Here is a 252,631-nt window from a genome sequence, read left to right as displayed (position 1 = left end):
TACTTTTCCAACATGTTAGGTAGGCTCATCCATAAAACACGAAAGTGTGCTACCATGGTTACTGGGGCCTTCTGAATAATGCATATACAAAGCATATCCTCGTATCTCAACGGCATAGATTGATGCTCAAGATGTCAATTACTGGATTGTCTGGTCCAAACTTGATTATTTACAGACTGCTGTCATATAGCTGGAATATTGCTGAGTGCAGCGTTAAACAACAAACAAACAAAAAATATACAAAGATAATCAATTTTGCTCCTTTCACCCAGAATAATCTCGACATGAAAATGTTATAAGTGTGAGACTAAAAGACAATTCATGGTTTCTACACACTGCTCACATCCATAAGATGATCTTCAGGATATATGTTCTTTTCGCTTTGTGAAACCCAATTTAGTCAGATGTAGCTCATATGGTACAACAGTGAAGTCAGATGCACTACCCAGTAATGATGCTTAAATACAGTGAGATGTTGGAAATTCTAACTCCTTGGACAAATGAAAGTATGCGAAATTTTCCATAGATTGAGACAAAATGATTGAGTGCCAATATTAGTGTGAATGAGGTTTCAGCCCAAAAAAGTTACATTGGTACAATGTGTGAAGCCCATTTCTGGTGTCCCTCGCCGTGATATTGCTGGAATATGGCCAAAAGCGGCGTAAAAAACATACTGTCTCACTCGCTTTGCTTGATTCATAAGTTGAAAACAGCAACTACGCCACATGGTGCCAAAATTTGCTGTGCAGAGTTGTGTCACTTGGGCACACCAGAAACCTTTGGTTGTGGGTTTGAATCCCGGTTCGCCCCGATTATGTTTCTAGGTTTGTCAGCACCATACCCGTGCTCGTGGGTTTCACTGAAGTGGTAAGCGTCTGAGACCTGCATTACTTTGGGCTTTCCTCCCACATGAAGCTGACACGCCGCGATATGACTGGAATACTGTTAAAAGCGGCGGTAAACCCAACTCACTGAATTGTATTGATGATGCTGTATATAAACTGACTTTAAGCAATCCCTTGGCTTATCTGGAGGGAACTGAACAGATAACATGAATCTCGCTCACCTACGCCATTACCAACCTCAACTGTTTAACCTGTACTCTTGTCTTTGAGTTTGTACAATAACTGTCTCTCAGGCTTAAAAAAATAAAAGAATTGGTTCTCAGGCAATGACTTTTAAAACAATAGTGGGGGCATGGTGTGTTTTTAAAAGTTTGTTTGCTCTATTGTTTAAACTAGTATATAACCAAATAAACAGTTGTGTACCATCAACCTGGGAAAGTGCCTCCCTACATAAACAAGCATACAAACTCCTATTGCCACCATTACCATAACACCAGATGCACAGTAAAGCACTGAGCATGTAAAGGGAAGTAACTGTGTTCTATATTGGATCGCATTGTTTTTAAGTATTTGGATTTTTTTTTTTTTTTGAAAGTGGAAATAAAATCGAAATATGCAGCAGACTCTAAGATGATACAGGCGGTGCCTGAGAACCAAGACTATTATGTTTTTTTAGCCTCAAGGATGCCTGTGAGTGCTGATCTAGGGGAATTCCAATTTTTCTTTTCTTTTCCTTGGATATTATTGGTAGCAACTTTTCAGATAAGGCATAATTGTGTGGAGGTGTCTCGATATTTGATTTTGCTATATAATGATATCAAGCAAGTCAGAAGCTGTTGATGAGTTATCTCCCTTTGGCTGCTACATGTCAAGCTCCTGACAGCAATAACCCGTTCGCTGAGCTCTCTATACTATCGCTGCCACCAGTCAAAGCTCCCCACTGTGATAGGTGAATACAACCATGCTTGGAGTTGAACTCACAACCGACTGACCCTTAAATTTACAAACAAGTGATGACTGCCGTGATGCCGAATACTCTTACCCCGGCTAAATTATTTTCTTTGTTAACTTTGTTATTAAGGGGGAAGTTGGATGATTTTCCGTTCATCTGCAATCTCTAACCAATCTGATCAAACAAACAAAAACTTAAATTCCTCTGGGAAATATTGTCAGTCATAAACCTTTTCAAAATTCACTATGATGGCCAAAAGCCGTTAACATGAGTATAAACATTACTACATTTAGGGTCAGATGGCAAATTTCAAGATTCTTGTAATGGCCGCTCCCACACTGAGAGCAGCGATGTTACTGAGAGTGTAGAAGCTTGGCTACATGTATGTCTCCAACTGTATGTATTATTACTGTATAACTTGATTTAGCCACAAAATGGCTGAAATATTGCCAATGTGACTAAAAATACTCTCTCTCTCTCACTGGTGTGATGTATCAAATAGTTTAGCCCTAATGCTATATGTCAAAATCTTGCCTCTTAGCAGTAACTTAATGGAGAACAAAACCTCAAGAAATCTCACAGTATTGATTGTTTTCCTTTCCTTTGGTTGTTTGCCAGGTTTAAAGTGACTAGTAGAATGTTTAATTCACTTGAGGAAGAAGATCCACAAAATCAGAGAAGGAATGGAAAGAAATGAAGCAAAATAAATTACTTGTTTTTCTCTCATATTTGTTTTGGTAGAAAATCTATGTATTTTTTCTTTGGCTGTATTGCGGGCACTTCTCTTACATAAGCAGATATATACTTCTCGTCGCCCTTTGAGTATGTTTAAGGATTTCGAGTTAAGGGAGGACAACTCCGTTCCTGCTTTGGCTCTACTGCAAGACTGCCGTGTACTTATGTGAAACTGCCGTTTACTCTTGTGAGGCTGCCGTGTACTTATGTGAAACTGCTGTTTACTCATGTGAGACTGCTGTTTACCTTTATGAAGCCAGTGTAAATTTTTGTTGACAATATCTTTTGCATCATTGACAGAAACATTTACTGGTAGGCAACAATTATCTTCAGCTTTGATGTTGTGGTATAATATTTTTCCTTGATGCCATTATAAGTATGTATTACTGGAATGTGTCTGCACATTAAAATTGAGACAAATACATAAATAAACAGGTTATTATGCATCTCCTATAAAACACTAACATTGCCATATAAAATATATTATGTTGGGTTCTTTTGACCATAAGTAGAAAGTATTATATACCCTTGACAAATGAGTGCTTTAACAAACTTGAACATTCGAGATTCATGTTGCTAAACAGTTACCTCCCCTTAATTGAACAAAATCTCTTAAAGAAAGAAATAGAGAAGAGGTGAAATTGGGTTTAATGTCTCGTCCAAGATTATTGCACTTATATACCGATGTACATGCACGTGTGTGTGGCTGCTTGTACTAGTCCAGACTGATCCTGATTTATAGTGCTAACCCACTGAGATACCATGCCGCAGTTTAACATGAATACCCCACTCAGACACAGTATACTGACTCCGAGCCGACCAGTCCTTGTTTTAGCACCTTAATGCTGAGCCCCTGACAGGGTAACAACAAGTACCATCTTTTGGTATGATGCGGCCGGGGATCAAACCCCGGACCTTCCGCTCTCCAGGTGGACACTCTACCTGTAGATCACAGAGGCGGTTCTTAAAGAAATAGAAATAATCAATATTGTATACACTGTAATATATTGTAACACTCATTGTGTTGTCTCAGTGAAAATGACAGCACCTGTAACTGACAGTCTGTCATAAGTCAGTATAGAATCAATCTGTGCATAAATAGGAAGTCAATATGTAATCAGTCTGTGCATAAATAGGAAGTCAATATGTTATCAATCTGGGCTTTAATAGGAAGTCAGTATGTAAACAATCTGTTGAAATTGAAGTCAATATTGGATCAGCCTGTGCTGTAATTTAAGTCTTTAGTCTGCTGTATATTCAGGTAGTTTTTTAATAACTAAATATTTGTGTAGCTTTACTAACTGTTCTAACAACGTTATTGTGTAACATAAACATTGACAATATCTCTATACATGTTTATAGAGAACTAGTCAACAGATTTTGTTGGTTTTCCAATAAAAATAATGCATTTGTGTCAGTAAAGAGGCTTTGACAAAGAGTTTTAGAGTAACTTGTATCTAATTTACTGTGGTTCTGTTCTCTTATGAGAGATTTGCAGTGCATGGCTATAGATATGAAATTATTATTTAAAATAATTACTGTTGGTTAGAATTTTGTAGTCATAAAAAATTCTAATTCTAATTCATCATTAGAGTGGTTGGGCAAATACAAATAAATATGAAATATGTTTTATTTAGACAGATGACAGGTGCCAGTACTTTATCGGGATATAATTAAACGTACTGTCGTGAGGACAAAGTTCTCTATCTATCTGGGCAAATACTTGAGTTCCATGAACTATACACTGCAGATTGCACAAACTCACATTCAAAAACAATAATTTGAAGCTGATTACATGATTTCATAATGTACGGTTGGTGACATCTTCCTGAGGCATGGGAGTGAACTGACTGTAAAAGTGCAGTTTCCACCTTTGCCGAACTACACTGGAATTTCTAACTCAATAGTAGCGCCACCAGTGGCTATTACGACTTATGTCCCTTCTATGTCCCTCCTATTGACCTATCAGATTCTACTTCTCATATTATCTGCATTTGCTTCAAACAAAATAGCTGCCCCAAGTCAAGACAATCTGAATATTCAAAATCTATTTTGTAATATGAAGGGTCTTACTTCGCGAAGTCCATCCAGTCATGTGAGCACCTTGACTAAAAACATGAAAAGATTTGGAAAAGATCTATTGACGAGGAGTTGGCGGTACACATGCTACAAACCTGATGTCGATTTCGTTACATGATGTTGATTGGACAAATCACTATGCATAGACTCGTTAGTCCAGCCAAAATATAACTTCATAATACCACCCTAGTTCGGCAAGGGTGGAAACTGGACTTTTATAGTCAGACTCCCTTGCGTCAGGAAGATGGGTTTGTGCAGTCACGTGTTTGTTGTTTAAGGCCTGTGATGCTGAAATTCACAAATTTCACGAAGCACGAGAGTTTCACGTCTATAAACTGTATACTTTACTGTCCTTTATCAGCATATAAATGTACTCCACCTGACCAACATAGTGACCACCCAGTGGACACATGTATTTGCCTGTGCACTGATTGTTTTCTGACTGACTTTACAACCGTTAGTTGAATCTGTAAACTGAAACATATCAAAAGAGTGGGCTGAATAAACACCATATTTGTTCTGAGCTTCCCTAATTCAGTTGAGATTGTTGATAAATTTCTGTCATTGCACAAAATATTGATGTAATTAATCAATTGTTAGCGCAATATCTAATTCTCACTGACTGCCACTACTTCAGATAATGACCTATGTTCAATGACTGCTGATAAGTTGTGTGGAAAATAGTGGTATGTGTCTTCAAAACATACATTTGTCATTATGTGAGAAGTTATCTCTTTTCAACAGTTTTACTACACTTTGTTAGTATGTGTTGTAAAACACTAAACAATGTTTTTTTATTGGTAATTTGATACTTGAAACATGACTTCACCTTTAATATCAGCACACAAACACTTCTGACAGTTGATAGTGTAAGGTAGCAAATTAATTACCTCAATTTAACAAGGCTTCACTGTCATCACTTTAGCGAAGATGTTATTAATAATTAATAATGATTAAAAGTCACTGTTGAAGTCAACATTTAAGATACTTATGGAGTCGATTACACACTCAAATATTTATGGAAGTGACAAAAATCCGGCCTAATCTATGAATTAAGACTTATTGACCCCCAAACAACCAGGCAATTCAAAAGTCACTTCCTCTAATACTGCAACCTCATTGGTGCAATGCCCGAATATCATAACAATCATAGCATGCATAATCATCATAATGGGAGCGGCCTTTGACTTATTTATGTATGAATGTTGTCTGGTATGAACTGCAGTTTTCTGTCTGGCTTGGTTTATTATCACGGATCTTGTATGAAGTCAAATGTAGAAGTACTTGAATGTTCCATATACTCTATGAACCTAATTCTTCTGACAGGGTGACTGCGCTCTTCATGCTTTTGTTATCATGTTATGTATAATTTACTATGCAGTTATATTTATTTTAACATATTTCTATTTTGAAGCCTTTTGAATAGAATACATGTATACAATAAATTATTTTACTGACATTATTTGTTTTTATTTGATTGGTCAGATGAGAATGTCACATCAGAGACCATATGGTCTCTGGTAACATAGGGGGGCACGGGTGGCCCAGTCGTCTAAGGCGCCGCGATTCGCTGTGCAGAGTCGCGTCCCTTGGGCATGCCAGAAACCTATGATTGTGGGTTCGAATCCCGGTTCGCCCCGATTATGTTTCTAGGTTTGTCAGCACCATACCCGTGCTCGTGGGTTTCACCGAAGTGGTAAACGTCTGAAACCTGCATCACTTCGGGCTTTCCTCCCACATTAAGCTGACACGCCGTTATATAACTGGAATACTGTTAAAGGCAGCGTTAAACCCAACTCACTCACTCACTCACTCTGGTCACATAGTTAAATCATGCCTTGGGGTGCAACCATTGATCTCACTTGGGATATCTTACAATTGTCAATTGCATGGCAGGACACGTTATTGAGGCAAGGGAGTTAACCAACTTTAAAAGTCCAGTTTCCACCCTTGCTGAACTAGGCTGGAATTTCTGGGCTCGATTGTACACCACCTGTGGCTATTATGAATTATGTCCCTTCTATGCCTCTCCTATCGACCAATCAGATTCACCCTCTCATATCACTTGCATTTGCGTCAAACAAAATGGTGGCACTGAATCAAGACGATCTGATCGATAAACAAAACCTCTATTGTAATAAAACAAGTGCATCAAATTACTTGAGCCCCTTGATTATTAACATAAACAGATTTGGAAAATGTCTATTGATGCCGTGTTGGCGATACACTTGCTTTGAAGTCTGCACAACACTTTTCGAACAGGATGGCAATTTCATTACATAATTTTGATTGGACTATGCATAGACTCGTTTGTCCAGCAAAAATATAACTCCATAAAACCAGCCTAGTTCGGCAGTAGTGGAAACTGGACTTTTAAAGTCAGTTAACTCCCTTGCCTGGGGAAGATGGGCAGTAAACTGATTATTCACATGCTTGGAACAATCACAATATTTGTGATAGGTCTGTGTGTGTTTCTTTGTTTGATCCTGCACTCAGCAATGTTCCAGCAAAATAACACCAGTCTGTAAAAAATCAAGTCCTGTCAATCCATTGGTTGATATTGGGAGCAACAGTTGGGTTTCACAGTTGGGTTACCACACAATGAGTAGGTGAGTTGGGTTTAACATCGCCTTGAACAGTATTCCAGTTACATCACGTCAATAACCCTGACCACCCAATCCACTTGGTTGCCTAACAAGCAGCATGGGTTGCTGTGGACAATATTCTTACAGAGAATCACCACAGGCTTCTGTATGTTTGTTGGTTTGTTGTTTAACGCCGCACTCTGCAATATTCCAGCTATATGGTGGTGGTCTGTAAAATAATCGAGTCTGGACCGGCAATCCAGTGATTGAGATCATGAGCATCGATCCACGCAATTGAGATCGATGACATGTATCAACCATGTCTGTGAGCCTGACCACCCGATCCCGATAGTTGCCTCTTACAAGCACAGTCGCCTTTTACGGCAAGAATGGGTTGCTTCTAAATGTAGAGCACATGTACAATACAGTTACAGGTGACAGCACACAGCTGCTGCACACCCTGTTACACACAGAGAGCTGTATTTATTATGTCAATTAGTGAGTTTGGTTTAACGCTGCTTTTAACAGTAATCCAGTTATATCGCGGCGTGTCAGCTTAATGTGGGAGGAAAGCCGGATTGTCTGGTCCAGACTCAATTATTTACTGACTGCTGTCAATTATATATTATAGCTGGAAGATTGCTGAGAGTGGCGTTAAACGAACAAACAAACAAACAAAACAGGGAACTACATGGGTTTCAAGTCCAGGGGCTTCCAGTGGTACAGTTTCCTATGGTGTCCCAGGCTGGTGACATGGGGCACGCTTCACTTGATTTCCAAGAATTTTAGTGAGGTCATATTATTGAGTGAGTGAGTCAGTGAGTGAGTGAGTGAGTGAGTGAGTGAGTGAGTGAGTGAGTTTGGTTTAACGCCACTTTTATCAGCGTTCCAGTTAAATCGCGGCGTGTCAGCTTAATGTGGGAGGAAAGCTCGAAGTGATGCAGGTCTTAGACGTTTACCAGTTCGGTGAAACCCACGAGCACGGGTATGGTGCTGACAAACCTAGAAACATAATCGGGGCGAACCGGGATTCGAACCCACAATCATAGGATTCTGGCATGCCCAAGGGACGCGACTCTTCACAGCGAACCTCGGCGCCTCAGACGCCTGGGCCACCCGTGCCCCCTTCATATTATTGAACATGCTCAGAAGCCACCATTGACAGCCTGAGGAGGTGCTCCTGTGTAGCTGTGACCTCAGACACATGACATACCATGCTGTCGGTAACGCTACCAAGTGACGGTGCTCTGGGAAACATTGATTACTCTCGTTACAGCCAACGATGAGTATCCTGTTGCTGTGTTAAAATGATTCCAACAATGACATTATTAATTTAGTACCAAATGACATATTCATGCTTCACATATTGTTTGTGTATATCATATCTCCATTGCATTTCTTTTTTGAGGAGCATATGCAACATTCAATTTACAATTTTGATAAGTTTTTATTCCAACAGACATACTTTTTTGCACCCCCCCTCAATTTGTATCACATCAGGACGCGATGTCTTGCAACCAGGAAAAAACGTGATTAGGAACACCACTTCAGTGTTTAGTAACTGTTTGACTGACACTCGAGGTCGGTGAGTGAGAAAACGTACAACTTTATTGATTACAACTTCTGGTTTATTGCATATAGCGACGTTTTGATGTAGATTCTTACATACTCCAGTTTGACAACGGTGTAAGAATCTACATCGAAAAACGTCGCTATATGCAATAAACCAGAGTGAGTGAGTTTGGTTTAACGCCGCTTTTAACAGTATTCCAGTTATATCACTGCGTGTCAGCTTAATGTGGCAGGAAAGCCCGAAGTGATGCATGTCTCAGACGTTTACCACTTCAGTGAAACCCACGAGCAAGGGTTATGGTGCTGACAAACCTAGAAACAAAATTTGGGGAACCGGGATTCAAACCCACAATCATAGGTTTCTGGCGTGCCCAAGGGACGCAGTACTGCACAGCGAAACGCGTCGCCTTAGATGACTGGGCCACCCGTGCCCCCCAATAAACCAGAAGTTGTTATCCATCAAGTTATACATTTTCTTACTTCAGTGTTCAGGGCTCAACTGAATCAAAGAATGAAAAACAACAAACCCTGTGATATTTTATTGGACCACTTTATTGAAAGTGTATACATAGAAAAATACTCAACACAGAAAAATGTTAAAATGCACACAAAAATAAATAAATAATATAAGAATAATTCAGAGATCAATGAAATCCATGTTTCTGGAGCCTACATCAAACAACTATTCTACTCTAAAGTACTTGGTCAGGATCATCCTGGAGGGGCCGATCACTTATCTCCCCACTGGTCAAACTACTACACAAACCTTTTCAAATAGTTAAAACAAGTGTCTGTACATTCTACTGAGCACTGATTACCTTCCCAACTACAAACAGTTACTTATAAGGCGTCTGCATCACCACCTAAACTGCCAGGCAAAAGAAAGTTTACATCCATGTTTGAAGAGGCTGAGGATAAAACAAACAAGAAATGGTTATTCGATGGTGATGCGTTTGATATGGGTATCAGTATCACACTTGTGTCTTGGACCTTAAGTTTGCAGTGTTTTGGTGATGGTTCAGCCTTGTAACATTTTGATAACATTTGTAAAAAAAATTTTTTATCAAGTCCACCTTCTTTGGCCTGGCAGTTTATTTTGCAAATTAAACCAAAAAAAATTGATGCAGCTGAAAAATTGCTCTTGCATTTTTATTATTTTTAAAAAATATTTTACATGCCACAGTCAGTAATACTCCAGTTACATCATGATGGCCTGAACATAATCAAATCTTGGTCAGACAAAGTAGTGGTCGATAGCACGAACAACATCCTACACCATCTGGGTATGATACCACACAATCAGCCTTTGAAATAGACTATCCGATCCTAGTTTGGGTTGACAAGCTTGGAGTACAGGGGACCTTTTCTCACCGGAGATCCCCAATCTCTTGGAAAATACCTCCCTTGAAAGATTACATCGACAAGAAAAGGACTAAATTAACCCTTCAAGGGGTCTAGATGTTGTAACCCCCTTTAAATCATGTTCATGGGTGATTCACTGTTAAATTGTCTTGGACATTGTCTAAGTCATAAGAAGGAACATCAACCAATAGACAATTGGTCTTAATTTGAATCATGAGAACACTGTCTTGTCATTTCAAGTTCCTTTCCTTTCTTCTACCACAAACAGCAATGTGATTGGTTGGAACAGACAAAGTGAGCACAGTTCACCACAGCAGTTTTTCAGAGGTAAGGAAGTGTTGCCTTACACACAAGACAATCGGTCAGTGACACTGCTTGGGAGCCCCAAACATGATGATATCTTTTTTCACCTAAGCAAACATTTGGTTTTAATGGATCCAACATCTTCTTCTTCTTTTTTAATATAATCATGCTTTTTGGTCTCTGGCATAGTGGAATCAAGATATAATCACAACATTTTACAGAGACACTGCCATATGAAATATTGGAAAATACAATAAATAATTTGCAGTTTCTCAATGCTTTTTTATCATTAAATAATCAAAATTGTTCCTGGATGTTTTGTGAATTTTATTCCGATTTCTAACACAACCAAATTCTACATTCTGCTAGTTTAATCAGAAGTTTCAAATTACAATAACAACCACTGATTTTATGGCCACATCACCAAGTTTGCTAATATTAATGGGAGGCTACTTCTTTCTCCATCATTGTTGCCAGGCAATTTCAAATAATGATTCAAACAAATGCAGGTCATAGAACACTGAGTTGAGTTTCCTAGAATGTTCAAAGTATTTGTGGCAGTCAGGGCTCTATTTCGCAATTAAACATGCAACAGAACAACCTATAATTGAAAAATGCAAGCTTATGCTTATGTTTACCCTATGCAACAAGTGCATGTCAAAAGCTTTCAAATTTGTCTAACCCTTACTTAGAAGGGTCTTTGTAAACATTCAACACCTCTTAGCTTTCTGTACGATATAACATAAATAAACCCTGTGTAATGTATAATTCATCATGCTTACTTGGGCTTGACGTCAAACTGGGGGTACTTCCAGATTATGTGCATGTTTAAATTTTGATAAATTTACGGTACCAGGTTGCAACCTGGTTTTTTGTCTGATGGAACTAGCTTTTCATGTCAACATGCATCTGATGCAAGATGAATCAAGTTCCTTAAATTGAGCCCTAGTGGCAATACATTTAGACAGAAAACACAGCAACACATGCTTAATAATTGTGAATGCATGCTGTTTCTGAGAAATTTTAAGAATGCTGACCACTTCACCTTAGGCTCTGTGTAACAGGAATACGAGTCTACGATACTAAGGAATGAAAACATCATCTGAGTTAATAGTGAGTGAGTGAGTGAGTAGGGTTTTACGCCGCTTTTAGCAATATTCCAGCAATATCACGGCGGGGGACACCAGAAATGGGCTTCACACATTGTACCCATGTCGGGAATTGAACCTGGGTCTTTGGCGTGACAATCAAACGCTTTAACCACTAGGCTACCCGACCGCCCCTCTGAGTTAATAGGGGCGGTCGGGTAGCCTAGTGGTTAAAGCGTTGGCTCGTCACGCCGAAGCCCCGGGTTCGATTCCCGACATGGGTACAATGTGTGAAACCCATTTCTGGTGTCCCCCGCCGTGATATTGCTTGAATATTGCTAAAAGCGGCGTAAAACCTTACTCACTCACTCACTCTGAGTTAATAGATCAATGGGAAGATCAATCTCATTAAAATCAGATCTTCATGCTCGCTACCACTACACAAAAATCTGAGGATATCCCATTACAGATCAGAGCCTTTTGTAAACTTTCACCAAACCAATGAAATGACTAACAAGATGTCCACATTAGCCAATCATAGCCAATCAGAAAGCAGCTTTCTCTAGCTGTACAGCACTAGTTTCAATCTGACCACTTCCATTCAAGACTGGTTAGAAAAACATGGATTCAAAATTAGAAAACTGAACAAAAGAACATTCTTGAATGTTAAAAGATGGCAGTGATTCTATGGAAGTACTTCCTAAGGGCTATCAACGTCTCTCCTCTTTCAAATGTTTACCCCACTGAAGCGGGACACTTTGACAGAATCAGTCGTACAGCCACAAATGTCATCCAGAATGCCCTGTGCTAACAATTTGGAGGTTAATGATAAGAATACATGTTCCTACTGTCATTTTCCCGATCTGGTAATCAATGATCTGTTTGGTGGGATGAAAGGTTGTGACTGGTAATGGGATCTCCTGAGATCTTTGTTTAGTGGTAACAAGAAAAAAATATGATTTAATATGATTGATAGGTAGATACCAATGACAGAAATGCTGGTTTTGTGTTTGTCAGTGTTGCCTCTATGCCAGATATGGATAACGAATAAGAAAATGAATGGGAAAATCAGTAAAACAGGGAATTAAACAGGTTTGCCTTGATAACAGCAATCTGCTCAAAGATTGTTAATTTCTTTTTTTTGTTTTTTTTGTTTAACGCCGCACGTCAATATTCCAGCTATATGACATGGTCTGTAAATAATCGAGTCTAGGGCAGATAATCCAGTGATTGATATCACAAGCATGGAACTACTAAAATTAGAAATCTTGTTATAATGCCCCTCATTTTAGCAATGCCCATGTCCCCCATCTTAGACTAACATTTAGTCTCTGAAATCTTATATTACACAATATCCCTCTTGACTCTAAAAATAAAAATAATTTCCCTATGCTGATTTCAGAATAGAATATTGTGGAATAGAGCTAGCTAGAGCTAGCTAGAGCTGGCTAGACTTGCTTTTGTATGCATTTCTAGATTATCATTTTTTCATAAAATAAACATATTCCACGGTCATGGTGCAGGACTACCTCCATCTATGACCTGTCTCATCCATCCTGCTGTGCCACAATGGACAATTCTGTAATGCTACCCAACCCATGTCTATCTGACATGTGGCAGTATTACTGAGGAGTCACTGTCGTGCAGGGTACTAGTGAAATGTACGCAAGGCACCCTTCTGTATACAGAAATGTGCCCTCACTGGACACTGCATGACACTGATATGACCGGGCAAATAGTTAAACAAGGTGACCACCTGTTTCTGTTTCACAAATTATGTGAAGTATCACCAATCTCATTAAAATCAGACCTTAGTTCTCGCTACCGCTAAACAAAGATCTGAGGACATCCCATTAGGGGTCACGTCAGAACGACCTTTCATCCGACCAATGAGAGCGTAGCTTACCAGATCATAAAAGTGAGTCGGAATGTGATTTCTAATCATACAACCACGAAAACTTTAACACGGGGTATTCCAAACAATAGTACAATCTAGACCATCTATTAGCCATTCCAGAATGATCTTTTATTTAGGTTTCAAATTTGTAATCGAGAATTTGTCAAAATATGTTTCGAATCATAGTCGCCAAATTGAAATTAGTGCCGTAAAGCACGAGAAAACTACCTTCTGATTGGTCATTGTTTTGGTCGGTCAAAGTTCGTGCAAGGTCGGTCTGACGTGACCAGTAATGGGATGTCCTCAGATCTTTGTTTAGCGTAAGCAAGAACTAAGATCTGATTTTAATGAGATTGGAAGTATCACATACTATGAAGTAGGGCTGGGACGAGTAACTCGGGTACTCGGGTTGGGTGGGTCCTGAGTAGGACCCGGGTACACACAGGACTACCCGGACCCGTGGTTAGTCACGTGATATATATTGTTTAACAACAAAAATTATCTAAAACTCTATGGTTACACTATAAGTCACTAATGTTCCCATTTCTTTCTGACAATGCACCCACTCCTTCTGACTTTTATATGTTTGAATAAAGATAAAACTTCATGCATTAAACTTCAGTGTATGCATGAGTGGATCGTTTTACACGTGTATCTAAATACATTTTGCCAGGGCTACAGTCAAACTTTTCCAAATCAGACAGTTTGTCACTAGTAACCTATCTCTAAATATCTACAGGGTCGGGTAATAGGGTGGTGGGTACCCGGGTAGTAAATTTGGACCCGTCCCAGCCCTACTATGAAGAAACATTGTTGGTAACAAGTAGTGCCTGGGGTTCACATAAACTCAACTTTTTAATAACAACCTATGACACAAAGTGGCATGTCGATTTAACAAGGCACCAAACTGGTTTCGTTTTCACTTATAATGTCAAGTATGGATGTACATAGCTGTTCCAAAGTGGCGTCAGTAGTGTTGATGTATCAGTATAATAAATGGAACATCTGATTCTCCAACTCAACACAGCCATGTTTTCGTTGCAGTTTGGAGTATTGGAAGCAGCAGCGGTAGAAACTAACATTTTTGGTCCACTCGTCAATGTAATAACATATAGCAAAACCCTTAAAAAGGGCAACTTTCTACTAGTCCTTATGATACCTTAACTGTTGGGCAGTTTGGCAAGGACTTATAATACCGTATTCGATGTATAAGCGCCCAGGGTGCTCTCAATATTAGAGATAGGGGGCTCTTATTAGAATATTATATTGGTGAAAATATTTGGTTGAAAGATCGTAAATTTCGTGGTTTATGCTGACAGCCTGAAATGTTTATATACAACAGATATATTTTTCCCGAATTTAACAGCCCATAATTAAAGGTGCATATAACACACGAGTGCGTATTATACCCGAAAAAATAAGTCATTTGGACATTGATCAATCTGAAGGGGTGCTAATTGGGATTGTTCACTAGCCAATATATTAGCAAATATTGCCGTGGGCGCTTATTGCGTCAAATACAGTAAGTGCCAATTTCTAACACTGGAAGCATGCAGTGAATCCAGTTTTGTGGTCTGTTGAATGGACTCGTCAAGTGGCTTCGGTGCAACACGATGATCAGCTTGGGTACATTTTTGAATTACCGATTTGGCCAGGGTAGTTTCTGTATTTAGTATTGTTTGTTTGTTGCTTAACGCAGCAAGCAGCAGTACTCCATCTATATGACTACAGCCTGTAAATAATCGAGTCTGGGCTAGACAATCCAGTGATTGACATCATGAACATCGATCTGGAGACGTCAGTGGGCATTCTGGGTAAGAATAAAGATCCTCAGCAAACTATGCATGTTGTAAGAGGTGACTTAATGAATTGGGTGGTCAGGTTTGTGATTTGGTTCATGGCATGTCAACATATCTCAATTGCATGCATTGATGCTCATGATGTCAACCACTGGTTTGTATGGTCGAGACTTGATTATTTACTACAGACTGCAGTCAAAAATGCTGGGTCATTAAACAAATGCAAATACTAGAGCCTAATTCTACCCAAAAGGGTTGTTTACACTGTATCACTTCACTTTCTCACCATGGATGATCTCAGATTCCAAACAAAGTGTTTTTGGCAGGTAAACTGGTGAAAAAACGCAATTATGTTCAAAACTAGGATTTCAGCAGAATTTTAACATAAAATTCAATGCAAAAATGTAAACTAAAAATTAAAAGCCTTGTTGATTGGTCCTGCTATCAGTGAAATACAAGTCAGCTTGCAAAACTGTAACATTAGTTATCACAATAGCATGACTTGGTACATTGTTAATTCCAGTTGGGAAGTATTACGGACATTTGCTCCAGATTTGGGGCAGATAACTCCCTGCTCACTCCATGCATCGATCCTGGTGATGGTGTTCAAGAGTTTCAGCAAGGTTCCACACAGGCCACACAACAACTAGGAGAAACGTAACAGCGGAAGAAGGTACCCATTTGGCAGCACTTTGTGAAACAACAGGAAAATATCTGTGGGACACTTCAACAAGCACTCCTAACCCACAAGGCTTTGTAATTCCAGTGTGTAAGAAGCACAGGGTTAAGACAGCGTGGGATCTTGTCCTGGCACTTGGTGCATCTTCACACACATCCACTGACATCGGAACACAACACTGAGGAAACTCGTCACAGCTATTCACTGATACCAAAGACCTCTAAATTTATCAACTTGAATCAAGTGCTTGAAACTGCAAAAAATAAAATATTCATTCTACACGTACTATTTTCGTAATCAACCTAAAATTTTCTTTTATGGTACCAAATATCACAATAAAAAATATTTTGTAGATTAAAGTTGAAAATATACTGTACGTTCCTTTCTCAAGCATCCTGTATTACAATTAATTTTTCTTACAATTCCAAAAAACGAAATGGTTTCAACATGTAATGTACACTAAAGGCAATCAATCTTATTGCCGGCGTTTATTACTCAAAACAATTTAAAGGCTTAGAACCAACTTTTTATGATTCTTTGCAGCTAACATTTGAAAATAGTCATGTTTAATATCGCCGTGAAAATGAAATTTGTTTCACAGCTAAAACATCTGACACTGTCACAATATGAAATGATTACAAAAGTGAACAGAGCCAAACAACAGCACAGAATACAAATATGGAGATGTGTATGTACAAGAGTGAAATCTTAACAGTAACAAAGTACTCTATTCAACGTAATAAGCGCCCAGGGCGCACTCAAAATTAGAAATAGGGGGCTCTTATTAGAACATAATTTTGGTGAGAAATTTTGGTGTGTAAATTTCATGGTTTATGTTGACAGCCTGAAATGATACAAAAGAAGAATCTGTGCGTATCATACACGACAGATATATTTTCCAGAATTTTATTGCCCGTAATTAAGGGTGCATATAACACACGAGTGCATCGTATACACGAAAAAATAAGTCTTGTCGGAAGGGGTGCTAATTGGGATTGCACACTAGCCAATATATTAGCAAATATTGCCGTGGGCGCTTATTACGTCGAATACGGTAACTCACCAGAAAGGAATTCTGACACAGGCTCCATGTTCACATTCACAGCACTTGTGACAAGGTGACGTACAAGCATGGTTAGTTACGTCACTATGAACAGCACTTGTGACATGATGACGTACAAGCATGGTTAGTTACGTCACTATGAACAGTATTTCAGTCAGCACAAATCCTTGAATGATCCTCTGACTTTTACGCCCATTTATTTCAGACTGTCATTGGACCCATTGTTTAATAAATACAGGTGTTTTTATCAACTAATGTTGCCACAGAGGCATTTGCTTCAAATTCTTTCTAAATTTCAGTTCAGGTGTTTCTTCTCAGTGTCTAACAACTATTAATTAACGGAACAGATCAAAATTTCAATTTTAAGATACTTTCAATTCTTTTCAACCATATTCATCTAAGTATTCGCCCTTTGAAGCACCCTTTTCTAATAAGCACCCCCTGAAAACCTATTTGTATAATTTACGCCCCTGAATGAGACTGACAATTTACGTGACAGTCCATATTTTCAGCAGCACAGATAGGCTATATAATTGTCAGGTAACTATTACCGAAAAGATTTAGTTTAAATTTTTTGAACTAACTTTGTTCACTACTGCCTCATCTCTGAAAAATTAAACTCGTTATGTATTTTTTCAATAAGCACCCCCCTTTGTCCATTTTCAAAATACAGTAAGCTAAAGTTTTAAAAAGGGACACTAAACAAATATTTTTTTCAATGTAACTTGTGATAAGATTCATGGCAGGCATTCTTTCATTGCATGGGTTGACCTAACATTGATTCTAACAGACATTATACAAGTATTTACGGCATATCACTGTTCATCAGTGTTATGTGGGAGCATGCTATATTGAAGCAGGCCGAAGATGTTAAACACTGGGGGAACCACAAGCACTGTTGTAGTGGGCCACCCTATGGCGGTTATTTAGTATTAGAACCTAGGACCAGCGGATCCTGCCCCACTCAAGGGGCACAACCACCTTGGAAACTACATGACAGATTAACAATAGTAATATGAAATACCGTATTCGACGTAATAAGCGCCCAGATCTAATAAGCACCCACGGCAATATTTGCTAATCTATTGGCTGGTGAACAATCCCAAATGGCACCTCTTCCGATTGATCAATGTACACAAGACTTATTTATTAGTGTATAATACACACTCGTGTGTTATACGCACCCTTAATTACGGGCAATTCAATTCTGGAAAAATATGTTTGTCGTGTATAATACACAGACTTTTCTTTTGTATCATTCAGGCTGTCAGCATAAACCTCGAAATTTACGATCAACTCTAGGTGTTTTTCACCAAAATTCTAATAAGAGCCCCCTATTTTTAATTTTAAGAGCGTCCTGGGCGCTTATTACGTCGAATACGGTAACTGGATGGTCCTTTACTTCTTTTGAGTGGTATATATTCCATTTGTTTATGAGAAAACAAATCTCATTTTGTAGCTTGTACTTCTCTGCCCTGCATAACTTGTCAGCCTTGAACAACTGGGTATCTCACCCCTGGGATGATAGCCGAGAATAGCTCATATTCAATCTCTATATAAAGGTGATGCAGCACAAACACAGACAGAAGCCAGTCTATTTGAGTGTCACTGTAGGCTGACAAATTCATCTTGAAATATCAAATGGACGTTGATGAGCAGGACTTTAGGGAATGTGTATACATAAACTGTGATCATGATTAATGGTGTGAGGGTGGGAATACTTCAAATAAATAAAAGTTTTTTCAGCCAAATATTTTTCAACAAATACAAGAAGACAAGGTATGATACGGGCCCTTTTGGTGCATATGTCATCACACAGGAAACAATTCGTGAGAATTAGGCTTGTCATGTTTCAAACTTATCAAATATATAAACTTAAAGCTGGACAAATTTTTCATAAAAGCTTCCAAAACTTTTTATGGTATACATGTGGAGGACAGTTCCAAACAATTTTTTATTTTGACTTGTACCATATTTTCCCATGTGTTTTCAGGTGAACGATTGACTTGCCTTTGCATGTGTTTGTGATGAGTAAACCACCGGTGGACGAGGATACGCTCACCTATTTGATAGGGAATTATAGGCACAAGCTTATGATATGGTTGGAATGGAATCTGCTTTTTGCAGAGATTTCTTTTGATTATGGAAATGTTTTTGATCGCTCATATTTAGAGATAACATTTGACCCTGGTTTATATGAAGTACATGGAGATCCAGACAGTAAAAACATACGTTGTATGGTGAACATCCTTCTTGGGGAATTTTTTTTGCCTTTTCCCCTCATTTCAGCCTCACTCATTTTCTTGATCATGTCTTTTTGTTTTTTGGTTTGTTGCTATACGCCAGACTCAGCAATATTCCAGCTATATGACAGTGGTCTGAAAAATAATCAAGTCTGGACCAGACAATCCAGTGATTGATATCATGAGCATCGATGCACGCAATTGGGATCGATGACATGCGGAAGCCACCTATTAATACTGTAAAATTGCTTGTTATTGTCCTTTTGAACAGGGCTGAAAAATTCCATAACAATATTTGAAAGTCTTCAGTGACTTAAAACATTGGACATTTATTTGCCCCCAAAAGGCCCCATATCATCCTTGTTCTTTCAGTGTGCAAAGAAGTATTTTATTTTTTTTCAGAATGTGAAAAAAATACAACACTCTATTGGTAATTGAAAATTACTGATCTTGCACCTTGAATTTAATGTCATCTATAAATTTGTAAAATAAAGTTATATGTTTCAACACCATTTTGAATGTTGTTGTTTTGGTCAACTGATCAAGATTCACTTTTCCGAGAAAGGTCTTTCTGAAGGTACTAAGCTGGGTGTCACGTGCAGCAAAGCAGTTCTTCCTTTGGCAAGGGAGATAACTTCATGGTTTTCTGTTACAAAAAGGAAGATCACTCGTGAAAATGTCAGTGTTGGGGAATTTCCATGGACAACGCTTGGACTATCCACGGATCATTCCGGGAACCTTCTCGGAACTCTTCCTTTGTCAACATTCCATCATGGTTCTGTGGAAGGAAATCACACTGTATCATTTACTTCTATAAACATCAATCATTTGTGACTGTGAAGGCAACAAGAGCCTCCATTTCAAACCAGACTGGACACAATCTCATGAAAATCAGATCCTTGTGCTCGCTACCACTAAACAAAGATCTGAGGACGTCACATGACAGGTCACGTCAGTACAACCTTTCACACACATTGGTCGACCAATGAAATTACTCACAGGAAGTCGACCAAGGCCGTAGTTAACTTTTTTTGACAGGAGGGGGCAAATATTTGTACAAGTATCACTTGTCCCCAACTTGATTCAAATAAAACTGTTTTCTATTGAAAATCTAGGGGAGCAACTGCCCCCCCTGCCCCCCGGCTGGCTACGGCACTGTCGACATTATCAAGAAAGGAGCTTTCTCAAGCTTTACAGCACTAGTTTCAAAATGGCTACTTCCATTTCAGACTACACTATACAAAACATATTTTGGCAAAGTTCACAATTAAAAATTTAATAACTAAATAAAAGAACATTCTGGAATGTCTAATCTATGGCCGAGATTGTAGGGCCGTACCTCTCACGGCCTATGGAAAGTCTCAAAGTTACAAAAGTTTATCCAATTGAAGTGAGCGATAGACGATGACTTTGAGGGAATCAGTTGTACAGCCGATACTGTCATTCCAGTTTAAAAGTTTGCCGTTGCATCATTAGAAAACACACTCAGACTTTCTCTTTTGCAGCTATTTGATTGGTTGGATGAAAGATCGTTATGACATGATCTATGACATGATGTCCTCAGATCTATGTCTAGCAGTAGTGAACTTTTAGATCTGATTTTAATGAGACTGGATTGGACACACAGGCCTCTTGTGCAAATGAAATGCCTATCCAGTCCTCAAAGTTGCGACTAAAATGGTTGCCAATGTGACCTAAATTTCAATTTGTCTACTGTCTAAAATTCAGAGGTAGCCAAATGACCTTGAAAAATATCTTGTGGCGACTAAATTCTATTGTTACACATATGTAGTCACAAAAATAAACGTGTCTGCTACTAATTGTACTCGCAAATTATTCCTCCTAAAGTCAACAATGACCTGAATTACATACCTATTGCTGTTGATAGTTTATTGGATAAGCAAGGATATACCTATATAATCCAGTAACATAAATTGCATCATTGTTCGAGTCACATAAAAAAACTCAAGTACAGTTTTCACTAATATACAATTCAAAGACTAATGCTATGACTTGTACATATAATAGTTATTTGATAAAGCATCATTTCAAATGCTTTTGGCTACCTACACTATTGGCTTGACTTCTTAATTTTACCACTGTCTACCTGGAGAAAGGTACTTAAAAAAAATTTGAACTTTGAGGCCTGACACATCAAACAGAAATAGCATGAAGAATATATCTGTGAGTCTTCCAACTCACATCGAACAAGCATCTTATTAGATAGTTTACTATCCCAAACACAAAGAATGGTTTTTCATTGTCAAATCCCTGATATAACTGTAGTATCTAGGTTTCAAAATTCTGACAACCATCATTGTAGTTTTTTAACATACAATCACTCAATTCTGCAACATGTGAGCGAATTCTGTTTCACGTCACAGTCAGCGAAATACTTTCCATGTTCGAAAGTAAGAGGCTTTATGGTCCTATCCTTGAAGAACGCTCCTGTAGTGCAAGGGATCTAGGGACTCACGGTGACTGACTCACTCACCCAATCTTTACCTTTCAACTTTAGGGCTACAGCAAGGACCTTGTTTCTCTTGACTTTCATACGTCACTTTGAACACTATTTGTACACTGACACATTCACTTGCATGAAGCTTTGTGACTGCCTGATCTTTAATAGAGTCAGCTTTCAATAGACATCTGTGCAGGGGACCTATCCCCACTTGGAATCCCCACAGAGACAATCTTATTGAAACATTTTCTTGCATTATCCAGTGCATTACGTAATGGAAATATCATCAGAATCTGTCTATTCGAGTGATTTCTCTGCCTTAAACCATGTTATGGTTGATGTATAATTTCTTGTTTAAAATGCACGTTCAGAATCGCCACAAAATAGCTTGGTTAGCTAATCAGTGAGTGAGTGAGTGAATATGGTTTTACGCCGCTTTTAGCAATATTCCAGCAATATCACGGCAGGGGACACCAGAAATGGGCTTCACACAATGTACCCATATCGGGAATCGAACCCGGGTCTTCGGCGTGATGAGCGAACGCTTTAAGCACAAGGCTACCCGACCGCCACGGTTAGCTAATCAAATGCCATGGAATCATTTGTATTTATTTATTGTTGTTTTTTTAAAAAAGAAATTCAGTTGTGTTATTTCTGAAGACTGAAATGGAAGCTGCTTATTATTCATGTTTACCAAATGTCAAATCTCCAAATCATAAACTGTTGTGATCTACTTACCAGATCCATCTGGTCGAATATTTTGTTGACTCTTTTCTCTGGTGTGTCTTCATCTTTTGGAAGATCAAGCAGATTACCCACCATGCAATAGATGGCATCGACGATATCCACCATCTCGGCCTTGGTTATGTATCCATCGTTGTCAAGGTCATACAAGTTGAAAGCCCCTGGAAAGCATGTACAGTCATATGGTTAACACTGGCGGGGTGAGTGAGTGAGTTAAGATTCAAAGTCACATCGGCAATATTTCAGCCAAATAGTGATTTAACATACTGATTTTAAAAAACAAAAAACAAAAACCGCAATTTATTGTTCTTACCTTAACACTGGCACTCATAAGGTAAGAAAAATAAATTGCTTTTTTTAAAATCAGTATGCCAAGACGCAGGAAGCAAATTGACAAAAAATCTTGAAATGACAGCTAAAATATATAAAAAGGCTTATCAAACAAAGAAGTTTATTAAACGTTTTGAAAAAGTACATGTTAAGAGAAATTACTGACCCAATGGAAAATACAAATTTCCAAATTATTAAACATGCTTGAAACACAGTTCATTATTTAGTTATGGATGTCAATACCACCCAAGAAAGTCCAAGTTAGAATTGATCTTCAGCAACCCATGCATTTCGTGAGAGGCGACTAACAGGATCGGTGGTCAGGCTCACTGACTTGGTTGATGCATGTCATCGTATCTCAACTGCGTAGATTGATGATTATGATGTACATCACTGGCCTGTCTGGTCTAGACTCGATTATTCACAGACCGCCCTGATCTAGCTGGAATATTGCTGAATTCAGCATTAAACAAACAAATCAAATGCCTCGCCCTACTTGATGCTTTTGCTTCCAAACTCACAGTTTCACTTAAGGATTGACTGTGTATTTTTTTCAGTTCACTGAGGTAAGAATCGAAAAACCGATGTGCAAACTGTATGAATCCGCGTAGGAGCATTCTTTGGTAAATGAATGCAATAACACGTGACCAATTCAGCTAATCAGAATGTAGGAATTACAATGAACACAACAAAAATATTATCAAGTAAACTGTGACCATCCTTGGCTGTATGGCAGGATACAATACATCATGGACCCGTGAAGATCAGGGGTAGAATAGGTCTTCAGCAACCCATCCTTGCCGTAAAAGATGACTATGCTTGTCGTAAAAGGCAACTAACGGGATCGGGTGGTCACACTCGCCGACTTGGTTGATGCATGTCATCGATCCCAATTGCGTGGATCGCTGCTCGTAATATCAATCACTGGATTGTCTGGTTCAGACTCGAATATTTACAGCCCGCAGTCATAAAGCTGGAATATTGCTGAGTGCGGCGTAAAACAACAAACAAACCAACAACCAACATATCATGATTCCTTCTTCATGTTGCAAAATGTATCACAATACCAATTTTGCAGTGAAATTGCTTGGATATATCTAGGCCTAATTTCATTTTGTTTTCACCAATGCAATTAGAATCAATGGTCCTGGGGAAAATAGGGAATCGCAAAAGATTAATTTTATTCCACATTCGTGAAAATTCATTGGACAACATTCTTCTTTGAGCTGATGTGAAGCATTTTATTATATATATCATATATATCATATTAACACCAGCCCTGGAAATACCTTCCTACCTCTCCGACAATCCGAGATGATGTGTTTTCGTCTCAGCCAGTTAACTTTAAGAAAATGAATGCCTGATTGTCATGTGGATTTTTAAAATCATATTTGTTAAATATATGAATAAAAAATTGTTTAAAATTTGGCAACTTTCCAATTTGGCAGGTAACTTTGGAGTTGCCAGTCCGGCTGTCTGGCTAGATTTTTTTGTGACGATTGAACATTGTCACACTCCTCCAATAGTTTGAACTTCTAGTTTTTCACTGGTACTGGGGCACCTCCCACATCAGACAACTTGCTCGGGCTTGAAGACTGATGCCAATTTCTATATCAGTTGATCAATTTTAAACTGAGGATGAAATTTATGAACAATGAATATTTATTCTGACAGGAATAGCCTAGACTCAACAGCCAGATATTGATACATATGTTACAGTGCTTACACTACAGTACATATGTTAAAATACTGTAAATCTGGAAAGTTTTGCGAACAGGAACGTACTGCGAAAACTGCAAGTGACACACACAATAGTTTCATGAAGCTGTTATTGTTGCAGTCACCAATATCCCTGCAAAATACTTATCGTGAATGTATATACTATGCAAAGAAATTAGGGGATATGTCATCAAGACATATCTTCTGATCTATGTTGTACTGGCAAATGGAAATGATATGATCATATCTGCTGGGGAGTACTAGCGGGGATCAGATCAAATGGGTTCCAATGGTTGGTGTGATAAGATGGAGAGGCACCAGGTCGTTAAATAGGTCAGGGATCAAATTTGAAATTTGCATTTTGCAGCCAGTGTCACTTATCGTGTGAAACCACCTCTGTTGGCCAGGCGTGCACCAATTCTTCGTGGCATACTTCTAAAGAGTCGACCATTGTCAGCTTGACTGATGACATGTTGTTACACTCATCAGTGTGAGCAACACCGAGATCATTGAGAGTCGTGTGGGGTGGATTTTGACGTTGGCGTACACGTATGTCAATGACGTCCCAGATGTGGTCCATGGGAGAAAGGTCAGGGCTGAGTGCTGGCCATGACATGGCTGTTTTGCTGTTGGGTGAATTGGGTCACAATCCTGGTGCGATGAGCACATGCATTATCAACGTCCCTAAAATGCACATTAGGACATCTCCGTTGTTTCGGTCACGGAAGTGGAGAGTGAACCTCTGCCTGGGTACGTACTCTCAAACCAGTTGCCTGTTGCAACCAGTCCCTTATCTGAGTGGCAGTTTGCAACCGATTTCATAACACCATCGTTCTGACTCATCTGTCCTGGGCTGGAGTTGTTGCCCTTGGGAGTCCAGAGGAAAATCAATCAACGTTATGTGTTTGTTGGTATCGGGCCCACAATCTGCTGATGATTGAGAAACATGCTTATGGCATGTAAATGTTCAGGATGTTGATTCTGCTTCCTTAATTATTAAATGTGTTTAATAAAGTGTCTTTGAGTGTTTGGTTCCAAGAAAGTGTCTGCTCACAACCAAGCCCAAGTGACAATGGAAAATCTGGCATATGCTGTAGTATACATGTTGCCATGGAAACTCAAAACATATTTGTTGAAAAAAAAATCACAATCAAAAAGCAACAGTTCGCCACTAGAGCTATCTATGTGCTAAGTTTGGTGAAGAAACATTACATGTTTTTTAAAGTCCACTCTGGAAACGAGCACTACTGCCATTTTAAGTCTATAAAGTCAAAGTTGTAACTATGGAAACTCAAAAAATATTTGTTTAAAAAATCCCAAATTATCAAAAGGCACCAGTTCACCACTCGACCTATCTGTGTGCCAACTTTAGTGAGGAAATATTTACCGTTTTCAAGATTGGCTCCATAAAAAAACGACATCTTGAATGGATGGAAGGAGTCCAATCTAATACCTCCTGAAAAACGCACTGCGGGGATAACAATCACTGACTGATATTGAGTTAACTTTTAACTTCACCTCCTACTCATAGAAAATAACATGTGCAAAAGTACAGCTTTGAGCATTGGTAATCTCTTCAACAGGGTGTTGTAAAACTTTCTAGACGCAGTTAAGGCTATTGGTTATTGTTTAAGCAATAATTTCATGATGCAATACTTTCCAGATATACAGTACTCATGTCCTAATGCTACATAACAGTACTCACGGTACAGTACTTACAATCTAACTTTTCATCCAAGTTCCCCCTTGACGTCACTGATAAAGCACAGATGAATTCTTTAAATGTTATATATCCATCCTGAAAAGAAGGGAAAAAAAGCACATTTACTCGTAGTGGGACGATGTGCCGATACATTGGTGGATCGAGATTAGTTTTACTTCTCTATACAAGCATCGATCACATTTGCACACTAAGTAAAAAGTATTTATTCTTACCTTAATGTATTCTTTAATAAACATGTTACATCAACCACTAATTACAAGTAAAAATGAGTAGTGAAAACGTAAATATTTTCATCCACTGAATCATACTCGACACTGCCAAATGTAATCTGTTAGTGTGCCAGGTATTTGGCCATCCTGTCTGTGAAAAAGATGGCTTACACACCACAGACAAGAGCACATGCAAGTATCGTGATAGGTATCAGAGTGCGAGCAAGGTATTGTGATACGTATCGAATTGCACAGTGGGTGTATTGTCCCAGCCCTAACATTGTCTGTAATAATCAAAGGGCTTCATTTATTACTTGCCCGTTAAGAGATCACCCGTTTAATAAACATACAGGTGTATTACACATTGTGTAATACCAAAACGTGTGCTTATGTACTCTCTGAACACGTTAAAAGAACAAATGTTGAAAGCTCTCAACATCCCTTGGCTTATTCAAGGACATTGGGTGTGGAGTTGATAGATCACTGAGAGGAGCTTATGCACACTCGATGACCCCCAGCAACCTTGTTGTTAGGCTGACACAGATGGATCTTGCAACAAAATTCCACAAATTAAGTCATTGGGTATTGTGACCTTATTGTAAACTTTGAGGTGCAAGGCCCATTCCACAAGGCAATAGTATTGTAGTGCAATGACAGTCGTTAGTCTGTTAAAGTATGTGAGTTGCGATAGTCTTAGCCCTACGATAATTTTGTGAATTCTTAAGGTGGACCGTTGTATGGTATTAAATGCATACGTTTCAACTTTTGACGTGTTTGAAGTATTATTCTGTTAAACTCAATTGGACTATGCCGTGGATCATGTAGGTGTCAGCCTGTTCATACTCAACAGTATAATTCTAAAAACGTTATAAATGGCAAGTAATAAATTAAATACTAAACTTGCTCCCGTGTAAAACCAATTTTATGAAACTCGTGAGTGAGTGAGTGAGTTTGGTTTTGCGCCGCTTTTAGCAATATTCCAGCAATATCACGGCGGGGGACACCAGAAATGGGCTTCACACATTGTACCCATGTCGGGAATCGAACCCGGGTCTTCGGCGTGACGAGCGAACGCTTTAACCACTAGGCTACCCGACCGCCCCTATGAAACTCGTGAATAGTTGTGGTATCTGACTCGCTTTCGCTTGTCAGATACCACAACTATTCACTCGTTTCATAAAATTGGTATTACACGGGAGCTCGTTTAGTATTCTATATTTGTCTACATACAGAAACTCATGGGGAGGGGCAGTCAACTAGCCCAGTGGATAAAGCGTTCGCCTGTCACGCCAAAGTCTCGGGTTTGATTCCCAAAATGGGTACAATGTTTGAAGCCCATTTTGGGTGTCTTCTGCCATGATATTGCTTGAATAATTCTAAAACATTCGCACTCACTCATTCGGATGAAGGGGAGGGAAAAATGATTTAAGTATATTTTTGTGTTCAGAATATATACATATTTGGACAAACATACAAAAAAACAACACTTTCTTATTACATGCGAGTGCACATGAAGGGCTTCTGGAAGTGTCAACGGGTTGTAAAACCAGTCTAGGCAGGTCTAGTGACCATACCGCTTCCCTCCCCCTAAATTGTACGGCGAAATCACTATTTTGTAAGGTCCGGCATACTCCGTTTATCAAGCAAGTGATGCTTGCTTGATAAAGGTGTTAGGATCTACACCGAAATGTCGCACTAGTTGTAATAGAACTCGTCTTACTTCATCACACCAACTTCTAAATGCCACTGAAAGAAATGTTACTGGGTGGTCAGTCGAAACTCAGGTTTCGCTAAGGCAGTGGTTATGGGGCAATTTTCTCTGTAACCGACTTACTCTGGTGGTATTGAGCTAAAACTTATCAGCCAGGCTTTAATATTTTGTACCCTGTTTTTCTAGTAATCCGTGGATAACTAACTTTCCCCTGATTTAGGTCAAGTACTTATTTACAATTAGGAGTCGACTTACTCTTTTGATCAAGTACCTTTCTTATTGATAGTGAGTGAGTGAGTGAGTGAGTGAGTGAGTGAGTGAGTGGGGTTTTACGCCGCTTTTAACAATATTCCAGGAATATCACGGCGGGGGACACCAGAAATGGGCTTCACACATTGTACCCATGTCGGGATTCGAACTCGGGTCTTCGGCATGACGAGCGAACGCTTTAACCACTAGGTTACCCGACCGCCCCCTTATTGATTGTTAGTCTACCTTGTATTTAGAGAAGTCAAGTATTTCCTTGGCCAGTCCTAGTGGCTGAGGCTTTAGTCTATAAGACTAGTTGGCGTTATCCATCTTATTGTCCAGGAGACTCGCTTTCAGGAAAAGCCCTCAGTGTGTATTTCTCCCCATCTAACCCTATTGAGGGCACTCACTCATTAGAGTGTTGAGTTACTTAAGTCCCAGTTGTTAATTGGTCGCGGCTAACTTAATTGGCTGTCTATGCATCTTGCCAATTATCTTGTCAATTTGTTTGAAAGGCATTACTTAGAAGTTAACGGATGACAAAGTAGACACAATTTATGGATAACAACTTCTTTAATTGCTGTAAAGGCGATGTTTCGGTCTAGCTTTACAACAGTAGAAGGATCAATACCGAAACGTGGCCTTTAAAGCAATTAAAGAAGTTGTTGTCCATCATTTGAGTCTACTTTGTATGTTGTCAAGTGTTGATTTGGCTACTCTCTATTTTTTATTACAGTTATACAGTAGCTTAGCTAGTCTGGTTGTATATTTGCTCTGGTATGATTAATCAGTGATCATTGTCAGTGTAAATTGTTTTTTTGTTATCCTTTAAATTGTCGTCGATTGATATAAAAACTGTGAAACTTTTACCAGATTTTCCATTATTACTTTATTCATGTTTAATGGCACCCTGGTCTCAGGAGCACAGCCCCGTGACAGAAGTAATCTCTTTACATACCTACCTTGTTTGAGTCAAAGACATTGAAGACAAACTGAGCAAACTTGGTTGGATTTCCATGTGGAAAGAACTGCTTGTAGATACTCTGGAACTCCTGGAAAACAAGAGAATAAAAATAATATCTTAATGCATGAAACTGACACTTTCAAAAAAACACATCAAGGGAGGCAACTCCGGCAGTCCTCTTTAACACATGCCCCATAAAGCTGTTATGGCTAAGGAAGTTACCAAACCTTGTCTGCTGTATTGTTTGTTGATTAACGGTACACAAAGCATGACAGCCTGTGAATAATCAAGTCTCGACCAGACAATCCACTGACTGATGTTACGAGCAACTACTTCAGTGTACAGTGGCCGACTACCCGATCCGTTAAGTCATGTTGTACAAAAAGCAACGGATGGTGGGGACGAGTTCTACCTCAGATGGAGGCAAGGTCTTCTTGTTTACATCTGAACAACTATAGACATGATAAAGAATTGACCACATAACATCTGAAATTTTGTGGAATTCACGGTTATATTCACATTAAAATTTAATAAGGATCTGCACGTATCACATACCATCAAATAACACACTGACGTATTTCTACAACTTCATTATTAACCAGGTAGCCGAATCTCTCAGATTTTGTTCTTGATCATTAATAGTTTATTAATAGCACATTCCTGTCTATGACATTAAGATCCAGGCTAGAACTGGTCTCCATCCTTGTTGTAAGAGGTTTTTAATGGGATCACTCATCAGGTGGACAGACTTGCTTACTTGGTAAATGCATGTAATCGTATCCCAATTGCGTAGATCGATGGTCATGATTGCAATAACTACATTGTCTGGTCCAGACTTCATTATTTACAGACCATAGTTATATAGCTGGAATAGATCTGAGTACGGCGTCAAATAACAAACAAACATTCAGCACAAGAATAAATTTTGAGTCAAGCAAATAGCTCTTTCTTGTAAGCTAAGCTCATCGCGGTCAATACTGAAACTGATGCTCCAAGACATTTATGTGGCAGTAGATTGATGGCAAAACATTGGTAAGAGAGTTGTGTGCAACGCTGATTGAAAAGTATTGGGGTCGATGTAACTGCTGGCCCGTTGGTCCATGGCAAGTTAAAATTACAAAGGGCTTGCTGTAACTTAATGTCCCACTCGTCTTGTCAAAATTTCACCCCTTCTCTGTATATGTTTAATTTGTTTAATTGGATCACCTCGGTAGGATGAGTGAGTGAGTATGGTTTTACGCTGCTTTTAGCAATATTCCAGCAATATCACGGTAGGGGACACTAGAAATGGGCTTCACACATTGTACCCATGTCGGGAATCGAACCCGGGTCTTCGGCGTGATGAGCGAGCGCTTTAACCACTAGGCTACCCGACCGCCCCACGGTAGGATGACATCCGGCTGCCATTTTGTAATGTTGTGTACTGTTATGAACATCTGTATTTGTTCATAGATCACCATGGAATGAGGCAAATGGAAGCCAAGATTTAATCTCAGTATGCAGGAAAAAAAGGTTTCAGGGGTGAGGAGTTCTAAAAATTTCAGAGCCCCGCCCCGCCCCGCCAACCTCAGATTCGGACATACACTCCACACTGTATGTATTAACAATAGGACTTTTTCCCCATCCATGACCTTCATGCACTCATCAGAATAAACTGACAGTCATTCAACAGTGGCATTCACTCCACACTGAATGTATTAACAATAGGACTTTTCCCATCCGTAACCTGCATGAAATTCATCAGAATAAACTGACTGTCATTCAACAGTGGCATTCACTCCACACTGAATGTATTAACAATAGGACTTTTCCCATCCGTAGCCTGCATGAAATTCATCAAAATAAACTGACAGTCATTCAACAGGGACCGTCACTCCACACTGAATGTATTAACAATAGGACTTTTTCCTCATGGATGTTTATTGAAACTGCCTCCAGCAGTCCATGTTTTCCCCGCTGTTGATAAAGACTACTGGAAAATAGACTGAGTCTGTGAAATATTCCAGGAAGCCCTCATGAAAGCGCACTTGCACAAAATGTTTGGATGTTTTTGTTTGCATTTTTTTGTGCGTGTAAGAGGAGACGAGTATTGCAGCCTCATGAAGCTGCCTCAGACATGTTTTTGTAATTATCTCCCTCCAGGTCGCGGCGACCTCATTCTTCTGCACAAATAACAGGGTTTTCATAAACTCTTTTTTTAACTTTAATCATGAAGAGTTTTCACAGAGGTACGTAACCAAATCATGTGTGAATTCATACATATCAATTGAAAAGAAAACCATTTCTTTCAGTGTGTGTGATATAATCCAGTAATATTCAAAAAGTCTGAAATCAGACGTTTGTTTTTTTGTTTGTTGTTTAATGCTGCATTCAGCAATATTCCAGCTTTATGACGGCGGTCTGCAAATAATCTGGACCAGTCTGGACAAGACAATCAAATGACGGACATCTTGAGCATCGATCTAGCGAGCGAGCCTGACCACCCGATCCTGTTAATCACCTCTTATGACAAGCATGGGTTGCTGATCCCATATTCTAACCCGGATCTTCCTGGGTCTTAATCAGATGTAAAGACAGTTTTTCTGGTACCATATAATACTCATTTTTTATCTTAAAGAATTTCGTAATGACATGTTCCAAGGGATGGAACTAAAAATTTAGAATTGCTGCCCATGGAAACTATCAGGTGTGACTGTCAAGGGCATTTTTACAATTGTTCCTTTAGCCCTTACATTTTTGTTGCCTGGTTTACGGATCAGATGGACTTCACAATCTAAAATTCATAAAACATACAAAATCAGAATGACATGGAGTTTTTAGACAGCCAATGATAATCCAAGGGATTTCAATATGACTAAAACAGATTTATTTCGACAATAAATCCACATTGGTGCTCTAGACTTTCCAATCTAAATAAAATCCCATCTTAGTGCTCACTACAGCTACAGTAAAGATCTCAGAACATCACGTGATGAGGTCACACTTGAACAACCTTTTGCCAACTTTGACCGACCAGTGAAATGACTGACAGGGAACTCAACATTATTTTATGGCACTAAGTTTCAAAATGGCGACTTCCGATTCCAGGCTACCCTTTGATTCATAGTTTGACATTTTAGTTCTCGATTAAAAAATTGAAAACTGAACAAAAGAAATTTCCTTATTGCCAGACTGGCTTGTTTTCACTGTACAAGTATCAGTACACATGTAGATATCTTCATTAATTAATCATTCTACCATGAATTTGGAAATTACTCAATTCTGATTGGTCAATCAGAGGCTATTAAATCACAATAAACCCCCTCTGATTGAAACAGCTGGTTTGACAGCCGTATCTCCACGGAAGCTATTATTCATATAATAGTATTATTTTCAGTCATTGTCGGTGGGCATATTTAAATGATTATATCTACAATCACAGGTTACAAAATGCACAGATGCGGTTACTACAATGGTAGAAATCTATAAAGTGAATGTACTAATGTTTTGGAGACAACAGAGAGCTTGGAATTTTGGCGCTTTTCTATACACGACTGTGACGTTATATCTTTTGCGTCACAATGGTGATATGCAGAAATTGAACAAATTGAACATTTGAAACCTTACGCTGCACGTTCAGTTCCAAATTCAATTTAGCACGGTTAAATCTACAGGTAACATAGCTCTACATTGAAAACACAGTACATGTATGTTTATCTCCCAATTGAAATATTTCATGATTCTTAACAAAGCAGCACAGACTATTGTATGGTCCAGTACTTCATAAGACATAGAGAGTTTCAGGTAATATGCCTAAAACACATTTGGTTGGTAGGTAGTCGAAATTATTAATTCAAGGTTTGAAATTCTACCAAAAATGGAAGACACCTGAATGGTTTCACGGTGGTTGATACAAGGGTTTGTTAGATACCACTTTTCATTTCAGGTATAAAATAGACTGGTACACTTGTTTAACTACCTAGTGCACCTCTTCCATGGAACGTTGTGCAGTTGTTCACACTCTCATAAATAATGCAGAACGGATGTTAGTCTGGCAGAATTTATTGTGGACTGGAAGATTACTTTCAAAACGTAATTGTTTTTGACGCTTTTTCTTCAGGATACTTTCAGGATCTTGGAATAAAGAGTTGATTGATTTAGCTGAGCTAAGCTTATAACAGTCTGTGTGACTATAGTGTGAGTGAGTTGGGGTTAATGCCACTTTGAACAGTATTCCAGTTAAATCACAGCATTTCAGCTTAAAGAGGGAGGAAAGCTCAGGCGTCTCAGGTCTCAGACGTTAACCACTTTATTGAAACCAAGAGCACGGGTATGGTACTGACAAACTTAGAAACATAATCGGGGCGAAAGGGGATTCAAACCCATGATCAATGGTTTCTGGCATGCCCAAGGGACACAACTCTGCACAGTGAATTGAACCATCTAAGATGGCTGGGCCACCCATGCCTCTGCCAGTAACTAGAGGCAAGGATTATTCTCATATTTAAAGAATGTTCCCTTTCTAAAGAAATTATGTGTTGTGTTCTATTACAAGTGTATTTGAAGAATATGAGCTCTGCCTATTGCCAGTGAAAGAGACAATTTTTAAGGATTTTGCTATATGTTATGACATTAGGAGGACTAGTGGACTTAACATGTCAGCTCTATTGCTTTATGTTTAGTCTTCAAAGCTCTCAACACAGATACTGTCCCCATAGCTCACAGAAAATAAACAAATATCCCAACACTCAGTGCTACCAGTGTAAGACCTGTCTAAGTTCACTGCCGTTACTTTGAACAGATGTTAAAACAATAGGTAACTATCTCCTTTGAAGTATCAGGGTCATCGTGACATTCCAGCAATAATGCTGAGTCATCAGCACAGCAGCGAGCGAGCGAGTGAGTGAGTTTGGTTTAATGCTGCTTGGAATAGTATGTCAGTTATATCTATGTAGAAGCTTAATGACGGAGGTTATAAAGCCAGAAGTGCAGCACGTCTTTGACATTTACCAATGTGGACCAATCTGTAAGTAATCTTTTTGACAGTCCATATTTTCTTATATATATTACAGATATTTTACAGAAATCAGTAGCACATGAGGGGAATATACCGCCTGATCTCTCAATAAGAAACGTCAATGCCACTGAATAATCAGACTAGATTATCTGACAGAACAGATTCCATAGAGCGTAGAAGGGCTGGTTGGTTGGTTTGTTGTTTTACACCACACTCAGCAATATTCCAGCTATACGACGGCGGTCTGTAAATAATCGAGTCTGGACCAGACAGTCCAGTGATTGACATCATGAGCATCGATCCACGCAATTGGGACCGATGACATGCATTAACCAAGTCAGCGAGCCTGACCACCCGATCCCGTTAGTCGCCTTTTACGACAAGCATAGTCGCCTTTTACGGCAAGCATGGGTTGCTGAAGACCTATTCTACCCCGGATCTTCACGGGTCGCATAGAAGGGAAAATGGCAGTGAAACTAATATGAATAAATCACTGAAAATGAGTGATGACACCAGGTGTTCACAAAATCAAATCTAACTTGTTTGGTTTTATAAGTAAACCCCTTTGTCAATTCTCTAAGCTTCTGGGACCCTACATTAATTGCTTAGCTATGTTGTGCATCACTCCCTCACACATGACTTGCAAACTGAACTCGGAAACCTCAAATGAAACTGTCAGGAATACTCCCTTGGCATTGGTTAATGTCCTTTCATACTAAAGAAGCTGTGTGGCTAAGTCATTAGAAAGAGCCAGCTGCGGCAGTGGTCTGTTCATGACGAACATGAAACTTGTTTGTGCCTTTGTAGTATCTGCAAACACTATGTAGCATTCAGTGTGGGGAACTGGTCATAATCTGAAAAATGTTCAGTAATCAAAGATATTTTCAGGATGTATGAATGTCAGAATAAGGGCAGTTCTGACTGCTTTACTACATTATCAGATAAAACTCAGACTAATAAATTCAGAATAATGACTTAAAGGCCCTTGGGACTGATTTGTCCACCCCACAGAGACCTAAAAGTCATACTTACATGAATATCGCCCATGTTTTGTTCAACAACAAAGATTTATAAGGTACTTTATTTGCCAGTCCACAGGGACTGGCAGTCACATGAATTACCGGTCCAAGCCTTATCTTACCGGCAAAAAACTGGTAATTACCAGTAAACACCAGTAACACCTTGAAGTAGACTGGTTCAGATTTGGCAAAGGCTCGATTCCCCAAGGTGCTGTTGCGTGATTGGCACGGACAACAGATGCTGGCTACATACTTAAGATCGGGATGGAATGTGCTCTTTAATGAACCTGCTGATATATACTGAGGGAAACAAATAAGGGAACACATGAAAATACAAGTGCTCCTTTATTGTTTTCCAGGTTTTGTTCTCAAGCTATGGATGTCACTGTGGGTAAAAATCTGGGAATAAATAAAGGGACACTGCAATGAAATGGTGTTCCCTTATTTGTTTCCCTCAGTATATTTGGGTGCACTGTCCATGCTGTACCTTGAGTCGACACCTGAACTAGATTCTGTGAGTGTCAGGCAGGGAAGGGGTGATGGTGTCACCACAGTACAGTTACAGATGAGCAAAGCTGATGCTAGTGTCAATTACTATCAGTGAGAATCAATATTCACACCAATCAGTGGCACATCAACCTTGCCAAAGCCAATACAATTGCAGCGATTGGTTTCCGTGGTCTTAACGATATATATTGCTAACACTAATCAACTGGTCAATTCGGTTTACTGAACAGCTAGCCTACAGTAGAGGTGTTACGATATGGTGGGGTCGCAATACCATACATATCCTGATACTATGGGTGCGATATGGTTTCGTATTCCAATACTGTACTTTCATTATATAAAGGGGGCACGTGGCCCAGTCGTCTAAGGCGCCATGATTCGCTGTGCAGAGTTGCGTCCCTTGGGCACACCAGAAACCTATGATTGTGGGTTTGAATCCCGGTTCACCCCGATTATGTTTCTAGATTTGTCAGCACCATACCCGTTCTCGTGGGTTTCACTGAAGTGTTAAACGTCTGAGACCTGCATCACTTCGGGCTTTCCTCCCACATTAAGCTGGCACGCCATGATATAACTGGAATACAGTTAAAAGCGGCGTTAAACCCAACTCACTCATTCCATAAAAGTTCATATTCTTTCTTTCAGCAGGTAAATCACAGACCTGAACCATTTTTTTTTTAAATGTTAGAGATGGAATATTGGTTATTGTAGGGCAGAAATATATTTATAGCCAACTGGGAAATACTAGAGAATGTGTGTAAAGCGCGATGTTGAACAGTTTCTGTTATTCACATGTTTTAACTTGTGATGTAATATATCGTATGTATCATGATACAGGGGTTGTAAATTGTGGGCCTCCTATTGGGATGAAATACTGTATCGCCGCATTGTTTCACCTCTAGTCTACAGTTCGTTTTGTACCAGTAGGTCAGGTCAAACAATTAGATTGTAGAAACAAATAACTACATCTAGCATCCCTGCTAAGAAAACAAACTGTCATATTTCAAAATGACGTCACTGAGATAGCTGGAAACTGGTGTTGCCAGCTTCTGTGCTATATGTCATAAGACTACTCACATTCTTTTAACTGAATGCTAGTGCTGCAATATTTTTAAAGAATGACAAAGTTATGCTGCAACAATGTATAAAAATACAAAGAAGTTAATATGAATTTGAGACCGAATACGTCCACAATCTCAAGCTCTACAAATGATGTACAGAAGAGTTGGGAAATCAATAACATGTATTGACGACAGATCAGGTTTTGTGAGAAACAAACTACGAATGTTACAAGCAAATTGCTACATCATACTGACAGTGTGGACGTTGCAAATAATATTAATCACTGGTTTGCCTGGTCCAGACTCAATTATGTACAGGCTGCTGTCACAGCTAGAATATAGCTGAGTCCGACACCAAACAACATGAAACAATTCACCAATGAGATACCACAAAACCAACCAAAACTCACTATAAATCATGGATTAAAATCAGTTTATAGGATTGACACTCGTAACATAGTAACACAGAGTTGAGGATCTAACAAGAATTGCTCTTTTGGCTCACTGTGTTCCGATGATTGTGGTCAAGTATTGATCAGCTACCTTGTACTGATGCCATAATAAATTCCAAGTGTCAGTCTATTTTGGAGGCAATATGCTAAGTGATATTGAATCTCTATTCTTAATCTTCATCCCTGTGGGGTTCCCATGTTACAATACTTTTCCAGAACTCTACTGCTTACTGTAAGCAACAACTAAATTGGATCTGTTGGTCAGACCCTGTGACTTGTTTTGGTGTCATCATAACCAGAAGATGAAGGGTGTTGCTCATATAATATCAACCTCTGGTTTGCCTGGGCTGGACTGGATTATTTATAGGCCGCCATGTAGGGTTGGGACAGGCAACTCGGGTACCGGGGTCGGGTGGGTACTGAGTAGTTGGTACTGGGTACAATCTCAGGACCATTGCGCTTGCTAACCTGCCGCTTTTGACCGCTTGCCAACTTTGCCCCCACTTCGCGTCATAATAAGATAAGGATATTTATACCATAGCAATCCTTCTGGTTGGTTTGTTGTTTAACACCAAACTCAACAATATTCCAGCTATATGATTGGTTGGTCGGTTTGTTGTTTAACCTGGTAGACCTGTTCTACCCAGGATCTTCACGGGTCCAATCCTACAGAATAGTGGACCTACTGATGTACTACTGCCAAATTATCGCAATAATAATTTCAACTATTGAAATACTAATGCTGTAGTTAAAATGTCTGAAATTTGCACCAAATAATCTTCCCTAATTCATACCTATATGACATATCAAATTTTTTTCTTGCAATATGAATACACCCTAATCTACATCCAAATCAGTGCTAATTTGTGAAGTGATCTCTTTGAAAAGACCGTTACATTGAGCTGTTAATACTGAAATGCTGCTCTCCACACTCTGAAATGTTGTGAATGTAAGCCAGATACATCTGGGCTGCTTTTGAAACTCAAAACCTTCCTGCACACCCAGACAGTAATCCAATTAACAGCTTTGCTTCTTATACACAAATAAAATGTTGCTGTAATATTTGTGAAAATAATATGGCCGCCATCTGTGACACTGCTGACAGAAATTAGCCAAGCATATGGTGGAGTCTCTCATGAGAAGAGAGACTAGGACAGCAGACATTTCCATCTACATTACCAAAACAACACATCTCACTGATCGGAACACAATTATACCTCTAAAAAACATATAAAAATTCATATTTATTCTTGCTTGCTGGAAGTTACCTGAGTAGGCAAGTGAGTATCAAGTACGGAAGGGATTTATCAGTAAGGTTCTAAGGTGGGAAGTTAAGAAGGGAGGGAGGGAGGGAGAAAGAAAGGAAGGAGGGAGGAAGAACAGAAGGAGGGAGGGGGAGGAAGGAAGGCAAGGAGGGGAAGGAGGAAGGTAGGGAGAAGGAAGGTAGGGAGAAAGAAAAGAAAAAAGAAAAGGAGGGAAGGAGGATGGAGAGAAAGGAAGGGGGAGGAGGGAGAGAGAAAGGAAGGGGAAGGGAAAGAGGAAGGAGGGAGAGAGAAATGGATGAAGAAAGGAGAGAGAAAGGAAGGGGAGAGAGAAATGGAAGGAGGGATGGAGAGAAAGGGAGGGAGAGAGAAAGAAAGGATGGAAGGAGGGAGGAGGGAAAGAAAGGAAGGAAGGAGGGAGGGAGAAGGGAGAGAAAGAAGGACAGGAGCGAGGAGGGAGAGAGAAAGGAAGGAGTGAGGAGGGAGAGAGAAATGGAGGAATGAGGGAGAGAAAAAGAAAGGGAGGAGGGAGAAAGAAAGAAAGGAGGGACGGAAGGGAGAGAAAGAAAGGAAGGAAGGAGGGAGGAGAGAAAGGAAGGGAGGGAGGGAGAGAGGAAGGAAGGGAGGGAGAGCGAAAGAAAGGGAAGGAGGGAGGGAGAGAGAAAGAAGGGAAGAGGGAGAGAAAGGAAGGACAGGAAAAGGAAGGAAGGAAGGAGGGAGGGAGGGAGAAAGAGAGGAAGGAGGGAGGGATGGAGGGGAGAGAGAAAGAAGGAAAGAAAGGATGGAGAGAAAGGAAGGAAGGAGGGAGAGAAAAAGAAAGGGAGGGAGGAGGGTGAGAGAGGAAGGAAGGAGATAGGGAAGGGAAAAAGAAGGGAAGGAAGGAGGGAGGAGGGAGAGAAAGGATGGAGGGAGGAGGAAGAGAGAAAGAAAGGAGGGAGGGAGCAGAGAAAGAAAGAAGGGAAGGAAGGAGGGAGGGATGAGGAAGAGAGAAAGAAAGGAGGGAGGAAGGGATGAGGAAGAGAGAAAGAAAGGAGGGAGGGAGCAAAGAGAGGAAGAAAGGAGGGAAGGAGGAAGGGAGGAGGAAGAGAGAAAAAGGAGGGAGCAGAGAGTGAAAGGAGGGAAGGGGGAAGGGAGGAGGAAGAGAGAAAGAAAGGAGGGAGCAGAGAGTGAAAGGAAGGAGGGAAGAGGGAGAGAAAGAAAGGATGGAGGAAGGGATGAGGAAGAGAGAAAGAAAGGAGGGAGCAGAGAGTGAAAGGAAGGAGGGAAGGAAGGAGGGAGGGAAGGAAGGAGGGAAGGAAGGAGGGAGGGAAGAGGGAGAAAAAGAAAGGATGGAAGAAGGGATGAGGAAGAGAGAAAGAAAGGAGGGAGGGAAGGAGCAGAGAGAGAAAGAAAGGAGGGAAGGAGGAAGGGAGGAGGAAGAGAGAAAGAAAGTAGGGAGCAGAGAGAGAACTTCCTAGGAAGGAGGGAAGGAGGGGAGAAAGGAAGGAGGAGGGGAGAAAGGAAAGAGGGAGGAGGGAGAGAAAGAAAGGAAGGAGGGAGGGAGGGAATCTCAACTGAATGTATTCTTTAAGTGGAAAAATTGATCAAAATTCAAGACTTGAAAATTGTATACTTAGGTACTTTGTTGAAAGGGGCCCTGAAGAATAATAAAACCTTATTTATCAGGTACGGGAAGGAACATGTTTTAAAAAGAAGTTAGGTTCATCAAACAATATGTTACTTCATAAAGACAAACTGAAGTACAAAAAACTGTTTTAGAATAAAGCATGTAGAGGTCATGCAGCCTCATACCTAAGTATACATCTCAAAAGTCAAAGGTCTTGAAATTTCTTGTAATCTTATGAAATAAATTGCACAAATCTCATCATTTTCAAGCAATAATTACAGAACACACTATTCTTTCACATAACTATAGTCACGCCAGTAATAATACCAGCATAATATTTCAACATGTCCAACCCACACCTTCATTCCACAAGACAAAGGCAGCCATTCCAGTACATCGATATGATCGGTCTATTACAGTGGGCTAACAGACTCAGCTATTGACAATGAGGGCCCCTGACAACATCAGAGATACCATCATAGGTTATTAGTCATGCACAGTTCACATACATCAGAAAATCACCCTCAGTCAATTAGCAATCATCGACTCTCGTACCCCCTGTAGGTGCATGGATTAACAGAGGCTTTGCTGGTACAAACTGTACTGCTAGCTTGACAACATATCCTCACAACAACAAGCTCTTGATACACAATTCCAGGGTAGGATGGTTGTCCCTCAGTTTTGTTTTTGTTTGTTTGTTTGTTGGGAGAACAGTAACATGTACATGCAGGGCTCTACCTAACACAAAATATTGCATCGTACATGCATTCAAATTGTGAATGGATGCAAATATTTTGTTTGTTGTTTAACGCCACACTCAGCAATATTCCACCTACATGATGACGGTCTGTAAATAATCGAGTTTGGACCAGACAATCCAGTGATTGATATCATGAGCAGCAATCCACGCAATTGGGATACAATGAAATGCATGAACCAAGTCAGTGAGCCTGACCACCTGATCCCATTAGTCACCTCTTACGACAAGCATAGTCGCTTTTAACAATGTGCAATGCTTGCTGAAGACCTATTCTAATCGGGATCTTCATGGGTCTGGTTTTACCCAATCCCATGCTGAATTTGGGGGCCACAATGGCTAATGAATATGACCAATAATGAAAGTAATATATATGTTATATTTTATGGTTGACACATTTTTTACAAGCCTTACATTTTTTTCCGCTTAGTTTATGGATGCACCGACCTTAAAATAGAAATTAAGAAGAAAATCAGGATGAAAAGAGTTTTATTTTATTATCACCAATCAATCTAATCACTGTACAGTGTACAAATGCATTCCTAGACAAAGTTTGGACTATCAACCAGCCTCTTATTATACCTTGATAACAATGTAATACATGGGCATTACTGAGATATAAAGGGCTTGGTAACAAGGATACTTGATACTACAGTAAGAATCAAAGGAAAGAGGTCTGTCACTGGTTAGATACTTAATATACAATGCATTTCTAATTTTGTTAATTTTCATTTTGTTTGTAGATTCTGATCCATTACACTAACAGATAGAGCAGTTGGACAAATAAAACTATCTTTGTTTGTTTGTTTTGTTGTTTAACACTGCACTCAGCAACATTCCAGCTATATGACGGCGGTCTGTAAACAATCGAGTCTGGACCAGACAATCCAGTTATTGACATCGTAAGCATCGATCCATGCAATTGGAATACGATGACATGCATCAATCACGTCATTGAGCCTGACCACCTGATCCCGTTAGTCGCCTCTTACGACAAGCATCGGTCTGTAAGTAATCGAGACCGAACCAGACAAACCAGCGATTGACATCACGAGCATCGATCCACGCAATTGGGATCGGTGACATGTATCAACCAAGTCAGCGCGCCTGACCACCCGATCCTGTTAGTCACCTTTTACGACAAGCATAGTCGCCTTTTACAGCAAGTATGGGTTGCTGAAGACCTATTCTACCCTGGAATCTTCACAGTTCTATCTATGTGTTGAATGGGGCTTGTGGATTCAGTCTGTTGCATTTGTAAACAGACAAATTTAAATCAGTGTGGCCTACATGTACAATGTGTGACAAATGAAAAAACAAACTCCCTGTTATGACCTGTGTTTGACATTGGGCTCCAGTTGTGCTGATTCAGTTCAGACTGGCAATCAAAAAAGGCTGTCTACAAAAACAGACCTATTTGTGCATGCACTGAGGGCATTCCAGAGCAGAATAGTCCCCAGCAGCACATGCTTGTCATATGAGCGGACTAATGAGGATCTGTGGTTACAATGCGTGACCTGGCTGTGTGTCATCATGCCCTCACAGCGTGGATCAATGCTCATGCTGTCAACCACTTGATCATAATACAGGCCCCAGTGATAGGCCTACCAAAAGACACCATCGAAGGCATTTGTTTATTTGTTGTTTAACGCCACACTCAGCAATATTCCAGATATATGACGGCAGTCTGTAAATAATCGAGTCTGGACCTGACAATCCAGTGATTGACATCATGAACATCGATTCACGCAATTGGGATACGATGACATGCATCAACCAGAAGTCAGCGAGCCTGACCACCCGATCCCGTTAGTCGCCTCTGACGACATTGTAAGTCGCCTTGTAAAAGTACGGGAGTTAGACTGTCGTAGTGCTCCAATCATTTCGTTGAACAGGGCCCAGTAGAATGTGTCAATCTGTCCAACCAATCAATAACAATTCCAGATAATTTGTATTGTGACGTTGAGTGAATCATTAAGCTGACTGAAATTTTCAGTTATTTCACAAACTGCCTGAAGTTTGACACTGACTGTATCACATAAAAATCAGCTTAGTCAGCATTCACCAATTTCTGTATCAATTTACACAGACATATGTCAAGCACAGGCTGAGGGGCTCTCATCAATATTCAGATCACTGGAGCTTCAATCATCCTTCATGGACCCCACTATTTCCCAGGCTCAAACACCAATCTTTGCGTGGAATGTGCCAGCATGGTACTAGGGTTACTGATAATGTATTAGGCTGCCAAACCATCACGTTTGCCAGGATCCATTTGACAAATGAAGTCTCTAAATTAAAAGTCTCCCACTAGAGAAGCCACTAATCGCTAGCTTCAGAGCTGGACAGCAATGGCTGAGAGGGCAGGATCTCTGAATCTGTACAATGAACATGTCTTTATTTTTATATTACAAAATCTATTTTCACGGAAACTGGATAATTTGAAATTGAAACAACAGCATTTCCCTAGGGACTGGTTCAAAAATTTAATGCAGGATAAAAAAACAAGTATTAAAGAGAAAAAAATACCCCAAGCACCCTGAAAAACAGAGCTGTGAACATTTTATATTCTCCAAGCGATTCTTCTGCCAAGCAAATCCTACTTCGCAATGATTCATAATGATGTTTTGAAACCTACGATGGAGACATAATTCATTTTCAGAGTAAAATATGAAAATTTTAGAGCTCTTATTTATTCATTTAAACTGTAAAGCTCCTGAAAAGTTAACCTTGTCGCATGGAAACCGTGCAGACCTGTTAAAACAATAAGTCACCGGTAACTTTTAAAACAACTTGCTATTTTTTTGCAGCCTCTAGACACTGCAACTGTAAGCAAGGATTATATCCTACCTAAATATTATCCCGGGGGAAGTTTTACGCTAGAGTATAGTATCCTACCTTAGTGCCACACTGGTATGGGTTCAAATTCACAAAGGAGAATCATCCTGGCACAAGAGAATTTCATCCCTGGATAAAAAATAGGTTTGGATAATATTCACTCTTACACGACCAACACATAACGATAACAACACAGAAGCAGAGACAGAAGCATATCCACATACAGGGGTTTACCTAGGTTATCTATTTGGGAGTCCAAAGGACTCTCAGTAATACATTTATGGGGTCCATTCAGGTCCAATGCAAGAATATAGGGGTCCCTGGGGCCAGTGACCAGGTGGCACACCTCATTTGATTTCCAGGATTCTTTTGATGTAATATCATAGCACAACCTGGGCCCACTTGCACCATGTGCACAAAGCGATCTTAGCGTTACGACTATTGTAAGCCTATGTTAAAGTATGGGAGTTACGATCATCTTAGCGCTAAGATCGCTTTGTGCAAGTAGGCCCTGGTGCCTGTTTTAGATGGGGATTCTAATATAATTGTGAAGTCAACCACAGACATACTGAACTTTTGAATGTATTCTTGCCAGTAGAGCTGTCAGTGATACTGTGATATGCAATATACAATTTTGATAAGTTGAATGATTTAAACAGTCTTGCAACCAACAGGACTCGCAGCTAAAATCACTTGCAAACCTGTGAATATCCGGGGTAGAATAGGTCTTCAGCAACCCATGATTGCTGTAAGAGGCGACTAAAGGTATCGGGTGGTCGAGCTTGCTGACTTGGTTGATGTATGTCATCGTATCCCAATTGTGTGGATCGATGCTCATGATATCAATCACTAGATTGTCTGGTCCAAACTCGATTATTTACAGACCGCCGCCATATAGCTCAAATATTGCTGAGTTCTGCATTAAACAAACAAAATATTTGCATCCATTCCCAATTTGAATGCATGTACGATGCTATATTTTGTGTCAGGTAGAACCCTGCATGTACCTGTTTCTTTTCTTCCAACAGGCTTGAGAGTGAGTGGCCTGAATAAAACAATATATATCACTGATCAATCTCTTGGCTATGTTTGCCTCTATATGTGTGACAGCCTTCCACATCTCATCCAATTTTGCTATTATAGTCATTAGCTAAAAATGTTCTCTGTCACAAAACCAGGGACCTCCATCAGTCAAGAACATTGTCCGATCAACCATATATCACAGTTAATTGATTAACAGTCTTAACGGTGATAAGTGTGGTTTAAAGCCACTTTGAACAGTTACCAGTTATATTATGTAGTGTCAGCTTATTATGGGAAGAAAGTCCAAAATTATGTAGGTCACTTTGGGGAAACCCACAAGCACGGGTACCAGGTGCCGACAAACCAAGAAACATAATCGGGGCGAACCAGAATTCAAACGACTAGGCCACTAATGCCTCTATAAGCTGTTAAAAATAGTCTGTGGGTCCTTGTCATAACCTTAATGGTAAAAAACAAAGCAATCACCGGGGCGAACCAGAATTCAAACCCACAAACACAGCTTTTTGACATGCCAATTTTAGGACGCAAAACTGTACAGCGTGACGACAAGGCCACCAATGCCTCTATAGGCTGTAAAAAAAATAGTCAGTGGGTCCTTGTCATAACCTTAATGGTAAAACACAAAGCAATCACTGGGATCCCTACATTTAAATACGCTAAGTAGAAATCAAGGACCCCAGGACCCTCCTTAATTTTATACACTGTTGAACAAATCAATAGTGATCAGAACTGAATAATCTCTTGACATTCTCCAGCCAGATCGACTTTTATATTTTCAATTAATTTTTTAATCTGGATAAAAATAATTCAATCTGTGTATGACCTTTAAACAAATAAAAATGTTATTAATGAAGGACATCCTCAGGGGTTCTTTCCTGCTGTAGCATAATTGAATCTCGGGACCACTTTATTTCAACTTTGAACACAAGGGTTATGACGAAGGCCCCATGACCATGACTTTCCTTCTCCATTTCAAACACTGAATAAGTATGCATTTTAATGTATACTACTCAAAAGAAGTTAAAGAACACCCAAACTGTTCATATCACTAAAGCTAATCTGCCACACAATGACAGATTTATTACTTATATCAAAGAATCGAGTGTTCTTTAACTTCTTTTGAGTAGTATATATGCAGCTAGCACTGAAACACATTTTTAGAAAAGTGGGATGCACAGCTCTTTGGAAAGGGAAGGGGCACTTGAAATGGAAAAATGCCAGGTGAATTGAAATAATTCATTTGGGAAACACTTTGAGCTTATAAGCAAAAATTAGTCAAGTAATTATTATTTTGGGGCACTTGAAATGGAAAAATGCTAGGTGAATTGAAATAATTCATTTGGGAAACACTTTGAGTTTATAAGCAAAAATAAGTCAAGTAATTATTATTTTGGGGCACTTGAAATGGAAAAATGCTAGGTGAATTGAAATAATTCATTTGGGAAACACTTTGAGTTTATAAGCAAAAATTAGTCAAGTAATTATTATTTTGGGGCACTTGAAATGGAAAAAATGCTAGGTGAATTGAAATAATTCATTTGGGAAACACTTTGAGTTTATAAGCAAAAATTAGTCAAGTAATTATTATTTGGAAAGAAATCATGTCACCAAATGATTCAGGTTCATGTTTTTCCAAGTTAACATGATCGGTATGCTTCAAAATCGGGGGAAGGATCCCTGCATCCTGCTCTTCATCTGCATATGATGCAGTGTGACGTGTGTACAGTTCTAGCTTCAACTTTCCTTCTCTTTGGTCATGTGGACAATGCACCAGCCTTGGATCAGAAGGCCCATGGTTCAAATCCCAAAACAGGACTCGGACATTTCATGGCTGCTACATACAGGACCAGAGGAACCAGAGCATCTGCTCAGATAACACTACGTGGATTTAAGTGTCACACTTAAACAGAGCAAACAAACATTTTCAAATTTATTTACCCATTCAAACATAAAAACATATTTTAAAAATCATCAAATAGCAAGAATATCAATCATTAAGGAAACATTTAAGTTAAACAAGTATTTGTCACAGAAGTGACGAAATGTCCCCCGCCTGTATATACACCATAGTACCAAATATGAAGACAATCCAGCGATTAGTTCTTGAGATATCGCGGCAACACCGTTTTCCAACTCCAAAAGCAGATTTGCCTGCTGTGACCTTGAAAACGGGGTCAAGGTCACCAAAACCGACTGGTGTCTGCGGAGTCTGTATATACACCATAGTTCCAAATATGAAAACAATCCAGTGTTTAGTTCTTGAGATATCGCGGCAACACTGTTTTCAAACTCCAAAAGCAGATTTGCCTGCTGTGACCTTGAAAATGGGTCAAGGTCACCAAAACCGACTGGTGTCTGCGGTGTCTGTATATACAACATTGTTCCAAACATGAAGACAATCCTGCTATTAGTTCTTGAGATATCGCGGCAACACCGTTTTCCAACTCCAAAAGCAGATTTACCTGCTGTGACCTTGAAAATGGGGTCAAGGTCACCAAAACCGACTGATGTCTGCAGAGTCTGTATATACACCATAGTCCGAAATATGAAGACAATCCAGTGTTTAGTTCTTGAGATATCGCGGCAACAAACAGGTGGGACGTACGTACGGACGTACGTACGGACGGTCGTGAATACTATATCCCCCGCTTCGCGCTTTCGCGCGGCGGGGGACAACTATGAAACAAATCTTTAATAAACAATAACTGACAAATTATATACAATTGAATATATGCCAAATCAGTTATGCCAAATCTCTTCTTGAAAATATAAGTATTTGTATAAAAATATCCCTTGTTTAATTCTCAAATTCCATTGACATTTCACTTGCTGCCTTGACATTTGATTCAAATCCTCCTAATATAAATAATTCATGGATTTCTATTCTGGGTAATGTTGTCCAACATTATGACAATTATGACAATGACAAAAAGTAATAATGACATTGTACCAGCCACTACAATGTTCATTAATAGACTTATCTTTCTTGCTGAATGCTTCCTATTAATTAATCATGATTTAAGCATTATTTCAGCTTCTTAAATTTCTAGACTGACTTTCTAAAATGAAAACAGACACTATTAGATAATTTAGTCGCACAAGGTCAAGGTGACCCACTGTTTTTCAGAGGCTATCAAACTGAGCGCCACTGTCAGAACATACCGGCTGATATAAATCAAATAGCCACGTGTCTACACAACACTGCAACACCTGTATATCCAAAGGTGACAGTTCGTGATTATTTCACAGTTTCACTAATAGATAGTCCTCATGGGGGGACAAAAATGTCACAACAATTGACAACTGAAAAATTACTTTTTTTAAATCATAAAACATTTAACTACATATCAATTCCTTAATGATAGCAACTTGCCTAAGCAAATGTGTTTTATATGACAAAATTTAAAAGTCACACACTGCTGAAGTGTGAGAAAAAAGATTGTGTCTATGGCTAATGGCTAAAGTTAAAATATCACAGCCCAATACAGCCCTTTCAGGGAAGTGAATAGCTTTCAGCTTGGTCTACAAGAATCAATAAATATTACATATTCATACATGCTTAATCCAATTTCTAGGACTAAAGGTTCCACTATCATAAATAGCTAAAATAGTAAAATATTCACATCTTAAAACAATAAAATTAAACAGCAGATAACTGAAGCAATAATAGGAGCATCTTTTTCAGCACAGAGGCAACTTGTTCATGCTAAATCCAATCACATGAATCTTACATTCTTCATCCCAATTACAAACTCAAGAATCCTTTTAATATTTGAAAATTCATTATTCTTAACTTCTAACTTCAGATAATGTCCATACTCTATGTCCATACTCTATGTCCATAGTCTGTGTCCATACTCTGTGTCCATACTCTGTGTCCATACTCTATGTCCATACTCTATGTCCATACTCTGTGTCCATAGTCTATGTCCATACTCTATGTCCATCAGCCTCCAGAATCACAGGACGCTGTGTGGCCTGAAGCGTTCTCTCTTGGGGGAGTCATCAACCCATACATTGTCGTTTGCACCAAACTTAGCAGAGTAGGCTGTAGTCATACGGGTCAGGCGAGCTACAATTAGCTGCATTTCTTGCTTATTAACCTTCTTCAACCCCAAATATCTCCGCTCTAATCCCGGAACAACGATCAGCGTCTTGCGGGGTCTGGGAATGATGTAGGTGAAATCTTTATTCAACAGATCCACACCTCCGCGACTGGCGACCGTTGGTCGGGTCACCCGGTCAACAATCAAATCCAAGTCCGGGTTTGTAACTACTCGAGTATACGATCTGTATCGGACGGGTTCAGAATATGGACGCTTTTGAGTCATCTGATGTTTGCTGTCTTTTCCTTTCCCAGAATTCATTCTTCGTCGTGGAAGCATAATTTTCTGACTACCTTCAGGCGGCTGTGGTGTTTGACGACTTCCTGACATTTTCCAACTTCAAGTCTGAATAAAGTTTAGTATCTTTCCAGAGATAGTATTTTTTAATTAGCACGACAAACCATCCCAAAATATCCAATGCTGAAAGTTCAAGTTTAATCCAACATAAACAACAGTCTCAGCAATGGTTGCCCCTTTCAGCGTGGACGAGAATGACTCCAAAACCAGTCTGATAACAACTGAACTCAAAACACTGCACTCCTCTCCTAAATACTTGAGGAGTACTGAACAAGTGTTCCACAATGTAAACTTCTGCTTGAGAGTCGACAAGTCGCAATAGACGTACAGACATTGACGGTCCCAGTCACATATCAATATCTCCCATCAAACGTGTAACCATATCCTTTTGTGACCATGACAAGGGTCACAGGAGGTCGCACTAAAGATTGCAGTGATTCTATTGGTTTTGTGAATGTGGAACAATGGGAAGACTGTCATGGCAAGATAATCCACCAGATAATCTACACTCCGACAAACAGATTAGATCAGGATTAAGGGCAGGGGGTATGCCTTAACATACATACAATGTTTTCAGTGACAATTACATTCTTTATTGCCAAAACCTCATTAAGACCCTTGCAAAGATAAATTGTTCTGCCCAATAATAATACTATTAGGACAGATTTTGACCTCATCATCTGTGAAATAAATATTAATCTGTTTATGGGGAACAACTCACTAGACACTTCCCTCACAAAAATAACGTTGTCTAATTTACGTCATCAAGTTGCGAGCACATGTTCAAATCTCCTGGAATGGTGTTTTGTTTGTTGTTTAAGGCCGCACTCAGCTATATTCCAGCTTTATGACGGCGGTCTGAAAAGAATCGAGTCTAGACCAGATAATCCAGTGATCGACATCATGAGCATCAATCCACGCAATTGGGATACGATAACATGCATCAACCAAGTCAGCAAGCCTGACCACCCAATCCCCTTACTCGCCTGAGATTTACGACAAGCATCGGTTGCTGAAGACCTATTCTACCCTGGATCTTTACGGGTCCTCCAGGAATGACGTCATGATAGAACAATGTTTTATCATGTAATAAACCACGCTTTGGTCTCCATTGTTCTTTGCGATTTATCACATAGCTATCTCATAGCTACTGATCGAATGTAGGCAGGATGTACATGAACTCATTTGATAATTGTTTGGAAAAAGCAGATGATCTTGAGACCCGTGAAGATCCGGGGTAGAAAAGGTTTTCAGCAACCCATGCTTGCCGTAAAAGGTGACTTATTGATGCTTGTCGTAAGCCCTCAGGCGACTAACGGGATCGGCTGGTCAGACTCGCTGACTTGGTTGGTGTATGTCATCGATCCCAATTGTATGGATCGATGTTCATGATGTTAATTACTGGATTGTCTGGTCCAGACTTGATTATTTACAGACTGACGTCACATAGCTGGAATATTCCTGATTGCGGCGTTAAACAACAAACTAACAAACAAACAAACAAACAAAACATGTCGCTTGAGAATGAGGACATCAAATCCAATGTTAACAGACAATGCTTTATATCACAACACATCGAATCCAATGTTAACAGACAATGCTTTATATCACAACACATCAAATCCAATGTTAACAGACAATGCTTTATATCACAACACATCGAATCCATTGTTAACAGACAATGCTTTATATCACAACACATCGAATTCATTGTTAACAGACAATGCTTTATATCACAACACATTGAATCCAATGTTAACAGACAATGCTTTATATCACAACACATCAAATCCAATTTTAACAGACAATGCTTTATATCACAACACATCAAATCCAATTTTAACAGACAATGCTTTATATCACAACACATCAAGTCCAATGCCAACAATGTGATACATCATTACACCTTGACTCTAATGCTAAGACAATGCGTTGAATTGAATCCAATATACTAACAGACAATGTGGTATATTGTAACACATTGACTCCGATCAGTGTCTAAAATAACAAAAATGCAAGGCTGCCATCAGGGCCCACACTTTACAAGCCGCAGGCGCTGACTAGACTCTTCATACCCTCATTTAACAAACTGAAGCTATTGTGACAAATAAACTGACACATAAATTTACTGCAGGCCATAAAAACCGATACAAGTTTGAAACTACAGGCACGACACGAGATCTACGAGGTGGTTACCATGTCAGCGATCCATGATTGTGGCTTCGAACACATTGACCATCCCCCTTATTTACCCGATTTGGCCCCGTCAGATTTCCACCTGTTTCCCAAAATGAAAAAGGAACTAGCTGGTCACCATTTTCCTAGTAATGATGACGTCTTTTCCGCTGTGAATGACTTTTTTAGGGTGGCTGAAGAAAATTTCTTCTTGACCGGCATCCAGGCCTTGCAGCATCGCTGGCAAAAGTGTGTAAACCTGGAAGGGGACTATGTGGAGAAATAAATGAAAACTATCGACTTGGTACGGGTCTTTCACAGTTAGGCTTAGAACTTTTCAGCCAGCCCTCGTACCTGCCAAAGGCCTATGAGCAGGTGGTTGTTTCAACCACTGACTACAATGCTAACAGACAAATTGTGTTACATCATAACACATCAACTCTAATGCTTACAGACAATTTATTATTCCATAACTATGTTCAATGCTAAGCGACAAGGCTGCCCTACATGGAATCTCCATCTGTTATAACACTTTACTGTGTCACAGAGGGATTCCTCCAAGGTACATATTGATATAAGTGCCGTCCTCAAACACTATGACAAGCCATTAATAATTCAGATGAATCTCAGAGCCCAGTAATCATTGGGTCTACTGCAGTCATGTTAACGCTAGAAGATCCGCATGCTATGTGCCATAAGCTACACAGTGATATTGATTGTGTGAGCAGATTGACGAAAGGTCAGACTCACCTGGGGAACCCTTCAGAGTGTCACCACTCGACAGCTCTGTACATCTACATCAAAACAAATCACCAGCACCACATTAAATCTACACACAGGAATATTGGCCTATTGTTGACTGATAATGTCGGTGTTGACGTATCAACTGGAAATATCACGTCAGATCGATAAATGATACCATAAAAAACAGAATATCAAATTGACGATCCATTTAGGCCTGTGAATGAGTTGTATTTGTTTCGTTATTGTAAAACAACATGTCTATCGGAGTACAGTTCTTCAGATTCCCAAGCACCATTCACATATCAAAACAAAACAGTGCCAAGGCTGCTAGTAGCACTATATAGGACTGCATGATATTTCCAGTATAATGTGTACTACAATACGCTTTTCAAACTACATTGCAATATTTTTTCTGTTCTGGTATTGTGGGTAAAAAATATATAACAAGTTTCTTTATCATTTGTATGATTTAACCTAAAATCTACACAAAAGTTCATTAACAAATGAAATTGATTGACAAAATCACAGATTAAACGCGGATGTGAATTTTTCTCTCACATTGTTATCTCCCCTATGTCCATGACTAGAGACCTGTGAAGATCTAGGGTAGAATAGGTCTTCAGCAACCCATGCTTGCCGTAAAAGGCGACTATGCTTGTCATAAGAGGCGACTAACGGGATCGGATGGTCAGGTTTGCTGACTTGGTTAATGCATGTCATCGATCCCAATTAAGTGGATCGATGCTCATATAATTAATTACTGGATTATCTGGTCCAGACTCAATTATTTACAGACCACCGTCATATAGCTGGAATATTTTAATACATATATGTACACTAAGTATCTGTCTTTGACACTGACAAAAATTTGTCAGTAGTTCAGAGGATCAGCACAAAGAAATATCTACTGGTCCTGTTGGATCACTACTAGACACAATGGTGCTGACCAAGATAGGTTATAAAATACAGATGCTTCATGTACACACAACAAGTGGGTGTGCGTAATTAGAAAGAGAAACCAGTCAAGAAGGTAATGACTGTACCACGCAGGGTTGTTTAGGTTGTTGGTGCTGCTTAAAGTTTAGATTTCAAAAGTCATACAAACTAAGATTACTTTGTTCGTGCCGAAAATAACACAAGACCACCGGACCAGCATCTATTTACTTTGACTATTCCTTAAGGATATATAGCAGACTTGGACCTGTGGACCAGTGTCAGTGTCGAACACTGTACACACACACACACACACACACACACACACACACACACACACACACACACATTTGAGTGGCAAATCAATCACCTGTTGTACGACACTAGCTGTGTGGCAATTCAATCAGGTTAATATGGATATTCTACAATTGCATGACACTCACTGTGTGACAATTCAATCATGTTAATAGGGATTATAATGCACAGTCGTTCGACACTAGCTGTGTGACAATGCTATCAGATTACACGGTGCATGACACTCACTGAGTGGCAACTGAAGCTACCAAATGTACATCTTTATCAGAATTTTACTTAATAAATTTTTCATCCCAACTCAGATTCACGAGAAGAGACTTTGATTAATTTTACATAAATATTCCTACTCTGTCTACTCAAACAATCCTACTCTGTCTACTCAAACAATCAATTTGTCCATCTAAAATAACTTGGGCGACCATGGAAATGTATAATCTAGTTATCCAGGATATCAATTGAATCAATTCTAGTTGTCAGTAATCAAATAATGACAGATTAAGAAGGATTCCTGTCACCCTTGCTATAATAGTTATCTGTTTGTTTCTATCTAACAGTCTACAACTGAGAGAAAATCCACTTACAGACAGCGATAGAGAGCTCATACCAAGTGATTCTTAAATCCAAAACAGTGCTTGCTAGTTGTAAAATAATTGGAAAAATGAGTACATACAAAGAAAGACGAAATGCAACTTTATTCCCCAGAAACTAATACAGGGCCTCTAACTGGGGATAGATAGGTGAGGTGAGGTGAAATGGGGTTTAACATTGCGTCCAAGATTATTGCACTTATATAGCGAAGTGCATGCATGTGCGTGCGTGCGTGCGTGCGTGTGGATTTATAGTGCTAGCTCACTGAGATACCATGCCGCAGTTTAACATGAATACCCCACTCAGACACAGTATACTGACTCCCGAGCCGACCAGTCCTTGTTTTAGCCCCTTAATGCCGAGCGCCAAACAGGGTAACAACAAGTACCATCTTTTAATGTCTTTTGGTATGACGCGGTCGGGGATCGAACCGCGGACCTTCCGCTCTCCGGACCACTAGACCACGGAGGTGGTCTGGGGATAAATAGAGGCAGTATAGCTGTGGTATGAGATGGACAGATCAACACGAACATGTCTCAGTGACGCAGTACCCATGTCACAGTTAAATGATTAACAGTGAAAGTCAATATCTGGTGTAGCCACTCCGTACACAGATCACATCGGCAAGACATCTACTCATGCTCAAAGTCAGACGCCTGATTCTCAACTGAAAGATGTGTTGCCATTCCTGATGCAATGCCTGGTCAATTCTTGGAGATTCTGTACGGGAGGGTCCCTGGAGCTAACCCTACATCTCAACATACAGATCCAATACATGCTCGATTGGATTCAGGTCTGGGCTTCAAGAAGGCCCATGAAGGCAGAGTCTCAATGGCGTCATTCTGGAGATGGTCAGTCACAGCTCGTGCTCAGTGGGGTCAGGCATTGTCGTCCATGAAGACAGGACGTGTACCAAGTGCATGGTTATCAAAATGACGCAAAACAAAACTGTCCAATATGGTATCTTGGTACCTTTGTCCATTTGATTTGTGATCTAATCAAGTTTACAATCAAAGGAGCAACATCCCCATACCATCACTGAGCCACTACATGGCACTGTTTCCTGGATGTTGCACTGAAGATAAGATGTTCCCCTTTGCCTCCAGACACGAGTCCTACCATCAGTGTTGTGCGAAACAAACAACAACAAAAACACTCTTCGAACAAATGAATCCTCCTCCATGACCTCAAGTTCCAGTATGCTTGAACCTGACACCAGGCTAAACAGTCCGCATGTGTTGGGGTGAGAAGAGTGGACCTTTTATTGGTCTTCTGGCCCTTAATCCTGCCGCATTCTGTCAGTACCTGATAATCTGTTGTAGGTACGTCAGTGATGGTGAAAAACACTGCAAGTTGAAGTTGGCAGCCGTTTTGTACAAGGACCCTGTCCTCTCTGGCACTGGTCTTCCGTGGACATCCTGATCCTCGCAAGTCCCCAACATGCCAGTCAATGTGTGTTTTCTAATGAGTCGACTGATTACACTATGACTGATGTTCAACACGGTCACAATAGCCTGACATGACATGCCTGTTTGGTGCCTGCCAATGATTCGCCATCTTTGATTTTCTGTGAAAGTCCACTTGGGGATTTCAAAGACAGACTTTCAAATTGGTAGACCATTCATTTAAAATTAATGGCAGTAAAGATGCAGTAACTTTCTGTCATCAAACATGAATTTCTCTATAGAGAGCCCTTAGGTGTGTGCATAGCTCGTATAAACGCACCTGCAAGGCAGTTAAGGTGGCTGACATTCAACAGGAAGATCATGTGTCAACACACAGTGTACCATTTGAAAATCTCTACATGGAAAACGAACTCAATTACACTTCAAATTGGGTGGTGCGATACTTTTGACGAGGTGCATATATTGTTAAAAGACAATAACAATATACTTGTTGTTTACACTTTAAATCAGCATTAGAAATAGGCACTAGTCCTTGCGAAATGCACAATAGTAAAGGTATCATAAGGACTAGTACATGTTTGCCATTTTTAGGGGTTTTGCTACATGTAATCATTATAAGGTCTAGTGGACTGAAACAGTTAGTTTCTACCATTGTAAGTCACTAATGTTTCTTTCTGACAATGCATGCATTTCTTCTGACTTTTATACATCTGAGTAAAGATATACCTTGAGTCAACTGATCATGTATCAAATAGTTTTTGCCAGGGCTCCGGTAAAACAAATCTTTATCGGACATTTTGAACCCAACTTTCGAGACATGCAGCTGGTACCCAGGCAGTAGATTTGGACTCGTCCCAGCACTACCGACAAGGCTTGTGAGATCCAGCACTACCCACAAGGCTTGCGAGATCAAGCACTACCCACAAGGCTTGTGAGATCCAGCACTACCCACAAGGCCTGTGAGATCCAGGGCCTAGATTTTCGAAACGATCTTAGCCCTAAAATTATCGTAAAGTTATCATAAAGAAATCGTAGGCTATCGTAGCCTATTTTCGAAACGATCGTAGCCCTAAGATATCTTAAGTTTGTCGTAAATCTAAGATAGCCCTATACCTGTCGTAAGTTTATTTTATCCTCATCTAAGATGGCGGTATAATTTGCTCTGGACATTTTTCATGATGAAGATGACAATGATTTGATGACAAGACCGAGGATATTCCGAGACAGAACTCGTCCCCTCGATACGCTTGACGACTTCGAGCTATTCTCCCGCTACAGATAGGTGTCGTAGCTCTGAGCGATCTGCGACAGGTTTACAATTGTTTCGAAAATCTATCTTATCTTAGTATTAAGATATCTTATCTTTGAACGTAAGTAGTTAAGATTTATCTTAGCTAAGATCGTTTCGAAAATCTAGGCCCAGCACTACCCACAAGGCTTGTGAGATCCAGAACTACCCACAAGGCTTGCGAGATCAAGCACTACCCACAAGGCTTGCCAGATCCAGCACTACCCACAAGGCTTGCCAGATCCAGCACTACCCACAAGGCTAGTGAGATAAATAGGTTGTAAACATTGTAAACACACAGGTGTCATGTGCAAATTGGGAGTTACATTGAAAGAATGTGTTCAGGTCACATGTTACTTCAGGTCTTCCAGCAAAAGGGTACCATTCAATGACTTCCTTTAACTGTCAGCCCTTGTCTCCATATGTTCCAAATCGACCTCAGTTATGATTGATTTCAGTTGCCAATCAAGAAATTGATCATGAAATGTTTTACTAATTATTTACAGTTTATATATTGATCTGCAACCATGGCCACAAAATTTAGCAAAATTCCCATCTGTCAATGGTCAAGCATATAAAGCAAGGTATAATATATTCAAACGATGCGAAAAGCAATTTTATGTTCGTGAGTACACTGAAACTAAAAAATGTTTCTGCATAGATTTGTTTGCAGATTTTGATTTATTTCAATTTATTAAGTCATAATACAATTAATTGAGTATAACATGCACAAAGACACAACATTTTCCACCAGTTCCATGTTTTCAAGGCCTGCTGAAGTTTCAATGTATTCTTGTTGATGTGTCTGTGTCATGGATCAAAGTAAAAAGAATTCTTTTTTCATGACAAAATAATCTACTCATCGATCGTGTCTTCTGTCATGTCTACCCTGCAGTCATTTAAGCTTTCAAAACTCTTATCAAGAACACTGCAAGTAATTCCCATTTTCATTTAGTTCCCCAGCAGCATTAGCATACTGAACTGACATACACCCTATTACCGCATTCCATGTTTGATCTTGCTAGCTCATCCAGCCGGAGTCCCATTAGACTTGCACAAGTCTTTAAGGCAATAATTATTAGCGTTAATCATAAGTTCTAGATTATGTAAATAATAAGAACAAGTTGTCCCTATAACATGTATAAAAGACTGGATGTACTGTCCACATGTACTCTCAAAAAAAAGAAACGCAATTCGGATATTTTAGGCCATTGAAGCAAAATAAGCTGTAGCCAGGGTTTTCAATGTAGCGCCCAGCACCACCACAAGGCTATAGGATTGGTTTCAACACCATGGGTCAACACCTGATCGGCCAAGGTCAGGACGACCAATAGTAACCATCCCTGCCCAAGATCGCTACACCCTAAATACCCGGACTGCACAGAATCTCTGACCAGACGGTATGAAACCGTTTAAGAGCAGCAGGTCTACAAGCAGGACGTCCTGTTCGACACGTCATATTAAGTCGACAACATCGTTTAACAACAACTGCATTGGTGTCGTCAACACAGGGTATGGCCATCTGTGATGGAGAGATGTCTGGTTCAGCGACGAATCAAGATTTCTCCACCGTCGAGGGGATGGAAGAGCAGGGGTCTACAGATGTCATTGGGGAGAACATTACACCGGAAACTGCGTACAGGAAGTGGACAGGTGCGGTGGGGGTAGTGTTATGATGTGGGCGGCTATCTCTCATCATGGCAGCACAGGTTTGGTCCATATCCAGGGCAATCTTACGGCTCAACGATACATCAACAAAATTCTCCTACCACACGTTCTCCAAATTGCAGCAAACGGCAAAGGTGTATTCCAGCAGGACAACGCTCGACCACATACAGCACGGATCACAAGAGCCTGTCTACACAACAACAATGTTGATGTTCTCCCCTGGCCCTCCAGATCCGCGGATTTGAACCTGATAGAGCACCTGTGGGATGAATTGGGTAGACAGCTACGCCGACATCAACCACAACCCCATAAGTTGCAGCATTTGGATTTTGTGTTGCAGGCCGAGTGGGCTACCATTCCCCAGTATTTGATTCGCATATTCGTCTCTTCCATGGGCAGGAGATGTCAGGCCGCTATCGATTCCAACAGGTTACATATGCGTAATTGATGGTAGCTGACCTTCACCTTGACCTTTTCCTATGTACCGATAACTGAGATAACTACAATCACCAAGTGTTCTCTCCACAACATAAATCATTAACCTTGTACGGGTTTCTCGTATGAATGTATTTTCCTACCTCACACAAATCTGGCTTTGCGTTCCTTTTTGTTAAGAGTATATCTAGACTTGCCTATAAGGATGATAAAATTACTACACATCCATACATTTTTCTTTCAGTACAGCCTTGGAGCAAGGCTAGCGTCCCATGTGCAGGGAATTAAAGTACGACTTTGTCAAGCATGAAAAAACATGAACATAAATCTCTGGCAAATAGTTGGACAAGTATCTGTTCACACAAAGTATGAAGGCTCCATTATTTATACCAGATGTCCAAGAGGAACCTGCTGTAGATATAATCCAGGCCTCTGGCTCAGATGCTCTCACGCAGTGATTTAAAGCTGACAAACCCTTTTACCATATGAGCTCTAAGCATAACAATGTTCCACTGCTCTTCGTGGAAGTGAGACTTCCGAAAGCAGTCTAAAAAAAGAGTGCAGCATAATTGGGTGACGTGACTTAACATGGATTGTAAGAGTGGGTGAGTTGGGATTAAGGCCCGAACAGAATGTTATGGCGTGGTCGCTTAATGTAGGAGGAAAGCTCGAAGTAATGCAGGTCTCAGACATTGATCCCTTTGGTGAACCCCTCACAGAAAATGTTATACACTGAATCCATTCAGTGAATTTAGGTTAACGAACAGGTGATAACAAACTTGGTCAATACAAATTTGAAATTTGAGATATAACATCACTATTCATGATGATTTACCTCTAAAATAGAATTTCCAATTCTCCATGGCATCGTTTTATAAACAGAGATGAAGTGTCCATTTTCTCTTAAACTACGCTGAAAATAGCTTTCAGCTGTACACACGTTTTCTCCCAATCTACCTTTGATTCTGTTAAAAATTACCCCCTAATATAACTTTAAAGAATTTTAATACATTGATTGTAAGAATTGTATCTGAAAATATCATCTTATCAATAATATTCCAATATCGTGTTATTTTAGCACCCATAAAAAGATACTTGCATTCAGGTAACATGATCTCAATAGATGGGGGTCAGGAGATAAGAACAAATCATACAGACATATGGTCCACAGTAAATTAATTATCAGATTTTCACCAAAAATTAAAATATATGTCAGGCAGGAGGCATTTTGTTTTGTATGATCACATTTTTTACACAAAGTTTGATCCTGCTTCGTGTGTACATTAGCTGTCTCTAGATGGGATTCATATCAAGCATGACGGACTGCATATACTGTGTACTTCATCCAGCAAAGACAGACAGGTACACACATAATGATTGCGAGGTGAGCGTACAAGTAAAGCAGCAGTATTGATACTTCCTGTGACCTTGTTCAGCTGTTGTTGTTGGAAAGTATGTAGTAAGGTTTGGGTTTGGTTTGTTGTTTAACGCCGCACTCAGCAATATTCCAGCTATATGACGGCGGTCTGTGAAATAATTGAATCTGGACCAGACAATCCAGTGATTGATATCATGAGCATCGATCCACACAATTGGGGTGGATGACCTGCATCAACCCAGTCAGTGAGCCTGACCACCTGATCCCGTTTGTCGCCTTTTACAACAAGCATAGTCATCTTTTACGGCAAGCATGGGTTGCTGAAGACCTATTCTACCCCGGATCTTCATGGGTCGTATGTAGTAAGGGTGGACACTGAAAACAAATCTCTCTGATCTAAAATTGATTGATCAATGCAACACATTATTAAAGGTAGCATGGCCATAAAATTTGAAATATTTCGAAGACGACTGGTTGGTTTTTGTGTGTGAATGTTTTGTGAACCAAAAAACAGTTCAAAGTTTCTACATATCAGTTCTACATACCCACAGAAATATATTTGCATTTTCTCTGAAACATTTTGACATGCAGAGTAACCTCCCTTAGACATGCCAGAATCCTCTGATCATGGATTTGAATCACCCTAATAATGATCTTGGGCTGTGAGAACCATATTCATACTTATGGGATACAACAAAGAAGTAAAAATCAAAGACCTGCATCACTTCAGGCTTTCCTCCCATATCAGTGAGTATGGTTTTATGCTGCTTTTTAGCAATATTCCAGCAATATCACAATGGGGTCACCTAAAATGGGCTTCACACTGTATGGTCTGTACACATCTGGGAAATCAAAACCAGGTCTTTGGCATGATGAGCGAACACTTGAATCACTAAGCTACCCTCCAACCACCCCTCCTCCTCTGACATCAAGCTGACATTCCGTGATATAACTGACCTACTCTTCAGAGCCACACTACCTGGAGAAATCATGAGACTCTGTAGATTCTTCTTCCAGTATCAACACATTACAGTGATTTCTCCGACTAAAGAATGTTATGGTTGATATTTCTCTAAAATTTTGCATAATGACCAAAGTCACGTCAGTTTTACTTGCTTCAAATGCAAGTTCAGAATTGTTAGTGAACTCCTATCTCAGAATCAACTGCAACAACAAGACGTCATCGCAATGGTTTAAACCCATTCACACACATAATAAGCCCTACTTCCAGTTAGTTTTTCCCTCATGTAATGTGTCTGTGATACAGATACAGGTACACCCAACACCAACACAACCTGCAGGGCTGCAAACTCACACAAAAGAAAAACCAGATGGTTGTTGAAACATTCTGATCACTTTAACTTATGTGACGTACAGTAAAAAACACACACCCTGTGGGAGGACATATTGTACCACCATCTGGACTACAGCAGAGTTTCCAATGTCATGTATATGTATTGACTTTGTCAACTCACTCAGGCAGAACCTAACCAAATCATGTTCACTGAGGCGGAAGAAAAACTGAATCAATACATATATCTGCTTGAACCCCTGCAGTTGTTTGTTTAACATTATGGCTCTTGATCAGGTTATTCCAGACCTTATTGGTGGCGCCATTCAAGCGCCAGTGTCAACGTATCCAGCAATTTATTTACAAGTGTTTTTTTTTCTACATGATGCCTGCATTGGCCAGGGAATAAATACACAAATGATGGATGTATTCACATGAATAATTAAGAGTTGACACATGTTTTGTCAATGTCAATGCAAAGTTTTTAGTTTGTGCACTTTAGCTCTTGATCAGCTTAATCCAGACATTATTGGTGGCGCCATTAAAGCATCAACATCACATTATTCAGCAATTCATTCTGTTTTTTCTATATGATGCTGCCCGTTTTGGCCATGCAATTAATATATATATAGCATTGATGGATTCCTACTAAGGAATCTTTAACAAGTTCAGTTTGGCTAACATGTTGGTAAAACTATTGTTTGTGAAATGAAACTCCAATATCAAAGTGTCATTTAACTCTTTCAACACCAGTCAACCAGAAGTGTTTACTGCTGGGACACTGAGTTCCCAGAGGCTCTTGTGTGATAGATGAAGCCAACATTTTTCAAAGAAAATACCTGCTTGTAAAATGTATTTGCTACTACATGGTATACACCATTTGAAAGGTCTGATCCTATGGTTTATAAATATGAAAGTTATGATTTTCACATTATTTAAAATAATGCATTTACAACTTAATTAAATTCGTTGTAAATAAAAAATGTACGCTAACACGTTGTTAACATCCAGATTAAGGACCAAGGAAGCGAAAACTTGACGATTTTCGGCAAATATATGATTTCATAATATCCACGTACCTATTTCTATTTTATTTTCATTGTTTACGTTATTAGAAAAACATTTTAAAAAGAATTATAAATAGTCTCTGTCATCACCCATTTCCCGATAACAGCGACAGTAAAATGAAGAAATACCCCCGTTTTCGAGGTTTCGTATGAATAACACGTTCGTCGAAGAATGGCATATGACACATCGCTAGAAAGCTTATTCCTTCATCTACACGCTCGTAACATCGACTGTTTTTTTTCCGTAGTTATAACAAGCAATTTCATTGGATTAAAATTGGTTTCTAATGACGCTTTCTTGCTGAAATCTGCTACGAGTTTCGTGATTGGTCAATTTTGAGCACGTGACGTAAGGCAGCCAATCAAATTACAGCTGTGATACCAAGCTCGTGTTCGATAAATTACAGAAGTTTGCGAAAGAATTTGGTTAAATCGTGTTATTCTGAACGTTTTGAGCAGGAAATCACGATATATATTAAAAATATGGAACTTCGTGAATGTATCGTGCTAGGTTACGAGCTGTGACAAAGATTTTTCATGCATATATTTTTGCATTAAACATCGTGTCTGAGCCGAGAATTCAAGGCGACGAAAGCCGAGATGTCATTTGACTTACATTACACGCGATCGCACGAAAAGATGAAAATAATAACTTAGATGTAAGTTTGATTACTTTTAGATATATTTTTGTTGATTTTATATATTACTTTGTATAATATATTTAAAGATTTGTTTAAAACGTCTTTATTTTCCTCTTTGACATGTTCGATGTGGACCCGTTGTCGAAATGTGTGTCCGAGAATTTTATTTTCAATAACATCGCGGGAAATAGTGAATAATTTTTTAATTTAACGATAAAAAATGTTTAATTGAAATGGAATATGTATTTCAGACATTGTGAAATGTGATAGATTTAATAAATGAATGATATTACAGGTAGGTCCATAAAAATATAGTACTATTTTGACGTGACTACGGCTTGGCCGGATGACCGGCCTGCGGTGTCTGGGGACTCGATGCTTCTTGGCCGGATAACTGGCCTACGGTGTGGAAAGAGTTAACTTCACTTTCCCATATCAAGGAAGACCAACTTATGTACAAATGAGTTATCTGACAAAGAATAGAAATATTTCTTATTTTCAGCGGCCATAATACACATGAATTACAAGCACATGGCACAGCTTGATAATGAAATCATCCAGCAGTCTTCAACTGTGTTGATGGCGATTACTTCTACCGATACAGCCTTCATGATTATTCTAAAATCATTTTTTCTGTATATCGATGTCTACCTTTAGAAACTGTTCAGAAACAGCCAACAGACATCGATCTGTCCCTGGCAGATTAACACCTGAGAACAATGCTACAGGTTAGGCTTTACCCCCAACACCTACACCTCCCTCCATGTTTAACAATGGGGTTAGGAATAACTTTGGCAAGATGATACTCTATTGTGAATAATGATATACATAAAATGATTTATACATGCCTCCAGCCTTGCCATCGTTACACACAGTGAGTACCGTAAATCTTCTAAAAATAGTACTCTTGTTATTAGCCTTTACATATTTACATTTTCAATACAAAATGCATCAGAAATGCATTTGTCATTTCGCGGGTCTGGAGTTGGGGCAGCAGAGTGTTTGAAATTAAGCAGCAGGGTCGTGGGGCCCTTGGGGTTTCCATCTATAGTGCTTGTAGGGTATAGTAAGGAAACCCCAAAATATCTAAATTTGAAAAAAAGATTATGACTTTCATGCTTAATTTATAACACACAGAAAACATTATTTTGTTATGCAAACTATGACGATAATTTCTCTGTCCATGAAACCTCTAGATCTATTTATGTCACCTACTAATTGCTCCACACTTATATACTAAAGGTTAAATAAACTGGGTCAGGTTCCTAGACTAAGCAACCTATGCTGGCGCAAGAGGAGACTAAATGGTCAAGCTCAGTGACTTTTTGACAGCGTATAACCATAGATGTACCCTGATGGCATGGATCAATGTTCAAAACATGAATCACTGGATTGTCTGGTCTAGACTAGATTATTTACCGAGCGCCGTCATGTAGCTGGAATATTGTTGAGTGCACGTTCAAACACCAAATTCACAATCAATCAAACAAGCTATCACTTTTGTGCATTTCTCAGTATAGCATAATAATGCATTGTGGGTGGAGAGTTGTAATTTGGACTTACGCTGGGTTGATATCTGATTGGTTAAAGCAGTTCAATGAAAGCAAACCATGGCAGTGTTCTAAGTTTAAGAAAGAAAGTCCAGGAATTCGTGTCGTAACCATGACAACTTCAAGGTAAAAAAATGAATTTTCTAATACATCAGTTTTATCCTCGAGTAGAAAAAACACCCCATGGGAAATATTTATTTGGGAGACACTAAGTAACAAATGTATACTAAAAACAACTCTACATGACCCTTCAGAAACTCTTAATAAAATATTTAAATCAGCCTCATGCCCAATTTTATCTCAAAATCCTTGAACCATATTATTTTCCCTTGTAATGCTAAAGCCCTAAATGAATAAAGTCTAGATTTTTCTCCCATCTCTTTTTGGCTCCTTTTCAGTTTATATATAGTTGCTAATATTTCTATCAAAATTATACATTTTGAGAGTCCATAATCGTTAGTCTATTCCACACCTCAATAACTTGTTAAATCTGGGAATAAAACTCTGCTGCAGACATAAAAGACATGCGTGTGACAACGTCCTGACAATGAACTGGAATGTGCAATGTTATCAGTGCACTGATCCAGTAAGGTTAAAAATATACTGTTGAGTGCCTGCTTGTAGCTCAAACAAATACACGTCACCTGTCCCAACACTGCTGGAGTGCTATTTCATGGTTGGGTGCAAGTGGATTTTTATTTTTCCCACATTCTTGTGGCCTGACCAACCACATTTTTACTGCAGACCAAAAGTATCATGCTGTTGTTTGATGGCTATCCAATTTCAGTTAAAATCCACCCACCAGGCATAGACACAGCTACTAGTCTGTAAGCCCGAGACAAGTGAAAATCCAGAGCAGCTAGTTGTTTCATGTAGATTTTGTGTTGAGAATTGCTTCAAAGATCATGATGGATTTAACTGACCTTGGGGGACACGGGTGGCCCAGTCGTTTAAGGCGCCACAATTCGCTGTGCAGAGTTGCGTCCTTTGGGCACGGCAGAAACCTATGATTGTGGGTTCGAATCACAGTTTGCCCCGATTATGTTTCTAGGTTAGTCAGCACCATACCCGTGCTCGTGGGTTTCACCGAAGTGGTAAACGTCTGAGACCTGCATCTCTTCGGGCTTTCCTCCCACATTAAGCTATATAACTGGAATACTGTTAAAAGCGGCGTTAAACTCAACTCACTCACTCAATCACTCACACTAATTGACCTGGACAGGGGTAGATATAGCCACTAGTCCAAAATAGTCCAAAACCAGTAACCATGGTTACAATATAGACCAACTAGTTGTAACCATGGTTACAATATAGACCGATTAGTTGTTGTATTACCAAATCTAGTTATTTTACATAACCACTTGTCCAAAATGAGCTGCAGACTAGTTAGATTTGACCAATGGTGTATAACACTGGAAAATTTCGTATATAAAGTAAAACAACCTGACTTTTTCAGTGGATGATGTTCAATACACGGCACAGCCCTTCAGTTCAGACAACACAAGGCCACCCTGGCTGTGCCATGCATTGTACACCCTCCAATCGGGTAAACAATACCTGATCACAACAACCTTTTCACTAAGTCACATAAAATCATCTGAAAAGAAGGATGTATATGTTTAAGTTTTTTAACAAAATGAGGTAAATGGAAGCCAAGATTTAATCTCAGAGTGCATGAAAAAATGTTTCAGGGGTGAGGAGTTCTAAATTTTTCAGAGCCCTGCTAGGTGGCTATGCAACCTCAGGTTCAGCCATTTTGTGGCCTCCACCATTTTGTTGTAGGCAGTTTGGAGAAGGGCCAGTAACTTTTAAAAGGAGCAAGCCTGCTGGCTACATACAAATTTGTTGTTAAATCTACCCCTGCATGTGTAGCTTTAGGCATCAACATGCCGTGAAGAGCTCATCCAAGACTCTTATCAACATGCAGCAATAACAGAAACAATCTCAGAAACAAAGGAGTATGACGATGATGAAAACCAACTGAAAAAAAACATTTCAGAAAACCCTGGGAGACGAGTTTCATTCCTGGCTGTTGTGTCACTGTCAAAACATGTCCTGTAAAACATGCAGGGATATGTGTGGACAAACAAACTGCCCAATCAGGGAGCATGTTTGGTCTAGTAAGCTCGGGTAATAATCCTACAGTACATATGATTACGACCCGTGAAAATCTGGGTAGAGAATAGGTCTTCAGCAACCCATGCTTGCCGCAAAAAGCGACTGTGCTTGTCATAAGAGGCGACTAACGGGATCGGGTGGTCAGGCTCGCTGGCTTGGATGATGCATGTCATTGGATCCAAACTGTGTGGATATATAGATGGAATATTGCTGAGTGCGGTGTTTAACAACAAACAAACAAATACATATGATTACCGTATTTTCTTGAGTATAGTGCGCACCCATGTATAATGCGCACCCCCCTCTAGCGGGTTCAATATTTTGGAAAAAAAGAAATTTGAATATTATGCGCAGAAATTTTTTACACCGTACCCTTTCAGCGAAGTCCGGCAAACGAACGGGTGCTGAGAAACTTGTCAGTACAAATTCGAAATTTGAGATAAAAAATCACCAGACATGTTTATTTACCGTTTAAATAGTATTTATTGTTCTGCTAGACATTGTTTTATATTTAGGGATTAAGATTACCTTGCGTATTTTCTCGTAAACTAAGCTGGAAACAGCAATCAGCTGTACACACGTTTTCTTGGAATCGACCGGTGATTCGGTCAAGACACACCCAATGATATAACTTTATAAGATTTTTAATGCAAGGATCGGCAACAATTGTATCTGAAACTATTTTATTTATCAGGAATAATATATTCCATTATTTTCTTAGTTATATGCAACCTTTACTAAACATATTTAAAATAATAATAACCCTAAGCGAAGCAGCTGATCGCTATTCCCGGGTATTATTTTTTACATGGAACATGTCTGACCAGTCACCGTCAAGGCTCACGCGCACGTAATCACGTGATAGCGAGAATTTCATGTTGACATAGAATCGTCAAACAAAAACAAATATGACTTTTAACGAGTAAAAGTATGTCATTTATGATATATGTATCCATTCTCTGTCAACTAAAGTTTGTTTCAAGGCGTCAATAGCGGTATTCTGACCGTGGTTGCTGTTAATAACGGTGAGTTGTGCGATCTTCCGATCGCTTCACACACGATTTCGCCGAAAACAATATTATAAGGAATTTTGAATAAAATCAATGAAATAAGTTACAAACATAAGTCCAGATATACAAAGAACACTTTTTATAGCCAGACAGTGTAATTACATAATTATTTTGCGTACTTCAGTATGGATTTGTTGACATGGTATTCCCGGTGTTTCGTGCTCACGGTAATGTCTTTCCATGGGGGGAAAAAACATCCAAACTCATAATTCGTGTATAATGCGCACCCCCTTCTACACAGCTGTGTTTTTTCGAAAAAAAAGTGCGCACTATACTCAAGAAAATACGGTACACTAATTTCTACTGAAAACGGTGCAACAAGCCAAGTTTGGGCGAGTGTTTCTGAAGAGTTTTGAACAGACTGCATTATGTATAGAATGTATGATAAAACTAAGATTAGATACCAGTAATCAAAATGTTTAGGGATTTTTCATTGTCTTTGAATTCATTTTTATTTTTATTAAATTCTTTAATTGAAAGTATTTTTGCTGTTTCCTTCAACTCTGACTAAAACAAGAAGCAACAGTCTTCAGAGTCAAGTCAGGGACAACAGGTTCTGAAATTTGTAGGTTAGCCTAGTGGTTAAAGCATTCGCTCGTCACGCCGAAGACCCGGGTTTGATTCCCGACATGGGTACAATGTGTGAAGCCCATTTTTGGTGTCCCCCGTCGTTATATTGCTGGAATATTGCTAAAAGCGGCTTAAAACCATATTCACTCACTCACTCACAAATGAGAAAAACATTTTTTTAAGGCTAAAACTGTCACTTACCTCTCTCCGTAGGACGCCACTTGGACAATCTCTCTTAAAGTCCTTATACCTACAATAAACAGAAGAAACATTGTCATATATAACAGTATCAAGAATAACTAATAATATTAAGATTGAACACTGGTTTGAAAAAACAATCAATAACCATCACCATTATCATTCATCAATCACATATAAGAAGATAAATCACTTATTTAAAAGCATTCATAGCAACATGATAAATAACAGTAAACAAATATAAAAAATTCTTTATGTAGTAATTTCCCCTACTCTGCAATGAATCTAATAGAAAAAAATGCCTTAGCAACATCCCTAGCAACCTTGTCCATTATCGTATTTTTTATGCTCATGCAGTCTGCAAATTTAGCCACTAGTCTGAAGCCAGGGTCTAGTCAATATACTGAGACTTAAAAACATACTGAGTATATAAAATATCATATGTTCAGGCAACTCAATCGTTTCTGTCACCGACTGCTTTCAATACATTTAATGGCAATTACACTGGATATAAAAATCACCAACATGTTTGGATTTTAAATTACATTTAGCAGTTTTTAATCAACGATGAAACACCACAAAATCGAAAACAAAATAGATTTATCTCTTCTTCTCTCTCTTATTTGGGGCGGTCGGGTAACCTAGTGGTTAAAGCGTTCACTCGTCACGCCGAAGACCCGGGTTCGATTCCCGACATGGGTACAATGTGTGAAGCCCATTTCTGGTGTCCCCCGCCGTGATATTGCTGGAATATTGCTAAAAGCGGCGTAAAACCATACTCACTCACTCACTCTCTCTCTTATTTAATTCTTCTATAATTTATTATCACCTATAAATTCATTAAAATCATATAACCATATATTTGAAAAAGGGCTCATCTTTAGATTTATCTTCTAATTATTCTATAATTCATTATCACCTAGAAATTCATAAAATCAAATAACCATATATTTGAAAAAGGGCTCATCTACAGATTTATCTTCTAATTATTCTATAATTCATTATCACCTAGAAATTCATAAAATCAAATAACCATATATTTGAAAAAGGGCTCATCTTTAGATTTATCTTCTAATTATTCTATAATTCATTATCACCTAGAAATTCATTAAAATCAAATAACCATATATTTGAAAAAGGGCTCATCTATAGATTTATCTTCTTATTATTCTATAATTCATTATCACCTAGAAATTCATTAAAATCAAATAACCATATATTTGAATAAGGGCTGATCACACATTTCATGACTGATACTTGGTGTGTTTTAATAAACTAACCAACAGACAGCATCAATGAAATAGATTAGCTGGACAAACAGGGATTGATCTGGACCTGCTCAGAGGCTGATATTCAGCCCCAAATCTGCAGCCAATGGCAGTACAAAGTTCAAAATTCGAATTACAAATTCCCCTAATAAGGTTTTAGTTATAGCAAATGATAATCATGTGTTTAGTTGTAACAAGGATAACTAATGTCACAGATCGAAGTGCAATTGTTGTCAAGTGTGCTTCAAGTCACTTACCGTATTCGACATAATAAGCTCCCAGGGCGCTCTCAAAATTATAATTAGGGGGCTCTTATTAGAATATTATTTTGGTGAAAAACAACAGAGTTCAAAGAGCGTTAATTTCGTTGTTTATGATGAAATGTTTATATACCACAGATATATTTTCCAGGATTTAATTACCCATAATTAAGGGTGCATAAAACAAACGTATTATGCACGAATAAACAGTCTTGTGTATATTTATCAATCGGAAGGGGTGCTAATTGGGATTGTTCATTAGCCAGTATATTAGCAAATATCGCTCTTATTACAGCGGGGCGCTTAATGCGTCAAATACGGTATACTTTTTAGGTGTGTCTCAAACGATAAAAGTGTGCCACAGTTTATCATGACATCCTTACTCCTGCCATATTTTGTAAATAATACATCTTTCTTCCTATCACAAACACCCCAAGATTTATACTGAGACACTGTGAAAACACATTATCAACTTTGACTCAAAATCAATAAAAAAATAAATGCTCCAACTCCAAACACAATGAATGAGATTTGAACCCTTATGACGATATTTGTGTGTTAAATTTGAAGTTAATATTGTGGCAAGTGAAACAACATCCTCAATGTAAATTTATAATATTCACGTGACTGCAGTCAATAAAATATCGCAACTTAGCGTTTAAAACACAGATGTGATATATTTGGTACGCATTCTTCGAATTGTAGGTTTGAAGTAAGGGCAGGAGTTTGTTTTAACCATGTTATCGGGATTTTAACTAGTAAAAATGAGTAGTGAAAACGTAAATATTTTCATCCATCCATACTTGACACTGCCAACTGTAAATCATTAGGGTGCTAGGTATTTGGCCATCATGTCTGTTAAAAAGATGACTTACAAACCACAAATAAGAGCACATGTAAGTATCGTGATATGTAACGGATCGTGAGCAAGGTTTTGTGATAATACGTAACGGATAGCACAGTTGGCGTATCGTCCCAGCCTCTGAAACCTAGAATGAAAGAGGCTTTGGTGCTTAGCTTTAAACTATTCCATTAAATGCAATGTCAAAATATATCATAATTTGAGAAAATAAGAACTTTAACAAAAATCCCAATTATGAAAAAAGAAAGAAAACTGCTGGAATTAGTTTGGAATCATAGATAAATCTTTACAACACTAACTGTCATGGTTGTTGTCTAACACACCACTCCTGCAATATGACAGTGGTCTGTTAATACCAGACAATCCAGTGATTGACATCATGCGCATCGATCTATGCAATTGGGATACGATGACAAGCAGTCACTGAGTCTGAATCCTATTACTCGCCTCTTAAGACATGGACTTCTGCAAGATCACTAACCTATTACCTGGGATAACGCTTCTTAAGACAAGCATGGGCTTCTGAAAGATCACTAACATATTACCTGGTCTAACGCCTCTTAAGACCAGCAATGGGTGCTCAGGGGAACACATTCTACCCCGGGTCCCCACAGGGACATACTGTCATAAGCCCAATGTTGATGAACCAATACAAATTGAATAATCATTAATCAAGACTTTTTCAGTCTGATCATGCAGATACACCATCCATCACACCATCAAATTCCATTTCCCCTTGCGAACTCCATAGCAGAATATGCCCCAAGTATCCAATTGTTGGTCATACGAGCTGAATGAGAATAGGGTCATTAGGAATACAATGTGTGACCTAGATTTGTTATCGTGCCCAGTGACATGGTCAGATGCCATGATGGGGTTTGAATATTGCTGACTGCAGATTAAAACAACATTAACTCTCTCATAAATAAATCTAATAGTAATTTGTTCTGATAGATTATTCATACACGCAAATGACTCTCTCTCAAGACATGCTCACTATTAATACCAAATTCATTTTCAATTATTTTTTTAGGGATTACAATTTATTCAGCTAGAATAAATATTGAATTTCAAATAACTGAATACTATTTGGCATTTGCATAATGGAGTTTTTCAAATTAAAACAAATTCCATCAAAAGATGACAAATTCCCCAGCCCCCACAATAGCAAAAGGCACCACTTCAGCCCACGGTGTGACATGTACCAAGTTTGGATAAGAAATCTTTCACGGTTTTCAAATTATGTTTCAGAAACAAAATACAGACTGACAGACAGACAGATCAACGAATTGACGGACAGACAGACCACATGATGACTATATACCCATATACCAAGGTAATATGCCGGGGGAGATATAAGGAACCAGTTATAGTGTGCAATAATAATTATTAATATGTTATGGGGTGTTAAAAAAAGGGGCCCTTGGAAAGACCCTGACGCAAAAAAGTAAAGACTTGATATGCTTTAAAAAAACAGTGTTCCTTGACCATGTTGACATGACCCTAGTTTTAAAAATGGAAATTTGGTAGCACTAGATTGAAATATTATATCAGCAAAAATCAGGAACACAGGAACAACATTAGTTTCAAACAGTGTAAGGAGTTTAGATTAGACTAGCAGAACACCTTAAAGAACCCAGGAACCCCCTTAATTTCAACACTGTAAGGAGTTTAGTCTGTAAAGAATTGAGTCTGGACCAGAAAATCCAGTGATTGACAATGACATCATGAGCATTTGATCCAAGCCATTGGGATACGATGACATGCATCAACCAAGTCACCTGATCTTGTTAGTCGCCTCTTACGACAAGAATAGTCGCCTCTTACAACAAGCATTATATAAGTCGCCTCTTACAACAAGCAGTCGCCTCAGACTAAGACTTAACTCCAGCACAACACCTCAAGGAACCCTGCGAGGAGCAGACTTAATTTCACCACTGTAAGGAGTATAGATTAGACTACCCCAGCAGAAAAACTCAAGGACCCCTGGAACCCCTAAATTTTGAACAATGTCAGAACTATTTACAGCTGAAAGTTCTTACCATTGTTGGAGTTCTTTTCTTTCAACTGAAACAGAAATGTTGAAGAATGAGCAAAATATGCTGCAAGAGTTATGTCTCAATATATCTGAGGGGCCATGAAAATTAGCTGGCCTGAAAGGTGAGGTGAAATGAGGTTTAACGTCGCGTTTAAGTTTATAGCACCTATTTAGCGACGTGATTGTTTGGTTTGTTGTTTAACGCCGCACTCAGCAATATTCCAGCTATATGACGGCGGTCTGTAAAATAATCGAGTCTGGACCAGACAATCCAGTGACTGATATCATGAGTATCGATCCACGCAATTGGGATAGATTTAGCGACGTGGATGCCCATGTTTGTGTGTGTGTGTGTCTATGTGTGTGTGTGTGTGTGTTTGTTAGTTGTTTAATAGTGGTACCCACTGAGATGCCATGCCGTATAACAATACTGGCTTAGAGCAGACCAGTCCTTGTTTTAGCCCCTTATTCTGAGCGCCAGTCAGGGTAACAACAAGTACCATCTTTTAACATCAACATATGAATATTGACAGGAGAGTACTTCTTCCTCAGTCATCGTCAATAGGCATCTTTAAATAACCACATGTACAAAATAGTGGTTACTGCACTATTTTAAGCGTGGCAATACCTTTTGGAACAAAAACAAGACTGAAATTGACCAAGAGAGTGCATTTTAAGTTAACGGAACCACAGAGAGCTTGAAAATTGAAATTTTCCTAATGCTGACTCTGACTTTATATTTTCTGCATCACAACAAGTGGTATAACGTCAAAATATTAACGTCCAGCATAGAACAAAACATTGCAAGGCATGCTTTGTCGTCTTTGTGACGTCATCTTCATCATATTTGCATATAAAGTAGCTTTCAATACTATGATGTAAAAAAAAAGACATATTTGTGCAATACAGCGCCATATTTTGTTTAAGGGCAATTATCTTGATTTCTTTCAGATCTACACCCTTCAAAACATTGGACTCAACCATTGCCACTTCACTCAATATCTTTGCTTATGATGACCAAAGAGTTTGCATGTTTTTGTCATGGTAGAATGGAGATAAACATACTGTGTTTTCAATGCAGGGCTAGGTTACCTGTATATCATCTTGCAGACCTAGGGTGGAATTTCTGAGTTATATATTGGCTGACCCTGAATCTCGTAGCGAAATGGACATCAGGTTTGTAAACATGTAGACTGCTGTGTAGAATTCGGACAATTGCAGCATTTGCAAAGCATGTGTATCGCCAACTGTGCATCAACAGATATTTTCCTAATCTTGTCATGTTTTTAATCATCGTGCTCAAGTGATTTTATTAACTTCACAAGGTAAGACCTGTTTTATTACAATATAGATCTTGATTATCGATCAGATTGTCTTGACTGAGCACTGCAATTATCTTTGAAGCAAAACCAAGTTATATGAGAAGTGGAATCTGACTGGTCAATAGGAAGGACATAGAAGGAACTTAACTCGTATAAGCCACTGATGGCACAACGATCGAGGCACGAAATCCCAACCTAGTTCAATGAGGGTGAAAATGGATATTAATCAGTTATAACTGCCTTGCCTCGGGAAGATGCCTGAAGATTTAACCACACTAAATTTAACAGTACTAAATTCAATTAAGCACGGTCAAATCAAAAGGTAACCTATCCCTCCAATGAAAACACAGTGTTTATCTCCAAAATATGTTTCTTGTTTATGAATGTTATCGACTTATAAACTACAACCACTTCTGATCAATATACATTATAAATTATCATAGACATTGATCAAAGAAAATATAGCTTAGCTGCTCTTTAAAATTGATGAGCCATCAGTCGAGTCCACTTTGATTCCTCCAAGGAAAAGCTATTGTGAACATGTTTTAGGCATTAAATTGTGTGATCCTCTCTTCTTCTTTGAATATTAAAGTGTACTGCATCTTCCTGAGGCAAGGGTGTTAATTCAAAAGTCCAGTTTCCACCCTTGCCCAACTAGGATGGAATTTCTGGGTTCTACCGCTTCACCACCCGTGGCTACAACAAGTCCCTTCTATGTTCCTCCCATTGTCCAATCAGATTCCAGTTCTGATATCACTTGCATCTGCTTCAAACAAAATGGTGGCGCCCAGTAAAGACAATCTGATCGATAATCAAAATTTATATTGTATTAAAACGAGTCTCACATCAAATCATGTGAGCACCTTGATTACAAACATGAAAAGATTTGGAAAATATGTGTTGATGCTAAGTTGGCGGTACACATGTAATCGACCGAAATCTGGAAGACAGTTCCTGATGTTGATTTCATTAAGCAATTTTGATTGGACATTTTGGCTGGACTAACGAGTCTATGCATAGTCCAATCAAAATCGCGCAACGAAATCGAAATCCGGTTAGTAAACTGTCGTGCAGATTTCAGTTGATTGCAGGATTTGTAAAGCATGTGCACCGCCAACTTGTTGTCAACAGAAATTTTCCAAATCTTTTCATGTTTTTTATCAAGGTCCTCATGTGATTTGATGCACTTTGCGATGTAAGACCCGTTTTATCACAATATAGATCTTGATTATCTATCAGATCGTCTTGACTGGGCACAGCCATTTTATTTGAAACAAATGTTAGTGATACGAGAGATGGAATCAGATTGGTCCATAGGAGAGGCCTAGAAGGGAAATAACTCGTAATAACAACTGGTGGCGCTACGATCGAGCCCAGGAATTCCAGCCTAAATCGACAAGGGTGGAAACTGGACTTTTAAAGGATCGGGAAGATGATATTTGCTTTTTGAAAGGCTTTCAATATTGAAGTCAAATATAAACAAACATTTCTATGTTTTTTTAATCAAACTTACATCCAAACTTAAAAAGTCGGTAACTTTAGCCACTAGCCCGAAGCCCGAGTCTAGTCAAATTCTGTTCGGATTAGTAAGACCAGCCGACAATAGTCAGTATGATAACTCTACTGAAAATGATGCTTAGAGACATGTTCAGTCCAGACGACTCCAACGCTTGTGGGACAGACTGTAGAACATATGTTAAATTCAAATTCAGCCAAGCAAATGTTTGTGTCCTGTATCTTTATACAAGGTAAAATTCCGGTCTGTTTTCATATTATAGTTTGAAGAGAAATATTTTATAAAGCGATCAAATCAGGCTTTACGTTTAACCTCAAGTAATACTGACCAGCTAAATTCGTTATGAACGATCTCTTCTCACTTCTAGAATTAATCAGTATGAAAGGCGAGAATTCCTTTAGTACAAGATTTTACAAAAAAGTGATTTTTTACTTCACAATTGAAGAAACAGACTCTAACTGCACATACATAAACAAAGCATCAGTGCTTGAAATGCATACTGAACAAGCAGTACATGCATTATTGCACAACTTGCAACAAGCATGTTTATAAGCCTAGTTGAACTGCTAATCATTCCACTTAGAAGACAGGGCTTTGTCCATGACATTTTAGTGCTGGTAGCCTTCTACAGAGAGTTGATGCAATAATAGTGATTGTCTCAACATGATGCGTTAGCCCTAATGACTATGAAAATGACAGCTTGTCAAAACAGCTTGTGTAGCTACTCCGAAAACAAGCTGTGCCTGAGTAGTTTTTGTCCACATCAGATAATCCTGAAAGCTTGCCATGTTATTATCATAGCAAACAGAATTCACCTAGATTATCATGGTACCAGTATTGACAAGACATTGAAGAAGTGATTGATTAACTTAACTGAATAAGGAATATGTAAAAACAGGAGAAACGTCTTCAGTAATGATCTACAATAATGATGAAGTGTCTAGACATTCACTTGCTGACTTTGATGATGCATGTCATCGTATCCCAATTACATGGATCGATGTGCATGATGTCAATCACTGGACTGTCTGGTCCAGACTGGATTATTTACAGACCGCTGTCATATAGCTGGAATATGGCTGAATGCGGCGTTAAACAACAAACCAAAACCAAAACCAAAACAACAAACAAACAAACAATCATGAGATTTTCAGACTTTAGAACACAAACAAGTATATAGTTCTTCAGGTATGAAACTGGTTACTTGCTTTAATATTTTGCAAAGCTGTAATGGGAAAGCAGGGTTAGAAACTAACAGTTTTTGTCCACTAGTCCTTATAATGATAACATATAGCAAAACCCTTAAATTTGGCCAATTAATTCTACTAGTCCTTAGGATACCTTTACCATTGGGCAGTTTGGTAAGGACTACAGGACCAGTGCCAATTTCTAACGCTGGAAAGTGGACTAACAGTTGACTGAGGTACTGCAATTCGCTGATCAGAGTTGCGTCCCTTGGATACACCAGGAACCTATGATCATGGGTTCGAATCCAGGTTATGTGTCTAGGTTTATCAGCACCATACCCGTGCTGGTGGGTTTCACCAAACTGATAAACTTCTGAGACCAGCACAATTCTGGCTTTCCTCCACATTAAACTGGCAGGCCGTGATATAACTGAAATACTGTTCAAATCAGCGTCAAACCCAACTCACTCACTCTGATGGGGAAAAAAATCATCTTTACTGATTATTACACAACTGGCATACAACCATCTGATAACTGAAGACGATGTTAGTGCCTTTGTTGTTGCAAAAACCTTTGCCTTGGGACCTTCGTATCTGTACATTAGATCTACACGTTACAGTTTGATGCATACAGCTGATTAAGTAGATCCTTTAAGTGATCCTCAAATACTCACTACGATCCTGTTGACAGGGGAGGTTAACCAATCGATAAGGGCAAGCAATGCGCCAAAGACTACACGTGCCGCCGACATCCTCACGAGCTTGTCAGAGCATCATAACATTGGACCAGCAGCTGTCTGACAATGCATGGCAACTTGTCAAATACGATCAGTCAATACTTACAATATGTGCATGACATGAGGTCTTTAACTTCGTTTGATGTCAGCTTGCTCCCGCGTTTACCCATGATGTGTCCAAGAGCAGGAAACGGCGGAAATTTCTTCGTCTAGAGCGGCATCACCGCGACGATGTTTTGGTATCCGCCATATTCTGTGCCGCACGCGCCACACTGTCCTGCAATGAACTCGGCCCTACAAAACTGTGACGTCATGGAACGATAGGTGACAAAGAGGCAGATCGAGATGGCTGTGCAGTTAAGCCGCAAATATACATGTCACTGAATCGATAATGCAACAATAATGTGTCTGGTCCAGATTATGTTGGCATTGCGGTTGGACGGAGGGCATCTTGTGATAAAAGGAAACTCATTATTGAAAATAAAAACGTGTTGTAAAATTGATCTAGAAACTGGAAAATATATCAACAAAGATTTAAAAAAACCTGGATCTACACTCATTTATTATAGTGTTTAAGAATACCTACATACGGGATCGGGTGGTCAGGCTCGCTGACTTGGTTGATGCATGTCATCGTATCCCAGTTGCGTGGATCGATGCTCATGATTTTAATCACTGGATTGTCAGGTCCAGACTCGATTATTTACAGACCGCCGTCATATAGCTGGAACATTGCTGAGTGCAGCGTAAAACAACAAACCAAACCAAATCAAACTAATATTCCCTTAACCAAACCTTCGCCCTCATCTGCGAGCATGATGGTATAGAATATTGTTAGATGGTTTAGAATATTGTAAGATGGTATTGAATATTATTAGATGGTACAGAATATTGTGAGATGGTATAGAATATTATAAGATGGTATAGAATATTGTGAGATGGTATTGGATATTGTTAGATGGTTTTAGAATATTGTTAGATGGTATAGAATATTTTTAGATGGTATAGAATATTGTGAGATGGTATAGAATATTATAAGATGGTATAGAATATTGTGAGATGGTATTGAATATTGTTAGATGGTTTTAGAATATTGTTAGATGGTATAGAATATTATTAGATGGTATAGAATATTGTGAGATGGTATTGAATATTGTTAGATGGTTTTAGAATATTGTTAGATGGTATAGAATATTATTAGATGGTATAGTGAGTGAGTATGGTTTTATGCCGCTTTTAGCAATATTCCAGCAATATCACGGCGGGGGACACCAGAAATGGGAATTGAACCCGGGTCTTCGGCGTGACGAGCGAACGCTTTAACCACTAGGCTACCCGACCGCCACAGATGGTATAGAATATTGTCAGATGGTATAGAATATTGTCAGATGGTAGAGTTACATGATCATGTGGTCTCATGTAATGTATATCCATGCTTGGCGTAGGAACCCAAACATGAGGATGACGGGTGGTTAAAAGGTGCCCTGGCTGAATGTGTGTCCATATACACCAATGGCATGCTTCGTTGCTCAGTTCATGCCATCAATAGCTACCCGCCCTGAATGACACATTTGTTTGTTTGTTGTTTAACGCCGCACTCAACAATATTCCAGCTATATGACGGCGGTCTGTAAATAATCCAGTCTGGACCAGACAATCCAGTGATAGACATTATGAGCATCGATCTACGCAATTGTGATACGATGACATGCATCAACTATGTCAGCAAGCCTGGGTGCCTGATCCCGTTATGGTCGCCTTTGACGGCAAGCATGGGTTGCAGAAGACCTATTCTACCCAGGAAGATGGGAGGGTCCATGAATGATACAGAGGGAATGTATCGATGTTTCATTTGGAAGTAAAACAATTGTTTCAAAGGCTTCTTGTTCACAGTTATATTTGATTGATAGTCCATAAATTGACACAGCCTATTTGAAAATAAATATTCGACATGACATGGTATATTTAGAGGTTTCGTTCAATAAAGAAAAGATTCATTGCAATATGTTTTGTTAGATTTGTTATGACCGAATTCACAACAATATTTTTCGATGTTAAAGGCAAAAAAAAAGTTAACAACGGCCTTGTATATATTCTGGTTTTCTTCATTTGGGGTTGGCATAACTTCAGTCGTAAGAGGCAGTTGACTAACGGGATCGCTGACTTGGTTTGATGCATGTCATCGTATTTCAATTGCATGGATCGATACTCATGATTTCAATCTCTGAATTGTCTCGATTATTGCTGAATGCGGCGTTAAACAACAATGAAAAAGAAACAAAGCCAATTGTTGTCATGAAAACAGTGTCAAAACAGAGTATGGGTGAGTGAGTTGGCTTCATAGCCGCTTTGAACAGTATTCCACTTATATCACGGCGTGTCACCTTAATGTGGGAGGAAAACCCTAAGTGATGCAGGTCTCAGACGTTTACCACTTTGGTGACACCTATAAGCAAGGGTATGGTGCTGACCAACTTAGAAACATAATCGGGGCGAACCGGGATTCGAACCGACAATAATATGTCTCCGGCGTGCCCAAGGGATGCAACTCTGCACGCACAGCGAATCGCGCCGCCATATAAGACTGATCCGCCCGTGCCCCCGAACGATTAGTGACTGAGTGAATATATTGTAATTTGTTTTGTTTATTGTTTAACGCGACACTATGCCAGCTGTAGGGAAGACTCCCATTGACCATATCCAACTAGTCCGCAGTTCATTTCACTAGTTACTGTAGTTGGATTTTTGCAGACAACAATGTTCCCTGAAGATGTTCACTAGTCTCGGACTAACGGACTAGTGGGCGTGTCTGTCCCTGCTGCTGTTCTATGACGTCGGTCTGGTCCAGACTATCCAATGATTGATATATGAGCAGCGCCCCACGCTTTCCGGGTAGGATGACACGTAATTAACCAAGTCACCCAGTCGGACCACCCGATCCATTAGTCGCCTCTTACGACCTGCAGACGTTGCAGAGGACCTATGTAACTCGGAATCTCCAAGGGGGTATTGCCGAGGTCAGGAATGCATTCCAGCTTTCTCACGCCTGCTTGTAAACACATGTCTGGAGACCCGGGTAGTTCCCCGGTTAGAAGTGGTCTTCATCAACCCATTCCGCAAAATGCGACTAATATTGCTTATCGTAAGAAGCGACTAACGGGATCGGTTGGTCAGGCTCACTGACTTGGTTGATGCATGTTATCGGATCCCAACTGCCGAGAGATCGATGCTCATGATCTCTTTCACTGAATTATCTGGTCCGGACCCGATTATTTACAGGCCGACGTCATATAGCTGGAACAACAAACGAACAAACAAACATGATCGCGGAACAAGTATGACAGGGAGGAATTTTAACTCGAAATTTTCAGCGGGTAAAAGTGGCGCGACTATTTACATGCAATGAATAGTTGCAATATTACTCATTCACTCGTGGAACCGAAGATCCAGGGTAAGATGGGTCTTCGGCAACCCATGCTTGCCGTATAAAGGGCGTATATGCTCAACGTAAGAGGTGACTAAAGGGAGCGGGTGGTCAGGCTCACTGACTTGGTTGATGCATGTCATCGTATCTCAGTTGCGTGGATCGATGCTCATGATGTCAATCACTGGGTTGTCTGGCCTAAAGACGTTAAAATATGGTACTTGTTGTTACCCTGTCTTGCGTATTAGAACACATAGATTTAGAGTGTACATGCGATGAAACAAGGACTGGTCGTCTCGGAGTCAGTGTACTATCCATATTAAACAGCTGCATGGTGTCTCGGTGGGCTAGCACTATAAAACCGGCATTAGTCTGGACTAGAACACGACGTTAAACCCCATTTCATCTCACCTGACATATATTGATCTTATGTCATTTAAATAATACATTGACCGCCTCCGTGGTGTAGTGGTAGAGCGTCCGCCCGGAGAGCGGAAGGTCCGGGGTTCGATCCCCGGCCGCGTCATATCAAAAGACGTTAAAAGATGGTACTTGTTGTTACCCTGTCTGGCGCTCGGCATTAAAGGGCTACAACAATAACTGGTCGGCTCGGAGTCAGTATACTGTGTCTTAGTGGGTCATTCATATTAAACTGCGGCATGGTATCTCAGTGGGCTAGCACTATAAATCGGCATCAGTCCGGACTAGTACAAGCAGACACACACACACACACACACACACACACGTGCATGCACGTCGCTATATGAGTGCAATAATCTTGAACGTGACGTTAAACCCAATTTCACCTCACCTAAATAATACATTTCATAACACTTACATGTACGTAGAAATAAATTTCTTGCGTATAACGATTTATCGACGAATGAGGCAATATGATCATATTTTGCACTAGAGACCATAGAATAGATATATGGTCTGATTGCACGTAGATGTCATGCGTTTCTGTTTCCCATAACGTCAGAATAGTGTTGCCCATGCGGTCTCTCTGGGCACGGAAATGAGGCATTGACCGCCGTTGAGAAAGCTCTATACAATCAGTAATTGACAATCACAGTAGGCGGCCTCATCTCAATAGAATAGTTTAGTGGTGGTGGTATATCCGCAGTCGTATAGCTACATCAGCTGAGAAGGGGATTGTCTCAGTATAGTTTGGTCGTGCAACATTTACGTCAAGTTTCTGTAGTCCGGACCCCGTGAATCCGGAAACCTTGTCTTTCGGACAATAATTGTTTCCAGCGTCTATATGTATATAGGTTAGAGCACGAGGACCTGGTGTCTGATCGTTGAAATGGAGTCCGTGACAGATGAATAATCGTTTAGCGCCTCGGAAACTAACTGACCATTTCAACGATTAAACACCAGGTCTTCGAGCTCAGAGCAATACTTAACACTGGGTGACTGGTTGAATCTAGTCAACTCTGGTTGCCCAAAACGTGGTGACATCAGTAGACTCAGGTCACTCAAATTATAATAATCGAACGCAGGGGATGGAGTCGGAATGAATGACTATTTGATAGCGAGAAACGTGAGATGGGATTTGACTCGTAACAGTCTTTTTTCATTTGAGTGAGAATTTTTTACGTCTCTTTGCGACATATTCCAGGAATATCACGGGGGACACAAAAGTCACAAAAGGAGTGAATGTTGTTTAATGCCCGGTCCAAAATATTCTAGAGAGTATGTGACATCGTATGTGTGTATCGGTGTTCATACTATCATCCACTAGTTTGACGGGACTTGGCTATATTATTTACCAGCTGCTATGATAATGCTGATTGCGGAACCTTCACTCGCAAACTCTTTGTTTCCAATTAGGTGTTCCGGGGGCTGTATGAAATAACCGTTTTATTGATTTTCTACTTTACACCTGATTACCTATAGATAAGAGCGAGACATGCAGGTCGCCGCAAGCTGCCGATCGATATCCTACCTAACATACTTACACTTATAAACACCCGGTCGTATGTACCGTCTTCCCGAGGCAAGGGAGTTAACTGTGGAAACTGGAATTTCACAGTCAGTTAGCTCCCTTTACTCGGGAAGATGGCCTTTCGTAGTCAGATAACTCCCTTGCATCGAGAACACGCGTATGTGCACCCTCGTCGCCACCAGGCGGTATGAGTGAGTGAGTTGGGTTTACGATGCTTTGAACAGTATATACGTCATATCACGGCGTGTCAGCTTGTTATGCGAGGAAACGCAAAGCGACACAGGTTTTTGACGTGTACCCTGGAAGACTATACAAAGATATATAGATCGACCCCCTGGCTTACCACTTTGATGAAACCCTCAACCAACCAGCAACTTCGGGCCTCCTCTAACACAAAGTTGACACGCCGTGATATGACTAATACTGTTCAAAACGGCTTTAAACCCACCTCACTCGAACCCGTGAATCTCATGGAATGGATTGGACCCGTGAATATCCGGGGTAGAATAGGTCTTCAGCAACCAATGCTTGCCCTAAAAAGCGACTATGCTTGTCGTAGGAGGCTACTAACGGGATCGGGTGGTGAGACTTGGTTGACGCATGTCATCGTATCCCAATTGCGTAAATCGATGCTCATTATATCAATCACTGGATTTTCTGGTCTTGACACGATTATTTACAGACCGAAGTCACCTAACTGGAATATTGCTGAGTGCGGCGTTAAACAACAAACAAACAACATTGAATGAATAAATTGGATATCTTGGGATTTTATCAGTGTTCTCGGTGGGGTAACTAGAAGCGGTCATAAAATCATTAAGCGATGCATATATATATATATATATATATACCTCCAGGTTCTCGTCAAAGGATTACATCTGCATTATTGGAAGCAGTAAATGGCTTATCGAACCGAACCTACAATAAAAGTAATAGATGTTTGTTTTACTTATTTATCTCAAATGCAATGTTTGTAGTTTTGTGTAATATAATGTCAGCTATTTTTGAGTTAGTGAACTTTTACTTTTATTTTATGGTCCAATCGTTTTGAGCCTTAAAAAAACACCTTGGTTACACTGTTGAGTATTCCAAAGAAATGGTTTACTATAAGAACATACGAGGGGCGTTCAATAAGTTTTGCAACTTCAATATAAGACCAAGTCGCAGATTATCTTTTGCACTTTTATTGTTTCAATATAATCTCCATTCAACCCAATACACGTATTCCATTTGTCCTTCAAGCTTTTAATACCACTTTTATAGAAATCCGCAGATTTGCCCTCTAACCACGCCTCTGTGACAGCCTTTATGTCCTCGTCATCCTGGAAGCGACTTCCACGTAGGGCAGATTTCATTTACCATACAGGAAAGAGTCACGGGGGGCTAAGTCTGGGCTGTAGGGTGGGGGATTTAACTGTACATCACGGCGGCCTGAAGTCAGTCGAGTCGGGGGCAGACACACACCAGTGACCGAAAGCATGAGATACGACCCACGCGCCGTCCTGAGACGATGCCACCCAGCCAGCCTATTCAACCAATGTTTGTTCCTTGTTTTACGCCGCACTCAACAATATTACAACTATATTAAGGCGGTATGTAAATAATCGAATCTGGACCAGGCAATCCAGTGATTGACATCATGAGCGTCCATTCACGCACTTGTGATGAGATGAGAATCATCAACTAACTTAGCGAACCTGATTGCGTTTGTCAACTCTAACAAGGTGCAATGGGGTATAAACGTCGCATCCAAGATTATTGCATTGATATAGCGAAGTGCATGCGTGTTACGTGTGTGTGTGTGTGTGTGTGTGTGTGTGTGTGATTGCTTTAACTAGTCCGGACTTATGCCGATTTTATAGTGCTTACCTCTTACAACAAACATGGATTGCTGAAGACCAATTCTAAAATGGATCTTCATGGGATCACAAAACTTCAACTCCCGGTCCACGCTTTGGTTAGCTCTTCAGTATTACGTATCTATTCTTACCTGGGTGAAAAAACAAAAGTCTTTATAGGTAAGTGTATTATCTGGTGCTATTAGGCCATTGGTCTTATGGTGGCGTTATCTTACGAAATGGTGATAAGCGACATCTGGAATTTCGTCACGTTTCGTCACATTACGCCTGAACGAAGCTGGTCCCACCGCACTGCAATGATTTCAAGGATATTCACCTTTATACTCGGTGAGTAATCGGGATTTTGTCTTCATACCACGTTTTTGAAGCACATTCATCTAATAAGTATTTTATAAATGGAGCCTGGCATTAAAATATGTCAAATAACCGACATTAGATGCTAACGTTCGAAGACTAAGAGTTCTTATATTAATATCATGACAAGTCATATTATTTAACGATGAGAGGTTCTTTAATAGATCCGTATCACATAATATCATATTACATATTTTTTATTTAAGACCTCACCCTGGGGTCACTGTGACCGTCACGAATGTCGTCCAGTGTACACCGATCTTATCTCACTGTGTAGTTCTCATAAGTCTGTACATAGAGGCACTAAATGAATATTCAGTAAAACCTACTAACTTGAAGTAAATGGCAATAATAATTATATCGAGGTATGCGTAGTTCGAGACAAGCGGAGTGTAGATATATGACCACTGTGCAAGATGTCGTGTCGTCGTCTAAGAGACTCCACTGACCGTATACAGATCTTGTAAGGGACCGGATTTGGGTTTTGTAAATAAAACCCTTATCTCACTGGAGAAACAGATATGGTGCTCACTAACCAAGGATCATAATCGGTGCGGATTAGAGATTCGAATCCTGGCACGACTAAGGCTCGCAACTCTTTACAGCGAATTGCAGTGGGCCACCATTAAGGGAGCATCCATTTGATTTATAGAGGGGGGGGGGGGGGGGGGGGATTTTCAAAGATTAATCTATTTTTTACCAGCTGTATCCAACAAACAATTGTCTACTGAGCATCATCATACAATTTATTTATTCTCACTATTAACACAAACCTTTTGACGTTAAGGTGTTTTCCAACAAAAAAATATTTCTAAAAAAAACTATTTATTAAGGAAATTTAACTGATTATCTGTCAAAATATAATAATAATGCACCTGTACAGTGATGATGATGTTACATGCAGTTTTCGTCACCTTGTTTCAGCTTGCAATTTGATCCCCTGGGTAAACCCCTACTTACTAGGAGGCGACCCCCTAGACACCAGAGGTAACGATTCTTACATATTATTAATGGATGTACAGTGAAACCTCGTTAATACGGACGGTACCGTTCCCCGTGACATTGTCCGGATTAACAAATTGCCGGGTAAGGGAATCATTGGTGTTTTGTAATTTCACTTTCATTATATATAGGCATTACCAACAGTAATCGTACGGAACTCAAATTCCGGATTAACGGTATCCGGACTAAAGAGGTTTCTCTATACATAACATGTACTATTATGAAAGCTTTTCATTGTGTTGATTATAATGTACCTCCGAAGTTTATATTCGCAGAAGGAGTATACATACAAACATCGCTAATCCAGACGATAAAATTTCCAGTGAAAAAAATGCGGATTTACGATTCAGGCGAAGAAAAAAAAGTATTCCGTACCTTCTGCATACAAACTTATGTTTTTTTCCGCTTTCGGCTTGTTGCCGTATATAATCATGATGGTGGACGCCAGAAGAAGTTGGTTTGACACACTGTATACCCACCCATTTGGGGGAATGCTCATTGATTTCTTTTAATTTATTGATTATTTTTTTTAAGAATTGATGTTCAGCTACCCATGCTTGTCGTACGAAGCGACTAACAGGGTCGTGTGAATAGACTCGTTGATGTATGTCATCGTATCCAAATTGCGTTCATCGATGCTCATGATATCAATCGCTGGGTTGTCTGGTTCGGTCTCGATTACTTACAGACCGATGCTTGTCGTAAGATGCGACTAACGGGATCAGGTGGTCAGGCTCAATGACGTTATTGATGCATGTCATCGTATTCCAATTGCATGGATCGATGCTTACGATGTCAATAACTGGATTGTCTGGTCCAGATTCGATTAGTTACAGACCGCCGTCATATAGCAGGCATATTTTTGCAAAGTATTAAACAACATTGGGGTATCGAACTCGGTCCTTAGGCGTGATCAGCTAGTCTACTAAACCTCCCAAGTTTCATACTTTGGTAACAACATCAGGATTTCAAGAAATCACTGGAACTCACAACGCAGCTGTGGTAGGGGCTGGGTCGATGATGGGTGTACGGTACGGACAAGCCTTGTTATTAAGAAATATAACATACATGTACAGGGTACATGTAGAAGCAATTTAAACGAACAAACATGTTTTTAAATTTTCCAGCATCGTATTGCCGCATATGTGACGACAATGACCCAAGCAACACGTGCAGCATGCAGAGAGACGACAGCAGTGCATACACAATATGCTATCTTACTAAGGGGGCGCCATTTTGTATGAATACATTAACAGCAGACGGTAGCGGTGTTAAAATAACTAAACAGTGAGTTTGTTTCTCGTCTCTTTCAACATCACATAATACTTAATAAGTCAGTTGCGGTTTTTAACCACAAAATAGGGGTCACGGGTGGCCCAGTCGGCTGAGGCTCCGCGATTCGCTGTGCAGAGTTGCGTCTCTTGGGTACGCCAGAAACCTATGATTGTGGGTTCGAATCCCGGTTCGCCCCGATTATGTTTCTAGGTTTGTCAGCACCATACCTGTGCTCGTGGCTTCACTGAAGTGGTAAACGTCTGAGACCTGCATCACTTCGGACTTTCCTCCCACATTAAGCTGACACGCCGGAATATGGTTAAAAGCGGCGTTAAACCCAATTGACACACTAATCACAAAATGCCCACCAGGTTTCGCATTTCAAATTATGTGACGACAGATACCAATGTGTCATCATGATTTATGTTAATGATTGTGAGTTTGTTTGAACACAAGCGCACACAATCAAATACGTTATATATATTCAGTGTAATCCCGGTATCCTGGACCTCGGTATTATAGAAACTCCATGGGCGAATACTTTTAGGAACGTATATATATGATTCACGGGATCCGTGGCAGACAACCGTTATTCCGGACAATTTCACAGGACACGGTCGGGATAGTGGAGTTTTACAGTTTTTTATTTCAATGTGTATTTCATTCTCAACATCTAGGTGCGCCTCCAAAGACACCTGCCACAACCTTTGGTGGCAGAGAACAAGTAAAAACCAAGCCTGCAGCCAATCGGCTGTCAGATCGGGTCACCTAGCAACAGGAAGCACGTGCAGCATGTGCTGCGCGGGAAGACACTGCAATAATGACAACTGGCCCACAGATCCGCTTCAGTTTCCTGACACTGTAGTCGTAGGTACATACGCGAGTGAGTGAGTGAGTGTGTTAGGTTTACAATGTTTCAGTTATCTTACATGGGAGGAAAGCCTGAAGTGATGCAGGTCTCAGATAAACCCTTGGTTAACCCTTGGTACGGTGATAAAGAATAATCAAAATCAGGACGAATCTCGGATTCGAACCCACGATCATAGGATGCTGGTACGTCTAAGGGGAGCAACTCTTGGCAGCGAATTTAGAAGCCAGAGACGACTGAACCCGGGTATTATTAATATTCTAAGATACAAACGTGTTAGGACGAAGAACTAACACAAGTTAAAATTCTTTTGAATGCGTAATTAATTACACTTTAAGTACAGTCACTGGTAACTCTTACTTGAAAATGAAAAGAAGGAGTTATTTTATCGAAATGGTACAATGGAGTGTATAAATTAACCATTTATCATCAACCTCCTCCTTTTTTTTTATCTCTCTCCCACTTCATTTTATATATTTCAAATTGTAATATGGTTGTCTCAGACACGAGTTCATTCACAGTGTGTCAAAATGGTCTTTCGGATATTATCTATTGCCTCCCGTCTGCAGGATTCGTTTGATGGACTTGCTTAAAACGGGGGTTAATGTAAGTCGTATAACGTATACCGACTCACCATTCACTATTCACCTTTTAAACAATATCTAATATACCCTGAACACAAACACATCAATATATCTTTTGCCGCAAGCTCCAAAAACCACCACGACTTCAACAACACCAGCTCCAACAACTACAACACCAGCTCCAACAACTACAACGCCAACTCCAACAACTACAACGCCAGCTCCAACAACAACAACTACAACGCCAGCCCCAACAACTACAACCCCTAAGCCAACACCAGCTGCAACAACAAAGCAAACAACACATCGTGTACCATTCACCCCGTATCACCCCGTGACGACGTACCATCCCCACCATCATCGGAGTACGCACGGGATACAGCATCACACTCCACTTCCTTCCGGTGAGGATGTCAGGCGATCGAATTAAACCACGGTACCGTAGAGGATGTGCATTAGGCCACAGTGCAATCTCATTTAAATCAGATAGTTTACTCTTGGTACGATACTTCGAGCGTCCAGGCATAAGTACATAATAGAATGGTAGTACAATATTCAATGGCAGTATGAAATGTTTTGTTTGTTTGTTGTTTAACGTCGCGGAATAAACCAGGCTTCGTGCTCCATTGTCCTTTGCGATTTATCGCGTAGGTATCTTATATATTGCAATACATGTACATTTATCTGTATTGCGACACGTAATTGCGATATAATGGGAGCTAAAGTGTTCCACACTGATTGACACTGATTATAATGTGCAGATTATATTTCCTAGTTACTAAAGTAAGTATTATGATGTCAAAGTCATCGCCATTTCTAGTCATGGTTTGTTTGGTTTGTTATTTTACGCACTCAGCAATATTTCAGCTATGTGACGGCGGTCTGTAAATTATCGAGTCTGGACCAAACAATCCAGTGATTGACATCATGAGCATCGATCAATGCAATTGGGGACACGATGACATGCATCAGCCAAGTCAGCGAGTCTGCTTACCAGATCCCGTAAATGACAATGATAAGAAATAATAATCACCTCGACACTGGCCTGGCTTCCGAGATAGGCCTAGGCTGAACACCAGGGGGAAAAGCGATCTTCACACGAAAACTGGTCTTGATGTAATGTGAGATGAGGCAGGACTCGCCAGTTCCACATATATAGCGTAACCAGCTCCCGGCACTCTCCACACAGTGCTTTACCAGTCAAGTGCAATATCATTTAAATCAGATCGTTTACTCTTGCTACGATACTTCGAGCGACGAGGCTTCTAAATTTCGACACGAAGCATTAAGACCAGCATATCCTATTTCTCGAAACGAATTTAAACGACAGGTTCCGAATGTAGATAACACTGCTGGAATAAAACAGATGCAATTACATTGATACAAACACAAGAGATTAAATATGTATTATGTTGCTTTCACACGTGTTTTAGCGACGGTGTGTATGCATTGCGTGGAAGACCCCAGCAAGGGACTACACTGTGACCAGGGCCATCAGCACCGTGTCTGTGGGGGCAGAGCCCCCTACTGCATGACGTCATACTACAGCCAGGGTAGCTCGTACAGGATAGAAAAGGAGTGAGCTGTTTCTTTAAACCAGATAGGACAACAAGCTGTCCAACTTTTGAATAACGTTAATAAAGGTCATACTGCATTTTGAAATGAACAATGGATAACAAACAACTCCTGGACGGAAAAAACAATTTCTTATGTCGAAAGACATCCGATTTTTTTGTCGGAAACATTTTTGAGTTTGTAAATGCCAACGTTATATGAAGCAGAACTGTCCCAATCAGCATGTATTAACTGAATGAAACAGTAGTTGAAGGTTAGAATTTGGTTTCAAAGCCGCGTTCCCAGTTATTTCACGGCATGTAAGCTTAATGGGAGAGGAACTCCCAAGTGATGTAGGTCTCAGACGTTTACCACTTTGGTGAAACCCACGAGCACGAGTATGGCAAACATACTGGAAACATACTCGGGGCGAACCGGGATTCGAAGAAACAGTAGGTGTTACAGACAACACTCCCATTCTCCCATATAGCTTAAATTTGTTTGTTTTTTGTTTAACGCCGCACTCAGCAATATTCCAGCCATATGACGGCGGTCTGTAATTCATCGATTCTGGACCAGACAATCCAGTGTTTGACATCAGGAGCATCGATCCACGTAGTTGGGATACGATGACATGCATACATAGCTGAAATATTACTTGGTATCAGATATGAATACATATAACAAATTAGTCTGTTTAGCATTTCCTTTATTAAGAACCAAAGTAACCATGGTAACAAATGGTCGTTGTTTCCCCAGCTGCGCAGACCGTAGCGAGTGTTATCAACTTTGGTGGCAAAGGACATCCACAAATCCGGAGTGCTTCCGGGATGACCTTCTCACCTCCACCGGAAGTCGGCCATCTTCCTGTCACTTCTGCTGTAGGGCCGTGGGTGTCAGTGCGTTCTGCAACAACCTTGCGACACTACTTCCCTCACATCTAGTTATGTTTACAAACCTGCCCCAAGGTGAACCTTTGTTTTCCCACTTAGTTGAGTTCATGTTACAGTTAAATAGTTATCCGTTTCTATTTTGACGTGACGTGAAACTTGTAATCGGACTTGGGTTATTACAGTCAAGAAGTAGACGGCAGATGTAGGAATGTCCTCCATTATCCCAGGGCTCCGGCCAAACTCACAAGTCATCCTTCACATTGGACATTTGATAGTTCTTTTTTTTATAGTCTTCATATTTTTGACTTCATTGGAGCAAGTGTGACACTTGTCGCATTAGCTCAAAACAGCGACACGTGGCTCAGTTTCGACTATCGGCTTTAAACTGTAATCTGTCCAGCCGGCACTGGTAGCACTGACGTACGAGTACAATGATTATTGCACTTATATAGCGACGTCTATGCTTGTGTGTGAGGCTGCTTGTACTAGTCCGAACTAATAACGGTTTTATAGTGCTAGCCCACTGGAATACCATATCGTAGTTTAACATGAATACCCCCCTCAGACACAGTATACTGACTCCGAGCCGACCAGTCCCAGTTTAAGCCCCTTAATGCCGAGCGTTAGACAGGGTAACAACAAGTACCACCTTTTAACGTGTTTGGGTATGACGCGGTCAGGGATCGACCTCGGACTTTCCGCTCTACGGGCGGACGCTCTACCACAAGACCACGGAGGCGGTCTATGATGACTGGACGAGGGATATATCAACATATTTTAATGTCAATATTATGCTTAATTATGAAGACAGGACAGGATACTTATGATATTTGCCCGCATATTTTTACTGGCCAAAGGATGATGGGAAGGCAGCTATGTGGAAGACTGCTTTGTGTACATACGGATAGGGGTTTATTTAAAACATGCATTTCGAGATAAAGTCTTGAAATTACCAAGGACCTGCCGTCATGACCCATACTAACTTTATCTTTACTGGAGCCTAATCGATCAAGGTATACCTTTCATTGTCAGTAACACAAACAACTATATCGACTTCTCCTACGACATCTACTACAACAACGACATCTACTACAACTACGACAACGCCATCTTCTACAGCTGCCACTTCGTCTCCTACAGGTACGTGTTTACCCATGGTTCAGTCACAGAGAGCAGGCCGTGGTTTGTATGCAGGAATAATTTAGGCCTTGATGTGAAGAAATTGCTCAAGCCTTTGGCGAAGTAAGAACAGCATAGGCAATACATTACCTACAACTGCATGTCACCAATCCACCCTTGCCGAACTTGACTGGATTTCTGGGCTCGATCGTAGCGCCACTAGTGGCTATTACCAGTTATATCCCCGCTATGTTCCTCCAACTGACTTATCAGATTTCACCTCATATATCACTTGCATTTGCTTCAAAGAAAATGGCGCCGCCCAGTCAAGACGATCTGATCGAAATCAAAATATATATTGTGATAAAACGGGTGAATTAAATCACGTGAGCACCTTAAACATGAAAGGATTTGGAAAATATCGGTTGACGCCGAGTTTGCGGTACACATGCTTTGCAAATCCTGCAATCTACCGAAATAAGCACGGCAGTTTACGAACCGGATGTCGATTTCGTTTGGCGATTTTGACTGGACTATGTATAGACTCGTTAGTCCAGCCCAAAACTCCATAATACCAGCTTAGTTCGGCAAGGTTGGAAAGTGGACTTTTATAGTCAGTTGACTCCCTTGCCTCGGAAAGATGTCCAAATACTACAGTTGAATATGTTTGGTTTCTTTAAACTCATAGTGATCACAACCAAGAGCACATCTAAATCCACGTCAACGTCACCCTCAACGCTAACATCTGCGAGAACAACATCATCAACAGGTGAACTTATCACGTACCTCAACTGTTTATACCCAATTATCTCTATCACGGAGAAATGTAAGTGAAGGAAAGTATAGAAAATTACAGACGTTATCAAAACGTTACAACGTTGAAAACAAGTCACCGAAACACGGCAAACGTAAGCCCGAAAACACAACTATGATACCCGTTTCAAATACATTACCATCAAATAACCATTCTTGTTTGTTTCATTGAAATAACCTTTCAAATACACAGGGAACGTTTCTAGCAACTCCTATTCCAAATTGTCCTTTGTGCATCTTCTAAAATTCAGCATCAACTGCATGATAATACTTAGTGCGATATTAATGACCATTTGACCTTTTACCTCAAAGTGAAGAACCGGTGTCAAGTATGTGTGGATGATGGAGTGACGAAATGTGACGTCACTGATTTCGCTGACTGCCCGGATGACAAGCCTTTCTGCATGAACACACTGGAGGTTGACGGGAAGGGGGACAAGGTTGTCACTAAAGAGTGAGTAGAGTTATCGTAAGAGTTCCCTATTCGGTGACATTAAGCCCTGTACTCGGATTCAAATGTCAACCAAAGTTGGACCCTTTGTTTTGGGCGTTAAACAGTAAACAAACCCATTTACTGTGTTGACAAAGTAAGGAGGCCATCAAATGTATTCACAATAGTAAACAAACATTACAACGTGAAGGTACCATTGATCAACGTTATCGAAAACATTGATAAACATTGATCAACGTAACGCCAATATCGAAACATGAACTTAACATTGATCAACCTAATGCCAATATCGAAAACATCAACTTAACATTGATCAACCAAACGCCAATATCGCAAACATCAACTTAACAATGATCAACGTAATGCCAATATCGAAAACATCAACTCAACATTGATCAACGTAACGCCAATATCGAAACCATCAACTTAACAATGATCAACCCGGTTAGGTAACGCCAGTATCGAAACATCAACTTAACATTGATCAACGTAACGCCAATATCGAAACGGCAACTCAATATTGATCAAAGTAACTCCAGTATCGAAACATCAACTTAACAATAATCAACGTAACGCCGATATCGAAAACATCAACTCAACATTGATCAACGTAACGCCAGTATCGAAACTATCAACTTTACAATGAACAACGTAACGCCAGTATCGAAAACATCAACTTTACATTGATCAACGTAACGCCAGTATCGAAACATCAACTCAACATTGATCAACGTAACGCCAATACCGAAACATCAACTCAACATTGATCAACGTAACGCCAGTATCGAAACTATCAACTTTACAATGATCAACGTAACGCCAGTATCGAAAACATCAACTTAACATTGATCAACGTAACGCCAATATCGAAAACATCAACTCAACATTGATCAACGTAACACCAGTAGCGAAAACATCAACTCAACATTGATCAACGTAACGCCAATATCGAAAACATCAACTCAACATTGATCAACGTAACGCCAATATCGAAAACATCAACTCAACATTGATCAACGTAACGCCAATATCGAAAACATCAACTCAACATTGATCAACGTAACGCCAATATCGAAAACATCAACTCAACATTGATCAACGTAACGCCAGTATCGAAAACATCAACTTAACAAGGTGGATCAGCTTAACAACAACAACAGCTTCAACATTATAGCATCAATATTATAATTTTACATCAATATATCAACACTGATCAATATAACACCAACTTCGATATCGATAAGATCGACTGAATGAGGTTTTACGCCATATTTTGCACAGTGACTATTCCAGCAATATTACGGCGGGGAACAACAGAAATGGGCTTCACACACTTGACCCATGTGGTGATATTGATAAGATCAACATTCCTGAACATGTTGTTAACATAAACATTATGAAATCAGCATGACACGTTAACATAAATATAGCAACATTTATCAACATAACGCCAACATTGGTAACATCAACATAACACCAACAACGTCAAGATATTTTCATCATAACACCACATAAGGTCAACATCAACACGGCACGTCAACGTTAACATCAGCATAACAATGCCCTACATATAAACTGTTATATCCTCAGTCCCGCCAACATTTACCTCCCAAATTTAAACTGTTGCAAACTTGAACATGTGAAATGAAATTATTAATAAACGCCCAAAATTAAACATTTACACCTAGGTGTGTAAGTGACACGATGTGCTACTCGGACTGGTGGCTCCAGACTCGAACCCAGAATGCGTGTATGGCCAACCTCACCAACATACACGCCAGCAGCCACGGTCTGCTCTGCAAGTAGGTACACTGTATACTAATGGTTGTTTAACATGGTGGGCAGCTGTTACCACACCACGCCAGAATAGTTAGTATTTGATGTTCGCTTGTCATTCCCGGCTTTGTCGACAGTAGCGTGTAGTGTTGACAGTCCAAGAATCATAATCGGGACGAATTTGGGATTCGAACCCATGCCAAGTAAATCCTGGGATGCAACTACTACTTACACTTCAACCTTTACTACACCTACTACCACTTCTACACCTACTACCACTTCTACTACCACTTCTACTACTACTTCTACTCCTACTACCACTTCTACTCCTACTACTACTGCTACTACTCCTACTACTAGCTACAACTTCTACACCTACTACCACTTCTACGTCTACTACTATGTATTCTTTCTCCTACCAATAATACTGCCACTGCTACTACCTCTTTCTACTACTACTACTACTACTACTACTACTACTACTACTAAGTCTGGGCTGCTGACCTGGATGAAGCATATATCTTCGTATCCCAACTGCATAGATCGATTCAACCACCTATGCTTGTCGAAAGACTAACAGGATCGGGTGGTCAGGCTCGCTGACTTGGTTGATGCACGTCATCGTATCCCAATTGGGTGGATCGATGCTCATGGTGTCCATCACTGGATTGTCCGGCCCAGACTCGATTATTTACAAACCGCTGTCATATAGCTGGAATATTGCTGGGTCACGTGATATGATTTCGGAACGTTTTTGAGATACAGGATGTTTTTTTTTTATGAGAATGGGTCTAGCTATGGTTCCATTTTTACTCTGCAGGTGGTGTTGTAATGACACGTCACCAGGGACGCCATGCAACAGCAACGTCAGGCCAGGCGACCTCGTGCAGTACGACATCCCGACTACATGTAAATTTCACAATGTGTTTACACTTTCTCGTCACATTCTGTGTAATCGCTGTGAATCCAGCGAACATATTCGTCAGATTTCTTAACTAGTGTCACCATGCTCCGATTTAATGGGACGCACATGAATCGACATGATGAAAAACACTATACTGTTTATATTGATTAGTGTGCTACTGCGCAAAGCAATAGTAAAACTCCACCTAACTTTTATCCAAAATATTGCGCCCCTTGGAGATCCGGGTTAGAATCCGTCTTCGTCAACCTATGCTTGTCGTAAGAGGTTGGTTGGTTAGTTGGTTGGTTTGTTGTTTAACGCCGCACTCAGCAATATTCCAGCTATATGACGGCGGTCTGTAAATAATCGTGTCTGTACCAGACAATCCAGTGATTAATATCATGAGCATCGATCCACGCAATTTGGATCGATGACATGCATCAACCAAGTCAGCGAGCTTGACCACCCGATCCCGTCAGTCGCCTTTTACGACAAGCATAGTCACCTTTTACGGCAAGCATGGGTTGCTGAAGACCTATTCTACTCCGGAATCTTCACGGGTCTGTCGTAAGAGGCGACTAACGGGATCGGGTAGTCAGGCTGGTCAATACATGTCATCGTATCCCAGGGACAGTTGGGTAGCCCAGCCTTCGCTCTTCACCCCTGAAAACCCGGGTTCGATTCCTAACATGGGTACAACGTGAGAAGCCCATTTCTGGTGTCCGCCGCTGTGATATTGCTGGAATATTTCTAAAAGCGGTGTCCTCACTCACTCATCGTATCCTTGTTGCGAAGATCGATCTTAATGGTATCAATCACTTGATTGTGTAGTCAAGACTCGATTATTTACATACTTCCGTCATATAGCTGGAATATTGATGGGTGTGGCGTTAAACAACTTACAAGGAACAAATAAACAATATGTTGTCTTTTTCCTCTGTTATATAGCGCCGTCGACAACGCAGCCGTCGACCACAACATCCACGACAACTACGCCTAAATTAGGTACGTACTTGCATACTGAAACTACCCGTGAATCCGGAATTAGGAAAGTCTAATATATACTACTCAACTTTTGATAGGAAAAATCAGAAATGTCATTTTATTAATTTTAAATATATACTTCACATATTATGATATTAAATTCTGTGCATCATGGAAAGTTAAAGTTTATCCTATTAAATGTTGAGGAGTATATAATTAAAGGGTCATTTCTACGATAACGTGACCAGAAAGTTAAGTCCGTTTTTTTTAGGTTTAACTGAGGATCGATGTGTATCAAATTATCCTTCGAAACACAACACGCACTTCCTGTAATGATATATATAAAGTAACAAACCTCCTCCTTTGTGAAGAGTTTTCATGGTGTATCTATTCCTAATTTAACATATATAGCTCTTCCACAGCACCGTAACTTTAGTAATGTGACTCACGCTGCTACAAAAAGTGTCAACAATGAAAACTACAATTGGGCCGTCTCATAAGTTCTAGCCTTACGAACACATTTTAGTTTAGTATGGTGAGTGAGGGGGCGAATCGGGTTTTATGCTTTTATAATACCCACATTATGGCGAAGGGCCAGCAGAAATTGGCTTAGCATTTTGGACCAATGTCGCGAATTGAACCCGGGTCATTTTCGTGACGAACCACTTGGCTACCTCTCCTCCCTATATATAGTTTTAAGTCCAAACCATGCAAGTGAAGATCCTGGTCAGAATTTATCTTCAGCAACCCATGCTTGTCGAAAGAGACTACTAGCGGGATCGGGTGGTCAGGCTCCGTGATTTAGCTGATGCATGTCATCGCATCCCAATTGCGTGGATCGATGTTCATTATGTCAATCACTGGACTGTCTGGTCCAGACTCGATCATTTACGGACCGACGTCTACTAACTGGAATATTGCTGAGTGTGGTGTTAAACAAACAAACAAGCAAACAAACAAACAAACTTCCCAAGGCTGCTCTTTTTTTTAAAATATGCAGATTGTGGGGGCCAAATCTTATCTTTTTCTTATATTAGTAAGGAATATTTTTCGTTTTTAAAAAAACGAACAATTGCGAAAAATTAAGAAAAGTAAATAATTTATTATCTTTACATTAGTGAACCGGTGTCAAGTATGTGTCGATGATGGAGTGACGACATGTGACGTCACAGATTTCGCTGACTGCCCGGATGACAAGCCCTTCTGCATGAACACACTGGAGGTTGACGGGAAGGGGGACAAGGTTGTCACTAAGGAGTGAGTAGAACTGTTGTGTCTGGTTTTCAAGAGGAAATCACAAAATACATTAAAATCCAAGTTGAAACTAATTTCAGTTTAACTGCAAGATCAGGTTTCATCTGGATTATGTAGCCACCGCAGTGTATGTTCAATTATTTAACAGACTTCATCTCATTCATTGACACACGTTACCAATTATGACATCGCAGAGGACGTCAATATACCCTAAGCTCCACACAGCGATATATTGGTGCCTACCGAGAGTGTTACGCATATATCCTGCGCTGCAATGTCACATGTGCACACTGGTTCTTATCAAATATGGTTCCATCACCTTTTATGTATAACGACAGATTCTGTATACTATAATGGATCGAATTATAGCCCACAGTGTTCAGACAATCCTTTAATAAGGGTAATAGATGACTTAATTCAGGGTACGTTTTCACATATCAAATATAACTCGAATAAAAACAATATTATGATTTGCACACCTTTAAGCTTTAATCTTTTTTAAAAAACAACTGGTTTATTATTGATTATATAACTAAAGATAAGAAAGTCATGAGTACACATTTCTATCGGAAGAGTCCAAGACACTTTCATGTTTACCATACGCGTCTGTAGATATAGGATCGGCTCGATATTGATACATTTCATATAGGTTTCATTCAAAGACACGAAATACAATTTTATTCCTAGGTGTGTAAGTGACACGGTGTGCTACTCGGACTGGTGGCTCCAGACTCGAACCCAGACTGTGTGTATGACCAACCTCACCAACCTACACGCCAGTAGCCACGGTCTGCTCTGCAAGTATGATCACAGCTATTATGTTTACATGATATGGATAATAAATAGAAATTATTATACGAGCAAATGTGTCATGCTGATATTACGAAACGAGTGTCAGAATTCGTGTATGTCTCGCGCGAGAGCGAGGGTAATACATGAATTCTTACACGAGTTTCGTAAAATCAGTATGACACACGTGTGAGTGTCATAACTTCTTTACTACCCATTATTTCTTAATCCTTTTGAGCTCCCCTTCACAAAACTGCACTGAGAACCACCGCTGTCCTAGAAAAACAAAATTTGTTGAATGACGTCAACAATCTTTAGCTATGACGTCGTTTCTAGTGTGACGTCATTCCGACCTTACGCCACAATAAGATTCGAAATGATATCAACAGTGCCGTACGGATGACGGAATTTATGGACTCGGTTATTTCTAACCCTTTGGTGGTACCAATTATGAAAACTGTTGATGAATAGAACGCATGACTGAAAGAAACTTGTTTAAATATTAGCCGGCCAGACTCTAAATGTGAGTTTGCAAGTTGTGTCACATCTGATATTTTTAGACGTTATTTTATTGTATGGGTATCTCAAAGAAGCACATTTTCCCATAAATCCTAGGGACCCGTGAAGATACAAGGTTGAACAGGCGACTATGCTTGTCGTAAGAGGCGACTAACGTGATCGGGTGGTCAGGCTCGCTGACTTGGTTGATACACATGTCAAAGTATCCCAATTGCGTAGATCGATGCGCATGGTATCAATCACTGGATTGTCTGGTCCAGACTTGGTAATTAACAGACCGCCGTCATATATCTCGAATATTTCCGAGTGCGGCATTAAACAACAAACAAACAAACATAAATCCTAGGGGAGGTGGGGTAGCCTTGTGGTTAAAGCGTTTGTCCGTCATGCCGAAGACCGGGGGTCCGTTTCCCACATGGCTACAATGTGTGAATGACTTTAACCCAACTCACTCACTCTGTAGATGGTGCTGCAACGATACGTCTTCAGGCACACCCTGCAACAGTGACGTTCAACCAAACAACTTCGTACAGTACGACATCACTACGAAAGGTAGGTCGGAACATAAGCCAGGCTTTCCACTTTCTTTGTGGTGAAAGTTATTCAGTTTAAGTGATTGACATCATGATCATCTATCAACAAAATTGGGATACGAAAACATGCATCATCCAAGTCACCGAGCTTGTCTTATGACAAGCATACATGTATTGTTAGATAAATAAAATCTCATCCGAGTGTCTTTGGATATCAAATACAGTAAAGTACGGTTATAACGAACTCAAAGGGACTACTAATTTTAGTTCGTTATAACCGTAGTTCGTTATAAGCATATATACAGCATAACTACAGCAAATAGTCGGACCAAAAAAGTAAGTTCGTTATATCCGTCAGTTCGTTATAACCGTGTTCGTTATAACCGTAGATTACTGTATATCAACACTCGAGGATAAAAGTGGAAAAACGCCTTGGCAAGCCTCGGAGTCTTTCCACTTTTATCAACTCGTGTTGATATATTTGATATCAAAAGACGCTCGGGTGATATTCTCTATATATCACAATGTTTATGAAGGAATGAACAATCGGGTGATATATTTGTTTCGATCTCATAATTTCATAGCTTAGAATGCATGTCTGTTGTAGCTACAACGCCAATATCTACTACAACTACTACTGTGCCATCAACGTCTACTGTGCCATCAACGACTACTGGGCCATCAACGTCTACTGTGCCATCAACGACTACTGTGCCATCAACGTCTACTGTGCCATCAACGACTACTGTGCCATCAACGTCTACTGTGCCATCAACGGCTACTGTACCACCAACAGCGACGACAACGACCACAACAACTACACCAAAATTAGGTATGCCTCTGTGTTTAACTTGAGGTAGGTATAGTTTTATTCTAAAACTATAAATGAGAAACAAAAAAATTATCTGCTATGGAAAGGCGATGACAATTATAACAAAGAAATGTCTGAATAAGTGAGTTCAGGGTTATCGCCCCTGACCAGTATTGTGACAATGAATCGCGTTAAACTGGGCGCTATCGTTCACACTGTATTCGTCCGGATAAGAACAACCCGGTAAAATCGTTTGTATACATATAGACGTTCCAAAAAGAATCGCCCGGAAAGTAGCATTTCCGGATTAACGGGGTCCGATTTAACGAGGTTGCACTGCATGCCACAGATTAACGGTAGCAAATACATTAATCTCTCCACACGTGGCAATGCATACCACAGATTAACGGTTAAAATACATTCAACTCTCCTCACGTGGGAATTCAAGGTATCAAGCTAGAGGCGTCTACCGTTCATTCCACTTCGAATTCTCCAAATGGTTGGTTGGTTGGTTTGTTGTTTTACACTCAGCAATATTCCAGCTATATGACGGCGGTCTGTAAATAATCGAGTCTGGACCAGACAATCCAGTGACTAATAGCATGAGCATCAATACACGCAATTGGGATCGATGACATGCATCAACCAAGTCAGCGAGCCTGACCACCCGATCCCGTTAGTCGCCTTTTACGACCATCTTCCCGAGGCAAGAGAGTTAACTGACTTTAAAAGTCCAGTTTCCACCCTTACCGAACTTGGCTGGAATTCCTGGGCTCGATCGTAGCACCACCAGTGGCTATGAGTTATGTCCTTTCTATGCCTCTCCTATTGACCAATCAGATTCAACCTCTCGTATCACTTGCATTTGCTTCAAACAAAACGGTGGCGCCCAGTCAAGACGATCTGATCGATAATCAAGATCTAAATTGTGATAAAACGAGTCTTACATCGCGAAGTGCATCAAATCACGTGACCACCTTGATTAAAAACATGAAAAGAGTTAGAAAATATCTGTTGACAACGAGCTTTGCAAATCCTGCAGTCAACCGAAATCTGCATGACACTTTACGAACCGGATTTCGATTTCGGTGCGCGATTTTGATTGGACTATGCAGAGACTCGTTAGTCCAGCCAAAATGTAACTCCATAATACCAGCCTAGTTCGGCAAGGGTGGAAACTGGACTTTTACAGTCAGTTAATTCACTTGCCTCGGGAAGATGTTTACGACAAGCATTGTCGCCTTTTACGGCAAGCATGGGTTGCTGAAGACCTATTCCACCCCGGATCTTCACGGGTCACTTCTCCAAATGATCCATTTAAACTTAACTGACGGGCAAAAGAAAGTATACACCCATGTTTGACGGTGGCTAAAATGAAACAAACAAGAAATGGTTGTTCGATGATGATGTATTTGATACGGGTATCACAGTTGTGTTTTGGACCTTAGTTGCATTGTTTCGGCATCCGTTTCCAGCCTAGTCAAGTTTGTAAGTTTGTAAATATTAATCAGTCCAATTGTAAAGTGTATACTTTCTTTTGCCCGACATCTTAGTAACTGCGGTCATCACCAGAGCCAGCACAATGAAGCACGGACGTCGCTAGCATTTGATCAATAGATGTTAGCCATCGTGCTAGCTAGGAAGTGGCATGTGTTGACGCTTGTCACTTACAGTCAGTAAGCATCGATCGTCACTGTATTGTAATAATTTCCCGTAGTAGTGAACGAAAGGCTGTTTATGTAAGGTGACAGGAAACAGGCATATAAGACTTTCTGCTCAATTGATTCAATAGCCACCGTGCACCAAATGATGTTTCTATCGCAAGGGTTTGGAAGTTTCTATAGAACAATGTTATTATTTTTTATAAAACCTGAGCCAACAGTTTTTCAGTATTTTCTTAAACATAATATATTTTGTAAAAACAAATAAAACCAGGAACCTCACTCAGTTACGTATATGCTGTGGCAAAACATGCATGTATACATTTATGTTAATATTATAGAGTTATACATGTAGATAAATTTGAATACGAAATACCTCAGAATTGAAGGATGTTCAGTTAAGATGACAACGTGTTTGTTTTGTGCCACGTCAGACCCAAAACGGATATTATACAGTACGGAAGCACGGGTTGGCTAAACGGCTTATGACATGAAATATAAAGGACTGTAAAATAAATTCACGAGCTAACCAACCAAAGAAAAATTACTCGACAAATGAGGTTTGAACTATTTCATTGTTAATTTATTCCATCTGTAATCTCAAACGGCGACAAATTTATCATACATTGATTTTCTAAATCAAACAAAGCCGGAGAGGCATTTTTCTAGCATTTACGCCAGTACTTACAGGTATTGTCTTTAACCTCGAATACAGCATCGCAGTGTCGTGCACGTGGCTGTCGAGTGTGTATATTGCGCAGGTCTACTACATGCCATAACATTCCCGTGATGGAGGTCAGACGCCTTGTCCACATGACCAAAGAGTGAGAGAACGAGTGAGTGAGTATGGTTTTACGCCGCTTTTAGCAATATTCCAGCAATAGCACGGCGGGGGACACCAGAAATGGGCTTCACACATTGTACCCATGTCGGGAATCGAACCCGGGTCTTCGGTGTGACGAGCGAACGCTTTAGCCACTAGGCTACCCGACGCCCCTCTTGACCAAAGAGGAGACTAGGTAAAACTGCCATTTGTGGGAAGACTCCTCTCCTCGCTCCTTTTAGAGGCAAACTAAGTCATCTGGCAAATTGGGATCGTCCTTATAGCACATGTGGCGCCTCACTTCACAAATGTGTCTCTGTTCAACATTCAGCTATATCAGAAAGCAAAGCGAGATATTAATCACTATTTGAATTTCTACCCTAAAGTGAAGAACCGGTGCCAAGTATGTGTGGATGATGGAGTGACGACATGTGATGTCACAGATTTCGCTGACTGCCCGGATGACAAGCCCTTCTGCATGAACACACTGGAGGTTGACGGGAAGGGGGACAAGGTTGTCACTAAAGAGTGAGTAGAGTTATCGCCCTTTTGTGACCGATGTCAATCGTAAACGCTCGTGTCATTTCGGGACAAGCCAATGGTCGTTGACGTTAAGATAAGAGTGAGTGAGTATGGTTTTACGCCGCTTTTAGCAATATTCCAGCAATATCACGGCGGGGGACACCAGAAATGGGCTTCACACATTGTACCCATGTCGGGAATCGAACCCGGGTCTTCGGCATGACGAGCGATCGCTTTAACCACTAGGCTACCCGACCGCCCCCGTTAAGATAAGAATGACCCTTTTAAGCTTTATGCAGTCTGCAGGAGCGATTTGTATCACTACATGTTCATACTGTAAAACTGACAAACGGTTACAGAAAGAACATTAACGAATTTCTATTGTTTTTTAAATTTTATTTCTTTCATGAATATTCGACATTTGTTAACTTCAGATGTGTAAGCGACACAGTGTGCTACTCGGACTGGTGGCTCCAGACTCGAACCCAGACTGTGTGTATGGCCAACCTCACCAACATCCACGCCGGAAACCACGGTCTGCTCTGCAAGTATGTTGGTCACCGACCCTAAACGTTTCCATATTTTGTTGATCAGTGTATTTTCATAAGAATAGTCATAGATGAGAGTGATTGAGTTGAGTTTTACGCCGCTTTTCTGCAATATTTCACCAATATCACGGCTTGGGGTGTAAGAAATGGGCTTGTCACATCGTACCCATTTTGGGCATCGAACCCGTATCTCCTGAGTGACGATCCAGTTCTTTATCCACTTAGCTACCCCGCTTGGCCCAATATGTTTCTGCTATCCTAATTTGACACCATATACGGCACCTGAAGACACCATAACGAATATATTATGCCGAAGAGTTTACAATCTCTGGTTTCCATATCGCACGTGTCATGTCAAAATAAAAACTTGACACTTACAACCGTACGTTGACGTTAAGGGTCAAAGGGAGACTACTCTTCAAACCCTAGAGGCCAAACCTTGTTAAAAAAATAAACTTTAATCTTTATCAAAAAGTCACGAACGTGATCTAAAAAACAGTTTAATGTCCTAACACATCACAATTAATGATAGTAAAACACAAAACAGTGTCAAATAGCGAATTCCGGTACCAGAATTTTCATGTGAAATATGTGAGGTGGGTGTTGGAAAATCCAAGGTTGCTGTTTCTGGCGCATATTAGGTCAGTATCAACCATCTTGGATTTTTACTGACGGTATACGGGCTCGTGTGGGGCCAGTAGTTCTGCTCTCTGATTGGTCAATGTCACTTTGAGGCAAAATAAACTATTGTATGGCCGCCTCCACACCTCTGTCTTATGACCGAGCGTCATGCCATTGCAACGTCGTCATATGTTGGTTAAGAAACGGTTTTGCATTTTTTACTATTTCCAATCGATTTCAACTTTTTATAAAGGAATTTGTTATTCCCACGACTTATAGGCCATTATCTGTTTTACCACATCCTTTTCCTTTAGGTGGTGCTGTAACAACACGTCTCCGGCCACACCCTGCAACGAGGACATACTACCATCCAACCTCGCACAGTACGACATCATCACGACGTCAGGTAGGTCTACAAACAGATCCGTAAGTAGGTGAGTGTGCTGGGTTTAAGTAGTGAATACAGATGAGATATGGTTTATGCAGCCGAGATGAAATATTGGAGTATGATGAGCCGCAGGAAATTGAAGTTCTGATTATAATAATGAAATAATAATAGTTCATTTTTAGAAGAAACCCCAAATAATACACCCTGTATAAAAAAAATCAAAAGAGGGGTATACTACAAGAAAATAGACATTCATTTTCACTTGTTTAAGAACTTGTGATTTCTGTTTTGAGCTGAGTGAACCCTGCGGCATTGCTCAGAATGTCCCGTGGGTCACCGTGTTGGTTATACACATTGACCGGAAAATGGTCAAAATGTCGCATTCTCGTATTGTCGCGCATTGGTAAATTCGCCTACCCAAGAACGACATCCCGGGACATCCCAAAACGCAACAACAGCTTACACAAACACGACCTCATCTACAACACGACCTCCGCAACATCTACTACAGCATCAACACCTAGCATCTTCATAAACAACGTCTTACTACATCAACTCTAACCAGCTTCTTTAACACATCTTCAGCAGCAACGTCTCCAACGCCATCATCAAGTAGTTTCAACACAACGTCTGCTACTTCATCTACCACACCAACACATAGAGTCTTCTTCAACACAACGTCTGCAATACCGTCTACAACACCGACATCAACAATGTCCTTCAACACAACGTCTGCTACTTCATCTACACCACCAACACATAGAGTCTTCTTCAACACAACGTCTGCAATACCGTCTACTACACCGACATCAACAATGCCCTTCAACACAACGTCTGCAGCATCGTCTACGACACCTACATCCAGTATTTTCTTCAACACTACGTCTGAAGCACCTTCTACTACACCGGCCTCCAGCATTTTCTTCAACACGACGTCTTCTGTATCACCTGTTACAACTGCGACAACACCATCTACATCTTCAACAACGAGCGTAACGAAATCTACAACACAAAAAGCGTCCATTACTACGCCGACCACAACAGCGACAGCAGCGACTACAACAACAACAACAGTAACAGCAGCGACTACAACAAGAACTGTGACAGCAGCGACTACAACAACGATATCATCACCAAGTATGTAGCAAGTATGATCAGTATTCAGTCCAGTTAACGACCACGTGTCTCTCTCTCTCTCTCTCTCTCTCTCTCTCTCTCTCTCTCTCTCTCTCTCTCTCTCTCACACACACACACACACACACACACACAGACAGAGAGAGAGAGAGAGTTTCAGATTGTTGATTGTTGCCTTTCGTTTGTGACAATGTGTCTGATACATACACGCACGCACACGTTTAAAGAAAAAAAATCTCGGGCAACATATACAGAATTTATATATCTGATTGCTTTCATCTCCAAAGTGCCTCTTTGGGCTATATGACGGCATTGGCCAAAAGAGACTTGCTGGAGATGTAAGCGCTCCACGTCTTAATAGTTTTAATAGAAAAATATTGCATTATATAAATGAAAGTATGATTTTTGACGGTTTGTCAGCAAATAGCCCAGTTCTATATGTCGGCGGGGTGGCGCTAACAGTTCCGGAAGTGTTATTTATGTTTATGTGAAAGTACAATTACCACATTATCGCCTCGGCGGACGTATCTTAACGCTGGCGAGAACCTGGGCAGAGCTAATCTTCAGGTACACTTGCAGGTGTATGTTTCTTTTTCAGGATAAAACATTTCTTTAGGAAATTCTGCCCCTCGTTAATGAATGGCAAATGTCAGTCCTTCGCCAATTAAGGATGTGCAGAGTTGCGTCCCTTAGCCCAGGAATTATGCTCGTAAGAGTCGCATTGATCGTGTTTCAGGGTTTGTCAGCAGCTAACCTGTGATCGTGGTAGATATCTAAGACCTGTATCACGTCGAAGTTTCCTTCCACTTCAATCTGACACGATATGATATAACTGTATTACTGTTCAAAGCGGTAAAAGAACGTACAACTTTATTTATAACAACTTCTGGTTGACTGCATATAGCCACATTTCAATGATTCTTACACGGATGTCAAGCTGGAGTGACTTCAACCAAGTGAAGAGAAGTATATATACATGATATGTTGGGTGAGCAGATTAACATTTACAACAACAACAACAACAACAACAACAGGGGATAGATAACAGGTATCACACAGATGATTGGCTGAAGCAAGATGTACAATAAGAATAACATATAACACACAGGTAAAGACGCCAGATGTACAGTAAGAATAACATATAACACACAGGTAATGACGCCAGATGTTTGGTAAGAATAACATATAACACACAGGTAATGACGCCAGATGTACAGTAGGAATAACATATAACACACAGGTATTGACGCCAGATGTTTGGTAAGAATAACATATAACACACAGGTAATGACGCCAGATGTACAGTAAGAATAGCATATAACACACAGGTAATGACGCCAGATGTACAGTAGGAATAACATATAACACACAGGTAATGACGCCAGATGTACAGTAGGAATAACATATAACACACATGTAATGACGCCATATGTACAGTAAGAATAGCATATAACACACAGGTAATGACGCCAGATGTACAATAAGAATAACATATAACACGCAGGTAATGACGCCAGATGTACAGTAAGAATAACATATAACACACATGTAATGACGCCAGATGTACAGTAGGAATAACATATAACACACAGGTAATGACGCCAGATGTACAGTAGGAATAACATATAACACACATGTAATGACGCCAGATGTACAGTAGGAATAACATATAACACACATGTAATGACGCCAGATGTACAGTAGGAATAACATATAGCACACAGGTAATGACGCCAGATGTACAGTAAGAATAGCATATAAAACACGGGTAATGACGCCAGATGTACAGTAAGAATAACAATTAACACACAAGTAATGACGCCAGATGTACAATAAGAATAACATATAACACACAGGTAATGACGCCAGATGTACAGTAAGAATAACAATTAACACACAAGTAATGACGCCAGATGTTTGGTAAGAATAACATATAACACACAGGTAATGACGCCAGATGTACAGTAGGAATAACATATAACACACAGGTAATGACGCCAGATGTTTGGTAAGAATAACATATAACACACAGGTAATGACGCCAGATGTACAGTAAGAATAGCATATAACACACAGGTAATGACGCCAGATGTACAGTAGGAATAACATATAACACACAGGTAATGACGCCAGATGTACAGTAGGAATAACATATAACACACATGTAATGACGCCATATGTACAGTTAGAATAGCATATAACACACAGGTAATGACGCCAGATGTACAATAAGAATAACATATAACACGCAGGTAATGACGCCAGATGTACAGTAAGAATAACATATAACACACATGTAATGACGCCAGATGTACAGTAGGAATAACATATAACACACAGGTAATGACGCCAGATGTACAGTAGGAATAACATATAACACACATGTAATGACGCCAGATGTACAGTAGGAATAACATATAACACACATGTAATGACGCCAGATGTACAGTAGGAATAACATATAAAACACAGGTAATGACGCCAGATGTACAGTAAGAATAACATATAAAACACGGGTAATGACGCCAGATGTACAGTAAGAATAACAATTAACACACAAGTAATGACGCCAGATGTACAATAAGAATAACATATAACACGCAGGTAATGACGCCAGATGTACAGTAAGAATAACAATTAACACACAAGTAATGACGCCAGATGTACAGTAGGAATAACATATAACACACATGTAATGACGCCAGATGTACAGTAGGAATAACATATAACACACAGGTAATGACGCCAGATGTACAGTAAGAATAACATATAACACACAAGTAATGACGCCAGATGTACAGTAGGAATAACATATAGCACACAGGTAATGACGCCAGATGTACTGTAGGAATAACATATAACACACATGTAATGACGCCTCATGTACAGTAAGAATAACATATAACACACATGTAATGACGCCAGATGTACAGTAAGAATAACAATTAACACACAAGTAATGACGCCAGATGTACAGTAGGAATAACATATAGCACACAGGTAATGACGCCAGATGTACAGTAGGAATAACATATAAAACACAGGTAATGACGCCAGATGTACAGTAAGAATAACAAATAACACACAAGTAATGACGCCAGATGTACAGTAAGAATAACAAATAACACACAGGTAATGACGCCAGATGTACAGTAAGAATAACAATTAACACACAAGTAATGACGGGGGGCACGGGTGGCCCAGTCGTCTAAGGCGCCGCAATTCGCTGTGCAGAGTTGCGTCCCTTGGGCACGCCAGAAACCTATGATTGTGGGTTCGAATCCCGGTTCGCCCCGATTATGTTTCTAGGTTTGTCAGCACCATACCCGTGCTCGTGGGTTTCACCAAAGTGGTAAACGTCTGAGACCTGCATCACTTCGGGCTTTCCTCCCACATTAAGCTGACACGCCGTGATATAACTGGAATACTGTTAAAAAGCGGCGTAAAACCCAACTCACTCACACTCACTCACAAGTAATGACGCCAGATGTATAGTAAGAATAACATATAACGCACAGGTAATGACGCCAGATGTACAGTAAGAATAACAAATAACACACAGGTGATGACGCCAGATATACAGTAGGAATAACATATAACACACAGGTAATGACGCCAGATATACCGTAGGAATAACATATAACACACAGGTAAGGACGCCAGCTGTACAGTAGGAATATGGCTAAAAGGGATTAAAGTCGTGACAAGCTGATAGAATACCAATTACAAAGGCCTATTGTTTGATTAGCTCTTTATAGGCAGACGAGATGTAATACCCTTGATCTCTGTTGATCAAAGGTTTGTGACGGCGGATTTCTATTGCTTCTGAGAGCTTCTTTTAGTAAGGTCCTAATGTTGGTTGAGAGGATTTGGAGAGGATTTGTCAAACTGAATTTGATGGCTAGGGTGTTAAGGCGGTGTTACACCAAATTCACTTACTTGGTTGTCATGTCATCATATCCCAATTGCGTGGATCGATGCTCATGGTATCAATCACTCGATTGTCTGGTCCAGACTCGATTATTTACAGACCGCCGTCATATAGCTGGAATATTGCTGAGTGTGGCGTTAAACAACAAACAAACAAACTCTTTTATTTCAATCACACGTTCGGCTGTTTCCGGTAGGTCACTGGTAATGGAGCTTATGCTTGCGCCCTCTGTGGCAGACTGATACAATTCATTTGACTTAGAACAGATGCTCCGCAAGATCTCCGGGCTGATTGTCTCTTCTCGAGCTACACGCCAAACCAAACACCATCGCTTATCATCTACCCACTCGTTCCTTGTGAATCACCACACATATGTTATCTCAACGTGTCTGATTTCCAGGTCCAACCACGTGCTGGGACTGCAGCAATGGCTGCCCCTTCATTCAGCATCCAATGACGTGTTCATCCGGGTACTGTCTGACGACGGTCACAGACGACATCCAGTACACCAGGACAATCAGGAAGAGGTGGGTGTTTCAGGGCCAAGCTGGGATTCGAACCCGTGTGTGTGTGTGTGTGTTTGTGTGTGTGTGTGTGTGTTGTGTGTGTGTGTGTGTGTGTGTGTGTGTGTGTGTGTGTGTGTGTGTGTGTGTGTGTGTGTGTGTGTGTGTGTGTGTGTGTGTGTGTGTGTGTGTGTGTGTGTGTGTCCGCCATATTGTTGATACCAACTACCCGACATAGAAAATCAAATTAGCTAATGACACTCAAGAGAGGGCAGGTAATTTGAGATCGCAAGAACCACGGGAACGGGTCACTGTGCTAGTGTAGGTTTACCGAAATGCCAGACCTGCATGTAGAGGATGTTTCAGATGTTGTCATCATGCCATTGTGTCGTCATCTTCAGCTGTGTGGATGAGGCCACCTGCTACAGAGACTGGTGGCTGCAGACATCCGACACGGATCTGTGTCTCAACATGCTGGACCACACGTCTGCTCCCACCGGCGCCAGCATTATATGCAGCTTCTGCTGCGACTCCGACGACTGCAACAAGGGCGACTTCCCACCTAAGAACACGCTGTTTGATGGGAAACACAGTCAGTTTGGATAGTTCCCACTGATCACGTCAGCTTTTTGTGATTGTGTACTGTACTGCTTAAATAGGTCGTTAATAAAACGAGAAGTGTGACTGATTAAACGTTTGAACTTTTATTTTTAAAATAAAATAAAACAAAAGAAAAAACACAAGGGATACATAAGTTGTTCATTGTACTCGTGTGGGGAATCGAACCTGGGTTTTCGGTTCGACGAGCGAACTCATTAAACACAGGGCTGCGGATACTGTGACCCCAAATCCGTTCATCGTTTAATATCAGATTTTCTATATGTTTTTTTGGGGGGGGCTACTGAACGATACGTTAGAAAGATTTCTGTATTATTTTAAAACAGACCCGTGAAGATCCGGGGTAGATTAGGCCTTCATCAACCCATGCTTGCCGCAAAAGGCGAAAATGCTTTTCGGAAGAGGCGACTAATGGGATCGGGTGATCAGGCTCGCTGACTTGGTTGATGCATGTCATCGTATCCCAATTGCATGGATCGATGCTCATGATGTCAATCACTGAGTTGTCTATCCTAAAGACGTTAAAACATGGTACTTATTGTTACTCTGCCTGGCGTTCATAAATAGAGAATCTTACACTCATTCTCGTTAGATACCATGATGTCAATCACTGGACTGTCTGGTCTAGAGTCGATTATTTACAGACCGCCGTCATATAGCTGGAATATTGCTGAGTGCGGCGTAAAACAACAAACAAACAAACACACAAATCTTGGCAGGTGGTGTGTTGTGTACACAGAAAAGAGACTGGCCAACCCGTAAGGTCGATGTCATCCTCCCAAAATAAAACTTTCGTCTGCCAGTTGACGACTCTTAGACACAGCCACATGCCTTTGACACACATCAGAGGGAGATGCTTTCTTTTATTTTGATATAATGATATCGCGCGGGCTTGCGTGCGGTCGACCTAGTACATCTTCCCAAGGCCAGAGATATGTGACGATTCCTCACATCTTTCTCCGTTCATTTAATAAATAACAGACAGACAGACAGACAGATAAATTATTTAAGTCTCACCTCACAAGTACAGGGTAAAAATATGCTATACAGAATACAATAAAAAGTGAGCCGCCCTTTAAGGGTTACGAGAGACTATATATGAACTAAAAATATACACAAAACATAAAACTATATACACGTAAAATGTTATCTCTAAAATAAACTAAGAACATAGAAAATATACCATTGAAATATCATAAAATATACACAAAATAAAACCATTACCGATTACAATATAAAACTTGTTTCCGCTTCTGTATTAAAAGTTTGCAGGTTTTGGCGGAATAAAAAACAACATCCGGATGGGCTAAGATGAAACTAACTTTCTGTACATCTGTAAAATCATTAAAAGTACAACATTTATCCACACATTCACTTAAGAGGGTAAAACGTATATCATTATAAAGGGGGCAGTGTAGTAAAACATGGATTTCATCCTCAACTTCACCCTTACAGTAAAAACACGTTCTCTTCTCCACCGGTGTATTTGTGTATCGTCCAATGTCTATGTTTATTTGGGCTACTCCGTCTGAATATGGCTAAGACACTTCTGTTACTCCTGTGAATCGAGACATGTTTTTCATCTGTTTCATTTTTGAAAAGTCATTTAGGCACACGTATCTGATTAATTTTAATTGAGAAAATATCAAATCGTTAATTTTCATTGCCAATATCCTAAACCGTCAAAACCTATTTCATATTAGCCATATGTGTATTTATGCTTTGTTTACAATGGTAGTGCGGTTCCACGTGTGAATATCGTGTAAATAGCCCTTCGGCTAGCTTGCGATAGTGTAATTTAATTATTTTTTGTATGTGTATAGATATATTGTCAACCTTCTCACTGTCGCATTGTAGTAGTATATCTTAATAATGATGCAAAACAATATGTGAGTCGCACTGAAAGGCATCCACACGGCCGGACTACTGATTTCAGAATAAACGCGTTTGTTTACAAACAAGAACAAAGTTGCGAGTGACCGACTATTGATTATTTCACAACAACAAAGAACTGGGAGGTATCATGCATCGGGATTGAGCGAATAATTACCAGACAACGCAGATATGTATGAAGTTCTTGTGCTTATGATTTTACTCAAGAAACTACGGTGGACCATAAGGGACATTGAGTCGGTTTTTCAATATTTTGATATTTCACTTACTTTCATCGTAACCTTTTTCATTTTTTCATTTTAGTTTTTGACATTTTCGCTTCACGTTTCTGCGATTCAATATCTCCTTTATACGTGATTTATCACATATTTGTATGACAAATCGTGTTAATTTGCAAAAGGTTACGATGAAAGTAAGTGATATATCAAAATATTGAAAAACCGACTCCATGTCCCTTATGAGCCACCGTAAGAAACAGCAATATAAGGCGAGCGGTGCAATACGGAGTGTTTGTTGTTTAACGCCGCACACAGCACTATTCAAGTTATATGACGCCGGTCTGCATATAATCAAGTCTGGACCAATAAATCCAGTGAATGACGTCATAAGCATCGATCTACACAACTATGATACGATGACTTGCATCAACCAAGTCTGCGAGCCTGACTACCCGCAGCCGTTACTCGCCTCTTTCAGTCAGTCGCCTATACGGAGTGTCTGGCCCTGTGTAAATGTATGTCAACTAGAAAATAATATTTTAGCAACGACACACGTTCCTGTGGATTGTGGAGACCGCCGAACAACAGACATGCCCGGAATCTATCTGAACACGATCGGCTATTAACTGCAATTGCGATTACGGAAAGTGACGGAAAGAGGCGAGGTTGGCCGAAAGGTACGGGGTCCTAGGACGAAATGAAACATGACGTCACAAGGAAACAACAATTAAATGACGTCATAAGTATTATGACGTTCATATATTGTTACCTGCAGAACAAAATGTCATGGGAGGCAACAGCAAAGTAAGGACCAAAAGGAAGAAGAAACGACGTAACAAGTCGGAGACTTATAACAATTCAACGCAATTTGAAGATTTAGCAGCAAAAGTGTTTCAGAATGATGTGATCATTTTGAAAAAGCCGCTCATGGGGTGAGTATTAGTTTTATTTCTGAGAGGGAGGCTGGGTCGAGTATCACAAACGGAATCGTAGCGCTACGACTGTGATAAGTCTATGGTAAAGTATGGGAGTTACGATCACCTCAGCACTACGATCGGGTTTTGGAACAGGACCGTGGCTGTATTTGTGAATGGCATGTTTCTGTGGGCCGTGAGTCCACATCCACACACACACACACACACACACACACACACACACACACTGGCGACAAAATAAAAAAGGCGATACGGCTCAAAGTAAGGTGGATATTTGACTCCGCTTGCAATTGCATGATTTATCATGATTTCACCTTGAAATGGAATACCAGAGACATTCATAAATATCGAAAATTGTTCATGAAATAAAACAAAATACTCGAAAATAAAGTTCCATAATGGCGTGCGGCAACCTCATCAGTGACATCTATCGGGGCCCCATTTAAAAAAATACACAGTATGTGTTTACTTTGGTGATTAAGCATCAAATTTACTTACGAACTCATTTCTTTCAAGCTGTTGTTATTTTAGCCAGGCGGCAAAAAAAGGTTGCTGATAAACTCAGAAACCATTTCTAAGGAAGGACCACAAGCAAACCCCTCACCAAAATGGCGGAAGGAGTCCAGTACACTGCATTCTTGTCGCGACCCCTCCAAGATGGCCGGGTTAGGTTACCATTTAGCATTACAACAATTCTCACTGATGCTTATTGTATTTATTTACTGATGCAGTATGTTCTTTTGTGTGTGATTTACCCAATTATTGAGGATCTGAAACCGCCTGGGTTTGCATGTGTTCGGCTGAACGTGTTTTACTTCTGACTGGTGTCATTCAACCATCAAACCTGATCGTTACCTTATATGTGAGTTACAGTTTTGTATGTCTTCGGTTTTTAAGGATATAAGGAATAGTATGCTAGCTTCCTGTTGTGAACATGTATCTTTTACTGTTGTGCGAAACTGACTCTGCCAGAATTGCTGTGTTCACAGCAAATATCTAACATTCAGTGGATACACGAGATGGTACAGACACAAGGAAGATGTTTTTACTTTCTGACTGTCTGTCTGTCTTTCTATCTGTCTGTCTGTCTTTCTATCTGTCTGTCTGTCTGTCTGTCTGTCTATCTGTCTCTCTTCTCTGACTCACTAACTCTCTGAATGTTATTGTACCACAGCCAGATATATTCATATTTAACACATGACTACGTACAGTCGACGCCAACACGCTAGAAGTGGACGGCAGTTATATAGTTAACAGAAGCTCTCATAAAATGTTAGAAATCTGCACAGGATAGACGCCGATGATCTCTATTCAGTGTTTTAATGCCACGTTTAATTAATGTATAACATAAAAAAACACCTGAAATGTACAAATATATTCAAAACATTTCAAAGGGGTCATACAAAAATAATTGCTTACAAGTTTAGTTTATAATCAATATCAATACGTATGTACACATATGGTGTCTACATGGGTGTCGGTGTGTGTGTTCACGAGTGACCCAATCGTCTTATAACACGTCACAATTCGTCCTGTGGAGACGAGTTCCTCATTCATGCCAGAAAACTCTGAGTTCGGATTCGCCCTGATTATATTTCACACCCATTCTCGTGGGTTCACCAGGGATGGGCGCCTCAGTCCTACCTGACTTTGTGCTCTCCTCCCGCACCAAGCTGTGCTTAATATCATGAGCATCTATCCACCCAACTGGGATACGATGACATGCATCAATCAAATCAACGAGCCTGACCACCCGATCCCGTTAGTCGCCTCTTCCGACAAGCATAGTCGCCTTTTACGGCAAGCATGGGTTGATGAAGGCCTGATCTACCCCGGATCTTCACGGGTCTGTTTTCACGGGTACTTTGGGAAGTAATCATATATGTTCCTATGAATGGGAATATAGACTTCGTTCACTTGCATGTCATGGAGTTGCTACTATATAAAGGGCGGAGAGATAGCCAAGTGGTTCGTCACGAAAAGGACCTGGGTTCAATTCGCGACATGGGTTTAATATGTGAAACCAATTTCTGGTGGCCCCTCGCCATGATGTGGGTCGAGTATTGCTAAAAGTATTAAACCCGATTCGCTTACAAGCACAGTCGCCTCTTAAAACAAGCATGGGTTGCTGAAGACTAATTCTAACCCGAATCTTCACGGGTCCAAGCTGTAGTGATGTATATATAACTGATCCCTGAAATACTGTTCAAAGAGGCCTTAAACCAAACTCACTCGCTGAACCTGGCAGGGGTACTGGTATATCAGTAAAGTATATGCATTTGCTACAGCTTGAACGGCAATAAACAACTTTTTTTATAACTAAATACGTGTATATATTGAATGTTATTTCACGGTACGTTGATTGTGTTTTATAATTATGTTTATCACTAAAAAAACATTTTAATAAAATTTTACAAAATATTGCATCAAAAATGTCATTGAAACCGTGTAGAATGCACGGAGAATTATTGGTACTTCGAGACAAGCGACGTTAGAAGTATGCTGGGGCCATTACATTGCACCCTTCTTTCTGATATATCGGAGCTCGAGTAAACATGTTACGTGGCACCTTGCTCATGTTCTCTACACTGAGAGGGGCGGCGGGGTAGTCCAGTGGTTAAAGCGTTCGCTCGTCCGATTTCGATTCCCGGGTTCTTTGCCCCAAATGGGTACAATGTGTAAAGCCCGTTTCTGGTATCTACCGGCGTACTATTGTCGGAATATTGCTGAAAGCGGCGTAAAATCATACTCACCCACTCACTCACTAACTCTACACTGAGAACTGTGGCATTACTGTTGTTTCATAGGTGTAATGAGCTGTAAATGGATGAAGGAATAATTTACTTGTCAAACAAACGAAAAAATAATCTACAATATTTGCAAGGTTTTGTTTACTTTAGAGTGATATTGGCAAATCTGAAGTTACAGTTATCTTGAAGGGTAACCTCCCAGATTACCCTGCGTAGTTTAACATAAAAGAAACCATTGTGCATTCACAAGCAAGTCATGATTTTTTTATTTCACGATATCTTGTCCCAAGAGATATGTTTGTTTGCGACATGTATTACGCATTTAACGCGATCGATTTACTCTAGTTAAGGTTGAGCATGGGTTAATTTTAAACCCAAACACGCCGATAACGGAAATATTATTAAAAAGAATAATGAGAATATACAACAAATGTGGGCACGGTGACTATGTAGTCGAGATGACTTTATCGGGTACATGATTACGACCTGGGTCACCTGAGTCTTGGGGAGGTACGATGACCCAGTCGTCAATACAGAGTTGACTATTCCAAGCTGCGTCAAAACCGCTCGCTTCTTCAATGTTAATCTGACAGTCCGTCACAAAACTGAAATTGTACAAACCACCCAACTGTTTGTTTGTTTGTTATTTAACGCCGCACTCAGCAATATTCCAGCTATATGACAGCGGGCTGTAAAATAATTGTGTTTGGACCAGACAATCCAGTGATTGACATCATGAGCATCGATCCACGCAATTGGGATACGATGACATGTATCAACCAAGTCAGCGAGCCTGACCACTCGATCCCGTGAGTCGCCTCTTATGACAAGCATAGACGCCTTTTACGGCAAGCATGGGTTGCTGAAGACCTATTCTACCCCGGATAGTGGGTGTGGCTGCTTGTATTAATCTTGACTACAGTCTTGTGTACACTGCACGTGCTCGCCCACTGAGATTCCATGCCGCAGTTTAACATGAATACCCCACTGAGACACAGTATACTGACTCCGAGCCGACAAGTCCTTGTTTTATCCTGTTAATGCCGAGCGCCAGGCAGTGATGCAAGTACCGTCTTTATGACGCGGCCGGGGATCGAACCACCGATCTTCCGCTCTCCCGGCAGACGCTCTATCCACAAGACCACTTGATTGCAACAATTGTCGCTCGGTGTTCTACAACACAATATTTCAACAACATTGATTTTGTCGTCGCGTTGATGATCAAGGTTCTCATAGAGTGTTGGTAACACTTGAACTTTAACGCCACTGGCCTCATATACACTTTCAAATGATAAATTAATGTAGAGTTTTCAAAAAATGATATTATATTACCTCTTTTTCAGGAAGGCAACGGCACTCACTGAACGAAAACACATCGAAAAACATAAATTAAAAAAATCACGCAGTGCCTTGTTCAAAAACTTATGTTCTTGCACGGGGTTTCTCAGTTTAACCAATTAGTACCCAAAGTACGTTTGAAGCAGTATAAAGTTTAACGGTTTGCTGTGGTAATCACCCCTCCGTCTTACACGGAAATAACCAAGAAACACGAAGTGATCTATAGGTGACAATAACCCGATCTCGACAATTCAAGTCATATTTGAGTCAGCACGTAATCTCCGTGCAGGGCGAGCCGTGGTGTTTGTGTATGTGAACGTGACACCTCTGTCGTCCGACTGGGAATACATGTCAAAGTTGACATGGACGTTCGATGGTCTTGAAGATAAACACTTTATGATCACATGAAACAAATAATTTAATGCTATACTCGTGTCAGATTTACTTTGATATTCGGGTATTAATGAGTGAGTGAGTGAATGTTATTTAACGCCGCTGCAATATTCCGGTATTACAATGGCCTGCAGTAAAAGGACTTATGAGGTCGTCTAACACACTACACGTTTAGCCACTCTGTTCCCGATCTAGTCGACAAACACGAGGATCCATTCCGACCAGGAATCCCCCCAAACTATTTGAAAGAATCCCGATTTATTGCTGAAATTACGTATCTCAATAGTTTCTGCCTTCCATCACGAGTAGACCGTCTCCGTGGTCTAGTGGTAGAGCGTCCGCCCGGAGAGCGGAAGGCCTGGGGTTCGATCCCCGGCCGCGTCATACCAAAAGACGTTAAAAGATGGTACTTGTTGTTACCCTGTCTGGCGCTCGACATTGAGGGGCTAAAACAAGGACTGGTCGGCTCTGAGTCAGTATACTGTGTCTGAGTAGGGTATTCATGTTAAACTGCGGCATGGTTTCTCAGTGAGCTAGCACTATAAATCGGCATCATTCCGGACTAGTACAAGCAGCCACACAAACACACACACGTACATGCACGTCGCTATATAAGTGCAATAATCTTGGACGCGACGTTAAACCCCATTTCACCTCACCTCCATCACGAGTAATGGCGTCACTCGTTTCTCCAAATATACTTTCTTCTCTGTTAACTATCATTATCAAAATCCACAGTTCACATATGAGTCATTCAGAGATTTATTGGTTATTATATTAATAATTTTTTGTGTAATATCTTCATTCAAACACACAATAAAACGAGAGGGGCATGGGTGGCCCAGTCGTCTAAGGCGCCGCAATTCGCCGTGCAGAGTTGCGTCCCTTGGGCACGCCAGAAAAACATGGTTGTGGGTTCGAATCCCGGTTCACCCCGATTATGTTTCTAGGTTTGTCAGCACCATACCCGTGCTCGTGGGTTTCACCGAAGTGGTAAACGTCTAAGACCTATATCACTTTCCTCCCACATGAAGCTGACACACCGTGATATGACTGGAATACTGGTAAAAGCGGCGTTAAACCCAACTCACTCACTCAATACAATCAGGAATATATAAACATAAGTATCATAATCGACAGCAGAACCTCGGTGTCTCATACGTGAGGACAATGTACTTCTTAACGTCGCGTAGCGGTGGGGTCGTCTGGTGGTTAAAGCGTTCGCTCGTCACGCCGAAGGCCCGGGTTCGATTCCCCACATGGGTACACGATGTGAAGCCCGTGTCTGATGTCCCCCGCCGGCCAATTGCTGGAATATTTCTAAGAACGGCGTAAAACCATACTCACTCACTCTTTACGTCACATTAGCTTTGTGGGTGTCATCGTTATAACACGACCTTTCGTTAACATTTACGACATAATGTCTAGTAAGAATTTTTTTATTGCATCGCTTTAAAGATTTTTTTCATTTAGGCCTTTTTAATATCCTGAAACCACAAATCGTTAATGTTTATGAAACGGTCACGGTAACTCTGCAGTCGTGCGAAACATCCATATATTCTTTTCATCGTGTTGACAATAGACGTGGTCCTTCCGTGAGTTATATCTTGTCATCGAAAACATAGGAAATGCCAGAATCGATTTACCTCGCTATAACACGAAACTGAGGGTAGCAACGTTTGATCAGTATTCCCATGCATCAATACCCCCTCGCATTAACGCGTTTCATCTGCCATAAGAAATAACGTAGACAGTTTCTCTTACAGGTGGGTGGGATGCGTAGGACGATTAATGAAGTTGGCCAGTTTGACCATCGGACCCTGGGTAAAATAAAGGCTCCACACGGCGTTAAAAACTCGCCAATTACTGCTTACCAATACGAGCTCTATCCTTGTCTGCTATCTGTGATGGGAATGGCTGTGTTGAAATATCATGACCTATGTGGCATATATCTGACATTTCTTCACAAGACATATCGATGAAATAGTCATAGATAAAACAGTATGGTGGAAGTTCTGAGACGCAAGTCAAGCCGTGATTCTCCCAAGGGAACGGCGTCGCTGTGACGGGTCCATCATTTATACATGGCATGTGTATGAGAGTGAGTGAGGTATATGGGCCTATTTTTGTCAATTATTGACCATTTATATGAGGCCCATATAGGGTTATGTTTTATAAGCGTTAGAAACTGGCATAGACCGAGGCCAGCACGAATCACTAATTGTCACTAATTGTATTATTTCATAATATAAAAACAGCAATATTTCAATTGGAGTTGAGAATTCCTTCTTTTTTTCGTTTTCGCAAATGACAGCGAAACGCGCAGCTATATTGTTTACCATGGATATGCTGCTTTACAACAAGCTTGGCGTTATATTAGGCTCTCGCTGATTGGTTGAAAATATTTATCTCCGTGGAGTTCATTGGCTTAATCACGCAGGGTAATACCACTTTTGATTGCAGCACGACAAAGACCCTTTCTTAACCAATGTAAATACAGACGACATTTTTTAATGTATTAATTATCAATATCACTTATACACTATGTATTAATGTCGTGCGTAACGTCATTGAACGTATGTGACGTAACAAAAAATGACGCCATTTCTAGAGGATATTTCACGCCACTCGTGAAAAATCTCCTTTCGCCCGGAGAGAGAAACATGATATTTCACGAGACACATGAAATATCCTATTTATTATACCTTTTGTGTATTTGTCTACCGAATTTGTTGGGTTTTTTTCATTACAAATGTAAAACCTTGAAACATTAATTCTCGCTACCTGACACGCTGGGACGTTTTCCACTCTTTGTAATTGCGACTTAAAAAGTAGTTCCGAGCAAAAGAAATTAAAAATATAAACAAAAGTAATAAAAAATAGTTTAGGTCACTAAAATTCTTTATCATACATTTGGATGTGATTATATAAAAAAAATCAACTTCAAAAATATATTCTTGAAAGCTACGAGACCGCTGTTGGAAGCGGAGGAATACACTCTGGTCACGTAACAAACATGGCCCTTTGCGAAACGGAGTCTCGATTGACGAGTTGACGCTTCCCGAAAGACGAACTCTTGAAAGTTAAATTGAATAAACTTCAGATGAAGAGAGTACGAGTGATGTCTTTATTCATCTTCGGTATGTATCAGCATCAACCCAATACTGACAAACTGAAATACGTGTAATATATTGTTGAACTGGCCACAAATCGACCCTAGTACTACGGCCGAAAGTCTTTGGTTAAAGTATGGGCCTTAGGACAATCATAGTAGTAAGTTCGCTTTGTGGAACGGACCTCGGAACACCTGCTCTGTTCTCAACTTATAATTAATGCACTTCACACAAGGCCTAGCATTATCTTCGCGTCCTGTTGTAATAGTCCTTGATACATGTTTGTTGCAGGTAGCGAGTGACTATTATGCACGTACCCAAAACATGCTTTCACGACTGCACCACTCGCGAAACGAAGCCCACGATATAGGCTAACGTCGTCTCCTTGGCTATTACGAGTACATGCACTTTAATACAATTTTGACTACGAGCGCATTGCTCGTTATAACGAGGTATACTTCAATGGTACTTGACTCCCAGTGAAATGTTTATATGGGCTATTCGGAAAAAGCCGAGTGGGGCATGAGAGTTTTAAAGGCCATCATATTTTTTCTCAAGAGTAGAAATAAATGTGGATTGGGTGGTTTCCACGTGGCTCATTATATGTAATCCTACCCGCTAGTCATGGTTATAATCGCGATATTGACCACCGGTTCATTTGGGCCGGACTATATTATTTATGGTATGGGGGAACGGGTGGCCCAGTCGTTTTGGACACCGTAATACGTTGTGCAGAGTTGGGTTCCTTGGGCGGGCCAGGAACGTCTGATCGTGGCTTCGAATCCCGATTCGCCCCGATTATGTTTCATGGTTTGTCAGAACCATACCCTGTTCGTGGATTTCTACAACGTGGTACACGTCTGAGACATGCATCGCTTCGGGCTTTTCTCCCTCATTAAGTTGCCACGCCGTGATTTAACTGGAATACAAATCGACGCCCAACTCATTCACTCACGAAATTCTGATACAGCTGGAATATACCTGACCGAAGCCCAAAGCCACATTGGCCTTACTATAACACTATAGGACAGATTTCTGAAGCATAAATTATTTTGCAAAAATACGGAACTGATAAAGAGTATCACTTGAGAACTGAAGCGTGGGACAAATAATAAATCTTTACTTGTGAAAGTTATAAGTCATACTCATACTAAATGATCTAAACGTGGGAAACGGTATGTGTGAAAATAGATGCATGATATTTACGTCCACTATCCTTATGCATAGTCTGTATGCACAAGACCGCCTCCGTGGTCTAGTGGTAGAGCGTCCGCCCGGAGAGCGGAAGGTTCGATCCCCGGCCGCGTCATACCAAAAGACGTTAAAAGATGGTACTTGTTGTTACCCTGTCTGGCGCTCGGCATAAAGGGGCTAAAACAAGGTCTGGTCGGCCCGGAGTCAGTATACTGTGTCTGAGAGGGGTATTCATGTTAAACTGCGGCATGGTATCTCAGTGTGCTAGCACTATAAATCGGCATCAGTCCGGACTAGCACAAGCAGCCACACAAACACACACACACACACACACACACACACACACACACACACAAACGTGGATGCACGCTATTTAAGTGCATTAATCTTGGACGCGACGTTAAACCCAATTTTACCTGCCTCACCTGTATGCACTATATACATTAAGTAATACAGGCTGCATGGCCCGGGACAAGTCACAGGTGATAGCTTTGCACCTTGAAACCTCCCAGGGATTCACCCCAAGGAGTCCACGAATCACTACTACCGGGGTTTTACCTTGACTTACAAAAGAAGGGGTCCGCGGGCCCACAAAATCAATTTAAAGGGTCCTTGCAGGCAATATGAGGGTCCAGTAAAGTAGGGGCGGTCGGGTAGCCTAGTGGTTAAAGCGTTCGCTCGTCATGCCGGAGACCCGGGTTCGATTCCCGATATAGGTACAACGTGTGAAGCCCATTTCTGGTGTCCCCCGCCGTGATATTGCTGGAATATTGCTAAAAGCGGCGTAAGACCATACTCACACACTCACTCACTCCAGTAAAGAAATCAAATGGTGTAGTGTACTGTATATGTGGATAATTACCTTAGAGCCTGGAATGAATCAATGATCATGTGGACAGTGGTCATGATAAATGGATGAAGACAAACGCCCATAACTGCTCTTGATGCGTTGTAGGTACAGTAGATATTACTGGGGCGGAGCACATTTTTTCTGTGTCCATTTTCTACATTTGTGCGTTGCACACACACACACACACACACACACACACACACACACACACACACACACACACACACACACACACACACACACACATACATCCAGAAAAGTCCCGTGTGCACACATATTGAGTACTTTGGGAGGTAAATTACGTTTAACGTTATTCTGGACGTTTCGGGGCACTCCAATTGGTATAAACCATTTTCTTATTACATTTTAAGGAGGTCTTTTCCCTCGTCTCAAGGTCCCAAATAACTTGTAGATATTCTCCAACCCCAAGTACCAAACTGTAAACACCTTGAGGCCACATTAACTTACTCGTCGTAACAGACTCGACCCCGTCTAAGCCGAACGCCATGCAGAGTTTTTGTATGGAACCCAGCCCCACCCACAGGTTTTTATCCAAGGGGGTATTCACTGACATCTGCGGCAGCGACGACACACAACATCCACAACGACGAACCATACATGCATTCAATGCAATGTGTATGCTTATTCACAGCAATACATCTGCACAAATACATGTGTCCGCTTCATTGTGCTGTCGACAGCAACCAAGCAGCTACAAACATTATCCCATAGTGCTAATACACCTATTACCGCTTAACATACATATCTTATTACTTATAACGATTTGTGCACTCTACTTGACATTATTCAAAAGGAACACAAAACAACTACGCCCGTTTGCTTATCCGGCGTGCGGTTGTAACATGCAAATCTGGTCGCGTCAACGACGTTGAATAAAACTTCACTTTTTTCCACAACGTTGTCATCACGGAGTATTGATCGGTACACCTCGCCAGATTGACCTGGGCGTCCCTCCACAAAACGTTTGACCCTGATTGCCTACACGTTTGACCTATGTTTGACGATCATAATTCAATAAACCCGAGTTTAATATGTCCCGATTATATCCAGAGTTTCTGTCCAAGTCACAAAGGAGAAAATGAATTCATTTCACTTGTACTACAACAACATGCCGCGCGATATGCCAGTATATTGTCGGAACTACCGCGTTATAGCGAGGTGCTGAACATTGACTTGGAGATTTTTATACACGATGTTAAATAAATAATAGAGTTGAGCCGTTTGCTTTCGAAGATATGTGAGATGATCTCGTGTATATTCTACAAGCCTACTGTCGACCACAGACTGTGAGATGTTCTCAGGTGTATTCCACAAGCCTACTGTCACACTTGGGCTGTTGGGGTCATAAATATTATATGAATATATCTTCCTGACTGGCGGTTGCCTAAATGCTCGGTTTGTTTTGACGATGGGCATTTTACTGATGCAATGAGCAACAGGGAAAGCGATTCTAGTAGCCCGGGTATGTATTTATTTATTAATTTCAATCTTAAGATTAATTCAGTTTCGATTTTAAATTCACATGTCATCGATTGTTTAAATTTTTGTCTATTGAAAAGTATGTATCTCAACGTGAGACACGTTGTTGGTAAGATGGGTTATGTAACTAGGGCTTATCGATGCGCGTCTTGAACTATGCCTTCATGTCAGATATCCAGGAACAGTTATAACAATGTAAGCTGTCGCCGGGACGCTAGTATTATCTGTATCGTGTCTTCGATGCCCTTTAATGAGATTAGTTGGTGTGATCTGAGCTCATTGCCCCAAAGTTCACCAGTGTCGTGCTGACAGGGTTATGTCAGATTGTGAGGAGCATTATGAGCTGATGAATGTTAAACGTGAGACTGTCGGTGCTGGTAATTATAGATAGGAAGAGGGAGACTGGAGGAGAAGTGGGGATGAGAACACGTGGATGTAATTGGTTCGGGTGATGGGTTGGTCAATTGGCGTGTGATTATATCTGTGAAGGTGGGGTCGGGTGTAGGGGTTGGGGTTTAAGGTGGTGGTGGACAGGTAAGGAACTGTTTTTGGAAGGGGTGGGTCGTTGGGGTCCGTGTGTGTGTATGTGCGTGTGCGTGTGTGTGTGTGTGTGTGTGAGTGTGTATGTGGTAATGGACAATGGTAAGGGGGTTGACAGATGGGGAGGGATGGGCGAGGGAAGGTTGGTAGTTGACATGTAGGATGATAGTGGGTGGGGGTAGGGTAGGGCAATGGGTTATAGGATGGAGTTGACAGCTGGGCGGGGGGGGGGGGTAGTAGTGAAGGAGTGTAGGGATGGGAAGATGGGTGGCGTTGGGCAGGTGGTCAGATTGGGTGTTTGATGGGAAGGTAGGTGAGTGTTTGATGGGCAGGTGGTCAGATGGGGTATTTGATAGGTAGGTAGGTGAGTGTTTGATGGGCAGGTGGTCAGATTGGGTGTTTGATGGGAAGGTAGGTGAGTGTTTGATGGGCAGGTGGTCAGATGGGGTATTTGATAGGTAGGTAGGTGAGTGTTTGATGGGCAGGTGGTCAGATGGGGTGTTTGATGGGAAGGTAGGTAGGTGAGGTGTTTGATGGGCAGGTGGTCAGATGGGGTATTTGATAGGTAGGTAGGTGAGTGTTTGATGGGCAGGTGGTCAGATGGGGTGTTTGATGGGAAGGTAGGTAGGTGAGGTGTTTGATGGGCAGGTGGTCAGATGGGGTATTTGATAGGTAGGTAGGTGAGTGTTTGATGGGCAGGTGGTCAGATGGGGTGTTTGATGGGAAGGTAGGTAGGTGAGGTGTTTGATGGGCAGGTGGTCAGATGGGGTGTTTGATGGGAAGGTAGGTGAGTGTTTGATGGGCAGGTGGTCAGATGGGGTGTTTGATGGGAAGGTAGGTAGGTGAGTGTTTGATAGGCAGGTGGTCAGATGGGGTGTTTGATGGGAAGGTAGGTAGGTGAGATGTTTGATGGGCAGGTGGTCAGATGGGGTATTTGATAGGTAGGTAGGTGAGTGTTTGATGGGCAGGTGGTCAGATGGGGTGTTTGATGGGAAGGTAGGTAGGTGAGTGTTTGGTGGGCAGGTGGTCAAATGGGGTGTTTGATGGGAAGGTAGGTAGGTGAGTGTTTGATGGGCAGGTGGTCAGATGGGGTGTTTGATGAGGAGGTAGGTAGGTGAGGTGTTTGATGGGCAGGTTGTCAGATGGGGTGTTTGATGGGCAGGTGGTCAGATGGGGTGTTTGGTGGGCAGGTAGGGGGAAGGAGATTGTGGTGGACAGATGTAGGTGAGGTCATCACGCGGTCAAGTATCCTATTGATCAAGTCGTCCTTAAGATGCGGGATCCCCCTATCGCGGTTAGGTAATTGTGTTGCGCGCCCGTGTAAGTATATAGGTAAACAAACAAGTGATTAGACTGTGCTGACCTGTTCGGCTCGTGCCGGCCATGTGGAAGGTATTAGAGGCTTACGTGAAACACCTAGATATACAGATGGTGTGATGCACCTGTCTGCTCCATTCGATGACATTGGTGAAAGGCCCTTGCAGAAGTTTTCCAATTATAAAGGGGTCTGTGCTCAACGATCTAGTGCCCATAATCGGTCTAGCTCTACGGGGTTTTTTTTGTATAACATATGTTGACATAATGACACATGTTGTTTGGCGGTTCGATCCCCCATATGTGTGAAGCCTATTTCTTGTGTCGTGTTATTATTTGAATATTGCTAAAAGCGGTGTAAAACCACACTCACTCACCCACAGATGTCGTTTACGTTCCATCATAGGCAAGTTTGGGGGTAGACTGGCGTTTAAAACAATCTTACATCAATTTTGCATTTCAAAGGAGTGAAAGTGATCCACTCGTGTAAGGCGTGAGCTTGCTGTGCAGAGTAACGTCCTTTAATCGTGTCAGGATATGCTGTCAGTGGATTCGCATCCCAGATTAGTTTGTTCTGTTAGTTTGTTGCTTTACGCCACGCCTCTTGGATTGTCAGCAAAGTACCCATGCCTATGGCTTTCATCCAAGAGAGCAGCGTCTGCCCGGAGAGGCCGTAGGTTCGAATCCCGGTCGCGTCATACCAAAGACGTTCAAAGATGGTACTTGTTGTTTCCCTGCCTGAAGCTCGGCAATAAGGGGATAAAACAAGGACTCGTCGGCTCAGTCAGTATACTGTGTCTGAGTGGGGTGGGTAACCTTGTGAAACTGCGGCATGGTATCTCAGTGGGCTAGCACTATAAACTCGATAAAATGAGTACAAGCAGCCACACGCAAACACAAGCACACACACCTGGCTATATATGTGCAATAATCTTGTACGCGACTTTGGAAACCATTTCACCAAGCCTCAACAAAGTCGTACATATTTCTACTTCATGTACCACCAAGTAGTTTCCCTTGCATGTTTACTGTCCTGCATGCTGTGATGTATCTGACATAATGTTGAAAGACGCATAAAATCAACTGATTCACTCTCAAAATGCAATAAACACGGGGGTGCAAACCCTTTAATCTGACTACTCAGAGAATTACCATACATCAATTCAATGGCGTAAATACGTAGGCAAGATTATCGTTAGTCATATGTTATGTTATGACTGGTTAATTGTTAAAAAAGACGTCCAAATTCTGCAGTTATTAAAACAGTAAGGAGATATTTGATGACAAATAGTAATGATAATGTTCTAAAGTTAATGAGCAAATCAGAGAAGCATATATACACACTGCGATCTCATGTTTAGGGACATTATTAGTAATATGAAGGAGGAATACGTGTGCTGTCCTTTTGGTTTGGGTTGGTATTTCACTCAGTCAGGTGAACAACAAAATATGATACTACGCATGTTTGAATTCATTTTCCTGTAAATTGCGCATGAAGTTCTTCAAAGTCACGTTAGGATCTGGTAATATATTATTGGGGTGGGTGGGGGTGTGCCGGTGAGATTAAAGTAGTGGGATGGGTTGAGGGAGGGGGGAGGGGAGGGTTGTTCATAAATAAGTGACACCGCGAAAGGGGGGATGGGGGTGCAAAAACTATGGTTGGGGTGAAGGGGGCATAAAAAATAACATAGTTCTATTTTATTGATCAATAATATACATGTAAATATCAATTTTAACTTGATTTAAGAACTGTTTATTTATTATAGTAGAGGGTGGGAATGGGGTAGGGGAGGGGATGGGGGCATGTTACATGTATTTGGGGGGGGGGGGGGGGGGGGGGTGGCTGACAAAAATGTTACTAAAAGTTGGGGATCAGCAAAATATGATACAGTCCAAAGACTAATCACCCACTCTCATGGTAAATGACCAGTCTCGGTGTCATGCGGATCACCCCAAGGGTCATTTCGGCGTGACAGAACCTAACCTACCAGCAGAGGTGAACATGATGTAAGTTTTGAAAGTATTTGTATTATATGGTTTCATTATCCAAATCAAAGTGTACACAAACTATAAACTGTTTTAAACTCGTGCATCGTGCTACACAGGGTGGGGTGAGGTGAGGTGAGGTGAGGTGAGGTGAGATGAAAAGGGGCTTAACGTCGCGTTCAAGATCATTGCACTTATATCGCGACGTGTGTGTATGTGTGTGTGTGTGTGTGTGTGTGTGTGTGTGTGGGGGGGGGGGGGGGGGGGGTTTAACATGAATACCCAACTCAGACACAGTATACTAAATCCTTTTATTGTCATTTGGTATGACGCGGCCGGGGACTGAACCCAGTACCTTACGCTCCCCGGGCGGACGCTCTACCACAAGACCACAGAGGCAACCTCGTGCTACACGAACAAGGCAAGGTCTAATATAAATATACATCAGGAATAGCATTACTCTATTGTCGCACGAGGAAGCACGTAGCTGACGGAATACGCCGACTGGTCCCGAGTGTAAATAATGCCTCTCTTTCTTCACTTATGTTTGTGACGTCAATGCGATATCAACTACAGTATTCGACGTAAGCGCCCAACATGTTTTGGAAACAAAATTTCAAGTGTTCCTATTTAGAGAACACAAAGCCATTTCTTTACCTTACGTGCTCATAATTATTGGTAAAATGTAAAAACCCAATATGGAGAATATTTACTTGGTTGAAGCCAAGTTGAAACTAGGTAGTCCTGACGAACATTTGAAACGTAAACATTTGTGAAACAATAGGCATATATAGTGAAGAATACTGGTTACCTCCCCTTAAACAAACCCTATTGTCTAAAGAGCCCTCCTCCTAGGAACCCACGGTTTGGCACAATAAATATTCACCATAAAACCGTGGTACGACTGCATGTCAACGTTATGTTATATATATAAGGGGTGGGGTAATTGACCTCGCTATAAGAACGCGTGTATGTATCTTTACGGGAACAGAGTGAGTGAGTGAGTTTAAATGTTATGTCTTTTGACTTATAAGGGCATTGCTAAAATAACGTGAAGCGGTTTTAGAGTGAAGTGAGTGAGTATGTTATTCGCCACTTTTAGCAATACTCCAGCAATATCACGCCGGGCTACACCAGAAGATTGTACCCATGTGTCGAACCCGGGTCTTCGGTGAGACGACCGAACGCTTTAACCACTAGGCTAACCACTGCCCCCTTTTTGTTTTGAAATGGAACGGATGAGGTGGCATAAGGGCACTCTTTGACTCTGTGAAGGATGTGCATAATTTAAGAAATGAGCAAAACATTTAGGAATTGTTATGCAAATTATCAGGTCGGTTCATATGAATGAAAACTTTTTTCAATTTAAACAAGCATGTTTTGGACTTATTACAACGAAAGGCTGACTTTAGAGGTGTTCAGGAAGAATTTTATGTATATGTAACATTAGCAAGTCTTTGAACCAGCCCCTTTCAGTGCAGATGTTGATAACGTCAGCTCAAACACACTGTAAAACATTTAACATGGGGAACAGACGTTGGAATCCACGTTGAAAGGTATCCGTTTTGAATACAATAATGCTTACTGTTTCATTAACATATGCACAGTTTACATATTTAATATCAATAGTCCACTCAATACCGCAGTGTGTCACTCGAAGTGTTACATTCTATTGAAATTAATGTTTCTGATTGGCTACATTATCTACTAGGGTATCATACAATAACCAAATTCGAATAATTAGCGGAGACGCCGCCTGGTAGTTAATGCGTCCTCTCGTTTCGTCGGGGGTCCTTGTTCGATTCCCTACATGGGTACCATAGTGAAGCCTAATTCTGGTGACCCCGCCATGATATTGCTAGAATATTGCTAAAAGCGGCGCAAAACAATATACACAGTGACTCACTCGACTAATTTGCAGTCATTTTGTTTGTCAGTTACTTAACCCCAAATGACAGCAAGCTTTATGATTTTAGTCAAAGAGACTGAGAATTGGATTGTCTGCCAATTCCCAATTTATGACGTGTATCAGTCTAGGTGACAATGATAACCCTAACTACAAATATCTACTGCCTCGGTTTGACACATGGCGCTAAAGACAACGCCCAGGCCCACACTGGCAATAGGCGCCGTGGTGCAAAGTCCGTCTTTGGCTTATTTGACCCGTGAAGATCCGGGGTAGAATAGGTCCTCAGCAACCCATGCTTGCCGTAAAAGGCGACTCGTCGTTTTAGGCGACTAACGGGATCGGTGGTCAGGTTCGCTGACTTGGTTGATGCATGTCATCGTATCCAAATTGCGTGGATCGATGCTTATGATGCCAATCACTGAATTGTCTGGTCCAGGCTCAATTATTTACAGACCGACGTCATATAGTTGGAATATTGTTGAGCGCGTTAGCCAACAAACAAACTTTGGACCATGCAATGGACGAGTCAACACCTTCGCCAGTGTAAAAGTACAGATTAGAATAACAGAATCTAGAGAGGTGGTCTCGTCGCTAATTCAGAATCATTTAGACACAAAAGGTCGTTAAAGGGGAGGCAATCAAATAGTCGATACATAAACTTGTCATGTACTTCATTTTGTAGTCCCATGAGGTTGACAGTATGTTGCTTTGTTTGTCGAAATGGATCTTTAGAAGAAAACTACTGAAGCAAAACATAAAGCTCTCGTTTATAACAATTGCTAACAATTACATGCAAATGCAATTATGTTCATGGTTCATAAAACGTAATTGTTGGCCATATTGATTTGTGTAAAGGGAGATAACTGTGTTAGGATAATGTGATTACCTATCTTCTAACGTGAAAGAGCATTCGCAATAATAGTCCTTGCGTGGAGGTGAGAAGTGTGTTGTGTTACGTGTGCTAAAATAGACAAAATCTATCATCTGTGGAGTTAATTGAATAATATTGACAGTAATGATATCTCATGATCTGGACTGACATTGCCCATGGCTGAAAGAACTGTTTCCCTTTGGAATCCCGTGGAAACAGATCACTCTGCGTCAATGATAGCATCATGTTACCCAAATTACCATTTAAATATATTGTGTTTTTTTGTTTGTAAATTCACCCGTATTTGATTGGATGATTGTATTCAGTGTTGCACAAGAGATAAACTACTTCTTTTATATCACGGGTTCATCATGCTGCCCACCATCACCCTGCTAGTCCGGACACCTCACTTTCCGGCCAATCACTATTTGGAACATCCGCACGTATGGGAAGATTATTAAACCGAAATAAACCGACTTAACGAGGTGCCACTATATACAATTATTATCAAGTTTTTTGCTTAAACACAAGATCGAAAAAATGTCTAAAAGAAAGTATATGGGTATTTTTGTAGTTTTATTGAACAAAATACACCGTTCAACTTAAATAAAGACAATTTTGATATTTCGGTCATTGCGATTGGTTGCTGCTGTGAGCAATTAAAAGTAGAATACAAACTGTTAGTTATTTTGGGGGTACGGGTGGCCCTGTCATCTAAGGCGCCGCAATTCGCTGTGCAGAGTTGCGTCCCTTGGGCACGCCAGAAACCTATGATTGTGGGTTTGAATCCCGGTTCGCCCCGAATAAGTTTCTAGGTTTGTCAGTACCATACCCGTGCTCGTGGGTTTCACCAAAGTGGTGATCGCCTGAGACCTGCATCATCGCGGGCTTTACTCAAACATTAAGCTGGCACCCTGTGATATAACTGTAATACTGTTCAAAGCAATGTTAAACCCAACTCACTCACTCACACACTCGCTTTTTGTCCTTTTTGTCCTGTGTAGCTGTCTCACATTGCTGCTGTTGATATCTAACAAGTCCGTTTAATAATTTATGTCTGCAGCATGGTTTTCCAGAGCGTAATCGTTAGGGAGACTGTCAGGTTAAACTACCCGGACCTAACATGGCGATCAATGTACACTATTATAGCAAGAATGGTTACAAGATGGCGTGTTGCATAGTATAGTTACATTAAGGTTACATTATGCGAGCTCAGCAAGGTAATCAATGGAGTCCTCGCTACAATAGGTTCCAACCAGCCTAATTGCCTGGCTTGTCGAAACAGAGTCCGACAAGCAATTACATTTTATCTGAATCAGGTGAGCACGCAAGCGGAACAGATTGACCTATTCTGGAACACACGTCCGCGAATGTTATTAGAAATTGAAACACATATATCCCCCACACTGATCAAATGTCCGCCCAATTACCGCAACCTATCTAAAGCACCTGCTCAACCAGATTCACACACGGTTACTAGGTACGCGGAGTTAGTTGCTAAGGTACGCCACGTAGGATGGGTCCATTAAGTGTAAACTTGAAATGTTCTTAAAGTTCTTTCATCAGTTATTGGCTCGGGCAGTGAAGGATGCTTGTATGTGATGTAGACTCTGTGATATACATTATGTGAAATAGATTCCATGGTATAGATATCCTGGTTTCTCTGACCTAGTTCGGAAGAACAATGATTTCGAATTGATTTAAGGCGCGTGATGATAGACCATGTGTTTGAGTTCTGCAAGACGAATCCTGGATAATTGACAATGGTAGTTATGCTTAAAATGGATCTTGATAATCACCCATGGAACAGACCGGTGTCTCAGTTCAGTTCAACGACTCACTATGATATGATAGTTTCTGACAGTGTTGGTTGTGAAAACAGCGTCACGTATGAACGCCTGGACACTGAGTGCAACATCTAAGTACAAAGAATAGGAAGTCCAGTATTGACGTCGAATGATAGGTTCCCATTAACGGCTGCAGTATTTTATTTGTTTTCTTGTTCTTTATGTCACGCATTAGCATCTTATGTCTTAAAAGGAAACCATAATACTTCAACTAAAGGCGATGGTTTTGAAAGTAGAATCAAGGTAGTTCTGCTATTTTGTAAAGCGACATCATGGTTTAAGATCGTGTTCAAGGGCGATCTATAAATACCGCGGGTAGCAAGACCCACATCACTTAATTCTGCTGTGGGCAACTTGTTGATCAACTGATTTTAAAAGACTATAGTGTAAAGAGGTACCGACTGAAGAGTAACAACGATGTTGCGATATTCTCGACGCGGTCTAAGGCCTTCAGACGATGACGTTAAGTTGTTTATCTCAACGGCAGATATGAACAGTGACTCTCCTAGAGGTCACAAGGGGAGACAACAAAGGCCGGAACTACAACGAGAGTACTCGGACCTGACTAAACAAAAGCACGAGGAGGTTGTCATGAAGCTGCTGGAGGACTTTGACATCGAGGACACAAAGGACAAGTATCGATGCAGCCGTGGTGAAATTACTTATGTTCCCAAGCGCAGGGGGTGAGTTGGGAAAGTCCTACTCTCTTTCTCTCTCTGCTTCCGTTTCTATATCTCTGCTGTGAATGTACCTGTAGAACAAGCTTACATTCAGGTGAACTGTCGGGGCGTCTTTTCTGCTGTGTTTTATTCCTCAGCCAACTGTTTGATTGTTTCATAAACTGCCGACCAGAAGAAAGTATTTAAGCTTTGCCTTATGGTGGGTAAAATAAAACAAACAAGAAATGGTTACTCAAAGGTGATGTATTTGATATCATATTTGTGTTTTGGACCTTATTTTTGCAGTGTTTAAGCGACTGTTTTCAGCCTGGTAATGTTTTGATAATTCAATTTTAAATTTTCTCTTGCCCGGCAGTGTATTGTGGGATGTTGTTTTCACGGATAGTGCTTTTAATAGTTTCAGTAGGTGCATATGCTTAGGTAGTTGAGAATCAAGGGTTATTAGTACATGTGTAAAACTGCCTCACACTATGTGTGTGTTTGACTTTGTAGCATCTCGTTCTAAGGGCACTCGTCTATCTTGAGTACTCTCTCTTGTCGAATGAGTCTATTGTCGCATACCTATCAGTTTTCCTCCCTCTCTCTTTCTCTTCCCCCTCTCTCTTTCTGTATGTCTTTACCCCCCTCTCTCTGTTTCTCTATCTATTTCCCTCCCTCCCTCTCTTACTCTGTCTCTCACACATAAACACTCTGTGTGTATTACCCCTTGACATTGTACACACCTCCGTCTAGTTATTTATGGGGAGTTATATTCGGCGGAGACTGTCTTCTTTATATGTCTTCTTTAACCATTGCCCCCTTATCTTTCTCTTTCCGTCTCCTTTCTCTCTGTCTCTCACCACCTACTATGGTTATGTGAGTCTATGTAGAGGTAGCACCAATCTATTTATCCGTTTCATCTCGATGTTTAGTAGCACCAATACATGTAAAATATATAATACAAGGTGGTGTGAAATGAGGTGTAACATTGCCTTAGAAATTATTACCCTTGTGTGTGCGTGTGGGTGCTTGTACTAGTTTTACTGGTTTTATAATGCTAGCCCATTGGGATACCAGGACGCATTTTAACATGGATACCCACCAGGGAGTTTACTGACTCTGGAACGACCAGTCCCTGTTTATCCTTCTTTTAAGGTCTTTTGGTCGCGATCTACGACCTCTCCGGACATTCATCCACTAGATCGCGGAGGCGGTCTATAATATATAAACATATATTGTCGGACCAGTTGTAATCGTCACATACAATGATCATCGAGGGGGCTAGACAATTGGTGCCATTCGTTACCAGTACTCGTGTCATCTGTTGCAAGGGGAGAGTCATCATGTATCGCTGCGTCATTCATAATCACTCTTATCACACGTCGAGTCTATTCGTTGGTTACGGAGATGGCGAGTGTTGGCGAATGCTGTGGACTCGTTGGCACTCGGAAGTGTCTCACAGTGACGAGTTTTTGGAAGTGACCAGTGTGTGGAAGTGTTGGACACCAACAGAATATATTTTTGATTCACCATGCAGAATATTAGACGTGTAGATGGCGCATTAATGTAAGAACATTTCTTTGACAACTATTGGCTAATTAGAATTAGTCAGAATTAGTTGGTGATGCCAGGACAAGTTGGTGATGCCAGGACAAGTTGGTGATGCCAGGACAAGTTGGTGATGTCAGGACAAGTTAATGATGTCAGGACAAGTTAATGATGCCAGGAAAAGTTAATGATGCCAGGAAAAGATGGTGATGCCAGGACAAGTTGGTGATGCCAGGACAAGTTAATGATGCCAGGACAAGTTGGTGATGTCAGGACAAGTTAATGATGTCAGGACAAGTTGGTGATGCCAGGAAAAGTTGGTGATGCAAGGACAAGTTGGTGACGTCAGTACAAGTGGGTGATGTCAGTACAAGTGGGTGATGTCAGGACAAGTTGGTGATGCCAGGACAAGTTGATGATGTCAGTACAAGTTGGTGATGTCAGGACAAGTTGGTGATGCCAGGACATGTTGGTGATGTCAGAATTATTTGGTGATGCCAGGACAAGTTGGTGATGTCAGAATTAGTTGGTGATGCCAGGACGGATTAAAGGACTTTTGGAAATGCTAAAATAACGCTCGTTATACAAGATACAAAGGTTCACAGACCGTTGCCATCGACATATCGAGTAACTACCGATCTACCTATATGTGGTTTGAAGTATTTCAGTCACAAGTCCAATCGACAATTTACAGGAGAAGAATTCGAACGAAAACATTAAGTTCAAATGAAGGAATTATGAATTGGACTAGAGAAATATGCGACGTGGAGTCTGTACAAGGAAAGTTCTGTACAATTGAGAGAGATTGAGGGAACCATATATTAATTTAGACAGGGTGTATTGTCGAACTGACCAAGCTTTGGAGCTTTAATACCAACAAGTCTACGGTATGATAACTTAAACAAAGAAGGCAGGGGTCTCAAAATCAAACCCAGGACGTAAAGGGATATCAGATAGCTTTCATAAAGGGCGATCAGGCGTATAGTGTACAAGCTTTATGAGCAGAAGGTACCCCCGCCTTGTAAGCAGAATAGGGGAGGAACTTAGAAGTTCACTTTCCCTGACTACATTATTGTTTTCTCTGATTTGGATTTCGACACACTGCACGTGGCGATGACCGAGCAGTTTTCAGAGGAAACTAATCCATCCTGTCCATGAGGTCACATCATCTCCGCACCATTCATGACTATCGCAGTCAGGGTTTCTAGATCATTTACCTTGATGAAACCTGGGTGAATAATAATCATTCCACTGACTTCATGTTGCTACCACCAGAGGGACGAAAGGCACCCATGCTACCATCAGGTAAAGGTAATCGTGTCATTGTTTTGCACGCCGGAACCCGTGATATGGGGCTTATCGATGGATGTGACCTAGTGTTTGAGACGAAAAGGAAAACTGGTGATTATCATAAATGAATGGTGATGTTTTCATAGACTGGTTACAACATCAGCTACTGTCCAATCCAAACAATCCCAGTATCATTTTCATGAATAACGCTAGTTATCATAACGTCCGGGAACCAGATACTGTCGCGCCAACCATGAGTAGTCTGAAGGAAACCATGTAGGAATAGCTGACATCTTGCAATGTCGACTTCAGACGAACTGAAAGGAAAGTTCAACTCATGGAGAAAATTCGTCTGAATAAGAAACAGATGTCTCGGCAGCAGAACACGGTAACGACGTATTTCGTTCGCCAGTGAGACATTGTGAGCACAACCCGATTGAGATTATCTCGGCTAACTGTAAAGGTTTCGTGGCAAGACATAACAAAACATTCAAACTCACACATGTCAAAGGGTTGATCAACGCAGCCTTTGCTAGAATCACACCAGAGCTATGACAGAAGGCTAAAAGAATACGTTGTTGAAATAGAGCGTCAGTACCGCCAACCTGACGGCGCATATATCAGCCTTGATGCACATTTATCATACCTTTGGGTGAAAGTACAGATTCAGAAACGTCATCAGCCGAGTCAGATGCCGGCTGAAGAAATCATCTGTAGAACAACAAATACTTCTTGATTCAAAATCCCCAACCTCAATACCCATACCGGTTCATAGCTTTAAACTATTCCATCATTGAAGTAAAGGGAATGCAGTACATATCTTCATCGTCAACGCATATCTAAAAAATGCACAATACTAGCAATGTTTTGAGACCACCCCCAACTCAGCTGTTTTTTGCACTTGTGGCCATGCAGGGACAGTGTGAGGTCACCACCTCGGGACAGGTGATAGGCGGTTCCATACATGCATAGCAACACACAAATAGTTTCTAAGTTTATCTTTTTTCTTTTAGAAGTACTTTTTGGGGCTAATCACAGTGTCATTTAGGATAGGCTAGATTATTTTGTTGTGCTATTTTCATAGACCTGTGGTCGTCTTTATTAAATGAAGCCAGAAAAAAATGTCCAGCATTTCCGACAGTACTTTTTGTAATGTCAAGTTGTTGGTGTCAGAACTAGTCGGTGAAGTCAGGAGAGTATGTGTATCCTAATAGGACCTGTCTGCGTTGCTAATGAAGGTTTTATGTTGGCTCTGATTGATATCGCGGTATAATGTTTCCACCCGTTATGGCAAAGTAATTGTGTGAAGCGAAGGTAAAATATAAGTAAGCATGCGCGGCGCAAGTCTCTTTACCCCTGTCATCCAAGGTATTGTAATCTGAAACAGTCTGCCGAGCAAACTAGACTGAAACCACTTTATCTGAGCGGATGCAGAACATCCAACATTGGTCGACACACACCGACAGAACGTTCAACATAGGTTGACACACACCAACAGAACGTTCAACACTGGTTGACACACACCAACAGAACATTTAACATTGGTTGACACACGTCAACAGAACATTCACCATTGGTTGACACACGTCAACAGAGCATTCAACATTGGTTGACGCACGTCAACAGATCATTCAACATTGGTTGACACACACACCAACAGAACATTCAAAATTGGTTACACACATAAACAGAGCATTGAACATCTTTTTACACACACGAACGGAACATTCAACATTGGTTGAACATCTTTTTACACACACTAACGGAACATTCAACATTGGTTGACACACACCAACAGAACATTCAACATTGGTTGACACACACGTCAACAGAACATTCAACATGGTTGACACACGTCAACAGACAATTCAGCATTGGTTGACACACACCAACGGAACATTCAAAATTGGTTACACACATCAACAGAGCATTGAACATCTTTTTACACACACGAACGGAACATTCAACATTGGTTGACACACGTCAACGAAACATTCAACTTTGGTTGACACACGTCTACAGAACATTCAACATTGGTTTAGACAATCGGTATAACTCCCACTGCGACATCGTACAGGACAAAGACATCAAGTTCACGGTCTGTACGGTACTTGGCATCTGTTTAACAGACTGTCGTCGCATGGCAGGAGTATTACTGTGAGGCGTCAGGCAACAAACAGACCAAAACACGTTAAAGGATGGTACTTGTTGTTACCCTGTCTGGCGCTCGGCATTAAGGGGCTAAAACAAGGACTGGTCGGCTCGGAGTCAGTATACTGTGTCTGAGTTGGGTATTCATGTTAAACTGCGGCATGGTATTTCAGTGGGCTAGCACTATAAATTGGCATCAGTCCGGACTAGTACAGGCAGCCACACACACACGCACACACGCACACACACACGCACACACGCGCACACACACGTCGCTTTATAAGTGCAATAATCTTAAACCACATTTCACCTCACCTTATGCATATTGATATTTTATTCATATATGCCATCTTCAATACTATACTAAAACAAATTAAGTTTTATTCCAGTAAAGATAACAGTAATGAAAAGTAAAAGTAACAGTTTTTACTGTTAGGTTATTGGGCTGACTGTATCAAAGACTGATTCGTCTTTTCCCTGAAATACAAGTGCATTAAGGGGCATATGACTTGACCCAGAAAATCACTACTTCTGTCGAAAGCATCCCAATCTCCAACCGGAAGTAGTCAGACATCTCGTCCCGTTTAGTCATGGAGGATCAGGAAACTGTCCGAGTCGTCACAATCCGGTCAAGAGCATGGTGTGTTCTGGTACATTACCCCACTCTCTGTGACGGTACTTGATGCCAACATGTTGAAAATACGAATTAGAAATCCAGCCAGGACATTTACTCTGCGATAAGTTCAATATTAAAGTGGCGATTCTCTAAAAGCTTTGATATTCTTGGTGAAAACCCCGGGTTAACATCAAATGGATCTTTTCCCTTTTAATGTTTTTTTAATAGAAAAATGTTGAATTTTAAGGAAGAGCGACCAGCTTGTCGATAGCTATTTATTTCTTAAATACTTTACAGATTTTGAATATTATTTTGGCATGTTTTCAACCAGTGAAAGTTGTTTTGTTTTAAACAAAATATAGTTCAAAGGATTATTTGGTTGAATGGCAAAATCCCCTGAACACATCATCCATGTTAAGTAATCCTGCTGTTCCTTTTTTCTGTATGTGGGAAAATATCTTTCCTTGGTCGTGTCGTGTACAGCCACCATAACGGATAATTTATTGATTATATAGCGTGTGGAAATGTATTGATGTAGCGCTGCTGGCTGCGAAATTATCTTCGTTATCATCTTCACCATCATCATTTCCTCCACCGCAACCACCTCATCATCATCATCATCATCATGAGCATCGCAATCATCACATCAACATCAACATCATCATCATCATCATCATCATTGTAATCGTCATCTTCACCATCATTTCCTCCACCACTACCACCACCATCACCACCACATCATCATCATCGCCATAATCACATCAACGTTACCATCAACATCATCTTATCAACGTCACCATCCACATTTTAATCATCATCAACATCGCCATCATCACATCAACATTAACGTCATCATCTTCTTCCTCTTCATCGTCATCATCACATCACCATCACTATCAACGTCATCATCAACATCAGTTTAATCATCATTCGCATTAATATTGCCATCATCATCATTTTCATCATCACCACCACCACCACCATGTGTACTGTAGTTTACTACTGTATCAGTGCAAGGAGCGAATACATGACTGGCCAATCAGAAAGTCTGAAGTGACACAGAATCCGCTCTTTTGTCAGACAACTTAAAGACTCTTATCAAAACGATGGACTTTACACACATCGACTTACAGCAACTTGTTTGTTTTTTTACCTGCACATACAAAGCTCTAAAAATTCGAACAATTAGAAATCGTAAAAGATATTTTTTTTAAATACAGAATATCCTCTAAACTATATCTAGACCTATCAATACACAAAATAATGAGCGATATATATATCACATATATATTGTCACATATCGTGTAGAACCCGCCAATGGCTCCGTAAAATGCCAAATCTTATTTTGTTAGCCGTACACAGAATTAACAAACGTTTATGGATAGGGACTTATTCTCCCCTGATTCACCCCGAACTGGTTTATAATTACGTTGTGACTTGACATTAGCAAAACAAATTTCTGCATATTTGGAAAACGGATAAGAATTTATAGTAAAAATCATATTCATTTTATACAGTGGTTAAATCACAAGCCTGACTAAGTCAATGTTCTTTTAAGTGTCAATATACATTTTGAATACTATTAACCTAAGAAGTTCCAAATATGTTACTTTATTTAAGAAATAAACGACGAGTGGGGTGTGTGTGTCGTACAATAAAACACTGTAGGGAAAATAAAACATGAGGGGCGCAAGAGTGGTTTAAAATTTACTCTTCCCGCAGTGTTTTATTATACTATAAACAACTCCCACTCATTTATTTCTTATATGAGATATCAACATTATGTACATCATCTTCAAGGATGGTAATAATATGTACACGCTTTACAAATATTTACCCTGATTTAAATAATGATGACTCCCTGAATACAATCCAAACTCGGCAATGTCGGACAAGTCTACCTTTTTAACAGGGGACTTTTGGTTTTTCCTGCATATTCGGATAATTCTCATGTCGATTATCTGTACCTTTTCTCCCAATACCGATTGTCATGCCTCGCCCACTTTTGGATGCCCTCGTCCGGCCATTGCGTTTATCTGCGTTGCGTTTAATCCCCATCTATGGGAACAGACCCGTGAAGATCCGGATAGAATAGGTCTTCAGCGACCCATACTTGCCGTAAAAGGCGACTGTGCTTGTCGTAGGAGGCGACTAACGGGATCTGGTGGTCAGGCTCGCTGACTTGGTTGATGCATGTCATCGATCCCAATTGCGTGGATCGATGCTTATGATATCAATCACTGGATTTTCTGGTCCAGACTCGATTATTTTCAGACCGCCGTCATATAGCTGGAATACTGCTGAGGGCGGCGTTAAACAACAAACAAATAAACAAACAAACAAACAAAAATCTATAGGGAACAACTCAACTCATCACGTTGCGAGCGCATGTTCGAATACTTAGAAGTGACGTCAGGACAGAACAATGGTTTCTTCGTTCTTCATTGTTCTTTGCCATTTATCGCGTAGTTATCTTATATAAACTTAGGTAAGATAGCTACGCGATAAATCGCCCCTGTTGTTTATTCGATAAACAACTCCCACTCGTCGTTTATTTCTTAAATATGCACTCGTTATTATATAACATGTACTGAAGGCCCATGTTCCGTCAGTATTACGTATTATAGGGGGCACGGATGGCCCAGTCGTCTAAGGCGCTGCAATTCGCTCTGCAGATTTGCCTCCCCTGGGCACGCCAAAAAAACTATGATCATGGGTTCGAATCCCGGTTCGACCGATTATGTTTCTAGGTTTGTCAGCACCATACCCGTGCTATATATTTGTTTCACCGAAGTGGTAAACGTCTGAGACCTGCATCACGTCGGGCTTCCCTCCCACATTAAGCTTTCACGCATGATATAACTGGCATATTGATCAAAGCGGCGTTAAACCCACCTCACTCACTCAGTATTATGAGTGAGTGAGTGTTTAACATTATTCCAGTTATATCACGGTGTGTCAGCTTTAATGTGGGAGGAAAGCCCGAAGTGATGCAGGTCTCAGACGTTTACCACTTTGGTGAAACCCACGAGCACGGGTATGGTGCTGACAAACCTAGAAACATAATTGGGGCGAACCGGGATTCGAACCCACAATCATAGGATTCTGGCGTGTCCAAAGGACGCAACTCTGCAAAGCGAATCGCGGCGCCTTAGACGACAGGGCCACCTCTGCTGAGGTCTGTTTGAGGCGCCGCACGCGTTGTGTGTGCCCGTCAGCTGATCACTGACCTCGAGCTGTCCCGATTATGACCCTTGATTTGTCAGCACCATAATACTGATACTGGTTCCACCAAATGGTTCACCTGTACAACATGCATAACTTCGGGCTTTCCTCCCACATTAAACAGACACGCAAGTCGATATATAACCAAAATACTGTTCAAAGCAACGTTAAACCCTTATCACTCATTCCGGAATCCAGGACATGGCAATGTCATATGCATGAATGGAACTGTTGTCACAGAAGACCCACGTAACGATTATTAATAAACTTGTAGGTAGCAGCTATGCATTAATCATATCGCTTACACCCAGAGTTATACGAACACATGGTGAGCCAGGCATGTAGACATGTTATATATTACATAGGCTAACACCGAGTCTCTGAAATAAACCTATTTTACAGAAAAGATGTTCTTAAATTATATTAATACAATATAATAAAAAGGTGCCTTTATTTTCAAAAACTGCAGTAATCTGGACTTGCCCACTTTATAGATTTGATAGGGCTGTATTGGATATTATTTGTTTCAGGGTCTGTATGAAATGCTAACAGTAATATATGACGAGGCCATTGCGTCAGCAGCGCGGTGACGGGTTGGTCCAGTTGGTAGTGTGGTTGTCGCCGAGCCTCTTTGGTTTAACACTTACAGCTTTACTTCATGTGCATGTCTGTAGCGAATGAGTCGCTCGTTGCTCAACAAAAATTCTCACATGAATTGGTCCTGGCTGTTACATTACATATACAATTAAATTATGTTTTTTCTGGTGAATCTATTTTTATCTCACACCCTGCTGGGATAGCAATGCAAAGCAGTGTCAGGTGGTATGAACGGGTACTCTCGACGTCGATCATATGGACATATGTCTATCTTGAAACAGAGCCAGACGAGTTAATCAGCTTCTCTTGAACAAAAAGCAGATGACGTAACACAAGCTATGTATACCTGTTACAGCAAGAATCAGCTCACTGCTGCTCGTTAAAGCTCCATGGCACACATTTGACAAAGAGGGCAGTTTGACGACTTTCATGTTTATGCTGCTGCATTTGGTGAGGCTATTGAAGCTACCCTTGCCCCTCAAATAACACTGGGATTCTTTGTAAATTTTAATGTGTATTTGATGTATAGGATGGTTTAAAGTTGACACATTCTAACATGTTTAAATTCGTGACAATACGCAATATCTGTCAAAGATGACCTTAAATCAGTAACTGGGAAAAAAAAATTAAATCAAGTAACAGAGCTGAGCGTCTTTTCATCAAGAACATGCTACTTTTTTTATTCGACAGAAAACCAATACGTTCAAAGTCGGATATCAGTATGTGTCAATGCCGCATACAGCTTTATCATTTTGCAACCACCTGACGCGTAACGAATATGTCGATAACATTATACCATTCACAAAGAGCCCCGGGTTAATATGTATTTAAGCTTTGCTTTGACCTGTCATATATCATATATTTATTAAGTCTTTTCCCAACTTGATATTAACCTGTCAGACCCTCAAAATGTCCAACCCTATATCGAAATCAAATATTTACATTTGATAAACCTGTCATTGAGCAAATTGTTACCTCTACGATCTGCCAGTTTGAGATCGGCCCTGCATGCGACGCTAATAAAATTCAAGCGTTGTGTATACTGTATGTTGCCGCTTAGCAAGCAATTACTCAGGCCACGTGAAAAAGACTATCAAGTACTAAACGTGAGCCTCTATAGCGACGAGTCTATAGCCAGCGAAGCTTGGAGTGTAGGGTGTTGTATATTATGTGTTGATAACGGTGAAAAACTCGTGGACGCTATTGTGCTCACCAGTACTATCAGTGTATATTAGCGTTCGACTGAATAGTGTGTGTACCAGCCCAGCCCTCTGAAGCACATGTGACATGGAGGTGGTCACTTGGAGGCCAAGGTGGGTCACGGCGTTTCCTGGGGAGAGCTACTTACCCCTGTGCTATTTTGTATATCTACCTAAATTTATTTCACGCATTCATTGTCATAGCTGGGTAGATTATTCTGTACACAAACAGGTTGTAGTGTGCTCATAGTGATATACATAAATATATACCGTGAGCAATCGAGGTAAGGCGTCAGTTATTGAAATGAAACCTGTGCGGTAAGTACTTTTAAAACTTTTGATAAATGTCCTTAATAAATTCTTTAAATTTATGAGCATTTCTAGGTTGTTCTCAAGTTTACTCAATAAACTCGACGCTATTTGTATACTGCCGTGAGTGGGGGATTGAGTAAGCGAATGAGCGAGTTGGAATAACTCTGTTTTTATTTTGGTTGGAGTGAGATAATGAGAGACTTTGGATAAAAGCTGCTTTGAACAGTTTATGCAACATATTTCCTTAGACTGAGGTTATTGCCCTAAATAAAATGAATGATAGACTTTGACTACTTTGGTCAGACACGGAGACGAAATACTACCGAGACACCATGCGTCATTATCTGGCTGAGTGTGAGATTCGAACCTATGATCCCGAGGCTAAGGGGACCATATCTGAACTGCGAATCGTAGCGACATGGCCCAACGGGATGACCCCTTTCACATCATATGTTTTATATAATTATGTTTTGTTCCATACATGTTGCCATTAATGTGTGTAATGGAAACACAGTGGAGTAAGATCGTGTTCTGGGGCGACTTTAGATTAGGACCGGAAGTACAGGTCTGCTAACAGATCAATAACTTACCATTAGCCATTATCGTTTTTTTTTTATAAGCCTCTAACTGTGAACTGACGTCAGATAGTATACCTTAAGTTTTTTTTACATTTTAATACAACACATGCATCTAAATAAAGCATCTTCATTCTAAAAAAACAGTCAAATCTGCGCAAACAATATTTATTTTGCGAAGAAATCCTTAGTGTACAGTTTATTCGTGTGACGTCGGATCCTAGGTTTTCTGGCGTCAAACGTTTTCGAATGATTACATACGCTATAACGGGGGGTGTAGACCAAAATTGTATGGTCGAATGAGATGTTTTGCAGTTGTTCATGTGATTAGAGAGAAAACTACGACTATTTCTTAAGCGTCCGAAAACCCATAACACGGGGATACATTGATCATTGTGTGCACTTTTAATATTCAAGCGGGTCTGTTGATAACTGAATTGGTTCAATATATTTGAACGTTTTGGGAATGATTAACATATAAGGTGGATATGAGAGCGGCAATTTCAAAGTTTAGCAGGTCTCAGACGTTTTTGCCACTGTGTTGAAGACCCTTGAAGATCCGGGGTAGAATAGATCTTCGGCAACCCATGCTTGCCGTAAAAGGGGACGATGCTTGTCATCGGTGTGGTCAGGATCGCTGACTTGGTTGATGCATGTCATCGATTCCGATTGCGTGGATCGATGCTCATGATGTCAGTCACTGGATTGTCTGGTTCAGACTCGATTATTTACAGACCACCGTCATATAGCTGGAATATTGCTGAGTGCGGCGTTAAATAATAAACAAACAAACAAACACTGTTGAAACCTACAATCACGGGTATGGTGTTGACAAACATGGGTTCAAAATCAAGGCAGATCTGGTGTGCGAAGCTGCGGGACACTAACCCAAGCCCTTTGTGTCTTGGGGAACACATTTCCCTATAAGTCTATTGTGATAAATAGAATGGAGGTAAAATACGCCAGTAATCTGGATTAATCTTCCTAAGTTCGGTGTCAATTCGGACCGAAGTTCCGGTGACCCTTACACCATACCATTGCAGGAAATTCGTTCTGGCATATGATTGTACCACACCGTTGTCGCATACCATCGTTGCAAACCGTTACAACGTATAACTGTACCGTAACATCACATCATTGTGGCATATTGTTATGGAATATCATTGTAGCACACCGTTATAGCATACCATTGTAGCATACCGTTATAGCATATCATTGTAGCATACCGTTGTCGCATACCATTGTTGCAAACCGTTACAACGTATAACTGTACCGTAACATCACATCATTGTGGCATATTGTTATGTTATATCATTGTAGCACACCGTTATAGCATACCATTGTAGCATACCGTTATAGCATATCATTGTAGCATATCATTGTAGCATACCGTTATAGCATACCAGTATAGCAAAATGTTACACCATAGCATTGACACACTGCTACAGCAGATCAGTATAGCATACCGTTACAGCATATCATTAGAACATACTGTTACACCATAGCATTGACACATACCGTTACAGCAGATCAGTGTCGCATACCGTAACAGCGTAACATTGGCACATAACGTTACAACATACCATTGCATACCGTTAAAACATGCCACATTATCAATACTATAAACATGTTTGTTTTACAGTCTTGCAGACAACCAGTTCCGAGCTGAAATGCGCAGACTCATGGGGTCAGAAGTCATACACTTGAATGACCGGAAGTGGAACGAGAGATTCCAGCGCCGTCTTCAGGAAGAATACGAGGTAATGGGGCAGCACTACGGTCTAGTAGTTAGTTGGACGGCCATTCATATTCAGACTTACCGCTGATGCGCTGTGGGTGAGTGAGTGAGTGAGTATTGTTTTACGCCGCTTTTAGCAATATTCCAGCAATATCACGGCGGGGGACACCAGAAATGGGCTTCACACAATGTACCCATGTGGGGAATCGAACCCGGGTCTTCGGCGTGACGAGCAAACGCTTTAACCACTAGGCTACCCGACCGCCCCCTGATGCGCTGTGAAATATCGGGAGTATTGGCAGCCACTCCGTAAACACCTGCCCACCAAATACTGTACCTATTCGCTTAACACATCTCTGTGTGATTTGATATTTTACTGGCAACACTAGAAATCAATATTTAAAACGACAGTTGCCCAAACGGAGGTGGGGTAGCAAAAACAATCTTTCAACGTGATGGACAAATGGCACACACAACTAAAATCGCTCAAGTTCAATGACACGTCACATCAATAGCGTAAATGACAGCCCCATGCTACAAGACACTCGTCAGTCGAAAAAGTCAGTCGTCTGATGACGTCACGCGGGATACGTGGTCATTGTTCTTGGAGGGCATGGATCGGTTCTTGTCGGTTGGCCTGAGGATGTAGTTGCTGTCGAATACGACGATCCATGACATCCCAGAGGTGTTCTATTTGGGAGTCTGGGTAGCGTGCCACGGCCACTGCAACACGTTGACGTTGTTGGCTGCAAGGAAGTTCTGTACGATTCGGACTGTATGGGGTCTGGCGTTGTCATGCTGATAAAGGACACCACGTGTCAGCTGTTGTAGAAATGGAAGGACTAAAGAACGACGAATGTAATCCATGTAACGCTGAGCTGTCAAATCTCCAGTAACGATGACCAGCAGTGCTCTCTCCTGCACACAACTTCCTCACCACACCATAAAACCACCTCCTGAACTCGACATGCCGCCGTTCGTTCTCCCCTTCGGCGGTAAACACGTGGTCTTCCATCAGCTCTGAACTGACAGAACCGGCTTTCGTCAGTACAGACGACCCTCTGCCAGTCACGTCGTTGCCAACGACGTACAGTCCGGGCCCATCTCAATCTCTGACGATGATGTTGCGCTGCCAATAACTATTCTCTGTAAGGTCTGTAAGTCCTAATGCCCTCATTCCCTAAGTCGCTGACGATGTCACTGTCAGGAACGATTCTGGAGATGCAAAGTACGAAATTACCGGTCTTCATTGGGCGTAGTTACCCTGGGTCTGCCTGTCCTTGGCCTGTCTAATGACTGCCCGGTCTGTCTGTAAAGTTGTGGGCATAGGTAGTTCCCATCTGAATCATACTCAGGGACCGCTCCATTGTTTGGATGTCAGTCGTTGCATTTTGGGGGTTATTTTAATCAGTGTGAGTGTCTGACATGCCGTCCGTATCATTTATATACCCTTATTTCACTTGTAGTTTCGACTGCCAAAGCGGCACGTGTTTCCAACCTTTTGGCATTTTCTAGAAATAGGTCGTGCCGTGGACGTGGTCACTTTCTCCATGGAGCATTGTTGTGCTTGGACGATGTGTTTTGCATTGATTTAGTTTGAGCTTGTGTTTTTAAAATTCTTGCAATTTCATGTTTAAAATGGTAAAGTTTCTTTTGGCCGTCAGTTTATAAACAATTCAACTTTACGGAAGTATTAATGCAGACAAAAAATCGGTAAAACCTTACTATTGAAAGGCAAGCTTTATGTGCAAGTAGACAAGGCGTACGACCTAGACGTGTGGGAGAATGTTTCCTCAAATATTAATATCGACATCAGAGAGTAGTTATTTCTGTCCAGGCAACACAATGACTAAACTAATTCCATGAAAGTCAAAACCCTGATCATAAAACGCCCGACCGAAGGATTAAGATAAAAAAATATCATGTCTTCATGTTTTTCCATCTTCCTAATGCCCATCAAAACTTGATTAATTTATTAACATTAAAGGTATGTTATTTATAGTATAATCAGACGAATTCGTTAGATGGATTCAAGATGTTATAAAATCTTTTATCTTCGTTTGCCATCTTGTGATTGTTTATATCAAACAGAAACGACTTGACCGGAAGGAGGATGAGTTGGCAGAAGCCGAAGCCGTGCGCATCCGGAAGTTGAAGCTTGAAGGCCTAGTTCCAATGTCAGCAGAAAATGGCGCGGATGAATACGGCCACGTGACAGGAGGAAGTGGTAAAAGGTCAAAAGAAAAGAGGAAAAGAGGGCACAAGTCTAGGGTAAGTGTCGAAGCTCTAAACAGGAAAAATGGCAAAATTAGCTTTTGTACACATACATCATGTAATATAATAGGAGATACACATTGATTCAAGACAAATGATCACCCTTCATGAAATATTCAAAAGGTATGGTGAAATATTCAATAATAGATATCATACAAAGACTGCTTGTTGACATTAATCAGCAGACATTCTTCCGCCAACCCCGCCATGTTTCCGGTTCATGTATTTCTACGCGTTTTGACTTCAAATGAAGACATCTTGTAATTAACGCTGTTCATACGCCCCCCACACATCGATATTAATCCACTCCATCCTCAACTTGACAATGCATTGTCAGGTGTGCACTGTGTCACCTGTCATACAATCATTCACAAAGTCGCATCCTGCTAACTGTTTACCCTGAGCGTGCTACTCTCGCTTCAAAACTAATCCCATATTAAACCTGTTCATGTGAAGTGTACATTGTTAGGACTTATTGGGAAAAAAGGAGCATCATCAATAGCATGTCATGCGTTCTAAAACGGCGTTTTTAATCACCATGTAGGTGGAATTCACATTGGTTTATACAAATAAGGCATTTATTAAAGGTAAGGATTAGTACGGAAATAGAAACATTTTTTGTTAAATATTTTCGTTCCAGAAAAAAAGATCCCCCAGTCCTTCTCCCCGTGGGACCAGATGTAGGAGTGCACCGCCGGCTCGGCCAGTCACGTGGTACAAACCGTCAGAGGTAGGCTTATGTTTGAGCTGGAGTTGTCAACTGACAGAGTGAAACCTCGTTTGTCCGGATCCTGTTAATAATTGGAACGCTTTAAATTATGCAAATGGACATTATTCCGTATCATGGATTCAATGATAAATAACTTTGTTAATCCGATTGACTTCACTGCGAACGTACGGATGGACGAGGTTTCCCAGAATACGGTGACGGCACAACGGGTTAATTGGTGACTGTGGTATGATTACCTTGACATACACGTATCTTCGAGTCAGCGGGAGTCAGCGTTTATAATTAACCTACATTGCCATGTGTATCAGGATAGTTCCCGCTGAGCTATTTTGTTCTCTTTACGTCAATCCTGATTATTGGAAAAAAACGTAACCCAACATGGTTATATCCGCTTTGAATTGTATATATAACACAGCGTGACGCTTTGAATTGTATATATGACACAGCGTGACGGCATAATGTGGGCGTAACCTCCGCAGTGACGTAGGCTGCACACATGAACATGTACCAGTTTTGTGAAAACAACGAGCACGGTATAGGTCTGACTGTGTTCGAATCCCGATCAGCAGATCCTGGTGCAGCTAAGCAACGCAAATTTGTACAGTGAAATATGCCTAAGAGTTCTCGGCCACCCGTGCACCTTGTTCGTCGTTTGACATACCCGGTGCGATAACGGAGGGTGCTTTTCTGGGGTACAATAAAGTCGTCTCTTAATTTTAAGTTGACGAAACTTTGTATTCATATTGATGTTGGGGTGAACTGGTGCCTTTTGCTACTTCTGTAAAATACATTGAGGGTTGAAAGCATTTCCCAAACAGAACCTGGGCATTTCTTTGCATTTTCTGATTCAGTTGATATTCCATGGGTTTGTGCTCTGCAGTGCAATAACTCTAAACAAACTGTCGCTCATTCTTGCACCATGAACGCACGTTCACACGCTCAGTTATCTCAAACCAACTCATTCACTCACTAAACCAAGACCCACTCACTCACTCACTAACTGGCTCACTTAACCAAGACCCACCCACTTATTCACTCACTAAACCAAGACCCACCCATTCACTCACTTTACCAAGGCCCACCCACTCACTCACTCGATCACTGGCTCACTTAACCAAGACCCACCCACTCACTTACTCACTCACAAAACCAAGACCCACTCATTCACTCACTAAACAAAGACCCACTCACTGGCTCACTTAACCAAGACTCACTCACTCATTCACTTAACCAATACCCACTCACTCACTCGCTGAACGAAGACTCCCTCACTCACTTAACCAAGATCCACTCACTGGCTCGCTTAACCAAGACCAACTCACTCACTGGCTCACTTAACAAAGACCAACTCACTCACTCACTCACTGGCTCGCTTAACCAAGACCAACTCACTCACTCACTCACTGGCTCACTTAACAAAGACCAACTCACTCATTCACTCACTAAACCAAGACCCACTCATTCATTCACTGGCTCAACCAAGACCCACTCATTCACTCACTAAACCAAGACTCACTCACTCACTCACTGAACCATGACCCACTCACTCACTCACTTAACCAATACCCACTCACTCACTCACTGGCTCGCTTAACCAAGACCAACTCACTCACTCACTCACTGACTCACTTAACCAAGACCCACTCACTCATTCACTCACAAAACCAAGACCCAGTCACTCACTCACTGGCTCGCTTAACCAAGACCAACTCACTCACTCACTCACTGACTCACTTAACCAAGACCCACTCACTCATTCACTCACAAAACCAAGACCCAGTCACTCACTCACTGGCTCAACCAAGACCCACTCATTCACTCACTTAACCATAACCCACTCACTCACTCACTGGCTCACTTAACCAAGACTCACTCACACATTCACTTAACCCAGACCCACTTACTCACTCACTCACTCACAAAACCAAGACCCACTCACTCACTGGCTCAACCAAGACCCACTCATTCACTCACTCAACCATAACCCACTCACTCACTCACTGGCTCACTTAACCAAGACTCACTCACTCACTCATTAACTTAACCCAGACCCACTTACTCACTCACTCACTAAACCAAGACCCACTCACTCACTCATTCACTCACTGGCTCAAACAAGACCCACTCACTCACTCACTTAACCAAGACCCACACACTCACTCACTTACTGGCTCACTTAACCAAGACCAACCCACTCACTCACTGGCTCACTTAACCAAGACCCACTCATTCAATCACTGGCTCACTTAACCAAAACCCACTGACTCACTCAGTAAACCAAGACCCACCCACCCACTCACTGGCTCACTTAACCAAGACTCACTCACTAACTCACTCACTTATCCAAGACCCATTCACTCACTCACTGGCTCGATTAACCAAGACCAACTCACTCACTGGCTCACTTAACCAAGACTCACTCACTCACTCACTTAACCAAGACCCACTCACTCACTCACTGGCTCGCTTAACCAAGACCAACCCACTCACTCACTCACTCACTCATTTAACCAAGACCCACTCACTGGCTCACGTAATCAAGACTCACTCCCTCACTCACTGGCTCGCTTAACCAAGACCAACTCATTCATTCACTCACTCACTCACTCACAGGCTCACTTTGCCAAGACTCACTCAGTCACTCACTTAACCAAGACTCACTCACTCACTGTCTCACTTAACCAAGACTCACTCACTCACTGGCTCACTTAACCAAGACCCACTCACCCACTCACTGACTCACTTACCCAAAACCCACTTACTCACTCACTCACTCATTGGCTCACTTAACCAAGACCCACTCACTCAGTCACAAACTGGCTCACTTAACCAAGACGCACTCACTCACTCACAGGACATCCCGACTCAAGTAGAGCTCATGAACAAGCGCAGGTCCCGTAAACACAGCATGAGGAGCCGCGACCGTTCCAAATCGAGAGATGCGTCAAGTGGTAACAACGAAAGCTCCCCCAGAGAAGACAGAGTGAGTAAACTGAAAGCGAGGCTAATGGTTACATTAGACGTGGAGAACACGATGAATCTTTTGACCCTGTTCTTATGATGAGGGAATGTATATATACAAATCATAAGAAGTTATAACAGCCGATTCTTTCATATTACTATACACTCTAAAATGTGTTTAGATCCCAAACACAAACCTAAACGCGTTCCTTTTCCCATAATTTTGACGTGTTTAGTGTCTAAACATATTCGTATTGTGTTTAGCAGCTAAACGTGTTTAGGGTCTAAATGTGGGAAAGGCCCGTATCCACCCGACAATGTCCATATCGTTGTTATTCTAATAATCTCAACATGTTTCAGTTCTAAACATGTTTAGGTTATGGGGACGTTTTGTTTAGGCTTGGAGAAGATAGCTAATTTCGTGTATTTGAACTAAATGTGTTCAAGTAGAACACACTAAATGTGAATTCCGTTTAGGATTTAAACACATTCCTAAACATGTTTAGTTTGTTTGTTTGTTTGTTTGTTTGTTTGCTGTACTATATGACAGCGGTCTGCAAATAATCGAGTCTGGACCAGACAATCCAGTGATTGACATCATGAGCATCTACCCACGCAATTGGGATGCGATGACATGCATCAACTTAGTCAGCCTGACCGCCCGATCCCGTTACGACAAGCATAGTCGCCTTTAACCGCAAGCATTGGTCGCTGAAGACCTATTCTACCCCGGATCTTTACGGGTCTAAACATGTCTTATATGTGTTTATATTTATATTGTGAGGTAAACATTTTGCTGGAATACCTTTTCACTTAGACTACAGTCAAAATTCCTCTGTGTACCTTATACCACACACACACACACACACACACACACACCTGCATACCCTTCGCTCTTTTAGTGCAGCAATATTGGACGCGACGTGATTTCACCTCACCCCCAAAAACAGTGTTTGGGAGGGGATATTCAAGCTATGTAAATGTCTAAGTATATATCCTGAAAGAAAACAACGTTAGGGATAATGAATATTTTAATAAGAAGTATTTTGGTTGTTGTAAAGACTGGGCTCACAGTTTCATACAAAAAATCTCCAAAACTATTCATGATTTCCCAAACTTGTTTTGTTCAGTATATGCTACAATGGGTAAGCGTTTAAATAATGATGACCCATTGTGCCACGTAAATGTTTAAATAACTCGTAAATGTTTACCGGATACCCCTGGTCATCGTGTTGACCACTCAAATAAGTGCGTTTGATGTAAAGCTATTTTGAAGATTATTTCAGTTATATCCCAGCGTGTCAGCTACATGTGGGAGGGACGTGGCGTAGGTGTTGGCGTTTACCAATTTGATGAAACCCACGAGCACTGGTATGGTGGTGAAAAACCAAGAATTATAATCAGGGCTAATTCGAATCCACGATCGTAGGTTTGTTTTTTTGCACGCCTCATGGGCGCATTTGAACAACAAATCGCAGCGCCTTAGCCGTACCCGCGACATTACTCAAAGGGATACATATATATTAAATTATAATGTTTACAAGCCGAAGTAGATTGAGCAATAACTATGAACAGTACGTGATTTCCAAATGAATTGATCTCCGGTTTTGTCAAGTATTGATATCCAAAGCCATATTACGGAATGATCGAGGCATGAACCAAGGGGGACATTTTTTTCGAAAAAAGTGAGTTAACTCATAGGCCCTCTTGTTTTCATGGTAGACCGCCATCGATACTGGTGTTTGGAACAGTCTCGGCAAATGTCGCAGTAAGACGCAAATAGAACATCAAGCCTTTTTTTATTGCAAATCATTCGTCTCTCTTCCTGGAGTTTTGTTAGAAAGAAACGGAAGGTTAAAATTGCATGTCAAATAAATCTGAAATGCAAATATTTCCTCTTCTTGCCTATTTCCGGCGCTACATCGTCTCCTTTGGCAGCGTTTATTATGCAGCCTGCTTGAAAGACTTCTAATCTCACCGGTTAGCCATGTTTGTTTTTTCTTCTGGGCGTAATACGGCGTTTTGCTGAAAGAGGCCAGAATCAATCAAGTCTTCTCTCCTCGCTGGCATGTATATACAGCTTCCAAGGCCCGACTCTCGTTTGTACGCTTGTCACATTACTTGCCTGTCAAAGCAATGCAAATACCACCCCCGACCGCCATTAGATGCCGTAATCTGGTCGCTATACTATAGAAATGTCGTTAAGCCTAAGGCGAAGAAAATATTATTGTCGTAAAATTACGGTTTCTGGCTACGAGTAGAGAATGGGTTCATTTAGAGTCTTTTATGTGATATTAATATTTTCATCTGCAAAAGAAAGCTAGATTTATACTCTACCTCAACATTCGACATGGATTGTAAAAACGGACAACTAAATACATGTAATGTAAAAGTACTTTTACAGAAATAACTTTTCAGAAGAGCGTCGCTATAATAAAATAATGCCTCTCCTCTCAATTATTTCATTTACACTGCACTAGATATTTAAAGGTATTAAGCTTTAAATGGGGAAAAATTACCACATCCTGGCTACTTCAGACACTGGAAATAGAACAAAGACATTGGTCCGGGAATTGGCATGAAAGATTTCTCTTATGAAAGCCTTGTCTGAGCTCATCTTGGGTAATAGTAAAATTGCAATGAAAGCTTTGGCTCCCGAAAGCTTTTGAGCTCCAAACACCATTTTGCCAGACTGGATTGATTGATTTTTGTACATATATTTTAGAAAGCAAAAAACGGACGGCTAAAAGTTTGTTGTCCTTGATTATTCTTACATGCCCCGGGTGCACTGACAAACATTATGTTGAATGACTATTGGGTGATTGACATTATCCAAACATCTCACTGATCTGAAACACCGATGATTGATCTTTTCACTTCACTCATTCACTGATCTGAAACACTGAAGGTTGATGACTTAACGTCACCCTTTCACTGATCTGAAACACTGGTGGTTGATGAATTAACGTCACCCATTCACTGATCTAAATCACTGATGGTTCGTGACTTAATGTCAACCCTTTCATTGATCTGAAACACTGATGGTTGATGACTTAACGTCACCCTTTCACTGATCTGAGACACTGGTGGTTGATGAATTAACGTCACCCATTCACTGACCTGAAACACTGGTGGTTGATGAATTAACGTCACCCATTCACTGATCTAAATCACTGGTGGTTCTTGACTTTATGTCAACCCTTTCATTGATCTGAAACACTGATGGTTGATGACTTAACGTCACCCTTTCACTGATCTGAAACACTGGTGGTTGATGAATTAACGTCAACCCCTTCACTGACCTGAAACACTGATGATTGATGACTTAACGTCAATCCCTTCACTGATCTGAAACACTGACGGTTGATGACTTTACGTCAACCCCTTCACTGACCTGAAACACTGATGGTTGATGACTTAACGTCAACCCCTTCACTGACCTGAAACACTGATGGTTGATGACTTAACGTCAACCCCTTCACTGATCTGAAACACTGGTGGTTGATGAATTAACGTCACCCATTCACTGACCTGAAACACTGGTGGTTGATGAATTAACGTCACCCATTCACTGACCTGAAACACTGACGGTTGATGACTTTACGTCAACCCCTTCACTGACCTGAAACACTGATGGTTGATGACTTAACGTCAACCCCTTCACTGACCTGAAACACTGATGGTTGATGACTTAACGTCAACCCCTTCACTGACCTGAAACACTGACGGTTGATGACTTAACGTCAATCCCTTCACTGACCTGAAACACTGATGGTTGATGACTTAACGTCAACCCCTTCACTGACCTGAAACACTGACGGTTGATGACTTAACGTCAACCCTTTCACTGACCTGAAACACAGATGGTTGATGACTTAACGTCAACCCTTTCACTGACCTGAAACACTGACGGTTGATGACTTAACGTCAACCCCTTCACTGACCTGAAACACAGATGGTTGATGACTTAACGTCAACCCCTTCACTGACCTGAAACACTGATGGTTGATGACTTAACGTCAACCCTTTCACTGACCTGAAACACAGATGGTTGATAAATTAACGTCAAACCGTTCACTCACCTGAAACACCTTCAAATTATGAGATAACGTCAACACTTTATCTGATATGTAACACTGATGGTTGATGGCTTAACGTCGATCCACAACATACAGTTGGCACTCGCATTGTTCAGAACATAAAGTTTATATTCACATGCTTCAGAACATATAATGCTGATATCAACACTGTTCAGAACATTACCTGGTATTTCTGAAGATATGAGCCACGTTTCATGTTAATTTTAAAGCTTTTAGAGCTTTGACATACATAGTTACCAGAACGTTACGTTCGTATTGAAACTGATACCATTTTAAGCTTGTCAATCGTATTGATCTTATACATCGTTTGTTCTCCAAATTATCGATTGATATATGTAATAATCAATATGTATAGTGTATATGTTGTGTCGTTTAGTCCACGTCACCGGTCGGATCTGAAGGAAGTGCGACGTCACGTCAGAAACGGCCTCGGGAAATCAAGGACTTATACCAGGAGGAGGTAACTCTATTGCATTTTTCACGAATGCTTCTTTAATAACCATATCGACAGACATGACGCAGTGGCGGCGGTTGGGCACCTTAGTTGTTAACGCTGTCGCTTCTCAAGCCAAGTCTGGGTTTGATTCCCAACGTAGTTACAATATGTCTATCGTCATGTCCTTGTTTGTGATCTCTAAAGTCACATTATATCTATCTGCATTTCGATGCTCTGTTCATGGTCATACTGTGGATGACCGCCTCCGTGGTCGAGTGGTAGAGCGTCCGCCCGGAGAGCGGAAGGTCCGGGGTTCGATCCCCGGCTGGGTCATACCAAAAGACGTTAAAAGATGGTACTTGTTGTTACCCTGTCTGGCGCTCGGCATTAAGGGGCTAAAACAAGGACTGGTCGGCTCGGAGTCAGTATGTTGTGTCTGAGTGGGGTATTCATGTTAAACTGCGGCATGGTATCTCAGTGGGCTAGCACTATAAATCGGCATCAGTCCGGACTAGTACAAGCAGCCACACAAACACACACACGTACATGCACGTCGCTATATAAATGCAATAATCTTGGACGCGACGTTAAACCCAATTTCACCTCACCTCACCTCACCTCACCTCATACTGTGGTCGTTATCTGCACCTTAAACATTCACCTATATCATACTGGACGAGCAAATGTTAAGTAACAAGTAATACATTTTAATCCTTGCTATGTTTCAGACTGTTGATGGGTTATATGTCATGGCTGAGAGGCTAGTCTATATAGACCCACATCCGAAACAAAAAGGGAAGAAAGACGTCACGATTACTGTGGCGTATTGAGACGTAACGCATAGGACAAGTGTCGACCTTTCTGATTCTTCCTCAAAGCCTGTACAAGATATTCCGTGGATATCTACCACCTATACCTGGTGTAAGGAGATACTAAGTGCCATTGCAATCAAACCCATTGTGCAATACTGCTGAAACGTAGTGGAATTAACACTTTTAACAATTATTGTCATAAGCGGCATTAACACATGTCGCTTATGACATTGTCACTTCCGCCAACGTCACTTCCGGTTTGTGTTTTTTTTCAATGGCAGCACTCTGTTTTCCTCTCTTTCTTTGCATTTGCAATTAGTCTTGAGTTTATGTTTCAAATTTAGGATTTTTTATGAGAATTTGTTATAGTAGCTATCTGACAGGTGCTTAACCATGAAAGTTACCATGGGAAGTAGGAGATAGTTATGTTTTTTGTTATTATTCAAAGTGATTGTAATCATTATTAATCCATACATTATATACGCATCGAATTCGTGTATATAGTGTATATAGTGTCTGTCTCTTCTCATAGTTTGAATGACATTAAGTTCTTCGATAACCAGTGTTGTCATGATGCAAAAACATGTACCGCTTTGATATTTGCCTTATGTATATAATCGTTGTTAATGCAATTACTGTTCTTACTATAATACATGTTGCAAGTGTAGAAATATTTCTGCACAGATCGAGAGTACCGACAGTACAGTTATCATCGGAAGGAGGTTGTGTAAGTTCAAGGGATGGAGATGGTTATGCAAATCGCTTCAAATCATCTTTTACTAAATTTTAAGAAACATATCTTAACATATTATGGATGAAAAAGAAAATGTATGTATTACATTAACGCCGACACATTTATTTGTTCCTAAGAAGTATTTTCTTTAAAAATGAGGCTGATGAACAATGGTCGAATGTTTAGATCGCATCCCATAAAATCCCATAAAAGGTTGTTATCTGGTATGCCCATCATGCGTGTGTCAATGCACCGGTCAATACACACTAAATCAGTTTTCTAAGATACTGCAAATTAAATCAGTTTTCTAAGGTACACATTAGCTCGTTTTCTTAGTTACACACTAAATCAGTTTTCTTTGGTACACACTAAATCAGTTTTCTTAGGTACACATTGAATAGGTTTTCTTAGTTACATACTAAATCAGTTTTCTTAGTTACACACTAAATCAGTTTTCTAAGTTACACACAAAATTAGTTTTCTTAGTTACACACTAAATCAGTTTTATTAGGTACATACTATATAGGTTTTCTTAGTTACACACTAAATCAGTTTTCTTAGGTACTCACTGAATAAGTTTTTTTAGTTACACACTGAATCAGTTTACTTAGTTACACACTAGATCAGTTTTCTTACTAGGTACACACTAAATCAGTTTTCTTAGTTACACACTAAATCAGTTTTCTTAGGTACACACTAAATCGATTGTCTTAGGTACACACTAAATCAGTTTTCTAAGTTACACACTAAATCAGTTTTCTTAGGTACACACTAAATCAGTTTTCTAAGTTACACACTAAATCAGTTTTCTTAGGTACACACTGAATCAGTTTTCTTAGTTACACACTAAATCAGTTTTCTTAGGTGTACACCAACTCAGGTTTCTTTTGTACACACTAAATCAGCGTGAGAGTTACAAATTACATCCGCTTTCTAAGCTACACATTCAATCAGTTTTCAACGGTACACGTTAAATCAGTTGTCTAAGCTACACATTACTCAGTTTCTTAATTTCAAATTTATTCAGGTTTCTATTGTACACATTATATCGGTTTTCTAAGTAAGGTACACATAAAATGAGGTTTCTAAAGCACAATCGAATCAGTTTTCTTTGTTCGCAATTAATCAGTTTTTTAAGTAAAAAATCCGGGTTTCTCAGATGCACATTGAATTAATTTCTCAGGTCACGCACATTAAATCACTTTCGTTAGTTGAACATTTAACAAGTTGTAAACCGAAGCATTCCCTGCAAAGAAAAGCATTTAGTTTCAATAAAAGTCTGTTTCGAAAATCGATGGTCTTGTCCTCTTTGTAAAGTATTTGTAGGGGATAGCGAAAACGAATTCCTTCGACGATGCCGGCTGGGTATTTTTACACCATGTCGTATCTCTTCGGGATGCTTTTGAAAGATAGTTGCCTTACGGGGTCCCAGTCATCTGTTTTATAATGAACGGCGACGTGATTCACGAGATTTCTGACGTCATTCCTGAACATGATTTCAGTGTTGCTACTTTATGGAGGGAACATAATGACGTCACACACTATGAGATCATTCATCATCGGTCGGATGACCTCGACAGTTTCCGAGAATTGCATGCTCTTATCAGAATGTTCCAGCCATGATCTATTTGAGAAAAGACTATTGGACAGGGTTATTGACAAGAATTATACCTGAAACGGTCTAGGAAATGAGCGCTAGTTTCGTCAGAGGTGTATGTTTGAATGAAAATAGCCGAGGTGATAGGAGCATGAATCTATGTGCAGAAACGGTTTCTTTGATCTCATACGGCGGAAATTCAAAAACGTCACATTGTGTAATGTTTAATTAGAGAATTAATTATTATTTGCACTCCCCAAGGGCTGACGTTTGAACGAAACTTCTATGATGTATATGCATCTAAACTGTCGTCGGTCTATGTTATTGTACAAACGCAATATTAATGTTTCCTTTTCTAAAAATTTAATTTCTTGACAAATATATACCCTTTGCATTACCCGATGTGGTGTACGTAAAGTAAGGTAAAAGGAAGACAGTAGATCATAAAAGACGTGGTGAGAAGTAGCGTGTGTTTATAGAGAATGAACCGCTTCCGTGGTCTAGTGGATAGAGCGTCTGCACGGAAAGTATGTGTTTCGATCCCCGGCCGCGTAATACAAAAAGACGTTAAAAGTTGATATTTGTTGTAGGCCGGTTTTAAAGTGCGAACTCAGTGAGATACCATGCCGCAGTTTAACATCAATACCTCACTCGATACAGTTTACGTCTCCGAGCCGTCCAGTCCTTGTTTGATCTCCTTAATGCCGACGGCCGGGCAAGGCAGCAACAAGTACCATATTTTTACGTCTTTTGGTATGACGCGTCCGGGGATAGAACCACCAATATTCGGCTCTCCGGGCAGATGCTTTATCCACTCGACCACGGAGGCGATCTGACCAGACAAAAGTAGTTCTAATTTAGTGGGACTAATACGTGTTCTTCCTTGCTCTTTGCATGAAGTAACGAACCTTATTTCAGCCCCTGCATACATGATGAAAGTTGTTTTACGTTTGTCACTAAGTAAATAATCAATACTGTTTGAAAAACTATATATATATTTCCAACAGACACGATAAGCTACTTAGTGTGTACACTGCTAAGATTCCTTTTACATATCTGATCTCTTGCAAACGAGTGGAAAGATTTAAGCTGTCTTTCCCCATTTCGCCATGATCTATTCCGATGTTACCGTTAGCATACACTACGAAGCATTAGACAAGTTTCATTTCTGCAGTGCTGTACGATATCCGATTGAGATCGGCATGAGTGGGCAGTTCTTAATGAATTAACAAGAAACGCGTACGGAATTCGATGGCTCTATCTCGAAATCCTTCCGCGGAGGGACATTGACCCAAGGGGTGAGAAGGTCAGGTTTGTTTCATCCTTGATGACGTATCACTACGCATGACGATCCAGGGTAAGTGTCTTGCGTCCCACATTGACGGAGCACCCATTAGAAAATGGTGCCTTTACATTCTTGCTGTATCCGTACAGCGTGGGAACTGAAAGGTTAAAGGTGAAGGAGTACTTTTTTAGCAAAATAGATAGAAAGGTCCCGATTTGATATCTTATTTTTAACCTAAAGTACTCTGTAGTACGCAGTTAATGGCGTTTGTGGTAGATGACCTTGGCGTCTACTTGGCGTCTTCTTGGCGATATTAAGATATTGAAATCTCTTGAAGTTGGTTCTTTATCAAATTAACTCATCCAGTCTTATGTAAAATGTTAAAATATGATTTGAGAATATTAACGTTTTTTTGCCAGTTGCCGGAATCATGTCAAGTCGGCGTGAAGATTTTCTCAGATCTTGTACTGAAGCCGTCCTGTCGCATCCTTAAGCCGCTAGGCTGACCTTTTAAGTTAATAACTTTATTGTGAGAAGGTCTCCAACTTAAACTGATTAGCAACAGCTGTCTGATCGAGACTTCCGTATACGACAGCATGTCACACCGCCCGCGCAACTTCCACGATAGAATGTGGAGTAAACTGTCAGATTCTCGTTACACTACAGGAGTAAGCAGTTGGTGCATGGCGATGTGTGGGGAGGGATGACAGGGTGAGTGGGGGGTGATGACAGGGTGAGTGATGGCAGGGTGAGTGGGGAGGGATGACAGGGTGAGTGGGGAGTGATGACAGGATGAGTGGGGAGTGATGACAGGGTGAGTGGGGAGTGATGACAGGGTGAGTGATGACAGGGTGAGTGGGGAGTGTTGGCAGGGTGAGTGGGTGGTGATGACAGGGTGAGGGATGACAGGGTGAGTGGGGTGTGATGACAGGGTGAGTGGGGAGTGATGACAGGGTGAGTGAGGAGTGATGACATGGTAAGTGGGGAGTGATGACAGGGTGAGTGGGGAGTGATGACAGAGTGAGTGAGGAGTGATGACATGGTAAGTGGGGAGTGATGACAGGGTGAATGGGTTTTGATGACAGGGTGAGTGGGGTGTGATGACAGGGTTAGTGGGGAGTGATGACTGGGTGAGTGGGGAGTGATGACAGGGTGAGTGATGACAGGGTAAGTGATGACAGGGTAAGTGGGGAGTGATGACAGGGTGAGTGATGACAGGGTAAGTGATGACAGGGTAAGTGGGGAGTGATGACAGGGTGAGTGATGACAGGGTAAGTGATGTCAGGGTAAGTGGGGAGTGATGACAGGGTGAGTGATGACAGGGTAAGTGATGACAGGGTGAGTGGAGAGTGATGACAGGATGAGTGGGGGGTGATGACAGGGACAGTGGAGAGTGATGACAGGGTAAGTGAGGGTGATGACAGGGTGAGTGGTGACAGGGTAAGTGATGACAGGGTGAGTGGGGAACGATGACAGGGTGAGTGTGGTGTGATGACAGGGTGATTGATGACAGGATGAGCGAGGAGTGATAACAGGGTGAGTGAGGAATGATTGCAGGATGAGTGCTGGGCGGGGACAGGGTGAGTAGGGAGTGATGACAGGGTGAATGATGACAGAGTGAGTTGGTGGTGATGACAGGGTGAGTGATGACAGGGACAGTTGGGAGTGATGACAGGGTGAGGGGGGTGATGACAGGGTGAGTGATGACAGGGACAGTGGGGAGTGATGACAGGGCGAGTGATGACAGGGGCAGTAGGTAGTGATGACAGGGTGAGGGGGGTGATGACAGGGTGAGTGATGACAGAGTGAGTTGGTGGTGATGACAGGGTGAGTGATGACAGGGACAGTGGGGAGTGATGACAGGGTGAGGGGGGTGATGACAGGGTGAGTGATGACAGGGTGAGGGGGGGGGGGGGGTGATGACAGGGTGTGTGATGACAGAGTGAGTGGGTGGTGATGACAGGGTTAGTGATGACAGGGGCAGTGGGGAGTGATGACAGGGTGAGTGGGGGCGAAGTGATGACAGGGTGGGTGATGGGTGATGACAGGGACAGTGGGGAGTGATGAAAGGGTGAGTGATGACAGGATGAGTGGAGGGTGATGACAGGGTGGGTGATGACACGGTGAGTGTGGAGTTATGACAGGGTGAGTAATGACAGGATGAGTGAGGAGTGATAACAGGGTGAGTGAGGAGTGATGACAGGATGAGTGAGGAGTGATGACAGGATGAGTGAGGAGTGATGACAGGGTGAGTGAGGAGTGATAACAGGGTGAGTGAGGAGTGATGACAGGGTTAGTGTGGAGTGATGACACGGTGAGTGAGGAGTGATGACAGGATGCGTGCTGAGCGGGGACAGGGTGAGTGAGGAGTGATGACAGGGTGAGTGAGGAGTGATGTCAGAGTGAGTGACAGGTGAGGGACACCAGTCAGACCGACAATGCTACTTTGTCGCCTAGTTCTACCTTCACTGAAAGACAAGGGACCAAAGTCAGACAGACGTTAGAGTGAGCGGCTCTACCGCTATAAAATCTACAGTGACCATAGCCATTAATGTTTTTCATAGGTCAGTGAATACTAAGGCTCTATGGCTGTGGTTACTTGTTTTACATACACATTGGCTTGACCGCGCGCACTGAATTTTGAATAAAACGCGCAGATTTTCTGCAAGAATGAATTCCCAGTATATTGGAGAATCTGTGAACACCACGCCGTGTTTTGTGCGCTGCATTTGTTGATTTCATTTTCAAATCTGCCTTACCGTGAAGATCCGGGTTAGATAGGTATTCATCAACCCATGTGTGCCGTAAAAGGCGACTATGCTTGTCGTAAGAGGCGACTAATGGGATGGGGTGGTCAGGCTCACTGACTTGGTTGATGCATGGCATCGTATCCTAATAGCGTGGATCGATGCTCATGATATCAATCACCGGGTTGTCTGGTCCAGACACGATTATTTACAGACCGCCGTCACATGGCTGGAACATTGTGGCATTAAACAAAAAACAAGCAAAACAAAAAATATTGGTTCTATAAATCATAGGTATACTATTAAGAGTTAGTTATGGAAGGATAAAATTTAATTGCTAACTTATTTTAAATAAGATGTGTAGTATATTTAGTATACACATGATCTTGAAAGTATAGGTGCCAGATTGTCTTAATTCTACAACACGCATTCAAACTAACCTTTCAGAACCCAATAGATTCGGGGTCTAACATGGCCATTGCAGGAATCCGATTCCAGAGCGAGATAACTCTAATTGAGTTCTCATTCAGTGCCCACCATGACATGCGATTGACGGAATCATCACAGCGCAGGCTGCAGAACGCTGGAGGGGCAAGTCTCGAGTTAACATTTACGGTTACGAGAAGTGAACTTGGTCCCGTCTCTCTGCGTATTAAGCGCGCTGTGTATGCCATGATGGGTCAAGTGTGGGAGATGGTGTGACGATATCTGCCGCCGTTTTGGTACTGCAAGATAAGCGTTTGACCTTTGGAGCGATTCCTTGCTTGGTCATTATCACATTATTTCCGATATTGTCACGGTTGACCTTTACATTCGTGGGATTACTTAACATCCGATGTGCTAACAAGGCATCTCAGTTTCGTGAAGCTCGTGATTAAAGTCGTCTACATTTGAAAGATTTTCTCAAGAAGCACGTTTCCAATCATTGCGACGGTCTACAACGGTACATACGTTCCTAAAAGGTTTTCAGTTCAACAACAGTAATGCACATGTGTATTGCTCCATATCCATCCCGGGCGGTGGGGTAGCCTGGTGGTAAAAGCGTTCGCTCGTCACGCCGAAGGCCTGAGTTCTACTCCCCACATGGGTACAATGTATGAAGCCCATTTCTGGTGTCCCCCGCTGTGACATTGCTGGAATATTGCTAAAAGCGGCGTAAATCCATACTCACTCACTCACGCACTCACGCACTCACGCACTCACTCACTCACTCACATCTAAACCATCAATCCTGCCCGTGGTGCTACATTGTTACTCTGATCAACTCATCAGTGCACAATGCTTTCTCAACTCCCTGGGCAGTATGCAACCCTAGCTGTCTGTTACATAATCGTCGCCAGGTGAACAGAGGCATTTTTCTAAAAAGTAATATGTGTTACAGTTGTTGGGCAGGACCGAGATTTAAAAAACTTTCAGGTGTAAAAGCCGCCAGCGTTGCTTAACGTCACCTGGTGGCGCCCTGTTCGCTTAGCCTACTTGTCACAAGTTCTGGAAGGTCATCACAAAATACAATGAATTAATTATTTAATTGTTGGAATTGTTTTTTCGCTTCTGTATGTTCTTTACGTTTTGATCAAGAAATGTCAACCTCTTCAGCACCTTTATCAGCCATTCGCCACCATGGACTGAATTTCGTTTAAAATCCATTTGAATGACACAAGTTAAAAATAGCAGCCTATGGCTGGGACGAGTCCAAAGTTACTACCCGGGTACCCACCCCCCCCCCCCCCCCCCCCCCCTATTACCCAGCCCTACCCGGGTACCCACTGTAGGTCTCAAGAGATAGGTACAAAATGTCCGCTTGGGAATTCTTTTACCATAGCCCTGGCAAAACGTATTTAGATACATGTATTAAACAATCTGGTCATGCATGCACTGAAGCTGACTTAAGTTATGTCTTTATTCAACCATATGAAAAGTCAGAAGGAGTGGGTGCATAGTCAGAGAGAAATGGGAACATTAGTGGCTTGTAGTGTAACCATAGAGTTCTAGATAAATTTTGCCATTAAACAATATATCACTGAACTAACCACGGGTCCGGGTAGTCCTGTAGCAGTCCAATCAAATTACTCGTTTGAGCGAGAGAAATTCAGTGCTCAGTTTGAGATAAGTGTGATGGAGTTGGCGACGTCACTTCCGAAACGAAACTATGGTGGCGAATGGGTTCAGGGTATTTATCAAAGTAGAATGGAGATATAATACACTGGATAATCGAGGCTACAGGGAAATCGAGGTTGCTGAAGTATATCTCTACCCAACCTACCAGAGTAAACAGTATACAAACACGATGCTTGTAGCCAGACTGACCTTATGACTTTGTGTTCGTTTGTTGTTTAACGCCGCACTCAGAAACAGTCAATCTATATAACGGCGGTCTGGACCAGACAATCCAGTGATTGACATCATGAGCGTCAATCTTCTCAATTGGGATACGATGACATGCATCAACCAAGTCAGCGAGCCTGACAACCCGATCCCGTTAGTCGCCTCCTACGACATACATCGGCTGCTGAAGATTAATGCCGTTGTGATCTGACATACCTTAAAAATATATATTTAACCAGGTAACTGTTGATGGAATATCAGTATCGATGTTTTGCAATACCGCCTTGCACGCTAATAGCCAGAGTAAATACAATTAGCAACTCTTATGCACTGAAATCACGACAATTAAGTATTACTAACACAAAACCGTGTCCTGCGAATATAAAGCATTCGTTTATTTCAGGAAAGGCTGTACAAATGCGTCTTAATCTCTCCGAGCTATCGCCTCGAGCCATATGAGAAGTGAGACAATCATATCGACCAACAGCACGACGTCATTTATCAGTTGGTCCTCCTAGGACAATATCAACATCTTCATTTGACATTCGTTATTGTGTGCCTCCCTCACAGCTTGTTAACATCACCGATATATCTTTCCATCAACCGTCTTAATTACCGCCCCTCAACCCGCCGTCCCCCGTGCCTCGCCCCCCTCGCGCGTCGCGCGTCGCCCGGCCCCACTCCCACGCGCTGAGCAATCGGGCGTCCGCCTCAAGGAAAGGGCTCTACGCTATTTTCTGTTGCAATTCTCACGTGCCTGACACTGGCTTCATAACTCAAAGACACCCATACCGTCTTGAAAACTTTTAGCTCTATGGAACTATTGCGAGGCAGCGGGCAATGTATGACGGTGTTGGCCACTCGCTCGTGCAGGATCTAGACTCATAGAAAGATAGCAACACTTCTCCACGAGCTGACCAGACTGGTGAGTTAAAACTGAATTAAAACACATACATAATTGCTACCATTTCAAAAAGAACTTTCTATGTTATTTTGTTTCTGACCGTTATGAGTTCGTGTTAAGTAGTACTAAAGATATCAAAGGGTCATTTGTGGCCCACGGGATGTGCATAATTAAGAAAATGAGCAAGGTTTTTTAAAAATTCATTATGAAAGTTATAAGACGGGTTTATATGAATTTAACTTTGTTCATTTCAACAATTCCATGTTTAGGACTGATAACGAGTCTGGTTGTATTGTTAAGCCTGAAGTGTGTCTACAAGAGATTATCTAGAGTTGTCGGATGCGATTTTCTGAAGTTTGAACATGGTCAAGTCTTTGACTCAAACTGTTGCGACACGTTGGTTAAAGACTGGTACAGACTGATGGTAAAAACTTATGGATTGTCTTAAAGCTGGGAAAAGCTGCTTTTCAACTCATTTTCGCGATGTTTATGTATTTGATCATGTTAGAAGTGCAAAACTTGCAAATGTTAGACAGAAAAAAGTTTCTTAGCCACTTAAACATGTCTCATGCCCATACCAAGATGTCAAACTTTTCCGTGTCTTTTAGCTTGACAATTCCAGAGTGTGTTCCTCGCCGTTTCAGTACAGAAACCGTGTTGAATATTTTAACTGTAAAATCAATGACTCATACTTTTGTATTCAGTAGAACTGAGAGTCGATTAACATTTAGTCGAATAGCATGGGGTCGATTAGCATTTAGTCGAATAGCATGGCTGGTGGCCTCGCCCTTCTCAGTTCACTTTATTCTTAATAGGCCATCTCGTACGGTTCTTGTACAGTTTTCGTTTACACATATTCTATGCTTTGTGATGGACACTGAGATGACATCTTTCAGCGTGTGAGTGAGTGAGTTGGGTTTACCGCCGCTTTGAGGTGAGGTGAGGTGAAATTGGATTTAACGTCGCGTCCAAGATTATTGCACTTATATAGCGACGTGCATGTACGTGTGTGTGTTTGTGTGGCTGCTTTTACTAGTCCGAACTGATGCCGATTTATAGTGCTAGCCCACTGAGATACCATGCCGCAGTTTAACATGAATACCCCACTAAGACACAGTATACTGACTCCGAGCCGACCAGTCCTTGTTTTAGCCCCTTAATGCCGAGCGCCAGACAGGGTAACAACAAGTACCATCTTGTAACGTCTTTTGGTATCACGCGGCCGGGGATCGAACCCCGGACCTTCCGCTCTCCGGGCGGACGCTCTACCACTAGACCACGGAGGTGGTCCACCGCCGCTTTTAACAGCATTCCTGTTATATCACGGTGTGTCAGATTAATGAGGGAGGGAAGACCGGAGTGATGTAGGTTCCAGACGTTTACCACTTTGGTTAAACCCACGATATGGTGCTGATAAACATCTCTCAGTGATTTAAACAGAGAACATTTGAAGGACCGCGTTAACTCGATAGGTCGTTAACCTTTGGGCCAAGGCAAAGTTTTTACGGCACTTCGCCCAACCAGAAACATATGATCGTTAGTTCGAATCTCAAATTCACCCTGATTTTGTTTCTGGGTTTGTCAGCACCAATACCCATATGTGCTCGAGAGTTTCACCAAAGTGGTAAACACATAGAATGTCATCAATTCAGGCTTTCTTCCAACATAACGTGACTTGCCGTGATATAACTGAAATACTGGTTAAAGCGGCGTTAAATATACCTCACTCACTCCTCTCGGCATTGTTTTGTCCGTTTGTCACGAACCATGATAGATGTTATCGGATGTTTCTGTTGTATCTAAAACCATGACATGAAATCTTCATGATCAGCTTGTCGCCTTGTTATACTACCAGCATGGGTTGCTGAAGATCAATTCAAACCCAGATGTCCTCAGGGTTCCATATATGACAAACTGAGACCTATCTAGTGAGTGAGCTTGGTTTTACGCCGCATTTAGCAATATTCCAGCAATATCACGGCGGGGGATACCAGAAATGGGCTTCACACATTTTACCCATCTGGGAATCGAACCCTGGTCTTCGGCGTGCCGAGCGAACGCTTTAACCACTAGGCTACCCGACCGCCCCTGAGACCTATCTAAGTGAGTGTGTTCGGTTTCACGTTTCTGTCAATTGTTTCAGTTTAATGTCACCAAGTGCCAACTTAATGTGAGAGGAAAGCTCAAAGAATTAGGTCTTAGCGACTTATCAGTTGCGAGCACGGGTCTTGTGCTGTCAAGCTAAGGATAATCGGATCGTGAAATGTCTAAGGGACGCAACTCTGTACATAGAATTGTTGCGCCCTAGATGACTGCGCCACCCGAACCCCTATGTTATGAAATGACACTAGTGAGAAGTCATAGTTCCGTTTATCGAGAAACCTTTCAATCTGGACGACATCGCCTGGGTTAATGGGTTGCCTTGTATAGTATAAGGTTATTTCGAATCGTTGTTGAATGTTTCATAGTGTAGGTGGATTTGAGATTTGTACAAAAACTCAAGAAATACATAATCTATGATTATAATAAATCTAAATGGTCGACAGGACAAGGAGCATCTGAAGAATGTTTATTTTTTCAAATAACGTTAAGCGTTATCTAGATTTTATTTTTAATCCGCTTAAAAATACCAAATATTTATTTATTAGAATTTACGTCTATTTAACCAAGCGAAATTAGTTGTTTTAACTTTCAATACTAACATATAATGACCAAGGTATGTCTTTATCAAGCCTTTGACAAAAAGTAAAACCTATTCTTGCACATATCTTCAAGTCCGTCAAATAATTGATGTATCACGAATCACTCGCGGCTACAGCGTATCGCTCAATGGTGTAACGTCACGAGTACATTATGTCTGGAACCAAGTGGTCTTCACGTAGCGGGAGTGGGCGGCACGAACTTCACATTGATTAGCTACCTGCCGATTTGTCATTGTGGTTGGAAGCACGTCTCGAGACAACGATTAGGCACATTTATGATATTTATCTCCAATAAAAGTCGACATGTATGGATAGTCGTCAAGATCATGTAAATAACGAGGAGATTGCTTGACGAAGACCTACTTGCGATCTCCACAACAAAACAATATGGTATTGGAAGCAAAATGGTTTGACATTTACACACATGTAGATTCATACGAGATAGGCGGGATTGGAGGAGCCTGTTTGGTTTACAGCTTAATATGTTTTTATACCTATCTAATACCGTCATGTTTGTTATGAGCGTCACACAAGAGCTCTAAAAGAGCTCCACAAGAGCTATTCAAGGGCTCCTGAAATAGCTACAGCGCGTCTATGTAGACTCGGGTCTATAACGGCTTTGATTTTATAGCATTGTTGTGTTATTCCTGTATCTATCGCCGTGTTGTTTACCACAGATAGATAACGATTTTCAAAAGAGGCCTTGACAAAAGATACAAGATGTCCTTTTACAAGTACCTCCTACGAAAACACTATTGATTGCACTAAGTCATAAAACTGTCAAACAAGATTCAACTTTAATTCATTCATTGCAGTTAATATGAATTGTCAATGAAAGAGAGTAACCAGTCTAGATTATCCAGCGAAACAGATTCCATTTGGCGTAAAGGGTATCACTCCGGTTAAAACTTATTTCAGAATCTATCTAAAATTTCTCCGAATTCTGATAGGGATATAATTGAGTTCATTATATCCAATTTCGTTACAAAAGGAGTATCAATAAAAATATCCTTGATTCTTTGACTTTTTAAAACTTTTTTGTAAATGTATAAAGCGGGTACGCGCTCGTCATTACTATGAAGCGCCAAACATGAGCATATAGCTGTGTTCCGTAACTTAAAAATAAACACCAAACTCACAAAGGGCGCACGGTGTAGAGTTGCTTCCCTTTGACGTGCCAGAAACCAATGACCATGGGTTCGAATCTCAGATTTACCCTGATTATGCACTATACCTTTGTTGGTTGGTAGTCTAAGACCCGCATCACTTCTGACTCCAGTGATGTAACTGAAATACTGTTCAAAGCAACGTTAAACTACCTCACTCACTTATGTCGACAATAACTTGTATACAATGAACCTTCGTTAAGTCGAACTGAATTTTACTCGATGTATTCATTTAATTCGTTGTAACGTTTTAATCAAGGCAGAAACTGTATCAACACTCCGGATGTCTCGAACAAACAGGAACTAATTATATAGCGGGTAATCCCGATAACAAATTGACGATTGTCTATTTTTTTTAAATTCTCATCTCCTAAATGAACCAATTTTAAGAACCTATAGTACAGACATTTTTAGCCTGACTACATATAAATACACGAATGACCAAAACTACTGCCTTATACTATTAAAAAATAAGAGGAAATAATGATGTTTGATTTTCTTCTGGTATAAACGTCAGAACTGTAAAAGAATATGTCACTTAAATATGATATACACCGACGGTATCACCCGATCTTAGAACTAGCTGTGGATTATTTTTGAACTTAATCAATTATTACCTAATTGAACGGCACTAACAAGGACGAATGTCAGAGATAATTGGCATCGGTCATGTTATACATTTAGGAGCCCGTGGGTGTGTCAATATATACAAAAAATGTTTACATATTTAAAGTTAGTATCCGAAATTAATGTAACGTGATCTAATCTTTATTACACATTTAACCGCCCACGTATTAAGTCTGTTGAGTTAGTGTATGTTCTGTTAGGGCAATCACAAAAACTGCATTGTCATTTTGTTTTAGTATGTCTGAATGAACAACTGTATTTTCATTCTAAAAATACGACAGTATTTCACGAAATAATCAGGACACATTTACTTGATTCTTTAAATACCCAGGAACCATATCCTCGATTCTGTGATTACCTTAGGAATAAAGCGACAAAACCCGTTTCATATCCAGTAGAAATCTCTGCAGAGTCGATTGTTAGATTCCAATTATATCATGAGCATGTGTTTATGAATCACTATCAAATTGTGATGATACCTGGTGTTCGCGAAAAACGTCAAAACATGGAATTGCATCTGACATAATTTTTGTCACTGATGCGTCAAATTTGGAAATGTCCTCCACGTGTCTACCTTAAAACCTTTGAAACCTTTACTGAGGCCTTGAATGTTGTAACCTTGATCAAGCAACTTCTGAGAAAGAGTCGTATGACGCTCTTTGAAATAATGGTAGAAAGAGCATGCCTGATTGTATCTCAAAAGTTGTGAAATATAAATACCAAAGGTTGGAGCTTCTGGAATATAGCTCGACATGAAGGGAAAGCTGACTATTGGAAAGTTGGAGTCATCCCTCTTGTTATACAGGCTTGTGAAGAGTGTTTTGTCACTGAATCTTTATGCATAGATCTAAATATGAAACAGATGATGCGATCTCACTGGTCTCCTTTATTTCTAGTTCAGGTGGGTAAATCTGTGGAAGAGAATGGGCTATATGATTGTCATATTAACGATATCAAATAATCGATATACCTGAAGCTGAAGTTAAACTTCTTGACCAAATTACCTTGTTTTAACTTTGCCAATTCGAGCAGAAATTCCGATTCATATGCATAAAAGAACAGATCCGTAAGAACGGATGCACAGTTAGTGCCCATGGGGGTGCCTACTTCTTGCCTCAATGTCTTACCCCAAATTTTACGTAGATGTTATCAATGAGGAAGACCAGCATTTCGCATTTTTCTTTGTCACTAAACTTCAAATGACATTTGCTTTCATTTTTTACAAACTGTCCTGAACCTCTGAATATATCTATACGTAACAGTGTATGTGGTCACCACGTTTTGTAAGAAAAGCCCGATGGTTCAAGGAATGACGTTTTTCCCTAACTTTGTCATGTGGGATAGGGGGCACGGTTGACCCAGTCGTCAAAGGCGCCGCGATTTGCTGTGCAGACTTGCGTTCCTTGGGCACGCCATAAACCTATGATTGTGGGTTCGAATCCCGGTTCGGCCCGATTATGTTTTTAGGTTTGTCAACACCATGCCCGTGCTCGTGGGTTTCACCGAAGTGGTAAACGTCTGAGACCCGCATCACTTCAGGCTTTCCTCCCACATTAAGCTGACATGCCGCGATATAACTGTAATACTGTTAAAAGCGGCGTTAAACCCAATTCACTCACTCACTCATGTGGGATAGTGGTGTACAAAGTTGAAAAATCAAATGTTTTGACGGAATGGAACTTGGTTCTTTTCTGAGATTGCCCAAAAAATGTCAAGCAAATCCTTTGAGCTTTTGAGGATCCACATGGTATAAATTCCACTTGTCTCAAATACCTTCTGTGAATATAAAGAAATAACTTCCTTGATTGTATTAAAGATTAAGGCTTGTCTGTGAGACAGGGGTTTGGTGGTACATTTGCTGGACATAAAAATATATCTCACTTTGTACGGATTGTTTTGACGCTTTGGAATCCAATTCAAAAGAGGAGTGGACATGTCTTCAGGTTTTGGAGTCAAGTCAAAAGTTGATAGTACCAATGCATGGTTTTGGCAGATTTCGTCCTCAGTTCACATACTGTCCTTAAATGTGGCATAATTTGATTTATCATTTAACTTAAGCATTTATCCATGACATAAGCTTATGACATAAAAACATGTATGTCATACCCCAATGACATAAGTATGCAAATTAGATATGCAAATTAGATAACCGGAAGAGCGAGCGGTTTGATTTGAAACTATATATTATAAGTGAAGTTACACCAGAGATATAATCAGATTACACAGAATCGTTGTTGTTACCGTTATTAAAGTTTCAATTATTCTGCAAAAGCCTGTTCAAGTATTTTGTTTAAAATAATCCGAGGAACTTTTTTTCTCAGCGAATTGTTTATTTTGGTTTACATGGCTATGGAAAACATGTATCACTACGCACGATCTATACGTAAGATTTCGACAAGTTGCTGATGTTAACGTTTAATGCAATTATTCGTTAATTTGGAAGCAAAAATGTGAAAATGATAAATAGAATTCATGACTCGTGTTTTTTAATATGGGAAATATCAACCTCGTCCCGTTAATCGGTATTTGCCTCGCCAAAGGCTCGGCAAATACCCATTAACTAAGACTCGGTTGATATTTCCCATATTAAAAAACACTCGTGATGAATCCTCTATATGTCATTTGTACCAAGTTCTTCAATCAAACAATTTATGTAGCGATGCTTACATATAATGGTTATGTTAACTGAGGCCTTGTCTGTGGGAACAACTACAAACGTTTCATGTAGGGCAGTCAGACTTTGGATGACAGCTGGCTGGGACAGAATGGGTTTATTCCAATTCCGTTTCCTCTTTTTGAGTTTGTGCATTCTACCAATGACAACCTCGCGCACTGACATAACCCACTCTGGTTCCTTGATACTTTGAATACCCAGGAAACATATCCTCGATTCTGTGATTTTTTTTGTATGACTAGGAAACATATCCTCGATTCTGTGATTCTTTGTATGACTAGGAAACATATCCTCGATTCTGTGATTCTTTGTATGGCTAGGAAACATATCCTCGGTTCTCTGAATAACCAGGGAACACATGCTTCATGATTTGAATACCCGGGGAACATAACCTTGGTTCTTTGAATACCCAGGAATCATATCCCTGATTCTTTGAATAATCAGGAAACACATCTTTGACAGTTTGAATATCAATAAAAATATCCTTGATTCTTTGAATACCCAGGGAACATTTCCTTTATTCTTTGAATAGATAGGAAGCATATCCCTGATTCTTTGAATAACAAGAAACATATCCTTGACAGTTTGAATAACCAGGAAAAATATCCTTGATTTTTTGAATACCCAGGGAACATATCCTTGATTCTTTAAATACCCAGGATTCTTCGACAACTGAACCAGTGAACTATCAGGGCTTATTACTTTGAATCCTGCATTCTCCAAGAAACATTTCTTAGATTCCTTTATACTCATTGCCTTTATATTTATTTTATTTCGGAATTCAAATATTATGAAAACAATTTTCTGTATAACGAAATGTTGGTTCGTTTCCCGAGGAGATATATACTCATGCCCATGTTGCCTTTGGATATTAAAGTGAGTGAGTGGTGGTAGTAGGAACAGGATATCACAGCATGTCAGCTTAAAGTTGGAAAAAAACTAAAGAGACAAAGGTCAAAGACATTGAGCAAGGGCATGGTGCTGGCAGACCAAGAATCGATAGTCGGGGAATCTGGATTCAAACGCACGACCAACGTAACCTGACACGGCACCCTGCGCCTTAAGCCACCGTCGTCCACAAAGAAGGTCGATATGTCCAGTCTGTTCCGCGGGTACCGCACTATTTCAAAACCACCCGGTGCCATTTAGTCTTCTCTTACAGCAAGCAGGGGATGCAAGGCACATGCTATTCTCATTAATCCCCACCGTGTCGTACTAAACTGTGACACTGACTCCCCGACATTGTACTACTCCCATCGTACCACCCCACCTCGAGTTCCGCCAGCACCGCACAAAACGTCAGAGAATAACGCCGGATCCCCATGTCATGTGCAGCATAATTATGATACATTATATTCAAATCTTCATTGCTACCTTAACACATCCCAATACTATTCAAAACATCAACGCCAGAGAATAACAAGTCTCTATTACCTGCCCAATCAGATTCCATTGGGCGTAAAGGGCAAATAGTGATGAACATTATACGAATGGATCACTGAAAATCAGTGATGACACCTGATGTTCGCTAAAGGGGTAGCATGTCCTGCTCTACCGGTGCACCGACACTAAAGCTGAAGTAAGCCAATAATGAAAAAAACAACATTTCAACATTGCCATCAACTGCCGCAACACCATCACATTCTCCGACAGCTGTCACACCGCCGGCGTTGTGGGGAATTCTTATGAATGTTAACCTTTGCATACCCTTCTGATTAACAAAATGTTTTTCCGTGCAAATTGTTTTGTCCGTCACGTATAGCCCATATTTGATTACTTCATGTGATCGGAATTGTACAGCTGCCTGGGATTATTATTTTCGCTACCTGGCTCGTGTTGTCAATCTTGTAACTAAGAAGAAAATCGTTTGGTGGACTTCTGACATTTACATAACACAACAGAACGCAAACAAACCATTGCTGATAATGACTGGACGATGTGAGGGTCGATGACTTGTCTGGCTAAGATTTCTCATGATATTCTGCTTAGCTTGCAATAACAAGAATATAACACTCGTGTATTAAATGTAAACACAAATGTCCATGAAAATTGATATGAATCTGTGAGGAAGAACTGAGGTAAGCCAGGAAATAACAGGACTGGGGGTGAGGTGAAACCGGGTGTTTGTAAAAATAGGTGATCAAATTTGCCTACAGCTTTCAACCGTTTATTTGAAAATGACAGTGATAATCGAGTTCTTTATCGTATGTCCTAAAACCACAAGAATACCAGTGTCTTTAAATTTTATATCAATCTAGCAATAATAGCTTTGATGATAGTTGTCAAAGTGCTATTAATTTCAAATGCCACAATACCAAATATGTAATGTTTTTCGCCCAAGGGAAAGGCGTGTCTACTGTGTGTCTACTGCACCAAGCTGATTATCGAAATTATGACTGAGTTGGGTCGGCGCTGTAATGTTAGAAAGATTTGATGCAATAACTTCTTAAACCAAACACCATGCACATATCTGTTCTTAACCCAAGAGACATTGTAGGTTTGGTTTGTTTGTTTGTTTGTTGTTTAACGCCGCCCTCAGCAATATTCCAGCTATATGACGGCGGTCTGTAAATAATCGAGTCTGGACCAGACAGTCCAGTGATTGGCATCACGAACATCGATCCACGCAATTGGGATCGATGACAGGCATCAACCAGGGCAGCGAGTTTGACAACACGATCCCGTTAGTCACCTTTTACGGCAAGCATGGGTTGCTGAAGACCTATTTTACACCGGATCTTCACGGATCTGTGGGCAGCGGGTCTTACAAGAGCAGTGTAGTTTATTATGATTTTGTAGGAACACCAGCGGTAGCAAGTCATGTTGCTGTACCAAACTGATGACTTGTTGTAACACGGTGACTTCAGTTTAAAAATGACAGTAACCCAAACGATTGTTTGCAACGGATATAGAAAAGACAAAGGTACAGACAGTGGACACATTCAAAGACAGACACAGATACAAAAGTGTAATATGGACAACCGACACAGGAATACACTGAAACAGACAAATAACAACAACGCGGACAGTAGACACAGGCAAGGACAAAGTGATCGTGATCGAACACTGAACACTGAACACTGAAGGCAGACAAAGACACGGATAGGTGTTGATGCCTAAACACAGACATATGCACAGATGCAAGCACATTCTTTAACACAGATTAACAGTAAAACAGACACATATTCACAGACAACAGAACCATCATATGTATCATGATTAAACAATATTTGCAATAGAAAACGAAAGAACGAATAGCTGTTAATTTACCAAATATTAAATACTTATGAGTTCCTAGTTGAAATTGGAACGTGTTTTAGGAAAGCTTTGGTAGACATCGGCAATACTAAATAACAGTGTTATATTAAACAGCCATCATACATTGCTTGTAACCGATACACTTTCTGTCTCTTCCTGGTCGACATGTGAATATCAGTTGTCGGTATCACGCCAGGACGAGGCTAAAAACAACATGGCGGCGACGTTTACGTAGCCCTCGGGTGTACTCTTCTTCGGCGACGTTTTCAGCCACAGATTAAATTTCCCTACATCATTTTGTCAACATTGGAACCAAGTATGACTTGGGGGTATCAAGAATCTATTTAGCCATCGATTAGACATTATTGAACTATTTTTTCCAATTAACTTGTAAAGTGCAGAACGCTCCTGGCTTTTTATGGATACAGACAAGATTATTAAAATCCAAAAATACGACAGATATAAATACTACTATGTTAAAAACAATTATTATAAAACAAACGCCTTAAGCATATGTTATATGGGGACGACAAGAATACCGCGTTTAAAAGGAATTTTGTACACAATGTGTCTAGCCAAACAGTAGATATGATTAACCTAAATAATTGTCGTCCTAATCAGCCTACAAATATGGCTCGTCTCCGTCAAATTTCTGCTGTCCGCATTGTGACATTATACAGAAAATCAATGGGGCAATATTAGCTTTACCATGTTTTATTAAATCTGAAGTTTTATTTGTTCATTTTAATTCATTTTTTCATAATTATGTTGAGAAAGTTGGTTTATAACAACGAGCTTGCTTGCCGTAGATTCACCGTTCTGGACAAAATTGAACATTTGCAAGATGGTTAGGGACAATTCTCTGGTGGTATTTGCATCTAAAAATAAAATATCATGAAGATTCAACTTTTAAAAAGAAGTTGTTGTGATTTATTATTGTCAACCATTCTAACATATTTAAATTTCAACGAGAAACAATACTTGATAAACAATAATAAATAGAATACACAAGAGTCTGGTCGATGTGAAAGAAAGTATGTCCTCTTGTGAACACCACATTCTCATTCGTAGTCATTATTGGAGCCAAATCTTTATATAAACTGCAGGGCAAAAGAAAGTATACATCCATGTGAGATGGTGTCTAAAATGAAACAGACAAGTAATGGTTATTCGATGGTGATGCATTTAATACGGAAAACATTGTGTTTTGGACCTTGAGTTTGCAGTGTTTCGGCGACTGTTTTCAGCCTAGTTTTGGGGTCTTATCCAATATTCAGCACTTAGTGTTTCCTTTCTTTTGCCCGGCTGTGTTTCATGTTGCCCTCTTGGTTGACAAAATAAAAATATAATATTTTACAATTATCCTCTTTAGGTCAACATATTTTATTTCGTGTCAAACCTGGACCAGTTTGGTCGACTAAAAATGATTTTATCCATTAATTCGCAGTTTCCTTCAGAATTTTAACGTCGACGTCATCATTGAAAGGAACAGTGCTCGGGGCTATGATTCTTCCTCATCGGCAGTGTTTCCGAGGTCTAGAATTTTCGTCAGAATGAGTGATTTGGTTTTAACGCCGCTTTGATCAGTATTCCAGTTAAGCATGGCGTGTTAGCTTATGTTGGAGGAAAGACCGAAGTGATGCAGGTCTCAGACATTTATAACTTCGGTGAAACCCACGAGTACGGGTATGGTGCTGACAAACCTAGAAACATAATCCGGGCGAACCGGGATTCGAACCCATAACCATAGCTTTCTGGCGTTCCCAAGGGACGCAACTCAGCACAGCGAATTGCGGCGCCTACGACGGCTCGGCCACCCATGCCCCCATTTTCGTCATAAAGGAAATGAACTCTTTCTTGTTAATAATCACGGAAAGATCAGAATCAGAATATTTTATCACAGAAGTAATGATGTTAATGATGCGTTCAACCAGTTCTATAAACTTGGGATGGCGATCCGACAAATATGAAAATGGGGTCACATGGCAGGAACTACTTTCCTTAAGCTCCCTACATCGACGCGATACCTACTGGCTCAATAAACAATCGACTCAATTCGCCAATACATATTAGATGGGGGTTTCTTGATGTGTTATTTGTAAATTGCTGGCACTATACAATAAAGTGGTTAGTAGTGAGACGTAAAACGTGACCGTGACCTTTATTAGCTCTTGCACTGCAGTCAATTATTTTTGAAAAGACATTATAAACTGCCTGGCAAAAGAAAGCATACATCCATGTTTTATGGTGGCTAAATATGACACAAACAAGTACACTCTCCTACCCAGAGTTCCATGCGGCCGGCAGCCAGCCAGCATAGTACCTCTGCCACAGGCCAGCGCCATGTGACGATTCGTCACATCTTTCACAGTCCATTCAAGATATTGCATATGCTTTTCATCCGTTTCATTTTTGACAAACTTTCACATTGTGATAAACAAATGTCAAAGAATGGTTACGGTTCATTTGGAAAGTATCCTAAAACGTGAAAATCTACTTGCTTTTGCGTAGTTATCCTTTGTTGACATTGGTTTACGGCTCCACGTGCTGTCATCGAAGCCCAACGGAGAGCTAGCGATACGGTCACTTTGATGTATAAATATTTATTGTCATGCAACTCACTGTCGCGGTTGTAGTGCCATATCTATATAATTATGCAAAACAACATGTAAATCGCCCCAAATACTTGCTTAATTCTGTTCTATACTGATTTCTGAAAAAGCGCGTTTGTTTACAAACAAGAGAAAAGTCCGGTCACGTGATATGCAAATTAGCCTGTGGCAGTGGTGTTATGCTGAGTCACCACTGCGACGGAGTGTGGTGGCTCAATATGACACAAACAAGTACTGGTTATTCGCTGGTGTTCTACTTGATGGGGACATCATAGTTGTGTTTTGGACCTTACATTTGCAGTGTTTCGGCGACTGTTTCAAGCCTACTGCCGTCTTCATATCGTCTGTAAGTTTTTGGTCAAACCAATTTTAGGTAGTGTATGATGTTTTTATTATATTATGTTTCCATATGATGAATACCATGTCCAGCCAGATGTGATTAGGGATGAATGATCAGACATAAATATTAGGATGCTTGCTGTTGCGAGACTTCTCAAAACAGCCTGATTTGTCAAAAAAGTAAGTTTACAGGAATAAGGTGAAATGGTTACTGTTAGCGGTCTTCATTGGTGGAGGACAAAAAGCTGCTCCGTAACCTCATTTGTAATGCTGTCATATTGATAATGACAGCTGTTAAATTAAATTAAAATGGAATTTAAAAAATTGGGTTAATATATATGACATATTGAAGGACAGAGTGGTCGCATGGAGTGCGTTGAATCAAAAACCAAATTGCGTAAGCATTAATGACAGTTCTTGGTGTTTCGGCCGTAGGAGGTCTTCCGTTTGCAGCAAGCCTTTAATTTGATCATTATCCCATCGGATATTGACTGTCTTCTAAAGTTTATATCGTACACCAGGCATTACATTACCAAAACCACACGGGGCATCGTCCTCTAAGGCAAGCAGTTCTCTGTGTCGGGGCCTAAGACGAGCCCGAAACGTCTCATCATTGGTTTGAATCCAAGATTCGAGCTGACTTTGTGCCTGGATTTGTCAAAACCGTGCTGGTGTTCGTGGCTTTCACCAGTGCAAAACGTCTGCTTCACTGGGAGTGTCTTACCTCATCATCTTTAACAATTTGGATGATGAGAAGCTTCAATGGTTAAAATGCCAGGATGTAGATTGCAGTGCCGGACTGGAGGCAGCATGTGTTGATGAATAACTCTCAAATAATGTTCCGGAATAGGTGAGCGTGTCCTGTCTCACCGATGGCCACCGTCACAAACACATGCAAATCAAAGCGACAAATACCTTTCCATATTTATAAGCAATCTCTTCTATAACCAGATTCCATTGAACGAATCCGACTACTTCATGTTCATGTGTTGATGAATCAGTATATATGAATAGCGATAATATCAGGTGTTCGCGAAAAGGTGGGCGTATCCTGCACCACCGATGTCAATGTCAAAAAACATGCAAAGGCAAGTCAATTATTCACCCGAAACAACACAGGAATATATGGTAAAGTCAAAATAGGGAATTGCCTCGGACGTAATTTTGGTCGCTGGTGCGTCACATTTGGAAATGCCCTTCTCGTGTCTAGCATAAAACTTTTTGAAAGCTTTACCGAGGCCTTGAATGTTGGAACCTTGATCATCCAAATGCTCAAGAAAAAACCGCATTCATTGATCTTATAACAAGTAAAACTATCTTGTATCAATCTCTGCTTTATCATGTCAGAATTTATTAACAGTTTGATTTTTCTATATAAAAACAAATCTAATATATTTACAATTTTTTAAAATTTGCTCAATATTCTTATAGATCAATCCCAAGTAAAAAAATACATGTTAAGGTATTCGTAAATAAAATATTTTCAGAAGTAAAAACCATTTCGATTCAAACATTTCCTTCTTGTATGCCCTGTGCTAAGAGTTCAAGTGAGTTCGAGAAAGTAATAATATTGAACAAGTAATATAATACGCGTCGGACAAATATTTACCATGTAATAAAAATGGTCTCCTTGGCGCTCTTTACGCGAACCACACCGAGGTGCGATGTTGGCGATAGACCGCTGGATGAATCGTTTGATGCCGGAGCAGCAGACGTCCTGGATCGCGACCTCAAATATCTCTCTGTTGTCTCGTGCCGTTAAACACTCCGATACCCTGCAAATTAATTAAAGTGCGTCATTTGCCGGTGCCCTGTCTTCAAGAGGGGAGGGTGTCAGTGTCAGAAGTTCTAAATATAACTCTTCCTTGATGCTTCCAAAGGTTTGCGCTTTGTAACGAAGAAGCCAACGAGACCTTCCGTTCAATAGTTGGCCCTCGTCAAAACTAAAAATAGCGTATCTCTCTGATCGACGCCTGTATTTGACCACCCCTACCCATTAAGTTTGACGGCTGCCAGAATTGATTTCCAAATATAGAGCCAGTTTAATGTCACGCGGCAAGCCCAGGTTCAGTGTTGACACATGATTGGCCCGCTTGAGGAGAGTGGCGAGTCTAAGACTTATGTCACTAACAGTGCTGTATTACAAACGGTCCATTGATTTAAGGAATCGGTAGATCCGGGATTTGGAGGGGGAGGTGGGGGTGGGAGTCTGTAGATAGATTATTGGTTTTGGCGTTAAAGACACGCCGCTGCTTTGCCAATAATTTCTTAACGGTTCAGCTCTCAACAACGTGGTTAGACGTTGGACGTTGGTTGGACGCTGCTTCGTTGAGGGACGATTTGAGCGCGCATTGAAAGCGTACTGATTACTTCACAAGCGTATGAAAGAATATCAGCTCCTTGAAGATAATTTCTTATGCCAACGACTAACAATTTAGTTATTTAAGGTCAAACGAAAACGTTATTTTAAGATAATATTTCACATGATTCACGTCGTGACAGCATTGTTTGGATGATAACGTTTGACTTTTTATAGTGAGTGAGTAGGATTTAACACCGCTTTGAACAGTATTCCGGGTACGTCGCGGCTCGTCAGCTTAACGTGAGAGGAAAGCATTGCAGGTCTCAGGCGCGTTCCACTTTGGTGCTGACAAACCAAGAACCATAATCGGGGCAAACCGGGATTCGAACCCACAATTACAGGTTTCTGGTGTGCACGAGGGCCGCAAGTTAGGATTATTTTATATCTCGAACACGATGGATTTGTCGAAGCAACAGATATTCGTTCGGCTAATTTCGTCACCTGTGAAATAAACGCTATGACACTGAATATAAAGGGAGAAACAGGTTGTTGTTTTTTAAATCCATGTTACTGAAAAGTGCTTTTTGACAAAATAAATCAAATTGACAATTTCGGCCTTGACAGTTTTGATAATGGAACGTTTTCAGTGGATTGACGCGTTTCACGAAAGGGTGAGCGAGTTGGATTTAAAACCGATTTTAGCAGTACTTCGGTAATATCAGGGTGTGACAGCTTTATGTGGGATGGAAGTACGAAGGTCATACACCTTAACCACATAATTGAAAAACCATTAGTATCTGTTGATCCCTGAGAGTAAAGTCAACGAGTCCAAGATTTCTCTGACTTCAACCATGATATTGATTTTGTGAAATTTTAGAGTGTTTGTTGTTTGGTGTTTAACGCCACACGCAGCAATAAACCAGCCATCTGATGGCGGGCTGTAAATAATCGAGTCTGAACCAGACAATCCATAGATTGACATCATGAGCATCGATCGACGCAACTGGGATACGATGACATGCCTCAAACCAAGTCAGCGAGCCTGACCACCTCATCCCACAAATTCGCCGTAGGGGCAAGCATGGGTTGCTGAAGACGTATTCTAAACCGGATCTTCACGGTTAAATGTGTAGAGTGAGTGAGTAGACATTGTTTTACGCCGTTTTTGGAAATATTCCAGCAACAGCACGCAGCCCGGGTTTTCGGCGTGATGAGTGAACACTTTAAACACTATCCTACCCTACAACCCTTAAACCTACAACCACAGTTTAGTATTGACATGGAAAAGTAGATTTTAGTGATGAATGTCGTTTGATTTCGCATTTGTCGGATTCCAGAAAGATATCCTTGTTTTGAGTGGGATAGAACGAATAGTCGGCTATACCGAATTAATCGACTAACGTCAATAGTTAAGGTAGTGATTCGTGTGACATTCTGAAATGATCGCATTGAGAAACAAATTGGTAAAATCCTATGCATTGTGAAGATCCTATTGCTTTTTTCTAAACTGCCGGGAAAATGAAAATGTACACCCATGTTTGATGGCGGCTACAGACGAGAAAAAAAGAAAAGAAATAGTTCTTTGATGATAATGTATTTGATACGGGTAGTTGTATTTAGGACCTTATGTTTGCAGTATTTCGACGACTATTGTGAGTCCAGTAACGCTTTGATCAGGTTTGTAATTTTGGGGTCAAATCCAATTTTCAAGCGTATGCTTTTTTTTGCTCGTTCTTTTGTTAACATGCTGTGGTTCCTTGGGAATATGTACAAGTTCTGTAATTATAATTTAAAGTTGGGGTATTTTCCGATACACATTAAACGCATACAAACAGGTACTGAGTTGCATAAAGTTACCCATTGAGCACTCATTCCAAGCACGGCACATTCCAAAAACGAGGCTCACATTTTTGCGCTATTTTTAGCGTCACTGGCGTTTTCTTGAAATATGTCCAAACTGGGTTCGTGTGCAGAAATAGGATTACCATGTAACGTATTTATGTCACGTGTTACTTTAGGTCTTCATTCTTTGGGTATAGCTCGATGACGTCCTTTTAGTAAGTGATCTTTATATCGTTCTTCGTAATTTTGCAATCTCATCCATGTTTCATATGACCCATAATTGATTCTAATCACACAACGAATTTCTTACCATTATCAAATTGAACACACATATAATAATTTTACCAAATTTCTGTAAAATATTTCAATAGGGACCCTGCAGTAATTTAGTACATCTTCTATAATTACTGTGTGCATCTCAATGAAAACAAGTCTCTAAATCTCATTACTTGCTATCAAAACTATTTTCATCTCAAAATTTGTGTGATCTTCTTACGCAGCCAATGAAAATAACACTACTTTGTCTCTTTACCCATCAAGGAATGTTAATTAAATTCTCTTCCATGTCTTCCACTGGAAACGATAGAATGTTCCTCGTCTACAAAAACCTCTGAAGTTATTGTCCTGTGTCGATTCAGCACGCGAGGCCAAAGGTTAATGTCCGCCCCCGCAGGTTCCCGATTATTGCCTACCCTTAAAGGGGGTATTTAGTTATTGGCTCAATTGAAAAGGAAACGATTTGATTTTCGCTTAATTGCTCAGCGTTAGAGAGCTGGGCCAGTGAATTCGCCTACAGCGCTTTAGTAGTTGGTGATCACACGTTATGCAGCTGTAGACGTATGAGACAACTTTAGCTATAGACAGGGCAAACCGGAACGATCGAATATTTCCTATTCCCGGTAACAAATCCGGTTTTGAAATTCGATCTTGAAACAGGTCGACCAAATACTTGGCAGATTTATGTTACAATCTGGTTATTTTTATAGCTCAGTGGTATTTTAGGCGTGCAGATTACAAGGTTAGGAAGTTGTGTTTCATTGGAAAGCCATCATAACACGGCCGTGTATCATGCTTGATTGTATTCAATGTCTTGGTTAAAGTTTGCGTATCTCAAAAGTACAACTTCATTAGGATTTTCGGAAAAATAGTTATTTCATTGGTATGCTTTTAAATATTTGGTGTTCATTGGGGATAAGGTTTCAATGACATTTATTGTAATGGGGTTTAAGGGCCATTGGCATTATTTGACATTACATTGACATTGACGATAGCAGATTGAACTGATAATTTTCTGAATGTTAAAGGTTTCTTCTCGACGATGAGTAAGTAGAATGTATTGTCATCATTTTAACTGACCTTATTGTTAAATTATGTTTTACTAAAACGCTGCGTGTTTCGCTTTATTAGGGTTTTTTGCTAAATATTTCATGACTACTGCGGTTAGATTTCCTTTATTATCGTACCATCGTCCTGAAATTTAACATTAAAATGCTCTCCAAGCCAATTTATGACAGATTAATCACATCGTTTAAAGACATCTGTGGTTTAAAATAGATTATATTTGTTATCGTTTTTATTGGCCGGACAATGAGAATAAAAGTGGCGTTCTTTCGTGTAATGGTATCATAAATATTTTAAAAGAACCATTTGTGGAAAAACTAATTTTATAATCTTTATCATTTAATTTGGGTTCCAAGACTTGTCCCCCAAAAGCGAACTACATATCTTTGATACAGATCATTTGCTACCGGAATGGCAGGACATGCTTACCCTTTTCGCGAATATCTGATGTCAGCAGCGATTTTCAGTGATCCATTCATATAATTGTCACCGCTATTTTGCCTTCTTATGCTCAATGGAATCTGTTTCCTCGGCTAATCGAAAATGGCTATTCTTGGGCGTTGATATTCAAAATTTACTAGATAAACTAACGATTCCGACTACGTCATAAGCATGTGTTTGTAATCACTATCAAATAGCAATGACACCATGTGATACACTTTTCTAAATTAACCACTTGTAATGTCTGTTTATCGTGCACAGATATATCATATAATGTTCCTACCAGAAAACAGGTCTTCCCTACTAACGGGGTTTTTAAGACTCAACGGTTTTTAAGCCTATTGGTTTTCAAGACTAATATGTTTTTGAGGCAAAATTGTAAACCACAAGACTGACAGGGTTTTCAGAGTACGGTGTTTTAAGACTAATAGGGTTTCAAGTTTGATCGGGTTTCAAGACTAATTGGTTTCAAGGCTAACAGGGTTTTAAGACTAATGAGGTTTCAAGACTTAGAGGGTTTTAAGACTAATTGGTTTCAAGACTGACAGGGTTTTCAGAGTAATGGGGTTTACAAGACTTACAGGGTTTTAAGACTAATTGATTTCAAGACTGACAGGGTTTTCAGAGTAATGGGGTTAACAAGACTTACAGGGTTTTAAGACTAAGGGTTTCAAGACTGACATGGTTTTTGAGACTAACGGGGTTTCAAGACTAAAATTGTTTCAAGACTAATGAAGTTTCAAGATTCACATGGTTTTATGACTAATGGGGTTTCAAGACTAACAGGGTTTCAAGACAAACAAGGTTTCCTGCTAGGGGTTTCATTTGAACATAATATAGTTTAAGCTCAGTTGTTTCACGTGGGTCCATTTCTGAATGAATGCATGGATTTAAAGACAAGATAGCTGCTACGTGTGTTTGTATTATGTAACATGTATATCTAAAATACAAACTTCTGTATGAAATCCAAAAAGGGATAATGCCACTGGGCTTCCATTCTTATGTGCAAGGTGGTATGTGAAACTTTGGCAAGAAACGTCAGTGATGGCAAAGCAGTTTTGTCCTGTATGTAAACCTGGTTTGGAAGATGAATATCATTTTGTCTTTATCTGTACGATTCACCTGATCATATTCCTAGTTTTTTCAGCACTATACCCATGCTCGTGGGTTTCACCAAAGTGAGACCTGCATCACTCCGGGCTTCCTCAAACATTACACTGACACGAGGTGTCGTAACGACTTTTGTTAACTCACTCACTCACTTAGTCTGTAACTATTGTGGTGACTTATGGTGATTATGGAGAAAATTGTTATTATTATTGTCAAAATCCAACCCTGAATCCGTTTCAAATGCTATTATCTGCAAATTGTGAAATATTCCTAAAAAATGTAAATTATGTGTCGCAAAGTAGTGCTATGAGACATAAAATTATAAACGCAGCTTTTCCATGATGTGTTTGGTGTATACGTTTTACGATTGCTTTTGACCAAAAAATTACAAATGTTATCAAAACCTTACTGGGCTGAAAACAGTCGTCGAAACACGGTCTTCAACACAACTGTGATACCCGTGTCACCATCGAATGATCATTTTGTGTTTATTTCAGTTTTAGCCATCATCAAACATGGGCGTATCCTTTATTTTGCCCGGCACTTTACATGCGTGCTGTAGGCAACTAAAATCGCCATCAACTACTTAAGTTGTATATGAATAATCGTGAACTAACTGAATAATGAGAATAATTTTGAGTCAACAGTCATTTAAGACAAATAAAATGTGTGTTATAAAGTAAATCCTTGAAACACTTGGCCTATATCTAAACAAAAGGTTCGTCAGTACGAGGACTGGTCAAAAAGTTCTAAGTCTAACAAACATTTGTGAAAGTGTTTTCAATTTTATTTTTCAACATAGTCTCCCTGCTTTTCAATACACTCTTCATATCGATAGTGAAGCTTTTCAATTCCAGTCAGGAAGAGGTTTTTTTAAGCCACCCTTAGCTTTGAGGTCATCGTTGTCGTCATAGTGCTTTCCAGGAAGGTGTTCTTTCAGTTAAGGAAACAGGTGGGAATCACTTAGTGCCAGGTCTGGCGAGTATGGAGGGTGAGGAAGCGCTTCGAACCCACATTGTCGCACAGCAGCCTTTGCAAGTCAAGAGGTGTGAAAAGGGCATTGTCATGAAGTAGTAGAACCCCAGCAGTCAGCATTTTCGTCGCTTTTCTTTGATAGTATCTCTTAGGTGATGAAACAGATCAACATAGTAGGCACCGGTAATCGTCTTTTGTTTTTCTGAGTAACCAACTAGGGTCACACCCTTTGGAACCCAGAATACAGTGGCAATAACTTTCTACACCGATCATGAAGACTTGAATGTGCCGGAGAAGTGGAACGGTGCCATTCTATGGATTGACGTTTTGACTCGGGATCATAGTGGTAGACTCAGGTTTCATCACCCGTTACTAATCTCTTCTTGAATTTGACGAAAGCTCAAAATATTCTCTGGCAATGTCAGTTCTATTTTCCTTAAGATCAGATCGAGCAGATATCTTATTCATCTGTAAATGTTCATGAATAATACTTTCAGTGGATCCATGGCTTAGACCTGTGTCTTCCTCAAGTTCAGCTATGGTAATAAGTCTATCTGACAGAATACGTTTTTCTATGTCCTTGATTGATACTTCATTGATGGAAGTTCAGGGACGTCCAGACCTAGGGTCTTCATCAAGGCTTGTGCTCACAGCCTTTAACAGAGCTGCCCCACGTTTAACATTGAAATAGCTAGGGCACTTATGCCATACACTTGTGACATGCGGTCATGAATTTCTTGGACAGTACTTTTCTCTGAAGTCATGAACTTGATTACTGCTAGGTACTCGTGCTTTTCCGTATCCGTTTCTGTGTCCATTTGGACCTCTTTCACGTACAGCTGGCTGTCACTAATATACAAACGGCCACAACAGACCAAATACACTTGCAATGAACTACTCAAACAATGTACTACATTGACCAGTTCACTTTATTATGGCCCATAGTTTAAAATTAGTCAACTTAGAACTTTTTGACCCTCCCTAGTAATACCTTATTGAAACCACAAGCTCAAGGGTGTTTCGCCGAAGATGTTGTTTGAAAACGTTCTTACAAATCTGAAAAAACCCGACATACCTGTGTATATTTTCCATTGCAATTCCAACGCTTAAGGCCTTTTAATGATCTAACGAGCACTCATTGGAACAGATAGTTCAGACTATGATCATTTATTCCTTTCCATATAAGCTTAATGGAAACAAAACATCCACAGTTATAACAACAACATTTCATCGCTAACGACGACTAGTTTTCACACCCATAGGATATTTTTACTTTAATTATTGATGCTTACCATGCCGCGTTCGTTTGTTCGAGACAATTCTTTCCTTGGCACCTTGTACAGTCATGGTGAATGCTACTCGTGACATTTATATTTAGAAATGAAATAATGACGATTTACAAAAACAAAAACAAAACCCAAAAACATCAACGCCAGAGAAGAACCAGTCTCAAATATGCCCCTAAAAAGAAACCATTGGCTGTAAAATGCAAAATAATCATGAAGATTACATGAATGGATCACTGAAAATCAGTGATGACATCAGGTGGTGAAATGTTATATCTCTCCATGAGACAATCAATCGGATTCTAGTGAGTGAGTGAGTTGGGTTTTACAGTATTCCAGTTATATCACGACGTGTAGCTTGATGTGGGAGGTAAGCCCTAAGTAATGCATATGTCACTTCAGTGAAACCCACTAGCCCTGATATGGTGCTGACAAACCTAGAAACATAATTGGGGCGAACCGGGATTCGAACCCACGATCATAGGTTTCTGGCGTTCCCAAGGGACGCAACTCTGCACAGCGAATTGCGGCACCTTTGACGACTGGACCATCCGTTTCCCTATCCGTGCCCCCATCGTGCCTCCATTCGTGCTCCATCCGGGCCCCAAGGATTTTAGATTCTATATCATATATTTCCGGACGATCCTGCGCGACAAGGGTGATAGATTACATTTTAAAAACACTTTATTGAGTTAGTGAGTTTGGTTTTACTCAGCTTTGTGTGGTAATTCATTTATTGATGCACAATGAAAGTAAGGTTGGCAAATCAAAGATACTCTCCGAGAGGATTGTCCGTTCTTTTCTTGAAGGAGAAATCGATTAACAACAGGTTGTATTAACTCTTTTCGTGGATGCAACATCACTGACATGACATGGTTTCCGAACGCGTTTATTGTTAAAGGTTTCATTATATTTAGTCGCTGGACTTATGAGGTGAGCTTGTAAGATGAAAATATCCCTTAGTCCAAGGGAAAATGTTTCTCCCACTTTTCTTCCACGACTGCTACTACCACCGTTACCACTAATTCTACGACCGCCACATCAACCACTATCACTGCCGCAACCACTACCACCGCAACTGCCGCATCCACAACCACAACCGCAACCACTAGTGTCACTACAACTAGTACTATTACTCTACCACCACCACCACCACCACCACCACTATTGCAGCCACTACTACTACAACCACCACTACTGCAACAACAACAAATACTACCATAACTACTTCTATGACAACTACAACTACAACTACTGATCAGCATATATCACTGTGACGAATAGAGGACAAACAAACTGAATCAATTATTATTGAATGGCAGAGGACCTCCGCTACATATTATGGTGGTGGGGCTTTGTGTCGGGGTTTGGTGTGGGTTTGGGAGGGGGGGAGGGGGGGATTAGGGTGAGCACGTGTGTGTTTACGTGCGGAATTGCTCTGTGTTTGGTCACATATATGCCCTCTTCAGAAAAAGGTATGTCTCTTGCAATGTCACACTATGTCATGGTCAAATCTCCCTCAGAATAATATTAATAACAATAACAACAATAATAACAACAACAACAACAACAACAATAATAATAATAATAATAATAATGTGGGACATAATCTCAATGTCGGTGTTGATTTGGTTGATGGTTCTGTACTGAAATGAGTGTCAACCAAGCGAAGTGCCATATCAAGTCGGCCCAGATTCCAAGAGAGGCTATCTGAACGACCACTGCATCGAGTTTATGTGCAGTGTGTTGAGAAGATCAGCAATCCTACAGAGTCCTTTGCTTGGATGAAGTCGTCTGGCCTCAAAAGAGAAGCAGATGGCTTTCTGTTTGCTGCTCAGGACCAGTCACTTCCCACTCGAAACCACCAATGTGTGATTTTGCATCAAAGTGTAAATATGAAATGTAGATTATGTAATGAATTTAATGAGACTGTCCAACACATTGTCAGGGGATGCCCATCTTTGGCATGAACACGGTATCTTAAACGACATGATAGTGTAGCTCGAGCATTTTATCATTTCATCTTCGCCATGCTTGTGGTTTTGACACAGTGGTCCACCCATGGTACGACCCGGAATATGTAGAGGGCGTCATGGAAAATGATAAATACAATTTTTTTTGGAATAGGCCCATTTACAGCCTCAGACGTATCCAGGCCAACAAACCTGATCTTGTCCTTTTTAATAAATCTAATGAAATCATTTATACCATTGAATTTTCTGTCCCCTTTGACACTAACGTGATTGACAAGATTGAGGAAAAACATGACATATATGCGGACCTCGCTTTCGAAATGTCACGCTTGCATCCCAAGTACCAAGTTGTCCGACTCCCCATTGTCCTCGCTGCCTTAGGTTTGGTACCTCCCAATCTCCTGACTGACATTGGGAGAGTACCAGGGTTTGCTACCAGGAATACAGCCCTTCTGACAATCTGGGTAATGCAGAAGGCTGCAGTGTGGGGAATCTTCACACTCTCCGAAAGGTTCTGGGTGGGTTTGAGTAGGCGGCGCTTCCTGGGAGAAGTCCCATTCGCTGTCTGGGCTGCGTGTAGAGGGGGCAAGGGCCCTGAGCTGATGATGACTCTAACCAGCCTGACTGTGCCAGGATCACCCGAACCCTCTTTGCTGCATTTTTTTATATCTTAATCTGTAAATAATAATAATAATAATAATAATAATAATAATAATAATAACGATGATGATGATGATGAAGATGATAATAAAAATAATAATAATATCGTAATAAGTCGTATGATGCTCTCTCGCTCTCCCTTTCCATTTATCTCTCACTCTTTCTGTCTTTTTTTCTTTCTCTCTCTCTCTTTCTCTCACTCTCTCTCTCTTTCTCTCTATCTATCTCTCTCTCTCTAGTATGCTCATGCTATATGTGACATTGGGTGAACAATTTTCAGCTTCCAAATCAAAGTATAAATGGCTTGTTAAGCTGAATGTTCAATTCTTGATTTCCCCCTATTCAGAAAGCACGAAGATTGACTTTGTAGTGTTGCATAACAATTGATCTAAAATCAATGTACATTACTCCAAACTCGTATCACACGTGTCAACTTCAGACTCGTGTGGCCTTGGTCGCTTGGCTCCGCACACCGACGGCCCAGAGCCTCTTAGTCGATCTAATCTGAAATGTTGTGGGCGGATTCGCTCCAATAAAAAGGCAGCAGTGTTTGGGATAACTTCTTCGTGATTAATTCCTGTACTGAGAGCCAAAGCGAAGAAACACCCTGGGTTCGTCCAATTTAGCAGCGGCGCACGTTCAGTGCAAAATACACGAACAGTTTTCAGGGGTAGGTGTTAGAGCAGTTTAATTTTTCAGCAATTGAATGTATGTACGGCATGTTTTAACGCCAGTGTGAATGAGAGTTTTGATAAATGGAATTGACTAACTGTCATCTGTCTCCTTAACAAATAAGAGAATGTGCGAGTTTATTCAGTAGAGAAAATGCATGCGCTGTTATGCAAGGTTTGTGATATCTATTGTGTGATTAATAGTGAACTGTTCTCCAGTGGAATTTATTTCATATACGCATATGCAACGTTCCTACAATTGATTTAATAGCTACTGTCCGTTTAATAGTTGATAGTGCCAATGTGAAAATTATGGTTCGGTAATTGTGCATTCACGAAGACGTTTCAACAAAAACAGTAAACGCGCTATCATGTCACTGGATTGTCTGGTCCATCACTGTATTGTCTGGTCAAGACTCGATTGTTAACAGGCCACCGACGTATGGTAGGAGTAGTGCTGTGCGGCGTTAGGAGGCAAACGTTTATATTTTATGCAATTTAATGCAAATTCGTGTAGAGATACTTACCCTTTTCGCGAACACCTGGTGCCGTCCTTGATTTTCACTGAAACATTCATATGATTTTCATTATTTTGCCTTTCACGCCATGTTGAATCGGTGAATCGAGGTTAATTATTCTCTTCAGGACATTTTGCATTTTCCAAACATGACAAGAATTTATTATTAGCGGACTTGAACCCTAGTACTTCTCACTAAGATATGCTGTCACAGTGAATATGATTGATATTATGAGCATCGTATGAGTGGTCGATAAGTTACACCAATTGGAAGGCAGCTTGCTTTAATGTTTGTCGGGTAAACATACACCTTGAATACAAGTTGGGATTGAATGTTCATTACTCTTCTCATAGCTTGAGGAAACATGTGCATAACCCTTCTTATAGCGAGATTACAAAATGCAAAGAGTTCTTCGTTTTCAAAACGTCCAAGGTAACATTAAAAAGTAGAATGTTGTGATAGGAAATGCTTTACGTAAACATTTGTTCTGTATTTTCAAGTCATAAGCTATATATCTTAACTTACAGACTCTATGAGTAAGCTTCTACTTAGCGGCTGATGTCTCTAGGCCTGGAATGTTGGGTTATGGGTATTTTGAACGTCTAAATACATGAACGTCAGTACAAAATCAGCTTAAATGAACTGAGTCAGTTCGATACATGGTGTCATTACTGATTGTCAGTGATCCATTCATAAAATGTCGCTGCTGTTTTGCCTTTCACGCTCAGTGGAACCCTTTTCAGTGGTTAATCGAGACTGGTTGTTCTCTGACGTTGACTTTTTAACATTAAAAGGATTATAATTCTTATTTCACTACAAGAACATCAACGTTTTGGAACCCTTTTGAGTGGTTAATCGAGACTGGTTGTTCTCTGACGTTGACTTTTTTACATTAAAAGGATTATAATTCTTATTAAACTACAGGAAAATCAACGTTTTGGAACCCTTTTCAGTGGTCAATCTAGACTGGTTGTTCTCTGACGTTGACTTTTTTACATTAAAAGGATTATAATTCTTATTAAACTACAGGAAAATCAACGTTTTGGAACCCTTTTCAGTGGTCAATCTAGACTGGTTGTTCTCTGACGTTGACTTTTTTACATTCAAAGGATTATAATTCTTATTTTACTAAAAGAAAATCAACGTTTCATTTAACAATAGATTTCATTTTCCAGTGTCTCCATACGGGATGCCATTAAATGGGGGATTGAGTGAGTTAGGAGATTTTCAGTGTAAAGTTAGTTTGCCTGTATTTTAACCGGCGCTCGTTCAGTTCAAAATTCAATTAAGTGGGGTATGGATCTGAATTTAGGAACACCGATAATAGCCTTGAGACAACGTATAGCAGTACATTTCAAACATAATGATTGTTTTTAACATTATATTTAACTCTCAAATAGTATACGACTGAACATATGCAGCTCAGCTAATTCGTTAGCCATATCACTATAATCGCTATTACCACACCTTATTGTGACGCAAATGACTTGAAATACACTTTCTCCTTCATTTCTGTGTTTTCTTCTTAACATGTATCCCTATACATACTGTCAATATTATAAGAAATACGAAATTTTCGAACACAAAAAGGATCGTATCAACGTGCCTTTATCTGAATGTTTTGAACATTTCAGAAGTATTTGAATTGCGAATCAGACACGTTCTGGTCTCTGACACCGTGTAATATTGGAAGAACTTGACTGTGAAATTACTGTATCCAAAATTATCAGTTAATTCCCCCAAGCGTGCGAAATCACATGCGACTACATATTGAATAAACATTTAATCAAACATAGCAGCTATTTAATTAACATTTTGCATAAGATGTTTAACTGCATTTTATAAACAGGCCTTTTCCCCAAATCGTGATCTCAGAAGTGTTGGTCCTAGTTTTCAAAAAGGATGACGTTACTGATCCGAATAATTACAGGGGGATCAGTCTTGCTGATTGCTTCAATAAAGTTTATACTTCTGTATTAAATCAAAGACTAATAACTTGGTCTTTAGACAACGATATCATAACAGATTTTCAGTTTGTTTTTCGTAAACTACCGGGCAAAAGACAGTATACACCAATGTTTGATGGTGACAAAAGGATAGAATGTTTATTCGACGGTGAAGTATTTGATACGGGTATCATAGTTGTACTTTGGACCTCAAGGTTGCAGTGTTTCAGCGAATGTTTTTAGCCCAGTAATGTTTTGATAACGTTTGTAGTGTTTTGGTCAAATCCAATTCCCAAGTGTATACTTTCTTTTTGTATCGAGATTTAATATTTGTTCAGCTTCAGCTGCAAAATCAGATCTATTTTTATTTAAAACTATGTGCCTCAATCATTTTTTAAGAAAAACACCTTGCAACGATGAATTTTGTGGCAGACAGTTTCTATTTTTTATCAAAGGTCTGCATTTTGTTTTTAAGAATTTACAAGGACAATTTATCGGTCAATATTGTTTATGTTTAATAATAATGATAATAATAATAAAACGTTTACTTATGCGGCAATGCGGTTATATGAACAAGGCCAATGAGCAACATTTGCTCTTTGCAAATTGTGTAAATGGCGGATACTCCCCGTAAGGAAGAACATGCTTACCCATGTTTTATACAATGGTATATGCTGAGCTAGGTCGCTACCCATTACAATATATAAGAATATACAATATAATTAAATGTTGGAGCAAATTGATAGTTACTGATAACTGTATCCTGCGTGGCTGCTATGAATGTCTATACGATTAAGTGGAACCCCGTAACGCACAGAGTTGGACATATCAGGTAAACAATATATTGACGACTATCGGTTATGGCGAAATGCGGTATAAGCAATATTAGTTATTTTTTCGAAGTTTTTGGAAGTTATTTGGCAAGTGCTTCCAAATCTATCATTTATAAAAATATTGTTGCTATTAATACTTGACAATATAATCTTCGGAAGTCTATCCCTTCTTTATATAAAAAACATATTTGTCGACATCTCGACTATCTTCACACAATTTGGCTTAAATCTAGAAGGGATCAGCGATTTAATGATAAGCCACTGTGCTCAACTTGTCCCAGTGATAGTGACGATGAGCTTCACCTTGTCCACTATACGCCGATCTATGGGAGGTGTACATCAAATAATATGATTGGAACAACCATGCAGTATTTAAACTTTACAATTATTTAGCATACACAATGCTGTGCAGCTGGTTCACCGTGGTAAACTTCTCTATGGAGTTTACATGTTAAGAACAAGTTTAATACAAGATAATATTCATAAATTATATCGCTGTCGTGAAGGAGGGGGGGGGGGGGGGCAGTTGTCTAAGGCGCCGCGATTCGCTGTGTAGAGTCGCGTCCCTTAGGCACGCCAGAAACCTATGATTGTGGGTTCAAATCCCGGTTCGCCCCGATTATGTTTCTAGGTTTGTCAGCACCATACCCGTGCTCGTGGGTTTCATCGAAGTGGTAAACGTCTGAGACCTGCATCATTTCGGGCTTTCCTCCCACATTAAGCTGACACGCCGTGATATAACTGGAATACTGTTAAAAGCGGCGTTAAAACTAACTCACTCACTCTATCGTGAAGATGATGTCTGCTGTGTCCGGGACCATGCACTCCCATCGATTGTTGTTAGAGGAGATCACGGACTTCTTGGGGCCCGTGAAGATCCGGCTTAGAATAGGTCTTCAGAAACCCATGCTTGCCTAAGAGGCAACTAGGCTTGTCGTAAGAGGCGACTAACGGGATCGGGTTTTGTGTCGTATCTAGGATCGTCTGGTCCAGACTCGATTATTCACAGACCGCCGTCAAATAGCTGGAATATTGCTGAGTACGGCGCTAAACAACAACAAAAAACAAACACAGACTTCTAGTATGGGTCAATAGAACTTATGTGGGTCAATAGAAACAATCCTTGGAGAACATCAAAACATGTCAAAGGTGTGTACCTGATGGGTTCCTTGACTCCATCTGATAAAGGCCATCATATAAAGGCCACGCTGTCACCAACCCTAATGCTCTGTTAACCCGATACAGTAGCAACCCAGAAGACTTCAGTTAGGCTTGTGACCGGTACCTGGATCTATCACTGTGATCCCAAGAGCAGAGATCATTATTCAGTTCTGTGTATGCTGGGCTGAAAACCTTTTGATACCCGCTCATAAATGACATGTGTTGAACGCGCGAACACTGGCTTTATGAATTTATCTACATTCCATTGTCCGCTGAATTATCCGTGTTGATCTGTTACAGCCTACTGAATCTGTGTTACGTATGTTTCAGCCCGCTAAATGTATTTGTTACATACATTACAGCTTGCTACAGCTGCACATTCTATGAGTTCAATCTGTTACAGCCTGCTGAATCTATGTATTAAATCTGTTACAGTCTCCGGAATCTATGTGTTCAATCTGTTACAGTCTGCTGAATCTATGTATTAAATCTGTTACAGTCTGCGGAATCTATGTGTTCAATCTGTTACAGTCTGCGGAATCTATGTGTTCAATCTGTTAAAGTCTGCTGAATATATGTGTTCAATCTGTTAAAGTCTGCTGAATCTATGTATTAAATATGTTACAGTCTGCTGAATCTATGTGATCAATCTGTTAAAGTCTGCGGAATCTTTGCGTTCAATCTGTTACAGCCTGCTGAATCTATGTGTTACATCTGTTACAGCTTGCTGAATCTATGTGTTACAACTGTTACAGCCTGCTGAACCTATGTGTTCAATTTGTTACAGTCTGCTGAATCTTAGTTACATCTGTTATAGCCTGCTAAATATAGTTTTACATCCGTTACAGCTTGTAACAGCCTGCGGAATCTATGTGTTAAACCTGGCACAGTCTGCGGAATCTACATCTGTTATAGCCAGATAAATCAATGTGTTGCATCCGTTACCGCTCGGTACAGCTACTGAATCTATGTGTTAAATCTGGGACAGTCTGCTGAATCTACATGTTACATCTGTTACAGCCAGATAAATCAATTTGTTGCATCCGTTACCGCTTGGAACAGCTACTGAATCTATGTGTTAAATCTGGCGGTCTGCTGAATCTACATCTGTTATAGCCAGATAAATCAATTTGTTGCATCCGTTACCGCTCGGTACAGCTACTGAATCTATGTGTTCAATCTGTTATAGGCGGCTGATTCTAAATGTTTCATCAGTTACAGCTGCATCCTGCTGAATCGATGGGATTCTTTTGTTACAGCCTTCCAAATATATCTATTACATTGGTTACAGCTTGCTACATCCTGTAGAATCTCGGTGTTACATCTGTTAGAGCCTGCTAAATGAATCTGATAATTTGTTACAGCCTGCAGTATGTTGAGGGAGACGTTGGTGGCGTTGGTACTGATGCTAGGCCTGACTCACACCGCCGCTCAACACCGGAAGCGGGCCATGGGACAGCTGGGACATGCGCTGTGGGGCGACATGTACATCCGGTCTAAAGGTCAACCAGTTTTCTTGTCTCCTCAATACTCTTTATGTATCAGAGTAAAATACATATGGTCCTCCGGACTATCTATAATTCTATCTATGTATGACATGTTGATACGTATTTTCGTATATGACACTTTGACGTATTTTCACTTTGGTGAAGCCCACGAGCACGGGTATGGTACTGACAAACCTAAAACCGAGATTTGAACCCACAGTCATAGGTTTCTGGTGAGCCCGACAGCCTTCGTGGTCCTGTGGCAGAGCGTCCGCCCGGAGAGCGGAAGCTCCGGGGTTTGATCCCCGGCCGCGTCATTACAAAAGACGTTAAAAGATAGTACTTGTTGTTACCCTGTCTGGCGCTCGGTATTAAGGGGCTAACACAAGGACTGGTCGTCTCGGAGTCAGTATACTGTGTCTGAGTGGGGTATTCATGTTAAACTGCGGCATGGTATCTCAGTTGGCTAGCACTATTAATCGGAATCAGTCCGGTCTAGTACAAGCAGCCTCACACACACACGTGCATGCACGTCGCTATATAAGTGCAATAATCTTGGACGCGACGTTAAACCCCATTTCACCTCACCTCACCACGAAGTCGAATCTCGCTACTTAGCCCAACCACAACTGCGGATAAGTAAGTTAGTGTTTAGACATCTATCCTGTTTCAACCTTATTGCATGTGGGCGGTAGACTAGCCTAGGGGTTAAAGCGTTGGCCTGTCACGCCTACGGGTTCGATTCCCTGGTAAATGGATACAATGTGCTAAGCTCATTTCTGATGCTATTGCTAGGAGCCATGAAACCATACTCACGCACCTTATTGCTATCAACATCGACGGCGGTTTTATACTGAACAATTAAGAAAGCGGTGCCTTCGGGCATAAACAATAGCCCCGTTAGTTACTATTCAAACAGCGGCACATCAGACAGGTCTGTCCCGCCGGGTCTTCAAGGCAAGCTGTATATAGAGCATTATAAAACGATTAGTTTTATTTTGAGACGCAACCACGTCACTGTCATAAACAGATTAGAAAATCCTGCAAATCTGTACAGCCAATAGGATACTCTCAGTGTATTCATCAAGCGAGTTGAGAATCTCGTTGTCTTGATAAATTACAGTTTATACGCTGGGATGCGATGCTTTCTATTTGTGGACAGAGAAGCTAATAACATTTGCCGCTTGCCTGAATCTCCTCACATTCCCAAAGCAGCGTTATTTCGCCGATCGGTCAAGTGGCTTAAACGTCGAGCAATTCGTTAAACCTCGTCAGTTTCCGTGATCGTATCAGCATTTGTGTTTCAGTGTGTGCAAATATGAGGTGAACAGTTACGAGGGGTGCCAGCCGAATGAATAATATGAAATACTGTTAGGTTGCTTCTTTTTAAATATATAATACTAAATTTGGTGCGTATGCATATATCTAATACATATCCGCCAAGTTTGGTGATATTCATAGAATGACTGGAAAAAAGCGTGCATATTTTGTATTAGAACACATGATTTGCTTGTTTGTTGTTTAACGCCGCACTCAGCAATATTCCAGCAATATGACGAGAACATATGAGGGAAAATGTACCATCGTGCATTTGTATAGAAGCCCAGTCGTCTAACACGAGTCAGTTAGTGATGCAGAGTTGCGTCCCTTAATGGTATCCATTATGATCGTGGGTTCGAATCCCAGTTTCGACCTGATTACGCTTCTAGGTTTGTCAGCACCATACCCGTGCTCGTGGGTTTCAGCAAAATTGTAAACGTCGGAGACCTGCATCACTTGGGGCTTCACCCCAAGCTGACATGTCGTGATAAAACACTGGAATACTTCTCTATCAGGGGCGGTCGGGTAGCCTACTGGTTAAAGCGTTCCTCGTCACACCGAAGACCCGGGCTCGATTCCCGACATGGGTACAATGTATGACGCCCATTTATGGTGTCCCCCGCCGTGAGAGAGTGAGGTTGTTTTTACGCTGCTCTCCAGCAATATTCCAGCAATATCACGGCGGGTGACCCCAGAAATGGGCATCACACTTTGTACTCATGTCGAACCCGGGTCCCCGGTGTGACGAACCAACGCCACTGGGCTACCCCCCGCCGAGATATTGCTTGAATATTGCTAAAAGCGGCGTAAAACCATACTCACTCATTTCTCCCTCAAAAGAGATAATCAACTCACTCACTCCTAAGCAGTCTTGATAACACACACGTCAGTGCGCCCACTGGAATTGTTTCCGGCGTGTGATTTCGCCTACAGTCATTTTCCCCCCTCAAACTTTACCACTTCATTTCACACATGGAAAAGCTGTTGACGTTAGATTAGCTGTGAAATAATCACAAACTAACTTGAACAACTCATCAATGTCATAAAGGTGAAATTGATAATACGATACTAATCACATAAAGCGTGGGTGGCCGGCAGTTGAACGCACGCACACAACACATCGAGGCTATGTCAATCGAAAGTTAGGCTAAGTGCTAATTTTATCACGTAATTATAATTGGTGATTTCGGTAACTAAACAGATGCAAGCGTCTGTACTTGCACCACCAAATTAACTCCTTGCATTTTTAATTATTCACAGCAAGTTTCGGGAGGTTCTTTGGTCTTGCTAAGACGGTATAGAGTGAGTGAATGTTGTTTAAAGCCGTGGGTAGCAATACTATATGTGTATCATGGGTTTGTGGTAGCCAAGAGGTTGACGTGTTCACTCGTCACGCCGAAGGCCCATGTTCGATTCCCCACTTGGTTACAATGTGTTAAACCCATTTCTAATGTCCCCCGCCGTGTTGTGGTATTGCTGGAATATTGCTAAAGGCTGCTTCCTGTAAAGACTATGTGTGAAGCAAATGTTAAAACTATGTTTAACTTATGATGAACTTATTTCCAGAAACAATGAAGCTTTGATAAAAAAAAAAAATCTATCGGGCAAAAGAAACCATACGCTTGAAAATTAGATTTGACCAACAAATTACAAACGTTATAAAAACGTTGCTGGGCTAAAATAATCGCCGAGGCACCACAAACTTAGGGTCCAAATCACATCTATGATACCCGTATGAAACACATCAGCAGCGAAAAAAACATTTGTTTGTATTTTTAGCCACCATTAAACATGGGTGTATAGTTTCCTTTGCCCGGAAGTGTATTACATCTCCATTCTATTGATAACAGCCCTAGATACATTCGTCACCATAGCTTCGTTTCGGAAGTGATGTCATCGCTCCTATCTTGTGAGAGTAATTTGATTGGACAGCTCTATTTAGCGTCGTGCTATTTGACTTGGGCTCAGAATGAAGCTATGGTAAACGCATGGATCCATGGTAATTATCATGGTGATGTAATACCTGGAGTTATCAGGGGTGAAATATCGCCCACTTTTGCCGACGTGACCTTTTGCCCATAGCGAGTTTTTAATGAAAGTGACAAAACCCTTTCCATATTCAAAGGAAATCTCTGCCAAAAGCAGAGTCGATTGCACGATTCCGACTTTATCGTGAGCATGCGTACATGAATCACTATAAACTAGAGATGATACAAGGTGTTCGCGAAAAGGTGGGTGTATCCTGCCCTTCCGGTGGCACCGTAACAAACACATGCAAAGGCAAGTCAATTGTTAACTTGAAAAAACACAGGAACGTAGAGTCAAACTTGTGAATTGCATCATTTTGTCCCTGATGCGCCCAATTTGGAAACGTCCTTTTTGAAAGACCGTTGATCTAGGTAAATTAGGGTCAAGTCAAAATAGGGAATTGTATCATAGGCGATATTACATGCATCATCTCAATGAGTGAGTGAGTATGCTTTTACGCCGCTTTTAGCAATTTTCAAGCAATATCACGGCGAGGGACACCAGAAATAGGCTTCACACATTGTACCAATGTGGGGAATCGAACCCGGATCTTCGGCGTGACGAGCGAACGCTATAACCACAAGGCTACCCAGCCGCCCCTCATCACAATGAGTATCTCACAATGGGTACAATGTGTGAAGCCCATCCTGGTGTCCCCCGCCGTGATATTGCTGGAATATTGTTAAAAGCGGCGTAAAACCATACTCACTCACTAGTATCTCACAACAGGTGACGTACACCTGTCGTCTCAGGGTACATGAGGGTCGCAATTTTACAGTACAACAGTAAGAATCAGAGTAAAGTGTGCATTTTCCAGTGTATACTTTCTTTTGCCCCGCAATTTACACTGGATAATCGAGGATGATGATCTGTATTTTCGCACCAACTCCTTGCAATGTCAGCAGAAATTATATGTGACGTGACGGCGCTTACTTTTGTATGTTTCAGATATGTTTCACATACCGAAGCAACGGTCAGAGATTGTCTCCCCTCACCGCTCTTCTTACATGGATTTACATAAAGACATTGAGCGTTTGACACGCATGCGCAAGTCTGACAATAACGCCGGAAGAGGCAGCTGGTTACGGAAGCTGGTTCTCATGCGTGCGCTGATGAATCAACCTGTGATTCAAAAACGACTTGAATTGAACTGTGATACAACCCGCATTACTATTCAAATAATATTGGAGTACTTGCGGAGCGGAAGAATATGTGGGTTTAGGGTAACAACAGTGCGTTTCGGACTGGGCGGAAGGAGGTAAACCGGAAGTACCATATAACATTCTCTGAAGCCAGCCTAATCTGATCACACAGTTGTAAGGGACATGGGAATATCGTTTGAATATACAGTGAAACCCTGTTAATCCGAACACCTCACGCTCCGGACGAGTATCTTTGGAAGGTATATAGATATATATATGCGGAGTGTATATATTATATACAAACTGACCCCTACTGTGATTCCTGTATTTCGGAAATTTGTTTATCCGGGCTGTTTCATTTAGTACCGTCCGGATTAACAGGGTTTCACTGTATTTGTTTCATTGGTTCTACTGCTTTTCCAATAACAGACATTGCTCACACTGTGAACCTTATCGTGGTAACGATGCAGTGGTCCTAGACATTATAGCCTCAGACTAATCTTCACATGTCCCCATGTGTGCGGTCAATGTTATGAGGGTGACGCGTGTAATGAAATACAGAAAGCCTATTTCAGAGAAAGTACTGCTGATGGCAACGACTTTAAATCAGTGAGTGTGTGCATTCGTCGCTAAAGGGCGTTGTGGACATATGCGCTGGTCGTGAGAGGGCGTTGGAGAGCCGAGAAACCCAATCAGCGGAAATGTTTTGAACGCTCTGCTTGAAGAATGGCTGATGAAGAGGACAAATAGATGTCGCTGCATCAAAAGCGTGGATATGTTTTGTTGTTTGTTAATTTGCAGTGTGACATTTGTGGTAATATGCTTGAAGGTGATACGGCAATGTACATAGTTAGCTCTGTATTGTGAAAACTCGCTGGTCCGGAAACCCCGCTAGTCCGGAAACCCTGCCTTCCGGGCGAATACTGCTGAGAAGGTCGCCATGCGTACACATGGACTTAACCACTATGAATTCGGAAATTTAAGAATACGGAAAATTACACAGCGAAAACTGAAGTCCGGATTAACGAGATTTCACTTTATAATAGATTATTAAAATATCTATCTAGTAAGGCGGACTAGTAACATCATCCCGCTACAAGAGCAGGGGGCTTATGTTCCATGAATGTTCAGCCTAGATCTAGCCATATTAATATAGGGGCATGTGGGACACAGTGTCTATGATAATTAACTGCTAGAGTTACATCTGTAATACAACTGGAGTTGGCAGCGTCGCGTTTGAACGTTTCAATCAAACTTGCTTGGAATTTGCTGCCAATTTGTCAGGGTTTGGTACTCCTTTAAGTCCTCACGAATATTTAAGAATCGACTTCAATATATTTTTGTGCATTTATGAAGGTATAAACGGAAAAGCCGATGTGCACTTTGTGTAAAAACCGCGCTTTTACGTTTATACTTCATAAACACAAAAACATATTGAAGTCAATTCTTATAAATAAATAAATAAATAAATAAATACGTGTTATTTATTCATTAACACATAAACACAGTACACAACAACACGATGTCCATGACGTCGTTCAGCGCAATAATGCAACACGGACCCCACCAATTCTAGTATCAGCCAATCAGGAAACTGTAGTCCGTAGGTGGGCGTGGTCTAATGTTATTTTCGGAAACATAAACGCAAAAAGAAATTATTAGTTAGCCAATCAAACGCCACGGAATGACGTCAAATTATTTATAACATTGTAACAATCGATTCAGCAAATGGTCAATTTCGATCAACAATCATGTGAAATGAATTAGAAATTATCGCTACACTGGCGAAATAGGGGTTTAAAATGAATACTAGTCCGCCCTAAATATTAGTACGCACGGGACAACGGACAAGCGGCTATATCTGAGGCTAGTTGTAATCTGTAGTCGAATTGAGTCCGTTATTTTGTCTCCTGTGTCAACCATCTCTCACAATCCATTGGCGTTTCTTTTATAAGAATAAAGTGGTCTCTTATGTCATGTTCGTGTTTGCGTTGTGTGCAGAGTGCTCCAGGAGTCTAAAACCACCACAGACAAACACTGTAGACACGCGCGAAGAGTCCTACGACTTAGTTAAGACTTGATTGTGTATCTGAAAATAGCTTAAACCTCGTACATTGATCTTGAAAGAGGTTTGTTTTTTATATAAATAATGTAGAGAGGTTTGCCGTATATAAAGTATTATCTTAAGAGAGGTTTACACGTTAGAGAGGAAACAGAGATATATTTGGATCGTTTAAAGGTCCCAGTTCTTTTTTTGGGTCTTGTAATATTACAATATCTATATTATTGTATACGTATTCCTGTTTTGCTGTAAATAGGGCAGATCAAAGGAATCGCAAATTCACCGCTAATCTATCCTCGATTATCTAGCGCAAAAGATCTTTAACCATTGATAACATATAAGGTCAGGTACTGACGTCATCATCTATTTCTCTTTTATCATCAACTTTCAAAGAGGTTTATTTGACGAGTGTTTTAAGGTCATGTCAGTCATATCGGACTTAAAAAACGAATCTTTGGTCGCGAATAGACCCAGAGTATTTATCAGAATGGTGCTATAATACCCTTGATAAACGAAGATGAAAAAAATAAGCTGTTATCTGTATCAACCGATATTATTCCTCGGATTCTCATCAGCCAGTGGGGTAACATGACACACCAGTCGACGAGACCAAGGACAATCTCCATCAGTGGACAATATATTCGACCCGATTACGACCCTTGATTTATAAGCACCACACCCACGTTCGTCTGTTTGCAAAATGTGGTAAACGTCATGAAATATCCAAAGTTGGCTATGTGATAACCTATTTACCGACGACAAATGACAATAATCAGGCAAAGCTGGGATTCGACCACAAGATTTGTGGATCCTTTCACGTCTACGGAACGCAACTCTGCGCTGCCTTAACTGAACTGCCTGCGCTCCGTGGTTCCGGGGCGTTCAAACGATCCACGTGAAACATAATATTATTTACAACAATTTTTAACTCAAGTACGTTTACTCGAAGAGTACAAGCAACACAGGACATGGATCCTACACTCATCACCAGCATCCAATTAATGTTAATACTTACAGCCTTGTAGTTAAATCCTGAAATTCAGTTTCTGCAGTAGTATTTACTGTGGATCGTATACCGAAAGCATCCTAATCCTTCCTCGGAAATCAAGGGATGTTTCTTATTGTGTGTATATCTACCCTCGTCTTATCAACTGCCGCTACAGCGGAACCGCGGAATCCCATAATTATGATTACCAAGATGACACAGTAACATTAAACTGGAGGTGTACTTTTATTCTTACATTTTCCTGAACACTGAAATACGCCAGTGGTTGCATTCATGTCATGTGTTAACACGAAGAGGTCAACGTCAGTTGGTATATTCATTAGTATAATTCGGTATGGAAAATCAATATGATGGCGTTCATTTGTTTTTGTTTTCAAATATTGAGTAAATGTTACGCTGCAAAATGGATTGCTACAGTTTTATGTAATCACACCGTTCATCATTCAACTGAGGCATTTATCCATGGCATAACGCTAGGCAAATACCGATTAACTTAGCCTCGTAATTTAAATGAATCCGGTATTTATTCTTGAAAATAATAGTAAACGTGTTTGTCTGTCAGCTTACAATGAATAGCGAAAAAAAAGATTATGCACCATTTAAATGCATGTAACTACTGTTGAAATGTTGACGGAGCTGTTAACAGATTAACAGTGACAGACTGTATAAATATACGTATGGTTGTGGGCGATGTAATCAATTTGGGAAAAACAATGATAAAACAGAACAAAGACGCGCTTGTTGGAAATCCGACACGGTGGAAAAATACAAACAACGGGCCATTATTTTCTTGATCGCCAAGGAATCAACACATTAATAGGTTCTCACGGCAGAAACGTGATAGTTTCATTATCGTTAATGAGCAAGGCACAGGTTACTTGTTCATTAAAACATCGACTCGGCATTTTCTTGGACGTCTCAACAGTAATACTTTATGACTTGATCAACACACTTTTTCTCGGTACTAAACACAACAACACATCATTACTTGATTGTCAAGCATTACTTGATCTTTATTGAGAAAGGGGTGGGGGAAGGGGTGGGGGAAGGGGTGGGGTGTGTTGGTGGGTGTGGGTGTGGGGTGTGGGGTGTGGGGTGTGGGGGTGTTATGTTGGCGAAACTGACGCAGGGCTGAAACGCTGATATGGCATTGAAACCCTTGATTAGGGGTGCGACTAGGGAATAGCGGCAGTTTAGATGTGAGGTGAGGTGAAATGGGGTTTAACGTGGCGTCCAAGAATAATGCACTTATATAGCGACGTTCATGCACGTGTGTGTGTGTGTGTGTGTGTGTGTGTGTGTGTGTGTGTCCCAATGAGATACCATGCCGCAGTGTAACATGAACACCCCTCTCAGACGCAGTATACTGACTCCTAGCCGACCAGTCCTTGTTTAAGCCCTTTAATGCCGAGCGCCAGACAGGGTAACAACAAGTACCATCTTGTAACGTCTTTTGATATGACCCCCGTACCTTCCGCTCTCAAGGGGCAGTTCAGACTATATGGTTTGTAGATCTTGTTCAAATTATTCTGGGGGGGCACGGGTGGCCGAGTCGTCTAAGGCGCCGCGATTCGCTGTGCAGAGTTGCGTCCCTTGGGCACGCCAGAAACCTATGATTGTGGGTTCGCATCCCGGTTCGCCCCAATTATGTTTCTAGGTTTGTCAGCACCATACCCGTGCTCGTGGGTTTCGCCGAAGTGATAAACGTCTGGGACCTGCATCACTTCGGGCTTTCCTCCCACATTAAGCTGACACGCCGCGATATAACTGGAATACTGTTAAAAGCGGCGTTAAACCCAACTCACTCACTCACTCAAATTATTCTGGCTCCTTCAATTCCGCTGATGCTAAAATGAGTTGGTGACCTGGCGGTGACATTTGGCAGTTTATGTTCACGCATTTCAGGAGTTTACAAGCTGACACGGACTTTGCTGTTCACATGATCTGAGACGCCATGACACCTTGGTGATTCGGACACAGATTTCTGATCTGAAACTTTGAAACGGCGCAAGTTTTACTCACCTAGAACATAAACATGAGAACTTTTACTTTGGTAACATGTAAAAATCGTACATATTTCAGTCAAACAAGTGATCGAGAGCATGAGCGTCGATCAATGCCATCTGGGTAGTCACGCTAGAACTATCCGATCATAACTTTATTTTATCTAAAGGTTTATTCATTATTATAGGGGGGCCGTGGGGTAGCCTAGTGGTTAAAGCGTTCGCTCGTCACGCCGATGACCCGGGTTCGATTCCCCACATGGGTACAATGTGTGAAGCCCATTTCTGGTGTCACCCGCCGTGATATTGCTTGAATATTGCTAGAAGCCGCGTAAAACCATACTCACTCACTCACTATCATATAACGACGAAGCTTTATTGAAAACATAAGTTTTTTTTCTGACAAATGGAAAGATTTCAAATGTACGACAAGAATAAGATCATGTGTGCAGACACGTGTACTTAGTCGTAAGAGCCCACAAAATGGATCGGGCGGTAGCCTGGTTGATTGCGTGTCATCGTACCCCGACCGCGTGGATGGTTGCTCACAATATCAGTCACCGAATTGTCTGGTTCAGACCCCATTGTTTACAGGCCGCCGTCAAAAAGCTTGAATATAGCTGTGTGCGGCTCTAACGCCAAAAAAACCCAAGCAAATAAAAACATGTGGGAATCGAACACGGGTTTTTAGACTCGAAGAGAATGGGTGCCAAGAACCAACCAACCAAACAAACTAAGAAGACGGCGAAAAGAACCGTTGGTGTATTTTTGAGGCGCTTCACTCACTTCTTTATTCATTGTCAAGCTGAGGTGAGTTGAGATGGGGTTTAACGTCGCGCTCAAGATAATGATAATTCCCCCTCACATACTCGTGTGTGTGTGTGTGTGTGTGTGTGTGTGTGGCTGCTTGTACTAGTCTGTACTTTAGACCGTCTGCTGCAAAATCGTACCGATGAAATGCAATATATATATATATATCCGAAAGCAACAATTGGTCTTAAGTGGCATAAAAGTTAGTCAGCATTATTTCAGACGTTTTCATGATGGAGAGAAAAAGTTATTTAACAAACTCTCATGTTGGTGTTGGTGATTTAATGCCTTTTGTAACAAGGGGGTCTGCACTATCTGAACATCGCTACATGATAAATTCGTCTGTGTTAGTCCAAACTACTACAATCCTTTCTGTCATAAAATCCTGTCAAATGAAAAGCATAAATCAGAAGCGTATCTTTCTGGAGTAGTTGTTAAACGGAATATTCTGATAAAATATTCTGTAAAATATTCTCAAAGCAATGTTAGTGTATATTCTTGGTATTATTATTCAGCTAATTTCAATGCGAATGATAAAATAAACAGAACGAGCCAAATATATCATTATAATACGGAATGATGAACTTCACAGATTATTTGAAAATCTTGGTATTTTAATTGATGACTATTTTACGTCGGAGGGGTGCATTGACGAAGTTGAGACCAGTAATTAAGCTTCATGTTGTGAAAGAGATGGTTTAGATCATGCAACTGTCAGTCAAAGTATTATTTCAGTTGACAGTAACAGTGACAGTGACAATGAAAATATTTCAGAATAGAAGTTTTGAGACTGTCCCTCTGTTCCGCGATGCCCTTCAGCTGTTATTGTTATTGCGCAGACCCCCTTCGTTCGTTGGTTTGTTGTTTAACGCCGCACTCAGCAATATTTGAGCTATATGACGGTGGTCTGTAAATACACGAGTCTGGACCGGACAATCAAGTGATTAATATCATGAACATCGATCAACGCAAATGGGATCGTTGACATGCATCAACCAAGTCAGCGAGCCTGACCACCCGTTAGTCGGCTCTTACGACAAGCATAGTCGCCTTTTACGGCAAGCATGGGTTCTGAAGACCTATATATTCTACCCCGGATCTTCACAGGTCCAGACCCCCTTGTAACAGAAGGCATTAAACCACCAACAATTACACGATAGTGCATTACACAGCTGTTTCTACACATTATGACAATGTCTGAAATTATATATAATATATATAAATATATAACTTTCATGCCATGTAAGACGAATTGTTGCTAATATTTATTTTGCATTTCATCGGTACGATTTTGCAGCAAATGGACTGGGTTTTTTTGTAACGCCGATGGTATAGTGCTAGCCTACTGAGATACCATGCCGCAGTTCAACGGTTGCACGATCAAAAATCACATTCAAACTGTCACTTTCATGATCTGATAAGCGATGCTCTGATTGGTCAGATGAAAGGTCGTTCTGACATGACCCGCAATAGGATGTCCTCAGATCTTTGTTTAGCGGTAGCGAGAACTAAGATCTGATTTTAATGAGATTGGGTATGGCGCGGCCGGGGAACGAACCCCTGAACTTCCGCTCTCCGGTCGGACGCTCTACCATTAGACCACAGGGGCGGCCTGTGTGGTTTTGAGAATAGACAGCTAATAATATATCAACCCAACCTGACATCCTAAAGTAAATATATGCAGTGCAATCATTTTCATTGGTAGATGCACGTCACTGATGCACAAGCTATCTTCACAACACAGTGCAGGTGCTAGTACGCATGACACGACCTTCACATGGCCTTGTTTATGTAGACCAAGGTCACGTGGTATGGAAACTGAATTATCAACCACATGTCGGTTAACGAGGCCACACATGGAACACCAAACAGAACCGGTCTAAACTGGCCATGGGATTGAATAGATAAAGGGATACGTAGGTAACCTGAATGTTTTTTGTTTTTTTTCTAATTTGTCCAAAAGTAGATCATAGTGTTCATTTATAATACAGGGGCGGTCGGGTAGCTTAGTGTTTAAAGCGTTAGCTCGTCACGCCGAAGACCCCGCTTCGATTCCCGACATGGGTACAATGTATGACGCCCATTTCTGGTGTCCCCCGCCGTGAGAGAGTGAGGTTTTTTTTACTGCTCTCCAGCAATATCACGGCGGGTGACACCAGAAATGGGCATCACACTTTGTACTCATGTGGGAAAACCCCACAGGACTGGTTAGAAACATTACAAACAATTCCCAGATTCATGTTAACCAACATTTCATAAGCGTGGAATATGAAAAGTTTATCAGCAGCATTTGATATTTCAGAATCTCTCCACTGTATTTACCGTCAAAACTTTTAAAGACGACCCCGCGCCAATTCTTTTATCTTAATCGTTATTTTGACCAAATATCCAGAAAGGCTTCAGACGAAAGTCCATAAATCAAACGACTTGAGGAATGAGACCCAAAGTTGGCTTAGCAAGCAGTATAGTCTTCGAGGCCAGAGTAAAACCATCCCGGCACTAGCTTACACATGTAGCATGCCTCCATGGAATGCCTCGACAGCATAGGTCCAGCATCCCTGGTAAGAATCGACCAATGGGAATAGGTTGGTTACAACCGACGACCTTGGTCAGTAAGTGTTATCCTCATCAAAGGGCAATCATGTTATCCACCAGTGGTTTGACTCGATTATTCACAGGGATATGACTGGACTGTGGTGTAAAACAACAATGTCTCACATGCCCTTGTACATCATTAACATTAAAAAGAGGAGGCGGTGAGATAAGGGCACTTTTTGTCCCTGTAGAAACGTCCAATTTTTACATTGCAGAAAGTGCGGAAGTATTTATGGTATAAGTGAGTGTCGTTTAACGCCGCTTTTAAAAGTATTCCGGTTATATCACGGCGTGTCAGCTTAATGTGGCAGGAAAGCCCGAAGTGATGCAGGGTGAAACCCACGAGCACGGGTATGGTGCTGACAAACCTAGAAACATAATTTGGGCGAACCGGGATTCGAACCCCGACAATCATAGGTTTTTGGCGTGCCCAAGGGACGCAACTCTGCACAGCGAATTGCGGCGCCTTATGCGACTGGGCCACCCGTGCCCCCTATTTACGAGGTATGGTATTGTCAGACATGTTCAACTGGTTGTCAAATAGCCTTTTCGTCCTCACACTTGCGTGGTTTTTACTTATGGCGTGATCAACTACGCAGGAATAGTCAAAACGAGCAAAAAAAGTAAAACTGTCCAACTTGAAGAGAAAATGTAGCTGTAAGCAAGTCTACGACCCAACATTTACCATATGTTGTCCTGTTTGTAAATTTCCCAAGAAAATCAGCGTGTGTCAAATACTGCTCCTGTTCAGATAGTTAATAAACGCTGATTATAAAGGTCTAAAATCAGCCTCTTCGACAAATCTTAGCTTAACATGTATATTTAGAGTTGGTATAAGCCCAAACATGCATGTATTGAAATGAACGAAATCTACATATATAAATATGTCTGATAACATTCATATGTAATCCTAAAAAGTTTGCACTTTTCTTAAATTCAGTTATGCACAAAGTGCCCATATCCCCCCTTATCCTTCATAAGGTTAAGGGGCATTTGACTATAGTAGTCAAACATTATGTTTGAAAACGATGGTTCCATATCAGCTGATCGACAACAGAGAATCGCATGGTATTGCTAACCTCGGACGTAACGGTAACACAAACACGTGATGTAACTGTCCAATCGCTGGCGTGAAGATGGCCGGCCTCTCACCTGACTACACACAGTTCACGTTTCCCCTTTTGACCCATGCATCTGTGTAATATAACATAACATGCCCGACATGTCAGCCGAGCGGTTTACCTTTGTACCAATCATCACAAACTCCCTCTCAAGGTGTACCGAACAGTCTCCCTGTACTGAACACTCTCTCTCGCTGTACTGAACATCCTCTCTGTACTGAACACTCTCTCTCGCTGTACTGAACATGCTCTCAAGTTGTACTGAACACCCTCTCAAGTTGTACTGAACACCCTTCCTCCCTGAACTGAACATGCTCTCACGTTGTACTGAACACCCTCCCTGTACTGAACACTCTCTCTCGCTGCACGCAACTCCCTCCCTCGCTGTACTGAACACTCTCTCTCGCTGTACTGAACACTCTCTCTCGATGTACTGAACATGCTCTCAAGTTGTACTGAACACCCTCCCTGAACTGAACACCCTCTCTGTACTGAACACTCTCTCTCGCTGTACTGAACATGCTCCCTGAACTGAACATGCTCTCAAGTTGTACTGAACACCTTCCCTGTACTGAACACTCTCTCGCTGTACTGAACACCCTCCCTTGCTGTACTAAACATGCTCCCTGAACTGAAAACCCTCCCTGTACTGAACACTCTCTCTCACTGTACTGAACATGCTCCCTGAACTGAACACCCTCCCTGTACTGAACACTCTCTCTCTCGCTGTACTGAACATGCTCCCTGAACTGAACATGCTCTCAAGTTGTACTGAACACCCTCCCTGTACTGAACACTCTTTCTCTCGCTGTACTGAACATGCTCCCTGAACTGAACATGCTCTCAAGTTGTACTGAACACCTTCCCTGTAATGAACACTCTCTCGCTGTACTGAACACCCTCCCTTGCTGTACTAAACATGCTCCCTGAACTGAAAACCCTCCCTGCACTGAACACTCTCTCTCGCTGTACTGAACATGCTCCCTGAACTGAACACCCTCCCTGTACTGAACACTCTCTCTCTCGCTGTACTGAACATGCTCCCTGAACTGAACATGCTCTCAAGTTGTAGTGAACACCCTCCCTGTACTGAACACTCTCTCTCGCTGTACGCAACACCCTCCCTTGCTGTACTAAACATGCTCCCTGAACTGAACACCCTCCCTGTACTGAACACTCTCTCTCGCTGTACTGAACATGCTCCCTGTACTAAACACTCTCTCGCTGTACTGAACACTCTCTCCCGCTGTACTGAACATGCTCTCAAGTTGTACTGAACACCCTCCCTGTACTGAACACTCTCTCGCTGTACTGAACACCCTCCCTTGCTGTACTAAACATGCTCCCTGTACTGAACACTCTCTCTCGCTGTACTGAACACTCTCTCTCGCTGTACTAAACATGCTCCCTGAACTGAACACCCTCCCTGTACTGAACACTCTCTCTCTCTCGCTGTACTGAACATGCTCCCTGTACTGAACATGCTCTCAAGTTGTACTGAACACCATCTCTGTACTGAACACTCTCTCTCGCTGTACTGAACACCCTCCCTTGCTGTACTAAACATGCTCCCTGAACTGAACACCCTCCCTGTACTGAACACTCTCTCTCTCGCTGTACTGAACATGCTCCCTGAACTAAACATGCTCTCAAGTTGTACTGAACACCTTCCCTGTACTGAACACTCTCTCGCTGTACTGAACACCCTCCCTTGCTGTACTAAACATGCTCCCTGAACTGAACACCCTCTCTGTACTGAACACTCTCTCTCGCTGTACTAAACACTCTCTCTCGCTGTACTGAACATGCTCCCTGAACTGAACATGCTCTCAAGTTGTACTGAACACCCTCCCTGCACTGAACACTCTCTCGCTGTACTGAACACCCTCCCTTGCTGTACTAAACATGCTCCCTGAACTGAACACCCTCTCTGTACTGAACACTCTCTCTCGCTGTACTGAACATGCTCCCTGAACTAAACATGCTCTCAAGTTGTACTGAACACCCTCCCTGTACTGAACACTCTCTCGCTGTACTGAACACCCTCCCTTGCTGTACTAAACATGCTCCCTGAACTGAACACCCTCTCTGTACTGAACACTCTCTCTCGCTGTACTGAACATGCTCCCTGAACTGAACATGCTCTCAAGTTGTACTGAACACCCTCCCTGTACTGAACACTCTCTCGCTGTACTGAACACCCTCCCTTGCTGTACTAAACATGCTCCCTGAACTGAACACCCTCTCTGTACTGAACACTCTCTCTCGCTGTACTGAACATGCCCCCTGAACTGAACATGCTCTCAAGTTGTACTGAACACCCTCCCTGTACTGAACACTCTCTCTCGCTGTACTGAACACTCTCTCTCGCTGTACTGAACATGCTCCCTGAACTGAAAACCCTCCCTGTACTGAACACTCTCTCTCGCTGTACTGAACATGCTCCCTGAACTGAACATGCTCTCAAGTTGTACTGAACACCCTCCCTGTACTGAACACTCTCTCTCGCTGTACTGAACACTCTCTCGCTGTACGCAACTCCCTCCCTCGCTGTACTGAACATGCTCCCAGAACTGAAAATGCTCTCAAGTTGTACTGAACATCCTCCCTTGCTGAACACTCTCTCTCGCTGTACTGAACACCCTCCCTCGCAGTACTGAACACTCTCTCGCTGTACTGAACACTCTCTCGCTGTACGCAACTCCCTCCCTCGCTGTACTGAACATGCTCCCAGAACTGAACATGCTCTCAAGTTGTACTGAACATCCTCCCTTGCTGAACACTCTCTCTCGCTGTACGCAACTCCCTCCCTGGCTGTACTGAACATGCTCCCAGAACTGAACACGCTCTCACGTTGTACTGAACATCCTCCCTGTACTGAACACTCTCTCTCGCTGTACGCAACACCCTCCCTTGCTGTACTGTACTGAACACCCTCCATCCTGTACTGAACACCCTCCATCTTGTACTGAACACCCTTCCACGTTGTACTGAACACCCTCCAATGTTGTACTGAACATCCTTCCACGTTATATTGAACACCTCCCGCGTTGTACTAAACACCCTCTCTCGCTGTACTGACATCCTTCCTCGAATGTCAGAAGTTTATGATAAGATATGGGAGTTACGATCGTCTTAGCGCTAAGATGGCTTTGTGGGACGGGGCCCTGGTCTTGTCATGTTGTGGACATTTGGACGACGTTCTTTCAACAGTATTTTATATTCATCGGAATCTATATAGTCTATAGAGAGTTATCGTAGTTTGAGACACTCTTCTGCCATTTTTGGATGATTCTGTCTGATATATTGTAACATATCTAGTTAACGGGTGTTAAGGGGGTTTCTCAGTAAAAACCTATTGTGTTGTGTCAGTTTCGCGTATGCAACGGTTTTGACCAAATCAATACAGACGTTTTTCTTTTTTGTGGAATATTTAACAGTGCTTTAACCGTTTTAAACGTTATATTTGTAGCATATTTAACATTTGTTTACCCACGCGTTTATTGATTAAACCACTGTGGCGTTGACCTAAACGCTCAGGCTGTCAGCCCCTGGTTTGCCTGTTCAAGACCCGATGACGTGAGACAGATGGAACACACTTGCCGCGTTAAACATTCTCTCTCGCTAGCCAACGTGTCATTCTCAAGACGACCTGTGAAGATCCGGGGTAGAATAGGTCTTCAGCAACCCGTTCTTGCTGTATAAAGGCGTCTATGCTTGTCGTAAGAGGCGACTGACGGGATCGGGTGGTCAGGCTCGCTGGCTTGGTTGATACATGTCATCAAATTCCAATTGCGTGGATCGATGATCATGTTAATCAATGGATTGTCTGGTCCACACTCGATTATTTACAGACCGTCGTCATATAACTCAAATATTGCTGATTGCGGCGTTAAACAACAAAGAGACTAACATTCTCAGTACACTTTCCCTTTAGTTAAGTAAGACTTTAGTTCTTTGCCATGCATTTATTCACAGGGGACTAAAGAAAATACGAAAATGTCAGTGTAATAAGGTTAATCAACAAGCAAGACGAAAATAGAATAATTAGCCTCATTTTTTTCAATTTGGAACCAACTGGGCGAATCCAGATATATCTGCCAGTTATTGTTGACAAAGTGTGTGATCATTCGCAAACACGTGTTCGCGTGAACTATAGGTGCGCGCGGATCATCACACGATAGTAGTTGAGATATTAGGCAGAGATACCCCGACGTCACCAACTGATTATTCAACAAATCTTCACTGACCGGGGTCATGGGCGAACGCTGAACTATAATGGTCATTGTGGGGGAATCTGACACTTTGTATACGTTGGTCAGTATCTGAGTAAAACATAGGCGCAGCAAATACTGATACCGTTATCGGTGTTGATAGTACCGGATTCAAGGATTGACGATAACGCATCAAAGCGCACCTATGCCCACCGTAAGCGCTGTAAAATGGTGTCCATGGGTACCTTAAATCATCCATAATGGGCCGCAACTTCGCTGAAAAGAATTGTTTGGACCTTATATAACAGATACACGGGGCGGTGGCTGGTAGCTTTGTGGTTAAACGCTGGTTCGTCACGTTGATTTCTGGGTGATATGACTGGAATATTGCTATAAGCTGCGTAAAACGTCCTGATTCACAAAAATTAAATAAGGACACCTCGTTTACTTTAGTATTTTGATTGCAGATGCAGCTGTAATTTGATAATTAATGCTTGTGTAGATTATTAGGTCAAGGTAAAGTACGAAAAGACTATTTCATGCTTAATAGTGAAATAATTGATACGTTTGATCAGTTTTAATTAAACGATCAAAATATGCTGTTAGTGCCAAGGACGAGGACTATCACCAAGTCCTTTGTTCGGTCGTGTCATACCAAAATAATTTAAGAGACGATACTTATTGTTACCCTGCCTGGTACTCAGCATTAATGGAATAAAGATGTACACTGTGTCTGAGTGGGGTATCCATGTCAAACTGCGGCATGGGATCTCAGTGGGCTAGCACCACAAGACCGGCATTAGTCCGTGCTAATATTTTTATTATCATTATCATGTTGCGCTGTCTGATTCAGTAGTCAACAAGAATACCCAAAAAAAACCATCAACTTTAGTACCTTGGCTCGTTTAAAATACGTCCGCGTTAACCGTTAGTAATTCAAATAACATGCACACAGTGTACAGATTAATGGGTACGGCGAGGCTATGTTCTACCTCCTATTCTCTTTATAGATAATGTTCAGAAAATATCTATTGCTTGGAATTCACACAGGGGGTGTACACATATACATGAAAGATTTTCCCATATTTTAACTGAAAATATATGGTGTGACACGCTGACATTTCTGTCAATGTCATACACCAAACTGACCTCTTATGCGCATTGGCGATTTCAGCACTCGCTGAACCACTATTCCGCATCTCACTCACGTGACCGTTGTGACAAGATACGACAGTTGGATGCTATATAAACCTACATCAGGCGATTAAAAGACAGATACGGGATCACCGAGACTGACCAGCAACATCTGGCTCTTCATGCTCAGAAGTATACACCTCTTCCTGCTTTGACGATTAGACTGGTTCAAAATGAAGATCCACAATCTGACCGTAGTTTTAGCCGTGGTTCTATTTGCCATCAAACTCAACAGAGCGACAGGTCAGTTGAAATTAGGTTTTACTTTTTTCTGTGTTACTTAAAATGGGTTATAGTCGTTGAGTTTAGTCATCTGAACTTAAACTGCCGGGGAAAAGAAGGTATACAATTATGTATGATGGTGGCTAAAATGAAACAAACAAGAAATGGTTATTCGATGGTGATGCATTTGATAACGTTTGTAATTTTAGGGTCAAATCCAACGTCTATAATTTCTTTTACGGCACTTTAGTTTTTAGTTTTTCAATCTCCGTCATTAACGTCTTTATTCCTCGTCTCCAAGTGCATAAATCAATATTTACATTTGCATTAATGGGCAAAGAAGACGTGACGTGGCCCGAGCCATGTTATTATAACCCGGCCGTGGGTCTAGATCCCGTATTTGCTACGATTATGATCCTTGTTGATCCAACTGTTATTGGGATGGTGGGGTTCGCTCGTCACACAAGGCCGGGGTTCGATTCCCCAAATGGGTGAAGCCCATTTCTGGTGTCCCCCGCCGTAATATTGCTGGAATATTACTAAAATACTCACCATTGATCTGTTAGTACCAGGCTCGTGTTCGTGGGAACGGTACATTTAGTTCATTATGTGATGAGCCATATTCCCGAGGCAAGATTTGTTTGTTGTTTAACGCCGCACTCAGCAATATTCCAGCTATATGACGGCGGTCTTAAATAATCGATTCTGGACCAGACAATCCAGTGAGTGAGATCATGAGCATCGATCCACACAATTGAGATACGATGACATGCATCAACCATAGTTGCCTGGAGAGATAGTGATGAGCTAAGAGTTTACGAGATTAAAACTTAAACTTATTAAACCTATCGAGAAGCTATGTTCTCTTCAAACACGCGATGTATTTAACTGACAAAACCTGTTTTTTTAATATTACAGGGGTGATTTTGGTTTAACGCCGCCTTGAAGAGTATCCCAGTTACATCTCGGCGTTTCAATACTACAACGCAGAAAGCATTTATAATATGCATGGATACATATATTGTATATTTAGTCTTTTGGCGTCTTTTATTAATTTATATATGAGTGGCGCTACACCACATCTATGTATTTATTACTATTTTATGTATGTATATCATGATGTGATGCGGCGAGAGGTAAATACAATATTCGTATCTACAAAACCGTCACTATCTGTATCACTTTCCTCTAACCGTTCAAAGCAGGCCTCGGGGGCACAGGTGGCCCAATCGACTAAGGCGCCGTGATTCGCTGTGCAGAGTTGCGTCCCTTGGGCACGCCAGAAACCTATGATTGTGGGTTCGAATCCCGGTTCGACCCGATTATTCTTCTAGGTTTGTCAGCACCATACCCGTGCTCGTGGGTTTCACCGAAGTGGTAAACGTCTAAGACCTGCATCATTCGGGCTTTCCTCCCACATTAAGCTGACACGCCTTGATATAACTGGCATAATGTTAAAAGCGGCGTTAAACCCAACTCACTCAAAACAGGCCTCACACTCGACCCATTCACTACAATATCATAGGCTGACGACGTTATACAGTAAAACGTATTCTTAACTTAAATTCCTACCACGTGGTTGCCCTAAATATTTAAATAGTCCAAATATACGAGCGAATGAGTTGAAGACCGAAATGAAACGTTTTGGTGTAACGCACGAACATCATTACATGGGTATGGTCCAGGCAAAACAATGAGGATGTTATGGTGATTCGAGCCAAAGATGAGGGGTTTCTGGACGGGCCAAGGACGCAACACTGCGTTTGATTGCAGCGCGTTCGATAATTGGGGCACCCTAAATGCCTGAAAGATGTATCTATTTGATAATGTTATCGATGCGATAAGCCAATCCGATAAACTTGGCATCCCCGTCCGATAAATATGCAACCAGTCTTGCATAACGTTCAGTGGTTTATCGGTGTGTGTGTGTGTGTGTGTGAATGCGAGTGTGTGTGTGTGTGTGAGAGAGATCAAACATGACTTCAAATATATGAATGAAGCGGTTAACGCAGGCATTGTATTCCTACGCCGTTTCTTAAGATATTTTTGTGAATGAAAATGTCTTCAACCGACATCGTATCAAAGCGATTATTACCGTGTTTCCGTTACTTAAAATGCGATATATTGGGTGGGAGGATATGTTCTGCAACCATTACAGTTTTAATGAACGCTCGAGGCACGAGTAATACTCTCAACAATACGTGTATGGCCTTGATTTGTTTGGACAGTGTGCGAGACGGGCGAGTTCCAGTGTTCGGACGGCGAGTGTATTACGGCGGGATGGCGATGTGATGGGGATGAGGATTGTCAAGGGAAGGATGACGAAGTTGGCTGCACATGTAAGTTTATCAGTACACAACAAAGTGTAACAAAACTGTTAAAAGGACAAGGTGCGATAAAAAAGCTTTTTGTCAGATGTCAAATTTTGAAGTTGCGACAAGAGACATGTTCAGTTGGTTCAGACATGCAACAAGCCTTCTAGCTGTAACCTGCACGTTTGGGATAAACCCTTTTATGAAGTTCACAAGTATGGCTAAAATATGCGCAAGTGCCGAATTATCTAACTTCAAAGAGAATATGTAATATTAAGTAAATGATTTCTTAAAATTGTTGGGGATTTTTTAATTTTCATGTCATAAGTAAATCGACTCCCTTTGGGTATTCCGGGTTAGAACAGAGCTTTGCTAATGGGAAGCGAAAGGTCAGGGAAAGTGACTTGGTTGAGCGTAGAATTAACACAAGTTCGAAAGGGTCCTTTGGGTTTCAAGGGGTTGCAGTTATATCACAGCGTCAATTCATAATGTGTAGTGGAAGCCCACAAGTTGTCCAGTTGTTTCTTAACCTTTTAGCTGAAATCCAGATATACGGGTATGTTGCCAAAAAGTTTAGAAAAAAACAAGGGCGCATATAAGATTCTACCCAAAGACATGGTACGCCCAAAGGAAGGCAACTCTACATGGCGATGCTAACTCAATGAAGGCTGGGGGGTCGTGATGCCGACTGAACCCCTAGTTCGATATTTTACGAGCGCTTCCGTAGTGATGTCATTAATATCTGCAACGCAGTTGAGTGGCGGGCGTTGACTGGCGTCTTTTTGTGGTGACCTTACTATGCGTGTGCGCTTTTACGTTTCAATGAAAGGTCCAAAGCTGAAATATCTCCCACAGAAACATGTGTTTTAACTCCGCTTTCAGCAATATCCCAGCAAAATCACCGCTGGGGTATACCAGAATCACACTAGATTTATGGACAGCATAGTATGTATGCCTTGCCGATGCGCATCGTATGACTGTAAATGCTTCTTGTGATTAGGTTAGAGATTTAGCAGATTTCTCCTTTCCGAGTTGGAAAAGGTCTCAAGTATCAAAACGCAAGTCTACGAAAAAGGAGGATCTGTGGACATGCATATCACAAGGAGCCCGAATGTTTTGTCACGAATATTAAAATGGACACTGGAATTGGACTACTGCCGTGTTAAACATTCAGTTCATCACTCAAGCTACTTAGATTTCATCATTTGTTTGATATATGGTTATGTCTGCAAAACAGGTGAAAATACCTAGAGGAACCACTGACAGGTGCGTGAATTCAACTGCCCAAATCTATTGGCGAGACCTGTGAAAGGGATCGGGTGATCAGGCTCGCCGACTTTGTTGATGCATGTCATTGTATCCCAACTGCGTAGATCGATGCTCATGATATCAATCACTTGACTGTCTGGTCCAACTTTTTTACAGACCACCGTCACATAGCCGATTGCGGCGTTAAACAAATAGTTGTGAAGGACTTACGGGGTTATCTCCCTTTATATTTGGCATCCACTGAAATACTCACCAGTAATGAGTTTACTCTCGAAAATATTCATTTTCCCTCAATAGACACCTATTAATTGTTTCATTTGTATGTAGCTGTCGGCAATATTAACTGTTTTTCTTCCTGTAAAGTGTTCTAAAAAACACCATTCACAACTAAAAGGATTTATCCTTTTGCAGACACATGTGGACCAGGTAGTTTCTCCTGCGCCAGCGGTCAATGCATCCCAGAGCACTGGCAATGTGACAATGATCAAGACTGCGAGGACGGCAGCGACGAAAACAGCACTGACGAGATACGATGTCCTGGTAGGAACACTTCACCATCTTGTCAGTTATGGTCTAGTAATTTTTTGTGTTAAAATGGACCAATTGATGTACTACTGAGTGCAAGTTCTTTACATACCAGAAGTTTGTCTTTTGGGGATGGGTCAGACTTGACCAATTGGTGGAATAGGGTATTACCATGTTAATGTTTCAAAATCGTAAGGTTTTTTATATGATTTTATGGGGGGAGGGAGGGGGGGGGAGAGAGAGTGAGTGAGTTTGGTTTTACGCCGCTTTTAGCAATATTCCAGCAATATCACGGCAGGGGGGACACCAGTAATGGGGAGGGAGCGAGAGAGCGAGAGGAGGAAAAATATAGTGTTTATTTTCAAAATCTCAATTTCGAGTACTATGTTCGGATGATGCATGCATTTGAAGATTTGTCCTGCAAAGTCGTCCACCTTAATCAGTATAAGAACTACTGTTTTGTACTGAACAACTGTCAATTGTGTATGAAGGAAACGTATCACTGAATAGGAAACTGAAATAGTAAACTGCCAGGAAATATTTCAATTGACTTGTTGCTTGGCAATTCTTGACATCAGCTTGTTTTGTTTCAGCTGCATCCAGACAATAACCATGACACCAGCCATTGCCAACAACAGATCTGACACATCGTTACAAGGATAGGCACCACCATTGGTCATATACAACTAGTCCTCAGCTTTTGGACACGTCGTTATGTAAAATAACTACATTTTGGGAACTAGTCCTAGACTGTTACTAGTCTTGGACTAACAGACCAGTGGCCTTGTCTATTCCTGTTCCTTAACTTATTACTCATCTGACACCACAATGCCTCAATGTCAAATATTTAATGATTTTTATAAAAAAAAAAATAAAAAGGAGAAGTGTTTGTTGTGGTTTTAAATTAGTTAATTGCTAATTTCTCCAGGATTCCAATGAGAACTGAAGTCAAAATCTGAACACGTGCCACAGCAAAACCCTAAATAATTGAACGCATATCGCAGGATGATACATTTAACCAGACTCCACAACATTCAGATTTTTATACCAGTCAGCTCTTGCAACATGGTACTTAGAATGTATTCTGTCAAGTACCTTTAGGTTCAGAAGGTACAGCAAAAGCAGCATTAAACCAAACTCACTTAACGGTTGTACATAAAGAATTGAGTGGGAACAGTTGGGTCCCTATTTGGCATAACTGAATCCAATGATTGTGGTTTCGTATCACAAATAATGATTTTCGTTGTCAGTAACGTGTTTGTGCTTATGTTTCACAAAAGTAATCGCCAACCTGCATCATGGCCTTTCCTCCACCATTATGCTCATTGCAATTAATGAAGTGAAGACGAAGAACTATCCTTTGTTGAAACCTACTCAACTAAAAATGTTACACTTCTCATTTAAATAAGAGTATAGGTGCGTGTAGTCCTAACATTTCAAGCTACCACTTCGTTTAACATCACCTACAATTAGATTAGGTAAATAGTTACACCAACCGACAATTTAGTATTTCACATTTAAGCTTAATATTGTGCTTGCAACCATTCAGCCATTACTACACATTTTAAAATAATAATATTTTCTCAATGTAACTCAAATGCAAGATTTTGTTTCTATAACATCCAAATGAGAGCAGTTTTAAGTGTCCTAAGAGTCTAAGCCAAATATCAAACCAAAACCATATGGACTCTTTTAGCATTTATTCTGCACTCATGTGTAGTACATAACATGTTGACAGCGCAAAATCCTTGTTCATCCACAATGTGTCAAAAAGGTAATGTTACATTTTCAAGTTTATGACATGACATCAAGCAATTTATCATTGAAATATCAAAACATTCAAACAATAGACCATTGCACTGTTTCAGATATCAAAGATGAGGTTAAAAACATGTGGAATGCATTAAGTTTTGTGGGGATGAACAAGGATTCAATTTCATACGGCCTTATGAAACTTCTGTACAAAGCAATTTGATAAAAACACTAATCTGAGTAAACGGTGCAAGGAACAAAGTTGAATATCAATTATATATGCAATCCACACAAAAACGTAATATATCCTTAATGGTACTGAGGTATGCCCCTGTTGATCAAACACTAGTGCCTCAAACTCCCCACCCCCCTGTGGCTGAGGAGGCTGAGGGCGCAAGGGGGCGGGGGAGGCTCCGAACAAGACAAGCTAAGTTGAACCAACAGCACCAGTATGTTCCAATATAATACCACAAACAAAAGCACTTTGGGAAAATACAAGTCAAATCCAAACATGATGAACGCTGATTAAAATACATCTAACTGCAGTAAATTGTGTTGTGATTGTGCACCATGCTGATTATACGCATCTAGCTCTAGTTCTCAACCCTTATCTGTAACAGAATTTCTGGCAAACGATAGACCATGGCTCCAGAAACCCTTGGCTTGCTCTCATTTGACACATGACCTAGAAAAATATGCTCAATACTTTGGTTTTAAGACAACAAAATGCATTTGAAAAATCTCATCACATTATGTGGGGAAAATATCACATTAGTGAATAGAAATGATGAAAATATGTATCAACTGCCATACATGTACCTTCCTGAGATCTCAAGTCAAATATTCAATTGGAAACTTGCGTTGCATATCATTATCAGCAAACCACCTACATATACAGAATAACTAGTCAGCTTGAGTATTTCTCGCGTGGTCATAAAATGTCACGAAATTGAGACGGGGTTAAACATTCATAAAAATCAATGCATAAAAAAAACATTAGGATATGTAAAATAGTTTTGAACAAAACTTCTTCAATACTACTTAAAACCAGTCTGTAGCTACATATGGTTCAAAACTAAAACAATCAAAATGAAAGTTGATCAACATGTAACACTCTCCACAGCTATAAATTTCAAATGGAATGATCCAAACAATTTAAATAATAAAGGCATATCTTGGCACAAGAGGTCAAACGAAATAGTAATCTACTCAATAAGTATCAATTTTAAAGATCACGGTATATATATGCATGTTAAAAAAACTATTTGCAACGAAAAACACATTTATGAAAGTCAAACAATGCACGCGAACATGAGAAATTTAAACAAGAACATTTATCAAAAATATGCAATAGTCAATTGGTGATAACATTTATATTTATAGAGTCAATATTCACTTAGGCATGAAATATTATCAATATTACCCTATACAGAACGGGCAGGCCTGGCGAACGTGGGAGTTAACGTGCGGGCGGGTGATCTTCCCTCCAGCGCGAGCGAATTCTGGCCAAGTAGGACTGAGTGTGGGTAGGTGGGTGGAGCCTGTCGTCTTTCGACGCGATTTGGGGAAAGCCTGGCAGCCAGCCGAAACCAGCCAACCAAACGACCGACCAATCAGCACCTCTCACCAACATAGTAGGAGCCTGAATTACTTTAGCAAATTTCAAATCAGTCAATGTCATAAAACAGCAAACGGATTCATTATAAAATGTCATGCACATTCAATGGTATTTTTTCCGCAATATCATCCAAAATAAGACAAACAAAGTATATGAATTTCATGTCATTTCAAAACGATATATAATCTGATGAGAATATCTGTTGATTAAACAAGCAGTTTCAAAATGTACAAACTATCATCTATGACTGGACGGCTTAGAAACATGGTTATTTATTTCAGTAGCAAAATAAATCATCACCTAGAAAAGCTAAGAAGTCTACATCATCAATAAGCACTTTCATGAACATTTCATTATACACATCAAAATAGGGTAGTCATTTTATACTATTCATCATTGAGCAAAAAATAATCCTGATAAAAAGGTATGGAATAGTGCATTTAAGGATTCATGACATTGGGTACGATAGTGAAAACATATCAAGCACGGTCATATATGGGTCATACTACTAGTGTCCTACATTTGTTTATCATCAATACAAAATAAAACGGAAAAACGGGTAAATGAAACAAATCCTAAGTTATGAAATGAACGAGCTAACGCAAGAACGAGTGGAATCATCGGAACCACATCAAGACTACTTTTATGATAATGTCAGGAAATTATCTACACAGGTATCAAATAGTTCCATCATTTAAAACAAATCATAATAGACCATATATATTGACCATGGAAGAAATTCCAACAACTGTTTGCATATTAATGTATGGCAGTAATTCAACATGAAATTCAAATATTTGGCAATTACTGGCTGAGAGAGAACATGAACTGTATTTAACTGTGACTTGGGATTCAAAGGTAATACTGGTGAATAGTTCATACAATACTCTTCAAATGCATAAATTATGTCAATATGTGAAAGCATCAATTTTAAAATAAACATACAATATTTAAAATATGAGCAAGTGCCAAGGCAATGAGACATTTTACGATGTTTCTGTCCAAGCTGGGTTTAAGGTTAGTTTATTTCTCCGACCTTTGGCTGTTACCTATTTATATACAAATTTGACGAGCAATTCGGTCAACCATATACATTTCAACATACCTTACCTTCCGTGCCATGCTGTCAAAAGAAACTCAGTTTCTCGAGTCAATGAACAAGAATATATTTCACTATTTTCATGCATCAAAGAGAACAAGCTTATTTTGCATACAATAAACATTTATTCATAGATGACATGTAACCTATGTCTGCTTCATGTGAACACAATACTTCAGGCATAATTTCCCTTCCTGATCACAAACCAAACTATGTACACGATTAAAAGTGTCAAAACAGCATAAAATAATACTAATGACTGCATATAAAAGCGAGACAACAATGTTATTCACAAATTAAGCCTATACAATGAAAATTCCATCAGCTGTTTTAACATGTAATTTACAAACAAACATGATTACACATAAAAATAAACATTTCCAACCTTCTCACGTGGATTTGGAGGGCCTAGAATAGTAAGTAATGCTGTGACTTAGTCTGTTATTTTAATGTTGGAATGTTGTGTGATACTACGACTTATGAAGCAGATGAAGAAATGACATTGGGCAAGTCTACTATAGCAAGCAAGTATGAAATAAGACGATGTTTCATCATAGAAATAAAGTAATGGAGGTTGATCATACAGGAGACAATGGGACATCAGCACAGCAGCAACTCGTCGCTAGACACCTCCACAGCCCCTGTACAAAAAAACAAAGGCAACCACATTCACATATGCATCAGTAATTGAAAACCTGCCCTACCTATTGTTACACGGAGTACTTACATGTGGTGTGGACTCTAGGCTTTCTCACGGCCAGGGGAGACCAGGTCCGCTTCCAATTGGTTGGACCTGGTTTTGAAACTTGCCCTCACATTTAACATTTATGCCCATGGACACTTTGATGAGAATATGGGTCATATAATTTCCTCAGATATTTACACCAACTTACCCTGGGACATACTTACGTCTACAGGAAATTCTGATATAAAGGCAAGCATTAGATACTTAGCATACAAATGCCGAAAGGTAGTTACCAAGTTCAAGAAAGTTTATAAGATTTTTTTTCATGTAACTAAGAAAAGAACTTTTTTATAATTTGGAATCTCAGCATGTCTTGATGAAAGTAGTAATGCAAGCCTTGTATGCTGCAGAATGTGGTCATCCATGCTGGAAGAAAATGATTTATTAGTTGCTCCATGTGGAGCATATATTTTACCTCTTGCGGAGTGCATGTGCAGCCATCAAGTGGGCGTTGCAGCAACTATTGTTGGGGAGGCTGCTGGCCACCTTGTGCCGCTGCTGCCTGCTGCATGATGAGATTGGCCTGGTAGTGCATACCCTGCTGTCTGTAGTACTCGGCCCAAGCAGAACTGTAATCTGCCTGGCCTGTCTGGGGGTTGATTGCTGTATAAAAATGGACCACAATATACCAAATACATTTACACCTTTTCCCTACTATTAATCTAATACAAACAGTTATTGTTTAAATAACCTAATTCAAGATTATTTCTTTATTTTAAGTAGTCATTTAACAAGTTGTCTGAATCAAAAACAGTTACACACATGATTTTAATCAAGTACATAGTGACAACACAGTGATGCAGTAATCTCCCTTGAGATAATTCCAAACAATGCATAAAATCTTCCTAGCAACTAGCAATTCTTTAACTGCTTACATTCAACTTTGAAATGTGATTCAACATGTCTAAGTCAGGGGTAGATTTAACAACAAATTTGTATGTTGCCAGTAGGGCAATCTTCTTTACGTTTCGGACAGCTCTTTGTAATCTTAACTGGACAGCGGTTAAATCGAAATCGACCCCTGTAAGTAAATATTCCGTTTTCTAGTGACAGCTAAGCCTTCATTAAGACATCTCACATTACTGGTGACATGCTTTCCCGAATTATGGTACATGCAGACGAGACGACAGGAAGAATAATATAAAGGTATCTTACACTCACTAGGTTGAGGGAAATTCTGGGGCTGTTGAGAGGGCTGCGTCTGCTGTGTCTGAGGCTGCTGCTGTTGCTGCTGCGGCTGTTGGCCCTGCTGTTGCTGCTGACTGTATTGCCCGTACTGACCATACTGAGCGTAATACTGAGCATAATAAGCAGCCCATGCCGCAGCATTTGCATCTTGTGCCTGCTTGTCACCTGGATCAAAAAACGCAAATAATCGTATTAATCGAGGCAAAAATAAACAGAAGATGTTACAATACTCCAATGTCAATTATATTGCAAATGATCAAGCATAACTGAACACATAACAGCTGATACTTCTATTTGTAAGTCAATCAATACTATCAGATACATCGCTTGTTATTCATCACATGATATACAGTTCAAGAAACCAACTTACTGTCATTCTGTGGGGGTGTTTGTCCATACGCATTCCATCCCTGACCATAGGCATTTGCTGGTGGTTGTCTAAGAGGAAATGAAAGCAATGAAATCGGGAATTCACACAGGATTATATATTCTCCTAAAACATGTTAAAACAATAGCTAAATAAATAGAATAAACTGAACCCAAATATGTGAAGGACAACATTAAACAAGAAAGAAGTGAGCAAAGCTCACATACCCCCGTTATCCCCGCATATAGTAAATAGTAAATAGTAAATAGTAAATAGTTTGTTAATTAATGAAATACTACATATTTCTTACTGATTTTAACTTCAATGTTTTAAAAACTAAGATGAGTTCCAGTAACAATTGACCCCCCCAAATCTCCCATGTTACCAGTGTTCACTACTAGGAAGTAGATCACCATTAACACCTTTGAATAATAATTTGATTGAGGAGTTACATAAGAAGAATTATCAAAAGGACCAAAAGTTGTTGATATAAAACACATAAAAAATGGAACAATATCATATTAGAAAATCAGTAAATTAATAATTTCCATCTAGCCTTAACAAATATGGTAAAGAATTCATAAATTGAAACTAATACAAAGCACAGATACTTATGATGATCTACATGTGTGAAAACAATTTTGGAAAACATTAGCTATACAAAACCAGTCATCAAAATTCCATCATGTTTCCATGAAAACAGCAAAAGAGAAAACTTTCAGAATCTTATAGAAGATAAAAAACAATCATAGTGGTTAATGTAGCAAGTTTGCTGAAGCTAGGATACATAATATTGTAAACATGGATCGTACAAAAACTCTACCCAAAATTTATGTTAAACCATGATTCCATGGAAATGGCAAAAATAAAAAAATTCAGAATCTTCAAACAAGCAAAAGGCACAAGTACTCATTGTGGTAAATGTGTGTAGCAAGTTTGGTGAAGCTAGGGTCCATGGTTAAAAAGTTATGGGCCGTACAAAAGCTCGGACGGAACACTATATACCCCCGATTTACTTCGTAAACGGGGGTATAATTATCTAAGTGAAACATTTGGCTGTTATTCGTGATCCTTACCCTGGCTGTCCGTACTGACCATACTGGTCATATCCTGGTCCCTGCGGACCTGGGCCTGGAGGGCCTTGTGGACCTGGACCTTGTGGGCCGGGCCCACCTGGACCTGGACCCATTGGACCACCGGGACCACCTGGACCTGGACCCTGAAATAATGGTCAATTACAAAACTTGAACAAGTGTATCTTTGTGAAAAAGGAAATCATGTATTGGGCGACTAATCATTAACTTGAACGTACTCTAATCGGCGGACAGTGCCATGCTATAGCATAAATTTTCAGTTTTGGATAAATGTGGAAGTAATTCTTTTAGACATCACTATACAGAGATTTTATTGATGGCTTTAAATTGTGCTACTTTGTTGTTGAATATATCGGTGGTATTATTTATGTAACAGATTGCCTTGCAAATTAATTTATTCTTCCAATATTTGATGTGGAAAATCTGATATTTCAAATTTAAAACTACATGATACAATTCTAATTAAAGTCAGACCTTTGTGTTCACTGCCTTTACAACGAAGATCTGAGGATATCCCATTACAGGTAAAGTCAGAACCTTTTGCAAACTTTGACCAACCAATGAAATGAAAAAAAACAGGACGACGATATTGCCCAATCAGAAACCAGCTTTCGAGCTTTATGGCACTAAAGTCTAGTTCTAAAATGGCAACTTCCATTCCAGACTACCCACTGAAAATTATTGACAATTCTTAAAAACTTTAAAGAAAATTGTTGAAAGAAAAACAGATGGATGATTGTATAGCAGAACTCAGGGTTTGCCTCGACTTTCAGGGGTCCCCAAATAATGAATTTTAAGGGCCCGTCAAAGAAATGGAATGGTGTAGCGTACTGAATGTCATAATTACTTTAGGGCCTGGAATGAATAATGATCATGTGGACAGTGGTCATGATTGATGGATGAAATAACACTCAACTGCTCTTGAAGCAGTGAAGGTACAATGGATATTACCATCTTTTTTATGTGTCCAAATGTCAACATTTATGCGCACTTGACGCACATTGTGAGCTGTGTAAAACCATGAGCACTTCCTGAAGGCTATGGAAAGTACCTTCTGTTTCAAGCGTTTTTCCAATTAATTGAAGCGAGAGCTCTTAATGCATCATGTTAACACCCTTTTGAGGTAAGCATGCTTAGAAAACATTCCGACTTCAGATTTTGTAAGTGATGCTGATTGGTCAGATCTTTCTGTGGCGATAGCGAGCACCAAGATCTGAATTTACAGAGACTGTTGGATACACACCATCATCATATGGAAACATAAAGAGATACTTACATCTGACTGTAAGCCTGCCTTTTCACAGATCATCTGAATAGCATGTTGTATTTGCTGTGGGTTACCACGGATGTTAAAGATTTTCTCTCCTGGGTTTGGTGGTGGGTTTCTGTCCAACTCCACATGTGCTCCAGACTGACGGTTAATTTCTCTGATAGTTTCCCCACCTGCGCAACAAGAATCTATAATTCACAACTATCTTCTCTAAAAACTGCCAAATGCTCATTTCTTGAATTAACATCAAAGAATGTTTTTCCACAAGACTATCGAACACAGCAGCAAGACATGCCTTCAGAAGAAGTGGTTATTGCTTCAAATGGTTGTCATGACCAACTCTGAAGAAGTGGTTATTGCTTCAAATGGATGTCATGACCAACTCTCAAGTCATCTCACTTGTAGACATCTCAACTGATTGATCAAAATATGTTGGAAGATTTATTACCATTCACCACTCATTAAGCAATAAACTTGAGTCATGCTAGCAAAATCTTCCTTTTTATATTGCACAAGTCCGACACTCAAGGCTCTATAAAGAGCCAGAAGTTCTAATGACGTGCTTCCATCAGATGTGTGTCCATTTAATGACTGCACTGCGTACATACTGATAGCATAGGCCTTCCAGGTCACTCTTCTCAACTAATGTGACAACTAAACTGATTCAGCAAATGCTAACCGAGAGTCAATGATCACATATCAGTTGTGAAAGATACGATCTAACACATGAAAAACCATGTGTCTAGCAAAACACTGAAACACCTAAAAAGACATTTTTATCATATTTGACAAAATCACCACAGAAATCAAATTCAGTTGTTCTTGCTATTTTGACAAAGATAAACATCAAAGTCGCTGTATGGGTTCGAAACTCGTTTGATCTATTTTTGGAGATGGTCTGGAGTACAAAACACTTTTTTTTAATTATGAACTATCATTGTGTTTCAGCACGTACATGGTCTTAACTTGGTTGAGATAGAAGATAATCACTCACCCTTTCCAATGACTAATCCACACTTGTCTGAGGGTACTGAGTATGTTGTTCCATCTTGAAATCCTCCCTCAAAGCCTCTGCCCATTCCCCCTCTGCCTGGTCCACCTGGGGGGAAGCCACCTCTGCCGCCACCTCCTCCTCGGCCCCCACCACGACCACCTCGGCCCATTCCAAAACCACCGCCACCTCCTCCCCGACCCATACCGCCAGGACCGAACTGCTGAAAACAATAGCCACAAAGATTATCTCCACATCTTGACTTCATTCAGATGTCAACTATCAAAATGGCTATTGGTTTATGAACATTTAAAGTGGCCAAGATTCTCACTTACACATAAGCCATGTTTATCAATCAAACATTATCAAGAAGCATGTCCACTTTAGTATGAAGCAACAAATTTACCAAAGTTTTGTACATCTGTATGGCATATACCATTAACATGTTGGAAGGTCTACTATCAAACTCCACTCATTGAGGAAAATACCCGAGTGGTGTTAGCGAATCCTTCCTTTAATATCGCACAAGTCCGACACTCCAGGCTCCATAAAAAGAGCCAAAAGTTCTAATGACGTGCTTCCAATTTGTTTTCAGTTTCAGAACAGATTACATATATTCTTTTGTGCAACTAAACCATTTCGTTATTCCAATAATGTACAATTGACAGTAGCAGTATTGGGTACATACGGTTGCATTATCCAACAACTCATGGATCATTCCTACAGCTTGGTTAACCTTGTCAGGAGGGCCTGTAATAGCACATATTCTGTCTGGTGTCTGTCCATCATCTGCAACAGTATAATGGCGGAGGTAAATATCAACGATAATAAAACAAAGAATCCATGCTTTACCAGAGGCAGCTATACAACAGCCAATATGACGAAGATGCCCAAAATTCTTATCTTCAGTTGACAGGGTAGACATGAATTCATATTTTCACTTGTCCACAAAAATGAACTGCAACAGAACTGACATCTACCTAATGTTAAATGTAGTTGTCGACAAATCCTTCCTGTGTTTTTCAAGTCTCGACCAAATGTGCACATTTTACTAATCTGTACATGATAGTCACAAAACATACCTCTTACTCAATGAACCTACTTTGAACTCAAAGAAAGACAATTTCTTAAAAAAGGAAATCCTAATTCTGAATCTCATTTCCTTTTGATTAATGACAAAAGGGTCTTGACTACTGCAATTTTTGAGCCATAAAAAACCACCTTAACATTGTACATCATTTCAAAAGACAGATTCTTTAGGAATTAAACTTATACATGTTCTAAGTATTATTAAAGTATAGTACAGAGGTTCTCTACAATACACTACCTGGCTTAAACTGTACTTTTGCACCAGTTTCTGTCTGGATCTTTTTGATCATTTCTCCACCCTTGCCAATAACAAGCCCAACTGCTGCTCTGGGTACGGGGATCTGTAACAGAATTGCTTATCTTAATATCAACAAATAGATACTGCACATGGATATGGTAGTTGTTTTGTAGTTATTTTTACACCTCAGTCTGCAATATTTAAGCAAAATCAGAGTCTGGGTCAGTCAAACCAGTGCTTGACACATTGCGCAACTTCCAATGTCATGCCCAAAGTAAATATGATATAAGTAGGAAACTTGATAACTTGAACATAATGACAGACCTAACCAAGAAAAACAAAATGGTAGCCACAACAACATGAGTTTAAAATCCCCTGACATGTGGCTACCCTGCTATCCTCCATCAGAAAGTTATTTATTTACTATTCTATACTACATAACATCCTTATACATACATGCACTATTTTAGTTTTTTTCAGTTTGTTTAACGCTGCACTCAGCAATATTCCAGCTATATGACGTCGGTCTGTAAATAATCGAGCCTGGACCAGACAATCCAGTGATTGATATCATGAGCATCGCTCCACTCAAATGGGATATGCCTGACCACCAGATCTTAGTCGCCTCTTACGAAAAGCAGTCGCCTTTTATGGCAAGCATTGGTTCTGAAGACCTACTCTACCCCGGATCTGCACATGTCCGCTTTTTTTCAGAGAAAGATTAACACCCTAAAGTTGATTATCTGTTGTGACAACTACATGAACTCAGTAATGACAGCAGTTATTTTACCTCTGTTCCACCTCCTCTGCCACCCATTCCATAGTCATTGAATCTGCCACCTCCTCCTCCTCCTCCACCTCCACCGCCTCCGCCGCCGCCACCACCCATCTGTGGAATATGCAAGACAAATATATTGTACTTGGTTTACAGACACCAAAAATCGAAAAAAAAAAAAAAAATGAAACCAGAATGTCAATTTCCTTTATAAATAGAGACATTACTGTCACTACCCACCTCCATGTCTTTTTCTGCCAATAGTTCAATAACCATCTCCTTGGCTCTCTGAAAACACAAAACATTAACATGCAAAAATACTATACACACAAGTATTCACGGGTACATCGCTCAACTTGTCCAATTAAAAGCAAATCATAATGTCAATACTGAATTACTCTTTAGAACATGAAATCTATACCGCATTCCTAAGCTGACCATTAAATGCATAACTTTTGTGATTTAGCTACTTGTAAAAAAATCCTCAGTTAAAAAAATCAGTTAATAGGCACCTTAAAAAGAATGAAAACTATTGTGTTTATCAAGGTTATCTTAACAGCATGTGAGCAACTGGAAGCACTGACCCCCAGCACCCATGGTAGAGGGCAGACATGTGAACAAACCTGACACTTGTTGGGATCCCCTGTTATACGGAGAGGCTTGTCACATGCTGTTGGAGAGTTGCTGTCTTGAATCATTACCATTTTTACACCAGCACGCTCCTGACATTCACAAGGAAGAAGTTGGAGTGAGAAAAATATACAATGGAGGATTTGTTAGTATTTTAAACATGTTGCTAATTATAAAACTTTGGTTCTGAAAATGAACAAAAGACCAATCATTCAAATTTGAAATGATGGATGTGTCATTCAGTGTTCAAAATTATGTGTGTGCAAGTGGTGGTACTTGAGGTTTGCTGTTACAGAAAATGATCCCACACTCTGAATGCCCACTGGACACAACTGTACACAAGTGAATTATGGTGGCTCTTACGACTGGGCCGACTGTTGGTTTGTTTGTTGTTTTACGCCGCACTCAGCAAAATTCCAGCTTTATGACGGCAGTCTAAATAACCTAGCCTGGACAAGACAATCCAGTGATTGACATCATAAGCAACGATCCACGCAATTGGGATGGATGACATGCTTCAACCAAGTCAGCAAGCTTGACCAACCAATCCCGTTTGTTGCCTCTTACGACAAGCATGGGTTGGTGAAGACCTACTTTACCCCTTTACGGGTCGCCAACTGCTGGAAATGAGCAACACCCCAGCCATAGTAAAGTAACTTGAAAACAAGAGTATGGGTCAGACAAAGCAGTTGTTGACAGTTGATGATGTCATTTAAACCACTGTAACTAACCCATATTTTTTCAAAGAGATAGTTGAAACCTTTTTAGCCCCAGAGTTGCCACAGGTGACATTGCACGAAGGCAGCCTGTGAAAAGCAAATCTGTAGTGTGCTGAGCAGCCACTCACCTGCAGCTGCCTGATGGTTTCCCCGCCCTTGCCAATGATGAGGCCGACCTTGTTGCCTGGTATACTCATCTCAACAACGGCCTGCCCATCATACAATTGATTGGGATCCATCGGACCCTGGGAGCTCTTTCCTCGCTCAATGATAAGATTGATTGCCTGCTTACAAGCTCTGAAAGATGAATAATTAGTGCAGACAATGAACCACCAATGTCCTATTGCATATGGACAAATGATGAACAGACAGAATGTTTGTGTAGCACAATACAAATTTTCAGGAAAAAAATATTAGGAAATATCGAAATGGCAACATATTTGGTCAACTTAATTTGGTCAGTTTTGCATTGATTGGTTTTCTTTATATCATTGTACAGATAGGTACACATTGCCCAGAGAAGTGTGAAAGTTCTTCTGGATTTGACTTAAGAGGTAAAACATTTGCCATGGGACAATGACATTAAGGAATGTTCATTTAGGGATAAGATTTCTTAAAACATACTTAAAAAGTTGGGTGAGGATTTAGGATACTAAATGAAGTATGTGTACATTGTAATGGCATGTATCAGGAAAACAGACATGTCACCACCTGATCCTCTTCACTCGTCAACAAGAAGCAAAGCTCCAGATAAGCTTTTGGTTATTGGGGTATTTTACCCAGCGGTAATCAAGTTTGTTGCACAAGTTTTTTTCCAAATCGGCAAGTGAACTTTGCAATCTGCTGATACACAATATTTTTATCCAACATTTGTCATATACATATTTGTTTTATTTCAAAAGCATATTTATAGTTTTTGTTGCACGTTTGATACGCTAGGACCTGATTTGTCTGCATATTTCTGTTTATTTAATGCATATTTTATGCAAATACGCAGCAAATATAGAGTTCTGAAGAATAATCGGATACTCGTGTTATCCACATTGTGTGAATCTCAACATGGTGTCCACACAGATTTTTATGGCTATTTTCAATGTGAATGCTGAAGTCCAGATAGGTTTTCATCTGTGCAGGTAAAGATAATAAACCACTGTTACTTACTGTATAGCACTAGGGGGGCCTGTGAGGGTGCACATTCTTTCTGGGAGGCCTCCACTGTCTGAAAAATGCAAACATGCATCATCTGCACAATTAGTACACAGCAGATCGCCTTCAATATATCATATTTAGCAGACATGAAATTCAACTTTCCTTTTGACTGACTGTAGGGTCTTAAATTTTGGTGCATGATTCCAGAGTAATTCTTTTAAAAATCTCCACCTACAACGGGTTGCTTAACAAGATACTTTCAGAACTACCTTAAAGCTTAAGATTCTGTGGTGAATAAAATGAATTGTACACAGAAAGCCTATTATCTTTATATTACAGATTAAGATTTTGTTCTCACAAAAATATGGCAGATTTCTGGAACAAAAGATCTCATTCATATCAAACATTCTCAGATATAAGGCAAAAAGTGAGCAGGCCTCACTAGTGTCCCTGACTTCCATGCCAACATATTTTTAAGTTCAAAACATAACAGCAATTTTCCCCCCCGAAAACTTGCTATCAAAATGAAACTTTGCACTGCACCTCCCTTATTGGTAAAGAAACTGTACCCCCAATTGGAAAAAAATCCATGAAGTTTTTGAGTTATTGGTTGCACAAATGTTGAAGTGAAAATTAACAAGTTCAAAACATTGTTTTTCAGAAAATACATACATCAAAATTGAACTATGTAAAGAAAGAAAAAATTATAGCTGTATTTTTTCAGAAAATCCAAATATTCAAACTTCACACTGTACCTCTCCTATAGGTATAAAAAGTGTTGAAATGAATCTGTAGTAGTTATCAAGTTAAAGGTCACAGAAATAGTGTCCTCTGAAGGACGGACAGAAATCCTTGATAAAAGAATATACCCCCCTTTTAGGTTGATATTCAACCAAGTCTGTCAATAAAAATATATATTCCAATTTGAACTGAACATCCACAATTTATTTTACAAATAAAAAAAAAAAAAGACATCCCAATTTTGAACAACATCACAATATTTTTCCAATTTACCTGGCTTTGGCACAGAGTTTAGAATCCTAAACAAGTCCCTGGATCAACTACCACTAACACACAACCCCAATTGACACTGCCACCAATAAGCTGATAAACATTTACTTGAGAAGAGGCCTGTTGAGTATGAAGAACAGTAACATTAATGAACAAATGTAAAATCCACTGCTATCAGGACCAACCTGGGGCAATCTGTACTTTGCAGCCTGTCTCTGCCTGCAACCGTGTGATTTGCTCACCACCTTTACCAATAACTGAAATGGAGACATTCAATAATTTTGAAACCTGTTGGAAATGTTAAAGTAAAACATCTTGCTCAAAACAAAAATAAAAAATTCAGCAAATTATCCAAGGAACCAATTCATAAAATCAGACTTTAAGATCAACTCAAGAGTAATTAAAATCAGATCTTGGTGCTCGTTATCGCTACTGGTCTGCAGGTCACACTAGAGCAACCTTTTGCAAATTATGACCGACCAATGAAATAACAAAAAGAAAACATTAGCCAATCAGTAAACAGCTTTTTCCAGCTTTACGACACTTGTTTCAAAATGGTGACTTTCATTAGACAACACTTTGAAAAATAATGGCAAAGTTCTCACTTCGAAATTTGAAAACTGAATGAAAAAGAAAATTTCGTAAAGTCTAATACATGGCAGAGATTTTGCAGCAATAAATCCTAGACTATGGAAAGTATCTTTTCAGATGTTTATCCCATTGATAAGATATGATTGATAGATAACAGTTGTACAACATTCAGAACAGTCGTACATCCCGATAATTGTTGTTCATAATTCCCTGCATTAATCTTTGAGGTTGCAAGATTGGAAAACGCATTTGATTTTTGTGAACCTGTACAGTGTAAGCAACATTGATTGGTCGGATGAAAAGTCTTTCTGATGAGACCTGTAATGGGAGGTCCTAAGATATTTGTTTAGCAGTTGTGAGCACAAAGACCTGATGTTAATGTAATAGTGAAATTAAAATGAAGTTGGTAATTACTCACTTAATCCGACCATCTTGTCAGGAACTGCATACTCCTCTGTGCTGACCATCTCGAGGTGTGGTTTGGGTATGCTTGACGGGGGACCAGATGATGCTACTCCTAGCTGCTGATTGATTCTTGCTGCTGCTTCTTGTGCAGCCTGTGCAGCCTGACTGGCTCTGATGTGAGAGTTTGGACTTAACGCCATACAGACTTGATTATATTACAAGTCAAATGAATAGATACATAATATCAAACAATGTACACTCTACTTTTATTGACAAAAATATTGAATCAAACAATTACTTTTTTAGATGATTGGATTGCATGTTCTGAAATCAAAAGATGAATACTGACAATTGAAAAAAACGAGTCAAGAACACATGCAGAAACATGTTTTGCAAACACCATTATTTCACTTGGACAGCAACCATACCGAGAATTGACAATATTTATAAAAACTTTCACATTATACAAATATTTGTTCTTGGTATGCTGCAAGATCAAATATGAATCGGCTGATGTGAGTCAGTAGGTAGGACTGCTTTTTATAATTATATTTTTGAGAATTTTGTACTTCTAACATGACTATTTAGCACTGATCATAATGTTTCTAAATTTTGTAGGCCAAAAGATGTGGAAACAGCATTTTCAACTGTAACAAAAACATCTGGGTCCCAAGTGAAACAATGATTCGGTAAGGTTACCTGAAACAAGTACTTCATTTTATTTTTGACAGTTTAAGTTTCATTTAAATTTCATTATGTTCCTAAAAATTCAACTGAAAAGTACTTTCCAGTACATTTGAAAACACCTTACTGATATCAAAATTTCATAGGAAACTAATCAAGACTTGAAATGTGTCCTACCTTTGCTGATCAGCTACTCTCTGTTGATCTGCTATTGCTCTCAGCTGTGCTCCTATAGCTAGCAAAGAAACAACACTTTCATAAACATGGCATCACCAACAACTCGCATTCCTATCTGTACCCTACAATCTTACCAGACCTTTCTGCTTTGCACCCTGAAAGCAAGACCTACTATTACTTACTGTGTTGTGGTGTCCTGTAGTCTGAGGGAAGAAAAGCATTATTGAATGTCCAGAACATTGCATTTCTGACCAGGCCTAACCCAACACTGTAGTTCAACTAAGTCAAATGGTTGATTCCCTTATACCTCAACATTACCACAAGTCAAATAACTCACGATCTACAATTGCGGCAGGGGTTTTCTTTGCTTCTGGTTCACCTGAAACGAGAAAAACAAAAAAACATCCTGTTAGGGGCTATCCTTGGGTTTGTCTAGGTGCCAATGTACAGGCTGTGTCAGAATGTGGATAGAAGAATGGCAGAGATGTTGGGATTAATCACAGATAATGACAGCTGCTGTGGTGTTAAACATGGATCAAAGTGAAGATTCAAAGGTGTGTCTAAATACTAGAAGCAGATGAGATGTTCTTGGGAGTTGTTGTTGAAGGAGATTTTGAGACTATGCAGAACAGTTACAACTGAGTCAGAAACAGACAACCCCTAGGAACTACTAGAAAATGTCATGTCTACGTACAGTGTTGAGTTAAAAGGCTGGTCAGAACTACATCACATCCAGTAAACCTCTCACCTGTATCAACCAGGGCTTGGGCTTACTGGATGAACTAAAGTTTAAACTCAATACAATGAATTAGAATGCAAGACAATAGAATTTAATTCAGTTTCAAAAAAAGCTGAAAATAGAAATAATGTTAAATGGCCACCAAACACCATCAAGCATGGCAATACTAAACTATCGAGTCTTGCGATAATTTTCAAAATCTGCACAAGAACAACAACTTCAAGTACAAACAGGAGCTAGGGAATCTGCAGCTCACTTGACCTCAACGGCTCGTGTGAATGCAATGAATTGAGCAAGTGTCAGGAAATAATGGCATCAAGAACAAACATCAAGCAATTACATCATAAAATGCTTCTTCGTAAGTTCCTTAAAGGTGCTAATTCTGTGCCACTATCAGTGAGGGTTAGCATGGGCTATTGCACTTATATAGTGATGCATTGCACCAGTCAGTACAAAAACACCTGGGCCTACAAGCCAGAATTGGTCTAGGAATCACCTTTGGTAGATTTTAGTGTCACATATGGATCATTCTAGCCGAGTTTACTGGACCACGACACATTTTACAGCACTCGTGCATAAGTGCCTAAAGCAGATGATTCTATTATATCCCTTTGTTTAGCAAAGATAAGACCAAGTCATCAAGTGTCCAAAGGAATTCCAAGAATTTTGCAGGCTTGGTCTGTACATTATCTGTATTCAACAGATGAGATTATACCCCAGTGAACATACAAATAATCTCCTCCATGTTCAAATATGCCCTGTGGGCTGTTTGAACAGATTCCAGAGCACCATAATGGCTTGACAGTAATGATCCCAAAATGCCAACATGCAGGTGGGTATTACTATGAAGGAGCATGTACCATCCACCACTCTACAACAGTATTACACATGCAATGATCTGAGCAGTCACAGTAAACACAGATACAAACAACTGTCAACACACAGATCCTAATACAAATTGATTCACATCACATAGATACAATTAAGTCAGATCGTAAAATGTAGTCTTGAAACTCTACATGACAAATGTTGTGCGAACAGCTTCAAAATGTTACAATAGCCATAGCTGCAATACTGGGATGCAATGCTCAATTCTCATGTTAACGTTTTTATGTTTTCCAGGAAGAAAACATTTTTGAACATGTATTGAGATTTATTTTTCCAAAGCCGGTAAGAATAATTTGACATGAGCACAGACAATCCATCTTGATAAGACAATTTTGAAAATAACATCTTGTTCTTTGCAAAGTGATGAGGGCAGCTGCATGTTACAATATTTGGAACGTCATCCTTAACTTCTCAAACAGAATGAGATGCTGATTTCACTTTTGATGAAATGACCTAAACATTTTTGGAAAAGATTCTAACTTTTGGGGGATGAAAATGTATTTTCTAGTTTTTACTGATCAAGAAGATTAATAATTGCCTCAGACTAGCAGTGACACTTTCTGTTGAATTACCAAGAAAGGTTACAAATAAACTGCCAACTTTAGTGTTAAGAGGGGTTTAGTTATCAATTACTGCACAGCACAAAATTACTAATTACTAACCACAAAGACTGAGTTAGAAAACACATTTATAAACATCTAAAACTTATACAGGATTTCATCTAGTTCAGTTCGCTTAAATGGAGAACTATTTACGAAATGCTACCTCAGTATGCCCCTCAACACCAATTCAAAGCCAAAGGGAATAGAAAGAAACTCTTGCAAATTGAAAGGCAACCCCTTGCCTGCAGTTTCTAATGAATGTTCATTCAATTATCAATATTGTAGTTTTGAAGTTGTAATAAATTGAAATAGCCATATCATTGAGTTTTTGCCAGAAGTTTGAAGACCTTGATGAAACCCTGTGCATTATGTCAAGCTTAGACTAGGTAGGTAGGAAACTAACCAAGCCCAGTTGATCCCTCTTCAAATGGCCTCTTCACGCCCTGCTGTCCTGCATCGCCCCCTCCGGGCTGGTTGATTTTAGCTGCTATCTGCAATAGACATGGATTATTATTAACAAGAAACAAGTGTTTTTTTAAGATTGATAATTGGCTAACGAGTTAAATGAGATACATTTGTTGCCAAACATTGCACACAAAGTGTTCCATCTGTAGGACAAAAGCCTGCAACTAGTCTATTCTGTGCCTATATTCAAATACCGTAGCTGAAAACCCTAACGACCCTAGGCCTCTAAAGTTTGGGCACTGGTTAGGGGTTGACATGTTTTCTTTCAAAGCTGTTCGGTGCAACTTTTCATACAAGTCATACATACTTGGTTTTTCGATTACATTTCTAATTCTAAATATTTCACTCAAGTCAGGTTTTACCCTTACTAAATTCAATGTCTTTTTCATCTGAAACTTAAGAATTAAAGTTCCAATATTTTCAATAGCACACTGATCAAAAACATTTACATACCACACTTGGTACATATTCTTACATTAAAAAAAAGACAGCTACTTATGGTTTAGTACACTTGTCCCAAATTGACTTTGGGAGCCTGTACTACATGCTATGCAACAGTTTCAGTAACCATTGCCTTCTTTTACGATCAACTGTATTTTTCTCTCCACAAAACAGGTTTCAGTAACATATCCTCATTGTTATAACTGGTTCTTGTGAAGACATATCAAGGAAGGAAGTTTGACATTTTCCTCTTATTGGCACAAAGTCAATATTGCTGTAGATTCCCTAGACATCAGTTGAATTTATTTCACCGATCAATATTTTGATTTTTTTAAAGAAGACATTAATTCAAGCCAAGTTTCCAAATATGAGCTAAAGTGTGGTCACAATGCTAAAGAGTAGGAACAAAAGATTAATTCAATTCGGTTTATTAATCAATAGATGCTCATATAACAATATTTAGAAACCTGTCCAATTTCCCTTAAGGAATCTTGAGCACATGTCCCAGGGAATGATTAGTTTGTCCAGGTATCAATGGTGGCATATTTCTTGGTTTAAAGATCATTTAACGACCCAGCCTGTAGGTGTGTAAAGACAATAGTTTTTCACCCATTTTTTGTTGAACTGTGGAACCAAAAGAGAATTTATCTCATTTTATTTGTAAATACAAAGCAATTCACATCTGATCAGTTATTAATCCAACTACAGCTTTATAAAAAATTGCTTAAATAATTCACCAGGTTTCATACTAAACAAAACAACTTGCAGTGACATACGTTTAGGGTCTGCATGGTGACTGTTTCATCTGATTGATCAGCATGCTACGGTCAGATTGGAAAAAAGGAAACAGTCAGGTTTTATGTATCCTTTAAATAAAAGAAGCCATGATCTCAATAAAAAAAATTAAGCTACATGCTGCACATGCCCCAATCTCTCAAAACACAATCAGGACTAGGGGCCAAGTAGAGACAGCTTATTAACTTTTCATGCCTCTGACCTATTTTCACGGAATCACTACTTTCACCAGGAAAAACGCTTAATTCGCCTGGAAAAAGCAACATACATCATAGAAAGCACAACTAAGTGCAAAATATGGAAGTACGTTTAACAATGAACTGAACCCAAAAGAACTTGTCCTTGAAAAAGGAAGAATAGGAAATCCAAATAGAACGTGCGCAATTAACACTCCGATTTCCAGTAAAACTCTTGTAATATGTACTATGCACAGAACAGCTTAAAAGCAATCTTTTACTTCCTTATTAAAGCGGAACAACAAGGCCTCATGTTGGAATGATAATGGGGAAACACGTGTAGCCAACTGCGTATCGAGCACGTTTAATTGATTAAAAACTAAACCAAGTGCGCGCTACACGTAGGTAGTGATTGCTAATCTAGTCACGAATTAGGGCTTGCGATGCAGTGAATCAATCTTAGATTTTATACGCGTAAAATACATACCGGATACGCTTTGGCACTGTGACCCTTGAGGGCGTTCAAAAAACCAAGCGTGTTCTCTACTTTTCATAACCTAATTTACTTGGATATTAATATGCACTGGGCGGGGGGGACATATAACCAAAGGACTTCACAGAAGAACAACACACACTTAGGCAGAACCAGTGTAAGTTTATTTAGCATCCATCGGTGGTCGTAGTAAATGTTTCGAAACCACGTGCACATCCTAGCCCCTTGCTAATTGAAAATGTCGGCACGCGGAAGCATGTCTTCAGATCGCCGAGAAGCCACGGTCGAGGAACAAGCATAATTAGATATCCGAAACAATCCAGATACATATCATTATGATCTACAATTCAGCACCTTTGCATTTCAATGTTTAATGATCATTATTACCTGTCTTGCTCTTGCTACTGCGTCCGCGAAAGCCGATTGTGCATCAAATCCACCTGGACCACCAGATTGATCCATTGTCTTCAAAATGGCGGAAGAGAGTGATCGCGACGCGAGGGCGCTGAAGTTTTCTGCTATTTTGATTGGCCGAGACAGAAAAGGCGCCCTCTGTTGGGATTTTCCACCACGAGCACGTGGTTTTTGCATTGCTTTAGAAAATTCAAGAGGAGAGTTGTGGGTTTAACCTCAATGGCACGGCCTGCAAGGAAAGAAAGGGAGCCGTGCAAAGTCGAGAGGCTTGGGCCAAACAGTTGAAATGTTCTTGGTGAAAAATATCGATAAGTACTATTAACTAGGTTACGTAGGTGATTAATATTCTTAAAACAAGATTCTGATGGTATGCAACAGATTATATTTCTGAATTAAATTTGGCTAATTTATTTTTTCCCCATTATTGTATGAAATCCCCATCTTTATTATTTTTGTCAAGATATCGATACATAGGTTATTGATATTCAAGATTGCAGATATACAATATGTTGTACAACTTTGTGGTATTTTAACATCTTCATTTGTGAAATAAAATCTAATTTTATAAACAAATTCAACCAAATCATCTATGCATATTATTTTATAAAATCCCTATCTTTATCGTGTTTCTTTGTTTCATCTAAGCTCCTTATGATTGTTACCAGGTTAAAGTTTCTCTTGGGTCGCTATGTTACTAAACCTCGACCTTTGTATGGTATATCTTATGCAATATAAAATTTTCTGTAAAAATGTTTGAAATACATATTTATAAGATGACCGTATTTAATATACAAAAAACATGAAGTGCTGTATTTGATTAATTTGTTTATGAAATCCTTTAACATTTTCTTAATTTTACTCCTGCAAAAATATTTCATTGACCAAAAAATTACAATTTGTCGGTCTCGTAGTGATTTTCAGAAGAAATGTTTGTTTTGTTTTGTTCGTTTTTTACGCCCCACTTAGTAATATTCCAGCTATATGACGGCGGTCTGTACATAATCGAGTCTGGACCAGACAATCCAGTGATTGCATAATCAGCATCGATCCATGCAATTGGCATCGATGATATGTACCAACCAAGTCGGCGAGCCTGACCACCCGATCCCGTTAGTCGCCTTTTACGACAAGCATAGTCGCCTTTTACGGCAAGCATGGGTTGCTGAAGACCTATTCTACCCCGGATCTTCACGGGACAGAAATGTTTGTAATTTAACTGATAATTACACATATTTTAATCATATTTTTAAGCACACTCCCCATGTGTCAGTATTCCCCCTGTCACTGTGCTGGCAATGTGTGAAGTAAGGCCAGACTTGATTAAAACTTGGTTTACGAATCCCTCGATTCTAAAAAATTAACAATGTGAAATAAAGCACAAAAAGCTGTGTTTTTTAATTCCGCCGACCGGAAATAAGTGTAAAAAAAAATTCATTCACTTTCGCGATCAATATCAATAAATTATTTAAAAAAATTAATAAAACCTGTTGAAAATGTACCTTAATGCATTTCAAACTTATTTAACAGTTTCAGGAAATAAAAATATATATATATATATATTTCAAATTGGAATGTTATTATTTGTAAAAAAAATTTATCTAACAAAAACAACAAAAACCTAACAACAAACAATAATAATAAATAAAATCAATAAATAACAAAACGTCGTTCCTAATGGTACCCACATAACCCCTGCTCATTAGGTCGAACCTCACAAGAAACTTGCTGTTTCACTACTCCATTTCAATGTCCGAAACATTAAGTGAGTGAGTGAGTTGGGTTTAACGCCGCTTTTTAACAGTATTCCAGTTATATCGCGGCGTGTCAGCTTAATGTGGGAGGAAAGCCCGAAGTGATGCAGGTCTCAGACGTTTACCACTTTTGTGAAACCCACGAGCACGGGTATGGTGCTGACAAACCTAGAAACATAATCGGGGCGAACCGGGATTCGAACCCACGATCATAGGTTTCTGGCGTGCCCAAGGGGCGCAACTCTGCACAGCGAATCGCGGCGCCTTAGACGACTGGGCCACCCGTGCCCCCTCCGAAACATTAAGACATATTTTGATGAGTATTTATTCACTATCTGATCGCCAGGCATAGTTTTTGTTATGGGCATTACACACCCAAAATGAAATCAAATGTCAATGGGATAAATAAAATATCCCTCGGAATTTGTAAGTTGTGAATGTATATAATTTACACTTAGTATTGCTCTCTGGAAAGTCGTATCGGACTTAATACAGGAAATATTGGGGTGCAACGAAACATTTTCTAGTTTTGGTGACATACATAATCTTTGCAAAGGCCTTAATCAGTCTCATAGATATATCAGGACTGGTGCAAAGTAACATTTGTTTGCGCCCCATTGCGTGGGACGTTCGTCATTATATCAACGACTGGTTTGTCTGGTCCAGACACGAAACTTTACACACATCCGCCATATACTAGTAGTTGGTGAGTGTAAGTGAGTGAGTTTGATTTTACGCAGCTTTTAGCAATATTACGGCAATATCACGTCGGGGGACAGCAGAATTGGCTTCACACATTGTACCCATGTGGGGAATCGAACCAGGGTCTTCGGCGTGACGAGCGAACACTTGAACCACAAGGCTACTTCACCACCCGTACTAGTGGTTGGAATATTGCTGACTCGGACGTACACAAGAGAGGATCTGTATCCCTATAAAGGGGATTGTCTGGTATACTTTGAGACTATAGAAGCAGACAGATTTCGATTTCTCAGCTTATTTCGGCAGTATATGCTGCACGGCATAGAGTGAGTGACTATGGTTTTACACCGCTTTTAGCAATATTCTAGCAATATAACGACTGGAAATATCGATTTATCTACATCAATGGGTGCATGTAGAAAATGCTTTAAGAGATATTGCGGGACAACAGAAATGGCTTCACACATTGTACCCATGTGGGGAATCGAACCCGGGCCTTCGGCGTGAAAAGCGAACACTTTAACCACAAGGCTACCCCACGTACCGCCCCGGCACGGCATTGAACCTGTGACAGTTTTACCAATACATCCAGTGGCAATGTCGGTCGTATATATAACTTAAAAATGGACAGGATGTGTGACTTGGTTGATTTATTGTATAAACACTTGTGGGTGTCCATAAAAAGGACTCCATGCATATTCATCGTCCAAACTTCCCGTCGAGGCCGAACATGCATGGATTCGCAAAACAGTTCCGGTGTTTTGTTAGTTTGTTGTCTTAACACCGCATTTAGCTATATGACGCCGGTCTGTAAATAATCGAGTCTGGAACCGACAGTCCAGTGACTGACATCATGAGCATCGATCTACGCAATATTGGGATACGAAGACATGCATCAACAAAGTCAGTGAGCCTGACCACCCGATCCCATTAGTCACCTCTTACGGCAAGCAAAGTCGACTCTTGTGGCAAGCATGGGTTGCTGAAGACCTTTGTTTGTTTGTTTGTTTGTTGTTTAACGCCGCACTCAGCAATATTCCAGCTATATGACTGCGGTCTGTAAATAATCGAGTCTGGACCAGACAATCCAGTGATTGACATCATGAGCATCGATCAACGCAAATGGGATCGATGACATGCACCAACCAAGTCAGCGAGCCTGACCACCCGATCCCGTTAGTCGCCTTTTACGACAAGCATAGTCGCCTTTTACGGCAAGCATGGGTTGCTGAAGAGCTATTCTACCCCGGATCTTCACGGGTCTGCTGAAGACCTAGGGTGCGTTGTATAATGCAATCTCAGCGCTAAGGTGATCGTAACTCCCATACCTTAACATAGACTTACGACAGTCGTAGCGCTGAGGTTGTTTTGTACAACGGTCCCCTAGCCTAAAAAGGTCACGTGGTTCATGCTTGTGATCAGGGCCTTGTTTGCATGATCGATTATTTACAGCTTGACAGTGTTAAACAACACTGATCCGCTATTCCGGAGTGGCCACCCATTTGCCCTACGTACCGGGTACAGAGTTGCCTCCCTTAGATTTGCCAGACACCTTTAATCTCGATTTCGAATCCCATACTCGCGCTGATTATGTTTCTTTGTATGTCAGAACCATACCTGTGCTTGTGGGTCCATCAAAATGGTACCTGTCTATAAGATTTACTTCGGGCTTTCCTCCCACATTAGCCTGACATGCCTTGATAAAAACGACGTCCGGCCGCGTCATACAAAACGACGTTAAACGATGGTACTTATTGTTACCCTGTCTGGCCCTCGGCATTAAGGGGCTAAAACAAGGACTATTCGGCTCAGATTCAGCAGTACTGTGTCTGAGTGGGGTATTCATGTTAAACTGCGGCATGGTACCTCTGTGGGCTATCACTATAAAATCGACATTAGTCCGGACTAGCGCACGCACGAACGCACGCACACATCGCTTTTTAAGTGCAAAATCTTGGGCGCGACGTTAAACCCCAATTCATCTCACGCCCTCACAGCTGTGGGCCGAGGAGG

At 40.5% G+C, this 252,631-nt stretch overlaps 5 protein-coding genes and 1 long non-coding RNA gene across 25 annotated transcripts; 4 read left to right on the top strand and 2 right to left on the bottom strand.

The window, feature by feature from the left end:
• Window positions 1-18,126: 18,126 nt before the first annotated feature.
• LOC124139306 (neuronal calcium sensor 1-like) lies at window positions 18,127-78,183 on the bottom strand. Its single transcript, XM_046506275.2, has 7 exons — window positions 77,989-78,183; window positions 73,125-73,149; window positions 68,696-68,744; window positions 29,311-29,400; window positions 26,176-26,254; window positions 22,402-22,568; window positions 18,127-19,980 (listed from the first exon to the last, which is right to left on the bottom strand). The coding sequence occupies exons 1-7, from the start codon at window positions 78,050-78,052 to the stop codon at window positions 19,882-19,884; spliced, it is 573 nt and encodes a 190-aa protein (XP_046362231.1). The 5' UTR covers window positions 78,053-78,183; the 3' UTR covers window positions 18,127-19,881.
• A 7,183-nt stretch (window positions 78,184-85,366) lies between these two features.
• Window positions 85,367-112,423, top strand: LOC124139307 (integumentary mucin C.1-like). Of its 5 annotated transcripts, XM_048389656.1 has the most exons (24): window positions 85,367-85,443; window positions 86,395-86,457; window positions 87,600-87,759; window positions 88,425-88,618; window positions 89,325-89,603; window positions 90,633-90,777; window positions 91,513-91,721; window positions 92,679-92,786; window positions 93,454-93,534; window positions 93,891-94,032; window positions 95,718-95,831; window positions 96,626-96,714; window positions 97,658-97,714; window positions 98,812-98,950; window positions 99,635-99,748; window positions 100,719-100,807; window positions 101,396-101,620; window positions 104,470-104,611; window positions 105,040-105,153; window positions 106,089-106,180; window positions 106,748-106,819; window positions 106,922-107,299; window positions 111,628-111,754; window positions 112,132-112,423. In XM_048389656.1, exons 1-24 carry the CDS (start codon window positions 85,413-85,415, stop codon window positions 112,334-112,336), a joined length of 3,369 nt encoding a protein of 1,122 aa, XP_048245613.1. In that variant the 5' UTR covers window positions 85,367-85,412; the 3' UTR covers window positions 112,337-112,423. The 5 variants fall into 5 exon arrangements, with proteins under 5 accessions (XP_048245613.1, XP_046362235.2, XP_046362232.2 ...); XM_046506279.2 differs by having other exon boundaries at window positions 106,751-107,299; XM_046506276.2 differs by having other exon boundaries at window positions 106,748-107,299.
• Window positions 112,424-115,220: 2,797 nt separating this feature from the next.
• LOC124139308 (protein FAM133-like) lies at window positions 115,221-162,246 on the top strand. 4 transcript variants are annotated; one of them, XM_046506282.2, is made up of 8 exons: window positions 126,219-126,515; window positions 135,487-135,682; window positions 148,814-148,931; window positions 151,001-151,180; window positions 151,824-151,913; window positions 154,768-154,896; window positions 159,351-159,434; window positions 160,139-162,246. In XM_046506282.2, exons 1-8 carry the CDS (start codon window positions 126,482-126,484, stop codon window positions 160,238-160,240), a joined length of 933 nt encoding a protein of 310 aa, XP_046362238.2. In that variant the 5' UTR covers window positions 126,219-126,481; the 3' UTR covers window positions 160,241-162,246. The 4 variants fall into 4 exon arrangements, with proteins under 4 accessions (XP_046362239.2, XP_046362238.2, XP_046362240.1 ...); XM_046506283.2 differs by lacking the exons at window positions 126,219-126,515; window positions 135,487-135,682 and adding an exon at window positions 115,221-115,391; XM_046506284.2 differs by lacking the exons at window positions 126,219-126,515; window positions 135,487-135,682 and adding an exon at window positions 146,167-146,398.
• A 7,383-nt stretch (window positions 162,247-169,629) lies between these two features.
• LOC124139309 lies at window positions 169,630-208,204 on the top strand. 2 transcript variants are annotated; one of them, XR_006861756.2, is made up of 3 exons: window positions 169,630-169,834; window positions 201,615-201,752; window positions 206,034-208,204. It is a non-coding gene; the product is annotated as an uncharacterized LOC124139309 (long non-coding RNA). The 2 variants fall into 2 exon arrangements; XR_006861757.2 differs by lacking the exon at window positions 169,630-169,834 and adding an exon at window positions 195,676-195,791.
• A 13,096-nt stretch (window positions 208,205-221,300) lies between these two features.
• LOC124139312 (very low-density lipoprotein receptor-like) lies at window positions 221,301-226,429 on the top strand. Its single transcript, XM_046506299.2, has 4 exons — window positions 221,301-221,475; window positions 223,683-223,793; window positions 225,447-225,575; window positions 226,154-226,429. Exons 1-4 carry the CDS (start codon window positions 221,406-221,408, stop codon window positions 226,168-226,170), a joined length of 327 nt encoding a protein of 108 aa, XP_046362255.2. The 5' UTR covers window positions 221,301-221,405; the 3' UTR covers window positions 226,171-226,429.
• Window positions 226,430-227,245: 816 nt separating this feature from the next.
• Window positions 227,246-248,284, bottom strand: LOC124139310 (far upstream element-binding protein 1-like). 12 transcript variants are annotated; one of them, XM_046506288.2, is made up of 21 exons: window positions 248,139-248,251; window positions 247,064-247,108; window positions 245,785-245,872; window positions 243,490-243,531; window positions 243,153-243,210; window positions 242,305-242,480; window positions 241,481-241,552; window positions 240,297-240,378; window positions 239,264-239,432; window positions 238,410-238,508; window positions 238,027-238,074; window positions 237,802-237,900; window positions 237,012-237,114; window positions 236,373-236,473; window positions 235,688-235,907; window positions 234,700-234,866; window positions 233,406-233,548; window positions 232,333-232,400; window positions 231,930-232,127; window positions 231,190-231,377; window positions 227,246-230,670 (listed from the first exon to the last, which is right to left on the bottom strand). In XM_046506288.2, exons 1-20 carry the CDS (start codon window positions 248,211-248,213, stop codon window positions 231,235-231,237), a joined length of 2,196 nt encoding a protein of 731 aa, XP_046362244.1. In that variant the 5' UTR covers window positions 248,214-248,251; the 3' UTR covers window positions 227,246-230,670; window positions 231,190-231,234. The 12 variants fall into 12 exon arrangements, with proteins under 12 accessions (XP_046362244.1, XP_046362243.1, XP_046362242.1 ...); XM_046506287.2 differs by having other exon boundaries at window positions 231,930-232,133; window positions 235,688-235,904; XM_046506286.2 differs by having other exon boundaries at window positions 231,930-232,133; window positions 248,139-248,250.
• Window positions 248,285-252,631: the final 4,347 nt, after the last annotated feature.

The sequence above is a fragment of the Haliotis rufescens genome, unplaced genomic scaffold (assembly GCF_023055435.1).
Source record: "Haliotis rufescens isolate VD_foot unplaced genomic scaffold, xgHalRufe1.0.p SCAF_8, whole genome shotgun sequence".
NCBI lineage: Eukaryota > Metazoa > Mollusca > Gastropoda > Lepetellida > Haliotidae > Haliotis > Haliotis rufescens.
The sequence above is the reverse complement of the archived record's forward strand: the minus strand, read 5'-3'. Positions and strand labels throughout refer to the sequence as shown.

Bases quoted from the DNA above. Each gene is read 5' to 3' on its own strand.
- LOC124139306 (XM_046506275.2), bottom strand. From the start codon at position 78,052: ATGGGTAAACGCGGGAGCAAGCTGACATCAAACGAAGTTAAAGACCTC. The intron at 73,150-77,988 runs GTAAGTATTGAC...TTTCTGTTTCAG, and splicing joins CCTCATGTCATGCACATATT to TTGAAAGAAAAGAACTCCAA. The intron at 29,401-68,695 runs GTAAGTGACAGT...CTTGTTTTCCAG, and splicing joins GTGGCGTCCTACGGAGAGAG to GAGTTCCAGAGTATCTACAA.
- LOC124139307 (XM_046506276.2), top strand. From the start codon at position 85,413: ATGATTTCAAGGATATTCACCTTTATACTCG. The intron at 90,778-91,512 runs GTGAGCTGTTTC...TTGTTTCCCCAG, and splicing joins TCGTACAGGATAGAAAAGGA to CTGCGCAGACCGTAGCGAGT. The intron at 104,612-105,039 runs GTGAGTAGAGTT...TGTTAACTTCAG, and splicing joins GACAAGGTTGTCACTAAAGA to ATGTGTAAGCGACACAGTGT.
- LOC124139308 (XM_046506282.2), top strand. From the start codon at position 126,482: ATGAGCAACAGGGAAAGCGATTCTAGTAGCCCGG. The intron at 126,516-135,486 runs GTATGTATTTAT...TCTCAACGGCAG, and splicing joins AAGCGATTCTAGTAGCCCGG to ATATGAACAGTGACTCTCCT. The intron at 148,932-151,000 runs GTAATGGGGCAG...TATATCAAACAG, and splicing joins GTCTTCAGGAAGAATACGAG to AAACGACTTGACCGGAAGGA.
- LOC124139312 (XM_046506299.2), top strand. From the start codon at position 221,406: ATGAAGATCCACAATCTGACCGTAGTTTTAGCCGTGGTTCTATTTGCC. The intron at 221,476-223,682 runs GTCAGTTGAAAT...TTGTTTGGACAG, and splicing joins CAAACTCAACAGAGCGACAG to TGTGCGAGACGGGCGAGTTC. The intron at 223,794-225,446 runs GTAAGTTTATCA...ATCCTTTTGCAG, and splicing joins TGACGAAGTTGGCTGCACAT to ACACATGTGGACCAGGTAGT.
- LOC124139310 (XM_046506286.2), bottom strand. From the start codon at position 248,213: ATGGATCAATCTGGTGGTCCAGGTGGATTTGATGCACAATCGGCTTTC. The intron at 232,401-233,405 runs GTAAGGATCACG...ATTTCCTCTTAG, and splicing joins GGTCAGTACGGACAGCCAGG to ACAACCACCAGCAAATGCCT. The intron at 231,378-231,929 runs GTAAGATACCTT...ATTTTTATACAG, and splicing joins TTTCCCTCAACCTAGTGAGT to CAATCAACCCCCAGACAGGC.